We start from the raw sequence: 243,793 nt of genomic DNA, 5'->3' as shown, positions 1-243,793 counted from the left end.
TGCTGGAATACATGCTGGAATGTAGTTTCCCAGCCGGGTGCCATGATGTACAACTCAAATATAGTGGAATATAGTGCTGCAATACATGCTGGAATATAGTGCTGGAATACATGCTGGAATATAGTGCTGGAATACATGCTGGAATGTAGTGCTGCAATACATGCTGGAATATAGTGCTGAAATACATGCTGGAATATAGTGCTGGAATACATGCTGGAATATAGTGCTGGAATACATGCTGGAATGTAGTGCTGCAATACATGCTGGAATATAGTGCTGAAATACATGCTGGAATATAGTGCTGCAATACATGCTGGAATATAGTGCTGGAATACATGCTGGAATGTAGTTTCCCAGCCGGGTGCCATGATGTACAACTCGGATCATTTGTAAAATCTGGGTGTAGAAGCAGCGTAAATAAGTGGGAAATATGTCTAGTGGGGATCAGTGAGTGCAACTTTTTGTGCATTTTATTTTTTTGTGCAATCACTGGAGTTTCCCTTTAAGCCCAGTTTAGATAATGTGGAATCATTTGGAAAAGGAGCCAACGAGGGCTGAACATCTCCGGGAACTGCTTTGAGGCTGTGGAAGACTATTCCAGATGACTACCCCATCAAACCGATTGAAAGCATCAAACTCATCAAAGCAAAAGAGGGGTAATAAAACATAATATATATTCTGGTTTGTTTAACACTTTCAATATAGATCTAAAAGGTATTTAAAAGAATAAAATATACAGAATGAAAAGGTGTGTCCAATTTTTTTTAATGATACTGTATATGTGTATATAAAACATCTGAAACATTTCTCTTCAGTATGTAGGTTAAGTACAGTATTACATAATGCCACATTCCTATTCTCTATGTACAAAGCCAACAACTTCTTGGGGCTATAGCACTGCATATTAGCCAAAAAATGTATTTTGTTCATACGCAGCCATTTTTTAGCAATTTAAAGGGGTTATCCAGCGTTAGAAAAACATTGACAGGGACAACACGGCAGATCAGGTGTAGTTTGCAATTAAGCTCCAAGCTCTTTAATGGAACTGCAAAACCTACACCCAAACTGGAGACAAGAGTGGTGCTGTCTCTGGAAGAAAGTGGCCATGTTTAACACTGGATAACCCCTTTATTATTAAAAGGGTTTTAAAACTACATAATATATGATATATTATTTATTAACATGGCATTATTATCTGTACCTTTGATTACTGCTTTATTAGCCACTGTTTCACATCACATTTTGCTGTGGGGCCCAATTAACTCATTATGACACTAGTTGGTGTCATAATGGTGTAAAGTCATGGGGACTTAAAGGGGAACTTAAAGCGTAACTGTCATTTCAGGGTCATTTTTCTGAAAACATTAAATATCAACAGTACAAGCGATTTTAAGAAACTCTGTAATAGGTTTTATGTACTAACAGAGTTTCCTTCTGGACTGAAAAAGCAATCTCCCAGCCTCCCCCCTCACATCAGAAGCAGCAGGATTTCTGTCTCCATTATGTGGCTATGGAGAGGGGAGGGGCTGTTAGGAGCGACTGAGCACGGAGGATTTCTGCAAAGCACAACACCCTTCAATCTTCTCTCAGTAAGTTCATAGATAAGCACTGACCTTTCTGACCCCAGAATCCTGCGGTTTAGGTGCCCAGAGAGTCTACAAACAGCTGACCTTCATGTCACCTCTTCCTGCTCCCTCATCTTCCTCAGCCCTCTCCTCTTCATAGGCTTACAATGGAGAGAGCAGAACCCGTCTTCACTGGCTTCTCTGTAATGAAGACGTGTTTGCCTGATAATGCACAGATAAGAAGTCAGGGGGGGAGGCTGGGAGATTGCTTCTTGAGTACAGGAGGAGGCTTTTTTGGCTGATAAAACCTATTACAGAGTTTCTTAAAATCGCTTATACTACTGATTTCTGCAATAAAAAAAACATGACAGTTACGCTTTAAAGACAAATCTAACCTGCTGATAGCACCCTAGTGGTAATGGGGCACTGAGGATGACGGTATGTTGGAACGTTAGGAGCACTGCGTGCCTGGCTACTGCCCCTCTGAGGGGACGGGCCGACCAGGTCAGATTGATGCTCAGAGGGGCGGTAGCAATGCCCACAGTGCTCCTAACGCTTATTGGGCACAACTAACAGAAGGGGAACAGTGCTGAGGATGAAGGTAAGAGACATACCTTCATCCTCAGCACCCTGTGCCCACTAGGGAGCTATTATCAGGTTAGATTTGTTTAACGTGCTGATAGTTTCCCTTTAACCATTAGAACTAACACTCATCCAAAAATGATGGCGCCTCTTCTGTGCCCTGTACCTCTTTACTGCAATCAGATTATTTTGATTTTACTCAATACACTAGGTTGGCCTATTGTGCAGTAGGCCTCACTAAGCTTCTATAGGGAGACATTCAACCCGTTGCCTATTGTGGGTCAGCTTCTTGTGTCCCTAGTAAAGCTGCCCTCAGGGGCCGAGGGTCATAAAGTTCAGAGGATCGTCATACATCCAGTATAGTAACAATCAATGAAGATCTATATGCCATATACTGTATCTTATTTGTATGTACAAATGCATTTTTAGTGGGAAAAGTGTTTTACGTAACTTTTCTTTACCTGGACAAACATGGAATCTGCGTTTGTGTAAATCGAAAGGGTTCAGTTTAGTTAGCAAAAAACTAGGAAGATGTTTGGCTCATCTTTCCAATCTTTAATGATTCATTAGAGAAGCCAATAGTCCATTCCACAGTCTTCTGGGGTGTTATAGTTATGACGTGTTGTTGATGCAGCCTTCAAAAGAGAAGATTCTTCTACATTTTGAATAAATGGTTTCGGCTTTGTTTGGTGGAAGTTCAAAGCCTAATAAATGGCACTGTGAGTTGTTCCTGTGTTATACATATAACAAATTAAAAAAAAACTAAAGCTACCAATGTGTACAGAGTATAACAATAGGATAAAAAAAACTCCATAAATTGTGTTTGTTATTTCTGCATGTCCTAAGGACTGTGACTATGCCACTCGGGTGCCTACTCCCTTAAACAACGCAGTAAGAACCATACTGATAAAGATGGGGGTTACATATGATTTAATGTTAAAAGGGAACAGAAATTAAAAAGAGAAATAAAAATGCTGATATTTTCCATTCACATTCAAAAATATATATTTAATTCTATGCAATGCTTACAAACTTTTTGATGTAAGGAATTTATAGAATATACAATGTAAACAGCTCAGATTTTGAAAACTGGCATGAACTATCTAGGGAGATTGGCATGTATATGGGGCAACTGCTGAGCTTTAGACCACTGCTATAACAATAAAGTTATTACAAGGCTTCCCATTGCTAGGATCCCCAACCATCAGCTGAAGTCTTTGGGAAACTGTGTCAGATATCTCAGCCGTGGGCAGCCGCTTATAAGCGCCGATCAGCGAGATGCAGCACCTTTACAGAGCACGAGAAGTCTAGCAACCAGGCTGCATGAACATTCCTTGTATTGTTTGTGCATCCATGGAAACTGATAGCACGGATATGCATATATCTTTTAACACAGGCTACATCTGTACATATATTTGTGCTGTCAGTTTCCAGATCACACAGCAGTAAACACTTACCTAGTACGGGCAAAAAGGTCCGTATAGCATACGATGTTCTGTGTCTTCCTGCGTCTGAAGGGGGAGCCAAGATGCCTGACATCAGGCTATATAACCTGGCGGCGATGTTTCGTCATGTCAGGGACTGGATTCTCTCTACCAATTATTTTTCCAACTACGAACTGGAGTCTCAGATGTTTGCAACATGGAATTTAAATGCCTTACTCCACACCAAACTATCCCAAATGCCGAGCGCTATCAAATCAAACCTACTCTTAACTGACACGATTGCAACTTGGAAGATAGTCCGAAAACTATTTAACCTACCTTACTGTCTATCCAAATATTACCCCCTCTGGGGAAGTCCAGGTTTCCCTCAGGGTCACTTCAACCCCCTTTACAAACAGTGGAGGGACTGCCATATTAACTCCTTCCAGGACCTCATAGATCCATCCAACAAGACCTTTCACACTTGGCATTCTTTCGCTGACAAACTACCCAAAATGCAATACTTGCAATACATTCAGGTAAAGTCCTTGTTCAATTCACTAGTGAAAAATAGTGACAAGGTGGAAATTCCCAACTCCTTCGACTTTCTTATAGGTCCCCCCTCAAGGAGAGACTCCCTATCTGACATATACTGTCTCCTTAAAAGATACTGTCAACAATCTCTAATTCCTAAAGCACTAGGAAAATGGAATGCAAAACTATCTGTTGCTGACATCTCCCTTCAGTTGCGAACAGGTATCCAATATGTGAGGCAGGCCACACCTAGCGAATCCTTGAGAGAAATGCATATGCGAATTTTACATAGGGCCACTTATGCTTTTAATTTGCCATATAGGAACACCACGATCGTACGCCTAGATAAGTGCCCAAAATGTAAATTGCCGAGGGCTGATCTTGAACATTGTATATGGCATTGTCCTAACATTCAGCAATATTGGACTGAAGTCCGCTCTTTCATAAAACTAGTTTGGAACCTAGATCTGGCCCTGAACATGATGGCTTATATTTTTCACTATATACCCAGGGATCCCCCCGAGCCAACCACTGACGTGAACTCGGCTGTCCCCACAACTGCCACTAAAGGCGTCCATCTAATACTCCTAGCAGCCCTCAAATGTATCCTCAAACACTGGATCCAGCCGTCCACCCCAACACTTAATGAACTGAGGGAATTCACTGACTCTCTCCTACAGCACGAACTTCTCTACACCCTTAGGGACAAAGAACAGAGAACTAAGGGTTTCTTTCATAATGGAAAAAATACCTCCATCAATGGCCCTCCCCTGAAAAGAGATTGGCAATAATGAAACATTTCAAACTTACTGAATGGTATTGCCTTTCAGATCTTAAAGGCTCCTTGGGAAACCTCAAAATCCCATGATACTCTCAATACCATGTGAAATTACCATTCTCTATTCCTACTCTCTAGTCACAATTTATGGATATCTGACTTCTCTCACCAAGACCATTCTTGTGATCAACTTTCCATTCACATGAGATCCTTGACGCCACTATGACATGTTATACCCATGCCACTTACAACTTTTTCATGGACATCTCACTATACGTTGTCTTTAAAAACGACTGTGATCCTAGACACATACATCCTTCAGTACTTCTTCTGAATATATGATATTACTCTGCCATCCAGGTAAATGTATATTGGTTTTGTTGAGTTTTCTTTTCTATATTGCTAATGTAAAGATATTATAATTGTAATGATTGGCACCAAGGATGGACAACTCCCCTGTCCATTTCTGTCCATCTGCAAAACAGCTATAAGTCCATTCTCTAACAGGTACTCATGGAACCGTATGGTCTTATTGCTGCTAGTCCATCAAATAACTCTACTCTGTATTATCCTTTTTGTTTTGACACCCATGCTGTATGCTATACACTTCTCTAGAAATGCAATGACCAAAATTCATGTACCCTATTGCTGATACTTGTATTACCATATGTACCACAAAATAACAATAAATTATGTTTAAAAACAAAACAAAACACTTACCTAGTATGCTGCTGCTGTGATACGGCATCATGTTCCTCCAGCTCCCCCGTCCAGCTTCTGTGTCTTCAGTCCCTGCCTCCTCTGGCTGTCAGTCATTCTGGAGGAGACAGATCACAACAGCAGTGCACTAAGTAAGTATATATTGCTGTGTGATCGGGAAACTGACAGCACAGATATATGTACTGTATATCCTTGCTGTCAGTTTGCCTTTATCTTTATCAACCTCACATCCCATGTTTACACAAGATGTGTGGCCAATGCCAATAAACCCTGCTCTAGATCAGCTGAGAATCAGGTGTTTTGCATGTCCTTGGCTGATTGCAGTCACTGATTGCTGATTGGAGAAATAAGCCAAATTAAGGGTATGTGACGTACCGGAAACGCATTGGCATTGGTCTAACCGAGCAGTCTATTGTGTCTCCGTTGTTTTCATGGATCTTTGAAATAAATAAAGTTTATTGAGCATCACATCCCTGAGCCCAGGTGACTTTCTAGAAATAAACCCCAGCCAGAGCTCTGTGAGTGCAGCTTACCCCTCCCCATTGCTTTACGAACATTCCTTTGTATAGAGAGGATGGGCAGTGGTCGGAAAAGATAACTAATGACTAGTGCTGGGCGATAAATCAAATTAATTCAATTAATTAGACACTTAACTTTTTTTTTGAAAATCACAAATTCGATTTACAAAAGTTTACCAGAAACATATATATATATATATATATATATATATATATATATATATATATATACCCATATTTTCCGGCTTATAAAACAACTGGGAGTATAAGTCGACCCCCAACTTTTTCATTTACAATTTGGGATATACTTGCCGTATAAGACTGCCCCTCTTCCAGCACACACCAAATAAAAAACATCAGACAGCAGCAAGATCTGAGAGGCCGAGAAGGAGGTACAGTAATACCGGTAGGATACAAGGGCGGGCTAGACGAGTGAAAGAGGTGTGTATTTCTGGGCACAGTGCCAGTCTACCATATCTCTTTTTTCATACCCAAGACACCTGCAGCTTGCTCTGCACTTAATATGGTCACTGCATACAGTGGGGTTGCAGCCCTTTTCGAGCTCCCCCCATTGTATGAGGCGACCGCAGATTCTCCTGTCCAGTTCCAAAGTTTTTCAGCACCAGCCCTATAAGATGACACCCGGTGTATAAGACGACCCCTGACTTTTCAGAAGATCTTCCTGGGCTAAAAAGTAGTCTTATACGCAGGAAAATACTCTGTATGTGTATATATATATATGTTACCGGCGGCCTCCAGCTTCATCAAGGGGTCGGACCGGGTCCGGGGCTGCAAGCTGCTCTTTATGCAGGTCAGAGTGCTCCCTGCTGGATCCCATGCTGCCGCATCCGCATGCTGGAGATCCTTCATGAGCACCAGCAGCCGGGCACTGAGGAGCCCCCAGGGCAGGAGAGACCCAGATCACCGGAGAGCGGGTGAGGACTAGATACGGCACCTTGCCACCCTGTAACTACAGCTACTACTTCCTACATCTACAATACAGGTTGGCTTCTTAACCCTAAGCAAGTGATGGCTATCCGCTATATCTAACCTTTTAGGAATTACATACCTGGGGTCTTTGGGGATCGTACATAATTTAACATATTTATTTTTGAAAAAAATTAAAATACTGTAAAATAAAGGGGAAAGGGAAATGTTATCCCGCATTAAGCTATAACTACAATATACAGTATGATGCCATATCTAATCTCTCTCACAGACCTGTAATAATTCTGCATATTATATTTGTTTATATATTTATGACATCTTTTTGCATACCATATCATTGCCAGCGTGATGCCGAGGATTCCCAGCCATTTCCTTCTCTGCTGTGTCTGTGCTGCGAACATTTATTTTTCTATCTATTTCCTGCAATTCTCATTCTATTGTGTCTCATATTGTGACTTGTACGTCAGTGGCAATTATCCCTTGAGGATGTGACATCTATCTGAAGAAAACATCAAGGTTGCTGACTCCTCCATTATGCCATATGGAGAATAATTTTCCTACACAGTACTCAGTCTGTAGTGTAGGATATCAGCCCGGTCTGATTCTGTGTTAGTGTTTGTTTTATGTTGTTTATTCATCCTAGTATATGGCTGACTATAATCTTATATATAACATTATCAGAATGTATTCTGGAAACATTTCCTATATCCCAATTTGCTCATAGACTTTATAGTCTTTGACCCCTTAAGGTCAAAGCCTATTTTCGTTTTTGCGCTTTTGCTTATTCCATTTTAAGTTTAAAAGTCCATAGCGCTTGCATTTTTTCACCTAGAGACGTATATGAGCGCTTATTTTTTGCTAAACCAATTGTACTTTGCAATGACAGGCATTGTTTTTCCATAACATATGCTGCGAAACCGGAAAAAAAATCATTTGCGCTGTCAAATTGAAAAAAAAAACGAATTTGTTTTGATTTCGGGGAGTTTTGCATTTACGCCGTTCGTCCTATGGTAAAACTGACTTGTTATGCATGTTCCTCAAGTCGTTACGATTACTATGATATATAACATGTATAACTTATATTGTATCTGATGGCTTGTAAAAAATTCAAACCATTGTTAACAAATATACGTTCCTTAAAATCGCTCCATTCCCAGGCTTATAGCGCTTTTATCCTTTGGTCTATGGGGCTGTGTCAGGTGTCATTTTTTGCGCCATGATGCGTTCTTTCTATCGGTACCTTGATTGCGCATATACGACTTTTTGATCGTTTTTTATTAAATTTTTTCTGGATTTGATGCGACCAAAAATGCGCAATTTTGCACTTTGGAATTTTTTTGCGCAGACGCCGTTTACCGTGCGAGATCAGGAATGTGATTAATTAATAGTTCGGCCGATTACGCGCGCGGCGATACTAAATATGTTTATTTATTTATTTATTAATTTATATTTATAAAATGGGAAAAGGGGGGTGATTTGGACTTTTATTAGGGGAGGGGATTTTTTATTAATAAAAACACTTTTTTACTTTTTTTTTTACTGTAACTAGAAGCCCCCCTGGGGGACTTGTATATAGACAGCACTGATCTCTCATAGAGATCAATGCTGTGTATATACACAGCAAAGATCGATTAGATCGGTCATAGATTGCTATGGCCTGCTGCAGGCCATAGCAATCTATTGCCGAGCCGGGATCAGCGTCATTCTGACGCTGAGGCCCGGCACGGGCAGAAGAACGGATCTCCCCCCCGCGATCGCATCGCGGGGGGGAGATCCGAGCCACTAGACACCACGGATAGTGTGTACAAAGCCTCTAAGTGCAGCTGTCAGGTTTGACAGCTGCACTTAGAGGCTTAATTAGCCGGCGCGGCAACGGGACCCGCGCCGGCTAATAGAGGCACTGCCCGGCTGCACGTGTCAGCCGGGATCAGCGCCGTTCAGAGCGGGGTCCCGGCGGGACCCCGCTCTGAACACCCCGAGCAGCACCATGACGTATCAGATACGTCATGGGTCGCTAAGGGGTTAAAGGGGATATCCAGCGCTACAAAAACATGGCCACTTTCTTCCAGAGACAGCCTTAATCTTGTCTCTAGCTTGGGCGGGGTTTTGCTGCTCAATTCCATTGAAGTGAATGGAGCTTATCCAGCGCTACAAAAACATGGCCACTTTCTTCCAGAGACAGCCTTAATCTTGTCTCTAGCTTGGGCGGGGTTTTGCTGCTCAATTCCATTGAAGTGAATGGAGCTTATCCAGCGCTACAAAAACATGGCCACTTTCCCCCTACTGTTGTCTCCAGTTTGGGTGGGGTTTTGAATCTCAGTTCCATTGAAGTAAATGGAGCTTAATTGCAAACCGCACCTGAACTGGAGACAACAGAAGGAGGAAAAGTGGCCATGTTTTTGTAGTGCTGGATAACCCCTTTAAAGGGGTATTCTCAAAATTCAGAAATATTTCCTATGCACAGTATGGAGAATAACTTGCAGATTGTCCAGCCACTTGGACACCCCCCCCCCCCACACCCCCACCCCCGCCACACACACACACACACAATTGTTGTTTTCAAGTTACTACGGTGAGTTTTTTTTTTTTTTGGTTTACACTTCATTTGATCAATGAGTCATGTCTGTTTACTATGCCTTCCTTCCTCTCCTTCCTCTCCGGCCATGGCTTCCAGAAATTCCATCCATCTTGTGTGTATCATGGCCAAGTCCCACATACTTTTCTTTTGGTAGAATAGGACTTAAAATAGATAATTTCTACAATGACCATAGCAAACAACCAATACACCGAGTATTACGTATGATTATCTTCATGGACACTGTAGGCAACAGCAATGCCGGAGTGAGGTACACTGTATGGAGATCGTCCTGTTCTGTATAGAAAGAACAGGAAAAAATAGGAAATCCAACATTCTTGTGAGTCATAGGATTATTTAGAGGTTTTGCTATTAATAAACATATATTTTGCTGCCCTCAGTCCATCTTCCCTCTCTTGTACAATATTTGTAAGAGGAAATGCTGGAAAAATGCATTGTAGAACAGATGATAGAAGAAGAAATGGTTGCAGCAGATGATACAATAAGTGTGGTGGTTACAGAACAGTCTTAAAGGCACAGTAAGCTGAAAAAACATGCTTGGGAAAAGAACTTAAATGGTACATAACACGACTTAAATGTTTTTCTTCTTAAGTGGTTCCTGGGGACCACCGATGCTCCACTGGTCAACCAAGTGGAAGGTTGGAGTCCTGGAGTGGGCATCAGATTTTGGCTTGCTATAAGTGTTGCTGTCAGCCCTGTGGCATGCTACCCCCTACCCTCAGCCTGCCCTGTCTTGTTGCCACTTGCAGCCACTCTGCATTGGAAGTTCTTGTCCCTTCAGATGTCCTGGTAACCATAAAATCACCACTGACCATGGAATTACTCTTGACCACGCTTGGTGGCTCACTCCATCTTGGTATAATATAATAGCGACAAAGTACAAATGAACGCCTTTCAGTCAACGCCTGCTGACCTCTCCTCTTGCTGAGCACCGATCATTTGTTCACTGTACTCGGAGGAGGGGCATCTTCTCTAACCTTACGCCCTACAGGGACACCCCTCTAGTTAGTTTTGTCATTTGTGCCTAGTCCACTGCCTCACAGGGCTGTAACACACAGATAGCCACAAGTATTGCCATCTTTCTCAAGCCCTCTCCACCTTCATGAAGCCCCTCTGATATAAGTCTTCCCAGTATCTGCATAGTCTTTCCCAGTGCTATTACCTAGGGACAAAGATCATTTTTGCTGGCTATACTTTTTGTTCGGTATAGAGTGTATGGGGCTCTTCTGACCATCCATCCACAGACAATGTTGGTGGCAGTGGCATAGCTACCATAGAGGCAAGGTAGGCGGTTTTTATGAGGCCCGTGCAGGAGGGGGGCCCGGGGGAGAAGGTAGGTGTCCCTCTGCTTAACCCCTTATGTACTGCAGTGTGTAAGTGACCCAATGTTTACTTACATGCTGCAACACAGAAAAAAGGGTTAACAAGCAGAAGACAGAGGTCTCTGCTTCACTGCACTGATAACCTCTGACCTCTGCTCTCCAGCGGCGCAATCAAGTAGGAAAATGTGCAAAAAGGAAAGAAAAGGAAACTTTGGGTCACTTACACATTACAGTACATAAGGTGTTAAGCAGAATTAGTCCGCTTTTGCACCTATGTATTTATGTATTTAACCACAAGGGCTCCTAATATATATATATATATATATATATATATATATATACACTCACCGGCCACTTTATTAGGTACATCATGCTATTAAGGGGTTGGACCCCCTTTTGCCTTCAGAACTGCCTCAATTCTTCGTGGCATAGATACAACAAGGTGCTGGAGATTTTGGTCCATATTGACATGATGGCATCACTGGCGGAACTACCGCCGTAGCAGCCGTAGCGGCTGCTACTGGGCCCCGCCGCATCAGGGGCCCGTGACGCGGGCCCCTGGAGCTTACATGTCCTGCAGCACCCGGCGGCTGAGCATGCCTCCCGGGTGCTGTAGCCGGGGGCCGGTCCCGTGCTCCTCCCGACCCGGAGACTCCTTTCCCCAACCATAGGGAAAAGGAGTCACTGGGCCAGGAGGAGCACGGGACCGGTCCACAGCGCTCCTGTCACCCCCTGTCTGATGCGCGGCTGCCGTCTGATGCCGCGTCCTAGCCCCGGCAGCGCGCGTATCATAGAGTTCTGTGTGGGCTTGTGCTGCGGTTCAACTTCCGGCACAGAGACGTGTGCCGGAAGTCGCGGCCACAGGCCCACACAGAACTCTATGATACGCGCGCTGCCGGGGCTAGGACGCGGCATCAGACGGCAGCCGCGCATCAGACAGGGGGTGACAGGAAAAAGGCTCGACGGGGGAGCGTGTTGTTAGGTGAGCTTTTTTCTTTTTTTTTAAACTTGCTTTCCTCGGAAGGGGGCATCTATAAGGAAGGGGGGGGGGGGGGAGAGAAGGGGGCATCTATAAGGAAGGGGGGGGGAGAGAAGGGGGCATCTATAAGGAAGGAGGGGGGGGAGAGAAGGGGGCATCTATAAGGAAGGGGGGGGAGAAGGGGGCATCTATAAGGAAGGGGGGAGAGAGAAGGGGGCATCTATAAGGAAGGGGGGGGGAGAGAAGGGGGCATCTATAAGGAAGGGGGGGGAGAAGAGAAGGGGGCATCTATAAGGAAGGGGGGGAGAAGGGGGCATCTATAAGGAAGGGGGGGGGAGAGAAGGGGGCATCTATAAGGAAGGGGGGGGGGAGAGAAGGGGGCATCTATAAGGAAGGGGGGGGAGAGAAGGGGGCATCTATAAGGAAGGGGGGGGGAGAGAAGGGGGCATCTATAAGGAAGGGGGGGGGGAGAGAAGGGGGCATCTATAAGGAAGGGGGGGGGAGAGAAGGGCATCTATAAGGAAGGGGGGGAGAGAAGGGGGCATCTATAAGGAAGGGGGGGGAGAAGGGGGCATCTATAAGGAAGGGGGGGGGGAGAAGGGGGCATCTATAAGGAAGGGGGGGGGGAGAAGGGGCATCTATAAGGAAGGGGGGGAGAGAAGGGGGCATCTATAAGGAAGGGGGGGGAGAGAAGGGGGCATCTATAAGGAAGGGGGGGAGAGAGGGGGCATCTATAAGGAAGGGGGCATCTATATGGAAGGGGGGGAGGAGAAGGGGGCATCTATAAGGAAGGGGGGGAGAGAAGGGGGCATCTATAAGGAAGGGGGGGGAGAGAAGGGGGCATCTATAAGGAAGGAGGGGGGGGAGAGAAGGGGGCATCTATAAGGAAGGGGGGGGGAGAAGGGGGCATCTATAAGGAAGGGGGGGAGAGAGAAGGGGGCATCTATAAGGAAGGGGGGGGAGAGAAGGGGGCATCTATAAGGAAGGGGGGGAGAAGAGAAGGGGGCATCTATAAGGAAGGGGGGAGAAGGGGGCATCTATAAGGAAGGGGGGGGGAGAAGGGGGCATCTATAAGGAAGGGGGGGGGGAGAGAAGGGGGCATCTATAAGGAAGGGGGGGAGAGAAGGGGGCATCTATAAGGAAGGGGGGGGGAGAGAAGGGGGCATCTATAAGGAAGGGGGGGGAGAAGGGGGCATCTATAAGGAAGGGGGGGGAGAAGGGGGCATCTATAAGGAAGGGGGGGGGGAGAGAAGGGGGCATCTATAAGGAAGGGGGGGGAGAGAAGGGGGCATCTATAAGGAAGGGGGGGGGAAGAGAGGGGGCATCTATAAGGAAGGGGGCATCTATATGGAAGGGGGGGAGGAGAAGGGGGCATCTATAAGGAAGGGGGGGAGAGAAGGGGGCATCTATAAGGAAGGGGGGGGAGAGAAGGGGGCATCTATAAGGAAGGGGGGGGAAGAGAGGGGGCATCTATAAGGAAGGGGGGGGAGAGAAGGGGGCATCTATAAGGAAGGGGGCATCTATATGGAAGGGGGGAAGAGAAGGGGGCACCTATAAGGAAGGGGGGGAGAAGAGAAGGGGGCATCTATAAGGAAGGGGGGGGAGAAGGGGGCATCTATAAGGAAGGGGGGGAGAGAAGGGGGCATCTATAAGGAAGGGGGGGCAAGAGAAGGGGGCATCTATAAGGAAGGGGGGGAAGAGAAGGGGGCATCTATAAGGAAGGGGGGGAGAAGAGAAGGGGGCATCTATAAGGAATGGGGGGAGGGGGACATCTATAAGGAAGGGGGGGAGAGGGGGGGGCATCTATAAGGGAGGGGGGAGAGAGGGACCATCTATAAGGAAGGGGGGGAGGGGGACATCTATAAGGGGGGGAGAGAGAGGGCCATCTATAAGGGGGGGACACCATAGGGGGAGAGCAGGCCATCTATAAGGGGAGAACATAGGGGGAGAGGGGGACAACATAGGGGGAGAGGGGGATATAAACGTACAACATTGGGGGAGAGGGGAACATCTATAAGGGGACAATAAAGGGGGCCATCTATAAGGGGACAATATAGGGGAAGAGGGGGCCATTTATAGGGGGGGCAACATAGGGGACCATCTATGAGGGGACAACATGGGGGGGCATCTATAAGGGGGACAGCGGGGGGGGGGGCAACATAAGGAAGCTATCTATAAGGAGGGGCGACAGAGAGGAGGGCCATATACTAAAATGGGATCACATAGAGTCAGCCTACCCACTAAATGTAAAGGGGCCAATACAGATGTGCAGTTGGTAGAGATGAGGATGGTGACAGAGTGTGGAGCCTAATATGTCAGCAACAATACTCAGGTAGGCTGTGGCGTTGCAACGATGCTCAATTGGTACCAAGGGGCCCAAAGAGTGCCAAGAAAATATTCCCCACACCATGACACCACCACCACCAGCCTGAACCGTTGATACAAGGCAGGATGGATCCATGCTTTCATGTTGTTGACGCCAAATTCTGACCCTACCATCCGAATGTCGCAGCAGAAATCGAGACTCATCAGACCAGGCAACATTTTTCCAATCTTTTACTGTCCAATTTCGATGAGCTTGTGCAAATTGTAGCCTCAGTTTCCTGTTCTTAGCTGAAAGGAGTGGCACCCGGTGTGGTCTTCTGCTGCTGTTGCCCGTCTGCCTCAAAGTTGGACGTACTGTGCGTTCAGAGATGCTCTTCTGCCTACCTTGGTTGTAACGGTTGGCTATTTGAGTCACTGTTGCCTTTCTATCAGCTCCAACCAGTCTTCCCATTCTCCTCTGACCTCTGGCATCAACAAGGCATTTCCGCCCACAGAACTGCTGCGCACTGGATGTTTTTTCTTTTTCGGACCATTCTTTGTAAACCCTAGAGATGGTTGTGCGTGAAAATCCCAGTAGATCAGCAGTTTCTGAAATACTCAGACCAGCCCTTCTGGCACCAACAACCATGCCACGTTCAAAGGCACTCAAATCACCTTTCTTCCCCATACTGATGCTCGGTTTGAACTGCAGGAGATTGTCTTGACCATGTCTACATGCCTAAATGCACTGAGTTGCCGCCATGTGATTGGCTGATTAGAAATTAAGTGGTAACGTGCAGTTGGACAGGTGTACCTAATAAAGTGGCCGGTGAGTGTATATGCGCAGTGCTTTATTTGGTGCGTACGGGGGTCTCTTAACATATTTTGCTATGGGGCCCCGTGAATCCTAGCTACATCCCTGGTTGGTGGCGATACAGGTTAGGCGTGATGGAAAATCACTGCCTAACCCCTTTGCTCTGGGAGAGATAAGCCACAGCTAGAGCTCTTTGGCTGCAGCTTAATCCTTCCAGGGGGACAAACGGGGGAGATAAGTGACAACCAAATAAGTGATCGACCATCAGTTATTGAAGGTGTAGACTGCTTTGGTAAAATTAACTCTGTCTCGGGTGTTGTGTGTACAGAAATCTTCTGCATTAGAAGCAATGCTTACAGGGTGGTTTACCTCGGGACATACAGTCAGTATAAGTAGTGACATTTCCCTCCCCACGCCATACGGCGCCAAGCTAGTCCTACTGTGGAAGCGCGAGATCTAGGCCAAGGAGGACGTCACTACTTATGCATATAGCAGGCGGAACGGTGCACTGAGGGTTTGGGAAATGCCCCCAGTGCACCGGAAGGTTTGTATGTGGGGCTACATCCAACTTCTGCAGCCTCGGGGACTACAACGCAGAGCATTCGGATTCAGATAATGTTGAAGAACCCGAACATTTATACAGATCAGCTCAACACTATAGGGGACCCAAGACCCCTGTTTTAATGATTGGTGGGGTCACAGTTGTGGGAATACACTAGTGTTCACCTCTCCTGTGGATTGTACAGAACAGAGCTGTGATACAGTGTGTGAGCCCTTAGGCTGGGGACTCATGTAGCAGCTGTGACATGGCGGACAAGGTGTGGTCATGAATTGCGCTGTCACGCCTGTCACACGGTTTTCATTATGACTATGGCTGTAAGCATTTAATGGATTGTGACTTTTTTTTTTCCTGTGGATGTAATGTGGGGGTGTGCCACAGATCCAAAGCAGAGTTGTGCGAGGATTCGTCTCTTATACACATAGCAGCTGCTGGTTTCAGGGCTGGACTGGGACCAAAGATCAGCATATATGCATAGTTATGGCGCTCGTAACTGCACATGTACAGGGAAGAACTCACGTACGAGACGGGCTGCTTCCGGTGCATGCGCCATTATAAGAGCAGTTACTATGCATATATGAATATGCATAGTGAACAGAGCAGGCGGTCGGCTGGGTGAGCCGAGAATGGTGTTCTTGGCACCTGGGCAATGCCCATAGTGTTCCTAAGGTGGCTCAAAAACACCAGAATGCACTAAAAAATTAATAACAACACTGCCAATGAACCTATTGTAACGCCTGGAGTAGTGGATCCACTGGACCGACACCAGCGATGGCACTAACCTCACCAGGGGGCGGAGTCTAAGGGGCCGCTGGTTTTCACCAGAGCCCGCCGCAAGGCGGGATGGACTTGCTGCGGCAGGCGACCCCCAGGTCGCTACCCCTGGCTTGGTTGCTGGTGTCGGCAGGCGAGGCGTGGCAGGAGATGGCACAGGCAATGGTCTGCAGGTGAGAGCGCACGTGACAGGCTGATCACGGGAACAGATGGAGTGACAGGGGAACAGGAACCAGGAACAGGGACTTGGGACCAGGTAACGGATAGGACTCAGGAACAGGGACTAGGGACCAGGTAGCGGAATAGGACACAGGAACAAGAGGGGGCTGGGCCAACGCTATGGGAAGCATGTAGAGGCTCCAACACTAAGGACAGGGCATGCTGGGATTTATAGGGGAGTGATTGGTGCCACTAACCAATTAGGAGCGCACTGCCCCTTTAAATCTGAGACAGCCGGCGCGCGCGCGCCCTAGGAGGCGGGGACGCGCGCGCCGGCCGGCACAGACCGCGACATGCACGGAGGAGAGGTGAGGCGCCCCAGGGGCCGAAGCAGCAGCGGCGCCGGGTCCCTACACAAGGACCCCGGCGGCTGCACGGGACAGGAGGCGGTCGCGGCGGCCACCCGGGACGCGGGAAGCCGCCGCGGCCGTGACACCTATTCAGCAGTACTGCAGCACCTTTTCTTGTTAATAACGCAAAATATAGTTATACAGCCTGGGCGGCCCACCTGGTTTGGCCCGGTCTGCCAGATTGTCAGTCCGGGCCTGATTGGTTGCAGATTGTGAAAAATCAGAATTCAAAATCAAATCTGACCTGTCTGAACACGGCAAAGGACAGATGATTTTGTAAGGAAAAAAGAAAACTGTTGCTCATCCTCTGATTTTGGCTTTCTATGCTCCGGATTATGTTGCGGTTTTGGATGCAAATGACAAAACTATGCTGGAAAAAATCCTTGTCATATAAACGACAGCGTAGGTTCCTATATCAAGTAATACTGTGTTGGTTGTGTCTCTTTTAGTGGTAAAGGAATGCTCAACATTTGACTCCCACTGCCTGGAGAAGCTGGATGCAGCCCTAGGGAGTCCAGGAAAACATAGATGCAGTCTATGGCTTTTTTTTTTTTTTTTTTGCAAAATCATGTTTATGCAAAATTAGAGACAAAAGAGATAGCTGTGTAACCTACAGTAGCATATAGGTTACCATACATTACTAATGTTAGGCAATGGATACAGTAACCATACATTTTGGTATGTTTTGTTTACTTTTTAAACATATACGTTTAACCCTTAGACGACCCAGGGCGTATAGTTACGCCATGGAAGTCTGTCCCCAGACGACCTAGGGCGCAACTGTACGCCCTGGGTGTTTCTCCCGCTATGAAGCGTGCTCCGGAGCGGAGTGCGCTTCATAGCAGGTGGGGGCCGGCTGCAATCAGCAGCCGGGACCTCACCGGTAATGACACGCTGCAGCGATCGCGCTGCCGCGTGTCAATAACTCCTTAAACGCCGTGGTCGCGGCGCGACCGCGGCGTTAAAGTGTAAGTGACAGGGGGAGTCCCCTGTCACTTACCGATCGGGACCCCCGCAGTGTGACTGCGGGGGTCCCGATCGGTAAAACGGACTGCCGGAGGTCTCTTACCTGCCTCCGTGCGGTCCGATCGGCGATCTGCTGCACTAAGCCTGCACAGGCAGGCTCAATGAGCAGATCGCCGATAACACTGATCAATACTATGCCTATGGCATATCAATGATCAGTGTAAAAATCAAACTAATGTATGTAAATGTCCCCCAAAGGGACTTCAAATGTGTAAAAAAAAAAAGTTAAAAACACTAACACACTACCCCAAAACCCCTCCCCCAATAAAAGTTGAAATCACCCCTCTTTCCCATTATATAAATAAAACATAAAAAAATAAATAAATAAATAAACATATAATATACCGTAGCGTGCGTAATTGTCAGATCTATTAAAATATAACAAGCGTCATTGTGAACGGTAAACGGCGTAGACGAAAAGAGGGAAAAAAGTGCGCAGATTACCGATTTTATGTTACATTATATATAAAAAAAATAATAAAAATTGATCAAAACGTCCGATCTTCACAAATATGGTATTAATAAAAACTAGAGATCATGGCGGAAAAAATGACACCCCATACAGCCCCGTAGGTGAAAAAATAAAACCGTTATAAGCGTCACAATAGTCCCATTTTATTTATAATTAATTGCCAAAAAAGAGGATTTCATTTAAAAAAAATATATATATATATAACATTAGAGAATCTGTGTAACCTGCATATGGTTGTGTTCAGACTGACCTATAGAGTAATAGTGTCATGTCGCTTTTACCATATAGTGCATTACGTAGACACAGGAATCCCCCAAACGTTACCATATTGCATTCTTTTTTACGATTTCACCTATTTATATCTTCATAAATAATATATTTGGAATTCCATCATACATGTTACGGTAAAATGAAAGACGCCATTACAAAGTACAACTATTCCTGTAAAAAACAAGTACTTACATGGCTTGTAGATAGAAAACTGAGAGTGCTGGAGCTCTTAGAAGGGGAGGAGGGAAAAACGAAAGCACTAAGATCAAAATTTGCGCGGTCCACTGGGTCATTTTGGGCCTGGTCCTCAAAGGGTTAACATATCATAAAAACACCGTGTAGATGAGGCCTTCAGCCACAAAAGTGTAAAAACTTCATTGATAAATGTCGCCTAGTGTCCCAGGTGAATTGCTTCATACTCATTGTGCAGGTGCGGCTCTATTGGAGACGCTTGAGAACTGTGCTGGCAACACTGCGACATTTGGCATAAAGTGTGCGACATTTTAAAAGCATAGACAAAACATTCTGTGAAATAAGCGAGAGGGCAATGAGAGTGCCAGGAAGGACAGGGCATTGGGCTGAGGGCACACAATGCACATTATGCAAATTCCCCCCGAGGCTTCACACCAGGAAGTAGAGAGAAGAAACCTCCCGGCCGGACAGACAGCAGTTCCTCATAGAGAGCGGCTGCACGGAGCAGCGACCACATCTCCCCGAGCCTCGGATCAGCGCACACGGTAACGGAGCCTCTGCTGCCCGAGGAGGAGCACAGGGTGAGTGCCGCAGCCCAACCGGTGCTGCCCGACCTGCGGCTTTACGGCTGCTACTACTACTCCCATCATACCTGTGCATGCTGAGAGGTGTAGTAGTGCAGCAGCTGGAGAGCTACAGGTTGGGGGACACTGCTCTATACCCCAAGAAGAGGGTGATCTGATAGTGTATGCAAAGTGTGTCCCACAGCTGGGAGGGGTGGACTGAATTACTACTGGCTTTGTCTCTATATGTACTACTACCCCTATCTCTATATGTACTACTACCCCAATCTCTATCTCTATCTGTACTACTACCACTATCTCTGTATGTACTACTACCCCTGTCTCTGTATGTACTACCACCCCTGTCTCTGTATGTACTACCACCCCTGTCTCTGTATGTACTACCACCCCTGTCTCTATATGTACTACTACCCCTGTCTCTATATGTACTACTACCCCTATCTCTATATGTACTACTATCTCTATCTTTATATGTACTACTACCCCTATCTCTATATGTACTACTACCCCAATCACTATCTCTATATGTACTACTACCCCTATCTCTATCTCTATATGTACTACTACCCCTATCTCTATCTCTATATGTACTACTACCCCTATCTCTATCTCTATATGTACTACTACCCCTATCTCTATCTCTATATGTACTACTACCCCTATCTCTATCTCTATATGTACTACTACCACTATCTCTATATGTACTACTACCACTATCTCTATATGTACTACTACCACTATCTCTATCTCTATATGTACTACTACCCCTATCTCTATCTCTGTATGTACTACTACCCCTATCTCTATCTCTGTATGTACTACTACCCCTGTCTCTGTATGTACTACTACCCCTGTCTCTGTATGTACTACTACCCCTGTCTCTGTATGTACTACTACCCCTGTCTCTGTATGTACTACTACCCCTGTCTCTGTATGTACTACCACCCCTGTCTCTGTATGTACTACCACCTGTCTCTGTATGTACTACCACCCCTGTCTCTGTATGTACTACTGCTACGCAGAGTTGCCAGGTTTCCTTTACATAAATCTGTCTACACTGTTTCCTCTTGCTGGAGAAGCTGCACAGGTCCATCCACCCATCCCATCCATAGACATCTATGAGCCAGACATGTGGCTGTATACTGCTGTATGATATACCTAGTTTTCACTTTATAATTGGAGTCAATGGCAGATATATGTGGCTGTACGCATAAGGTTATATCCATCTGGGCCTGTGTTCAGGGTATATGTTCAGAGATTTCTACACAGTTTCTGCCTTTTTTTCTTTATATACATATTTGCATTTCCTGTTCTATAAAAATGTTGCTTTTAATGTTTTTTTTTGTTTTGTTAGTAAGTTGTCCAGTTAAAGCTTCACTTTTCTGTATTAGGCTATGTTCACACTGCGTATGTTTCCGGCCGTAGTGCGAACCGCGAATATACGCACGTAGTTTTGAGGTTGATGCATTCGCTTGAAAGTATACGATATACGCCCGCACAGTGCACACTACGTATGAGCTTACGGCCGGATCGTATGTGGCGCCGTGAGAAATGAACAAGACCATTGTTTGAGGACAGAAATGTTGAAACTCACGGCCGTGGATTTCCATGCGGTCCCGTACGAAGTACTTATTTCAGCCAAATTGAACTTGATTTTTCGATCCAAAAGGTTCTGTGTGGTTTACGGGGCTGGGCTAAGATTTCCAAGTAAATGACCTGCCTCAGATCGCTTCAAAACAAGCTAGGGAAGCATAACTGTACTGCGGGCGTATGTTCGCGGTTCGTACGCATCCGGCCGCATGTCTTTTTTTCCCATGCACGTAGTTTCAGCCGTACATGTACGGCGGCGTATGAAATGCGTCCGGACTCGTACGCAGTGTGAACATAGCCTTAAACTGTAGGCACCTGTAGTTATAATATGGGCGATAGCAGGATACGGGTATAATATGGGCGATAGCGGGATACGGGTATAATATGGGCGATAGCGGGATATGGGTATAATATGGGCGATAGCGGGATATGGGTATAATATGGGCGATAGCGGGATATGGGTATAATATCGGCGATAGCGGGATATGGGTATAATTAGGGTGCTGTATTATAGAGCTGTATACCAGTGATCTCTAAGCTATTAGAAGGGCTCTCTTATTCATTTGATAGTTCACTTACAATATAATTTGCATTAACAGTTGAGTAAGGGTGTGTTCACACATACCAGGCTGAAATGTGAGGCGTGCTCTTGCATTTCTGCTGCGTGTTTTTGCACAATGTTTATTCACTCTAGCTAAAGCATTCTCTCCGAGAACAAAATCCTGTGTGCCTGATACTCCTCTCCCCCACCACCATCTTTTTTAGTGGGGGGGGGGGGGGCAGCCATACACATTAGACATTTGTCCGCTCACACCAAAGAAGTCATTAGTAGGCTGAACCTGCCTAAAGTGTATGGTGACCTTTACCCATTGCATTATCTTATACTGTGAGTTATATCCTGTCACCTTTCTGCAGGCTTCTGAGCTAAATTCCTCCAGCACTCCTTGCTGGCTCAGTGTCTACACAAAGTCTGCACCAAGCACAATACAGTAATATGATGTTGGACAAATAAATGCTAGTAACAGGGGGTCAGCTAGGGCCTAGTTCACATCTGCGGTGTTATTCTGAGCTTCTCTTTGCAGATTCTGTTCAAGGCCGAAAAACTGAGCACAATGCACACCAACCGATCCCAAGAAATGCTATTGACTATAATGGGGTCCTTCAGGTTTCTGCTGCTGGCTGTTAATTTAGCAGGATTTGCTTGGACAACAAAATGTTTCTTTGGCCGGTCAGCTCTGGAGTATAATGCCGTCTGTAGCTCAGGATCAGTATAGGATATATATACACAATCTACGTGTATATGTTGATAAGGTGTGACTTTGTATTCATCTGCTGGCGAGTGCTTTGGCTTTTTCAGACCAGTTTTGACTCTTGTTATGGTTGGATGCGGCTTCTGACTACAAATAAGTGATCGGTACGGCACAATGAGACCAATTGTCGCTGTGTGTATGTATGCACCTATACAGACTTATAACCAAGTGCCTTTGCAGTATCTCATATTGTGAGGACTTTGTGGCCTTCTGCGCATTGGGTTGAGTAAAAAGCAGAAGTAGAGAAGCTGGAACAGTTTATGCAACACAACCTAGTTGGATTATGTAGAGATAATAATACATCCTTAAAGGGGTTATCCAACGCTACAAAAACATGGCCACTTTTCCCCCTCTCTTGTCTCCAGATTGGGTGGGGTTTTGAAACTCAGTTCCATTGAAGTAAATGCAGCTTAATTGCAAACCGCACCTGAACTGGAGACAACAGTAGGGGGAAAAGTGGCCATGTTTTTGTAGCGCTGGATAACCCCTTTAAAGTGACACTCACCTAGTTCCTTTTCCACTAGAAACTTCTGAAACCTGGGTGGATATAGCTTATTTTCTTATAGTTAGCACAATAATAAGCAATAACGGGTTATACTGATCAGATTTTTTTCAAATCAACTAGTGTCAAAAAATTATACATATTTATAAAATACTTCTTTTTGAAATCTCTGATCTTCCAGTACTTATCAGCTGCTGTATGACCTGCAGGAAGTGGTGTATTCTTTCCAGTTTGACACAGTGCTCTCTGCTGCCATCTCTGTCCGCGTCAGGAACTGTCCAGAGTAGGTGATGTTTTCTATGGGAATTTGCTGCTGCTCTGTACAGTTCCTGCCATGGACAGGGGTGGCAGCACTGTGTCAGATTGGAAACAGAACTCTCCTTTTCCTGCAGAATGTACAGCAGCTGATAAGGACTTATAGGCTTAACGTTTATTTAGAAGTAATATTTAATTCTGTATAACTCTCTGACAACAGATGATTTTTTTTTCTCCATTAAGTATTTTTAAAGGATCTGGCTATGAATCTGCCAAAGAACTCACATTTGGCATATGTTGTGCCCATAGGAGGATTACAGTATACATTTGCATCATATTTTATTGGTATATGTGAGATTTGTGGACCAAATGTGGCATGAACAGAATCTTATTTCTATATTGGTAATGGAGGATCTGATCTCATAGACATCATCACACCCATGTGTATCTGAACTTGTGTTGTAAATCTGGTATCACTGTGGGAAACAAATGTAGTAATTAGAGATGAGTGAACCGGGTTTGGGTTCGAGTCGATCCGAACCCGAACGTTCGGTATTTGATTAGCTGGGGCTGCTGAACTTGGATAAAGCTCTAAGGTTGTCTGGAAAACATGGATACAGCCAATGACTATATCCATGTTTTCCACATAGCCTTAGGGCTTTATCCAACTTCAGCAGCCACCGCTAATCAGATGCCGAAAGTTCGTATCGACTCTAGCATGCTCCAGGTTCGCTCATCTCTAGTAGTAATAGAATGGAGCCACTGCTTACCTATAAAGCTCTTTGTCTGCCCATATGCCTCACGTCACCTGTCTGGCCACATTCTTATCAGGGACCATAAAGATAAGATTGGATGACTGCTCATTATTCAGAGCTGTGACTGTAGGAGGCTGCTTTTCAAGGAATAGAAAGTATTCTAATCCGAGTCCCTGAAACTGTATAACACAAAAGCCCCCTGGCCTGCAATAGTATCAGGCCCTTTTCTCATGCTGACAAGACCCTCTCAATAATACATGCTGGGTGTAAAGGCCCTATTCCACCAACAGATCTAACGACAGATAATCTGCCAAAGATTTGAAGCCAAACCCAGGAACAGACTATAATCAGAGATCAGGTCATAAAGGAAAGACTGGATTTCTCCTCTTTTCAAATCCACTCCTGGTAGGGCTGGGCGATATTGGCCTAAATCAATATCGCGGTTTATCGCACATGTAGTTGCGGTAACGATAATTGGATAATAAATATGGCACGCCCCTTTGCAAGCCACACCCACTTAAGGTTAAAAAAAAAATGGAACTCACTGAGCAGCAACTCAAGGCAGTGAATTTAGTCTATTATCATTATTATTATTATTTGTCCTTATTAGAAGGTCTCAGCAGAGTTATACAGCTACATACACACAGGAGGGGGACAGATCTCTATATATACACACACACAGGAGGGGGGCAGGTCTCTGTATATACACAGGAGGGGGACAGATCTCTATATATACACACACACACACAGGAGGGGGGCAGGTCTCTGTATATACACACAGGAGGGGACAGGTCCCTATAATATATATATATATATATATATATATATATATATATATATATATATATATATATATATATACACACAGGAGGAAGAGGGACAGGCTGCTATATATACACACACAGAGGGGGACAGGTCGCTATATATACACACAGGAGAAAGGGGGACAGGTTGCTATATATACACTATGTACACACAGGATGGGACAGGTCCCCCTTCCTCCTGTGTATACATAGTTTATATATATATATACTAGAAAATGTACCCGGCGCTGCCCGGTATAAAGTGTCAGTGTCCTGTATACCTGCAGGGTCGTATTTACCATTAGGCACCCATGGTCTGGTGTGTAGGGTAGCACCTTGCAGAGGGGCAGTACCCTCCTGTTCAGACTTGCCAGAAAATCTGGTGTCTTTTCGAGGGGGGTATGGCGGTATTGGTCTGGTATAGCGGTGTTTTCCAGTCACAGTATGGCTGTATTGGTCAGGTCTGGTATGGCAGTGTTATTCAGTCACAGTGTGTCGGTATTGGTCATGACTGGTATGGCGGTGTTATCCAGCACAGTATGGCGGTATTGGTCAGGTCTGGTATGGCAGTGTTATCCAGTCACAGTGTGGCGGTATTGGTCAGGTCTGGTATGGCAGTGTTATCCAGTCACAGTGTGGCGGTATTGGTCAGGTCTGGTATGGAGGTGTTACCCAGTCACAGTGTGGCGGTATTGGTCAGGTCTGGTATGGCAGTGTTATCCAGTCACAGTATGGCGGTATTGGTCAGGTCTGGTGTGGCGGTGTTACCCAGTCACAGTTTGGTATACCTGTCCTGTAGTGCCCTGTATATACATGTACTGTATAGATGGAGTAGGGGGTCCTGTATACATGTACAGTATTGATGGAGTTGGAGGTCCTGTATATACATGTACTGTATAGATGGAGTAGGGGGTCCTGTATACATGTACAGTATAGATGGAGATGGAGTAGGGGGCCCTGTATATACATGTACTGTATAGATGGAGTAGGGGCTCCTGTATATACATGTACTGTATAGATGGAGTAGGGGCTCCTGTATATACATGTACTGTATAGATGGAGTAGGGGCTCCTGTATATACATGTACTGTATAGATGGAGTAGGGGCTCCTGTATATACATGTACTGTATAGATGGAGTAGGGGCTCCTGTATATACATGTACTGTATAGATGGAGTAGGGGCTCCTGTATATTAGGGATGTCACGATACCAAAATTTTGAGTTCGATACCGATACCAGCTTTCGGATTTCGATACTCAATACCAATTCGATACTAAATAAAAAGTTTGAGAAAAAAACACGTAAAAATACAAATATAATTTCCTTTTTCCCTGACTACAGATATGTTCCCCCCATGCACAACATTTTTATTTATGTGACTTCTTGATCACTTTGTTACATTTTATAGTTCGGACAATTCACATGTAATGGATACATGTATGTTCTTTTTTTTTTTTTTTTTTTTTTAAAAGGGAAAAGGGGGGATTATTAGAACCTTTATTTTTTGTTTTATTTTAAAACACTTTTTTTTACATTTTTTATTCCCCTCTAACCTCAAGCATACCTCCCTGTGCACAACAACTCCCAGAATACCTTCTTGTGGGGAGTTGTAGTGCACAGGGAGGTATGCTAGGAGTTGTAGTGCATAAGAAGGTATGCTGGGATGTTTTGAAAGGCTGCTGCCGCGCAACTGCAACTCCCAGCATACCTCCTTGTGCACTACACCTCCCAGCATAACTCCTGGTGAACAACAACTTCCAGCATAATTCCTTGTGCTTTGCAACTCCCCACAAGAAGGTATGCTGGGAGTTGTAGTGCACAAGGAGGTATGCTGGGAATTGCAGTTGTGCAGCTCCTGACACAACTCTGTGCAGCATACATTCTTGTGCACTACAACTCCCAGCATGCCTCCTCGTGCACAAAGAGGTATGCTGGGGGATGTAGTGCATAAGGAGGTATGCTGCTGGGAGTTGTAATGCATTAGCAGCCTCCTGGCACAACATGCCTCCTTGTGAACAACAACTCCCCACAAGAAGGTATTCTGGGAGTTGTTGTGCCACTGTATCGGTGGGCCCCGCGGGAATGGAGGGGCGGCGACAGGATTGTGGACCCGGAGGTTGGGGAACTGGCTGGTGTAAGGGACCGCTGCCGCAGCACCGGCGGGTCCCGTATTTGGAATGGTTGAATGACTGCCGCCCGCGGGATTGCGGGCCGCAGTCATTAGCAGTGAGGGGGCGGACCATATGCAGCAGACTCGTGCTGCATATGGAGCGGCTCTGCAGGGGTTAAATGCCGCTGTCAGTTATGACAGCGGCATCTACCCTTTAGGGCAGGGGTACTCAACAACTTTTAGTGAAGGTCCACTTACCGGGGTCTATTGTCAGGTGAAGGTCCGAGCTGAACATCAGTAGGAAACGTGTTTTGTTACTTTGTCACAAACGTTCAACTATTTATATACAGAATTGCTGCTTATTAGCGGGAAAATTGGCATTTTTTTCTCTCTCACCAGCCCTTTGATATTGGGTACAAAGGGGGTGACTGCCCTGGTAGTATATAGCCCCCCTGTTGCTCCCCCAGTAGTGTATAGCCCCCCCTGTGCGCTCTCCTTCAGTAGTATATAGCCCTCTGTTGCTCCCCCTGTAGTATATAGCCCCCCTGTGCGCTCTCCCCCTGTAGTATATAGCCCCCTGTGAGCTCCCCCCAGTAGTATATAGCCTCCCCGTGCGCTCTCCCCCTGTAGAATATAGCCCCCTGTGAGCTCCCCTCAGTAGTATATAGCCCCCCTGTGCGCTGTCCCCCAGTAGTATATAGCCCCCGTGAGCTCCCCCCAAGTAGTATATAGCTCCCCTGTGAGCTCCCCCCTGTAGTATATAGCCCCCTGTGAGCTCCCCCTGTAGTATATAGCCCCCCCCATGCGCTGTCCCCTTGTAGTATATAGCCCCCTGTGAGCTCCCCCCAGTAGTATATAACCCCCTGTGCGCTCCCCCCAGTAGTATATAGCCCCCTCAGTAGTATATAGCCCCCTGTGAGGTCCCCCCTGTAGTATATAGTCCACCTGTGCGCTCTCCACTTGTAGATGCCCCCCAGACAGAAAAAAAACAAAACAAAAACAACTCACCTAGCACCTCGTTCCCCGCTGCGGCTGTCTTCTTCTCTTCCCGTCGGTCCGGCCCCCGGCTGATACACGCTCTGTAGGGATGTCCCGGGGATTCCCCAGCAGAGCGCGCATCAGTGACCTCAGCGTACGCCGCCGGCCTGCACTTCCGGGAAGGACAGGCCGGCAGCGTACACTGAGGTCTGTGGTGCGCGCTCTGCTGGGGAATCCCCGGGACATCCCCAGAGAGCGCGAATCAGCCGGGGGCCGGACCGACACTGCCCCCAGCCCCACAGGCGTACTGACATCTAAGGACAGTACGCCTATGGGGCGGGGGAGGCAGTGCGGTGGGGAGCGGGACGGACCGGATCCGGGGCGGTTAGGAGGTCTGACCAGGGGTCCGGACAGCTGGCCTCCGCTGTCCGGGTTCGGACCGCGGTCCGCCAGTTGAGGACCCCTGCAAATAGCCGGCACTAGCGATCGCTGTGTGCCGGCTATTAAAATTTGGCGCCGCCGGGAGCGGAGAGCTCGCGGGCGGAGGAGGGGAGACCAGGGGGCGGCACACAGAGAACACGGCCGGCGCTCAGGTAGCTGCCGGCCGTGTTCTCTGCACCATACTTCATGTTAATCTGCATAATAGCGCAGATTAACATGAAGTATCGATACCAGGAAATCCTGGTATCGAACCGTTTTTCTGACCGAAATATCGATAGTAGTATCGATATTTCGGTGCATCGTGCATCACTACTGTATATACATGTACTGTATAGATGGAGTAGGGGCTCCTGTATATACATGTACTGTATAGATGGAGTAGGGGCTCCTGTATATACATGTACTGTATAGATGGAGTAGGGGCTCCTGTATATACATGTACTGTATAGATGGAGTAGGGGCTCCTGTATATACATGTACTGTATAGATGGAGTAGGGGCTCCTGTATATACATGTACTGTATAGATGGAGTAGGGGCTCCTGTATATACATGTACTGTATAGATGGAGTAGGGGCTCCTGTATATACATGTACTGTATAGATGGAGTAGGGGCTCCTGTATATACATGTACTGTATAGATGGAGTAGGGGCTCCTGTATATACATGTACTGTATAGATGGAGTAGGGGCTCCTGTATATACATGTACTGTATAGATGGAGTAGGGGCTCCTGTATATACATGTACTGTATAGATGGAGTAGGGGCTCCTGTATATATATGTACTGTATAGATGGAGTAGGGGCTCCTGTATATATATGTACTGTATAGATGGAGTAGGGGCTCCTGTATATATATGTACTGTATAGATGGAGTAGGGGCTCCTGTATATACATGTACTGTATAGATGGAGTAGGGGCTCCTGTATATACATGTACTGTATAGATGGAGTAGGGGCTCCTGTATATACATGTACTGTATAGATGGAGTAGGGGGTCCTGTATATACATGTACTGTATAGATGGAGTAGGGGGCCCTGTATATACATGTCCTGTATGGATGGAGTAGGGGGCCCTGTATATACATGTCCTGTATGGATGGAGTAGGAGGTCCTGTATATACATGTACTGTATAGATGGAGTAGGGGGTCCTGTATATACATGTACTGTATGGATGGAGTAGGGGGTCCTGTATATACATGTACTGTATAGATGGAGTAGGGGGCTCTGTATATACATGTACTGTATAGATGCAGTAGTGGGCCCTGTATATACATGTACTGTATAGATGGAGTAGGGGGTCCTGTATATACATGTACTGTATAGATGGAGTAGGGGGTCCTGTATATACATGTACTGTATGGATGGAGTAGGGGGTCATGTATATACATGTACTGTATGGATGGAGTAGGGGGTCCTGTATATACATGTACTGTATAGATGGAGTAGGGGGCTCTGTATATACATGTACTGTATAGATGCAGTAGTGGGCCCTGTATATACATGTACTGTATAGATGGAGTAGGGGGTCCTGTATATACATGTACTGTATAGATGGAGTAGGGGCTCCTGTATATACATGTACTGTATAGATGGAGTAGGGGGTCTACCAGTTATTACTGTGGATGTTGTGAGGCAGCTTCCCTAGCAACCATTGCTCCCTGTGAAAATGAAAGCAGAAATCCTATTGGTTGCTAAGGCTCCAACTGCCGTGTCTGCTGCAGCTAATTATATCACCTGTGTTTGCAGTGAGGAGATTTTCCCATTCATCTCTATGAGGCGCCTCTCTTTCCCCTCCCCCTCCCCTCCTGTACATCTGGCGGGGACGGGACCTTCGCAATAACCTTCCCGGGCACCCAATGTATCTGTGTGCCAAATTTGGGGTCAAACGGTTCAGGCGTTTGGAAGTCTATAGAGGACAGACGGACAGACTTTGATTTTTATGATATATATATATATATATATATATATATATATATATATATATATATATATATATATATATATATATATATAGGGACCTGTCCTCCTTCCTCGTGTGTGTATAGGGACCTGTCCCCCTTCCTCGTGTGTGTATAGGGACCTGTCCCCCTTCCTCCTGTGTATATAGAGCGACCTGTCCCCCTTCCTCCTGTGTATATAGAGCGACCTGTCCCCCTTCCTCCTGTGTATATAGAGCGACCTGTCCCCCTTCCTCCTGTGTGTATAGGGACCTGTCCCCCTTCTTCCTGTGTATATAGAGCGACCTGTCCCCCTTCCTCCTGTGTGTATAGGGACCTGTCCCCCTTCCTCCTGTGTGTATAGGGACCTGCCCCCCTTCTTCCTGTGTGTATAGGGACCTGTCCCCCTTCCTCCTGTGTGTATAGGGACCTGTCCCCCTTCCTCCTGTGTGTATAGGGACTTGTCCCCCTTCCTCCTGTGTGTATAGGGACCTGTCCCCCTTCCTCCTGTGTGTATAGGGTCCTGTCCCCCTTCCTCCTGTGTGACAGCTCTGCTATTCCAGGTACAGACACCCTGTGTGTACATGGGGAAACCACTTTCTCCTTTAGCCTCTGCCTGTCAGTGATAAGATCTAGAGCAGCAGAGACGAGTAAGCGGCTCCTCCGTGCAGTAGCTGCCACTAGTCAGACACTGTCTCTTTCTCTGGACAGTACACAACGGGAGGAGCTACAATGGCTGCAGAGTGTTATCTCCTGGAGACCGGTGCCGGCTAGTTACGGGGGAGGGCTGTGTGGGGCAGAAGCAGAAAGTAGTAGGTTACCGCCTGAAGGCTGCTGCTGTTACACGGAGGGGGATATCTGTGGCAGCGTGGCAGTGACTGGAGCCTGGGAACCGCTCTGGCTCCAGGTCACTGCTCTGCGCGGCAATTGCCCTGTTTAAATGGACGGCCCGGCAGTGACTGGAGGGGGAGGGGCAGAGCGGTCACCCCAGCAGAAGCTGTCCGGTCTGTGCTGCGCGCGCTGCCCGGGTAGGGGGATGCAGGACACCCCGAGGCTGCGGGGCTCAGTGTCTGCCTCTTGGGGGGTCCTGAGAGAGATCAGCCAGATCCCTGGGCTGTAGTGTCGGAGCTCAGTGATCCCCCTCCTGTCTCAGGCCTGGGATAAGACTCCTCTCTTCCGCTGCAGCCACGTCCTGCGTCTCTGCACATAAAGCACCCAAAACTGTGAAATACCGCAGATACCGTCCTGGCAAAGTTGAGGTCGGTTAACCGACGCCAGAGACGGTTTCGGTATTTTCACGGTATACCGCCCAGCCCTAACTCCTGGGTTTGGCTTCAAATCTTTGGCAGATAATCTGTCGTCAGATCTGTTGGTGGAATAGGGCCTTTAGTCTGGGTCCAGGATGCTGTTGTATGACTTGTGCTCATGCATCAGAATAGTTTCATTCACGGACTGAATTATTTTACAGTTAAGCAGTGTGCTGTTGGGTCTATGTCAGATTCAGCAGGACAGCCTGCTATGTGAAAAAGTGACAGACTCTACAACATCAAAATGGTAGAATGGTGTTCAAAGGGTAGCTTTCATTTAAATAAAAAGTTTTGACATGTCATAAGACCTGTTTTGATCAGTGGGGTTTCAGGGGCTGAGCACTGTGCCCCTTTATTTCTTATTAGCTCTGCCCAGCGCTCCTCAGAGAGCCAAGCATGTGGTATACACAATCATAGAAAGTGTAGGAGTTAATATGCCACATAGAGCAAAGCCAACAATGAAGGGGCATAGTGTTCAGCAAAGTGCACTTCAGCACCTGGACCCCCACCAATAAAACCATGTGCCACTATGTCACTATGACATATCAAATGTTTTACAAAATGATAGATACTCCTGTGTAATTTAAAATTAACTTAAAATTCGCAGCTTTACTGTCTTTTCCAGAACTTCAAGCGTTTTAGGTTGAACCTTTATTCAAAAATGTTTTATATGTGGTTGACAGCCTTGTCTGTAACTTACTGCAGACCTTCCGCCACCTCACATTATTTGACCCTTCACTGTAGTGGTATATAGAGTATTTCCTGTAGCACACCCTGCTTAGACCAGCTTCTGTATATTCGGTTTTGTGGCCGGGCTCTGCAACAACTGGGCTTCCAGTTACTGATTTGGTGTATTTCTTTTTGAACATCCGTACTCTCTGTGGATTTTACTCAGGAGGGTCTTTTCCGTTTGTTAAAAGTTATCTTACTTTGCAAGTGATTGATTGTTTGTTTTTTTTATTATCCCCAGTACATCTAAATGGTCGGGATTAAAAACTTCTGTTAGGGTCCTATTAGACGAAGCAATTTTTATTGATTACATTTCAAGGCAAAAAAAAACCTCCATATCACAATATATTACATCAGAATTACCTCTCCCTTCCCCCCCCCCCCCCAAAAAAAAAAAAAAAAAATAATAATAAATAAATATATAATAGAGGCAAGAGGCAAAATCCAAACCACAAACATTTACACTTTTAATATCTTCCATTTTTCTTTCTGGACATTATCCTCTCAGATTTTCTCTCTGCCATTGATCCCATTACAAAAACATTGAGTTGATCTTTCATTGGTCTATTCCTATACTCAATTACCATAACACTGTACAACCTACCGGAGACTGTTTCGGAGGGCCCCCCCCCCCCACACTCCCCTAAGTATCTCCTACTAGTTATTTACCCATGATGTAACCTAGACAGCCCCAGAAGAATAGAAAAAAGAGCACAGAAGAGAAGAACCCTCCTCTGAGAGAACCCTATCCCCATAAGTTAGGACGGAGGACGGAAGGACACGGACCCACAGGGTCGTAAGGTCGAGTCAGGTCACCATTCTGACGCCAGGTACCCTTATTCACTTGAAATACTCATTATAGCAACTAATAAACTAAAGAACAACAAGTACATATACGCATATATATATGGGATCTTAACTCCGAGGCAGAAGTGCATGTATAATGAACCACTAAACCCCGTTGTTACTCCCCCTTAAATCACACTCCAGTTTATCGTTATGAACCTTAACTGATATCAATAATAGTGAACTCCAAGACTCAAGGGCATCACTTGGCAAGCCCAGATCCATATATAATGAACCAATGGCTCTCCGTATCACCCCTATTATGCTTTAACCGGAAGTTATTAACTGATATTAAAACTTACTCATTATTTAAATTTCTTAGGTAATCAAGCATCATAGGTCCACGGCTCCTCCCATAGTGCGCCGTTCGACCCCACCCCTCCAACTAGGCCACTACCACCCCATCCCCCTTCCCCCCCCCCAAAGCGGGACCAGATCTCTCCTACACCCCTTATCCAATCATTATGCTCTTTCGGGGGTCTCCGATCCAGCCTCCAGTTTACAATCACCAAAACCTTAAGTCACTAGGTTTTACCTCCTTTAAAAAAAAAAAAAAAAAATTCTAGAATAAAAAAAGATAAAGTAAATAATAAAAAAAAAAAGTCATTAGTTACAATCATTACGACGATCATTTACTCCTTCTGATCCCAGAAAAGAATGAACAATGTGGAATTACACTGAACAATAGGGAACAAATGCGGAATTAAAGTGAACAATAGTGGAATTACAGCGAACGATTAGCGAACAATTAACAATGATTTTAGGGTCAGATCTAAATCAACGATTAGCAACACACAAACGATTTTTTTGATCGTTGTCTGCAAGTACACAGAATGATTATCGTTTAAATTTAAACAATATAACGATTTTCCGTACGATAATCGTCCCATGTAATAGGGCCCTAACATCTTGCCAAAAGGTAACAAAAAGTAGAAGACCTATGAAAAAGAGTGTGACTACAGGGTCAGACTGCACAGGGTTTATTTGTAGTCTGTTACCATGGAGATGCAAAGGTCTGCATTGGAAGAAAAAGAAAAGATTTGGCTGCAGAGGTGGAGATAGCCTTTTAGGGGACTTTGTCTAGCATTGTGCCCAGGACTTCTCTCATCATTGATTCAACCTTTTCCGGCTGAATGGGAATCTCAAGACCTGGATTTATAGGTCTTAACCTACAAACATCCACAGGAGCATACATGTATCAACACACACAGTATGCTAAATACACCTTTATTATTAATTCCAGTAAGACCACCTTTGTATTGGAGCAGAATTGTGGTCATTCTCTCCATTTTGGCTTGATTTTGGAGATTTTTAATAGACAACATATAAATCAAAAGAACATGTTTACTAACCCCATGATGGCGGACTTCCTTCTCTGTGCAGGGGTAACGTGGATGAGCTAGATTAAGGACATTCTTCTGTTCATTGGAACGAACTTATGAAACTCATGCTTTTAATGGGAAGATTTCAATTGCATTGTCCAACATTACAAAAGAAAAGCTGCAATATAATGCATAACCAATGAGGAGAAGTGGTGCTGTTTCTGGAATATAAAGCAGACCTTTTTTTTCTACTCCCAGAAACCCAATTTTTGACATTGGAATCTTCTCTATCTTATTTTTAAAAGGATAACTATAGATATAGTTAATGAATTACAGTACATTAAATCATATACAGTATCTAACATGATAGATACTGTACATATCTACCTCCAGATGTGGCGGTAGGAAAGCCCTGTCCACTTGTTGTCCATTCTGCTTGGCTTTTTCTGAGGTCGCTGGTGACCTGGATTCCTTCCATTATCTATCTTCGTGTCAGTTGTATAGATTTCACATACATTTCTATGTAGTCAGGTCACATCATACAATTTTATATTCCTTTTCTTTATAGTTGAAGTTTTCAGCTTCATCTTGCCGTTTCTCATTTCCATCTCCCTATTATTACTGATGGCTCTATAGAGAATCATTGTACATCATGACAGTCTCACTTCCTAGTCTCTACATAAAGGATGGTCCCATGATAGTTGCTGTTTTGTTTCTTAAGAAAATGAATTTGTATTTTCAAAATAAAATGTTATGCGCCCAACCATTAAATGCAGAAAGTGGTGAAGCCTGAAATATACCATGGAGGTAGGGAGCTCCGTGCTGTGTACAGAAAGGCCTTCCCTAATATCTCCCTTTGGCAGAGAGTCAGGGGAGAGAAGTATTGGGTATGTTGGGGTTCAACAACCCAATTATTTTGTTCTCTGAGAGACAAGCTGTTGCCACAAGAGCCTGGCAGGGGCTTTGTCCACTCAGCTGAACAAGCATATGTATAGAGGGTATTAGGAGACATAGCTTGTCTTGTGTATGGCCTGCTGGAACTCTCACCTGTCACAGGTGTGGGGAGAATAGTGTCCTCACTCCTCCCCCCTTCCCTTTCCCCTAGCATGTCCAGAGTGACTTTGTATGAAGTCCCATTTGAACATGCCCAAAGAATCCTAGAGGCCCAAAAATGGCTGTTTTGTTGCAGACTGGCAGTTTTTTCCCAATAAATTCAATGGAAAATGTAAATAAGTCCCAATACAGTTCAGTTTTATGTCCAAATGGATGTAAATTAGGGACCACCTTTTGGGAATTTATCTGTACGTTGGCATGTTTTTAGGGGGTTGCAGCTTTTGTGAAATCTTAAGTTGGGTTCATACTGTTTTTCTGTCTATTTTACAATTTCTGTTTTAATTTTGATGTACAGAAAAACGCAGTCAACCACACTTGTATATGATAGGGGAAAAAAGTATGTGTTGCAGTCTGCCTTTAATTTATAAATTTCTTTAATAAGATCAACCAATGGAAAACATTCTGTTTTATGGAAGAACTGTGAGGCAGGCCTCCTCCTAGTTGGTGAGACACAGCTGGGGGAAGGGGGGGGGGGCAGCTTACACAAAAGTGACTATAAACTGCACAGTCCTGGCCCTAGCTGCAGCAATCTCTGGTTTAAGAACATTATTGATGTATTCTGTACTTATTTTAATGTGATAGAGACATTAGGAGACAAATGAAGGGTAGACTGGAAAAAAAAATTAAATATATAATATAATATATATATATATATATATATATATATATATATATATATAATATATATATATATAATTTTTTTTTTTTTTTTTTTTTTTTTTTTTTTTTCAATTATTCTTTGCATGGACTTTCACCACAGATAGTAATGCCTCAGCATTACTTCTTTGCTCTGTTGGGTTAGGTTCCAGAAAAAGTTTGAGAAGCGCTCCTTTAGTGTATACAATAAACGGAAACAGAAACAGCCTCATTCACACGTTCAGTCATTTTTCAAGACCATATATTATGTTATCAATCTTTGTATGTAATCTGCAAAAAATTAATTTGCACAGCTGTGTCACTACAGTGCCGCGGAGATTCAAACAGTTTCCCTGCTCCTGGCATGATTTTGATACATCATTCCAGGCGGGGAAACACTCCATTGCAGGGCTTCCCTGTCCGTAACCTCCGTAATTTAAGAGACGGGGGGGGGAATAAACCCTTAGGGTACAAACACACACACCGTATACGCAGCAGATATGCAGCAGATCTGCAGCAGATTTGATGCTGTGTTCAGTTATTTAGATCTAATCTGCTGCGTATCGCAGCAATAAATACGCTGCGTATCGCAGCAGTAAATATGCTGCGTATACGGTGTGTGTGTTTATACCCTTAGGGCTATGTTCACACTGCGTATGAGGCCGGACGCATTTCATATGCCGCCGTACATGTGGGGCTGAAACTACGGGCGTGGGAAAAATCGACATGCGGCCGGATGCGTACAAACTGCGAACACACGCCGGTAGTACAGTTATGCTTCCCTAGCTTGTTTAGAAGCGATCTGAAACAGGTCATTTACTTGGAAATCTTCGCCCAGCCCCATAAACCACACAGAACCTTTTGGATCGAAAAATCAAGTTTAATTTGGCTGAAATAAGTACTTCGTACGGGACCGCATGGAAATCCACGGCCGTGAGTTTCAACATTTCCGTCCTCAAACAATGGTCTTGTTCATTTTTCACGGCGCCATATAGGATCCGGCCGTAAGCTCATATGTAGTGTGCATTGTGCAGGCGTATATCGTATACTTTCAAGCGAACGCATCAACTTCAAAACTACGTGCGTATGTTTGCGGTTCGCACTACGGCCAGAAACATACGCAGTGTGAACATAGCCTTAGTGTGCACAAGCTCATACTTCTGTGGTGGAAGGAAACGGCTGAGAGGTCTGCTAGGTGCTAGTGAGAAACTGGGAACTCTGACCCCCCCCCATACTAGGGATTGGGTGGGACCCTCTGCAATCTAACATGTACTACCTATCCCATATGCTGTCTATGGGAAAACCCCTTTCTTTGTTACCATGGACATGGAATTTAAAGCGTGCAACTTCCTCATCTGTATCTGTGTGGCTTTACCTGGCCGTTCTCCTCCACTTAAAGTAAGCCTGAGATTCACTTTCTAAAATGTGTTCAGCCGCTAACTCGGACACATTCGCTGGAGAAATCCAGCCAGAATAAATAATGATTAACCAGCCCTTGTTACGGCCTCGGTGTGTTGTGCAATTTTAGGGAGTTTAGAGGAAGTAAAACACATTACCTTTCTATCCGTTGCCGTGACCTGACAGACTCTGGATTGTTTTATTAGCTTTACGCGCTGATCAAAGGTTTTTATAAGTAGTTTTGCTGATTGTTGCTTCCTATATATTGGAGAAAGTTGCCTTTTTTCTTTTTAACTTTGCTAAAAAAATATGCCCAAAATGGATGGCAGTCATAACCTGTTCTGAGGAAAGCAGAACATTGTTTTTTTAATGTCATAAAAACAGATGAACAGCTGATGGTTGGTCACGTGCTGCGTGCTGCATGCTGAAACCTTGTCTGTCAGTTTTCCCAAACTCAGATCTTGTGTAATGTACAGGACGCCAATTATGTTATTTCACTTCTAGTAAATTTTTGTAAACCGCTACATGTACTTCTCTAATTCATACCCAGTGATGGGGCTTTATATTATGACCTTAGATGTAAATGTAAAATAAAAAAGTGCCCTAATAATGATTTGGGGGACAAGTATAAATTGCTCAATAGCCCAGTGCAAGCACCGCCTTTATGTAATATGTAGCAATGCTGATTTTTTTTTTAATTTGGCATACAGAATACATCAGATAAAATTTTTTTTGTATGAGATTGGAGACATATGGTGATATGGAAAAGGCCTTATACCCCTTTATGGAAGCCCTTCCATTCATCTCTTGCATCATAAAATAGAGGAGCCCATATACCTACCAACAATCCTAGATTCAGCAGGATCGTTTTAGATTTTAGGTACTGTTTCTTGAGGTATGTTGCTTGTCCTGTGGTGCCACAATGTCTCTTATTAAAGAAGCAATTCACTTTTTTTTTTTTTTTGGGCCCCCCCTCTGTAGCCTGTGGCATGTATACTTACAGAAGATGATCGGTGTCCCGCGGCGTAGCTCCGGTCCCATCCCGCGGTGCCGTACAAATCCGGCGCACGCTCACTTCCGCCGGATTTGTCACGCGCTTCCATAGAGAATGCATGGAAACGAGTGACTTCCGGCGTATAATGACAGGACAGAGCAGAGGACTGACAGCAGCCGGATTTGAACAGCACCGTGGGACTGGACCGGAGCTACGCCGCCGGACGCCGATCATCTTCGGTAAGTATACATGCCACAGGCTGCTGGGGGGGGGGGGGGGCAAAAAAAAAAAAAGTGAACTGCTTCTTTAAGGAAAATTTAGTGCTGTTTTAGTGAAGAAGACTGTCCAGGCCCAGATAAATGGGACACTAAGTTGAGTCATGGGGCGGCCTAGATGCAGTTAGATGCCTGGAAGGAGCAGAGGTGGCCTGTGCTAGGCATGCTTAGGAGTAGAGAGAGCGGTGCACGAGAGCAGCTACAGGCCGCAGAACACGTAAGGCTTCTTCTCATTGTGAGGAGGTAATAGAAGAAGCTGGTGAAGAATTAATGATATCCCTGCAGCTGTCGGTGACCCCTTCTCTCTATCCCCTTCAATTATCTAAAGCCTGTTCCCATTTCTCATTTATACACCATACCCTGCTGTGACTTGTTAAAGTCACTGGGATAAATCTGGTGCATTTTTAGACTGTGTAGTCCACAGGTGTCACCTGATGACACTGTTCATTCTATGGACAATTTTGACCTTGTTCTTGGGAATGGTGGAGGTCAAAGTCCCTTTTTTAAACCATTTTTTTTCCCCTCAACAACCAATCACAGCTCAGCATTCATATCCTAACGAGTTCTGGTAAGATGAAAGCCGAGTTGTGATTGGTTCCTTACGCAAAACCAGACATTCTAGATGTGCACATGGCACAATGCTCTGCCTGTTCACCAATGACCCTTGTCCGCAGTCTTGTAAGGCAGTGAAAAGAATATCATTTTGCAATTTACTTGTACTGTGTCACTTCCTATAACATAATTTCCAGTGACTGGCAAGTCTCCACAGTTCCCCATATTGCATAATGGTGGTATCCATCTTATGGTGGCTGATTAGTTTTAAGCTTCTCACTCCTTTTAATGTGTATATTACGTCTACAGAAGAGACATAATGCCTAAATATTACAAATATATCCCCACTATAATATTCCTGTTTACTCATCACATATGTGATACCGGATCTATTGAAAAGTTCAACTGTGACCAAAGATAATCTCTACACAGATGTGAGATTATGTTCTCGGTGTTTGCCTGAGGTTCCTCCCACACTCCAAACATATACCAATAGCTTTATCGGCCTCCTATTACAAATGACCCTGATGTGTGTGTCTAAATGCGAGAAAATAAATTTTAAGCGGCATATAGTAGAGGGACTGATATGTGTGATGACAGGCTCTGTACCGCACTGCAGAATATGCCAGCACTATATAAGTAATGAATGTATGGAAAACTAGGGGATGTCTACCGAGAACATATCCTTATCTACTAAATGTTTAGTATATCTAAGATAAGTGACATACCGACTCACTGGATGTATTTGGAAATATTGGCTTTATTCACACACTGTAAAAATAAAAATACGGCTATATTTTCAATGTAATAATGCACTCCATAGAATCTAATGGAAAATCGACTAACAGTGCACACACACCATATAGAATAGCTGCTGTATTTGACTACGGCCGTCTAAATTTCGAACACGCTTATTTATTGCCTGCCTTTTATTTATCTGTTCAGACATTTGTTTTCTTGTCACTGTGTATTAACCTAGCCTAAAAGTGGTTATCACAGTATAATGTGTCGCTTATCCTGTGCATGAGTATCTGATCAGCTAGGAGGTGACTGCTCGCTGGGATCCCCACCAGAATGGGGTTGCCTTGTATTTTGAATGGGGTTGCCTTCTCTTGCCCTCAGAGAATCCTATAACGAGTGAATATAGCAGCACTACTTATGCTTGACGGCCGCTCTATAATCATATACAGGACTGTGTGGTATTCGGGCTCTCTTAACATGATCGCTCAGAGTTGTCTGCACCTTCAGCAGTGAGAAATCTCCTAGTAGGTACTTGTATCACTCTCGACAATGCTCCGCTGGCTGGATGGATGGAGCAGCCTCTTGGTTCTCAGTTATATTTACTTACTGTTGGATAATGCCAGATTCCAAAGGGGTCGTAATTTTTTGTTGGTACCATGTAGTAATAAAAAAAAATATGTTCAAATGTGTCTAAATCCTATAAACCTTATTAAAGGGGATCTGTCAGTTGTAAATTATGTTCCAAACTGCTGTTAGGAGGCACATGGTACCTTTTAATATAATAGGCGTTCCCAAGATCTTGAACTGCAGCATTCTGGAATGCCTCCTTGCTCCCCCTAACATACTTATCTCTGCTTGGTTCACGGTCCCAGGCAGGGTAAGGTATGGGAGAGGAGAAGGCTGTGTCAGTACACTAGCGCAAACTTTTAAACTGTTTAGGAGCTCCCGACATCTTAATTAATCATGATGCTGGGAGCTCCCAGGTCCAGTCCGCAGACCACCGTCCATGTACAGTGGTAATTCTACGGACGTGTGAATGACCCCTTATTGGTACTCCAGGGGGTTGTACATCTACACATTCCTAGGTATGAAAGTGAACATCCAGAGCTTAGTTATCGTAGCAGTTTCACTTATCCCAATGGTGTTTATCATGTGTATTGGTGTGCAGATATTAGGAACAGTACAAGAATATACAATCCTCTGGAATCTCTCTGACCTATGACGGATATGTTTAGTTCAGTGCATTCAGATGGGTTCTAAAATAGCTGTGTCAGTAGATATCTTCCTTAGCAGCTTGTGCGTATTTCCTTGGATTCTCAAAGTAAATTTTTTTGTTTAGCTGGAACATCCTTATAAGACGGAACACTGGGGCTAGGTTTACAAACCATAAAATAAAAGTAAAAAATTACAAGTAGGTGGGAAAAAAACTGATTACTGTTATTTGTATACTGTGTGTGCACTGCCGGGCAATGTCTCATTGACTTTGATGGAGCGCATTATTATATTAAAAATACAGACATATTTTTAACCCAAAATTACAGATGTATTTTACCTTTATTTTATATATGTATTTTACTTTATTCATTTTATAGTGTGTTAACTTAGCCTGATGGTTATACATAGTACTTGGTGAATGTTTTGTTCATTTTAATATATCTGAAAGAACCAGCTTACACGATAGTTGGAGGCGGCTTATTCTATAGGCCCTCACTGTCACACCAACCGAACCAGATTACACACCACATTGAGCCAACCTTCTTTTTTTCACATATTTTGTGTGTTACTCTGTATTTGCAGAGATATCTATACCTATTAAATAGGGCCGGTCCCTGGTTAATGTCAGCCCTTAGGCTCTAGGGTAACAGTCAGCTGTCAGCTAAAGTTCTGGTAACACGAAGCAACATTTCAGACCTGTAAGAAATGATCCACCGACTTAAGAAATTGTTCCTGAGAATCTGGTTGACGTTCCCTAACAATTCTCTCTGCTAACCAAGAACAGTTTCCTCCCGGCCATGTGAGGAGCGCCATTATTACCTAGCGACAACAACTTACTCAGCAGTGCCTATTGTACATGTCACTGTGGACACTATTTACATTTACGTATCATGCCGCCTATACCGACAACGTATGTTCACTTGTATTTCTAACTAATATGAAGTTGTCATTTTCCATGCAGACATCAGACCTTTGACGTTTCACGTAATGTTGTCTTAGACTCCATTCTTTGATCAGATTTTCCCCTCCGCTGCCATGTCGTGTATTTGTCCCCAGACTGGTTTCACTAGTTTTCGAAGTTTCAAATGACATGAGATGAACAGAGGCCCTGTAGCACACTGTGTAAAACTCCCCACACAGTAGGCTATTGTGGCTAGTATGTCTTTCTGTTTGTACAGCATATAGTTGAATAGAGCTTTACAGTCTTTTGAAAAGAGAGGGGAAATTCTGAAACTTGGTAAGATGATATGTCTAATAACTATAGTCTAGTACAATGTTACCTAAATCTTGCTATTCAAGAATGGCGTTATTAAAGGGAAACTCTGTCCCTATAGCGCACGGGGTGCCGTGGATGAAGGTAAATTTCTTACGTTCATCCTTGGCATAGTTTCCATGTACTTTGACGTTTAATTCATATGCCAGTGAGGTGGGCAGGACTACTGTCCTCAGTGCACTGATTGGCCCCGGATGGCCCTGTGAATGAATATTAACCTGGCGCTCTGCAGTGATGAGTGTCGGCATGATGTCACTGCTCAGCACCACTCCATTGTTCATTGTCAAGGCAGACACTGGCACCTGTCCAATTTTGGGACGTATGGAAATGAAAGAGTCTAAGAAAATATAAAAAGAAACAGATTTTGATGGCTAGAGCATCTTTAAGCATCAGTTGAGCATCTCAAATTGACCCATCTTATGAGGTGTTATTAGTTTGCAATGGTTGGTACCTACCAAAATTAGTTTAAGCAAGGACAACTGGTCATCAAGTAGAAAATTATTGCTGGTTATGGTAGAAAGGTGTCAGAACACACGGGGAATTACAGCATGCTGTAAATGGGGCTGTGTAGCCCCAAACTTGTGCCTATGCTGGCTTCTGTCAAGCTCTGTAAAAATGAGCATTGGCACTGGACTATGGAGCAGGGAGTGACCTGGTCTGTTGAATTAAGAGTGCATTTACATTATGTGGATGGCCAGGTCACTTACCTGTGGAAGTGATGGAGGCAGTGTAGTTATTTGGGCAATGTTCTGTTTGGAGACCTTGGGCCATATTGTTCATGTGGATATTACTTAGATGCATTTAATCTAACTAAACAGTGTTGCAAACCAAGTACGCCACTTTATGGTAATGGTATTCCTTGTTGACAGTGAAGGGCTTTCAGCAGGATAACGTGCCCGACCACACTGCAAAAATTGCTCAGGAAATTTTTGAGGAAGGTGACAAAGAGTTCAACAAGTTGACGTATTCCAGATCTTACACTGAGCATCATGTGTTAGAGAACAAGTCTTAAACTTACAAGACCTAAAGGGAAAAAAAGACACCACAGGACACCTTCAAAGGTCTCATGGAGTCCAGCTCAGGAGGTGTGATATGTCCTAGTACATATTTCTGCATAGTGTCAAATCCAGTCGAGTGACTTCGATGCAGCACAAATATAGGTGCTCGTTCGACTGACAGCTGTTCCTCCATACACATGTATGCTCAGCCAAGTGTGCATGTGTTTTGTAATGAGAAGAGTGGTATAAGGCAGTATGAGAAACCTCTGACAGTGGGATATGCGCTTCTATGTAATATGGCTGTAGCAGGAGGAAGGGGGGACTCCAGCCGATTTACCTCCAATGAATGGATAAGTTATAGCTTGTTTTTTTTTCTATAAGCTTTTTGCTACTGTCGTAGCGTGGAAACGTCCTTTTATATGTAATATGCTTGAGTTGAGAGCAAAACTTCCTGTTTCTGTGCCGTCAGCCTTATCGGCTCAACAAAACAAAAAAAGGAATTGAAAATGTTTTTTTTTCTGAAGCATTTGCATGTAGACAAAATGGTAAAAAAAAACCTGAAGGCATAGAGAGACATTACCTAAGCTGGTGGCGATAGTGAGATTGTGGAAGATGATGGACATGTGTTTTATGGCTTTTTAATCTTGCTGTAAGTATTGTATGCATGGGAACAGGGGGTTAGTCAGGGTATATACGCTGCCATGTAGACTAGTAGTGGTTTTCTGTAATTTCTGCATAACATTGCTGGGATCTGTCGTGAAGTATTATGGAGATTGTGTCTCAATGAGAATTGTTCTCGTACCAGAGATGTCTCTAAGGAATCTGTCCAGCCAGCCAGCACCCTGCCCTGAAAAGCAACAAGAACCCCTAAACCGGTGTCTACAGACTGATGTTTCTTGCTTTTGGAGGAGACTCTGGTTTGGCTAGTATGTGAGCATTGTCTTCCCTTTGGAGGAAGGTGATTTTGTGTATTGGGATTTGTTGTTGCTCAACAGATCAGTGGATCACTGCTGGGGGTAAAGTATCAGCCTAATAATAATAATAATATTATATGCTGTGTTATTTAGCTGGTGGATTACAAAGCTTTGCGTACATTGTTGTTAAATTATCATGTGGTAATTGCCAAGAAAGTAAGAGCATAACGTCTTACATCACATTGTCAATGGAGAGTGTTTCCGTATAGACAGCTGAGGTAGTGGAACATCAATGTGTTTTATAAGGATATAGTCACATGTGGCAGATTTGTTGCAGGCCTTCATGACTTCCTAGTTCATCTGAATGGGTTGTGTGCGTGTATCCATGTGCTTGTTGTACTTGTGATGTCATTGTTTTAGGTTACTCTTTTCTCACCTCTTTACTAATTGTATTGTTTAATTTCCAAATAATGTAAGACATATAAGAATAAGACTTTGTTGGAACTCTAAAATGTAGAAATATTTTCTGAAAAATCTGACTTCTCCTTTTAGAGCTTAGGGCTATTTTTACACTGTATGTTATCTATTGTTGACAGGATACTTGCCTTTTAGTAAAATACGCCTTTGATTAAGTTAGAGAGTCAGGTAGAGGTGGTCATGGGGAGATTGGCTATACAGGAATGGATGGAGTATGGAGAATGGTCTTTATTTATTGTCTCCCAGTATATTTTCTCACCTTTTGCTCTCCTAGGCTGCAGACATCAAACTTTAGAATGATAGTATTCTCTATACTGTATTCTCTATTTTGCCTGGTCTCTAACCTCCCTTCTTATATGTCCCGGTTTTGTGTCACTATTCTTAGGTCAGTTATAATGTTGGGAACCAATTCCTATTATACTGTATGTACAGCATGCTGTGCTAAGTTATGCCTCAGATTTCAGGGAGCCACAGTATCCCAAAGTTTAGTATCCCACAGTATCCCAAAGAGGAATCGGCACCGAAATTCCGAACAGAATCCCTGTCGGTAACTCCACTTGGAATTCTGCCTGCCCTCAGCGCCTCAATGTAAGTTACTGTATAGGGCGCCTCCGCTGTCTGCTGCTCAGTTCTTTGAGCAGAGGCACCCTAAAACTTACATTGAGGCGCTGAGGCAGGCAGAATTTCGAGCAGAGTCCGCGATGGGGATTCCAAGCAGAATTTTGTCGCTGAGTCCTCCGTGTGAATTAACCCTTAAAGGGAACCTGTCACATTGCCAATGCAGTTCAGTCTGCTGGCAGCTTGTTATAGAGCAGGAGGAGCCGAGCAGATTGATATATAGAGGACAGTTAAGTAGGATTGTCCATTTGAGCAGAGGTTTACAGAGATTTGAGCAGAGGTTGATGTAAGGTTATGTTCACACTACGGACATGTCCATTCTTTGGGCGGATGACTGATTCCACTTGAGAAAAAACATTGTGTCAATGGGACAGGCAGAACCTCAAGCAGAGTCCATGGCGCGAACTCCGCTTGAAATTCCGCACATACCCTAAGCTGCTGACATAAACTAGCAATTCAGTGCCGAATTTGTCAACCTAGGAAGTTATGTTCACTTATAATTGGGGTTCTGTAGTAGTTGTTAATTTAATGGGAAGAATAGCTCTGCGTGTTGAGTTATTCACCACATTGAATCCTATGGAACTTTCAATGGAGTGAGCCTTAGAGGAGATGCATAGAGGGGCTCCTGTGCAAGCACCCTCTCTTTTTATAACATCCATAATCCCTAATAGAACATATAGGTAGGGAATGTCTTGATGGGACACACATTTTAAATTTGCTCAGAAATATTAAAGTGATACTGTTAACCCCCTTATTCTCGCTTCATATAATTGGTTAACAGTGTCAACTAGGCGGGGCTTTACAGCAGTTGGGATACATCTCCTGGTTAGGGAGAGAGCCCAACTGTCATGAAGCCCTGCCTAGTCCACAATGTCCACCAACGAAAATTAAGCGATTTTTAGTTTTTTATCAAGTTTTATACAGGTGTATCTCAAATGTGCTGCATCTAAGTTTGTGGATGGTTCCAAGAACCACACATAGAGTAACAGGGGGTGGGAGGTAATGGACAGTATGAGTTTAAGGTTCGGTTTAGCAGTGCGCTGTGATCTCTCCATGCATGTATCGAACACCAGTCTCAATAATAACTGCTTTTATTGTTGCAGAAAATATGGGATGTATCAAATCAAAAACGAAAGGCCCAACATCTCCGATCGAAAACGAATTCAAGAGCTATCCAGTACGTAAACCTGAACGAACTATTTATGTACCAGACCCAACGTCCCATAATCAGCAAAGGCCAGTAAGTAGATAGACAAGGACAGCATGCATTCAGTAGCACCTCATGGTTTTTCCTACTGTTACCAATCTTTTCCTCTGGCTGTCTAGCTGCTGGTGCTTTGGCCTTCAAGGGGTGTAATTTAATAAAAATCATGGACCTACCTCTGTACAAATACATAATCCCTGAATCTCTCTATACAACTGTATTGCATGTGCACATACATTTTGCATGGATAATTCCTATATATGAACTTTTACATCTCATTTCATCTGGCAGGTGGTAACCAAGCACTCCAATCAATGGGTGACAATTTTATGGTGCTCAAAATAGAGCTTCAGTTAAAGTGCTTTGTGATAGGGACTATACTAAAATAGAGAATGACCGCACAGCAAACGGTACCCTCTTCTGTAAACTTTAGTGCATTGTAATTATTACTTTATTTGTTCCATTTGTTAGAAATAGTTAAGCACCTAAAGGTTGTCATGTAACGTTGTAATTTCTTGGAAATTTAGGAGAACTTGTCATGTCCCCCAAAATTACAACGGACAGCGTCTCTTTATAGCTTGTGGTCCCCTGATTCCAGTGATACTTCACTTGCCGCTCGTTCTAGCTATTTTCGGGGTCTAAAGGCTCTGTTCCCATTTACATCTGAAACAAGAAACAATTGACTCTCAGAAAATATAGGACTATGAAAATATATCTGAAGGCTTCCTGTTTGCAGTTTCCCCTTTTTGATATGTCTGTATACAGAAATTAACTAGAACTGTTAAAGTCCAAGCATTATATGGTCGACCGGTCTGGTATTTAAATAAAAAAAACTATAGGCAGGAACCCTCAGGACACTTTGCTACCATGGCGGCTGTGGGTACAGCAGCTATCTGTGAGTCATAGACAGAAAACCCTCCCTGTGCTCTGTTCTCAGAAGTGACGTTCTCCTGTAGGTAACACAGCACTAAGATAAGCCATAGGCGTAATTCAGTCTAGTGCTGAGGTCATTTGGAGAAAAGGCGGTCATACCTATTGTACACCTCAGGATTGGCTCTATTATTGTTTAGGGGGGGGGGGAGCAATGTCACTGGATGATTTATGTGGATAGATTGAAGAGCAAACTCTACTAAATGTCACCAAGACCAGGGAGTCATTGTCTTACGGTATGTTCACACTTGGCAAAATCGGTGGAATTCCGCAATGGAGCTGTCCGCTACGGAATCCCGTCTGCCTCAGTGTCAAACAGCGTGTCTATGGAAGGGCTTGCACGCCTGCGGGATTCCGCTGTGTGAACGCATCCTTAAAGTGAATCCATCAGATGCAATTCACATTCCAAATTTCTGACACTGTTAGATAGCTGTTAGGTCAGGGAGACACATGGTAACTGTCATATATCTGTCGGTGCTTCCAGAATGTAGAAAATTCTTTTATTCTCCAGTGCAAAGTGTCAGAGAGGTTTTCCCAAGCTCCTGATCTGCTGATTGGTGGATTACTCCACCCATACCTGACCCTGCTTGACTGACAGTCAACTGCAAGCAGGGTAAGGATGGGAGGAGAGCAAAGATGTCTTACAGTTCTTAGATCAGGATCGTGGGAAAGCCTCTCTGACATGTTTCATCGGAAATTAAAAGCAATCTGGAAGCACAGACAGACATATGAAAGGTACCACGTGTCTCCTTGACTTAACAGCTATCAGTGTCATCAGTTTGGAATGTGAATTACATTCAATAGATTAACTTAATCTGTCACCCCCTAACCTCTTACTGAGCTGGACACACTGCTAGATAAATATCAATGAAGGCATTAAAAGGACTGGAATCATTGAAACAGCGGCTTAAAAAAAAATTGGTCTGCTGCAGCTTTCCACTGTTCCTGAGACATCAGAATTTCAGTGTTTTGCCAACTAAAACCAAAGGTCTTTGTCAAAGTAAATCTATCTACCCCGTACCAGGTACAGAGCTGCAGATTCCACAAAACTGGTGTTGCTGAATTGCTGCAGCACCCCACCCCCGCCCAACTTTAACTAGTTAACATACAATCGTTTACATTTTTAAAAAAAATTAACGCGAGTGATGGGTAAATGTTTAACTAGGTCCAGCAACCCCTTTAAGTTTCTGTCATATTGTCTTGTAAACTACAGTGAGGAAGGAAAGGGGTACAGCCAGTACGGAATCCTTACGTTAATGAAACCTGGCTATTTATAACGTGTTTGGTTGGGGAAGTACATTTTTTTCTCTAGAGAGCAATGCAGAAAACGAAGTTCCGAAACCTAGACTATTCTTTAGCTCTTTCCTGAGTAGAGTTGAGGGAGGTTGCATCGAAAAGTACTAAACTTCTTTATTGTTTCTCTACTTTAGCTCTAAATTGTGTAGTCGGCAATCCCTGATTATATCCGAATGGGTGTTCATATCCATGTTCTGTATACAGTGTGTCACGTGCCTTATTCCTTTTAGTTTCACATGGCCCTATAAATAAAAATACCATACATACACACTGTATATCACATCCATATAAGCACCAGAGAGGGTTTGGTGTGGCTCAAAAGCTCATGACTACTAACACAATGGCAAACAAGGATACATTGGGATTGTGTGCTTCAGGTTCCTTGTACCGACCCAGAAGGCAACAAATCTGTGATGCTTTCTACCCAACGTGTCTGCTCTAGGGATCATCTCTGACTGTATATATTGGCTGTGTACATGAGGGCAATGGGAGGAAAGTAGGGAACAATTCAGGACCCTGGAGGATACATGTGTTGTATGGCGGTCAGTGGTGATTTGTCTCTATAGCTTATAGGTTAGTATGTGAAATGTATGGAAAATGAGCAGTAATGCATGCTCCTATGATGGTATGACTGAGACTCTTGAAGGTCTCATAACCATTATTATCATTTCCGAAAATCAGCTGACCACCCCTGATATAGCAGCTCATATATACAAAGGTCTAAGTTTATTATAGTAAATGCACCAAAAAGATGGTTTTCATGACTTGATCAGTTTTAGACGCACTTGCATCTCGGTTGACAAGGGATTAAAGGGAAACTCCAGGTAGAGGTAAAAAAAATGTAAACTTCTACAGAAGCATATAGCATTACTTGCCTATCTATCCCAGTTTTGAAACTACCAAAAATCTATTTGTTTTGGGGGTTTGTTCTGTATTGTGTGGCTGTACTCCCCGTTTGAGCAGTTGTACTCAGTACTACAGGTTCCAGAATACAATGCTTTCCCTCAGCTGTTCATCACAGTCCTCTACCCTGCCCATTCCCCGCCCAAATCTGTTGCAGAACATCTAGGCTGTGTTTACACATTGCAGTTTCATTGTGTTACTGAATTATTTGCAGTACTCTATCATTTTATTGTGCCCCCCCCCCCCCACACACACACACAGCTTGCTGTATTCTCTACCTGTAACGCTGATATTGGAATAAAGTAAAGAACTTTTTTTATTTAATTTTTTTCTTTTTTATCTCCACGCACATATTATGATCAATTATCTTTGAAGTTGAGCCCCACAGTAAGGACTTTATCCAATATTATCTTAAATGGGATATATACGGTTTATGCCTGTTTTTTCTTCAGGTGGGATTGTCAGTGCCGGCTCTGATCTTCTGCGCTGTTTTAGCATCATTTCTTGTGTTACTGCATCATTTTTGTGAATACGTTGCAGTACTGCAATGAAACTCCAACATCTGTAAACACAGCCCTAATTTCACTGCACACTTCTGCACAATCAGTGAAGTTTCAGCAGCTGCTTATGGCCGGTCAGAGATGGTGAATCACTCAGGGGATTGGGGGATCCAGCCAAGCCTCCTGTGACATCACGCCCTGCCCCCTGTCTGCATCATCTGCCTGTGCTCAGCAAACACACACAATGTGAGACAGAGGCATGGAAGATTTGTCTCCTAAGGTGGGAGAGCAGTGGGAGCAGGAGACAATGTGGCTTGGCTTCCTGGATTTCTATCAGCTACCAGTGTGGCAGAACCGTACAGATATGGTAATACATTATAGAGACACATCTATATAAGTTTTTATGTACTTTTAATAGAAAACAAGTTTTCCTTATGTGTAGTTCCCCTTTAATGGGTAAGGATGGGGTTGTTTTAGCAGGAACAGTACCTGGTTTGTGCGTGATTCCATAAACTTATAATTGTGGAAAAATGTTGGTATATGCTAAGCCAACTAGTCGGTGTTCTAAAGTAGGGGTGGACGATTATGGCCTAAATCAGCATCATGATTAATTAAACATGTAACTTCGCTTAGGATTATTGAGCGATTATGATGCCACACCCTTTCTTAAGCCACACCCATTTGGGCATGACAAACTGCAACTTTTTTCTTCTTGGTTAATTTCACTTAAGCTGGTAGGCTTCTTCTAATAATAGACTGTGTATGGAAATGAGGCATTCACTTTGCCATATGCTGAGCCCTAGTCTAAAGTTAGTGTCTACTGGTGATGAATCTGGCAGTCTGTAGACTCCATGATAAATTCAGATTTTTAGACAGTCTACAAGTATTGAGCTAAGCATTAGACAGTATAAGTCAATATGCCCTTTGGGCATGACCTTCATTCTACCTCATGATATATGATGAATTTGGTGCATTATCCAAAACACTTTTTCACCGTATTCATTTCTACGCCTCCCAACAAGTGCAGTCAGATTTTTTTGCTACAAAAAAATCACAAAGGGGTTGTCAAGCAAAAATTTTTTTCTTTCAAATCAACTTATATCAGAAACGTTTATAGATTTGTAATTTACTTCTATTTAAAAATCTCATGTCTTCCCATACTTATAAGCTGCTGTATATCCTGCAGAAGTGTTGTTTATTTACATTCAGACACTGTGCTCTCTGCTGACATCTCTGACCTAGTCAGGAACTGTCCTAAGCAGGAGAGGTTTTCTATGGGGATTTGCTACTGCTCTGTACAGTTCCTGACTCGGCCAGAGATGTCAGCAGAGAGCACTGTGTCTGAATGTAAATAAAACAACACTTCCTGCAGGACATACAACAGTTTGTAAGTATGGGAAGACTTGAGATTTTTAAATAGAAGTAAATTACAAATCTATATAACTTTCTGACACCAGTTGATTTGAAAGAATTTTTTTTTCGCTGGACAACCCCTTTAACTATGTCTAAAAACCTCTGATGCCTGCATGAGTTGACGTGTCCTAGTTTTTGTATTTCCATTGTTTACCATTAGTGTTTGCAGATCGGTCAGTTATGAGTTTGATTCATTAAAACTGAATTCTATTGCAAAAGTAATTTTCTCTCATTTGAAATAAAAAGAAGCTGCTTTGCCATATGCCTTATCCTCCACAGCTGCCACTGACTTCCCGTGCAGTGACCACACGCTCAGTACACGTAAAAGTCTCTGTAGTTGTACTCACCACAGGTCAGTTTTTTGACGTGCCATTGTAGAGAGGGGAAGCAGTAAGATGGTGTCAGGTCAAAAGACAGGTTCAGGGGAGGTTTTCTGGAGATGGGGAGAAGAAAAGGCAGACGGGAGCTGGAGGGGTGGAGAGGAGAGGTGTCTGGCAGCAGCTTGTCCTATTAAATACAGTAGCACACTTGGTCGATTTAACCATTATGATGAAGTCTGTAATAGGCCTCTTATGTGAATGGCCAGCATGATGGAGTTTTAGTTATGGGGGCTGATTTATAGAAATATCTGCACTGTTTTAACTCTAAAATCTGGGTTTCCCTATTGCAAAAAATGATGACGTAGCAATTATATTTTAAGCAAATGACATTCATTTCCCAGCACATAAGAGGAACAACTTTTAGTCTTATAGGAAGTATGTTTTCTCCTACCTAACTTTGCAGTAATGACCGATGACATTTATTTCTTTGTGGCTTTTCCCACCAGCACCCATCTCTCTTCCATCTGATCTTATTGGAGGGGTTATTCAGCCATTTACTTTTATTTATAATACTAAAATATTAAGTCATACTCACCTTACTGGCCCCCCTGGCTCCTGTGTTTATAAGACCAGCCTCCTATCTCCTTTGCTGCCTTCCCTTGCACTCTCTTTAGTGCCAAGCCGCCATATTTGTGACCCAGTGCTCAAAAGTAGTTTTGGGTTAATTTATGAATGTATTCCTCTGGCTTTAGGAGCATCACATTGGCATTACAGACTGATTTAGCCCTTGATCTATAAGTACAACCAGATATTTCTTCACCATAGTTCTTTTTTTTTTTTTAGTATTTGTAATGTCTGTAGGTAACAGGAGTTGTCTTACTAAGAAAGGGGGTGGGGGAAGCACAGAAAAGGTTTCACCTGTTGCCTGGTTTCAGACAACACCTCTCCCTATATGACATCTGTATGGACAATGGAAGTTGGAAAGGCCTTGGAATGTAATATTATTTGCCCACCATTCAGATGAATCATTGACTGAGTAATACATTCTCAATATACAAGCAGCTTTCCATTCTGGCGTATAGGTTCACATGTGGATTCATGGCAGAAATTTTAACATGTGTCCTTTTACATCTGAATAGGAGTTATGAAAATCTATGCAAATGCTGTATAAATAACCATATTCAGAAATAACCAGAGTCTGGCGTGTGAACATAACCTTATAGTACCTGTTGGTGTAGGTGCTGTAATGATATAATAACTACATTTGTCAGGTCAGTGGTCGGAGGAGCCTAAAGGCACCAATCCTTTCTACTTCTTTTCTGCAAATCAGAATGACAGGGTAAAATTCTGAAAGAAACGTAATTGTACCTTCCTGTACATTCTGCTGTAGCATACTTCTTGTTGGGCCTCACCTTTTTTTTTTTTTTTTTTTTTTTACTAGAGTGTATTTCTTGGTCATGGTCATGTGCCTAGGGGCAGAATGCTTTAGGGGCCAGGACAAAAATTCCATTTTGTCCTGGTGACGTGCAAGACGGTGACCATTATGACGTACGTCAGGCATCATTCAGTCACAGGAATAATTGAATTTCTGGGTGAGGCTGTGTGTTCTTCAACAAACGAATATAATCACGATAGATATGCAGTGAAAGACAGGCTATTTGTTATATATGGTACACTTTGGTAAGCTTGGATGTGCTACGTCAGCTGGACAAGTGGGTTGGTTAATACAATATTGCTTATGAATCTTTTGACCTTTATAACGTGAGGGTACTCATAATAAGGCCAGGTTCACACTACCTAAAAAACACGGCCGTATTTCATACTAACGGCCGTAGCTTTGCAAACAACGGCCGTTGTTTGTGCAACTACAGCCGTTAGTATGAAATACGGCCGTCTTTTTTACATAGTATGAACATAGCCTAAAACTATAATTCATCTTTGCTGTGGTGCTTTTGTGTAGATATCTGCCTTCCAAATAAAAAAAAAATGGCCTAAATCAGATTTTTGGCTGTCCTCAATCCTAAGAGTTTTTGCAGGTCATATTTCCCTATTAGTACATATTCTCATTCATGGTGGTCTTCTGTGAAATTTAGCATCTGCCTGCCATCCGTCACTCCACATTACTCACAATTGCGCCTAATTTTGTCTTTGGCTGTGTGGTTCCCTCTTCTGCTTCTTAGAAACAGAAATTATAAAGAAATAGGATTTATCTATTTGTCAGCAATTCAATGAAGTCTTTTCACAGAGAAATTACGTCCTGTAGGCCTAATGCTGGACCAGAAATAAATGCTGTGCTTTCGGGACTCCAGATTAGGATTTATAGACTATTGAAAGCCCATTGTATTAAAGGGGTTATCCAGCGCTACAAAAACATGGCCACTTTTTTGCCCTACTTTTGTCTTCAGTTCAGGTGTGGTTTGCAGTTAAGCTCCATTTACTTCAATGGAACTGAGTTCCAAACCCCACCCAATCTGGAGACAAGAGTGGTGCAAAAGTGGCCATGTTTTTGTAGCACTGGATAACCCCTTTAAAGGGATATTCTAGTGCAATAAAATGGTTTAAAGGGAATTAGTGTTTTTACTCATCAGAGCCAAGTACTGAAACATCTGTTTTATGATTTGTAATTTTTTTTTTTACTTAATATTTTTTTTACACTATTATGGGGGCTGTCATCTTTCCCATGGAAATCCCATGGGATCATAGCCACAATAGACATGACCTGTCCCATTCAGATGAATGAGAAATGCTTTTGAGTGTGCTCAGTGTTCTTTTATAGAGGTCAATTTAAGGGAAAGGGGGTGCAAAACTGTGAGCAACAGCTATCATGTGCATCCGTGTTATCTATATACCGGTGTCACCTGTCACTGTATTTCTGTCTGTTTCCCACTGCTGGGAAATTATCTGTACAGGAAGTTTCAACTAAGTTTTAAGCCTAGTGACCAAAATGAAAACTGAAAGATTTCAGGATTTTTTTGGCCATGAGAAAAAACATTCTTACTTAGAATGTTTAGCATAACAACTTGATTTTAACAGTAATTCAGATTCCATAAAAGTAAAAGAAACCATACTCTCCTGTCCTGATCCCCCTGCATCTCCAGATCTGATGGCTCCTGGTTCATGTTGCTTCCTCCTTCCTGTGATACATTATTCCTACATCACTGCCTGAGGCAAGTCACCATTGTGGCCAATTATTGGCTGATTTGCTGTGGGGACAAAGGATCAGCGGGGACCAGGAGCTGTCAGATTGGGAGCTGCAGGGGATCAGGGCAGGTGAGTGCGGTTTATTTTTTTGTGTACCCAGAGTCCACTTAAAAAATTTTATTGTGCTGGACTATACCTTTTTTAAATTGCAGTTTTATAATTTTTTTTTTTAGCTATATTATTTGACCGTATACCAGTGACTATGGGAATTACTCAAATAAAGCCTCAGCTTAATGTTTTTGAATAAAACTTTGTGATTAAGTCAAGTGATAGAATTATAAATAGAAGTCCTGTTTTTGACCAGACTGTATCACTAAATACAGTTATATAGCTGTTAAAGTATCCAAAATATGGTGCCCCATGTGGTTTCTTTTGTGAGTGTAAGCGACGTCTGGTTTTATCACCAGTACCACAGTGTCAGCAGGCACTTACATTTCAGGATACTTTCCACGAATGCTGCATTTCCTGTGTTCGATGTAAAAGTAATTTATCATACTAATCAGAACTTGGTGTAATGTTACTTTATAAAGAATTACACAAGTGACCACAAGTCAAGAATATTGACCTATTTCTGGATTGTTATGGACGTTGAATACTATAAAGAGGGTGGAGGACGGAAACCAGGATTTGGAAATTAGGTAATACCTAGGGGTGAAATGGACGTCAGGAATACTTGGCCCTCCTTGACTTACTACCTTCCCTATAATTTGGAATGCATAAAACACCACTATGCCTCGCTAATACTGTATTCACAAACCTATCAGCGGGTGACACTTCTTTACTACATCTAGCCCTGGTTTTGGTGGAGGGGTCACTAATCACCTATCTATGCCCTTTATTTACGGCAAAGTCCATAAGGTTCCACCATGCCCTGGAATCACCATGTTCTTTCATTTTTTTACAGTCACAAAATGTAGGAAGTCTATTACCTGGGCAAAGACTTCATCAGACAGGTTAGTTTTGTGTCTTGGCTAGAGATACTGTACCCACAGTCACATATATGTTTGTCTCATGTAATACAACTCATTACTTTTATCTCCTCTATAGCAGCAGAGGAGGTTGGGAATATAGTGATAGCTTTATATCCGTATCAAGGGATCCACCAAGATGACTTAACTTTCAAAAAAGGAGAAAAACTGAAAATACTTGAAGAGTAAGTACTTTGTATAATGGGAGCGTGGACTAGCACACAAACTCATAAGTTTTTCTTTGTGTATATAATGAATGTTCGAGGATAGAGGCCTGTATATGTGTTTTATCTGGCTTTATGTTAAGTTGAATGATCAATAAGCGTCTTCTAAATTCTATAGTGAAACCACCCAAGTAAGGTAGCTCACAGACGTTGAGAAACACGTGATGATGTCTCCGCAGTATTTTTGCATTGTATATATTGTAAGACAGCGACAAAAAGGTCTATTTTCCACCTTTTTGATCTGTTTTTGATTCTGTTCTTTCTTGCAGAAATGGAGATTGGTGGAAAGCAAAGTCCTTAGTCACCAAAAAAGAAGGCTATATACCAAGCAACTACGTGGCCAAAGTTAACACCTTAGAAACAGAAGAGTAAGTGCTGTGGACTTATACTAGAGTCATTTCTTATTGGTCGTCTTCATGTGTTTACTTTACCATTTATTTCTCAGATGGTTTTTCAAAGACATAACCAGAAAAGATGCAGAGAGGAAGCTGTTAGCCCCTGGGAATGCTGCTGGGGCTTTTCTCATCAGAGAGAGTGAAACCCTTAAAGGTATTGTCAGTGACAATTCATAGTAATGATTTACCCATTCCCCAATCAGATGTTGTCCTGTATGACACAGTATTGGGAAAGTAATATGGAAAACTACTGAATGTTTTCAACCAAGCATCTCCTCACAAGTTTGAGTCTTGCTGTTATTTCCGAGAACCTTTCCATTATTCATGTCTTTACCAAGCTGCCTTCCCTTTTTTTTCTTTTTTTTTTTTATATATTTTTTATACATGGCTGTAGAGCAATGTGTGAAATGCCCCTATGAATTAAAAATGGGGTAAGGACTAACTGCAGATGGGTGTGGAGGTTTCACATTTTGGCCTGGGCCTCTTGCCTATGTACTTTACATTAAAAAGGTTACCCAGGGTAAAAAAGACAGCTACAGGTATGTGTATTTGTACCGGACCTTTGTCATATGCAACTATGTCACTGTGTTATGTTGTTGCTGTAAAAAAAATGCAAAAAAAACATTGAAACAGAAAAACACACAGCTACTTTTTTTTTTCCAGAAACAGGGAAACTCCTGTCCTCTGTTTGGGTGTAGGTTTTGCAACTCTGTTCCATTTAAAGTGAATGGAGCTGAATTGTAATTCCACATACAACCTGAAGACAGGGGTGGCACTGTAGATAACCCCTTTAAAGCTTGACCAATAAAGTTTTTACAGCCCACTCAGGCCTGGTATTGTATGTTATGGATCTCAAAATAATAGAGCTCTGCTGCTTAGGCTGGGTTCCCACTACATTTTTGTAATCCGTTTTTTGCAAAAAAAACAAAAAAAAAACCCAGATACATTTGTGTGAAAAATGGATCAAAACGCATCTGTTTTTTTTTAATGTACTCAAAAACATACGTTAAAAAAAAGCGTTTTGATCTGTATTTCTTTTTTCTTTCTTTTTTTTTTTATAATGAAGTCAATGGAAAAAAGGGATCAAAACAGACACACAAATCGTTTTTCCGCAAAAATGGGTTGCAAAAACACAGTGTGAACCCAATTTTACCTGGATCCAAAAGATCTAGTCTGTACTCCTGAAGCAGTCACCTACTACTTCCCTAAAGCCATCCCTTTCTCTTATCAGGCAGTTACTCCTTGTCAATAAGGGATTTCGATGCAAAGAACGGCGATGTCATCAAGCACTACAAAATCCGGACTCTTGACAATGGCGGATATTACATTTCCCCCAGGATTACATTCCCGTGCATCAGTGACATGATCCATCATTACCAAAGTGAGTCCTTCATGCTCTGATTTTATGTGTGCTTTATCTTTATCAGCAGATGATGTGGGTCATGCAGTAAAGATGGTTTATTGTTTTTAATATGGTTTAATATAAAACAACTTTGGATATGGTCCTAGTGTTTGCATTGTCCGCTGCTCCTTCACACACACTATTCACAGCTCTTTTATATGGTGCGGTTATCACTTTTATATTGCGCCATAAAAAGAGAATAAATACATTTGTAGCTCACGTCACCTTGTTTTATTGTAAAAGTATGTTTTATGTTTTTTGTTTTAACTCTAGCCTATTATTATTTTATGTTTTAGAGCAAGCAGATGGCCTATGTAGGAAATTGGAAAAACCATGTTATAGTCCCAAACCACAAAAACCATGGGATAAAGATGCCTGGGAAATCCCAAGAGAGTCTATAAAACTAGTGAAGAAACTTGGGGCTGGACAGTTTGGTGAAGTCTGGATGGGTGAGTATTTGCTAATATATCTGGTAATGCTTTTAAAAATAAAGATAGACAAACCCTGTTTATGGCAGTAGCAAACTCATGGGTATATGCTCTCCTGAGTACTGCTGATGGATTATATATATATATATATATATATGGGAATGGACCAAGCCAAGCATTTTCTTTGGAGCCTGTGATGCTTTAGCTATGCCCCTGGTTTTTGACCTTTTCAGTCCATGACGTGAAGACAATATAAATATATAAAATTCCTCAGCAACCTTGTGAAAGACTGATATCATCATATACAGTACTTACAGTACATGACAGCACTGTACACTTAAAGCGAATGTACCATCACTTTAACATGACCCACAGATAGATCGGCGCCAGTGCCGCGGTCAATTTTTTTGAACCACGTTCCGATTCTCGTGTACAGCACCGTTCTATCCACAGGTACAGGGCCAGGGCTGAAGGACTGGAGGCGGGTCGGGCCGCCCCCAGTGGGAGGAATCCCCCACCCCTCTGACAAGGCTCCGTTAGAATCAATGGAGCCACGTCATAGAGGGGCGGGGATTTCTCCCACTGGGGGCGGCCCGGCCCAGTACCCGTGGATACAACAACGCCGTACACTGGAACCGGGTCGTGGTTCAAAAAATGGACCGCAGCACCGGCTTCCCTGCACCGGTGCTAATCTATCCGCGGGTCATGTTAAAGCGAATGTACCTGATGGTACATTTGCTTTAATCACTATACTCTTGAACCATATCTATCATTTTTATAAATACATTTACCTGGAAATGTTATAAACAAGTCTGATGTCACAGTAGGAAAGTCATTGACTGATGTTGAAGGTAAATGTTACAGGATTCAATAATTAAATAAAAACTAGAGAAGGAAAAAAATACATTCACCTATGGAGGACTCTTCCACAAGAAAACAAAAAAACAAACCCTGCATTGGAATATAAAAAACACTCTCTGACTCTTCCTTTCAACATTCACAGCACAGGAAATGACTGGAGCAGTTTTTGCAATAGTCTGAAACAAGTTTCAAGATGTTTCCTCTTGCTTATGTATAGAACTTGATGTGCTTCACAGAATATTGTATGAGGAGCTGAGGACAGTGTGGATTACATGTAGTTTATGTTGGGGAATCATAGAAGGAGGGTTCCCATTGCTTTAAACAGGTTACAGTAAAACTATAGAAAATGTTGCCCTGGAAATGCTGTGGGTTCTTTTTTCTCAATCTAAAAGTTCTCAGTGGTAAATATATGCACCAGGTCCATACAACTTAGTTCATATTACCATTGCTGATTTGCCTATGAAAATGCTTTGGCTTCTCCACTGCGGAGCCGTTACCCTCGCACATCTTCCACGTTACTATAAAAGTTATAATTTTCGCTCATCTCTCAATCTTCTACTTTAGGTTTCTACAATAACAATCAAAAGATAGCAGTTAAGACCCTCAAGCCGGGATCCATGTCCGTAGAGGCGTTCATGGAGGAAGCCAACTTGATGAAGACGCTCCAGCATGACAAACTAGTGAGACTTTATGCTGTGGTCACGAAAGAGGAACCAATTTACATTATTACTGAATTTATGGCGAAGGGTAAGTCCTGTCAGTATGAGTAGGGACGTGACGTGTGTGTGACACACATTACAGTATGTTTTGTCTTTCAGGAAGCCTGCTAGATTTTCTCAAGAGCGATGAAGGGTCTAAAGTTATTCTTCCAAAGCTGATCGACTTCTCTGCTCAGGTGTGCTCACTATAGTGTCCATATAGTAGCCATTGACGCCTACTTAAAGTGCTTGTTTCAAAGTCAGTCAGTCACTCTTATTTGGCTGCTCCTAGTTTTGGCTCAAACGTGGAGCCAGAGGAGAAGACTACTCTGTTAGGTTTATTTGTTATAATATATTACATGCATAGGTTTTCTTTATGAGACAGCTCATTTAAAAGGAGTTATCAAGGTATATGAAATATTTTATATTTTGCTGGCATACTCTCCTACCTCAGTCTCCCAGCAGCTCCCAGTATGACATTATCTAGTCCCTTCATAATCATTTGTCTTCCTACTTCTGAAATGGGCTGGCTTCAGCAGGCACTGCCCGCTCTGCCAATCACTAGCCACAATGTTGTCACTGATTGTCCGTCACTGCTGAACAAGTCTCAGTCGTAGGAAGAAGAGTGATGAGCAGGGCTGAATGACACTATGCTGGGAGCTGTGGGGAGACCAAGTTAGGTGAGTATGCCTTTTGTATTTTTATAGCACCTCTAGCAAAATATTAAAAAAAATGTATGCCCTGCCAAAGCCTTTAATAGGTGTATACACAGTTACCTGGAAATAATAAGATAAGGAAATGCTTGTCAAAGCAAAGGGCAATATCATAAAGCTGGACAACCATGTATAGTTCCAAGATTTATCTCCTTATGGATGTTAATGGGGCATCATCCAACTGATAGTTATGGTGGATCAATAGGATATACAATCACTTTCTACTTAGAGAGGTTCCTTGTTACTTCAACAACTCCTGAGAATGGATCTATTGTGGTCACCTTTTCTTTTTTTTCTTGAACCGTAGCACTCCAGGCCCGATACTGTGCAGTAATTCCTATGCCCAATGGCTGGCCAAGTGACTGCTGTGCAGGGAAAGACTGTGAAGGAGCTGCAACTAAATCCCTGCTCTGGCCCCTTAACTCTTAAGATTCTTGGTGTTCCAGAAGTCTGATAGCAGTAGGTCATGTGGGAATACCCCTTTAAGCTCCTTGTGTTATATTGACCTCCTTTGACAGAAGAAACATGATTTCCTTGACTGCTGGATTCCTTGCCCGTTGTTTACAGTACAGGAAGCTGTGTACAGTAAAAATAACACACATACCTATTGGAGAGATGACCGTAGCCTGGTCTTTTCTTAGAGGATGCAAATGTGAGTGTCAGTTTTTGGCTCCTATACACCATGTTACATAAACCTTGGATGCAAAGTTAAACCCTCTGCTTGTGTTCCCATTCAATGGGTCATTGTGCAGTACATGGGCTGTGGGCTACCTTGTGTTATGCCCTCATGAAGAAGACTGTTTATAGGTAAAGGAGAACACACGGAGGCTCAGACAAAGAGGGATTTCTTTTAAACTAGGAAGTGGCGATAGGTATGCAAATCTCATGGGTGATGACCTACAGAAATGTTGAGGCTTGATAAAACTTGGATGAGAGCTTGATCCTTTATCAGCAGTAGCTCAGGTGGGAAGGAATGAAGTCCACTCCCTGTATTTATGAGCAAATTAGCTCAGGTTAATGATTGTCTGCTATTGATCCACGTTGGTTCCAATAACCTATTAGTAGTGCAGTGTTGTGTAAGTAATCGGTCAGCTGATGTCTCTGCTATATCTGCATTTATAGACGCCTTCTCCAGTGTTCACTTTTAGGCTTGGTTCACACACTGTAAAACACTGGCCGTTCTGTGACCCGGCCAGTGTCAGTGAAGATCATCCCAGCCGCTATTGTGTGAACTGACAGCTCTGTGAAGCCACTATTCAATGAATAGCCACCGCACAAAATTGACATGGCAGTTTTCGCTGTGGCCGCTAGGGATTCCGGACGGAGTGTATACTATGTGTATACACTCCCGACAGGATTCCATTGATTTCAGCGCAATGCTTATTTGGAATTAATCACGGCCGTTGTGGCAGTAATTTGTCCTTGTAAAGGGAATGGGTAATCTGCAACCAGACAGTTCTGGCACTGCCTTATCTCTCCCCCCAAAAAATAGGGCTCGGTGGAAAAAATCCAACATGCCTGACCCTTTTCTCGTCTGTTGTGAGGACACCATACAATTTAGACTTTTTGCCTGGGCACCTTTGTGTGACACGTTTTATTATCTTTTCTTTGGTGACACTTGGTGGCAATTTGACCTGATAAATAGGTAGCCATCTTTGCTTGATGGAGATTAGAAGATTTATAGTATAAAAAAAGTAATGTTAACAGCTTGTCTTGTTCACCATGTTAGGTTTGTGTTACTGTGAAAAAAGCTTTGAGAAAGAGGAACTGAGAATCTTCATGGTCAGCATGTGAATAGTATTGTATAGCAGCCCAGGAAGGGGAAGTAACAGGAGCTTGAAGCAGAACTGCAAAAAGCTGAAAATCTATCTATCTATCTATCTATCTATCTATCTATCTATCTCCTATCTATCTATCTCCTATCTATCTATCTATCTATCTATCTATCTATCTATCTATCTATCTATCATAGATTCTCTGCTCCCCTGATGCTGTGTTTTGAGGTGATCCTTTGTGTGATGTCTTGCATTACCACACTTACTCCATAGAGTCCTAGGTATAAAATGTAGTAAAAACAAAAGGTGGAGTTACCAGTAGTAGTCAGTCATAGTCCAGTTTTTTCTACTTAAAGGGGATCTGTCACTAGGTTTATGCCACCTTAAATGAGGGCAGCATGAACTAGTAACAGAAATGGTGAACAGATCAATATATCACTTACATCATTTTGTTCAGCCATTCTCCTAATATGCAGGAGAATAGGATTCTTGCCACACCCCTCCCTCTCCCTGCCCTCCTGCTGCTGATTGACAGTTGACTGTTATATACAGTGCATGGATGGAAAACAGACGCAGGTGGGTGGAGTTTGCTGGTGCTCCTGAATAATGAGGACTACTGGACTCATGCACATTATGGAGAAGGCTACTTATCCTCCATGTTATTCAGGAGGATATCTCTGGATCAGCTGCACAGAACAAAGTGATACATTATTCTGTTCAGCTTCTCTGTCACTAGTTTATGCTACCCTGAGATAGGACACCATAAACCTGCTGACAAAAGTCTCTTTAAGCCCATATAGAAAATATAGGTGGAATTGTTGCTGTTGTATTCTTATTATTTTGATACGTGAAGCACTTACATTTCTCAGTGGGATGTGGATGTACACCTAAAATATAGAAAACAAATTTAGGATCAGATCATTTCCCATTTGATTGCTTGATCTCACTGTCTACCTACCATTGTGGGACCACTGGGTGGGCATATACAGTACCTTGTCAGCAGATTGCACAGAAAGTGTCTGGATCTGCCACAATGAAAGTAGAGTGTACAGTCTTTACCTTCTGAACTGCTGCTTGTAGTTACTGTATGTTTTGCTGTATGTACGTGTTTTACCAGATAACCCAGGACATAAAAATATGATGTTAGTGATGGTCAGGTTCTGCAATGTGCCAGGGGATATAATGTGATGTGGTGTCAGGAATAGCACAGCCACATTTAAAATAAGAGACTAACAAAAGCAATGTAGTATTTTACAGTATGTCACACATTCTCATTCGGCAATATGTGACACCTAGACTATATAGGCCTGGCATATTCTTTCATCTCATAACCTCTCTTACAGATTGCAGAAGGCATGGCCTACATAGAAAGAAAGAATTACATCCACCGTGACTTGAGGGCAGCCAATGTGCTGGTTTCCGAGTCTCTGATGTGTAAGATAGCAGACTTTGGTCTGGCCCGAGTTATTGAAGATAACGAATATACAGCGAGAGAAGGTAAGATCCTGCTATTCATATATATACAGATTGTATATCATTGTATATTAGGCTGTAAGACAGATTAATGTTATCTTAATATGAACCAAGCAATTTACTCCCCTAGAAGGTCTATAGAATAAAAACATGTATTAGTTCTCCCCGTCTCTTCTAGTCGATGTGTAGTTCAGTGATTCCCAAAGGATAAAATATATAGTATTTTATATATCAGCACACATGGAGCAACGTCTTAGACACTGCTCTCTTCTGTCTTAAAGATTAGGTTGTGACTGGTGTATTTGCTCTTTCAGGTGCAAAGTTCCCCATCAAATGGACATCTCCAGAAGCGATCAACTACGGATCATTCACAATTAAGTCAGATGTGTGGTCATTTGGAATTCTGCTGTATGAAATTATAACATACGGAAAGATACCATATCCAGGTAAGTACAGGCTTTATTATGGGGGTGAAACAATGACATTATAATGTATATTTAATATAATTGTCATTGGTACGATCTCCAGCTTCTTTTTTTTCTGGGGATATATTGCTATATCTAAGGAGAAACATCTCATTAAAGTGTACCTGTCATTTAACCCTTAGGGGACACAGCCAGTTTTCATTTTTGCGTTTTTCCCTCCTCGTGTATATAAGGCCATAGCGCCTGCATTTTTCCACCTAGAGACCCAAATGAGCCCTTATTTTTTGCGCAACTAATTGTACTTTGCTATGGCAGATGTAATTTTTGCCTAAAATGTGCCGGGAAACCAGAAAAAAAATTATATGTATGGTGAAATTGAAAAAAAAAAGTTTTTTTTTATTTGTGGGGGGGGGGGGGTTGTTTTTACTCCGTTCGCCCTGGGGTAAAACTGACTCGTTATATATGTTCCTTAAGTTGTTACGATTACAACGATATGTAACATGTATAACTTTTATTTGATTTGATGGCTTGTAAAAAATTAAAACCTTTTAAAGAAAATATATGTTCCTTAAAATCGCTCCATTCCCAGGCTTATAGCGCTTTTATCCTTTGGTCTATGGGTCTGTGTGAGGTGTCATTTTTTGCGCCATGATGTGATCTTTCTATCGGTACCTTGATTGCGCATATACGACTTTTTGATCGCTTTTTATTACAATTATTCTGGATTTGATGCGACCAAAAATGCGCAATTTTGCACTTTGGGATTTTTTTGCGCTGACGCCGTTTACCGTGTGAGATCAGGAATGTGATTAATTAATAGTTCGGGCGATTACGCACGCGGCGATAGCAAACATGTTTGTTTATTAATTTATTTATTTATTTTTATTTATAAAATGGGGAAAGGGGGGTGATTCAGACTTTTATTAGGGGAGGGGGATTTGTGTTATTAAAAATACATTTTTCTTTTACTTTACACATATACTAGAAGCCCCCCTGGGGAGTATATGCACTCTGATCTCTCATATATATAGTTATACTGCATGAATCCATGAGATCTATTGCTTTTGGCTGCTGCAATAGAATGCCGAGCCGGGATCAGCGCCATTACGGTGCAGACCCCGGCCCGGGAGATGCGGGGATCGCCCCCCCCCCCCCCGCAATTGCGCCGCAGGGGGGCGATCCCCCCACTGGACCACCAGGGATGGATATGAGCAAGTATTTAGAAGCAGCTGTCAACTTTGACAGCTGCTTCTAAGTACTTAATTAGCGGGCACGGCGATCGGACCGTGCCCACTAATAGCCGCGATCCCGGGCCACATGCGGCACCCGGGATCGCGGCAGTCCATAGCGGCACGAGGACGTTCAGTAACGTCCTGGTGCAGCTATGGGTTAAAGGGGTTATCCAGCGCTACAAAAACATGGCCACTTTCCCCCTACTGTTGTCTCCAGTTTGGGTGGGGTTTTGAAACTAAGTTCCATTGAAGTAGATGCAGCTTAATTGCAAACCACACCTGAACTGGAGACAACAGTAGGGGGAAAAGTGGCGATGTTTTTGTAGCGCCGGATAACCCCTTTAACATATAGGAGTGGTGTGGTAGGCTTTCAGAGGGCAGGGACAGCAGGACAGAGTAGATAGCAGAAATATGCCTCCTAGTGTTGGTGGTGAAGCAGCATACCTTTAAACAAACTTCTAATGTGACATATCAGAAGTTTGTCTATATCGCTTCTCGGCCTTTTGGCTAAGATCAAGTGTAGTATCTGTTCTTATCAGTTTAATATCTGATACGTCCCTATCTGGGGACCATATATTAAATGGATTTTTAGAACAGGAGATGGAAAAAGAGCTTGCTCTGTCCTCTCCAGGCATTGACCTGGTATTGCAGTGTTTACAGGTTCACTGTCTGGAGGCCGAGACCCCCGCCAATCGTTAGAATTAAGGGGAAGATGCATGCAGCAGGGAGCGCTCTGCCTCTTCATCTCTGTCTCTGTTCGACGGAATAACAATGGAGCCCTATGGAACTTCCGTTAATCGCTGTACTGTACTGTTCCATATGGCTCCATTATAATTCAGTCGACTGCGACTTTAGTAGGGATACAGAGATAAAGAAGCAGAGCACGCACTGCTACATGCATCTGCCCCTTCATTCTAGCTATTGGTAAGGGTCTCTGCATCTGGACCCCGACCAATACAAACCTTTGACATGTAACTTTGACATGTCAGAAGTTTTCTTGAATGATAGATACACTTTAAGTACAAGTAATACATCTAGAAGCATTTGTGTGAAGTCTGCTATTAGCATACATAGATGTATCCCATTCAGATATACCGTAAGCCCTGATATCTGTGGAAGACAGTGTCTGGAGGAGCTAGCACATTTATTAAAATCCGTAGACTGCTCTTATAAAGCCTGCCTAATAAAAACTTTTTACATGTCCTAGAGAGATGTCAAAAGTTTTTATCGGTCAGGGTATGGATGTTCAGACCCATACCAATAAGTAGAATTGTGTCTGTGACACCTGGATGGCCCTGTAGACTTCCCCCTTTTCGAGTGACACTTTGCTTCAGCTTCTACTGGCTTACCCCAAAGCTAGATGTATTCACTGTTTAGACTGCTCATTATTGCTATGTAATGTCCACCATGCCACTGCTGCTTCTGTTTGTGCATGGGAGACATCATAAAGGCTAGTCTGCTCTCACTCTTGAGCTGTTCTCAGGGAAAACAGATAGTTACATGTTGAGGCCAAGCTGGTGGAAAAATGATATATACAAGGTATATAATGGTCACTAATAGTGCTGCTCCTAATGTACTGAAACAAGGCAGCTTATCCTGAAAAGACAACTAGGGGTTTTCCCTGATGTCAGGAGTAACCCCAGAGGTACTCCGGCTGAAAGTTAGTTCTCTATGAACCAACAGGACAACCCAATACATGAAAATTTAGAGTGGATGACATATTACCTGTTAATAAGGTACAAGCAGTTCAGAATCCCCTGCAGGCGATGACGATGCCGAATTCTTATTGTGTAACTTTTTCTATTTTTAGGAATGAGCAACGCAGATGTGATGTCCGCACTGCAACGCGGATATAGATTACCACGTGTGGAAAACTGCCCGGAGGAACTGTATGAAGTCATGAAACAGTGCTGGAGGGAGAAAGCTGAAGAGAGACCTACATTCGATTACTTACAGAGCGTCTTGGATGACTTCTACACAGCAACAGAAGTGCAATATCAACAGCAGCCATAGATCATGGCCCGGACCTCTAGATACTGTGCAGATACTGATGGAGCAGGCTGGAGGTTCCCTCCTTGAGGAATATCCACCTACAATGACTGCATCTGATTCCTGAAGCTTTAGAGGGTACAGGAGTACCTGCAGGCGTCAGCATCTGATCCTTCTGTATATAATGGACTACATTTTCTATATTTAAGAATATTTCTTAAGCTCCAGCTGTGAATTACCACCCGTTACCATTTCACAGACTGTGCAGCCATTATATGGGTTGTTGCAATGTACATGATAATGTAATGTGCCATTTACTCTTCGCTAACATGACCAGCACCTGCTAATCGGTAAGCGGCGGGTTCTCCTCTAGTGTGGGAAAGTGGAGGTGTATGTAAAAGTGTGTGTGTGCCACAACAGCCAAGGGTTGCCAAGGCAGCTGAACTGTTCACACATGTGACGCGTTATATGTATGTCCATGGGGCGACTGCTGCACATAGCATGGACATATAACAAAGTCCTTCCTGGAATTACAAGAGCATTGTGTGCGTCCATCTAGTGATGTAGCAGAGCTGAATTTGGCACATCACGTATGCAGTAGGTTACCTGCAGTCCTATGTAAGGCTATTCATTACATATAGTGAGATCACAGTGAGTTGTGACAAACTCATCTCTTCTATATATGTACATGTTTAGTATAGAGGTATGAAGTTTACTGTTATATTCTCAGGGACTGTACTAGAAAAAGAACATTTCCTTTCAAGCCTGTGACCAAATCTATGGGAATAGCTCAATGTAGAGTAAATGGTTTCACTAGGAGTCAGATGGGCTTGGGCAGCGGTGAAGAAATGGCCCTTAATGTGTTTTATAGTATGCAGATAAGAGCAAGTGCCTTGGAAAACTTGGGGCCAAATGTTCAGGTACTGCCCGTCACCACGGGCCATATGTTTTAAGGTGCACAGTCCCACTGATCATGATTTATTTTCTTTTTGCTTTTGGTACCAATATTTGTTCTATATACAGGCTCTCTTAAAGGGACATCTCTATATAGGACCCATAAGTCTAGTAGTGGGAGGTCAGATCTTCTTTAATGTGTTTTTCATTTCACTTTATTGAATTAGCCCTATAGTTCATAGTTTTCTATGTAAAGTTACTATGCAGAAACCAATGGCTGGTGCTGTAAGCCAACCAGGACAACAGTGTAAGTAGTTCTGCAGGATGCAGCCTTTGCCAAACTGAGCAACCATCTAGGAAATCAGTCTTCTCATCATTGATATGCTGACGTGATCCGTGAACTGGTGTGCACTCTATGACGGCATAATACGTTCAGTATAGCACAGTAGATTTGATGACAGAACTAGTGCCGTCTCTATTCTTCCTAGACTTAGGAAGCACTTAAATGGGATGTCCAGATGTGGCTTAGAATATTTGGATATTTTTTTTAATCCAGTATTTATGATGATCTTGGTTGCTTTTTAGTCTTGACACGCTTAGGCTACATTTTCACGTAGCAAAACTAGCGGAATTGCCGTTAGCCTCCCTCTCATAATGGGAGTCTATGGGAGGCGTGCGCTGCTGCTCTCCCCTCGCTGAACATGTTTATTCTTCAGCGCAGAGAGACGCTGTGAGAACAGCAGCGTGCGCCTCCCATAGACTCCCAATATGAGAGGGAGGCTAACTGCGTTCCGTCGCGGAATTCCGCTAGTTTTGCTACGTGTGAACGGGGCCTTAGAGTTATGATCAGAAAACACAGGTTAGCTGCACAGTGCAGTGGGAGTCTGAAATACATTACCTCTCTAAACAGAGGCCATAGCTTCCTCCCTCTTACTTTACACTGCAGCTCTACTTGTTCATACTGGCTGCTGCGGAGGAGGTCAGGTGATAAAGTAACTGAGGACTGAGCAATAAGATCACAAGTTCCTTGTCACACATGTACCGAGGTTAGAGTGACACATGCTTACATGATTTACCTTTCATATTATTTCCACTAAACAAGACTTGCAATGTTAAGCTACTTAGTCATTTAAAGCGAATGTACTATTAGGTACATTGCTGTAAGGTATTTACATGAATAGACTGTCACCGATGCGGTGATGCTGGTGCTCCTGTCCTACTGAACCACGGCCCAGTTCCTGCGCACGGCACTGGCCTGGCCTAAAGCACTGGAGGAGGGCCCTCCTGCCCCCATTGTGATGAGGGTCCATTGCCACATTACAGAAGGGAAGGCGGGCCTGCCTCCAGTGCTTCAGGCCAGGCCAGTGCTTGGGAATATGGCCGTGGGAAAGAAAAAAAAAAAGGCCAGCGGCACCTTCTATTTATGTATAAGCCTTAAAGCGATATACCTGATGGTACATTTGCTTTGATAGTTATATAACTTTGATATAACTTTTATAAAACTTTGATATAACTATGCAGTAGATGAATTATGCCTAATATGTATAATGTACCATATATACGTGTCTTATGTGTATTTTGTTCACAGAGCTGTACAGGCGCCATCACGAGTTTCTTTTCTTTTTTTTCTTTTTTTTATTCATCTTTAGGTTTCCAATATTCCAAGTCAATCTTTACAATACCTTCTTTGTGTCAGGCTCCTAATAGTTGGCTGTGTAAGGTTGCATATGAGCGCTAATAAGCCAGATCGGTGCTCGCTAGCAGTGCCTTTACAAGGCATGATCAATCGTGCATCAATTCAAATGCATTGTTATCGGCCGCACATCTGTTTACACAATGGCTGATGATGGTGATTTTTACAGCTGCACAAAAGATGAAATCAGCAGACGAGCGGGTTTTCGCTTGCTTGTCTGCACTTTTACACAGGCCACTTATCAACTGAATGGGCGTTCCTCGGAATGTTAATGATAATCGGCTTGTGTAAAAGGGCCTGAACAAAATGGGGTGGTCTGCCGCAGAGATTGGCAGGTCACAATTGCCAGCAAACGTTGCCCTTCATCTCATTTAGGGTACAAACACACACGCCGGATGCACAGCTGATTTCACGCTGTGAAATCCGCTGCAGATCCCTTGCCTGTGATTTTCAATGAGAAGACATGAGATTGACATCCCGCTGTGAGTATGTCTTCTCATTGAAAACCACAGGCAAGGGATTCGCAGCGGATTTCGTGTGTGTTTGTACCCTTAGAATGAATAGTGTGTCACCCCAGTGGTGGCAGCTTACGAGTTCCTCCAGGACCGCTGTGGTTGTATTTCATTACTATACCGTTTTTGCTTTAGGTTGTGAGCTATCTGAATTAATCACAGTCTCTGCTTTTCTAGACTTCACATCAAACTAATGTGTATAATGTTTTTCATAGAATGTTGTGAAATATGAACTTTGTTATGGAAGTAACTATTTTACATGTGATTCTTGTATACATGATGCTGTATAAAAGGCTTGTTCGATTAATTAAAAAGAAAACAGTCTGTGAATTTTATTTGCTATCTATTATGGGTTTTAGACTCTTTGGGGGAGATTTATGAAACATGGTGTAAAGTGAAAGTGTTCCAGTTGCCCCTAGCAACCAATCAGATTCTACTTTTCATTCCTCACAGACTCTTTGGAAAATGAAAGGTGGAATCTGATTGGTTGCTAGGGGCAACTGAGCCAGTTTCACTTTTCACCATGTTTGATAAATCTCCCCCTTTGTGCCTTTCTTAACATGGGGTGTGGTGTAAAATGGGATACAATGTGACAGGTTGCGCTGAAATTTAGGTGCAGATTTTTTTTTTTAAATGAATTTGTCAGAGCTAATTCATGTTTTAAACCACTGACAGAAATGTTAGGACAAGGGGAGACACAGTACCTTTCATATATCTAACTGTACTTCCAGGAAATAGAAAGATGCCTTTAGTCTCCAGTGCAAAGTGTCAAATAAACTTCCCTAAACTGCTGCAAGCTGGAATATCTCCTAACTGCTCCTCCCATACCTGACCCTGCTTGATTGACAGTCAGCTGCAAGCAGAGCTCCAAGTAGGGTCGGGGTTGGGTGAGAAGGTGTTCCGGACGGATCAGAAGCTTAGAAAAGCCTCTCTGCACTGAGAAATAAAAGCATGTTCTATGCTATGGAAGTGCAGACAGATATATGAAAGGTACCATGTGTCTCCTTGACCTAACATCTACGATCAGGGTCAGCAGTTTGCAACATGATTTGCATCTGATAGATTCACTATAGGGTCCATTTACACAGTAGTATGTTCATAGGGCTTGCCGTAAAGAATGTCACTACCACCACTATTTGTCTCATTTGTAAAAACAAATCCAATTTTAATTTTTGCACATTTGCTTGTTCCTCCTCGTGTTTAAAAGGCCATAGCACTTGCATTTTTCCGCCTACAGACCCACATGGGCCCTTATTTTTGGTGATACCGATTGTACTTTGCAATGACAGAATTAATTTTTCCATAAAGTATACTGCAAAACCAAGGGGGGGACATTTTATCTATGCCCCAAGTCAGTATGATTACAATGATAGGTAAGGATAGGTATAAGTTTTATTTTACCTGGCTGTTTTAAAAAAATTAGAAGTCTTTAACTTTATTTTTAATTGCTCTATTACGATCTTTATAAGGCTGGGTTCACACTATGTATATTTCAGGCAGTATTTGGTCCTCATGTCAGGTCCTCATAGCAACCAAAACCAGGAGTGGATTGAAAACACAGAAAGGATCTGTTCACACAATGTTGAAATTGAGTGGATGGCCGCCATATAACAGTAAATAACGGCCATTATTTCAATACCACAGCCGTTGTTTTAAAATAACAGCAAATATTTGCCATTAAATGATGGCCATCCACTCAATTACAACATTATGTGAACAGATCCTTTCTGTGTTTTCAATCCACTCCTGGTTTTGGTTGCTATACAGCCTCACAAATACAGCCTCAAATATACATAGTGTGAACCCAGCCCCATGCTGTAATTTTTGGTCTATGGAGCTTTGTGAAGTGTAATTTTTTGCGTCATGATCTGTTTTTTTTTTTTTTTTTTTTTTTTTTTTTTTTTGTATCTATAGCTTGCCTGTATGCAACTTTTTGGATTTTTATGTGACCAAAAATCAGTAATTTTTTGCTTTGGCCGTTTACCGTGCAAGATCAGGAATATGATAATTTAATAGTTTGGGTGATTCTGCATGCAGTGATACTAAATATGTTTGTTTATAAAATGAGAAAAGAGGGGTAATTTTAACTTTATTTTTTACTGTAACTTTTAGTCCCTCTGGGGAACTTCTATTATAACTATACTGATTTCTCATTGAGATAAATGCAGTACATATATAGCACTGCATCAATGCTCGATTACAGTGAGCTACTGGAGCCCATTGCAATTGAGCACCGAGCCGGGATCAGCGTCACTGCAACCTTTTTTTCCATTGGTGTACTACTTTCTTTTTTTAACAAACTTTGCACAGGTCAATTCTACAAGAGAATGAAAAATTTTAAATATCTTGATAAAAATGCTTCCTTTTCTTATTATCTTAAGATGCCAGAAATAGTACTGCCCCTCATGTGTGCACACACAGGACAGCTACACAGGAGTGGAGAACTATAAGTGATGGACCCATATCTGGAGTGTCCACCCTCTTTGTATTGTCTGTACAGTAGTTTAGTCCAGTGCTTCTCAATTCCAGTCCTCAGGCCTCACCAACAGGTCATGTTTTGAGGATATCCCATACAAAGGACACCTGTGCTAATACCTGATGCACTGAGTATAATTATATCACCTGTGCACTACTAAGGAAATACTCAAAACATGACCTGCCGGTGAGGCCGGAGGACTGGAATTGAGAAGCACTGGTTTAGTCCAATCTACATAACAGATTTTCAGTTTCATGTTACATAAAGCTTAAAGGAGTAGTGCGGCGCTAAGAAATTATTCACAAAATAACACACATTACAAAGTTATACAACTTTGTAATGTATGTTATGTATGTGAATCGCCCCCTTCCCTGTGTTCCCCCACCCCCGCACGTGGACTCGGAAGTGTAGTGTACCATACATACCTGACGCACGTTGTCCCCAATCTTCTGTCAACTACGTAATCTTCGGGAGGCCGGCCGAATTGCTGCAGCCGGCCCCCCTCTGCCGCATCATCGACTGCTCAGCCGCGATTGGCTGAGCATAACTGTGCTCAGCCAATCACAGCTAATGATGCGGACACAGAATCACGGAAAATAATTTTTAATAATTTCAAATGAAATTTTAGTAATGGCATCAGTGTCTGACCAGTACTCCCAGGAAATATTACCAATGCCGCCATACATGTGCCCCACCTGTTAAACCAGTGCTTCTCAATTCGAGTTACACGGCACACCAACAGGTCATATGTCATGTTTTAAGGATTTCCTAAGGCTGCATTCTCACGTTCCGGGAAGCATCTGTGATAAGATGCTGGGAGCAGGGGAACTGTACCAAGGTCCCAGCATCTTATCACAGATGCTGCCCGGGCAGGGGAGAGTCCGTTACAGGCATTCCACATCAATGAGAATGCAGCCTTAGTATGGTAATATATGCACAAGCCAAAAAGACAGAAATGGCTGCACATCGCACCCATGGCTGACACGAAAGCTTGTTTAGCTACATTTAAAACCAACATCAGAAGTTAGTATATAATTTGGCCAAACCATATTGCCTCATGTACCAACGTGCAGGTCTTCTGATACAACATTAGTATGGTAATATAATTATAGTGCTTGAAAAGCACTATATTGTAATCCGTATTCTTCTTCTTCCGTTTCTTCCAGCCATTTTTCTGCGCATAATACTGCCCGAACCGCTTTGCGCACACACTTGGTTCAAAACTGTGTTTCGAAGCCCTCGGCGGTGTGAGATGTGCTATTTGTCGTTTTGATCGGATTTGTAGTTTTTAAGAAATTTACGTTTAAAGACCCCAAATTTCCCATAGAAAATAATGGCCCATTGAAAATAGTGGCCACACTCTAACCGCTAACAACCAATCACAGCACATATGCAAATAGCTGAAATATAGCAGCCAATAGGAACTCTAAGGTCTTGTCAGGCAATGTATCACACCATCCACAGTCACATGTCCACTATTGGCCAAAAGAAGATGTAATATATGGAAGGTCCTTAACGATTTTGTCTCACTGACATGAGTAAGATTGTCATGGTAACCGAGCAATGATCTTTACCATTATAAGTAGCAGAGTTCAGTCAGTAAAATAGCAGAGCTGAGGCAGGCGTGTAGCAGGGACGGTACCCAAGCTGCTCTTAAAGGGACGGTACCCAAGCAGCTCTTAAAGGGACGGTACCCAAGTCTCTGTGTAAGGGGAATTACATAAGTCGCTCTTAAAGGGACCCAAGTCGCTCTAAATGGGTCCCTTTAAGAACGACCAGAGTCCCTTTAAGAGCGAAATATGTCCCTTTAAGAGCGACCTGGGTCCCTTTAAGCGTGAAATTGGTCCCTTTAGGAGTTAAATTGTTCCCTTTAAGCGTGAAATTGTTCCCTTTAAGAACGACTTGGGTCCCTCTAAGAGCAAAATGTCCCTTTAAGAGCGACCTGGGTGCCTTTAAGAGCGACCTGGGCCCCTTTAAGAGAGAAGGGACCTAGGTCGCTCTTAAAGCGACCCAGGTCGCTCCGAAAGAGACGGGAGCCAAGTTGCTCTTAAAGCGTAACTGTCATTTCAGGGTCATTTTTCTGAAAACATTAAATATCAACGGTACAAGCGATTTTAAGAAACTCTGTAATAGGTTTTATGTACTAAAAAAAGTTTCCTTCTGTACTGAAAAAGCAATCTCCCAGCTTCCCCCCCTCACATCAAATGAAGCAGGATTTCTGTCTCCATTATGTGGCTATGGAGAGGGGAGGGGCTGTTAGGAGTGACTGAGCACGGAGCAGTCCTGCACAGCACCAACACCCTGCAATCTTCTCTCAGTAAGTTCATAGATAAGCACTAACCTTTCTGACCCCAGAATCCTGCGGTTTAGGTGCCCAGACAGTCTACAAACAGCTGACCTTCATGTCACCTCTTCCTGCTCCCTCATCTCCCTCGGCCCCTCCCCCCCTTCATAGGCTTACAATGGAGAGAGCAGAGCCCGTCTTCACTGGCTTCTCTGTAATGAAGACGTGTTTGCCTGATAACGCACAGATAAGAAGTCCGGGTGGAGGCTGGGAGATTGCTTCTTGAGTACAGAAGGAGGCTTTTTTGGCTGATGAAAAATATTACAGAGTTTCTTAAAATCGCTTATACTACTGATTTCTGCGATAAAAAAAAACAAGACAGTTACGCTTTAAAGGGATTGGACCCAAGTCGCTCTTAAAGGGACGGCACCCAGGATTAAAGTTTCTCTTAAAAGGAAGTCACTGGTAAAGAGGCGCTCTTTTCAAGCACTCTATATTTCCCTGGAAATGCAAATCTAGTTATACTTAATGCATCATGTATCACAGGTGTTTTGGTATGGGATATCCTCAAAACATGACCTGCTGGTGGGCCATGAGGACTGCAATTGAGAAACCCTGTATTAAACTGCTTAAAGGGAGTCTGTGGGTTGAGTGTGTTAACTGTATAATTCTTTATGGAGACACAGCTCTGGTTACTGTACCTGTAATTATCATTATGTCAATCACATGACCAGGACTTTATTTTTACCCACAAGAGTAAATAAAGTAAAGTTTGAAAGCCACATTCAATCCAAGCCCTTCCCCGTGGTCAGTTTTTTTTTCATGGAAAATATAAAGATAATATATATATATATAAAAAAAAAAAGTCAGCATGTAAACAGACCACAGGCTTCATATGAATGTGGCTTTCACATGCTACCAGCAGAAGGGGGGCGGTGGGTACATGGTGGCAGTGTCACTTTAAGCTGATAATAAATCCATATCAAGCAGCAAGTAGTTTGTATATTGCACATTTAGGGTATGTGCACACTATAGACTATGAGTGAAGACTTCAAGCTAGTTCTGCTGCACAGCCTCCGCTTGATGTTCTGCCCGTCCCATAGACTCATTGATATTCGCCCGTGAATTCAGCTGTCCAAAGAATGAACGTAAATTTGGGCAGACGGCAGAATTCGCTAGTGAATATCATTATCCGTAGTGTACACATACCCTTACACAGAATGTGTCTATGATGAATAGAAATTCAGATAACACTGTCGTATTATTTTCTAGATTCAGTTCAGCTTTTTAATATTTGGTTTAGTTTACAGACAACTGATGTGATATTATGATGTCCTGTGGTAGCTTTCCTCCCACTTCCCCTCCCTGTTGTAGACATGTAACATGCAATGCTAACATAACAAATAGATCAGCACAGTGCAACTGCTTCACATCCACAGGCATCCATATGTTCTATTACCTTCTTATTTGGAGGTCATGTTAGGTTTAGGATCTGAACTGGTTTTGGATTTAGCTATATTAATAGATGTCAACAGGGAAAGGAGTGTATGGCAAGAGCTCAGCAACTGAGCCTATGCCATACACAGCAGAAACCACTCCTAATGAATGACACCAGCGATGATATGAACAGCGCAAGACCCCTTTCTAACATATTCCAGATATCCTTTGTGACGATGCCATCTTGTGGACGGAAATCAGACCTTCAGGCCAAATTCATGGTGGTGGAAATTTTTGTCAGATTACATTAACAGGCAAGAGGGTGAGGGCCCTATTACCTTAAAAGATGTCTGACAGATTTTTTTCAGTCAAAGTCAGAACAGGTCGTAAAAAAAAAGAAAAAAAGGTGAGAAATCTGTCTTATTTAAATCCATTCCTGGCTTTGACAGATTTTACATATTTCTTCAGCTTGACTTTTTTTGGGTGTAATAGGGCCTGTAATCTGTCAGATATCTGTTTACACACAGATATCTGACAGATTTGAAGCCCAAGTCAGGAATGGATTTGAAAAGAGGAGAAATCTCAGTTTTGTTCTCTGTATATAGTCCATTCCTGGCTTTGGATTCAAATAGCTGTTAAATCTGTGTGTGTAAAAGGACCAAGACTTTGACCACCAAAGACCTTGCTTGAAAGCCTGCATCATGGTTATAGCAAAGCAAAGACACTGGGGCTGTCAACTGAAAAGCAACACCTACTGTTGTTCAACAAGTGAGATGTGCCAAATACAGCCCCTGTCCCCCAGCTTCACCAATAATTCACAACCATTCAGTTGAAATGTTCACCATTGTCTTACTAAACACTGATAGTTGTTGGATGATTTCACCATATCACACCATTGTTATGGTCATTCACATCTTTGTTTACTATAGATATGTATCTGAGCTCTGATGTTTCCTACATTTTCTCTATCAGGAAGCCAAAATAGTAGAATTCAAGAGATTTGCAATGAAAGTTAAAAGAATAGGACAAGGGTTCAGCAAAGTAAGAAAGTAGAAGTCTTTTATTTAAGTTACATAAAAATAAATAGCTCATTTATAAGTTTAATAGCCCACTTACACATACAAATAGTTAAAAACATGCCCCTTATTTACGAGCCAGCGGTTTTTTCCTGGCCAAGCCAGTAGCTCCCCCGGGTGTTTCTACACTTTTAGATTTCTTTGGAGTACCAGTCATTGTATTTTTAAGACTAGAGAACAAACCCTTTTTGGGTTTTGGTTCACTGATATCCACAGCAGACACATGCTTCTTACTTTCATCCAGCTTCTCTTGACGTTCTGCCACTGAAGCCTCCAGCTGTATAGTCCTCTCTGTCAGACTCCGGAGACCCTGATTTTCCTGTTCCTGTGAAAGAGATTAATAAATATTCTTCCCAACAGTGATAAAACATCAAAACAAAAGTTCCATGTACTTACCTTGATTTTTAGATGCTGCTTTAGCATGTTGTTTTCTTCAGTCAGTCTCCTCCTATCGAAATCAGCTTCATCCCTGATGTTCTGTATCTGCACCTTCAAGCCAATTATGATCTGTTGGAGAAGAATGGTAAGCAAAGGTGAATATAGTCTTCGTTTAGTGCAGCATCTGGTTCTACACTGTACTGCTCTTATACACCCTGTGCTGCAAATTAGGCAGCTATACACAGGGTATGACATCTTCATCAGGGATAGGGCTTTTCCTTGGATCCCTGATCCCTATCCCTAAGCCCTATCCCTGATGAAGGTGTCAGTGTACACCGAAATGCATAGGATAACTTCTGGCTTGCATTAGGATCCATACCTAAGGAGAGTGACGTCACTCAGAATCCCACTTTTGCCACGGTAAATTGGACTATGAACTTATGTGCAGTGCTACCGGCCAGAGCATCCGCCTAGTTCAGAAGATTTCTCCCTGTTGATCAACTACTCTACACTGCGCAAAAGCTGGATGTGGACTTCGATTGAACTACACCGATATCGGCATCAATAAAAGTGTTATATTCCCCTTTCTTCTAAACAGGTATTTGTCACCTATACAATCTTGACTGACCCACTAATAGTGTGCGCTGGGTGCATCTATATGTTCAGTCTATGATTTGTATAATTGGGTGAATATAGGGCGTCCCCCACACACCTAGCAGTATTTTTTTTGTATACAGCGCTAGTGAGCATATCAACACACTGTGCTTACCAACACAGTGAGTTGACTGTACTACCAAGTATTTTTTTATTTCGAATAATGCCATAATGAGGGATTTATATAGAAAAAAAGATATTGGATTAGATAGAGGATATAATATAAATATATATTATATATATCCTCCATCTAATCCAAAAGGTGACAGATTAGTTTGTCATGTGTGGTAGTGATCTACATTTATAAAACTTTAGTATCAGAAATTCGAGGTCCCCCCTATTTTCCTTTATGAGCCTTTTATAGACAAAAAACACCATCGAGTACTTTGAGATACAGTTTTGTAAAAGAAACTCCAGACACACAAAAGCATAGATTTTGGCTGTATAGGATGTAAAAAAGTAACTATTTTACGGTAGAAATAGCAGCTATGCACAACCCAACAGCCCACAAAGCTGGTTTTGGCTCCATGTCATAAGCAGGCAGAGAGGAAACCATGTGAACCCTACTAAATGATCTCCAGCTTCCCAAGTCCCTGGGAGTAACATAGTGCAGCCATACCAGGTGGTCATTTTAGGTTGAGAGGAGTTTGTGTAGAATTTTAAAAAATAGCTTTTACCTTTTCTTTATCTTGGCATCGTTTGGTCAACGCATCCAGGACCCCAGAAGTAGAATCTGGTGATGGAGGAGGGAGAAGCATTAGCAAGTTACTTCTGACATGTTTTTTTAATACATTGGCCCATATTCACTATTCTAAGTTGGCTGTACATTAGTATATCAAATGTTTCTACACATCTGTATTACAAATGTCAGATTGGGTCTCCAGACACGTAACCAGGCCACCAGCCTATTACCTTCCAGCTAACATCTGGCCGCAGCTTTTTCTCTAAGGGAAATATGGTGTTTTTGGACAAAACCACTATCTTATTCTAGATACCTGCCTCTTTGACAACAGGATGCCCTTGTCATTTGGCTTTAGTTTAGTAGCACCAGATACACTTGGATTAATTAGAATATATGCCAACACCAAGTTAGCCACATACCTGCTTCATTATCACCTGATTGCTTCAGCAGACCAAGTGCAATCTCCAGTTCTTCTATTCTTCGGTCTCTCTCCTGTAGAAATATAGTAGCTTTAGAGTGATTTTCAGACTTCAAATACCCCAGCAGGAAAAATGTACTCCTAACCATTCTAGTCCTAATATTTTTACTCTCACGTCAGGTTGCCCCTTAACATAGTAAACAGATATACAGATCTTCCTAAGCATTGTGTGTCTCACGCATGTTCTAAGATTTACAAAGGCAGATTGCACATCATGGTTGGCCTGTAGTAAGAATACTGGCAAGAAACAAAAACATTTGACATAACATAACATAACTTTTTAGGGGAGGGGGCAGCTGACAGCTGGGTAAGGGACCCTTACATCTTTTGTACACAAGTCAGTTTCAGCTACCAGTAAAACATACTAATACATATAAAGACCTAGTGTTACAGGACAAACAATGTCTAGCCATTAGTAAAGCAAATTTACAGTACAGGTTGCCAAATCCAGATCTCCAGCATTAGCTGCTGATTTGTTTTGTCTAGAAAGATAGTTTAGCTTTCCAAGTGCTCCGATCATTGATCAGAATTGCTTTTCCTAGATGTAACAAACAGACCGTCGACGCTTGAGATTTAGCAATGTGTAGGGTATAGGCGCTCATCCCAACCAACCTCAACTTTGTCTTGCTCTGCCTGAAACTCCTCTAGAGGAACATAATCCTCTTCCAGTTCTTCCATTGCTTGACGATAGGCATGGTTTTTTATGGCTTTCTTGTACATTTCCAGCCTGTTCTCCAGTTGCTCTTCTGTAGTTTCTTGGTAATCCTCAAATCGCTTACTGGCAACATATGGATAAGTTGTAAGAGTCACAGTATATAAACTATTAAAGGGTAGGCTCACATGTCACTCATTACAGAAGGTTTATACAGCACTACAGGCTTATTTCTGTCCTGGCGTGCATCACAGTAACACTGAAAGGCACTTATAAATTTGCACCTCTTAGTTTTTCATGAGAATACTTGTTGCAGTTCACAATGAAAAGAGAAGAAATAGCTAGTATATAGCTTCTATTTGACTCACAGGCCCGATTATGCTGCCAGTATGATATTATACTATGACTTTAGTCAAGTCTACAGAAACACATTTGCATCATTGTATTTAGCATTAGTGTACACTACAGGGAAAGCAAACACCACTATGTACCTCCAAGTCTCATCCAGGTGCACCATCTGCTGGTACATGGCTTCTCCCATCTCTTTTCTTATCTGCATTTCAAGTAGTAGTTTGCTCTGCCTTTCAGACATCAGTTTCTCCTTCAGCTCCTCAATTTTTTTAAGAAGATCCTGTAAGATTAAACAGAGTAGAAAATGCAAATAACCTTGTAGAGAATACAGTTTGAGGCTATCGCCTAAGGGTACGTTCACAGATTCAGAAACTGCCTATAGCAAATCCAACATTTATAGAAACATCCACAGTATAATCTGAAGCACTTAGAATGTTTCTACCTCCTTCACATTCAGGGGATACTGGTGTGTGGCAGGAGTCTGTTTACTAGCAATTTACATGAGGACTGGGGTGCACAGTCAATCCTTGTCATATCAGGAATATGTGAAGGATATGACTAAGCTTTGGAGGTGTTAATAAAGCATCATGCAGAATAGTTACCTCTGCACTCACAACTGAAATATCCAGTTCCTCATCTTCATCCTCAGAAAGAAGGTCCTCCACTGACATGTTAGCATCAATCTCTGTTATAATCTTGCCATCCTTTCCAACAATTCTTGGGCTCATGAAATCAAAGTTTCGGGGTTGAATTGTCTGAACAACCTAAAAGTTGAACATACAAGAAAGTGAAGACCATAGCAGTGCAGTAATCTTCTAATCTGGGATAACCCCTTTATTCAGAGTAAAGCAAAATCTGCTGCTGCCCCCACAATTTTCCTTACAGCTAGACTAAAGCCCCTATTACAAGGGGAGATGCAGAGGGGCAAATGAGCGATGTCAGTGCTTGATTGCTCCACATTCCCCGCTCGCTACCGCTGCCATTACACACGTTGGCAGCAAACGGGTAAGAGCCAGGGGGCCACGGGGAGGCTGCACGGGTGATAGCTAGATCGTCTGGGTAGCCCATAGTAGATAGCAGCGGTCTGCTGCCACCGCTCCTGTTCCGCAGAGTGACAGCAGTAGATTGTTGCTTAGTAGGGGCAACCTCTGTACCCCCCGCCGATCTCCGTATCAGGCTCCGCAGGCTCGGTTATGAAGCCGCCAGAAAGAGCAGAGTACAATGCTCTTCCGGCATACTCTTGCTATTTCCGTCGCTCCACAGGAGTGACTAGAGCCACGCGTCATGCGGCATACTCGCGGCTCTGTTCGTAACAGAGCTGGTGGGCCTGATACAGAGATCGGCAGGGGGTACAGAGGTCGGACAGACTTTTTCTCCCATCCTGTAAATAGGGGAAAAGTAAATCTTTCCTGGAATACACCTTTCGAGGCTATTAATACTATTTTTTGTAATTGTTGCCTTCTCTTCTGTTCTTATTTAGTGCAGACTGCTCTATTCAGTCCACAGTGTAGTTTATTACAGGAGATGCCTGTCTGCAGCTCTCTCCTGAACAATCTAAGGAGATCTATAACCAGATCAAAAGGTTATGGAATTCATTTGTAATATATTATAAAAAGGTACGCAAAAATCCTTTAAAAAAAAATTTGACATTGCACATACAATTTACTGTATTAGTGAATTGATGGTACTTTCTATTATACTTACTTGTTTAGCCACAGCAGAGAACTTCATGACGTGCAGTGTTTCATCATAGGTAGACGCACACTGGTTGATGTTCACAATCATACAGGCTTTTCCTTTCCCGCAGAAAAAGGGCTGAAACAGTCTGGTGAGTTTACTTTCCCTGAATGGGACATAGTTAGTTTTCCTGGAGGTGGAAATACAATAGATCAGTAACTTTTAGATAGAGCATCACAAACTGCCGAGCATATGCATATATGTAGTGCGGTATGACCACGTGTCTTCACCTACTTTGGGTTCTGGCTCTGCTTCAGACCTGCAATGCATTTGCCAAGGATGAGCAGAGAGTTGTTAATATTTCCAGCTTCTTTCAGTCGGTCGCCAACAGTTTGTGTTTTATTACAACGTTCAGATCCGGCCAAGTCGCACAAAGACATTCTGCACAAGGACACAGAAAGACATGGATGTAAAGTGTGCACTGCACCTGCCAGAATAATACAGCGCCTGCCTGAAAGATGACTAGATATTGTGGTTAATATGTAATAAAACTCCTAAAACATAACTTCATATCTTTCAAAATGACCTGCTATATTACTTACTCTGACACGCCAAGAACACCAGGGTCGTCACCATGGTTTAATTTGAGAAGTCGAATGGTAAAAATACTGTGACTAAAAATACAAAGACAACAAGATGATACATGTAGCAATACACACATACTGTATACACACCTGTTGAATAAAATAAGCTTCCATTACCATACATGCTCCATCATCACAAAGAAGTTCTGCAGCAGCTGAGGTGTCTACTATACAGTATAAGTAGACTGACAATCAAATGTAAAAGTAGCAGTGACAAACATCCCCCAACAAGTCTTGTTAACATCTTACCTTCTACTGGATTGCTGATTCATTTTAGTTGATGCCAAGCTTCGATTCTTGTTGCCTATCTGCAGTATCTTGCACGCTTCCTCTGTGCTAGTGATATTAAACCACTTCAAATCTATATATAGAGAGGTTAAATTTATATCTATATAAAGTCGCCAATGTCACGTGACAACTGTCTGTACAAATTACTATACATAATCTCTTTACACCAAGCTAAAGCAGAATGCAGAATAGTCAAAGACCCAGTTGGTTACCACCGTAGGATTGAATCCAAGAAGAAAATCTGTATAGTCTCACAGTATATGCTCAAAGAGGTTTTGCACCAACACCACTCATCACTTACCTGCAGGATACACAGTAGGTTAATGGATACAAGATATACAGACTCTCTCCCCTGCATAGAGCAGAACAAGGGACATTACCTTTGACATAGGACGTGCCTAACTGGTCATCACAGATCTTCAGCGCCGGCCTCTTTTGGTTCTTTGCTGTAGGGAACTGGTCCAGTAGGTCGTACACATACTCATTGTAGATTTCAAAGAAGGATACCCAAGCAGAGAACTGATTCTGCTCATTACCTGCTAGAAATGTGAGTATTATAGATAGAAATACCTAGCAGTCCTTAGAATTAGTCACAAAACTATGGATCAATATCTAAAAAAAAAAATATAGCCTACAGCTTAATAACTTACCGTGATCAGGTGAAGCTTCTTCACAAGCTGCCAGACTTCGCAGATTGCTGGAACTTACAACAGCCTTCATACCATCCTGAAATAAAGTATTGGGTTCTGTGATCATTTACTGCTGATCGATTGTTCGCACCTGCAAAGTGAGTCCTAAGGAGCTGAAGCATCTGAAACTTTATATAATCTATACACAGACAGATGTGATCTTGCATAAAACAAACATCACGCATATACCCTTAGATAAGGTGTATTACGAGTAGATGCAATTTTAGTGCTTATTCCATCTGTTCACTCACCTTAATATAGAGATAAACACATTACAAAGTCTATATCTATATTCTGTATGATTCATACAGCTATACACACAGTAACTGCTGCATCTAGAACTCCTTTGCTGCCATCTAGTGGACATCTATTAAATGAAAACCCAAAACTGCATGGGATACTTCAGGTTTTCCAATACCAACCTCTTTTAGGCTGGAAAAGAGAGACGCCTTCATGGACTCTTCTTGCTTCACTTGAGCAGGATCCAGTTTCATAACATCATTGCCAAGATAGGGTTTGAGATTCATCTTGACATACTGCCGACCTCTAATATGATCAAAGACAACATCCAGTGACCTGGGCAATATACCGCCATCTTTTGGTGTTCCTGGGGGTTAAAACAAAAAAGTTATTTCTGTATTCATAGACAGCATGAAACATTAGTATTTGCCAAAAAAAACACAACATTCAAGTTGGCTTATAAATTATAAGCCATACTAATACCTTGAATGGTAAATGTTTTCCCAGCATTCGTGACACCATAAGTGAAGACAAGTCCATTCTGACCATTGGCAAAAGAGACCACCAGGTCTTTCATTGTGCCTTCAAAAAATTCTGCCTGTGTTGTATCCTCACCAAAGATCTGTGAAGTATAAAGCATTTGTGCAAATAACGTGAAGCAGCATACATGACTATGACCTACCAAGTGCAGTGGCGCCACCTACCTTTGTGAAAGTAAATTTATGCACAGATTGCCCGATGCCTCGCTCACAGTTTTTCATAGTAGAGGAGTCTTTAGGAGCCCGCAGAGACACAATCTCAGAGTTTTCAAAAGTCACACAATCCTAAAGAAACAATAACGATACGTTAGAGAACAATGTACTTGCATTCTCCGCTGACGGTTGCTGGGGTTTTTAATCTCTCGCCGTTAAACAACCTTTTTAAGTAAACCAGTACAGGGTAAATTAGAAAGTGCGGATTATCCGCACTATCTTGCCGCGATTCCCTGCAGTCACCATTCAGACAGTACTCAATTCTGCTGCTCACTACCTCCTGGTCTCCACCTTGAAGTAAAGACATGCTTGTTCAGCCAATCACTGACCGCACTTGTAACTAGTCTCTGCCATTGATTGGCGAGTAGTAGGCACAGGGCAGCTTCTGGATGACAGCAGCAAGGGATCAGAAAGGCAAATATTGCTTTTTTTTTTTTTTTTATAGAACTTCATCCTATTAAGTTAGCAGAACCTTTTGGATTGGATTAGAAAAAAAAAAAAAAAAAAAGTGTACCAGTCATTAAATATATAAAAAATAGATATATTTTTATTTGTATAGCGCACGCAGATTCTGCAGCACTCCACATAGATATATCAAATGTTATTGATGGCAGTGGGTTTCAGCTGAGACCTGCTGCAACCAGGAGATATAGCTGGGGAGAGATCCCAGCAGCCATGCCATCCACTCAACAGGTGTATCTCCTCATTGGCTAATGCAGACAATGCAAGTCCATGAAAAACACCTATAAATTCTGGATTCTTGTGATAAACGTCCTATACCCCAAAAGAAAACAGGGATAAGGGGGGGGGGGGGGAAAGATAACCGAATGGTAATGGAAACAGAACTAAACACCTATAAGACCCATCCGATATGCAATTGAGCAAAAATATCAAATGAATTGGTACAAAAGAACTTTATTGAGAAATATCGCAACAACAAATAAGGACAAGAAAGAAAAAATTAAATATAAAAACAAACAAAGACCTGGGAGGTGGGAGACCAAGCATGAGGGGAGGTATATGTTTACAAAATAAAGTGCAAGTGCATATATACAGTACTCATAAGTTTTCAGTATGCAGTCCGGTTATAAGCATATTATAAAGTGCAAGTGCTCAAACATGACCAAAAACACAAGCTGCATAACTAAATCTAGCAAGGTATAGGCAGGTGCACATAAACAACATTACCCAGGGATATGATTCCCAGCCCCTCAGGACTCCCACCTCACACTCCTCCAACGTCGTTTCGCTATTCGCTTCTTCAGGGAGTGGTGAGGGGGAGACCAGAGGGATGTTATATAGTACGCCCTGATGCCCTATTGGATGGCTATAATACTCACACCTGCACCGTATTACATGGCGGCCATTCGTGCGGACGCCAGTGCCAGCCGCGGGCCGCGCGATGAACCGGAAGTGACGCGAGGCGCATGCGCCCTACGCCAGATCCGGTCCCGATCACGTGATCCGCCAGCCGGCCCGGACATGCGCATTAGGCCGCACCCGATGCGGACGCCATCTTGAAAGAGGGCAAGCAAGTGGGCTGCTAATAATAATTTATATAAGGACAGAATGAAGATAGAAAAACAGCCAATACAATATATGCATTACCTAAATACTTGGTTAAAGTGACAAAGTGCTACAATATGAATGAATATATGTATATACACAGCAATTAATGATGATGTGAAGTGAAAATGCCAAAAATAAAGTGCTAGTGCTCAGTGTAAGTGCCAAACGTGCGCCAAAGTGCAAGTGCTAAACAAATATAATTCATATATATGACTGTGTAAAAAAGAGAGTATAGATATAGAAAAAGAAAAGAAAAAGAAAAGAAGAAGAAATATTATGCACCAAGAAAATATAGATGTCTCATGAACAATGCCGGCAGATGTATAAAATTGAATATCCTCCTTTTGCACTGGTATTATTATAAAAGTTGGTAAATAACCCATACTGAACACAGACGGACCGAGACCGCGCAGACCAAAAACCAGAGAACACCAAGTCCATGAGGCTACACTGTCAGAATTAGCAAGTGACCGGACAGTGGATGGCTCTCTCCCCTGTTATATCTCCTGATAGCAGCAAGGCTCAGCTGTGAGAAATGGTGGAATCAATAACTTGATGACAAGTCAAGAGTTATTTTTACAGGTAGTCTGTTTTTAGTCAAAGCTCCTACAAAAGCATTAGATACCAGTGTAAACAGGGCCCTACAATAGAGTAAGGCCACATTCACACGTTCCGGACGGGGAATGCCTGTAACAGAGTCCCCTCCCCCGCGGGGCAGCATCTGCATTAAGATGCTGGGAGCAGGGGAACTGTATGAATATGCGGCTGCTTCATTACAGCACATATTCACGCAGTGCCCCGCTCCCAGCATCTTATCACAGAGGTACTCTGTTACAGGCATTCCACATCAGTGTTTTGTGCAGAACATGGGACGTGTGAATTCAGCCTCATACTCTGGAAACCAACCTGGGATTCATTGTTAGAAAGTTCTGCCTTTGAAAAAGGTCGCACCCTCAGGTACACTTTCAGTGGATGTGACGCTTCAGTGCTCTGTGAAAAAGGAAAAGTGGACATAGCACACAAATTATTTGGCATGCAGTTACATCTCAGATATGTATAGAAGAACGGACAAACATGAACAGAGGGCAGCGCTCATATAGTGTAGTAGCTCAATGGAGTGGAATTTCCAATATAAAAAGCAAGTTGTAGACTAACCTTCTCGTGTTGTGCGTACGATAGGCACAGCACTAGCAGAGCCCAATATAACACAGAAGTCCGCAGCCAGGCAAACAGTGGTAGTGGTCGGCCCCCGTCTAGATGCCGATACTTATGTATATACAAGATAGACTGTAGATAGCTGATATAGCCTCGGCGCAGGACTTGCAAGATGTACTCTCCAGAATTATTCATAAAATTGGTTTAATGAGCAACGCGTTTCGGCAATGTACTGCCGCCTTTATCAAGCTCCAACCTCAGATATGTAGATATGTAAATTACTTTAGGGGGGGGTCTAATTTGAGATTGGGTCTTCAAACTTAAGGGTATAAGGGCGCTTCTCATATGAAAAAACACTTCAAGGCTACTTTAAAAGGTAGTGTACCTTTTGTTGAGATCATTGACCGCTAGACATGGCTCTACCTCTCGCTCAAAGCATTTTGCCCAGTTGTTGGGCACATCACCGGACGGAGATAAGCAGAAGGGCCAATTATTTGAATTGCCTGCCATCTTTAGGAAGTATGGATACAGTGGTTATGTGAGGGCACACATGGCAAACAGCTCTGGATGGATCAGGCAGATCACAAGTAGAGAGGATCTCAGTTTCAATGCCCACCATCCAGAGAGCACCATTTTTACACAATCCTGTCTCTCCCTGGACCATTTCCTGGTGCTTAGTGAAAGAAATTGCATCACAGCAGCCATTACATGTCCTGCCATTGACAGCCAGCCACCATAGCCCTTTGTTTGTGGTGGTATGGAGAAACCTGGACCTGTCTTCAGACAACCTTCCTTTAGGTCATATTCAGGTCATCCAGCAGAGCACTTACCAGCACTGAGGAATCAGAAGCAATGGTGTCCGTGCCAGCGATGCACATGGTGGGATCCAGCAGAGAGCTCTGCTCTGTGGACAGCATGGCACTGTCATCTCTGGTGTCCATCAGGAAAGGAATCAGCCTGGGAAAAGAAGATCCAGTGTCACATAAGAGGCACTACCCAGGGCCCCACATTACCCATAGGCCTGCACATCCTCGGGGGTCCCCTCCCCCTCCCATAGGCCTGCACATCCTCGGGGGTCCCCTCCCATAGGCCTGCACATCCTCGGGGGTCCCCTCCCCCTCCTATAGGCCTGCACATCCTCGGGGGGCCCCCTCCCCCTCCTATAGGCCTGCACATCCTCGGGGGGCCCCCTCCCCCTCCTATAGGCCTGCACATCCTCGGGGGGCCCCCTCCTATAGGCCTGTATATAACTGGGCCCCCTCCTATAGGCCTGCACATCCTCGGGGGTCCCCTCCCCCTCCTATAGGCCTGCACATCCTCGGGGGTCCCCTCTCCCTCCTATAGGCCTGCACATCCTCGGGGGTCCCCTCCCCCTCCTATAGGCCTGCACATCCTCGGGGGTCCCCTCTCCCTCCTATAGGCCTGCACATCCTCAGGGGGCCCCCTCCTATAGGCCTGTATATAACTGGGCCCCCTCCTATAGGCCTGCACATCCTCGGGGGTCCCCTCCCCCTCCTATAAGCCTGCACATCCTCGGGGGTCCCCTCTCCCTCCTATAGGCCTGCACATCCTCGGGGGTCCCCTCCCCCTCCTATAGGCCTGCACATCCTCGGGGGTCCCCTCTCCCTCCTATAGGCCTGCACATCCTCAGGGGGCCCCCTCCTATAGGCCTGTATATAACTGGGCCCCCTCCTATAGGCCTGCACATCCTCGGGGGGCCCCCCCTCCTATAGGCCTGTATATAACTGGGCTCCCTCCTATAGGCCTGCACATCCTCGGGGGTCCCCTCCCCCTCCTATAGGCCTGCACATCCTCGGGGGTCCCCTCCCCCTCCTATAGGCCTGCACATCCTAGGGGGTCCCCTCTCCCTCCTATAGGCCTGCACATCCTCAGGGGGCCCCCTCCTATAGGCCTGTATATAACTGGGCTCCCTCCTATAGGCCTGCACATCCTCAGGGCCCCCCCCCCTCCTATAGGACTGCACATCCTCGGGGGGCCCCCCCTCCTATAGGCCTGTACATCCTCGGGGGGGCCCCCCCCTCCTATAGGCCTGTACATCCTCGGGGGGGCCCCCCCCTCCTATAGGCCTGTACATCCTCGGGGGGGCCCCCCCTCCTACCCCCTCCTATAGGCCTGTATATAACTGGGCCCCCCTCCTATAGGCCTGTACATCCTCAGGAGGCCCCCCCCCTCCTATAGGCCTGTACATCCTCGGGGGGGCCCCCCCTCCTACAGGCCTGTATATAACTGGGCCCCCCTCCTATAGGCCTGTACATCCTCAGGGGGCCCCCCCCTCCTATAGGCCTGCACATCCTCAGGGAGCCCCCCCTCCTATAGGCCTGTACATCCTCGGGGGGCCCCCCCTCCTATAGGCCTGTACATCCTCGGGGGGGCCCCCTCCTATAGGCCTGTATATAACTGGGCTCCCTCCTATAGGCCTGTACATCCTCAGGGGGCCCCCCCCTCCTATAGGCCTGCACATCCTCAGGGAGCCCCCCCTCCTATAGGCCTGTACATCCTCAGGGGGGGCCCCCTCCGATAGGCCTGTATATAACTGGGCCCCCCTCCTATAGGCCTGTACATCCTCGGGGGGCCTCCTATAGGCCTGTATATAACTGGGCCCCCCCTCCTATAGGCCTGTACATCCTCGGGGGGCCTCCTATACACCTGCACATCTCTGCTCACCCACTTGTGGCACTGTAGCAGTTGCTAAGCTGCAGCCAATAGCATGCTGGGAGTTGTAGTTTTGCGGCAGCTGCCGGTTGGGAGTGGCTGATACAGATATACACAGCCAGTGCAGTGTTACACTATAGAGCCATGGGTCACTTCGGGCAGCACCAGATTACATGAATAAAATTCATAGACAAGGCTCCTCTTCCGTGTATTTCCACCACTAGAGGGCAGCACTACACGAGCCTACAGTATTCCACAGGAGAAAACATAACATAAACCGCATAACAATAAATAGTCCCAATGTAACATACTGTGAGTGTTGTCTGCGGAGAGCACAGGACGCTGGTCACACCCGGTCAGTAGTTAGTGAGGCAGACTGTCAGCCGTCAGCTTCATACTTCCCGCCATTCATGTGATCGGGGTCACAAACGTTCCTATTGGACGCTGATTCCGCCGGTCAGGATTGCTGTGGTTGTCCCCGCCCAGCTCTGACTCTAGACCGCTGATTGGCTTGTGAGTCGCTTTCTTGCTATCTGCTTGGTGTTGGAGCCGCCGCTCAGTATGTACGCTGTATGTGCGCCCCCTGGTGGTAGCCTGTGAGGTGAGCGCCAGGACAATCCTTTATAGTTTTTCACCCTACAAACTGGAATCTGTTCCCCCAATGTACTCAGGAAGTACCTGCAAATCCCTACAAAGCCAGGAGGCTAGTCAGCCATGAATTACCGGGCACTCTGATAGGGCAGGGATCACACACTGCGGCTATGGTGTGCTGCTGTCATCTGATGGTTAGGGGGCCTGGCTGTGGTGTAAGTGGATGAAGAGGTCTCCAGGTGCACAGACTTGTGTGGAACATAGTGGCTGAGCTCACCCTCCTCAGGTATTAACCCTTTGAGGACCAGGCCCAAAATGACCCAGTGGACCGCGCAAATTTTGATCGTAGTGTTTCCGTTTTTCCCTCCTCCCCTTCTAAGAGCTCCAGCACTTTCAGTTTTCTATCTACAAGCCATGTAAGTGCTTGTTTGTTACAGGAATAGTTGTACTTTGTAATGGCGTCTTTCATTTTACCATAACATGTATGACGGAATCCAAATATATTATTTATGAAGATATAAATAGGTGAAATCGTAAATAAGAATGCAATATGGTAACGTTTGGGGGGTTCCTGTGTCTACGTAATGCACTATATGGTAACAGCGACATGACACTATTATTCTATAGGTCAGCCCGAACACAACCATATGCAGGTTACACAGATTCTCTAATGTTATATATTTTTTTATGAAATCCTTTTTTTTGGCAATTAAATATTAATAAAATGGGACTATTGTGACACTTATAACGGTTTTATTTTTTTACCTACGGGGCTGTATGGGGTGTAATTTTTTCCGCCATGATCTCTAGTTTTTACTTATACCATATTTGTGAAGATCGGACGTTTTGATCACTTTTTATTGATTTTTTTAAATATATAATGTAACAAAATCAATAATCTGCGCACTTTTTTCCCTCTTTTCGTGTACGCCGTTCACCCATCACAATGACGCTTGTTATATTTTAATAGATCGGACAATTACGCACGCTACGATATATTATATGTTTATCTATCTATTTATTTTTATATGTTTTATTTATATAATGGGATAGGGGGGGGTATTTCAACTTTTATTGGGGGAGGGGTTTTGGGGTAGTGTAATAGTGTTTTGAACTTTTTTTTTTTTTTTTTTTTTTTTTTTTTTACACATTTGAAGTCCCTTTGGGGGACTTTTACATCCAGTACTTGGGTTTTTACACTGATCATTGCTATGCCATAGGCATAGCATTGATCAGTGTTATCGGCGATTTGCTCATTGAGCCTGCCTGTGCAGGCTCAGTGTAGCAGATCGCCGATCGGACCGCACGGAGGCAGGTGAGAGACCTCCGGCGGTCCGTTTCAATGATCGGGACCCGATCGGTAAGTGACAGGGGACTCCCCCTGTCACTTACACTTAAACGCCGTGGTCGCGCCGCGGCGTTTAAGGGGTTAATGACACGCGGCAGCGCAATCGCTGCAGCGTGTCATTACCGGTGAGGTCCCGGCTGCTCACTGCAGCCGGCCCCCACCTCCTACGAAGCGCGCTCCGCTCCAGAGCGCGCTTCATAGCGGGAGAACCACCCAGGACGTACAGTTACGTCCTGGGTCGTCTAGGGGTTAAAACCACTGGGGTGGGGGTGAAATTAATTTATACTCCTGGGGGGACATTTATTAAGTCCAGTTGTTTTTTACGCCGGGCTTACAGATGTCCCGGAGCTTAGAGGATTTATGTAGAGATGCACTGCCTGTACATAAATCCTGTGCACACTGAGCCCGTCCGTGCGAATAAATTGAAATCTATGCCAGCCCTAAAAATGATAAATGCAGTGCACGCAGAGGCCGCACCCTCCATAATGCCCCTCCGCATACTGCCACACCCCCAGTAATGCCCCCCCCCGCATACTGCCACACCCCCAGTAATGCCCCCCGCATACTGCCACACCCCCAGTAATGCCCCCCCCGCATACTGCCACACCCCCAGTAATGCCCCTCAGCATACTGCCACACCCCCTGTAATGCCCCTCCTCATACTGCCACACCCCCTGTAATGCCCCTCAGCATACTGCCACACCCCCTGTAATGCCCCTCCATATACTGCCAAACCCCCTGTAATGCCCCTCAGCATACTGCCACACCCCCTGTAATGCCCCTCTGTATACTGCCACACCCCCGTAATGCCCCTCTGCATACTGCCACACCCCCTGTAATTCCCCCCCCCCCCCCCGCATACTGCCACACCCCCCGTAATGCCCCTCTGCATACTGCCACACCCCCTGTAATGCCCCCTCCCCGTCCCTTTGGCGCAGATGGGCCCGATGCGAATGAAATATGTGCAAATAGACCATTTGTGAATATTTTTACGCCAATCGGGCCCATCGGCAACAAAAAAAAAAGGATTTTAGCCTTTTAATAACTCCCCCCTGGTGTTTTTACCCAGATAAGGCACATCAGGATGTCGTCACTCAGTGAGTGTATAGATGGCTAGGTGTATGCTGGAGCTACCTGATGTGTGATCTCCCCATTATCAGTCCACAGTCAGTCCAACTGCTACAATACTGCATGGACATTAATAAATCAGCATTACGTGGCCACTGGAGACGTGATACTAGCCACATGACATCTGAGGCCAACATTTAGGGTATGTGCACACTGCGGAATCCCGGCGTATCACCCGCCACGGATTCCGCAGCTCGCATAGGCTTTGCCAGATTCCGCCAGAAGAAATGCCATGGAAGACAAGAGGCCTTTTTTTTATTTTTTAAGCAATTGTAGTTTCACAGCAGCTGGAGCGCCACAGGTTCAACACCTTATTAGCGTGCTTTTCACTTTTCTTTGGCGGTATGTGTGCACTGACCATCAGGGGCATAGACCTACCAAACAAGATCCACGATTAAAAGTACAGCCAAATTTTTTATTAAAGTATCGTAGTGCCCTTCAAAAGTAACATGTCACTTCTTTCGGCGGATAGCGGAAAACGCCGGCCCATAGAATGGGGTCTATGGAGCCGGGGGAAAGGCGCGCGGACATACTGCAGAATTCCGCGAGAATTCCGTAGTATGAACCCACCCTGAGTGTTTTGTTCCAACAAACTGCCTACAGAGGACTGACCTGCAATCAGACACTGGCTGCTTATGCACAGGATTGTATTTCGATGTTATGTTGGGGGCCTGGTGGGCATGTTGCTTCACCTCCTCCATAAATGAATTAAAAAAAAAAAAACCACTGACAGCTGAACAAGCGGGAGGCCGGGCAGTATTGATTATTCATCGAGGAAAGAAGGAGTGGTGGTATCACCCGGGTGCTGACAGATTCCCTTTAAAGGGGTATTCCACTCAAACTTCTTGTATGTTGCTGCCCATAGGGGACTAACAATTCCTTCCATACTTATCTATTCAGTCTCCATCCCCCAGTTCTCAGCTGCTTTCTGCTGGAGACAAATCTGCACAAGCCTCCATCTCCCCCCTCCCTTCTAAGAGGTAAAAACAAGTCCCTGACTGGCGCAGTTATCAGCAATTTTGTAATGCTGGGAGGGATAGTCAGTGTCTTCATTAGAAACTAGACCTCAGAATATCCCTCACAGGATTACAAAAAAGCTACAATGTTGCAGATAAAGCCAGTCAGGGACTTTTTTACATCAGCCATCTTAGAAGGGAGTGGGAAAGACAGACTCACAGATTTGTTTTCAGCAGAAAGCAGCAGCTCAGAACTGGGGGAAGGAGACTGGATAAGTGTGTAATGAATTGTTAGTCCCCCCCACCATGGGCAGCAACATATCAAGTCAGCTATTAGTGGAATATCCCATTAGGTGTTTTAATTGGTGCTGGTCTTACTGCCAAAAACCCACCAGCTATAGTTTTGTAGAACTTTCTGGAGTGAGTTATGGTAGGTGTTGTGAGGGAAGTCATGCTCTCATTCCACTAAACTTATCAGAATGCAGACAAGTCTTTAACTTCACCCCCAATATTCCTTCATCTCAGTCTGTAGTCAGCAAATTTCACACTGACAATTTGTCACAAAAGTTCTCTTTACCACTTAATCTGAACACAACCAAAAAACAAAAAGCTCTTACAATCAGGCCAACTAAAAAATAAAAAGTGGAGACTGCTCCCGTCGGTATATTTACTGTCTCAGATCTGGGAAGAAGTTTTAAAAATAAAAAGGGGGTTGAGTTTTTCGCCAATTTGGTATACTATAAATTTGGATGAATTTAATCAGTTAAACATTTTAGCGGAACATAAAGCGGGTATAAACCAAATAAGTGATTTATTTGTGAATGGGAGAGATAAAAACCTGGCAAGTGTTGGAGGAAAAAACTGTATCAGACAATGGCTGGTTAGAATACTGTAACCTCTAACATGCATATATTACAACTAAAAGATATTTATGGTACAGGAGACCACAGCTACAATAAAATTGTTATTTACAGAGGAAAAAAGAAAGGGATTACCAATATACAGGAGTCTGAGGTGAAATATGAAGGTATGCAGGTAAAGTCATAGAAAATGGGAGGAAGAGTTGGGGAAAATGACAGACCATCAATGGATGTTTGTATTAAAAAACATGTCACAAATTAATAATCATAGAATAAAATTTAATTTGGTTAATAGCATTTAATAAACCCGTCTTTTGCATAGGATAAGGAAGAGTCGCCTAATTATATGAGATGTGGTAGAGAGCCAGCAGGATGGCCGCATATGCTATGGTCTTGCCCTGAACTGCAGTTACTTGGAGTGTAGTAAGGGAAATCCATTCCTCCTTAAATATCAGTATCCCTCTGGATCCAAAGATTATAATTTTAGGGGAGGCTTCTAGTCTTATATGCAATAGGAAAAAAAGGCTCGGTTGAGTAAATTGCTTTTTATCGCTAGACTGCAAATTGTAAAGTGGATGTCTGAGAAGGCCCCAAATATCAATGAGTGGAAGCAATGTGAACTTTATGAAAGCTATGAATTGGAAAAGGTATATAATTATTTAAGGTGTGTTTTTTTTTTATTTTCCCCAGCTCTGTCCAGGGGGGAGGATATCATTGGAGAAATGGAAATATTGTAAAATGTTTTGTGATTTGTTGAATTTTCTAGATAAAATAAAAAATCTGAACACAACCAAGAGACATTTTATTCAAGATCTTTTATTCAGGAAGTGTCTCATTTATGCATCAGCAATGGTGACCTCCACTTCTACACCAGGCTCAATACTGATGGAGGTGATCTGCTTGACAATCTCGGAGGGACTGTGCAGGTCGATCAGACGCTTGTGGATACGCATCTGGAAGCGGTCCCATGTCTTGGATCCCTCACCACAGGGGGTTTTTCTTGTTGTGATGCGCAGAGTCTGAAAAACAGAAGCAGTGTTATTGAAGTATTTAACCCTAAATGACCCAACGTCTATGAACACTGGTCTAATAAAGGGGACAGTCACAGCAGGGATGCACTGCAGCAGTCGTTTCTCTAATGCACAATGCTGTTTGCTGAGAAGTTTTAGTGGAGCGGTGGACAGAAGCAAGGATACATACCCATAGGCTCAGTAAGCACAGATCTAGCAGATCAGCACTTTCTTACATAAGTAGTCAGGCTGTCTAATATTTACTTAGATATTGTATTGTTCATAATGTATATGGTACCTGGTGTGAGTATATACTGTACAGTGCAATATGATATGAACTACCTATCATTTTGATGAGTTTGTTTTACTAGAGGTGGGTAGCATGGGGATCTTGTCTGTCAGACACAAGTTATGATTTTATATTTTGTCATTTTTCCCATTTAAAAGGGAGTCTAAGAACCCAGGCCTTACCACTGGTGCTGACAGTGCTGTACATGGCAGTCCCCTTGTGAGCATGTTTTTTGGTAATTTGTCTTGAGTGGATTTTGCACAGTCTGGGGTCTAATGGTGCGTTTACACAGACAGATTTATCTGACAGATTTTGGAAGCCAAAGCCAGGAATGGATTTGAAAAGAGGATAGATCCCAGTCTTTCCTTTATGACCTGATCCCTGTTTATAGTCTGTTCCTGGTTTTGGCTTCAAAGATCTGTCAGATAAATCTGTCTGTGTAAACGCAGCATAACTGACCTCACTACTCCCTCTTATAGTCGTTTACACAGATTTATCTGACTGATCTTTGAAGCCAAAGCCAGGAACAGACTAAACAGGAACAGGTCATAAAGGAACAGCAGAGATTTATCCTCTTCAAATCCATTCCTGGCTTTGGATTTAAAAATCTGTCAGATTTTTGGGTAAAAAGTCTAAACCAAGATGTACTGGGGCTGTGGTCTAGGGGTAACTCCCCTGTCTAGAGATCTGCCAGCAGTTCATTCTTTGGCTCAAATGCTCTGATGGAAATATAGGTCTTTAATATTCGTAAGGCTATGTTCACTCAGTATTTTGCAAACAAAACCAGGAGTGGATTGAACACACAAAGGCCATGTTAAAAAAAAAAACTGTTGAAATTAAGTGAATGGCTGCCAAATAATGGCCAATTGCAATTACTTTAAAACAGGAGTTTTGAAATAATGGCAGTTATATGCAATGAAATGGTGTCAATCCACTTAATTTCAACAGTGTGTGAACATAGCCTTTTTGTGTTCAATCTACTCTTCAATTTCCATCAGGGGATTTGAACCAAAATATGAACTGCTGGCCGGTCTGTAGACAGGCAAGTTCATCTAAACCACAGCTTCAATACATTTGGGCTCAAAGATTCAACTTTATGCAAGTGTTTCTTTCAGACAGTCTACAGAAGACCAAGCTGCAATCAGACAATGGCAGAGAGGTGAGCAAGCAGGAGGCCAGGCAGCATTGATTGTTCATGAAGAGGGAGGAGGAAGGAGTGGTGAGGCAGCCAGACTGTCACAAGCCACCCTCTGACACTTCATTACAGTAGGAGACCTGAGATTGCATAATCTACAGCACAGACCAATTACCAAAAAGGACCATGCTCACTAGGGGACTGCCAGCACCCGGGTAGGGCCCAGAAGATTACAGATTCCAAGTCAGGTTCAAATTAGTCTATTTTTAATGTGAGAAAGAAAAAAAATCATGTTGAAAATCACATTTTAAATAATTTGAACCAGATTTGGAATTCTTTGCACTTTTAAAAATGATACAATAATGAGACAAATATAAACAACTTTCAGTTCCATCATGGAAATAGAACCAAAGAAAACTGTTGCTGGTCTCTAGACAGGTGATTTACCCCTAGAGCACAGCTCCAAACAGAGGAAGCAGTGGTGAGGTGTGCCAGAGAGGCAAACACAGCCACAACTCCTTACTGACTCTTCATTACAGGAGACTAGGGGACTGCCAGCTAAAGCAAACTTTCTGGTAAGGCCTGATTGCTCAGATTCCCCTTAATTTGATCCTGCTGGACAACACATTTCTGCAGTTTCTTACTGCATTAGGATATACAGCAGAGCTGGGAGATGAGTTGGCAGTTAAAGCTATAGTATGCCTTACCTTGGTGGGCATTCGGACAGGTCCCTTGACCTTCAGGTTCTTCTCCTTTGCTCCTCGGATCAGATCAGCACAGACTAAAAGACAAAGTACAAGCCATTAAAAACCCTCACGACATTACCTGCATGTATGTCACTAAATATGCAGACAAATCTGCTCACAGGTCAGCTCAGAATAGCGTAAAAGTCAATCACTTTAAATCATTAAATAGATATCATCCTCATTGCCAACCAGTGCAGATTCTGTGTATATGTATATTCAGTAAGCCAGTGGATGAAGGGCAAACACTCCCAGTAAATAACCATAAAGCACATTAGTGTCAAAACATCATGACACCAAAGTGTTTGAGGTTTGGACCTGGCACATTTTAGCAGCTTGGTATATGGCACATTATGGCTAAAGCCATATGTGACAAGCTTCACTACATCCGGAATGTATCACTACTAAATACATCCCTAGAGCTCCATTCACATACAGGATGGGGAGTAGATCTGATGCTGTGTTCTGTCATTTAGTCACAATGATATCTGAAACATTAAGTCTGGTGCAGATGTACATGGGTAAGGCCCCCAAGCCATATTCTGGAATACACTACAACCACCACCAAGTTCAGTACTGCATCAAGCAACTTACCCTTTTCCAATGATTTCACGTTGCGACTTGTGAGTGTAATTCTGATGCGATGAATGGCCACTTCCTGCTCAACAGGGGCTTTGCCTGTATCTTTAAATGCCTGGAGAGAAGAACACTAGTCAGGAAGTACAGATCACTGGGCATATCAAAAGCTTGAATAAAGTTCTTTAGGCCAGAGATTTAGGTGAGGGCAGGGAGGCATCCCCCATGCACAACTACATCCACACAAGGATACAGCACTAAATGCACCACTACACCAACAGGTATCTGACAGATTTTTACAGCCAAAGCCAGGAATAGATATGTTCATGTCTTCCCCTTATGAACTGTTGACAGTCCATTCCTGGCTTTGGCTGCAAAAACCTGTCAGAAACCTGTTGCATTACAACACATTAGTATAGACAAGTTGTGTCATGGCAGACAGAATGAGAGGAGCTGGGCAATACACCCACCAAGGGGCAAACTAAGCCAGGCTGACAGTGTGGGGAGCAGAGAGGAGGCCAGCAGGGAGGGTACAGCAGTCAGGGCTAGGCCATGGTCCTCCAGGATAACAGCAGTGCTCCTCAGTCTGTGGCTCGCCAGCTGTTAGACATCCCAGCAGTGAGCTGACCGGGCATGCTGGGAGTTGTAGTCTCACAACTGGAGAGACAGGTTGGGGCTAACTTATCTGCTGGAACATAAGGACTGTAAGAGGTGAAGCGGATCTCCCCTATATGACAGACCACCAGTGACACACAGCTGCACACGCTACAGGATAAGCAGACAGTATACACCTAGTGGGGTGCCCGCATGGGCTCGCCCGGTCCGGAACCGCAGCACACTCACCATGTCTGATCACCTTCCTGACCGACTTATTCGTGTACTATGAGAGCGAACAGCGGTGAGCCAGGAGCAGGCGCTCAGCAGCGTGCGGACACCACAGCGGCGCGACTCAAAGAGGCCGAACACGCCCGCCCGCCAGCTATTTATACCGCCCAGGCTCCCGGCCTACCGGATGTGCGTCATCGCTGCGGGACACGGCGGCAGGTTCCGCCATCTTTAATCAGGGCGTGCGTCCCTCACTTCAGTATAGCGGTGCTACTGCACATCACGTGGATACGTAGAGACTATTCTTCAATATTATTTTGTCTTGTGCTTTATCTACTAGGTCCCTGCATTTACTAGCTGTCTGTTGTAGTTTACACTCGGTTGCTTAAAGCTTCGCCCTTAAATTATGTGACCACGCCCATTTTAGGTTTTCTTGTTGTTTGTTTTTTTTGTGGTGGACATGTGTATACATCTATTAAGAAAACATGATGGATATGTATGTGGCCGTAAACTCTAAAATGCGCTTCACTAGCAGTTGTAAAACTCCTCAGCATACCCAGACAGAATGGATTGTGGGCCTCACATGCTCATCATAATCTATTCATTCTATGTGGGGACTACCAGAGATAGCTAAAAACATCTCCCATAGAAAGCGGATGGAGCGGTAATGCGCATGTTTGACCACCACTCCATTGTGATGGGCAAATACTGTTCTACAGATTCCGCAGGTCCCTGCAGTCAGTCCTGCCACAGTCAGACACATAACTGGTCCTGGAGGTCAGGGATAAGTTCTAATTATGGGACAATCCCATATCCTGGTCCTGACTTCACAGGAACATCTTGAGAACAGGGAGGAACCTCCATTGCACTAAAGTAAGAAGAGCCTAGTCACACATACACTCTGACTGTCCATTAATTGTCTATGGACCTGACAAATGATAGCTAACACATCCATTATCTTGTAATAGGCAACAGGTGTGTGCCCATTGTGCCATCTAAGGAGATTAACTGCGGGGGAATCCCTAGGGCATTGTCTAAGGGTGGTCCAAGTGGTCCTGAACAGCTAGCCTAATAGGCCAAGAGTGTGTGAGGCACCGAGAGACCACGCAGAGACGTGTCCAGGTACTGTCTGAAATTTTGAGCCAACAGCATAAGGGTATGATCAGGAAGAGGCAAACAGATGGATAGGACAGCACAGGTTCAGTCAGGCCATAGGCGAACTGGGATTAAAGTGACTTTGTACCCACAATCTGTCCCCCCCAAACCACTTGTACCTTTGGATAGCTGCTTTTATTCCAAGATCTGCCCTGTGGTCCGTTCAGCAGGTGATGCAGTTATTGTCCTAAAAAAAACTTTAAAATTTGAAGCCCTTGCCAAACAGGAGTATCTGTGCCCTAACTTTGCACCACCCCTCCGTCGCTCCTCCCCTCCCTCTTCATCATTAGGAATGCCACTGAAACATTTTCTCCATGCTAAACATTGCTCAGGTCCTTAACGATCCAGCCCATGTGCCGGGCTGCCACAGGTGGGGAATAAGAGGCAATCTGCCTGGAGCATTCCTAATGATGAGGAGGGTGGGGAGGAGGGACAGAGAGGTTGTGCAAAGTTAGGGCACAGATACTCCACTATGGCACGGGGCTTCAAGTTTAAAGATATTTTTTTAGGACAATAACTGCATCACCTGCCGAACGGACCGCAGGACAGATCTTGGATAAAAAGCAGCTATCCGAAGGCACAAGCGGTTTGGGGGGCTCAGATTGTGGGTACAGAGTCGCTTTAAGCTCACAATGTGGGACACTGAGCACAAAGCACATTTACTACAATACTGATACTGTACTTTTTCAAGTAAAGGGGTTTTCCAGGAATAAAAAATATATAATTTCTTTACATTTCTTTCATAAAGCTATATAACTATTAAAGAACATGTACTTTTTTTTTACATTGACATTCAGCAGGGCTGACTTTCTGTTAACTAAATGAATGCATCATTACTTGTCAGATCCTTCCTGGCATGTCCCCCCTCCCTTCTTCCCTAGCTCTATCTGCATATTTCTTCATGCACAGCGTGAATCTCTGCCCTATCTAAGATATCAGGAGAGCAGTGATATAGTAGGTTTGCAGTAGGAGAGCAATGATATAGTAGGTTAGCAGGAGGAGAGCAGTGATATAGTACACTGCTCCCCCACTTATAAGCGGTAACTGGGAAAAAAAACCCTCAAAAGCCATATTACACGCTACAGTGGGAGACAGAGGACTGATCTATTGCTGCACATGTGAACAGCCATATTAGAGGGGAAATAAAAAGCAAGATGGCTGACAATCCATTCATGCCACTTCCACACACGTCTAAAATAATGGTATATGCTCCATTATATAAGCACAAAAAAATGCTGGAGTGCTTCTTTTGTTATCGTGTGTTTCACATGAGGCAAATAAAAGTTAGATTTTAGAAACCATTCCTGTTTGAGGTTACATTTATAGTTCAGTGTTTTTCATAAAGCCAAAATGTTTTAAAATCTGTGTCATCTCTGTGATATTTGCGTCTGCTACAAAAGGAAACAAGCTACTGTAGGTGATTATCCTTGAAGTGTGGCGATTCCATCATTTTTGCCAGAGCTTGTCCATTTTGGATATAGTTACCGTGTAAGATTTAAAAATCTGCACAAAAGTATGGGAGAGATATAGGCTGGTGGAAAATGTGGCTTTAAAAGAAAATATAGTAAAATTCTGGATTAAATATCTAAACGTAATTAAAATAGCTTCTCATGTAGAATTCCAGCTATACTGCATTTGCCACATTTTATCAATTAGTCCTGAACGACTGGCAGTTCAAATGAAAATAAATGAAGTAACGGATATATAAAAAATAATCTGGCTATAATTAGCCTCAAAATACTGGTCTTTAAATAAAGTGCGCCTCTAAAGAAATTTTAATAAAATCTCTCCTGTTAAAATCAAGACTTTATGTATATGAATACATATAATGAACACCACATGCCTGATCATGTACACTACCTGACAAAATTAAAAGAGCGGGTTGCGACATCCATATTAGAGCATTGATTTCAATAGGTTCCATCTACTTGTGTTTCTCCAAAAATAAGAAAGGGTCTTATATTATTTTTTTCTCTGGGAAAAAAAAGCACTAGGGCTTATAGTTGGGGTAGGTCCTATTTTATCCAATGAACAACAATCCCTTTCTTCTACTCCATGGAGTAGCTTTTTCTTTTTTAACTCATGTTGTCTGGGGGTAAAAGTGTACCATACCTATATCGTATACCAGTTAGGGCTGTATTACAATGCTAGATCGGCACTCGCTTACCAAGCCTATACATGTGCATGAGGGCTGCACAGACATCGTAAGCAATGTCCGTGCAGCCCTTGCTTTTTACATAGAAAATAACGTTTATACCTACCCATGCTCCCTAGTGCCCTTTAGCCTTTTCCCAGCATTCTTTGCTCACCACAACCGCCACTGACACTTCCAGCCCCAGCTCTTTAGTGACAGGCTGCTCAACCAATCACTGATCGAGACAAGACAGTCCTGTGGCCAGTGATTTGGTGAGCGGCCTGTCACTGAAGATCTGGGACCAGAAGTGTCAGCAGCGTCTGAGGTGAGCAGAAAATGTGGGGATAACGCTGCAGGACATTAGGGGAGCATGGACAGGTAAGTATAACATTTATTATTATATTCGTCAATTATGATTTTACTTTACAGAAAGTGGGTGAGCAGGGTACTTGTCGAGAACGGTTGGGAGCTACAGTATGCCTATTCTCGGTCTCTTTGACGTCATGTGATATAACCTAGTGCTAAAGGCGCTGACTAGAACAAGGACTTATTTGAGTAGGCTTAAAATATAAGGCTTCAAAATCAAGCTAGGGAGAAACAAGGTATATGTATACAGTGCTTTGTGTTTGCCGCATGGATAATAGGGCTAGCTAGTAGGTCAGTTACACACCAACTGTCCAGTGTGCCCGTTATAGGAGAAACTACAATCCCTGGGTACAGTATAAGTGCATAGTACAGCCCCTTAGTGGACATACCTGCACAATACAGGGTTTAATGGGAAGGTATCGCCTAAATTTTCTTTATTTTTGCTGATTTGAGCTAAATACTGAAACATTCGTTATCAGAGCCATAAAGATATGAACTGACACTACTCCGTCTACATCGCTCCCGATGAATACTACCCGCAGGAAACGCGTTGGACTGTCCACAGAACTGGTAACAATTGCTGAAGCACTACTGAATTATAGTAAACCCTGCATTACATACCTTTATGAGATGGACGCATCACTGTCTGCTTAGGAATGTGCATTAAGGAATCTGTAGTCCTTCTAACACAGAGACTGAACATATACCTGATCTGTTGGGCTCGTAACTAACCATTTCTTGGTACAGTACAGCACCCTGTGTGGTGCATATCTACTCATGCAGTATCTCACCTATTTAAGCATAAGTTTTCATTTTACCACGTTTGTGTGCTGGTTGTATTATGGTAGTATTCCACGAGCCGATGAAGGCCCGATAACTGAAACGAGCGCCGATCTGCTAGATTGGCACTCGTTTACTGGGCTTATTACACAGCCTGATTAACGAATAAAAGGGCTGCAGGGACGTTGTTACCGATGTTCTTGCAGCCCTTGCTTTTACTTTATACATTACCTATCCAGGCTGCAGGGCTCCTCTTGCGGTCTTCTCCCCAGGTCCCGCGCGCTCCAGCTTTAGAACGGCCTGTATCAGCTGACAGGCCGCTCAGCCAATCACTGGCCGTGGCAGACTCGGCCTGTGATAGGCTGAGCGGCCTGTCAGCTCAGACAGGCCGCTCTGAAGCTGGAGCGCGCGGGACCTGGGGAGAAGACCGCAAGAGGAGCCCTGCAGCCTGGATAGGTAATGTAAATTTTCAGTCGCCGTGCGCGCACCGCTATTACACATAGCGATGCATGGTCGGCGCCCAACAATTATAGGTTCAAACCTATATTAACGATCGTTGTCATCGGCTGATAGTTGTAATCGGGACCATTATCATTCCGTGTAATAGTAACCTTAGTGTAGTCACCTTATGTGTCCTTCTTTGGTCATCCAAAAAGTTAGGAGGTATGTGCTGGTTACAGGGCCCGTCTCTGTCATATCACATCTACAACTACCTCTAATCTCTGAGCTTTTATTTAGTGTTCCTACTGCCCTAAGCATAAGCTACTTGCTTGGTTACTTCTGCTAAAGCACATCGCCAGTCATTATAGGGTGTATACATCTGATCAGCTCTATACTGTGAGCTGTGAACAATGTCATATAGAAAGTTCCATAAAAGAAGGGCCTGCTGCCTGGATCAGTGCCATCTTGAGGACCTTACGCTTGATTACTTCACTCTCCCCTACCCTTTTTGTTGTTATTGTCTGTAAATCAGGTAAATGTATAAATGTCTAAACTATGATATACTGGTATTACCCTCTAAGACCAGGGGAGGGGCAGCTCTCCACCCATGGCTACTTCAAGGTTTCCCCCACAGTGGGTTTTTCCTTGCCTGAGTGCTGGAGGGTGACTGCCATTTTTTCAGTGTCATATTATTTTAAGTAAAATTGTGACCATTTGACACATGATTACAATGTGTTGTGTTGTTTGCCTTCTTTGGTTTCATTTATTTTGTTTGAGAGTAGGGGGACCATCACATATTGCTGAGTCATAAAACCAGACATCTTCCCGCCAAAGAAATACCCCTTCTGTTCTATCTTTGGCAGGGAAACGGCAGATATTTTTCTATGAGCCCACCCCCATAACTAGAACTTCAAGGAAAGAATCACGGCTTAGAGCCCATTTGCTTTAATACCTGCATGGACAGTGACAGGCTGGGTTCACACTACGTATATTTCAGTCAGTATTGCAACCAAAACCAGGAGTGGATTAAAAACACAGAAAGGATCTGTTCACACAATGTTGAAATTGAGTGGATGGCCGCCATATAACAGTAAATAACTGCCATTATTTAAATATAACAGCCGTTGTTCTAAAATAACAGCAAATATTTGCCATTAAATGGTGGCCATCAACTCAATTTCAACATTGTGTGAACAGATCCTTTCTGTTTTTAATCCACTCCTAGTTTTGGTTGCAATACTGACTGCCTGAATGTGTATGTATGTTTTATAGTATTGGAGCAACTGTAATTTACATTTATTGTAGCATCACATCTCATTCAGGTCTATAAAAAGTGTGACCCTGCTTTCCCAGGTGCCTGAACATGTGAACCATGATCAATTGTTCCCATTGCTAAAAAAAAACCCACTGACCACCTTCACTGTGTTACCAAATGAAGAACTGTCTGTGCCTTCTCTAGATGTCTGTATTACAGATCACTGCTAGCATCTAGTTAGTTAGTATAGGTTATAATACAAAGCAATATAACATTATTAAAGCAATATATTAATAACTTTGTCTCCAGAGTACCTTTTTAAAAAGGATTTAAAAGACAACTTCAGTGCTTAATTTGTTTTCCTTAACCCCTTCATGACACAGGGTGTACATGTGAGCCCTGGCGACGGTAGAAGCGTTCAGAGAGAGGCCGCGCTATCTGCAGCCCAGGACCGTGGCAATTAGCGGGCACCCCCCCGATCACTGTGCCCACTAATTAGACATTTAAATGCAGCTGACAAAGTTGACAGCTGTATTCAAAAAGCTGTTTTCTCCATGGCTGGTGGTCTTGTGTGTGTGTGGGGGGGATCATACCCCCAACCCCCCGAGACGCAATCGCGGAGGAGCGGTTCCCACATCTGAGCCAGCTGGGGGTCTGCGCCATAATGGTTCCTGGCTGCAGCAAGCCACAGCAATAGATCTATACTGCATAGATCTCAATAAGAGATTAGTGTAGGAACACTAGAAGTCCACCAGGGGAACTTTCAAAAAAGTTTTACACACTTAATAGAAGTTTTTTATTAATAAAAAATCCCCTTTCCTATAAAAGTCTGAATCACCCCCTTTTCTCCATTTTATAAATGGGGGTATTGCCGGGTGCATAATCGCCCGAACTATTAAATTATCATATTCCTGATCTCGCATGGTAACTGGGGTAAGCACAAAAACCCACCAAACTGCAAAATTGCTCATTTTTTGTCACATCAAATCCAGAAAAATTGTAATAAAAACTCTATCAGATGGTACATTAAACACTACGGAAAGGCGACAGATAAACCTTTGCGCAGTCCACAGCTTGCATCCACCCGTGCGCGTCTCTGCTCGGGTCACAGACTCCATTCTATGCACGGGCGGATTCAATCGTCAGTCCAAAGAATGGACAGGTTCATTCTTTGGATGGAGGGTGGAATCCACCCGTGCATAGAATGGAGTCTATGACATGGGCAGAGACGCGCGCCCACCACAGGGGGGGGGGGGGGGGGGTGAGCTGCGGAATGCGTGACGGGTTATCGGTCGCCTTCCGTAGTGCGCACATACCCTCTGAGAGTATTCTATGTCCAACGTATTTTTTTATTCAGCATGGAAACAAAGAAGTAGGTTTTGGGGCTGAGCGGCACAAATTTAGTTCCCTTTATTGTGCCAGCTAAATTAGGCAGTTGAGTTCAGGAAAGAGGAAATTTAAAAGATATAGGGGTCTGTAAATAACGTGTTTCCTCCAGAGAGAATAATGTTTCCTTAGGTCAAGACTAAGGTCAGTAAAAGGTCACTAAAAGGAAGCATGCGTTAGTCTCTGACATGCCGACTTCAGGAACGTCATATAATATACAAAGCAGGGGTTCAGACAGACAACTGTAACAGCAAGAACTAGACACAAAGCAATGGAAAATGCATTATAATGTATAAGACTGCATGTGTCACACTGATTGTATAGTACATGTCTATAGTAACATAGTAAACGTGATGTGTGTTCCCATGGCCTCTATGATCCCTGGGAATGTATAATTGATACCACATTTTTAGGAAAAACTACACTGAAAGCGCCCAGAGGGTATCTAGCATTGGTGAAAGATACCAGGAAGGGCTAATAGAGCTCGAGATTATGCTGCTGTTTTATAAGCTGGGATGGATTCTCACATAGCATGGAGGATCCACAATTACTATTTTGCCCATATGTGTGACCTTCTAGGCATATTGCTATACTTTTCTCTATGCCCTTAGACTTTTTACAACGCAAAACGTTTTAGCTGTTTGACACAGAGTTATTAGCCATTTGAATGACAATAAGAGGACTCTGCTTGATGCGGGTGTATGACCCTGGGTCTCTCCAAGATCATTTATTTTCACCGTGAAAGCTTTGATCAGGGCTAAACATACCTTCTTTTATCATACATATAATATGATAGATATATCACACCAAAGTATTCTACAGTGTACGGGCAGATGGGCTATCGAAGGATCTCAGGGGTGCCCTAACTGCCACCTGTGCCCATTAGTTTAGTACATAAGCAACTAGCATGTGGCCTCAGTGTCAAGACAACTCTATGACGATTCAAACTACAAGCCGGGGAGTGACACAGAGGAGTGGGGGGGGGGGGGGGGGGGGGAGAGAGGAGAGAGAAGAAAGAAGTAGAGGAGTAACATGCCTAGGGCACAGAAAGAAAAAACTCAAGCCTTTAAGTGTCACTGTCATTTACATTTTTTTTTTTTTGCAGAAAATCAATAGTACAGGCAATTTTAAGAAAATTTGTAATTGAGTTTATTGCCCTAAAAATGCATTTTTATCATGAAAAAGCAGTTTGAAGCTCTCCCCCGTCTTCATTGTTCTCTATGGAGAGGTGAGGAGGAAGATGAGGCACCAAAACAGGACAACAAAGAGTTAATTAACAGCTACATCACTAGGCTCTCTCCTCTGAGGTCAGCACTGACCTTTCAATATCTGCTTTCACACAGTTCCCGCTGTGTAATCCTTTGTTCTCAGCTCTCTACTGGCGACTAATCTCCCTCCTCCCTCTCTATAGAACAGACAGGGCCCGACTGATATAAGTCGATGAGTCGAGATTTCCTGACATTTGAGTAATGCATGAGAGAGAGGAGGGGGGGGGGGGACCTGGGGAAAGTCTTTTTGAATGCAGATAATGGCATGTTTTGCCTAATAAACCCAATTACAAAGTTTCCTAAAATCACCTGGACTATTGGTTTCTGCAAAAAGAAAAAAGAAACAGTGACACTTTTTACACCTCTTAACAACCCATGACGTACCGGTACGTCATGGATCACTGTCACTTAAGGACCCATGATGTACCGGTACGCGGGTCCTTTAAGAGGGCGCCGTGGCCGGCCGGTACGCGATCGCGAGAGATGGCCTGCTGAAATACACTGCAGGCCATCTCTCCCTGTCGGCATGGGGGGGTTGTTATCGCCCCCATGCAGACGATCGCTGCTATTGGCTGATCAGTTCAAATCAGCCAATAGCAGCGATCGGAAACTTTCCGGGCCATCGGTGACCCGGAAAATAATGGCGGCTGGTGCTGTCCGAGACAGCACCGACCGCCATTACTGTTAAAAGTAATGGTGGCCACGTCCCGATCACGGCAATCAAAGTCCCCAAAAGTAATAAATACCTGCTCTGGACCCCTCAGCTAGGTAGCTGAGGGGTCCAGAGCAGGTATTTGGCCATACTCACTGGATCCCGGGGTCCCAATCAGTGTCTTCCGGGTTCCGTGACGTCATCTTCTTCTGTTCAGGACTTCGGCCCCTCTGCTGTAATACACTTATCAGCAGCTACTATAGGGATGTTCAGCATGTAGTAAATGTTTTTTTTTTTTTTTTTTTTTTTTTGTATTTTCCGCACCCTTACGCCGCTGAGTGTTGATCTGCATCGCACGTAAGTGCGCTGCTAATCAACAACGCCTCCTTTTTGGCGTAGGGTGTTGTTTTCTATATCCTACTGCCACGGGCTGCTGATAAGTGCTGCACATAAGTGCGGCATTTATCAGCAACACAATTTTTGGCGTAGGTTTTTTTTTTAAACTGAATGTAAACAAAACGTAAAAAACACTACATTACACTACACTACATTGAATAAAGTTTTATACTACACCACTACATACCCCATATACCAATCCCTATATAAAAATGGCCCCCAGGGCGTTTTCGGTGTCGGACGCATACGCTATTATTGCCTACGACACCGAAACAGTCAGTGAGGATGAATGGGGGATCCTTTTTTCCTCCATTCATCCTCATCATCCAGTGATGTGTCTGGGGGTAGCGTAGCGTACGCTGCCCCCCAGACACGTCTTTTCCGCCAGTACGTCCCAATAAGAGATGACAGTATGGCGTGAAATTCTACGAACTCTGTGAGAGCACCTCAGGGTACACTTACAGATTTAGGGTATGTGCACACTGCGGAATGGCGAAGGATAACCCTACGAGCATTCCACAGTTGGCACCGACAGGCGAACTGATGCGGGCGCGCATGTCTCCGCACATGTCATAGACTCCATTCTATGCACGGGCGGATTCCGCTCTCCGTCCAATGTGTTCATTCTTTGGGTGGACGATGGTCCATCGTCCATCCAAAGAATGAACACATTGGACGGAGAGCGGAATCCGCCCGTGCATAGAATGGAGTCTATGACATGGGGGAAGATGCACGCCTGCATTAGTCTGCCGGTGGGTGCCAGCTGCGGAATGCACAAAGGGTTATCCTTCGCCATTCCGCAGTGTGCACGTACCCTTAGAGTGTATGAAGGAAGGGACACCCGAATCCAGCCCCCACATTCCCCCCCCATCCTCGGAGTTAGTGGGAAGATCGTTCAGGAACTGATCTTCCCACTGCTGGATAAAGGTCACCCCCTGTACGGGGATAACTTTTATACCAGCATCCCCCTCTTCCGGTCCCTCGCTGCCCGAGCTACTGTAGCTTGTGGCACGATCCGAACATATCAGAAGCAGTAATAGAGCCCTAATATTTAGCAGCCATGGAGCGGACCCAGCGCTTCTGGATATGAAGGACTCCGGATCGCACCAGGACATTTTCCAGGTGACGTCCCGCACACTGAAAAACAGGAGACCCCAGAAGTGCAGAGTGAGGCGTAACAGGGGGATCAGGAAGGACACCATTTTCCAGTGTGACACCTGTCCTGATCCCCCCGTCCTCTGCATACTGGATCGCTTCAAGGCGTACCACACGTCATTGGAGTTCTACATTATCTAAATTCTGTCCCTTTTTCCTATTTCAGGGGTCACGTTGGTCCGGGGATTATTCTGATTACCAATATGGAGTCGGGAAGGAATTTTTCCCTATGATGAGGCTACTGTCGTCTGCCTTACGAGGGTTTTTTTTGCCTTCCTCTGGATCAACACAGGTTGAATTTGATGGACTTCTGTCCTTTTCAACCTTATAAACTAATAATTGGCATAATACCCCCAAATAAGTTTGAATTGTCCCTTTTCCCCAACTAAATAGGTATGGCCCCCATTCCCATTAGAGGCTTGCCATGATGCAATTGGAAAGCCTCTGTGCGGCCAGGACAGTATAATCCCCCACATGTGACCCCATTCTGGAAACTACACCCCATAAGGAATCTAACACGGGGGGCTGTGGGGATATGGCCCCCTGGTGACAGCCACATTTGGGACGTGAAAATGAAAAAACAATTATTTTTTATTTTCACACCACATATTCGACATATGTGCCAGTCACCAGTGGGGTCCATATGCTCACTGTTAGATTCCTTATGGGGTGTAGTTTCCAGAATGGGGTCACTTGTGGGGGGTTTCTACTGTCCTGGCAGCACAGGAGCTTTGTAATTGCGACATGGCCTCCACCCTCCATTCCAGCCTCTAAATCGCGCTCTGTCCCTTTGGTGGCTTGCCCTGTGCCCATATAGCACATTATGTCCACATGTGGGGTATTTTCGTACTCAGGGGAAATTACCCTACATGTTTTGCATTTATTTTCTTTTTTTAACCCCTTGTGGAAATGGAAAAAAATCAAGGCTAGACCAACATTGTGTAATTTTTTTAAAATTTTTACACTATATCATTGATCTTGTCTTGATTTTTTCATTTTCACAAGGGGTTAAAAGATAAAAAACACAAAATGTGTAGAGCAATTTCCCCTGAGAACGGAAATACCCCACATGTGGACATAAAGCGCCATGCGGGTGCAGGGTAAGCCTCCAAAGGGAAGGAGCGCCATTTGTTTTTTTTGAGGCTGGATTTGGCTGGAATGGATTTCGAGGGGCCATGTTGCATTTAAAAGGCCCCTGTGTTGCCAAGACAGTTGAAACATGTGAAACAATGTGGCGTGAAAAGGAAATATTACATTTTTTACACTATAATGTTGGTCTAGCCTTGAATTTATCATATTCACAAGGGGTTAAAAGAGAAAAAAAAAAAACAAAATGTGTAAAGCAATTTCCCCCAAATCCGTAAATACCCCACATGTGGACATAAAGCACCATGTGGGCACAGGGCAAGCCTCCAAAGGGAAGGAGCGCCATTTGGATTTTGGAGGCTGGATTTGGCCAGAATGGATGATGAATGCCATGTCGCATTTACAGAGCCGTTGTGCTGCCAAAACACTGGAAACCCCCCACAAGTGACCACATTCTGGAAACTACACCCCTCAAGGAATCTAACAAGGGGTGCAATGAAGATATGGACTCCTTGATGACTGGCACATTTGTGCCGTGAAAGTGAAAAAAAAATGAAAATTTTTACTTTCACATCACATTTTTGCCCATCACCAGTGGGGTCCATATGCTTACTGCACCCCTTGTTAGATTGTGTAGTTTCCAGAATGGGGTCACTTGTGGGGGGTTTCCAGTGTTTTGGCAGCACAAGGGCTTTGTAAATGCGACGTGGCCCTTAAAATCCATTCCAGTAAAATCTAGCTTCCAAAAGCCAATTGGCGCTCCTTCCCTTTGAAGGCTCGTCCTGCGCCACATGTCCACATGTGGGGTATTTCCGTACTCGGGAGAAACTGCGCTACACATTGTGTTTTTTTTCTTCCTTTTATCCCTTTGTGAAAATGAAAAATTGAAGGCTAGAACGTTTTAGTGTAAAAAATACTTGTCTTTTTTCACGCCATATTGTTCGGAAAATCTGTGAAGCACCTGTGGGGTCCAGATGCTCACTGCACCCCTTGTTACATTCCTTGAGGGGTGTAGTTTTCTAAATGGTGTCTCTTTAGGGGTGTTTTTTACGTTTTGGCACCCCAGAGCCTCTGCCAACCTGAAGTGGTACAGTCAGAAATGACCAAATATAATGGAGCCATTGAAATTCCCTGGGCGCTTCTTTATATCTGAGGCTTGTGGTTGTGTCAAACAGCGCAATAGGGCCACATATGGGGTATTTCTATAAACTGCAGAAATGGGGCAATCAATATTGGGGTGCATTTCTCTGGGAATATGTTTATAATTATGAAAAATATTGGATTACAATAAAATCTCTACACAGAAAATTAAAATTTTCAAATTTCTTACACACTTAACTTTTATTTCTGTGACTCCCCTAAAGGGTTAAAACACTTTCTGGATATGCTTTTGCAGAGTGTGGGGGGTGCAGTTTCTAAAATGGGGTGCTTTGTGGGGCTAACATACAGTCCCCTCAAATACACTTTAAACCTGAACAGGTCCCTAAAAATATTTGATTTTGAAATTTTACTGAAAATTTGGAAATTTGCTGCTAATGTTTTACACTTTCTATTGTCTAAAAAATTGAAATAGTTTAATAAATGCCGCCAACATAAAGTAGACATGTTGCTAATGCTATTTAATATATAATTTATGTGGTATAACCATTTTCTGTATAAGCAGAAAAGTTTTTAAAGTTGGAAAAATGCATTTTTTCACAATTTTTCTCGTTATTTGGGGTTTCTTCATAAAGATTTGTTATAAGTATCGACTCCAATTTACAAGAAATGAGAAGTACAATATGTCACGAGAAAACAATCTCAGAATCAGCCGGATAGGTAAAAGCATCCCGAAGTTATTAATGAATAAAGTGACAGGTCATATTCATAAAATTTGCTCCGGTCCTTAAAGCCATTTAAGGCCCGATCCTTAAGGGGTTAAAGCACACTTTAAAGCAGGAAGAGGCATATCCTTTGCAGTCTGACAGTGCTCTCTGCCACCACCTCTGTCTGTGTCAGGCACTAGAGCAGGAGAGTTTTCTATAGGATTTGTTTCTGCAATGGCCAGTTCCTGATATGGACAGAGGTGGCAGCACAGAGTCAGACTGGGCAGGGCATACATCCCCGTCGCTGTTGAAAAGCTTGAAGCCGAGACATTTCTTCAAATCTTGCACCAGGGCACAATAAAGGGAGATTTTTTAAACATGGTGTAAAGTGAAACTGTCTCAGTTGCCCCTAGCAACCAATCAGATTCCACCTTTCATTCCTCACAGACCTTAGAAAAATGAAAGGTGGAATCTAATTGGTTCGTAGGGGTAACTGAGCCAGTTTCACTTTACACCATGTTTGATAAATCTCCCATTATGTGTGCGTGCAGATGCAATGATTTGGAAAGCAGAGCTCAGCACTGGAAGGTCACAGTCAATTAAAAAGGGACAGGGTAAGAAGGGGGAGCATGATTTGCAGATGACAATGGCAAATCAATAAAAGTCCTTAAAGGGGTTATGGCCTGAAGGAAAGATTTCCCACAGCTCCCCAGAAAATAAGGTATCCCACTCCCACAGTCCTTACCTTCATGGATAGCTGACATGGTCCAACACTCTCTTACAATCCATACTATGTAAATAATAAACACCAGAATGACCAGTAATTTGTAGAGTTGTATTAGTTTTATCAGGTCTCACATACATACGGAAACGCAAATGCCCTATGGTCTAGCTTCTATAAAATCGTAGCCTTTCCACTCACTAAGAACTACAAGGGACAACACTAAATACATTGGTTAGAGTCCAACTCCTTTAACAAACAGCCACAAGACACTACAGCGTCTACAAAGGGAAGAGCCCAATTCTCTGCCACCACAAACACTACAATTTAAATGAAAACCAGGACAATCTTACATTGTTATATGATGTGACGGTGGATGTAATAACCAAACTGAAGGGGATTAAGAGACCTGTGCAGCTTGGTGGTCTTGCTGTCTAATTATCACCATAAGGCAGTGTTCTCACGTTGCTTTTTTTATGGGTTTATTATGGCTTGTACACCCTCAGTATATGGGACCTCATTACAGCACATCAGGCGAGGGGGAGGGGGGCGGTTATAGACCAAAGCAGCAGGAATGGGTATACTGATTTTTATTTTTTATTCCTCTACCCTGCCATTACCAGTTCTGCTCCCCGACCCTCACTTCCTCCATCATCTTGGAAGAATACCCTCTGAGACAAGGGGGGTGGGGGCGCATGAATTTACCACTGAGGAAAAATTTTTTAGACAATTTAACCGGCATATTGTTGTACCCTAGCACATTCAGTCTAAATGATTCACACAACCTCATCCTTCCCAAAGGGCCAAAATATGTCCAGAGTTTCTTTGACAATTTTTTTTTTCCTGGTGCTCGAAACCTGACAGCGCTCTCTGCTGCCACCTTTGTCTGTCAGGAACGGTCTGGAACAAGAGAGGATTGCTCTAGGTCAAGGATGGGGAACCTTTTGCAAAACTACAATTCCCATCATGCCCAGATAGCCAAAGCTATCATGTCCAGACATGATAGGAATTGTAGTTTTGCAACAGCTGGGGTGCAGAACGTTCCCCATCCTTGACATAGATCAACCCTCTCTTGTTCCAGACAGACAAAGGTGGCAGCAGAGAGCGCTGTGTTGAATAGGACACAACTTGCTGAAATTCCTCCAGGGCTTGCAGCAGCTGACAAGTACTGGAAGACTTCAGTGTGTTTTTTTGTTTAATATTAATACATTTACAAATGTGTATTCAGGAGAAAATTATTCTTCTCCAGAACACCCCTTTAACTTATTGACGTCCGAGAAAGAAAGAGCACATATTGTTGAAAAGAGAATTGACTTCCTTTTGGAAAAGTTCCATTCTACTTGGATCCCTTAGGGTATATTCACACGGGCGGGCTCGCAGCGAGATTCTCGCTGCGAGCCCGGCAGGTCCTGTCAGTTCCCATAAACTACATACTTGCTGCGGTCTAAACGACCGCAGCGAGTATGTAATTATACCGCGCTTAACCCCTTCTACTCCCGCCGGCTGTAAGCAGCATACATTACCTGTCCTTGCTGCACGGGTCCGGCGTCCTGCTCTCCCGTCCGGCCAATTAGTGTGTTGCCCAGCCACAGCCACTAATTGGCCGGACGGGAGAGCAGGAGGCCAGACCCGTGCAGCAAGGACAGGTAATGTATGCTGCTTACAGCGGGGGAGCCGGCGGGAGTAGAAGGGGTTAAGCGCGGTATAATTACATACTCGCTGCGGTCGTTTAGACCGCAGCAAGTATGTAGTTTATGGGAACTGACAGGACCTGCCGGGCTCGCAGCGAGAATCTCGCTGCGAGCCCGCCCGTGTGAATATACCCTTATGGATACATCCATAGGGATCAATGTGCAGATCACTTTTCCATAGACAGTACTGCAGTAAACAAAGCCTTCCCCTCAGTACAGAGGCCTGGGGAGGGAACTAGAACAAAGCCTTCTTTTTCTGAAAATTAAAGCACCCTCTGAAACCCTTTACATTGGGTGACAATATAACCATCCCATGGTGCTCTGCTTTACATATAGCCACTATATTGTACATACAAAATTTGTCTGATGAATACACCACAAAGGTACAGAAGCACCAGAAAACGAATACAAATGTCACACTATAAAAATAACGCACAAGGAAACTCACACATCACATTATATATTACCCTGGGGGTAAGAGACTGTTCTGCAATTCATGTTCCAAACAACGCATACACTGTTAGATAGCTGCCAGGACAAGGAGACACATGGTACCTTTCATACATCCAGCTGTGCTTCCAGAACGTAGAAAAAGGCATTTTCTAGGTTCTGAAAGCACAGATGGCTCTATGAAAGGTACCATGTGTCTCCTTGTCCTAGCATCGTCAGCTGTTTGGAATGTGAATTGTTTCCGATGGATTCTGTTTCAGCGTTACAGGATCACAGTGAAGGGGTTTTTACACTTGTCTTATAAGGGTACATTCACACATACAGGATTTGACTCGGATATTGTAACTAAATGACTGAGCATAAAATCTGCAGCAGATCCTGTGTGTGAATTAAAGGGATAGTTCTGTAGTTTTTTTTAAATCTAGCACAACAGTTATATAACTTTCATGTGGTGCCATTACCTTTCTTGCCAGGATCCACATTGTCTGGGTCACTCCCTCCCCCCTCAAGTCCATTAGCCTAAATAATTTTCAAGCGTGTTGACACATTGGTGCGGCAGCCACCCTGTGTCAACGTGTCATGCTGTGACAATTTGGGGGCTAGCCGGTCACATGATCTGCAGCTTGCTCAGCTGGCTTAACAGGGGACAGACACAAGTTGATACAAAATGGCTGCCAGGCCAATGTGTCAACACACTTAAAGATTTCGACTAATGAGCTTCCGACGGGTGGATGATCGCATGAGCCAAGAGAGTTCACAGCATCACATGACAAAGTTATCTGACTTGTGGTGATAGATTATAAAAGAAAACAGCGCTACACTACTCCTTTAACAATAAAAGGATACTGCATAAAATCAAGCTATTTTGAATAGAAGCAGCTAATGTTTGTACAATAGAAAGTTAAGGGTCTTCCCATGGTAGAAAGCTTTTTATATGTTGCTGTCCTATTAAAAAAAAAAATATCTTCTGCTTCCCTATGCTCCCCTGGTGTCCTTTTGTGGGGTCTCCGCTAACTGCAGCCCTGACACTTCTGAGCGTGACTCCTCGCAGCAATGACAGCAGCTTCCTGTTTTAGTCCCTGATTGGCTGAGCAGGCTGTCATTGCTGAGACAAGTCAGTCTCAGAGGTTGCAGAACTACAGCCAGCAGACGACAGTGAAGACCAGGGCTGTGGAGTCAGTAAGCCACAGCTCCGACTCAGACTCTTGAATTTTATCAGGACCGACTCAGACTCCCAACTCCTGTTCCTTCATAAATGGCCGGTCATATACCAGGGGAGTTATTTATCACACTGGCTCAGCAGCTTCTGCATAATGTCCTACATGATCCTGGGGGAATAAGGAAAGATATAAAACAGATTCTCCTCTGTGTGTGCAGTGGATGCAGCCAGTCTCCAGCCTCTATATCCTGAACAACTCAGAAGTAGACTAGATGGAGCAGGTGGTCTTTTTCTGCTGACAATCTTCTATGTGTCTAACTAATATTCACCATACACACAGAAACACTGCTAATGCCAGATACCTGTAATAGAGATGTCAGCCATAGTGATATACAGGGGAGTCACGCCAAAGCGCACACACAGCCTGCTGCACCTATAGCATATACACACACACACACACACACACACACAGTCTGTTGCAGCCATAGCACACATACGTACACACACAGCTGCAGCCATAGCGCATATAATTATATATATATATATATATATATATATATATGCAGCCATAGCATATATACATGTAGACAGAAGCACTGCACTTCCAAAAAGTTGAAAAATTATATAAGAAAGTAAGCGAAAACGTAATGTTACTGGCCAGTAGCATTACCTTTTCGCTTACTTATATCCTGATCTGGTTGGATTGTGACACTTTCTCATTTGAATAAAAAAATGTTCACAGGCATACAACTTTTTGGAAGTGCAGTGTCTTTTTGGAAGTGCAGCTTCTGTCTACATATATTACGGGATTGAGGAATCCTTCTGCACTGGCACCCAACTTACTACTTAAAGGGACTGTTGCTGTTATACAATAGCATATATACACACACTGCCTGCTGCAGCCATAGCATATACGCATATACACACAATCTTCTCCCAGAGAGAAAACACCACACTGAGGACAGAGGTTACTGCTACACTACTTTGTCTTCTCCTCCTCCTCCTCTATATTACACAGGATATCTTCATATTACACTGCTGCTCATATACAGTCATCTAGCGTCCAGGAAGAGAGCACAGATCTCCCCCTACACAATGGACTCTTCCAGGTCAGAAACAAACTGCCAAATAGTGACCGACAACTTTTCCTCGACCACCCTTATGTAATAGAGCCAGTGTCCTATTAGAATGTTGCTCATAATATATATTCATGAGCAAAACTTATATCAAAACTCAATTCTAAATTTTTTTAAGCTGGAGTCGGTAAATTTTTTTCGACTCCAACTCCATCCAAAACTAGCTCCGACTCCACAGCCCTGGTGAAGACGCCTCAGCAGGACACCAGGGGAGCACAGGGCTAAGCATCTTTATGTTTTCTAATAGGGCAACAGCACATAAAACCTTTTCTACTGCAGGAGTACCCCTTTAAAGCGGTTCTCCGTTCTTTGGAAAATTGTAACTAAGTGACCCATATGGCATAACAACATACAAACCTTTACTCACCTGGCTGGATCCTGCAGTGATCCAAGGCAGAAGCTCCGGTTGGCCCCCTGGTCTGTCTGCTGCAGTGACGTACTGACGGAAGTAATCTATGGCCTCTGCGGTGCTATGCAGTACTAGCGGCATCCTCACACAGCGATGGAAGCCATGATATGAGCCGGCAGTACAGCACATGGCCACCAATTACTTACGACAGACATGGGACCACCACAGCCAAACCAGAGTGCCCACCGAAACCGCTTTGCTGGATCTCTGTGGGGTTTGTTATTTTAAGGCCTCCTGTTTTTTCAGAGGGTGGATAGGCCCTTTAAAAGTGATTGCTCCACAAATATACGAGCAATTGATTCCCTTTTTTTTTTTTTTTTTTGGGGGGGGGGGGGGGGTCTGACTGACTGCTAAGCCCTACACAGGTTCTGTTTGCATGGAGTAAGCAGTCATAAGTGTGCACCACCGCTCCATTCAGCCTATGCTGAAAACCCACAGGGTTAGTGGAACGGAGGTGCACATGTGACTGCAGCTCTATTCAGATGGAAGGCTCAGGACCCCTGGTATTGTAATCCTGCACTTGGACCCCCCCCCACTAATCAAACATTAAACAAGATCCCAAGATCTGTGACAATAGACACTATGATAAGCAGGGGGGGATCCCAGTGCTTGGACTGTCATCGATCAGACGCTTGTTACCTATCCCTGTCAACTAGAGATGAGCGAACCTCGAGCATGCTAGAGTCCATCCGAATCCGAACTTTCGGCATTTGATTAGCGGTGGCTGCTGAAGTTGGATAAAGCCCTAAGGCTATGTGGAAATCATGGATATAGTCATTGGCTGTATCCATGTTTTCCAGACAACCTTAGAGCTTTATCCAAGTTCAGCAGCCCCCGCTAATCAAATACCGATCGTTCGGGTTTGGATCGAACCCGGTTCGCTCATCTCTACTGTAAACAGGTAAGTAGTTTAGATCTTGAGAGAACTCCTTAAAAGAACTTTTCATTGCACCATGCGTTTCCATCCTTACCATTTGGAAGATCTCTGCTTGCTATATAAAGAAGCAGTCCACATCATCTTTTTATATCTGGCCCATATACTTACCATAGATGATCAGTGGCCTGTGGTGCAGATTCATTCCGGTCCTACGGCACTGTTCAAATCCTGCAGGCGCCCATGTGACCGCTTCCCCGACTGGTCTGCAGCTCAGAGGCCATAAGTCAGGGTCTCCAATACATCTCTATGGGGGCGTTCTCAGAGAGGAATTGGAGACCCTGACTATCAGTCTTCAATAGCCCTGAAGAAAGAAGAAGAGGGTCAGAAAAGCCTTGACGTTACTGCCAGTGTGATCTGAATGGCGCCATAGGACCGGAATGAAGCCGCGTCACAGGACTCCGACCAATGGTAAGTATATGTGCCAGCCTGCAGCGGGAGAGAGGAAAAACACATAGGGGGAGATTTATCAAACATGCTGTAAAGTGAAACTGGCTCAGTTGCCCCTAGCAACCAATTAGATCCACTTCATTTTCTAAAGAGTCTGTGAGGAATTAAAGGTGGAATCTGATTGGTTGCTAGGGGCAACTGAGCCAGTTTCACTTTACACCATGTTTGATAAATCTCCCCCATGGAATGCTTCTTTAAGACTGAAATGTAGTCAATACCCATATTAGACGATGTATCCCATGGAGGCTACAACTAGGAGATACACACAGGAGTGGCCCATTCTGTACCGACACACTGTAACAACCCCTCCGCAGTGCGGACAGGACTAGACCAGGCCGTGTCTTACTATACAATGACTGCCAGCAGAGCGCTGTACATCCTTATGGACAATTCACAGAAGACTGGGCAGCTCCTTGTGATGCTTCTATGTATATGGAGTCCCCCTTGAAGAGCTGTCATAGATCACATGACCACTGTGCAGATCCAATCCTGTGGCCAATATTCTCCAGATAACATTTATTGAAACAACTAGCGTCTTGTAGTTCTATACATAAAAACACAGAACATAAATATATATATAGTATCAAACCCAGTGCTGACTGCCACCACCAGTGCCCATCACTAGTCACATGACACAGGGACTCTCCCTGCCGCCTCCAAGTAGTCACCCAGGTGCTTCCCCCTCTCCAGGTCTCTGAACATCCTCCTTGGGGGACTACTACACTCAGCATGTCCTCAGGCTGAGCAGAGACGACATGAGATGTAGTGTTCCTTTAAGAGCCTCCCGGTGTGCGCTGTCAGGTGTAGGAGCCGTCCGCTGTACCGGGCTCCTCCGCCAGCAGCACAGAGGATGTGGAGCAGCAGTCCCCGGTGTGCAGCTGCTGCAGGATCTGCTCGGCGCTGGGCCGGTTCTCCGGTCGGGGCAGCCAGCAGCTCTGCACGATGTCCCGGAGGGCTCTCCCGGCCTCGGTGCCGCTGAACACCTGTCCGATGTCCGGGCGGAGATCATAGGCGACCACGGCGTACAGGACGCACTGGCGGTCCCCGGTGTACGGCAGCTCCCGGGTCACCATCTGCCACACGGTCACCGCGTACGAGTACATGTCCGCCTTGACCGTTACCGGCTCCCCGCGCAGCAGCTCCGGGGCCCGGTGGGTGTAGGTGCCCCCCAGGTGGCGGAGCTGGGTGCAGCACGGGTCCTCGCCGTCCTCCCCCTCCCGCAGCCGCTGCGAGCAGCCGAAGTCCCCGATCTTGCACAGGTCTCCCGGGGCCAGCAGCACGTTGGCCGGTTTCAGGTCCAGGTGCACCACGCCGCCCCGGTGCAGGAAGCAGAGTCCGTCGGCGATGTGGCGGGCATAGCGGACACAGCAGGCCTTCTCCAGCGGGGGGCCGCGGCCGTAGATGCGCCGGTGCAGGGTGCTGCTGCCCGCGTACTCCATGATGATGGTGCCCGGGCTGTCCGGGTCCCCGGGGCACGAGGCGCTGGCCGCCAGGATGCGCACCACATGCGGATGGCGGAGACAGGCGGCGTTCAGCTCAGCCCAGAAGCTCTGCCGGGAGGCCAGACGGTTCTTGCTGCAGCGCTTCACCTTCTTCAGCGCCACGGTCTGCCCGCGGTAAGTGGCCCGGTAGACGGAGCCGAAGCCCCCGGATCCGAGAGGCTCCAGCACCCGCACCTGCTCCCAGTCTATGCTGCACCAGGCCAGGCGGGGGGGCAGCCGGGGCACGGCCGGGCGCCGGGGGTAGGCGGAGGGCAGGAGGGAGCAGGGCTTGCTGCGGCTCAGCTCCAGGGGGCTGCTGCACGGCCGCAGGTCTATGGACGGGGACAGGTCCCGGGGCAGGAAGCGCTCCACAGGGATAGGGGACGGCATGCTGCGGCCGGGGTGTATCCAACGCACGGGAGCTGCGCTACAACTACTGCTGCTGCCTGGGGGAGGGGCTGTCACATCAATCCGAAAGCGCCGTGCGGATTACCGGCTATCACTACTGCGTGCAGCTGGCGGGGACTGTGGCGGAGCCGCTCATTGGCTGCAGCGCGGTCACATTGTATATACATGTGCAGCACGGTGCCGCATCCACAGCAGGGGGAGGACTCATACACAATCCATGGTGCAGGGCTGTATACAATACATGCTGGAGCACTGTATACACAATCCATGGTGCAGGGCTGTATACAATACATGCTGGAGCACTGTATACACAATACACATACATGGTGCAGGGCTGTATACAATACATGCTGGAGCACTGTATACACAATCCATGGTGCAGGGCTATACACATACATGGTGCATACATGCAGGAGGACTGTATACACAATACACATACATGGTGCAGGGCTATACACATACATGGTGCAGGGCTGTATACAATACATGCTGGAGCACTGTATACACAATCCATGGTGCAGGGCTGTATACAATACATGCTGGAGCACTGTATACACAATCCATGGTGCAGGGCTGTATACAATACATGCTGGAGCACTGTATACACAATACACATACATGGTGCAGGGCTGTATACAATACATGCTGGAGCACTGTATACACAATCCATGGTGCAGGGCTATACACATACATGGTGCATACATGCAGGAGGACTGTATACACAATACACATACATGGTGCAGGGCTATACACATACATGGTGCAGGGCTGTATACAATACATGCTGGAGCACTGTATACACAATCCATGGTGCAGGGCTGTATACAATACATGCTGGAGCACTGTATACACAATACACATACATGGTGCAGGGCTGTATACAATACATGCTGGAGCACTGTATACACAATCCATGGTGCAGGGCTATACACATACATGGTGCATACATGCAGGAGGACTGTATACACAATACACATACATGGTGCAGGGCTATACACATACATGGTGCAGGGCTGTATACAATACATGCTGGAGCACTGTATACACAATCCATGGTGCAGGGCTGTATACAATACATGCTGGAGCACTGTATACACAATCCATGGTGCAGGGCTATACACATACATGGTGCAGGGCTGTACACATACCTGCAGGAGGACTGTATACACAATACACATACATGGTGCAGGGCTGTATACAATACATGCTGGAGGACTGTATACACATACATGGTGCAGGGCTGTATACAATACATGCTGGAGGACTGGACACACAATCCATGGTGCAGGGCTGTATACAATACATGCTGGAGGACTGTATACACATACATGGTGCAGGGCTGTATACAATACATGCTGGAGGACTGGACACACAATTCATGGTGCAGGGCTGTATACAATACATGCTGGAGGACTGGACACACAATCCATGGTGCAGGGCTGTATACAATACATGCTGGAGGACTGGACACACAATCCATGGCGCAGGGCTGTATACAATACATGCTGGAGGACTGTATACACATACATGCTGAGGACTGGATACCCAATACAGGGTGCAGGTTTATACACATACATGGTGCAGGGCTGTATACAATACATGGTGGAGGACTGTATACACCATAGGTGCAGGGCTGTAAACATGGCATGGTTGAAGACTGGACATTACATGGTGGAGTTCTGTAAACATGACATGGTGGAGATGTGCTGGAGGACTGTAAACATGACATGGTGGGGATGTGCTGGAGGACTGTAAACATGACATGGTGGGGATGTGCTGGAGGACTGTAAACATTTGCTCATATATATTTCACTATAGTAATAGCTTGCTTCATGGATGAATAAACTACATTTTTCCCACCTTCTGGATTGCTACAGTATATAATGTGAGAGCTGTTTTGCATATCCATTCTTCCCAGATGTCCCAGCAGCAGGAATGGCCTTTACTTCTCCACACATCTTTATCTCTCGTCCACAGGATAGGACGAGAGGGGTGATCCTTACATCCGGCACCGGGTTTCTAGGTGAAAAATGCAACTGCTATGGCCTTTTAAGCACAAGGAGGAAAAAAACGGAAGTGCAAAAATTCAAATTGGCCCGGTCCTCTAAGGGTTAAAGTAGATTCACCTAAAAGTGATGGTGCAAAATATTCCTACCTAGACATGCAGATGAGGCTCACACTTATAAGCATGTAGGAGCAGGATGACTGTAACGTTTGACATCATTCTGTTCCCCTTTTGCTTAACTTATTATTTCCCATATACCCTTGAAGTTAAAGGGGTTGTCCAGTGAAAATCTTTTTTTTTTTTTTAACACTGGTTTCAGAAAGTAATGCTGCGTTTACACGGAGCGATTATCGTTAGAATTTGCACAATAACGATCGAATTAAAATGATAATCGTACGTGTAAACACAGCGAACGATCAAACGGTGAGTGAGAAATCGTTCATCTTGATTTTACAACATGTTCTTAAATCGTCGTTCACAAAACTTCACAGATCGTTCCGTGTAAACAGTCGTTCACCGATTTTACTTATGTGCGAGATAGGCTTAAGCGATTGCAAAACAATTTTTCCGTACGATATATCATTCCGTCTAAACGCTGATCGTTCTAAAAAAAAAACATTGTTCTTTCGATATCGCTAATCGTACGGTCGGGCGAATTATCGCTCCGTGTAAACGCAGCATTATATAGATTTGTAATTTACTTCTTTTTAAAAATCTCAAGTGTTCCCATACTTATCAGCTGCTTTATGTCCTGTTGTTTTCTTTCAGTCTGACAGTGCTCTCTGGTGCCACCTCCATACAAGACAGGAACTGTCCAGAGCAGCAGGAAAGGTTTTCTATGGGGATTTGCTGCCACTCTGGACAGTTTCTGTCTCGGCCAGAGATATCAGCAGAGAGCACTGTGTCAGACTGAAAAGAAAACAACGGGACATACAGCAGCTGATAAGTATGGGAAGACTTGAGATTTTTAAATAGAAGTAAATTACCAATCTATATAACTTTCTGAAACCAATTCATTTGAAAGAAAAAGGTAACCCCTTTAAAGGCTCTATTGTTATGAGTTATTTTATTTCCAGCAAAAGAGAAGACATGCTGGCACTCTAACCTGGTAATATGGTTGCTGGTGCTTAGTGCTCATGGTCCATAAAATCCTAAGTACAGGGGGAATTACAGTGCTCACCAATAAAGTTTGTCTTTTTTTATTCAGTGCAAGTAACGGCACATAACAGAACTGACTATTGTGAGCTCAGCTCTCCGGTCGCAGTTATATAACCGGGCTCCCGTCTACATACATGCAGATGAGAGGAGGCGGCGGCAGTCATCACTTAGATCTAGCAGCTGGCCCCACACCAACACAGACTGCTACAGGTACAGGGTGTGATTGTAGCCTCATACAGGCTGTAGCTAGGATTAGTACACGCAATGCAGTAACAAAGTTACTTTGTATGTACGGTATAACTTTGTAGGTCTAGAGTTTTCCACATCTACAAAATGACTCTTGTTACTGTAATGAGCCGTAAATCAGCAGCTAGCACTTGCAAGTCACCAATTTGATGGCTGCACCTGGGCTTCCCACTGTTTAAAGCGGCAAGTCCTGGTCTCAACAGCATCTCAGGACCACAAGGGCTGGCTGCAGCTGGCAGCCATGAGTATAAGAGTCAGGGTTTACACAGACAGGTTTATCTGACAGATTTTTGAAGCCAAAGCCTGGAATGGATTTTAAAAGAGGAGAAATCTCTCTTTCCTTTATGATCTGTTCCCTATTTATAGTCTCTTCCTGGCTTTGGCTTCAAAGATCTGTCAGATAAATCTCTCTGTGTAAACGCACCATAACCTAAAACTACTGAAAGGTGGACTCAATAACATCGATTGTCTTGTGCTAATGGCGCCTGTCAAGGTGTGGGATAGGTAGTTAGTGAACAGTCAGTTGTTAAAGGGGTTAGCCAGCGAAAATCTTTTTCTTTCCAATCAACTTGTTTCATAAAGTTATATAGATTTGTAATGTACTTCTATTTTAAAAATCTCAAGTCTTCAAGTACTTATTAGCTGCTGTATGTCCTGCAGTGAATGGTGTTTTCTTTCCACACAGCGCTCTCTGCTCCCACATCTGTCCAAGACGGGAACTGTCCAGAGCAGCAGCAAATCCCCATAGAAACCCTGTACAGCTCTGGACAGTTCCTGTCTCCGATGTCAGCAGAGAGCACTGTGTCAGACTGAGAAGAAAACATTTTCTGCAGGACATACAGCAGCTGAAAAGTATGGGAAGACTTGAGATTTTTAAATAGAAGTAAATTACAACTCTATATAACTTTCTGACATCAGTTGATTTGAAAGCAAAATATTTTTACTGGATAACCCCTTAAAGGCTGTGTTCACACATGCAGTAATGCAATGAAGACACTGACTTTGGCTTCAAAAATCTGGCAGATAAATCTCTCTGTGTAAAGGCACCCTTAGACTTTTTGAAAGCAGTATAAATGGGCGAAGGATGTGAACTTTGTAAAAAATAAAATTGTCATTGTTGTGTGAGAACCTTTCCAAAAGGGCAGGTCTAGTGGAGTATTTTTTTGGTATGATGATATGTTGGTATGCAGTAGTCAGTACCTACCGAAAGTGGCTTAAGGGTGCCTTCACACAGGACGGATCCACAGTGGATTTCTCGCTGCGAATTCCTGCCATGTAAAGTCTATGGGCAGACACACTGATTGGCTGAGCGGGACGTGCACTCCGGAACCCCTGAAGCAAGCCGGAAGGTAATGTATAAGCTCCGGCCGGCCGGGGGGTCTACGGGGCAGTCTCCTGACATACTTGCGGTGGGATGTTCAACCCGCTACGAGTATGCCTTCTCATAGACTTGACAGGGAACGGATTCGCAGCGAGAAATCCGCTGTGGCTCCGTCCTGTGTGAAGGCACAAAATAATATGTGAGCTGTAGGGTTGTTCACCATTTTTTTCCCTTCAGATTTTCAGAGCAACTGGTCCCAGTAAGTACCAAAGAGTTGTAATTTACTTCTATTAAAAAATGTCAAGTTTTACAGTATTTATCAGGGCTCTCTGCTTCCACCTTTGTCAGGAACTGTCCAAAGCAGTAGTAAATCCACATACAAAACCTCTCATGTTCTCCAGACTGAAAGGAATACACCACTTCCTGCAGGACATAGAGGAGCTGATAAGTACTAAAAGACTTGAGATTTTTTTTAATAGAAGCAAAATACAAATCTCTGGCACCAGAGATTTTCTTTGCGTGAACAACCCCTTTAAGGATACGTTCACACGTACCAGATCCGCTGCGAGTTAGAAGCAAAATCCGCTGCAGATCCAGTAGTGAGAAGGTGAATGGGTCCCATACACGCAGCGGATCCGCTGTGGGGTGCAGGCTGTGGGCGAGGGGTTAAAGGGGCTGCGGGCGAGGGGTTAAAGGGGCTGCGGGCGGGCTTTCAGCCGGCGGCGCGGGGGTTAAAGCTGCTGCGGATGGGCTTTCGGCTGGCGGCACGGGGGTTAAAGGAGCCGGGTCCCATACATGCAGCGGATCCGCTGCGTGTATGGGACCCATTCACCTTCTCACTACTGGATCCGCAGCTATCGCTGCTAACTCGCGATTTCACGCTGTGGATCCGGTACGTGTGAACGTACCCTAAACAGGGATATGAGTTCCTAAAGCTCACTGTTGTGCATTGGAAGTAAAGCCTAGACTATCTGATCAAATTCTACATAAGAACTAGTGTAGTAAAAAAAAAAAAAAAAAAGTTAAAGGGAATCTGTTAAAGTTGACTGCTGCATTTAAAAAGCGATCCCCGCATCTGTATTGGGCCGGGGTCTGCGCCGCAATGGCGCTGATCCCGGCTTGGCATTCTATTGCTTTAGGCTGCAGCGGCCGAAAGCAATAGAACACTGATCTCATCGATCTATGCAGTATATCTATACTGCATAGATCTCAATGAGAGATCAGTGTAGTTATGGGGGACTTCTAGTAAGTGTGTAAACAAAAAAAACAAAAATATTATAAAAAAAAAATCCCCTCCCCTAATAAAAGTTTGAATCACCCTTTCCCTATTTTATAAATAAAAATAAATAAACATGTTTGGAATCGTCGCATGTGTAATCGCCCAAACTATTAATTTATTTCATTCCTGATCTTGCACGGTAAACTGTGTAATCGCAAAAAAATTCCAAAGTGCAAAGTTGCGCATTTTTGGTTGTATCAAATCCAGAAAAAATTTAATAAAAAGCAATCAAAAAGTCGCATATGCACAATCAAGGTATCGATAGAAAGAACACATCATGCCTAAAAACACTGTTTCCCTGGGGCGTGGCTTGAGCATGGCAGAGTGAGGACGCGTTTGACCGCAGCTCCGGGCCCTACGATACATTACCGGGACTTTACACACCGCTAGCGCTTCACCGTTATGCCCACTGGGGGCAGGAAGACACCCGCTATCAGGTCGGTCAACCCCTGTAACTCCCTGGACCGATTTGTCCGGTCTGCAGCGAGTGGATCCCCGTCCTCCTCACAGCACACTAAGATGGCCGCCGCACCTGCCACACGGCGCGCCACACAGAAGACAGCTCCTGCATTCCCGGAGCTGAGCCAGACCCTGCCGCAGATCCTGCGTACCCCGCAGGGAGATGGACTGTCGCCCTCAGCCACCACTTCGCAAGATCCCCAGACCCCTGTGACTCCTGACGCGCTGCTCGCTGAGGTGAGAGCCCTGCTTCAGGCCCTCCCCACCAGAGAGGAGCTCACCACCCAACTGACGCGCATGGAAGAGTGCCGTGCCGGGGACATGGCGGAAATCAAAGCCTCGATATCCTCCATCACAACTGCTGTGTCTGGGCTGGAAGCGAGACAAGACGTCACAGAACAGGCTCTCGCTTCCATTACCCCCCGCCTGGACTCCCAAGATGTGATCCTGCGGGACTTGATCGCACACGTGGACGACCTTGAGAACCGGGGTCGTCGCAATAACGTGAAGATCCGTGGTTTGCCTGAAGATATCGGGCCAGACCGCCTCACCCGTGCAGTTAAACACATCTTCAATTGTTACCTGGGAGACCCCTCAGACACCCCCATTGAAATGGACCGCACTCACAGGGTAGCTGGCCCACGTCCGGCTGACAGAAACCGCCCCCGAGACGTCCTGTGCCGGGTACATTTTTACCAGCAAAAGGAGGCAATAATGCAACGTGCGTGGGAGCGAGGCCCGATGCAGTTTGAAGGGACAGAGATCACTCTCCTCCCGGACCTCTCCCGGCGCACCCTGGCTATGCGCCGCATGCTCCGTCCTCTCCTGGATGCCATCAGAGACTTGGGAGCATCCTATAGATGGGGCTATCCATTCCACCTCATCATCAGACACGCCGGGACCACTTACCTGCTTCGTACGCCGCAAGACCTGCCCGGTGCTCTGGATTTTCTCGGCATACCGTCGCTTCATCTGCCGGACTGGACGACCCCAGACCTCCCACCTCTGCCGGCGGGTGCTGTTGCAGGGAGTCGTTCCCCACGACCGGAAACGAGAAGATCCCGCTCTCCTCTCCGTGGGGACACCCGTTCCCCCCGTCATGGAGGGGACCGCTTGCCTCCGAACCGCCAGTCAGAGCCCCGCTGAGTTGCAGTCTCCCCACTGAAGTCGGCTCCATGTTCGGGTAATCGCCGTTGCGATCCAGTTGATCGGTTCCAGTTCCTGCTCGTTGCAGCACACAGAAACGCCATGCTAACTCCGAGGATCCTGCCAGCCAAGTAAGACTGTTGACAGCAGCAAATTGGCCGTGATATGGGAACTGCCGCTGTCGCTGCCCATCATCTGCAGCTGGAAGATAGGCCCGATTCTTCCTAGTCCTCCCCCCCATATGAGTCCTGGTCATACGCCCCCCCCCCCCCCCCCGATATCCATGGGTACGGATTCAACGATCATCTGCAGTCCCCACCCAGGTGCTTATCTGACACCCCCCCCCCCCTCTCTCCCCAGTCGCCCATCCCCTGGACCAGGGTCTGATCGAGACTTCAGCCGCACTGGCAACAATGGACCTATAGTCTGCCGCGGGTGGGCCTGCCATGATATCACTGTTTGTCCCGCCAAAGTTCCCCTCCTCCCCTCGTCTTTCCCCCCCCACCCCCTCACCCTTTTCCCTCTCCCTCTCCCTCACCTCCCCTCCCCCCCTCCCCCCCCCCTCCCTTCCCTTCCTCCCCCCCCCTCCCTTCCCTTCCTCCCCCTTCTCCTCCCCTTTCCCCCTCCCCCTCCTTCCTCTTCCCTCTCCTCCCCCTTCTCCTCACCTCCCCTTCCCCCTCTCATCCCCGTTCTCTCCCTCCCCTTCCCCCTCCCCCTCTTCCCCTCTCCCCTCCCCTCACCCCTCCTTCCCCCTCCCTTACCCTTCCCCCCTCCCCACCCCCCCCTTACTCTCACAGGACACCCGGGCGTGTAGCCTGATTCTATGGGCCAATATTGTTATAACATGTTCTTTGACTTATTTGTTTGTTTGAGTTATCTTTATGCGGGGGACCGCCAGAAGGCGCTATCGCTCTACCCTTACCTTTGTATGACTGACCTCGCACGCTACCTTTCCTTCTCCTTGCTCTTCTAAATAGTTACCTCCGACCTACTAACAAAGCGGAGTCTTCACCTCCAGTGAGCGGGGCTCCTTCCTTTCTTGTCTCATACACGACCCCTCCTGTTGTTTGTCTGATTACTACTGTTCGTTTACCGGTGTTTCCTATGTCTCTCCTGCCCCTCCCGTCTCCATAAAGGAGTCCCTTCATAGGACTACCACAGATTTTGGGGCCCGGACGCGGTCCTCTGACCTGCTCTCCCGCGTTTTTCCCGCAGTCCTCAGCACAGGGACTTATCCATTTTTCCTATTACGGACGGTAGTCCCTTGGACTCCCATCCTCCCTAGTGCTTGGAAGGTTTTTGCCTCCCTACTCCCCTTCAGCCTCCCCCCCCCCCTCCCCCCCCCCCCCTTTTCTTACCATCTTAGATCTCGCTCTCTTTTCTCTCTCCCCCTCCATCCCCCCCCCCCCTGCTTTCTGGTTCTCTCTTCCTCCAGCCTCCCCCTCTCCTCTTCGTCCCTCTTCCTCTTTCTCTCCTGTCACCTAGGCTTGCTCCTCACTGAGTCATGTCAACAGTGCTCTGTGTATCACTTAACGCACAAGGCCTAAATGTCCCGGAGAAGCGCTCCTCCCTGCTACGTCTTCTATGGGCTAAAAAGGCCGCGGTGGCCTTTATCCAAGAGACCCACTTCCGCAGAGACCAAATGCAACGATTGTCCAACCGCCACTTTCCGGATGCTTACCACAGTTGCTCTCCAGACTCTAAAACAAAAGGGGTTACGATCTTGTTTGCTCATACAGCCCCCTGGGAATTCCTAGATCAGAGATCGGATGCAGAGGGACGGTTCCTTTTTGTGAAGGGGAAAATGGCGGGTGTCCTTTGCACCTTCGGCACGGTGTACCTCCCCAATGTGGCGCAGGCTGCCTCTCTGGAGAGGTATCTAGCGGAGGTCGAGGACTTCCTAGAGGGTGTGGTTGTTCTTGGAGGTGATCTCAACATGGCTCTTGACCCTCGGCTGGACTCTTCTTCTGGCCACTCTGCTCTCTCTTTCTCTTCCTTAAGACAGGCAAAACAATCCCTTCACTCCTATCAGCTTATGGACACCTGGCGGCTGCTTCATCCCCGCGATAAAGACTACACCTTCTTCTCGCACCCGCATAACGTATATTCCCGTATTGACTATCTTTTTATCTCTCATGCAAACTTGGACTGTGTAACGGCGGCCTCCATAGACCCCATCTCTTTTTCTGATCATGCTCTGATCTCACTCTCTCTCTCTTTCTCTCCTCCCCAACCGCGAAGCTGGTCCTGGCGTCTAAACGAGACCCTGCTAAGGGACCCAGGGGTCCTGGCCGAAGTCCGGACTGACCTCTCTACCTATTTCTCTGTTAATACTTCTCCCGAATCTCCCCCGTTGGTGGTATGGGAGGCCCATAAATGCTTCATAAGGGGGACATTTATTAAGCTCGCCACTCGCCTTAAAAAGGAGAGAATGGCCAAGATACAATCTCTGATAACGCGCATTGCGGACTTAGACAAACGTCATAAAGCGAGTCTGGATCTTGCCACAGGGTCGGAGCTAGCGGATCTGCGAGGTAAGCTGAGAGACCTCACCTTTGCAAATGCCAAGGCCTCTCTAGCGCGATGCCGTCGTCACTATTTTGAATTTGGCAACAAACCGGGTAAGACCCTAGCTCGGGCTCTGCGCCAACAGAGAGCCCGCTCTTTCATCCCCCAGATCACTTCCTCCTCCGGATCAAAACAGTCCTTATCTTCCCAGATAGCAGAATCCTTCAAGGACTATTATACCTCCCTCTATGGCCTGCCAACCCCTTCGCCCTCGCCGGACTCCCCACCCTTCCACTCGGCAGTTGCCTCGTACCTGGCGGAATCGGGACTGCCAAAGTTGTCGGAGACGGAAGCCGCCGCGCTCGAATCCCCCATTACACCCTCAGAGTGGGAATGGGCTCTTAAAACGTCCCCCTCGGGCAAATCCCCAGGTCCTGACGGGTTCACCTTGCCCTACTACAAAACCTTTGGGCCTCTCCTCCGGGACCACTTCCTGTCTGCCTTTAACTCTGTGCCCACTGGCTCCCCCCTCCCCCTAGATGCCCTCCGCGCCCATATCTCCGTCATCCCCAAAGACGGCAAAGACCCCTCATTGTGCCAAAATTACCGTCCCATCTCCCTCCTGAACCTCGATCTCAAATTCTTTTCTAAAATTTTGGCGGCTCGTCTTACCCCCTTTCTGCAAGCCATAATACACCCTGACCAGGTAGGGTTCATGCCCATGCGAGAGGCCCGCGATAACACCATTAGAGCCATAAACATCACCCATCTAGCTCGTTCCTCTTCCCTCCCCGTCATGCTTCTGTCTACAGACGCGGAGAAGGCCTTTGACCGTGTAGCCTGGCCCTTTCTTTTTGCCACACTGCGGCATGTTGGTCTCGGACCTCACATGCTGGAGTGGATAGGCTCTTTATACTCCCATCCCTTGGCTCGGGTTTCGGTCAATGGCCTTCTCTCAGCTTCCTTCCCCATTACGAATGGCACACGACAGGGCTGCCCCCTCTCCCCACTGATCTTTATCCTGACCCTGGAACCCTTCCTTAGACATGTGAGGCGTAATCCGGACATCTCTGGGGTGCGGGTGGGGCCGGTGGAACACAGAGTTGCGGCTTACGCGGATGACCTCCTATTTTTCCTTACCCAGCCCATAGTCTCGCTCCCTAATCTGCTGTCAGAATTATCCCGCTACCAGGCCCTCTCTAACTATAAAATCAATCTCCAGAAATCTGAGGCACTCAACATATCCCTCCCTTCCGAGGTAGCCTCCTCTCTCGAGGCGTCCTTCCCCTTCCGTTGGACCCGCTCCTCCCTCAAGTATTTGGGGGTACAGCTCACACCCTCCACCTCTGACCTATACAAAACGAACTTCCCACCTATGCTCCAGACGATAGAGAGGGACTTGCTTCGTTGGCACAGAGGCACCTTCTCCTGGTTTGGCCGCTGTGCAATTTTTAAAATGAACGTCCTGCCTCGCTTACTGTACCTCTTTCAGGCCCTCCCGGTCACGGTGCCTCTGTCATACTTCAGGCAACTCTCCTCACTTCTTACCAAATTCATATGGGCTCACAAACAACCACGCATAGCAAAGACAGTTTTACATCGCCCCAAATCAAAGGGCGGTCTTGGACTGCCTAACATCTATCAATATTATGTCGCTTCCCACCTGTCCAGAGTGCTGGACTGGCACCGCCACTCCTCCTCGAAGTTATGGGTGGATCTGGAAAAGGCAGTTGCACCGCTGTCTTTGCTGGCAGCTCCCTGGCTCCCGGCCTCCGCCAGTCTTGTGAGCTCCCACCCAACTATTGCCCCGACACTCCGGGTCTGTCATAAGCATCTCTCCGCTAGCTTCATGGCCCCACACCCTTCTCCTCTGTTCCCAATTTTGGATAACCCATCGTTCCGCCCGGGGATAGAAGATCCTGCCTTCCGCATGTGGTCGCGGGATGGACGCTTTCATGCCCAATCCTTTCTCAGGGGCACAGCATGGCCCTCGCTCTCTGATCTTAATGCCCTTAATGACCCCACCCCCTTAGGGTTCTGGGGATCACTTCAGCTCCATCACTTCCTACTTACCCTTCCCATGCCCTCCTGCTTTGCCCGCCCACACACACCTTTTGAATCCCTGTGCCTGGGCTCCGGCCCTCTCCGACATTCTCTTTCCATTCTCTATGCCATGTTGGGCTCACCCCCCGATCAACCTTCTCCCCCCTTTCTCGTGGCCTGGGAGGAGGACCTGAACACATCCTTCACCGCAGTACAGGTAGACAGAGAGCTCAGGTGCATGCATTCCTCCTCGATCTCCTCCCGCATACAGGAAGCGGGCTACAAGCTCCTCTCCCGTTGGTACCGGGTACCTGTCCGACTGCACAGGATCTTCCCTGAGGTGTCCCCACAATGCTGGAGGGAATGCGGCGAGGAAGGCTCCCTCCTCCATACGTTCTGGAGTTGCCCCAGATTGGAGTCTTTTTGGAAAGAGGTTTGGCGTATTGCCTCCACTTTTACTGACTACCCTCTCCCTTTCTCGCCCGCTCTTTTCCTCCTGCATGTGTCCGACGTCCCTCTCAAAAGTTACCGTACCTCGATTCTCCGTCACTTGATCAATGCTGCCCGGGCCTGTATACCCGCTTTATGGCGCCAACCTGATCCCCCTAGCCTTGCACTGTGGATACGGAAAGTGGAGGACATCAAACACATGGAGGACCTGACTGCTCAACTTCATGCCCGAAACTCTAGGTTCTTTAAGACCTGGTATTACTGGGAGAAGTTCACCGAGACCCCTGAATACAGGTCTCTGCTGGCTAAGTGAGGAGCAGCCTGCCCCCATTTCACCACCCCTCTCTGCACTTCCCCTCTACCCACCTGCTCCCCCTTACTTCCCCCCCCTCCCCCCCCCCCCTATTCTGTTGGTCTTCTGACCTTTCTAAGGTCGAGCGTTAGCTCACTCCCTATCCTTCATGTAGGTTTAATATGCCAAATGAGTGTACTCTATGGGAGCCGTGGTTAGGTATGTTTGCACTGTCTGTCTGTCTATGATTACTTCAACGCCCTGCGAGGCGCCAAATGTATCCCTCGATGTGTAAAAATTTAAAATGTAATAAAATTTAGAATTTAAAAAAAAAAAAAAAAAAAAGAAAGAACACATCATGGCGCAAAAATTGACACCTCACACAGCCCCATAGACCAAAGGATAAAAGCGCTATAAGCCTGGGAATAGAGCGATTTTAAGGAACATATATGTTTAAAAAAGGCGTTAATTTTTTGAAAGACATCAAAGAAAATAAAAGTTATACATGTTACATATCGTGGTAATCGTAACAACTTGAAGAACATATATAACAAGTCAGTTTTACCCCAGGGCGAACGGTGTAAACATGAAACCTCCCTAAATAAAAAAAAAATTATTATTTTTTTTATTTCACCACACATTTAATTTTTTTCTGGTTTCGCAGTGTACTTTATGTAAAAAATAAGCCTGTCATTGCAAAGTACAATTAGTGGCACAAAAAATAAGGGCTCATGGTGGTCTCTAGGTGAAAAAGTACAACTGCTATGGCCTTTTAAGGAAAAAACAAAAGCGCAAAAATGGAAATTGTTCTAGTCCTTAAGGGGTTAAAGGAGAAGTCTTGAGAAACTAACAAATGGCAGGCAGGTAGGGGGATGCGACAAAATAATAAAGAAACTATACTGACCAGTTCCTGTGCCCCTGCGTCTCTCACAGCCGCTGGAAGTCATTTTCAATAATTTTCGACCGGGTTCCGTGTATGTCACAGCCCAAGCTGCTTTTGCTGTAGTGTCACATACTCGGCTGATAGACTGCCTGCTCAGGAAGTCAATGACTACAGCGGTGTCCATCCCCAGTCAGTGATTGGCTGAGCGAGTGATCCATGAGCCTAGTATGTGACGTTGCAGGAGGCCAGTGGCTATTGGATATTATTAAGGAAGAGACTTGGGAGTTCACCAACCAAATGGCATCATAAATATCCCGGTAGGGATACCGGCCTTGTCTATTTAATTCAACAGCTTTATTTATAAAACTCTTCGGCAGCCCTTTCAACATACAATTAAATAAAATTGTCAGCAGTCTCCTGCATGTTAACAAATCCGCTGTATATAACCGTATACAAGTGGATTCTAAATGCTGGGAATTGTAGTGTAAAGAAATGTCTGTGAACCACAAGTGTCCCTTCAAAAAGTTGGGGGGTATGGGGGAAGGGCTGACTGCAAAGCATTATGGGGAATCTTGGTGTCATGTGTTTTCTGTCATCTTCATCCTCATCCTCATAAACTTTACAGCAATGGATCAGCTTTATCAACCTGCCAGAGACAAAACCCAGTCTGATTTGCCCATAGCAACCAATCACAGCTCACCTTTCATATCTTAACAATCTCTTATAAAATTAAAGCTGAGCTCTGATTGGTTGCTATGGGCCAGTCAGACTAATCTAAGTTGCACATGGCAACCAATTACAGTTCAGCTTTTAATTTACCAGAGTAATTTGAGAAATGAAAGCTGAGCTGTGATTGGTTGCTATGGGCCACATCAAACCATATTATTTAGTGTTCTTAGTGTGGCCTAACCATAAGCTATTTGCTTGGTCACAAGTGTGTTTAGTGACCTCTGCAGTAAAGTGCATCGCCAGTAATTAATGGGTTAATGCTTCAGATGTGTTTACCTGCAGTAACTATGGCAACCATGCACTGTGATGACAAGCATTTATGCATACCTCCCAACGGTTTCAGCGGGACGGTCCCGATTTGGAGGTGATGTCCCGCTGTCCCGGGAAGGTTCCCCTGTGTCCCGCAGGCGTCCCTGAAGCCATCTGACAGTGTGAGCGGCTCCTGCGGCTGCTGACAGTGTCAGGTGGCTTCAGGGACGCGGTTTGCATAAGCAGGGAGCTTGTGGAGCAGACTGCCGGCCTCACACACAGCTCAGCTGCTGCCCCGGAAGCTCTCTGCTCCAGCCCCACGCGGTACCTGCATTCCTCTTCTCTCCTGTCCGTCTCCTGCAGGCTGCCGTGGCTGCTGCTGGTGACGTCACAGGTCAGGGACAGGTCGGAGAGAAGAAAGCAGATACCGCGGGGCTGGAGCTGTGTGTTAGGCTGCCTCTCTCCTGCAGTGTCCCTGACCTGTGACCAGCTGGGAGAAGACAGACAGCCAGCTGGGATCTGACTGCTCCTGACTAGGTGAGTATATGTAGTTTTTATTATTTTCTGTCAGGGATGGGTCTGCAGTGGGATTACTACATTGGGATGAACTGGGATTACAATTATAGGATTAACTGGGGAGGGGGATTACTACCATATTATTAACTGGGGAGGGGGATTACTACCATATTATTAACTGGGGAGGGGGATTAGTACAATAGGATTAACTGGGGAGGGGGATTACTATCATAGGATTAACTGGGGAGGGGGATTACTACAATAGAATTAACTGGGGAGGGGGATTACTATCATAGGATTAACTGGGGAGGGGGATTACTACAATAGAATTAACTGGGGAGGGGGATTACTATCATAGGATTAACTGGGGAGGGAGATTACTACAATAGAATTAACTGGGGGAGGGGGATTAGTACATTGGGATTAACTGGGGAGGGGGATTACTACAGGGGGATTAACTGGGGAGGGGGGTACTACAATAGAATTAACTGGGGGAGGGGGATTAGTAAAATAGGATTAACTGGGGAGGGGGATTACTATCATAGAATTAACTGGGGGAGGGGGATTAGTACAATAGGATTAACTGGGGAGGGGGATTACTATCATAGGATTAACTGGGGAGGGGGATTACTACAATAGAATTAACTGGGGGAGGGGGATTACTATCATAGGATTAACTGGGGAGGGGGATTACTATCATAGGATTAACTGGGGAGGGGGATTACTACAGGGGGATTAACTGGGGAGGGGGATTACTACAGGGGGATTAACTGGGGAGGGGGATTACTACAGGGGGATTAACTGGGGGAGGGGGGATTACTACATTGGGATTAACTGGGGAGGGGGATTACTACAATTGAATTAACTGGGGGAGGGGGATTAGTACAATAGGATTAACTAGGATTAACTAATAGGATTAACTATCATAGGATTAACTGGGGAGGGGGATTACTACAGGGGGATTAACTGGGGAGGGGGATTACTACAGGGGGATTAACTGGGGGAGGGGGGATTACTACATTGGGATTAACTGGGGAGGGGGATTACTACAATAGAATTAACTGGGGGAGGGGGATTACTATCATAGGATTAACTGGGGAGGGGGATTACTACAATAGAATTAACTGGGGGAGGGGGATTACTATCATAGGATTAACTGGGGAGGGGGATTACTACAGGGGGATTAACTGGGGAGGGGGATTACTACAGGGGGATTAACTGGGGAGGGGGATTACTACAGGGGGATTAACTGGGGGAGGGGGGATTACTACATTGGGATTAACTGGGGAGGGGGATTACTACAATAGAATTAACTGGGGGAGGGGGATTAGTACAATAGGATTAACTGGGGAGGGGGATTACTACAATAGAATTAACTGGGGGAGGGGGATTACTATCATAGGATTAACTGGGGAGGGGGATTACTACAATAGAATTAACTGGGGGAGGGGGATTACTATCATAGGATTAACTGGGGAGGGGGATTACTATCATATGATTAACTGGGGAGGGGGATTACTACAGGGGGATTAACTGGGGAGGGGGATTACTAGAGGGGGATTAACTGGGGAGGGGGATTACTACAATAGAATTAACTGGGGAGGGGGATTACTATCATAGGATTAACTGGGGAGTGGGATTACTATCATAGGATTAACTGGGGAGGGGGATTACTACAATAGAATTAACTGGGGGAGGGGGATTACTATCATAGGATTAACTGGGGAGGGGGATTACTATCATAGGATTAACTGGGGAGGGGGATTACTACATTGGGATTAACTGGGGAGGGGGATTACTACAGGGGGATTAACTGGGGGAGGGGGGATTACTACATTGGGATTAACTGGGGAGGGGGGTACTACAGTGGGATTAACTGGGGAGGGGGATTACTACAGTAGAATTAACTGGGGAGGGGGGTAACTACAGTGGGATTAACTGGGGAGGGGTGTTACTACAGTGTGTCCTAGGGGGAGGTGGGTTACTATATTGTGTTCTATGGGGAGATGGGGGTTACTACAATGAGATATGGAGGCACAGAGGGGTCTGTACCATATGGGGGCACAGAGGGGTCTGTACCATATGGGGGCACAGAGAGTTACTGTGAAGCAGATGAGGATGATACTGGAGACAGGAGCCTAAAATGTTTGTCTCGCAGATGGCCGGAGAGGTTTTCAAGATGGCCGTGCATGATGGCGAAGAACCACAAAAGTGATCAACAAGAGAAGACGTCCCCTGTGAGTCACTGAATAACTGCACTATAATCACCTATAAGGTCTGCAGGTGTACAGTCTAATCTACCGCTATATGGTCAGTGCTGAGGGGGAGTACTGCTCTGTGTATAGTGGATGTTATGCAGTAATAGTATGGGGGGGATAAGTCACTATGCGGTGAAGATCTGGTGGGAATATTTGTTTCCTATATAATGGTAATAGTTAATGTGGGCGTGGCTATGGGGGCGTGGTCATAGGGGCGTGGCACATTGCCGTGACTGTCCCTCTTTCCTCCAAACAAAAGTTGGGAGGTATGATTTATGTCATAAAGAAGGTTCCATAAAGCAATGCACCGCGCCCTGATCAGTGCCATCTTGGATGCGCCAGAGGACCTTGAGCTTGACTTTACTGCCCCCTACCCTTGATGTAATTTGGAGGTTCTAGCAGGGGAAAAGGGGTGGTCTGCTTTAGACTACCCCTTCATGGAGTCTCCACCTTCCTGAGAAGTGGACCTGGATCTGTAATGGAGAAGAGATATGTCCGCCTAGCCATCAATAAGGTGACAGACATTGCAGCCAGATCTCTTTTACATCCAGTTTATTGTATTTATAGTATGGTATTACCCTCTAAGCCCAGGGGAGGGGCAACTCTCCAGCCATGGCTCCCTCGAGGTTTCCCCCACAGGGGTTTTTTCCTCGCCTGAGTGCTGGAGGGTGACTCTTCGTGAGTCAGGGGTCTGCCATTTTCAGTGTCATGTAGTTTTAAATAAAATTGGCCCCTTTGACACCTGATTACAATGTGTTGTGTCTTTATTTTGTGTTCTTTGGTTTAACTTATTATTCTTGGGAGTTGGGGGTCCATCACATATTGCAGAGTCATAAAGCTGGACATCTGTCTGCTACACAGAACTATCACCTGCACAATGTGCACAAGTAGGATGGAGCAGTGGATAGTAGAACTCCTGCATGTATGTGCATATCCCTGGATTAAAGGGGCACTTAAATCTTGAAGAAAAAACATGCTTTACAAGGTTTATACCTACATTCTCAAGGTTTGTCAAAAGTTTTTTTCAAGTGACAGGTCACACCAATCATAGCATATCATAGCAACATGGACACCACCATATACATCGTATATGTTTCATCGAATCCCTAAGGACTTTATGTATGTATCGTGCATGTGTGTGTACTATGTATGCATATAGGTAATGTGCATTTCTTTATATCTGTGTATGATGTGTGTATATATTGTGCATATATTGTGCTATGTTCACTGATTTAACCAATGTGCGAGATAGGCTTAAGCGATCGCAAAACGATTTTTCCGTACAATATATTGTTCCGTCTAAACGCTGATCGTTATAGAAAAAAAATGTTACTTCGAAATCGTTAATCGTACGATTGGGCGAATTATCGCTCAGTGTAAACGCAGCATAACAGTGTCAGACGTTTGGAACATGAATTACAGCTGACAGATTCCCTAAAGGAGAAGTATTGTGAAAGTCCCTGTGCCCCATAGTGCTGCTCTCGGGTCTCTCCCAGCTGCCAGAAGTCATTTTTGCCTGGAGGAGGCCAGATTCTGTCACATATCCATAAGGAAGCACTACGAGGACACGGAGACAGGTAGGTTTACTTTTATTATTATGTTTCTGCACCGCCCACCCTGCCTGAGATTTGTTCATTTCTTGACACTTCTACTTTCAAGAATATTAAGTGGCGCTCTATGCTGTTTGCATATAGTGACTGACAAGTTACTAGCAGTGAGCTAGCATTGCTGGTCACATACACAGCTCTGTGCAAAGTCACTATAGTATTGTGAAAGGTTTAAAGCCAGTTATATCTGGTATATGTAGGGTGGGCCCCTAGAATTAAAATGCCTGATTGGCCCAAGGTACTCCAGTCAGACACTGGCAGTGGATTATGCACTTTCACATGTCCTACGAGTAGGTAAGTATGCTCCAGGCGCTAGCGGCAGGGGTTTAAGGGGGCCGGGTCACATACTGGCATCGGAGTGAAAATTCTGCTGTGGGTATGTGACCCATTCAACTTCACGGTACATGGATTCGCAGCGGATTTTGCTGCAAACTCGCAGTGTGAAATCTGTGAATCCGGTACGTGTGAAGCTACCCTAACTGGGTTCACACTACGTATATTTGAGGCTGTATGTTTGAGGCTGTATAGCAACCAAAACAAGGAGTGGATTGAAAACACAGAAAGGATCTGTTCACATAATGTTGTAATTGAGTGGATGGACGTCATTTAATGGCAAATATTTGCTGTTATTTTAAAACAACGGCTGTTATATTGAAATAATGGAAGTTATTTACTGTTATATGGCGGCCATCCACTCAATTTCAACATTGTGTGAACAGATCCTTTCTGTGTTTTCAATCCACTCCTGGTTTTGGTTGCTATGAGGACCTGACATGAGGACCAAATACAGCCTCAAATATACATAGTGTGAACCCAGGGGGGCTGGGTTCACACTATGTATATTTGAGGCTGTATTTGGTCCTCATGTCAGGTCCTCATAGCAACCAAAACCAGGAGTGGATTGAAAACACAGAAAGGATCTGTTCACACAATGTTGAAATTGAGTGGATGGCCGCCATATAACAGTAAATAACGGCCATTATTTCAATACCACAGCCGTTGTTTTAAAATAACAGCAAATATTTGCCATTAAATGATGGCCATCCACTCAATTACAACATTATGTGAACAGAGCCTTTCTGTGTTTTCAATCCACTCCTGGTTTTGGTTGCTATACAGCCTCACAAATACAGCCTCAAATATACATAGTGTGAACCCAGCCTTAAAGGTGTATTCCCATCATAAATTATTTAGTTGTAACAAACTTGTAAGGTTTGGCAAGTTTTCTATTTTTGCAAATACATTAATTTAACAAACTTTTCTCATAAAAACACAGATTGTTGGCAGAAAAAGCCCCCTGGTCTATGTAGTCTGCCCTATTAGTATTTCCTTTCTTATTATTTTAGGATAGATATATGTTTATCCCAGGCAGGTTTACATTGAATTATTGTAGATTTACCAACCACATCTGCTGGAAGTTTGTACCAAGCATCTACAACTCATTGAGTAAAGTAATATTTTCTTGTGTTGTTTTTGATCTTTCCCCCAACTAATCTCAGATTGTGTCCCCCTGTGTTCAGTTTTCCGATTTAACCTTACTTGTTGCCTATCCACAGCATAGGGGACAAGTATGAGATTGTGGGGTTCCGACCTCCGTGCTCCCCCAGGGATCTCTGTATTGGCACCCTGGCTCCTTTGGTGTGAATGGAGCTGCGGGTAAACACCTGACCCGCAGATCCATTGTTTCTCTATTGAACCACCAGAAAGAAGCGAGTGCTGTACTTGGCTATCTCCAGCAGTTCTATACAGAATGAATGGAGATGTGGTTAATGCGCAGATCTGCAGCTCTATTCAAAACAATGGATCTGGGGTGCCGAAGGTCAGACCACCCACAATCTCATATTTGCCCCCTATCAAGTAGTTAGGGGCCAAAGGCAAGCCAACAGGGCAAAGTGATGCACAGGACAGTGTTCTGCTGGGAAACAGCTGGTCCTTGCATTCATATTGATGTTGCTTTGACATAAACCACTTACTTAAACATTGTACAGAGCAATTACACTCCTTTATGGCAGTGATATTTTCTAATGGCCCTTCAGCAGAATGATGCCTGGCCACACTGTAAAATTGTTCAAAAATGTAAAAACCAGGCAAACGGCTTAGGGTGTTGACTTGGTCTCCAAATACCTCAGATCTCAATATGATCAAGCATCTGGGAGATGTAATGGAAAACAAGTCAGATCTTTAGTGGCAATTTAAAGGGTACCTATCATTTTGATCACTCGGCAGGGTACCTTTTCAAAATCCCAGCAGGTTAGTAGTCTGCTCCTAAAGAGAGCAGTATAGGGAACTGCTGGAAGTGCAATAGCCTCACATTATAAGAGTATTACAAGGCAAGTCTGTGGTGCTTCTGGCAGTTCTGCACACTGCTCTCTTTAAGGGCATGTTCAGACTACGGAATCCATGCAGGGAACTTCCCACGGATTCTGCAGCTTGCCCCCATGTGAATTTCCGCCGGTCCCATAGACTCCATTCTATGATCAGGCAGATCCTACCATCCACCAGAATCTTCCCGAGCATAGAATGGAGTCTATGGGACCGGCAGGGATTCAAGCGGGATTGCCCGGGGGTGAATGGCGGAATCTGCGGGAAGTGCGGACTCCGTAGTCTGACTACGAGTGGACTACAAATTTGCCAAGGTTTTAAAGGGAAATCATGCTATGTGATTGAAATGGTACCCTGATGCAGGGGTGGAAACACAGGGATGGATCCTACACAACATTAGGGTTGTTATGGCATTATTGGTATATACAGGTAATATATTTCTATGGAAGTAGGGAGCATTGATAAAAGCAATGGTGTATAGTAATTACTCTGTGTACAGTATAAGAGACCTCATAGTAGATGCTGCAGTAGGTGAGAGTGTGAGATATGTGGTGTGGGGAGGATAAAGGTAGAAGGCAGGTCCATGATGTCGGTGATATAACCTGCCTCTGCGGGGTAAGGGATGCTGCTGAAGGGAAGGAGGTGCTGCTGACAGACTAGTGATAATATGTGCATGTGAAGGGAGTAGATGATGTGCTACAGAAGGCAATGGGACAATGGTGGGAAGAAGGAATGTGCTGCTGGGAGGCATTGATAGAGTATGCTATTGTTATTAGATGGAGAACCTGTTGCTTGGAGGTGAAAGAAAAGGCAGCATGTAATGAGGTGGAGGGGACGTCAGTGTCACAGGGGGGCAATAGCAATGGTATAACTTTACGCTCATTGGCCCAGATACAGTTGGCAAAAGGCACCACATAGCTATAGTTAATGTGCTGACGTCAGAGATATTTCCTTATATTTCCCCTAAAACTCCCAGATCTGGTGCTGATGTCACAGGTAGGGGCATGGCAGTGATATTACTAGGAGAGGTCGCCCTGCACATTCACCACTAAACAGCTTCATTTGGAGCAGGATGACATCATTGGTAGGTTCAGGGACTTTGGCAGGAGAATGCTCTGTCTGATGTGTCTTCACGGATGATGTCACAGTAGATGATGTAACACGTGGGGACTGTCAGACAGCCATGATGGTAGCACCCTGAAACAGCAATATGTGAAGCGTCATTTCCAGCAGATATCAATACATTTTTAGATCAGAGCAAAAGATGCGATCAGCTGATGAGCGAACGTTTCCCCACTTATCTGCTGATCGTTGTTACCATTACACTCACCGATTATTGGCCGAATGTGCGTTTCTAGGAATACGTACTGCTGACCTGTGTAAAAGTGCCTTAAGAGATGCAGTAAAGGAAATAGATCAGCAGGTGGCGCATTAAATCCCTCGTTGGTTTATGAATTTAAAGTGAATGTAATCGATGCGCAATAGCTGTAAACATGGTGCCCTCAGGCTTATCAGGATGAGGGACACTTTAATATACATAGAATGCAAATGCTCAGGATACCTTTAAGTGGGCATAATAGCACTAATAGTAGTATTAGAGAGTGACCCTGTTCGTTACCAGCGCTGTAATAATAGAGAGAAGTTACTGCTATGGCACACTGACCGCATGGGCTCTGCCACTATACCTGTGTGCTCAGAAGTGAGATGCAGTCACTATCTTGCTCTGTACACTAAGATTTGAGAAATCTCTAATCTCTCTTTTCTGACCCTTTGTTTTCCTACAATCAAAGCTGACTGTAACATATAAGGGAAGAATCATGGATAGGATCATAGAGATGATGTTTGATGTGATCAGTACACCAGTACCTTTTATAAGGGGACCTTCCACAGGCCATTGAAGGTCTTGTCTATGTATAATTCTACAATGTTAAAGCATAGCTAATTTAAAAAAAATTTTAAAAGGAAAAGGAGAATAATCACTTTTTTTCAAACATCAGCATTTTTCTAAAAATGTTATTAAAATATTCAATAACCGATATGTTTAGTAAAATGGTATGTAACAAAAACACAACTAGTCGCGTGCACAGGGAAAAAAAAGTCATACAGTCTGATGCATCTAGTCCAAACAGAATATATTCCTCTTGCTTTTATGCACACTGTATAAACCTTTTCTCTGACTTTCTTTACTTTATTGATTTTATTGCAATACCACAGTCCACAATGTTCGAGGACATACTGAATCACTGTAATACTGCATTCCCCCTGCAAGGGGCAATAACATGTTATAACTGCTTTTGGTCAAGGGTTTAGCCGCTTTATAGTAGTTTTTTCCAATTACTGTATTATAAAGTTAATGTGATATAATCCCTTTAGAAGACCTGTTCATTGCTCTGTATGGCGATCCCATCAAACCATGGAGGTTCATATGACTATCCTCCTCCCTCGGCATCCTTCATAAGCATATATAAATGTTCTCTTTGTTGTTGTAAAGGTGGTGTTATTTGTGTTGTCAGTATCCTTTGTGCGGTACCAATTTTCCTGGTAAAATGACAGACCCCATTATTGTAAATAAGGCCCATCGGGTTTCGTCATGTGACAGATCTGCACAGTTGACATTTTAGTTTTTCAGTTCTTATGATAAAATAGAAATATAGATATACTGTAGAAACACTCTAAAACCATACAACATGTAGGGAGTCAGAGACTGCATCAAAGAAAGATCAAGTATTATAAGAACAGAAAAGAGAAAATGTAGTATAAGGGCCTGATATAGGGTCATGCAAACCATGCAAGTTCAGCTTCTTACTTTAGAATGCATGGGAGCGAAAAGGCTGCCGGTGCGCGTGCACACCAGCAGCCTTTTCATTGGCTGGATCGCCAATCAGAGCTGAGCAAGCTGGAAGCCATGTGATGCATTCCAGCCAAAGAAAAGGCTGCTGGTGTGCACGCGCATCGGCAGCCTTTTCACTCCCATTCATTTGAAAGGAAGAAGCTGAAGACTAGACCCGCCCCCTGCTTTTGACGACATCATCACAATATGGCGGCGGGAGAAGAGGATGGGGTCGACAGTAAATGTGTAAGTATAGTTTGTTTTATTTTACTTCTGGGGGGGGGGAAGAGGCGGAACGGCTTCCAGCAGATGACTAACACACATTACAAAGTTATATAACTTTGTAATATGTGTTAGTTAAGGGGGGGGGGATGCCGGAGTTGTCCTTTAAATCTAGAGCCCAGGTTCCATCCTTTATTTTCATAGGCCTTAAAAATAAAAGCTGCAATCTGTTTTGCTGCTATGGGTAACAGATTCTCAGATTCTTTGCACGAGGTATTATATCTCAACTCCTATGGGGGAGATTTATCACACTGTCATACAATAAGATTCTCCTTGTTGCCCATAGCAACCAATGACCGCTCAGCCTTTATTTCTTAACTTAGCTCTGGTAAAATAAAAGTTGAGCTCAGATTGGTTGCTATGGGCAACAAAGAGAATCTGACTATCGGACAGCGCGATAAATCTCCCCCTGTGAGGTAATTCTACAAAATCCTTTTCTCAGTCTCAGTTCACACATAGGGGGGAATCTATCATCTATTTATTCCAAGTTTGTAGCATAAAAAAGTCACATGCAACTCCTTAGACATGACACCAAGGTCCACAAATGTTCAAATCAGATTTTATAGTGGATGTAGTAATTTCCTTCATGCTGTTTGACTATAGGGACTGATGAAATTGTACTTCTCTTAAACTAGACTGACCTTTCGACTGAATTTTAGTGCAAATGTCACTAAAAATAGTCTATAGACCAGCAGCGTCAAACATGCGGCCCTCCAGCTGTTGCAAAACTACAATTCCCATCATGCCTGGACAGCCAAAGCTAAAGCGTTATTTGTCCAGGCATGATGGGAATTGTAGTAGCTGGAGGGCCACAAGTTTAACACCCCTCCATATGATCAATAAATACAATACCAAGTGTGGAGAATAAATGAATAAATAAAAATTATTTAATGCACTTTACTTGATATTTAAAGAAAGTGTAATACTTACTCAATACACTTAGGCTGGGTTCACACTAAGTTTTTCCAACCTTTTTTCTCATTTGTTTTTGCAAAAAACGAATGCAAAAACGGATGCAATTGTGTGCATCCGTTTTAATCCGTTTTTCCTTTGACTTCCATTTAAAAAAATGGATCAAAACACTTCCGTATTTTTTAACGTACTTAACTTTATTCTTGTGTACGTTAAAAAAGGATGCTTTTTTTTTAAATAATGTAAGTCAATGGAAAAAATGAATCAAAACAGATGCACACGAATGCAACCCTTTGTCCATCTTTTTTTTTGCAAAAATGGATTGCAAAAACGTAGTGTGAACCCAGCCTTATTTCTACTAAAGGAACTGGAAAACTGATACAATACATAAAATAAGATGTAAGAAAGAACATACAATTAGAATCCCTTCCTGATGGAGGAAATTTATCAATGCTTTTTTTTTTTTTTTTAAATCAGAAAATTTGTGTCAAATAATTGGCTGATTTTTGCACAACACACAGGGAAAGTCGCATTTTTTTCTGCAAATACTTGAATGCTCAAACAATTGCAACACCAAAACTTACACAAAAACCACTTATAAATTCGAGAAAAAAATATTTTAATTCAAACTGAGCTGTTTCCCATTCAATTCCGGAAAAAAAATTAAATATATATTTAAATTATGTGATGTAAATTAATGAAAAAAAAATATTTTCAATTCAAACTGAGCTGTATCCCATTCAATTACGGAAAAATATAAATAAATATATATTTACATTATGTGATGTAAATTAATGAAAAAAAATATTTTCAATTCAAACTCACATGAAATTATAAAAGAAATAATAAAACAGTATCTATATATATTTAAAGGATGTGTTTTAAACAAACAATTCCACACTGGAATAAGCACAGAACAACCCATTGTGTATTGCTGTATCCCTATTTTTGAGGCTTGACATGATACAACACCCTGTTATGAATACATACAATTTAATGGTCATGAAGAATTTCAGTAGCGTAATGCCTTATCTCCACCTTTCCCCTAGATATAGAAATGCTCACCTCCGTTTATGGCTTCATAGCCTATCTGATGGTCAGGAAAAGAAGCATCAATATTGGTTTTAGGTGCTTTGAGACAAAGTAATGTTTTGTAGGTTTACTAAGGTATTTAACATCTGCTAGCATGCTCTGAATAGATCCACTAACCCTATTCTACATTCCTTCTTAGATCCTAACTTGAAGTTTATGAACTGTGTAGAAAATACCTTCCCATGGTTTCTAGTTACATTTTTGGGGGAGGGGAATGAAATACGCCTGAACTATTTATTCTAGCTTTGTGTTCTTAGTAGGATCCCAAGACATAGATTTGTATAGATTGTATGGTCATTAAGGCGCACACATTTAATAGTCTCTAAAGTAGTGCAAACAGATGCATCCCTGCAACCTGATGCAATGCCCTGCAGAATTTAGACAGAAGGGTTCCATTGGGAGGGGGCTTAGTTGTATGAGGTCCTGAGCTACTTCACCATTAATGGGGGGGGGGGGGGGGGGGGGGTTACCTCCCAAGAATAAACTTCCATTAGAGGTGGCAGATGGTAAAACAGGAGGAATGCCAAATACGTTAAGTCAACTTAGTGTTGTCATGAAAATAAAAATACATATTCCAGCGTGGTCTACAGTGTAACGACTAAAATTAACGTAAAGTTCCTGATCTAATAAAGTGTTACGTTACGCCGAATGTTATTCACATTGTAGCAAAGCAATTCAAACTTCTATAGAATAGGTTTATATGTGTGCAAACCAAAATGTATTTATAGGCGTATAGATTTTCAGCATTTTTATGCTTTATATTACTTGGCAAACCCTTATACACTCACCGGCCAATTTATTAGGTACACCTGTCCAACTGCACGTTACCACTTAATTTCTAATCCGCCAATCACATGGCGGCAACTCAGTGCATTTAGGCATGTAGACATGGTCAAGACAATCTCCTGCAGTTCAAACCGAGCATCAGTATGGGGAAGAAAGGTGATTTGAGTGCCTTTGAACGTGGCATGGTTGTTGGTGTCGGAAGGGCTGGTCTGAGTATTTCAGAAACTGCTGATCTACTGGGATTTTCACGCACAACCATCTCTAGGGTTTACAGAGAATGGTCCGAAAAAGAAAAAACATCCAGAGAGCGGCAGTTCTGTGGGCGGAAATGCCTTGTTGATGCCAGAGGTCAGAGGAGAATGGGCAGACTGGTTCGAGCTGATAGAAAGGCAACAGTGACTCAAATAGCCAACCGTTACAACCAAGGTAGGCAGAAGAGCATCTCTGAACGCACAGCACGTCCAACTTTGAGGCAGATGGGCTACAGCAGCAGAAGACCACACCGGGTGCCACTCCTTTCAGCTAAGAACAGGAAACTGAGGCTACAATTTGCACAAGCTCATCGAAATTGGACAGTAGAAGATTGGAAAAACGTTGCCTGGTCTGATGAGTCTCAATTTCTGCTGCGACATTCGGATGGTAGGGTCAGAATTTGGCGTCAACAACATGAAAGCATGGATCCATCCTGCCTTGTATCAACGGTTCAGGCTGGTGGTGGTGGTGTCATGGTGTGGGGAATATTTTCTTGGCACTCTTTGGGCCCCTTGGTACCAATTGAGCATCGTTGCAACGCCACAGCCTACTTGAGTATTGTTGCTGACCATGTCCATCCCTTTATGACCACAATGTACCCAACATCTGATGGCTACTTTCAGCAGGATAATGCGCCATGTCATAAAGCTAGAATCATCTCAGACTGGTTTCTTGAACATGACAATGAGTTCACTGTACTCCAATGGCCTCCACAGTCACCAGATCTCAAACCAATAGAGCATCTTTGGGATGTGGTGGAACGGGAGATTCGCATCATGGATGTGCAGCCGACAAATCTGCGGCAACTGTGTGATGCCATCATGTCAATATGGACCAAAATCTCTGAGGAATGCTTCCAGCACCTTGTTGTATCTATGCCACGAAGAATTGAGGCAGTTTTGAAGGCAAAAGGGGGTCCAACCCGTTACTAGCATGGTGTACCTAATAAAGTGGCCGGTGAGTGTATGTCTAATATTCAAAGTTCTTCAAAGTAGCCGCCTTTTGCTTTGATTCCTGCTTTGCACACTCTTGGCATTCTCTTGATGAGCTTCAAGAGGTCGTCACCGGAAATGGTTGTCACTTCCCAGGTGTGCCCTGTCAGGTGTAATAAGTGGGATTTCCTGCCAATGGGGTTGGGACCATCAGTTGTGTTGTGCAGAAGTCAGGTGGATACACAGCTGATAGTCCTACTGAATAGACTGTTAGAATTTGTATTATGGCAAGAAAAAAGCAGCAAAGTAAAGAAAAACGAGTGGCCATCATTACTTTAAGAAATGAAGGTCAGTCAGTGTGAAAAATTGGGAAAACTGTGAAAGTGTCCCCACGTGCAGTTGCAAAAACCATCAAGTGCTACAAAGAAACTGGCTCACATGAGGACCGTCCCAGGAAAGGAAGACCAAGAGTCACCTCTGCTGCGGAGAAGAAGTTCATCCGGGTCACCAGCCTCAGAAATCGCAGGTTACCAGCAGCCCAGATTAGAGACCAGGTCAATGCTACACAGAGTTCTAGCAGCAGACACATCTCTACAACAACTGGTAAGAGGAGACTTTGTGCAGCAGCCTTCATGGTAAAATAGCTGCTAGGAAACCACTGCTAAGGACAGGCAACAAGCAGAAGAGAACACAAGGAATGGACATTAGACCAGTGGAAATCTGTGCTTTGGTCTGATGAGTCCAAATTTGAGATCTTTGGTTCCAACCACCGTGTGAACGGATGGACTCTACATGCCTGGTTAACACTGTGAAGCATTGAGGAGGAGGTGTGATGGTGTGATGGTGCTTCGCTAGTGACACTGTTATGGATTTGTTCAAAATTGAAGGCATACTGAACCACCATGGCTACCACAGCATCTTGCAGCAGCATGCTATTCCATCCGGTTTGCATTTAGTTGGACCATCATTTAGTTGGACAGAGCGTCTCCCCGCTCTGTCTCTTCTTCTTCTTCTGTACGGGAGACAGAGCTGGGAGATGCCGCAGCACAGGAGGATGTGTATCTCCTCTGTGTGCGGATCGGGGGGCACCGGGGGAAGAGGCTGTGCAGGGGTAAGCTATGGGGGTCCTTGGAGGGGGGGGGTCCGCTGGTCTGAGGTCTGCTGTCGCACAGGGGGGGGCGGGAGCCGCACTACAAGTGTCAGCAGCCCCGTCCTATGCGCCGTGGACGGGGCTGCTGGCACTCCTGAAAAAGGAAGTTTGGGGGTTTTAGGGGGGGTGGGTGGCTGGTCTGGGGTCTACTGTCCTGTGGAGTGGAGGGAAGAAAGAGGGGGCAGCCGCACTACAAGTGCCACCAGCCCAGTCCTAAGCGCGGTGGACGGGGCTGATGGCACTTCTGATAGGGGTAGTTTGGGGGTCTTTAAGTGGTGGGGGTGTTTGCTTGGGGGCTGCTGGCACGGGGGCAGCTGCACCACAAGTGCCAGCAGCCCCATCCTATGTGCCGTGGATGGGGCTGCTGGCACTTGTGGTAGTTATTCTTACTATGGAATTTCTCCATACACTGCACCCCTGCTGGACGCTTCATAGGAATTACACCCAGCCCTGCTCTGGTTCGGTTCGTGACGTTACTGGTTTTTAGAAAAATTGAAGTCTGCCTGATCTACTAAATTGAGGGAAATGGCACTTTATGTGCATTTCCCATAATTAGTGTATATTAGAAATTTGTCTAACTTTCCATAAGTAATAACATATCAAAAAATACTTTTGGCCGGAGTTGTCCTTTAATGAGAAGGTGTGTCCAAACTTTTGGTCTGTACTGTATGTGCACATATACCTTAGCATCCCATTTTGACTGATGATAAAAATGTGACACATGGGGCACAGTTGTGATGCGAATACGTCCTAGCATGTCAAGATGTGACAAATTTATTACACTGCAGGCGCCATGTGTAATTTGCAGATAACTGCTATGAAGGCTCTGTCGCTCTTTTGTAGACGTTTTCCTTAACCCCTTAGTGACTGAGCCAATTTTTATTTTTGCCCTTTTGTTATTTCCTCCTAATTTTTTTTAACCACAGACACAATTGAGGTCTTATTTTTGCAACACCAATTGTACATTGTAATGACTTCACTTTTCTATTATTGGCGCGGTGAAATTAAAAACAAAAAAAATAAAATAAATGTGCTTAAAATATTCAGATCCTTATAACAATCTTATTTTTTGGTCCATGCCGCTATGTGAACACTCATTTTTTTGCACCAAAATCTTTTTCTCAGTGCCTCACTTGCCTATGTGATCACTTTTTATAATTTTTGGGGATGTGATGTAACAGAAAAAAAAATCAGCAATTTAGCATTTTGGTGGGTTTTTGCACTTACACTGTTTACAATAGATATAGAGACCAGCAATGTGATAATTTAAAAATTTAGGTGACTCCTCATGCAGGAATACCCAATATGTTTACTAACAAAAAGGGGGGGTAGCACTGATTGCTCATAGGAATTAATGCTGTAAATATGTACTGCATTGATCAAAACAGCACTCCATAGCTGCTTCAGTCTGCAGGAGACAGGCTGAAGCAATTGCCAATGTCAGGCAGCCTTTGGGGCATCTAAATGGTTAACTAGTTGGCGATCTGCCTATCTTATGGACAGATTCACCACAGAGCATGGTGAACCTGGATGAAGGGTATCTGATTTTAGCTCTATGAGGTACACAGAGAGCTGCTGTCAGTAATTGCAGTGGGCACACACCAGTGGCTGGAGTCTGAGACGTTCGGTGACCTCTCTGCCAACTTCAAAGGGTTTGATTACTTTATAGTAAAAAAGTTCAGTGTACATTATTAGTAGGTGTACTCACGGCTACTCCCTGTGTACCTCATAGAGCTAATATCAGACTCCCCTCTTCCAGGCTATGCTGTCCTGCCCTGTGGTGATTCTGTCCATAAGATGGCCAGATAGCTGGCTATTTAACCATTTAGATGCTGCAGCGGCTTCCTGACATGGCATTTGCTTCATCCTGTCTCCGGCAGTCAAAATCCCATCTTGCCCCCAGTGCACCAAAATGCCTACTTAGCATAGGTAATAAACTCCTAGTAGGTAGGTACTGAGGATGAAGGTAAGAAGCGTATCTTCCTCCTCAGTGGCCCGTGCTTAATAGGGACATATCAACATATCAGCAGGTTAAATTTTTCTTTTCCTTTAGATATTACTATTTAACTACAATATTACTTCAATCTGACCAAAACAGCTCAACAAAGCAAATGAGACTAACCATCATTACTCATGCTGAGCAGCCAGTGTGTAAAGCTTTGCAAGCTTCCTCTGATGAAACACATTTTAATGAGGATTTCCCCATAGGGAAGCTTCTAATCATCTGCACAGGAGAAGCATAGCCCAGACAAAATCTCTCCAGCACCTGTATAGAGTAGACTGCGTAGTACAGACAAAAATATGCATATAACACACTTGTGTGAAACAGACCTTAGAAAACCACTTCTGAGGTAGACAAGTAAATGAAGGAGACTTTCTTAAACACAGACAGTGGAAATTCGTCCTTTGATCTGTTGAGTTAAAATTTGAGATATTTGACTCTATCTGACGTATCTTTGTTAGAGAAGATAAAGGAAGACGTGTGAGTGTGTGGCTCCCATCAGGACGCATAGGAAACGTGATCGTGTGGAGGTGCTTTGTTGGTAACACTTTTGGATATTATATAGAGTTGAAGGCGCACCTGATCATCATTGCTACCACAACATTCTGTAGCAATTGATCATACTATTTGGTTTGTGCTTAGCGGAACCATCATTTTTCAACAGGGCAATAACCCAAACACACACAAGTCAAGTCGGGGAAGGTGTTGGAGGGAGGAGGCATGCATGCTGTGGCTCAGCATCACTTCTTTGGCACTTCAGCTTTCAAGGAAAAATGTTTATAACTCTGCAAATGGCCCCCAGCAAAGACAAAAGGCATCATTTGTATTATCTCCCTATCACCTATCTGCAGCTCTGTACCCAGTACAAACCAAATAGGTTCTCTTTAAGAGTGGGTTCACACATACCGTATCCGCAGCAGATTTCATGCTGCTAGTTCGGTGCAAAATCTGCTGCGGATATCTTCCCAGTCACTTCAATGAGATACCATACACTACTGGGTCCGCGCTCCGGCTTGCTTCAGGAGCTCCCAGCGTCTCCCAGCGCACTGATTGGCTGAGCGGAATATGGACCTGTAATGTATGCAACGGGCCGCAGGGGGGGTTGTTAAGGGGGCTGACTTTTACCTTGTCATCCCGCTGTATGTAAGCTCTGGAAAGGTATCCGCAGCAGATTTCACTGCAAACTCGCAGCATGAAATCCGTTGCGGATCCGGTATGTGTGAGCCCACCCTTAAGGGAATCTAACCTGCTTATAGCTTGCTACTGTGCACAGGGATCTGAGGATGAAGGTAAGAGTCTTACATAGGGTAATCCTGTGTCTGGTAAGGCTGTTTGGAGCACTTGGGTGGGGCTACCACTCCTAGAGCACCAATTCGGCCCACCCCCTGGGGATGGATTGATGCTCGGGGTAACCTTCATCCTTATTGCCCCGTGTGCAATACGGAACTATCAGCAGGTTAGATTTATTTAACCCGCTCCCAACTGGCTATCGTAGCAGGTCTCAGGACTGGTACCTGCTGAAATCTAAATGACAGCGCTTAACAATCCCATTTTATCTCACACTGCCACTTGGGGGGACACTAAAAGGTTAATGGGTCCATTCCTAAGGCACCCATAATCTGGCCCTGGACAGAAGCTGCATTAATGTCCCATCTCAAAAGTTGATTATTATGTGCCCTGGCATGATGGTTGTGATAATAAAACCTATACTGGCATTGTGAGGGTTCATGGATTTTATTTGCACCCAAACCAATCATATATCAGCACACTTCACTTGTCAGTCTCTAGGGTCTACTAATCACAGACTTCTCTCAGCTCATTCTCCAAAAAAATAAAAATGGATTATATTTTTTCATGACAGTGCCTACTTAAGACTGTTGAAAGAGCATTGCTGGTGGCTACATTATGGAGTTGGTTGTAAAAAGCAATTATTACGGCAAAGGGTAGCTTTTTGGTCATAATATGGTTCCATTTTTTTTTTTATCTTGGTTTCAATGTCTTCAATGGGGGGGGGGGGGGGTGATTGGGAGAAACGTCTGTCCCGGAGATCCTGGAGCAGGAGGGGAGAGGTGAGATCAGGGCCGGACTGGCCATAGGGCACTTCTGGCAGAAGGTCCCGTGCTCCTCCTGACCTGGCATCTCCTTTCCCCTACCGTAGGGAAAAGGAGTCACCAGGCCAGGAAGAAGATAGGATCAGCCCACAGCGCTCCGTCCGGCCCCGGCTGTCTATAAGGGAAGGGGGGGGGGGGAGAGGGGGCCATCTATAAAGGGGGGGAGAGGGGGCCACCTATAAGGGGACAACAAAGGGGGAGAGGGGGCCTATAAGGGGACAACATAGGGGGAGAGGGAGCCTATAAGGGGGCCATCTATGGGGTGGCAACATAGGGAGCCATCTATAAGGTGTCAACATAGGGGGGGCCTTCTATAGGGGGCATGCATAAGGCACAACACAGGGGGGGCATCTATAAGGAGACAACATAGGTGGCCATCTATAAGGGGGATAACACAGGGGACCTTCTATAGGGGGCATGCATAAGGCACAACACGGGGGGGGCATCTATAAGGGGACAACATGGGGGACAACATAGGTGGCCATCTATAAGGGGGATAACAGGGGAGGGCCTTCTATAGGGGGGCATGCATAAGGGGACAACACAGGGAGGCATCTATAAGGAGACAACATGGGGGGACAACATAGGTGGCCATCTATAAGGGAGATAACACAGGAGGGCCATCTATAAGGGGGACAACACAGGGGGAGCCATCTATAAGGGGGACAAAACAGGGGGAGCCATCTATAAGGAGGACATCTATAATGGGGACTACACGGGAGGCGTATATAATAGGGCATGCATAGAGGGGGCATCTTCTATAGTGGACTACACAGAGGGGTCATCTATAAGGAAGGGCTACAGAGAGGAGGGCCATATACTATAGGGGATGCACAGGTGTCATCTACTATAGGGGGACTACACAGAGGGGGGCCATCTATATGGAAGACTGAACAAGGGGCCACCTATAAGGTGGCTACATAGAGGGGGGGCATATACTATAGGGGATACACAGAGGAAGACCATCTATAAGGAGGCTACATAGAGGGGGGCATATACTAAAGGGGGGGCATAAACTCAGCCTACCCACTAAATGAGGGTGTAAAGGGGACAATACAGATGTGAATGGTGACAGAGTAAGGAGCCTAATATGTTTGTCTGGCAGATTCTGTGGATTCGTGACTCGGAGTTCTCATAATGGCCCAGGGCAGATGGAGAAGATGAAAAGGGAAGAACTCGGATCTGAGAAGACGCCCCCTGTGTGTCACCTGATATAACTGCACTGTAATGTATATGGTGTACAGAACCTGTGTAGAGCTGGGTCTACCTCTATGTAACTATATGAGGTGATATTGTTCTTTTTAAAGTGGATTTTATTTAGTAGCAGTGCCAACATTAGTCAGCATGAGTTGGTATTAGTCAGTATGTGGTGGTATTAGTTAGTATGCAGTGGCATTAGTCAGTATGTGGTGGTGGTGTTAAACTCAGCACAGTGACTGGGGACGAAAGCAGTCTGTCTCTGTACACTGTGTAGTGGTGACTACCTGTAACTGCAGCACTGCTACACGGTACAGAGACAGAAGCTTCTGACCAATTTACTGTTATTATCTGTAATTCCAGTCATTGCTGTGATGATACAACATGTAGCCATGCTGCACTCACAATATAGTCTCATAACTTTTCACCGTGCGGCGAATGTGTGCTATGAAATGCCAAGGCTGATTTTCAGTCCCAGTCTGGCCCTGGGTTAGATAGTACCCTTTATTATTTTCGCCTGTGCCCCTGCCATAAAAAAAAAACAAAACAAAAAAAAAACCTTTAACCACTTGCCTCTGCAACCTGTTTTGGCCTTAAAGGGGCAGTGCGGCGCTAAATAATTATTCACAAAATAACACACATTACAAACTTATACAACTTTGTAATGTATGTTATGAAGGAGAATGGCCCCCTTCGACCTCCGTCCGCCATCTTGAGACAATGATGTCATCTTCGGGCAGCCGGCTGAACCGCTCCATCCATCCAAATGGAGCGGTTCGGCCAGCCGCCCGAAGATGACATCATTGTCCTAAGATGGCGGACGAGGGTCGACACGAATCTGGTGAGTATAGTGCATCACACTTCCGGGTCTGGCATGGGTGGGGGGAAAAACGGGGAAGGAGGCCATTCACATAGATAACATACATTACAAAGTTGTATAACTTTGTAATGTGTGTTATTTTGTGAATAAATGTTTAGCGCCGCACTACCTCTTTAATGTCCAGGGCCAATTTTTCAAATCTTACCTGTCTCTCTTTATGTAGTGATAACTCTGTGGTGCTTTTAACTATCGCAGTTATTCTGAAATTGTTTTTTCGTGACATATTGCTCTTTTTATTTTTGTGGTATACTTTGGTTGATACACTTTTTTGTAAAAAACACATTTACGCAAAAATTTGAAAAATTTACATTTCTTTGTATTCAAAATTGTTTTTTCCTAAGAAAAATAGGTATGCCACATGAACTAATTATTAATGCAACATCTACAACATGTCTGCTTTATGTCGACATCATTTGGTGAACGTCCTTTTAATTTTTAGGATGTTAGAGGACTTCAAAATTTTGCAGCAATTTTTCAAATTGTCATGGAAGAAAGCATATGCAAAATAGCTCTTACACCTTTCGAGCAAAGAGATGTCCCTTAAAGTCAAGTCTCGCTCAGTCAAGGGGCCTTAGAACATTGACTGGGGATTTTATGTCAAGCCAAACAATCTCTCCAAAAGGAAAGATTTTACCCATCTGTAGACAGCTGTTTTGTGGTTTTTGCCCCTCATCAGTGCAGAGCAGGGTGTTGGCTGGCTAGTGAGAGGTCTATCGATGTGGGTGAAAGTGGGCGGCACTGACTATCTGCTCTGTAATTACAGCTGAGGGTCAGCAGACAGAGGGACTTGGATTCCGCTTCACCCTTATCCCTGGCACCTCAGCCATCCACGTCTCGCAAGGTGGGGGCCAGGAGCAAGACAGAGGACTTAGTTTAGCTATATTTCTGCATTCAGAGGGGGTAAGTCCATGTAAAATGCATAAAAACAGCACGTAACTCATAATTCATTTTACAGAGATGAAAAGCTATGGGTGGGCAATTTATTAATGTAAAAATTATTCTGGCCGGAACATCCCATTAATAAGAACCCTACAACTCACACTTTGTATATGGTACTAATGACAAGTCTTGGAAGTCTTTTAATTGTTGAAGTTCACAGACACATTCAATAATAGTTTAAGAAGAGGACACTAAACTGGGGGAGTCATGAAGAGGATATGAACATTGTGTTTGCCAACATTTCCACAAAAATCTGATAACTATAGGAAACTGCAAAAAAAACAACAAAAAAAACATGGTTTGATGCAGAGAAGATTTTATTCTTTATGCTTTTAGGTGCCAAGATAGCCTCGAGTTTAAGATCTAAGTAATTGGAGAAAGAATAATTGCTAGGGAACAATTGTCTTCTAACCCCATTGTAGAAGTAAAGCTGTTAGGCAAGCTACCTCACTGTCTCAAATATCTCAGCTGTTCGGGAAAGTCATGTTATTCTCCATCTATGAAAACATTTCTCACTTGTTAGAGCAGCAGTCTGTGCTCCGGCGGTGCTCTTCCTTTTGTAACTAGAGACAGGAAGTTGAGACCATTATAGCAGATAACATAATAGTCTTTAGCCACCTAGTCAAAGGCTTTATATACACACTCTCCCCTCTTATGTTGGTCAGTGTGTATATTGCAACAAAGAAAAATGTTTCCTCTTTTGGTTTACATTTACTTCAATGCCAGCTATGACCGAGGCGAAGTCAGCTTTACAGTGTGTTAGGATATACAAATGTTGATGCATTGTAAGTACATCTTTACAAGAATATAAGGAAAATATATGTGCAGTCATTACTAAAACCTGGCACATGATTTATTATCTCCAAGTCTGTACAGACAATCAGGGGACTTGTACGCCGGGAGGAAAGGCAATTGAAGTAAAAGGTTTTTTTTCCAATACACAGCAGTGGCAAAAACTATGGCAGCTTTCAAAAGATGGCTACTTGCCTAATCTTATGGTAAATGGTTATAAATAATAATGTATAATGGACAGCTGAGAGTTCAGCTTAGCAGACTCATGAGCAGTGGAGAGGAGAGGGATTTGAGCATGCTCATGTTGCATTGCTCAGCATCTATATACCAGTGGCTGACTAAAGCCCCTATTACAGGGGGCGACGAGAGGGAGCAAGCAAGCGCCGACTTGCTCCTCGTTTTCCTCTCGCTGCCCGCTCTATTACATGCACTGGCAGCGAGCGGGTAAGAGCTGTGGGGCAGCGGGGAGCTGCCCGGGTGATTGCCAGATCTGGGCAGCCCATAGAAGATAGCGGCGTCTGCTGCGGATTGCTGCTATCCTGATTGTGCATGTCGGCTGATTGTGGTCTTCTATAAAACAGGTGATTATCAATTGCTTTGTGTAATAGGGCCTTAAGTGGGATGCAGCTTTAGAGAGTCTGGGAAAACATGGATGAAGCCTATAACCTATAGCTGTATCCATGTTTTCCAGGACTCCCCAGGGCTGCATCCAGCTTTATCAACCACCGGTATTCAAATGCTGAACAATCAGAGCATGCTCGAATCACGTTCATATTTAATTGTCAGGATGGGACTTGCATCCATATTAGGCTTGTGTAAAACTGATCAAAATTGTGTCATTCACTCATTCTTTATCAGAAACTGATCCGAAAATGTGATGGGAAGGTCTTCTTTTAACGAAGTATAGTGAAACCTCTTAGAGAGGATTACCCAAAATTAAATTGAAAAGTGGTTTTCAATGACAGGCTGTGTTCTCAATCATCTCTGAGTAATGGGCGATCTTCTCAAAGATCATGTCAGTTTTTGTTTTGTTGTCAATATGTAACTATATGTCCAAATGCAACTCCAACATTTTAGTGAAATTCAAGAGATATTCTAGCCAGAAGCATTTATCACCTATCCACAGGATAGTAGTTTACATGGAAGGCAACTTCATTTAAAGAGAGTCTACAATGCTCAGACCCACAGATATGGGCAAGTAGCTGATAAAACAAGTGATAACTTTTTTCTTAGCTGATGGTTGTATTTTATGATTATAAAATAATGTTTTACGTCTAAGCTCAAACGTTACAAAGGCCATGCTGAGCTGTAGCATGCACACCTATTTTTTTCTTTCTGACCATTCATAATTGATATAAAAAACCTGACTTCAAAACACTTTTATTATTTATAGGTACATCATAGGAAGTGAGGAGCCTGCGAGCAAGGGCTTACAATGTAAAAGGTTAGGGGAGGGAGATAGGAGTTTGGGGCAGAAGAGTAAGGCTATATGTTCTGTAGAATGTCCATAGCCACAAACAGCATTGCAGAAGTGCATCTGTATTTGACTGCAAAGCATAGACCGATTCATTAGAAAATGGTAGGGTCAGTAATGCGACTTGCCCCCCCCCCCATGGCACAAATCATGTCCCCATAACACGCATGGAACATGTGAATGGGGCCATTCAAATTAATGGGACTGTTGTGCAGATTCTGTGGAATGTGTAAGGGATCTAAGGGCCCTATTCCAACGGACGATTATCGTTTGCATAATCGTTAACGATTAACGATCTCAAACGACCGCTATTGCGAAAGACCTGAAAAAATTTACTAATTTCCATGGAACGATAATCGATACTTATGATCGTATTTGCGATAGTTTTTTCTTCGCTATTGCGTTCATATCTACTGCGAACAACGTCTTATTCAATGCGATTTGCAACTATTTGCGAAAGTTTTGCGAACGAGCAACGATAAAAAATAGGTCCAGGTCTTATAAAGCGATCAACGATTTCTCGTTCGATTCGAACGATTTAACGATAATCTGAACGATAATAGTCCAGTGTAATAGGGCCCTTACTGTATGTTGCATATTATTCTGAAAACATGTGGGGGGTTTCAAGTAGCTTTTTTTGTGCACTGAACCTGGAAGCACTGCAATTCCGGGTCATTGGCTGGAGAGGACAGAGCAAGCTCCTTTTCCATCTCTCTGTTCCAAAAATCTATCCAATATATGGTCGCCCAGACAGGAAACGCATCAGATATCAAACTGATAAGAACAGATACTACACTTGATCTTCGTCAAAAGCAGAGAAGTGATGCTTTAAGTTGCCTTTGAAGGCTATTGAGGGAAGAGGGAATGGTCAACTGTGTCAAAGTCAGAGGATAGGTCAAGCAGAAGGAGCAAAGAGTATTGGCGTGAGTCTTTGGTAGTTAACAGATCATAAACCACTTTAGTTAGGGCAGTTTCTATGGAATATTGGGGATGGAAGCCAGATTGTAGGTGGTCAAACATTAAGTTGGATGAAAAGTGGGAGAACATGTATAAGGCTCAGTGCTTAAATAACATTAAATCATACAGAGCAGTGGGGGAGGGAGGAGGTGTGCATCACACAGCTCAGCCCAGCCTCTACCACACTTGAGCTTGGAAGAAAAACATGATTTTGTAACTCTGCAAACAACCATCAGCTGGGAGACAGATATCATTGGTTTTATTTCCCAGCTCTGCAGGAACAGAGCTGACAAATTTCTTTTAACAGTCTATTGCACTGACAGAACCTGCCTGTGCATTATTGTGTGTATATTTATTTACATTTTGAGCCCATTGGAGACAGGGACCAATGTGTGTAACATTTAAGTACTGGGAAGAACTGCAGAATAACATGGTGCTATATACAAAGAAATTAATATTGTGATTACCCGAAAATGCACACAATTCTTTGGGACTTCCACTTTTGACAGCAGCTATAGCATGGCATGCAATAGTATTGTAGTCAAAAATGACAGAACCCCAAAAGACCCCTCTATTTAAGTCAAAGGGGGGAATCATTTAGAAAAAGATCCAAAAGTCAGTGGTGGGCGTGCACCTGACCTTTAGGTCCATTATCTGAGCATCTGTTCCGCTGTATACAATCTATTGCCAGCATCATATATGGAAGCCATGGTGCTAGTGTTAACAATAACTAAAAGACATCCACCACACATACACAAATTAAACAGCCAAGTACGTGTATATATGTTATCTAAACCATTCTGCAATTTTATTGATTTTGTGGAGTTCACATATTTTGTACAGCAAACACTGTAGGCCTCGAGAAGCTGCAGCTCTATTGTTTAATATAGCAGCAAGGTATCTTTTAGTATCAGAGAATCTGGACAATAAATAGTCTGTCTCTTTGGATGTAAATGCTCAACATGACAACCTGCTGCAGCTTCGTATTGTGATTGCTATTTTACAGAGCTTATACACAAAAATATATATGCAATCTTTTTGTCTATATTTATACAAATACAACAGTAGTTTGTGAATACATTGTAAGTACATTTACATGATAAGCAACACAAATTCCCATATCTCTTGATAATTCTTTTTTTTTTTTTTTAAATGCAAGATACAATAAAATTCAGTCTGGAATGCAATTTCTTCCACTTTGACTTTTAAAACCTTTTATTGTATAAACTAAAATTTATTTCAGCACTTGTAAATCCAAAACGTGTTTTTTTTTTCCCACTGATAGAAAATATAATTTCATCAAGAAGTCAGAAGAGATTTGTATGTCCCGAAAATTATTATTTTTTTTTTTTTTAACAGTAATACAGAAATGTAAATGGAAATTCCTAATATACAGTGCGATCTTCACTCTACACTATACATTACATCCATTTCATTCATTGTATATATATATATTTTTTTTATTTAAATGAACAAAAATCTGGCGTGTTTGATGGGAAAAAAAAAAAAAAAAAAAAAAAAAAAAAAATATTATATATATATATATATATATATATATATATATATATATATATATATATATATAAAAATCAGCACATTCGCCGCTTTTATTTTGTATTTTTTTGCTTTTTTTAAATTCTGCAAGTGCATATTAATACGCTGTGGTGTTTTACAAAGTTCAATAAAAGGGTAAACTAGATCACAGTATAAAAATATATCATACAACTATTGCTATAATAAAATAGTCCTTTTTCTATGGTAAAAATACATCTGTAAGTGACAGGAAGGTTTGTAGCACCATTAAAGAACGGTTTCCCTAGTTACATTAGCAGCATGATGATCCAATAGAACAATATTGCAGGAGTGTTTTTGAGAAGATAGACATTCATTCTGGTTGGATTGTACCACTGTAGCTTTTACTGATAAGCGTTTACACATGATTAGTAACAGTACAGTCACTTCCATGGCAAGAAAACATCAAGACACATTGCCTTCGACCTAGGAAAGAAAAAAACCAACAACAGCTTTTTAAAGGCCACCATATGCAGTTTGCCCTTTGCCTGGTGCTCGTCAATAGGAAAAATGTACGTACCAATAGACAAGAAAAGTATTGGATTGGTGATTTCCTAATATGTAGGGTTTAATGCATTAATATATGCTAGCCCCTCGGCTTGGGGCATAGGGTAAAGTGGAAAAATGTAGCTTTAAGAAGAAAAAAAAAAAAAAGTTGGTACTACTTTTTAAGGTGATGTTGCACTCTTAAATGACCCAAAAAGTTTTTACATGCATTATGGCATACAGGTTACAACCTATGTACAGAGAAAATCATTCTGTACAGAAATTTCAGCATTCAGTTTCTTTTTTTAATTTTTAATACAGCACACTAAAAATAAGTGCATACCTCGGTAGGGCTAAGGGATAGTAGGCAGGGGTTATTGAGCGTCTACCCACATGTGCAATAATCTAGAAACATATATATAAAAGGGGGACATTGGAATATATAAGATTTTGCTTTAAAACAGGATTTTTTGGTTTGGACAACCCCAGCCTCTTTTCAGGTTCTCTAATAATGTGTCTATTGTGAAGGGGCCCGCTATTAGCTATCATCACAGGTAGAAGAGCCTAAAAAGTCTCTTATAACATTTAGTGAAAAGGACTGGCCAACTGCCTAAAGTGTATGGGGACCTGATGACTCTCCCCTGAAAAATAGTATTGGGGCATGTCTGGAGAGAAGCCATCACCTGACCTGTCCGGCAGAGGCTTACTCCTCTCCATTAAAAAACATGTGATTGTTCATCCTTGCCAATGCTGTTGGCCAAATGAATGTTATTGGGGCTGGGTTCACACTACGTATATTTCAGTCAGTATATTTCAGTCAGTATTGTGGTCCTCATATTGCAATTAAAACCAGGAGTGGATTAAAAACACAGAAAGGATCTGTCCACACAATGGTGAAATTGAGTGGATGGCCGCCATATAACAGTAAATAACGGCCATTATTTCAATATAACAGTCGTTGTTAAAATAACAGCAAATATTTGCCATTAAATGGCGGCCATCCACTCAATTTCAACATTGTGTGGACAGAGTCTTTCTGTGTTTTTAATCCACTCCTGGTTTTGGTTGCAATATGAGGACCACAATACTGACTGAAATATACGTAGTGTGAACCCAGCCTAAAGGTGTATTGGCAACTTGACATCAGTGGTTGCCCCCACAAATCTAATATTTATGATTGTAGCCGGACTCTCCAATGGCATATGATACATGCATGTGTATGAGAAAGCTTGGGGAAATACCAACTGGCAAAATACCCATCTGGCAGGTAACAATTACGTGTGCATTTATGCTTTTGTATTGTGTTGGGTTGTGGGGGGGGGGGGGGGGCATTTTGGGCACAAAGCATATGATTGCACTAATAGAACAAAAAGCATATAAATGCAATCTATATAATGCTAGCCACAAAGACAATGTAAAGGGGAAAGATTTCTTCTGATGATCAGAAGCACCTGAAAATGTCAAGGTTGGAAGGTTTTCCAATGAGTGAGGAGAAAATCCCTTGCAATGAATAGCCTTATTAGAAGGGAAAGGATTAAGTGCCTGTAATTCCTCAAAGGTAAAAGTATGGGATCGCCCAATCTAAAGACATCTGCCCAAACAGGGCCATTGTATTACACAGTCCAGGTGCTTATTAGTATACAGAATTAAACAGTTCACTTTACTGGATTTATAAAATTTATCACTATGATTAAGTGGCAGTACATAAAAAAAAGAGCTATCACACCATTAAATGTCATATGCCATTTACTCACATAGTATGGCGCCAACTGTTATTCAAAGTGCATAGCAATGTGCTCGTCCACCTAATAAGCTAAATACCGGTGGACACACATGCTCAGTCACTGTCCCCCACAGCTGGGTCTCTGCATAGTGACCCTATGTTTTTAAGGGAGTGCATACTGTGGATGTCACACAATATATACCTTCATTAATCTGCATCCTACAATACCAATATGCAGGGAAAGGTAGAAGAGACTATTGAGTCAGCTGCCAGAAGGGGAAGGAGGCTGATTTTTCTCAGAACTTGTTCCTAGCAGCACAGATTTGTGACAGCACCAACAGGAGGTTATAAATGTGTGTGTGTGTGGGGGGGGGGAATAATTTTTTTTAAATCTATTTTTTATATGCTAGAAACACTGTCAATATTTTATTTTGTATGATAATGATTTTTGGGACAACCCATTTTAATAAATGGGAATGATGACCTATCCAAGTTTTTATTGTAAGAGGTGGGCAAATACTAAACTGTAGAGGAAAAAGGGCCCAGCTGGGGATGTAGTACAGCAGCAACTGGGCCACAACAGGCAATGGGAACAATCTGATGAGTGCTATTGATCCAAGATATTACTACATTCAAAAATCTCTTGTGCGTGCCTGTTTTTATTGTACTCTGGCTGATGAAGAAGGCAGCGTGTCTTGAAATGTGTAAACCTACTCAGTAACCACCGAAAGTAGCGACGACACTTGTGCGATTGGAATCCACTGTGAAATTCTGCAATACTCTACAAGTATCTCTGGCAGCAGAAAAAAAATAAAAATAAAACAACGAAAACAGATAGAGACATTGGTTTGTGCAATATAGCAAACTGATAAGCAAAACACTGTAAATAAAGTTGTACCTGTTCAAAACTAGGGTTTATCATTTTGTACACAAAGCATTATTACTAAATCCTACATACTTTTCATCTAATGGAAAAATGAACACAAATTATTAAGAAAGAGTCTATAATAAAAAGCATTACCTTAATTTTCTCCATAAAAGGTTTCAATGTTTTTAGCTTTTTTTTCAAATTTTCCCAAAAAGTGCTATATCTCAAAATATGTGTAACATAGAGGTCAACCAAGCTTAATTTTTTTTTCTTTTTTTTTCTTTACAAAATATTGGCTTATGACACACATCAAGCTAACTAGTAAATGATCCTGAAATTAGGTCTTCTTAACATTCATATTCTCAATGCAAACAGCTCTGGCTCATGTATCAGTCAGCATATGTTGACGCCCAAAAAAATAAAAAAGTAAGTACTGGCTAAAACTAAGTCATTGTAATCCACAAATTAGAGGTTGGACATGCAACAAACATACAGAATGTACCAAGCATAGAAGAAAATGTGAAACTTAAAGTATGCCTCCATTGATGGTCTGCCGCCCAATCTTTGGGCGAGGAGAGATACAGCTGTAAGGTTGCCAAAACCATTGTAAGACACCCAGGAAGCACCATGCAAAAAGCTCAATTCTAATTACCAGTGCATGATACTCGTTGGGTGATGTACAGACGCTTTTCCAACCCGACCACCCAGTGTAAAGCCACAACTCTCCATGCCCAGTCTGAGGTTCGGGTGGAAGAGTAACATTGGAGTGACACTTTAAACGGCATGTTTCTAGAAATAAAACATTAACCCTTTCAGTAATGGACTCATCCAGTGCTCCTCTGGGTATTAGAGAATGCATGTCCGCTACTAAAAAAAAAAAAAAAAAGAAAGTAAAAAGTGGCCAATAGGTATTGGAAGATAGAAATAAGTGTATGGTGCACAAAGCGGGGCTGATTATTAAGGCATAAAAGAAATGAATTGCTTATATGTTTCACGTTCAGGGTAAGACAACTGTTACTTTATAGCCCATTGAAGCCATGATGACCTATTAAGGTTCAGCATATTGTCTTTTTTTGTTTTGAATGGAATACAATTCATTGAAAGTAAAAAAAAAATTCTTAGAATAAAATGCTAAATTTGGCTATTTATTCCTTTAAGGGCATTGGCGCAAGTTATATATATATATATATATATATATATATATATATACACACATACAAATATTTAAAAAGTTCTATAGCCAAATAGTAACTGAGACATTGTATACTATTATAATATAAATATATGGCACTTTATTTACCCTCCAAAATCCAATATAAGGCCATGATGTGAGAGATGTGGCAATATTCAGATTTAGCCTACATAAAAGGTGGCATAAAATACCAATAATCGAGAAGTATACTTTTCAGATCTTTATGAGAATTGCCAAATTATTTGATTAAAAATATATGGGAATAAAAAGTCTGAAATTCAGAAATAGTTGTGATATAAACCATCTTGTGAAAAAAAAAACCCGGAACCCCCCCCACACACACACAAAAACTGTTAATTTTAAACAACAAAAAAAAGTCAATGTATAGTATGTAGAAATGAAAATATGAGCAAAAGGTGATAAGCACGTATTACCACAAGAACGATAAAAAAATAAACCCTCCCGCAAAATGGTTCCTACCAAATATTTCATATATTCCCTTCTGTATTTTATTGTTACTTTAAGAAAAAAAAGGCAACGTTGAACACTACATGCTCAATGAAAGCCATTCATTTGTTTCATAGAAACTATAGGATGAAGTATTAAATCAGAGCCGTGTGTGCAATCCATAAGCACAGATTTCTTCTTTTTGTGTTTTTTTTTTCATGTTTTAACTCTGAAACACAAAAGCAGTTTGCATTTTAAAAATACTATTCCTACTATATAATGCCTTTAAACGAAAATACTGTTAGACATACAATGAATATTTACAAGTTACAGGAACACAAAAATAGCTAAAAAGTCTTACTAAGAAAATAAAATGGAAACTTTTAAATTCCCATAATGTTTATATTTATGCCCTGCCACATTTCATCTGGTACGCATTATTATAACTAATTTATTTTTTTTATATATATTTATATATATTAACCATACTCTTCAGCTATAGACTCTGTTTTTCTTCCTAATGCCTAACAGATAGCAGAGCATGTTGATGGGGCAAGATACAACGGTTACCAAGCAAAGTGGTGTAAGCAATATGCTTTTACGCAACTCCAAAGAGTCCGGATTTGAAATCTTGGTAATAAAAAAAACCCCTAACCAAGTACATATATTTGCAAGTGCTGGCAGCGTGTATCTGCTGAACGGCAATACGGAACCATTCAAACAGATAGTCGCATAAAATAAGTCGCATAAAATAACATATATAGATATAAAGGACACTGGCTTATTGAAGGCACATGTGTAGTAGTCAAATACTACAGGTTGAGGCATTTCCATACAATCTTCGGGCAAGAAATGGTATTAAAAAAAAAAAAAAAAAAAAAAGCACACAGCAACTTAAATGCCGACCATTGGGGTGATGATTTTTTTTTTACAATGAATTTTCAATTCTGGTTCATGCAAAAGTGCAACCAACATTTTACAAACGATTGTATTGCATAATACTGAAGTTGCTTGCCAGTCGGACACAGGCAGGTGCACATAGGTCACATTACATGACCTACATGTTGCCAATGAATAAGAAATAGAACTGACCCATCACTGTTGACAGTAACGTACGTTATGTTTTCACATAAAACCATCAAAATTTGGGCGAGTATTTCAGCCACCGGTTCTTCTTTAAGTGAAATTTGACTGCTGTGAATTATTTCATAGGAAGCTGAGCCATAGAAGATCTATTTCTACAGGTAGAAACAAAAATTTTTTTAAACAAGACACAGCTGGCAGTATACAACCGCATATAGTAAGGCATCTAATATCAAAGTAAACAATTAAGACACTTGTAAAAAGGTGAAAAGCTAACAAATGTACTGGCTTAACAAGATTGTTAATGAATAGACTACGAGAGGTGTTTTGAAAGCCTTTTCATTGGCACTAAGATTAAAAAACAACTATCTAAAGCAATCCATTGTATTCAATCCTACTGGAAAGCTTGATGAAATCGTGGCAATGTCGTGGTTGTATTTAGGTTGCTTGTAAAAGCAGAGGATAGTGAGTGTAAAGAACCAAAACATATATTATTGCTAGGGTCTTGAGGATCCTGTGGTTGTGGGGGGAGCTGTGCCATGGATGAACTGGCCTCCTCTTGAGAGTAGCCCATGCATAAACTCCCAACTGATACAGGTGTACTGTACGGGGGACCATTGGCTGGTATGAAATTAAACAACTGGTTAAAGTCCAATGAAGATGCGTTGAGAGGTTCGCTAATGGAAACAGAGCTTTTAGAGAGGGATACTCCATCAGCACTGTCATCTAATGGCCCTACTTGAGGATCCAAGCCTAACTTAGATGAAGATGACGGAGACTCCTGGGAGGAGGGCGTCATGCCACTTTGCAATTCCATAAGGTAACTTTCAATCTCCACTTTCAATGGTTGTTCCTTATCAGGCATTGAAACTGCATATGAGGTAGAATTAAGTGGGTATTTCAGCGAAAGCTGGTGAGAAGGATGGACAGGATCCATATCTATGGGGCATGGCATGCCCAAAGATAATGGTGGAGCGACCATTTGGTGTGTTGTTGCTGAACTCTGCATGGACTGAATTTGCGTGTTATAGAGGTTCAACTGCAAACTGTTTGTAAATGGCTTTGATGTCAGCTCATTGGAAGATAAAGACATCACGGGAAGCAGCTCATCTTTTATAGGAACACTGCAGGTGAAATGATCCAACAGATCCATAGGTTCCGTTTTCACTTTCAGCAGTTCTTGATTGTGACTTTTCTTCATATGACGGGTTAGATGATCCTTACGCCCAAACCTCTGTGCACAATATTGACAAAGGAAGTCTTTTCTCCCAGTGTGCACTACCATGTGTCTGCGGACGTCTTTACGGGTGTAAAAGCGACGATCACAATGCTCGCATTGGTGTTTTTTTTCTTTAACACCACTGGAAGATTTGCCTGCATGGGTCTTTAGGTGCTCTAGCAGCACCACTGTGCTTTCAAAAGTCTGCAAGCATACTTTACACGTGAGGTCTCCACTTGTAGCAGCGTGCAAGGCCAAGTGACGTTTAAACCCCAGCTTGGTATTGTAGTTCTTTCCACATTCTTCGCACTTAAAGGCTTCTTTATTGGGATCGTGCGTATGAAGGTGATTTTTAAGATGATCTTTCCGGTGAAACATTTTCTCACAATAATTACACTTGTGGGTTTTCTCTGGAGAATGTGTAGCCATATGCCTTTAAAAACAGAAAAAAAAACAAGTAAAACAACTAGAACTAAGAAAAAGAAAAAAAGAAACTAAATAGTTTCAGAGCAGTATATTAGCATTTCACACCTAGTTTTTTGGTTTGAGAACAATTATAAATAAAATATGCAATGAAATGCTGTCAAATGTACAGTACTAGTCAAGAGTTTGTACACTCCTTTTCATTCCATGGTTTTTTTTTCTACATTGTAATTATATATATATATATATATATATATATATATATATATATATATATACACATACATATATATATACACACACACATACAGTGTCGGACTGGGGTATCTTGAGCCTACCAGAGGAAATCATCCTGAGTAAAGTAGTAAACAAAAAGTGTTGTGCCAGAATATGTTTATATTTTATCTTCTAAAAGAGTGGATTTCAAGCAGAGTATTCACCAACCTACTCCCCTAAAATGCTGGTACCATTGGTTTCATGTGAGAAAGTCCTTCCAGTAGCTGAGTCAATGTGGCGTAGCCTAAAGTGTCTGTACCCGGTAATACCTGAGATTATGTCTCCCTCTGAAATCTATATTTTCATGTCCGCTTTTAAGACCACGAAATGGTACTTACAAGCCGATACTGCTGGTACATTAGATAAACTTAGAATTCCTGATTCACTGCTTTGAAAACTGCTTTGAAAAATATATATTACCTTGGCTCCTTTTTCTGACTTTAGTTAGGGGAGGTGACGGGCTGGTCGCATGATCTGTGTTTTTTTTTTTCTTTTTTTTGTCTCTGTTTGTCATTTTTCTTATATGTTTTATGTGATATATTGTTCTAATTTTCATTATTGCTTATTTCATCTTATATATGGCATACTTTCCATACTATTTTAGCCATATTTCGCGGCAATTCTACATCTACGGACAATGGTCCTACATCTCAAGTGGACTCTTGTTTCGGACTCTATTTATGGACAATCTTATTTATTCTTCACATGCTGAAATGTTGCTTATTCTTTTATGATTCATTTGCATATTTTCATTATTAACTATGGTACTGTGAATATTCTTGTACTTTATTCTCATCTTGTCAAAATGGCAAAAATTTCAAAACAATGTTTGCAAAAATAAAAAAAAAAGAAGAAGTGTCTGTACCCTAGGCCTGCGATGCCTCTCTTTTTCCTTCCCGCCCTCCCCATCATTAGAAACGTGCCAGACAGGATTTCTTCTATTCATCACTTGTGTAAACAGTATACATGTGCCTTAACTATCTGAAGCGGCACATGTACACTGTATGGACAAGCAATAAATAGGAGAAATCCTGCCAGGTATGTTCCAAATAATAAGGAGGGCGGGAAGGACTTACTCTCATCAAACGGATGGTACCAGCATTTGGGGGGGGGGGGGGGGTGGATACAGTATGACCTAAAGGACAATACAAAATATTTATTATTATAATATTATATTTATTTTTACATGTTTTATTTGTAAAATAAGAAAGGGGTGATTTAAACTTTTATTCGGGGAGGGGGCTACTACAAGGAATCAGTAGATTACTTACACTTCTGAGCTCGCTACATGGAGCCACTGGTCTTAAGGTCCCATGATGTACATGTATAGGTCATTAAGTCTAATGTCCTTGTGAGATGCAGTTAAGGTGAGCAGATGGTTTCAACATGCGTTGTTCTCACTATAAGGCATGGAGTGGGGTGCTTTACTGGTGACCCTGTTGGGGATTTATTTAAAATTCAAGGCACACTTACACAGATTGTATAACATAGCATTCTAAAGCAACATGGAAACGTGTTGGTCTGTGCTTATTGGGGCCATCAGGACAATGACTCCAAACACACCTTCAGGCTATGAAAGGGCATACTGCCAAAAAAAAAAAACAGTTAAAAAACAAAGTGCAACAACAAACTACAGGTGCAATTGCTTACCGTACATACTCCCTACTCCCCCCCCCCAATGTACACACAATAAAAATCTGCTGTATAGATATTAAAAGATAAGGATCTCAGTAAACTATTTGATCAGAGTGTACCATGTCACCACGTTAAAGTGTCCTCAGAGACATGAGAGTCATGGTCCTACTCCAGCATTCTCACACTAGCAATGGCACTCCACCTGTGTCTTGTGAGTGCTATAAATAGAGATTTGGATCCTATCTGCCCAGTTGTAGGCTTATTTAGCCCAGGAGAGGCCATTGCTAGTGTGAGAATGCTAGAGTAGGGACGATTTCTCTAAGGACACCTTAACGTGGTGACATGGTACACTCTGTTTGATCAAACACCTTGCTAAGATCCTTATTTTTTAATATCTATAGGGCAGGTTTTGTGTGCATGCTGGGGGCAGTATATACAGTAAGCAATTGCACCTGTATGTTGCTGTTGCACTTTTTTTGTCTGTACTCAAGCCACATGCAGCTTGCAACCTACAGTGTTAACAGAGGCATAGAGATGCTGCCAGGTTTTGAAAAAAAAAGAAAAAAAAGAAGGAGTGTGATAAAGTCTGACCTTAATTTATTGAGATGGTTTGAGACAAATTGGACCACAAAGTGAGGGAAGGGGGGCACAGTCAACAAGTGCTCAGCACCTTCAGAAACTCATTAAAGACTGAAAAACCACCCCAGGTGACTACTCACAAAGTTGACAGAGAATGCCAAGAGTGTGCAAAGCTTCCATTAAAGCACAAGGGGGCTACTTTGAAGAATCTATAAAACATATGCTAGTTTTATGCTTTTTGTTTACTACTTATTTAAGTCTGTTTTTTTTTTCCGTTTTCATGCCTTCAACATGAATCTACATGTGAAAAACATCCAAAAAAATCCCCACATGGAATGAAAAGGTGTGTTCAAACATTCATCTGGTACTATATAACAATAAAAGCTGCAAATGTGCAAAAGGAAAAATTCTGGCCTTCAAAACTTCAGTTCTGCAAATAGTATTAGGTGCCCCCCCACCCCAAACTCTGATTCATTCTGGTACTGTGTTTTGTTGATATAAAAATTTTTTAACAGAACAATCCCCCCTGATATAACATGTTCATTTAAAATATTTTCATTTTTTTATGTGGCAAAGGGCCCTTTAGGGACTCTGGACACAGATTAATCAGCTACCACTAAACTTTTTATAGCTACACCAGTGAGGGTGGGTACACAATATATATATGCAATGTGTTAATTCCATGCATGTTATTCTAGTACAGTCATGTCAAACTCTGGCCCGTGGGGCCATTATTTTTGGCCCGCTAGGCAATTCAGAGTTTGAATTACATCTGGCCCCCCATGGCTACTATATGAGACTATGGGGAGGGCTGGCTACTATATAAGAGACTATTGGGGAGGGCTGGCTACTATATGAGACTATTCGGGAGGACTGGCTACTATATGAGACTATTGAGGAGGGCTGGCTACTATATGAGATTACTGGGGAGGGCTGGCTACTACATGAGACTATGGGGAAGGACTGGGTACTATATGAGATTATTGGGGAAGGACTGGGTACTATATGAGATTATTGGGGAGGGATGGCTACTATATGAGACTATGGGGGAGGGCTGGCTACTGTATAAGACTATTGGGGAGGGCTGGCTACTAAATGAGATTACTGGGTAGGGCTGGCTACTATATGAGACTATGGGGAAGGACTGGGTACTATGAGATTATTGGGGAGGGATGGCTACTATATGAGACTATGGGGGAGGGCTGGCTACTGTATAAGACTATTGGGGAGGGCTGGCTACTAAATGAGACTATGGGGAGGGCTGGCTACTATATAAGACTATGGGGAGGGCTGGCTACTATATGAGACTATGGGGAGGGCTGGCTACTATATATGAGACTATGGGGGAGGGCTGGCTACTATAAAAGACTTGGGGAGGGCTGGCTATAGAGATGAGCGAACCTCGAGCATGCTCGAGTCCATCCGAACCTGAACTTTCGGCATTTGATTAGCGGTGGCTGCTAAAGTTGGATAAAGCCCCAAGGCTATGTGGAAATCATGGATATAGTCATTGGCTGTATCCATGTTTTCCAGACAACCTTAGAGCTTTATCCAAGTTCAGCAGCCCCAGCTAATCAAATACCGAACGTTCGGGTTCGGATCGACTCGAACCCGGTTCGCTCATCTCTAGCTGGCTACTATATGAGACTACTGGGGATGGTTGGCTACTATATTAAAACAAAATATAACTGCAGCACTCCAGTCTTGTGATAAACAAACGGTGAAGATTTATTCCATAAAGAAAAAAACTTGGAACAGCAGTAGCAAAAGCTACTGCTGTTCCAAGTTTTTTTCTTTATGGAATAAATCTTCACCTTTTGTTTATCACAAGACTGGAGTGCTGCAGTTATATTTTGTTTTATACTTAAATACACCCGTGGGTCAGGGTGTAACGGCTGGCACCCAGCAATCACTTATCATTGAGTGCCGCACCATTTTGAAGAGTCTGGCTACTATATTAGAGACTATGGGGAAGGTCTGGCTACTATATAAGACTATTGGGGAGGGCTGGCTACTATATAAGACTATGGGGGAGGGCTGGCTACTGTATGAGACTATTGGGGAGGGCTAGCTACTATATAAGAGACTATTGGGGAGGACTGGCTACTATATTAGAAACTATGGGGAAGGGCTGGCTACTATATTAGAGACTATTGGGGAGGGCTGGCTACTATATGAGACTACTGGGGAAGGCTGGCTACTATATGAGACTACTGGGGAGGGCTGGCTACTATATGAGACTACTGGGGAGGGCTGGCTACTATATGAGACTACTGGGGAAGGCTGGCTACTATATGAGACTACTGGGGAGGGCTGGCTACTATATGAGACTACTGGGGAGGGCTGGCTACTGTATGAGACTACTGGGGAGGACTGGCTACTATATAAGACTATTGGGGAGGGCTGGCCACTATATAAGAGACTATTGGGGAGGACTGGCTACTATATAAGAGACTACTGCGGAGGGCTGGCTACTATATGGGACACTTGGGGGGCTCGCTACTATTTGGGCACTATTGGGAGGGCTGGCTAATATGTGGGGCAATTTTGGTTGGGTTGGCTACTACATGGAATGAAGTTTAATCATATCATAGCAATTTATCATAGTGCACAGTGCTGGGAGACGCACACCACTGACAGTGCCAGGACTGCTGCATTCGCACTTCAATAATTATCTAGGTTGGCCCGCAAATTTGTCCACTTTTTAAATTTTGGCCCACTTTGTATTTGAGTTTGGCACCCCGGTTCTAGTACATGAACAAAATACAGCACCCAAATGTGAACTAGGGATTTAGGGATGCAGGAAGCACTTAATTCTAATTCAGATTTTTGTTTTATGTAAGCAGAAAGATAAATAAGAATGTATACCTTAATAATTTGTATTTAGAAACAAAGGCCTTGGTGCAGTCTTGTTGCGTGCACTTGTAGGGCCTCTCTCCTGTGTGAGTGTATGAATGGACTTTTAATTTTTCAACACTGTTAAATGCCTTGTCACACAGTTGGCAAGGGAAGTTTTTTCTTGGTTTTGTTTCACCACGTTTACGCTTCCCTGAAGGGACTTTCTGGGTATCTCTTACTTCTGACAAATCACCGGGAATGACAGTGGCCATCGCAGCCTAAACCAGGCCTTCTTGTTGGACAACTGGCAACTGCCCAACTCCACTAAGTGACAGCGTTTTTGGTGGCTTCGCAAGTTCCATGTGGTCGAAAAAAAAACAAAAGGGGACTGGAAAAAAAAAATGATATAAAATAACTATGATATAATGGAGCTGCAATCTAAATTAAATAAAACAATGCCACTAAGCATTAACCAAAAAATAAATAAAAAATAATGCACAAACACAAAGCAGAATATTTGTATTTAAAGGTTCTTAGGGTACGTTCACACTAAAACAGGCGGAAACTCTGGCGGAACTCTACGGCGTAGCCCCCACTGCAGAATCCTGCCTGCCTCAGTGTGTTAATGGGAAACTTTCTGCGCCTCCACTGCATAATTCCGCCTGTTTTTCTCAGCATGAACATACCCTTAGGGTATGTTCAAACTACGGAATCCGGGGGGGGAATGACCAGCCACTCACATCTCCGCCCGTGCCATAGACTCTATTCTATGCACAGGCAGATTACGTTGTCCGCCTAAAGAATAAACCAGTTAATTCTTCGGGCAGACAACGTAATCCCCTGTGCATAAGAGTCTATGGCACGGGTGGAGATGTGCAGGGCGGGCCAGCCAGCAGCGGGTCATCCGCCCGGATTCCCTAGTGTGAACCCTTACAGTGAATCTGTCAGCTGCAATTCAGGTCCCAAACTGCAGGCACTATTAGATAGCTATTGTGTCAAGGAGACACATGTTACCTTTCATTTATCCATCCATCTGTGCTTCCATAACATAAAAAAAAAATGTTTTTATTCCCTGGTGCAAAGTACCAGAGGGGTTCCAAAGCTCCTGAAGTACTTTAAGCCCTAAAGCCTCCTTACTTACCTCTCATCTCAGACCCTGCTTAGGGATGAGCTTCTAGCTGTCAATCAAGCAAGCCAGGATCAGAATGGGAGGAGGAGCGAGGAGGCATTCCAGGTTACATCAGTTTAAGGGCTTAGAAAAGCCTCTGACGCTTTGCACAGAATAATAAAAGCAATGTACTAAGCTATGGAGGCATTGTGAAAGGTACCATGGGTGAGATTTATCAAAGGGTGCAAAAATATACACTGGTGTAAACTGTCCACCGCTACCAATCACAGCTCAGCTTTCATCTTTGGTAAAATAAAAGCTGAGCTGTGATTGGTTGCTGTGGGCAGTTTACACCAGTCTATATTTTTCACCCTTTGATAAATCTCAGCCCATGTGTCTTCTTGACCTAACAGCTATATAACAGTGTAAAGAGTTTCACAGATCCCCTTTAAATGGATGCTTTACACAGCAACTGAAATGTGAAAAGTTTTGATCCCTCGGGTTTGGTTGTTTAGACCCCCGCTGGTCGCTAGAATAAGTAAAGTTCTTTTCTGCTAGTCTTTCAGCAGCAGATGGACTCTAAGGGCCTTATTACACAGAAAGACTATCATGCAAATGAATATATTGTTCGAATTTAAATCAATATATCGCTCAAATTTAAGCGATAATCTTTTCGTGTATATAGACAATGATCAAAGACTAACGCAAATTCATTCGTATGTTGTTGATCGCATCTTTTGAGGTGACCATAAAATCATTGTTAATCCCTTAAGGACAGAGCCAATTTCCATTTTTGCGTTTTCGTTTTTTCCTCCTTGTGCTTAAAAGGCCATGGCGCTTACAGTTTTTAACTTGGAGACCCACATGAGCCCTTTTTTTTTTGCTCCACTAATTGTATTTTGCAATGACAGGCTTAATTTTTGCATAAAGTATGCTGAAACCAGGGGAAAAAAAGTGAGGTGAAATTGAAAAAAAAAATTAAAACATTTTTATTTGGGGAGGTTTTGTGTTTACGCCATTCACCCTAGGGTAAAACTGACTTGCTATACATGTTCCTCAAGTTAGTACGATTACAACGATATGTAACTTGTGTAACTTTTATTTTATGTCTTATTAATAAATAAATGTTCTTTAAAATTGCTCTATTACCATGCTTATAGTGCATTTATCCTTTGGTCTATGGGGCAGTGTGAGGTGCCAACCCCCCCACTAGACCACCGGGAAAAGAAGACTTTTAAATGGAGCTGTCAACTTTGACAGCTGCATTTAAAAGGTTAATTAGCAGGCACGGCGATCGGACCATGCCCGCTAGTTGCCGTGGTCCCGGGCTGCAGATAGCACCCGGGATTGTGGCGGTCCAGAGCGGGGTCGCCGTGCAGCCCCCCTCTGACCAACCTTAACGACACCAGGGCATACATGTACGCCCCGTGTTGTTAAGGGGTTGATTGTTCGCTAATCCCCCTCCCCGAGTTCTGATAATGTCACAACTGACCAGCCGAGCGGGGCATCCATTAACCGGTTAATGACATGGGAGAGCTGAAGAGTGTCGGTGGGTGCCCCTGGAGTGGGACATGATGCAGCGTGGGCAAGGGGAGCGGTGAATATCATTTCTTTTGTGTATTTTCCCCACTCCCTTCCCAAAGGGAAGTTTTGTTGTCCCGACAGACTTCTCCTTTAAAAGATGCTATCAACGCCACACAATTTTTTAATCGTTGGCTGCATATACACTAAACAAATCGAAGTATATGACGATTGAAATCGAAGGATATGACGATATGACGTGTAATAGGGCCCATAGTCTATTAGGACATGATCACATCTATTCCAACACATATTTTGTGATAAAAATGTTCACATAGTAAACCAACATAAACCCCATTGTACCTACCCTGGACCATTTTAAGTTAAATAGGTTATCCATGATTGGAATTAAAAAAAAAAAAAAAAAAAAAAAAAAAAAGCTGCTTTCTTCCAAGAAAACTTTGGTGTTGTTTTTGGAAGTAGCTACGGTTTTTCTGAATATGCTACCAAATGCAGTCTTAATAGTTACTATTAGAGATGAGCGAACCTTGAGCATGCTTGAGTCCATCCGAACCCGATCGTTCGGCATTTGACTAGCAGGGGCTGCTGAAGTTGGATAAAGCCCTAAGGGTCCTATTACACTGAGCGATTTTTAAAGGTTAACGACTAACGATAAAAGATTGCACACTAGATTGTTTATCGTTAACCTGAAACTGTTCACCATATTAGACAGAACGATAACCGTTAGTTACGATCGTTACTATGATCGTTATTGCGATCGTTACTATGATCGTTTATTCCTTTTGATCCCAGAAAAACAATGAACAATGTGAAATTACACTGAACGATTAGTGAAAAAAATAGGGAAATTGAGCGAACGAACGTGGAATTACAGCGAACGATTAATGATAATTTTAGGTTCAGATCTAAATAAACGATCAACGACATATGAAGATTTTTTGATCGTTGCCTGCAATTACACAGAACGATTATCGTTTAAATTCGAACGATTTAACGATTTTTCGCACGATAATCGTCCCGTGTAATAGGGCTCTAAGGCTATGTAGAAAACATGGATATAGTCATTGGCTGTATCCATGTTTTCCAGACAACCTTAGAGCTTTATCCAACTTCAGCAGCCACCGCTAATCAAATGCCGAACAATCAGGTTCGGATGGACTCGAGCATGCTCGAGGTTCGCTCATCTCTAGTTACTATGTTTGCTGCATTTCTAAGGGTCCAATAATAAATGTAAGGGAGCACCGATCTGCTAGATAGGCTAATAGGCCTATTACATGGCTCAATGATCATGACACAAGGGCTGCACGGACATTGTTAGCAATGTCTGTGCAGCTCTTGCTTTGAAAGTGTAAAATAATAAAGTTTACTTAACTCTCCATGCTCCCCTGTGTCTTTAAAGCTTTTCCCCACTCACCGCAGCCACCACAGGCGTGTCTAAAGCCATCTCTGAAGTTACAGGCCACTCAGCCAATCACTGGCCAAGGTAGGACAGCGCCACGGCCAGTAATTGGCTGAGTGGCCTGTTGCTGCAAAGACAGCTTCAGGCATGCCAGCGGCAGCTATGGTGACAAGCTAGAAGGACACTCGGGAGAGTGGATAGGTAAGTATACAACTATTATTTTATTTACACATTCCTCAGCCATCAGTCACGCATCGGTATTACACATAGTGATGTGCGGCTGGTGGCTGATAATTTTTAAATATGTTTAAAAGTCAACAATCAACCGATGATCAGCTCTTTGGCTGATCACTGTATTTATTACACAAAGCAATAATCTGCCAAATTGGCCCGATTCTGCAGATTATTGCTCTGTATAATAGAGCCTTAAGAGTATCCAACTTTTTGAATCATGCAGAAAAAAAGAATCTGCTTAAAAATGGGCAGAACAAGCCACTATAAAAGACTACCAGGTCTATTGAAATCAATAGATCTGATTCAGGTATGCTGTGGTATACAATGGCAAATGGTTTGCCTGGTTTTGCAGAATATAAACAAAAAATATTAGTTAGATGTCCACATGTCCTAACTAGAGATGAGCGAACCAGCCGGATTTCTGGTTCGTATGAATCTGAAATCTCGGCGGCTGACTCCCACTGTCTGTTCCCTCCGTGCAGCGGGTGGATACATCGTAAGGAACACCTGGAAAACTGGGATACAGCCAATGCCGGCTGGTTCGCTCATCTCTAGTCCTAACTTGTTAATAAAAAGTAAATTCTGTAGACTTGGTCTGAATATGGTTAGTTGCTCTGTTTTTAAACTGCTGTAGCTGGTACTAGGGCTAGTTAATTTATTAAAGGGGTTCTTCAATCCCTTTTCAAAGGAGACTGTGGGGGTGGTCCGACCTCTCTGCCCCCCAGCGATCTCCAAATTGCCCCCCCAGCTCATTTGTTTCGAACACAGGCGCGGGTCAGCACGTGACCTGTGTCTCTATTCATTCTCTTAGGAGCCGCCCGAAAGAGCCAAGTGATGTACTTGGCTCTCTTTGGCGGCTCCATAGAGAATGAATACCCATGGCTGTATTCAAAACAAAGGAGCTGGGGGTCAATCTTGAGATCGCCGGGTAGTACGGGGGCCAAGGAGTACGAACCCCTTTGATCTTTTACTTGTCCCCTATCCTGTGGATAGGGGACAACTTTTAAACGGAGAACCCCTTCAACAGTATTTTGGCATGTTTTTTTTTTTTTTTATCTTCTTTTAAAGGCCATATTGCTTTAATTTTTTTACCTACAGACTCACATGAGGTCTTATTTTTTGTACTTTGTAGTAATGACTGCTTAATTTTTCTATAAAATATGGTTCAAAATCGAAAAAAAGCTTGTATATAATTTTACTATTTAAAATAAATTAAAACCTAAAATGAATAAATGTGCTTTAAATTGCTCTATTCTAACCTTTTTATTTTTCAGTCTGTATAACTGTGTGGAGGGATAATTTTTAGCGGCATATTATTTGTAGTTTTTATTCAGTTCAATACCTGCATATATGTGATTTTTTTAAATAATTTTTTTTTTTCTGGGATGTAACAGAAAAAAAAAATCAATTGTACACTCCAGCTTGTACCATGCAAGATCAGGAATGTGATAATTTAAAATTCGGGTCATTCTGCATGTGGTGATACCGAATATGTTTATTATATATATTTTGTTTTAATTATAGGGAAAAGAAGGGGGGGGGATCTAAACTGTTATTATGGGATTGGAATATTTATATATTGAAAAATTTAACAGAATATGAGGACGTCCATAAGCTCTGACTACCACTGATTTCTACCACCAAACGTCAGCTTCACACATAGCGAATTGCGCGAATTTCACACTACGAGTTCTGCAGCGAAATCTGCTGCGATTCCTGCTACTGTCAGTTTGAATGGAATTTCATATTCACAGCGGAATTTACATTCTGCCGCGAGTATGTAAATGCTGGCCCCCTTATCCTGCTGCCACCCAGAGCATACTTTACCTGGTCCACGCTCTGGCTTCTTATGAGGCTTCCATCTCCCCTAGGTCCCGCACAGCCAATCAGTGCACGGTCCCGCTGCATTCACTGATTGGTTGTATGGGAACTCCGGGAGCGGGGAAACTTAGGGGGCTGACATTTTCATACTCGCAGCAGAATCGCCCAGATTTTTAAAAAATGGTCTGATTTTTTCACAACCAATCACAGCTCATCTTTCATTTAAGCATAGTAATTTAAAGCATAAAATAAAGCAGAGCTGTGATTGGTTGCCATGCGAAAGAATCACAGTGAAAACGTGACTGAAATAAAGCATCTCCATATGGAAATGGTAATAGTGTAAACCACACCTGCCCTTGAAATCTGCATATTAAAGCCTGATGAAAACCTGCATGTGTGCGCACACACACCCTTAAAGGGGTACTCTGGGGGGGGGGGGTTCCAATCTGGCCGTGGAAGAGGTGGCTGAGGGCAACGAACCTCCCCGTTTCCAGCGGCGGGTCCCATATCGCGGCGCTCCGGTCCCCGCTGCCCGGCCGCTTCCTGGTCCGCTCAGCCAGTCAGTGACGGAGGTGGGTTCCCGCCTCCATCACTGGAACCGGGGAGGTAAGTGGACGTCGTTGCCCTCAGCCACCTCCTCCCCGGCCAGATTGGAAAAAAGCCCCCCCCTGCCGGAGTACCCCTTTAAACTTTTTAAAAACTGGCTAATTTTGTCATTAGATTATAAACATTTAGTGGAGATTATTTTTACCCTTATGGTAGAAGGTAACAAAATCCTTAATGGTAATAAAATACTATCCTATTAAGAAAAGTAAAAGTCATACTTAAAGTTTTGTATTTGGATAGATTCCGAGGGTTTCACACCTGGATTCACTTTCGCTTGTTTCTGGTCTTAACCTGTCCCACTAGCACTTCTTGGAGGAGACCAGACTTTAGAAGTTCCCATTTTCTTAGATCTGTAAAGCACAATGAGAGCACTTTAAAAAGGTACATTTATTACAACAAAAGATTACAGAGGGCTCTGTGTGTATGGTTAGCAGATATCTTCCACCATAGCTTCCTCCTTGGTTAAAAAAAAAAAAAAATCACATTAAAAAAAAAGCTATTTCATGTCTTGGGGGGTACAGAGCTAATTGCAAAACAATAGCCATCAAAAAAAGCCATTCGGGTTAAGCCAATAATATAAACGCTAGAGATGAGCGAACCTCAGGCACACTCGTGTTCGTCCGAGCCACAGTGTGCAGCATTTGATTACTGGTGGCTGAAAAAGTTGGATGCAGCCCTAAGTCTGCATGTAAAACATGGATGCAGACATAGCCATAGGATGTATTCAACTTCTTCAGTAAACGGTAATCAAATGCTGAACCAAAGCGTGCTTAATGTTCTCTAATCTTTAATAAACACCTATGTTGGCCACAATTTTGTCATGATTAGCCCTCAAATCCAATTGAAAGCAATGCTAGATCTATTGCTGAGTAGTGGCTAAAGAGAACCTGACAGGCCTAATGCACCTGATTGGTGAAATGAACAGTATTACCACAGGGAGAGGTCCTGCATTAAGACTGTCAATTGAGCTGGACTGGTGGGAGGAGGGCAAGCATGACTAGAAGTCATTGTGAACCCTCCCCATGACACGATCCCAGTCATGTGCACCAGTCAAAGTTATTTCTTTAGCTTTACATAGTATTGTATAGAGCAGAGGAAAACAGCAGCAGCTGTCAGTCCTGGAGAGACGTTTTTTTAAAGGTACCTCAAAGTGACTTGTAATGCTCATAGATGGCACAAATGTTCTAGTAGGTTTCTATTTTCTGATTATCATGGATATAGACACGGTAACTCTCTCCTACTCTTTGTACAGGGGGGAGATTTATCAAACATGGTGTAGATTTATCAAACATGGTGTAAAGTGAAACTGGCTCAGTTGCCCCTAGCAACAAATCAGATTCCACCTTCCATTTCTTAGACTCTTTGGAAAATGAAAGGTGGAATCTGATTGGTTGCTAGGGGCAGCTGAGTCAGTTCTACTTTACACCATGCTTGATAAACCTCCCCCAGGGTGTGTATGTAAGCATACTCTGTAACCTCAATGACCTGTGTAGAGGTTATTCTACAGGAACAGAGAGACTGAGCTCATATTGGCTACTGGTGTCACCTTTTGTTATATAAATAGTATAATGGAAAGTCAGAAAAAAAAAAATGTTTAAAAGTGTACATATTGAGGCTGGGTTCACACTACGTATATTTCAGTCAGTATTGTGGTCCTCATATTGCAACCAAAACCAGGAGTGGATTGAAAACACAGAAAGGATCTGTTCACACAATGTTGAAATTGAGTGGATGGCCGCCATTTAATGGCAAATATTTGCTGTTATTTTAAAACAACGGCTGTTATATTGAAATAATGGCAGTTATTTACTGTTATATGGCGGCCATCCACTCAATTTCACCATTGTGTGAACAGATCCTTTCTGTGTTTTTAATCCAGTAGTGTGAACCCAGCCTAAAAGTTGATTTAAGACTTAGAGTAGCTTCACACATACCGTATCGCTGCGTTTTTAACGCTGCAATTTTATCGCTGCGTTTTTGGTGCGATTTTTACATGCGCGTTTTGATTTTCACATGAAAATCATGTAAAAATCAATATAGTGTTAAAAACGCAGCGATAAGGTACGTTTGAAGGCACCCTTAGGCTGTATCCATGTTTTCCAGGACTCCCAAGGGCTACATCCAACTTCAGCAGCCACTGCTAATCAAATAGTGCACACTTAGATATGTGCGAACCTGAGCGTGTTTAAAGGGAACCTGTCACCCCCCGTACCGGGGTGACAGGTTCCCGACCCCCCGTTAGAGACCCCTATACTTACCTCATCCCGCCGGGTCCCGCTTCTGGATTCGGTCGGGTCCCGGAGATCTCAGCCGCTGCAGCCCGGCGCGCGCGCTGAGAGATGAGTCCAACACCCATAGAGAATGACAGGAGAGTCCAGCGCTCCGTCATTCTCTATGAGCGTTGAACTCATCTGTCAGCGCGCGCGCCGGGCTGCAGTGGCTGAGATCTCCGGGACCCGACCGAATCCAGAAGCGGGACCCGGCGGGATGAGGTAAGTATAGGGGTCTCTAACGGGGGGTCGGGAGCCTGTCACCCCGGTACGGGGGGTGACAGGTTCCCTTTAAAGTTTGCTCAACTACTAGATATGTACTTGAAGGGGTGTGAGACATTGCAGCTCAGCTCTATAAAAAGGTGAATGGGAGGGAGCTACAATAGCACACATCCTGTGAACGTGTGGTAAAGTTTTTTGGGGAAAAAAGGCTAAGTTTTTCTAATGTGGTACAACCCAAAATAACTTTTGACATGTCACATGAAATGACATGTCAGGTGGGACCCACATCTAAAGGAAACTTATGTCATATCCTGTGGATATGGCATACATGTCCCGGATGGGTATACCCCTTTACGCCATGCAGACTCCTCTTGACATGTCTGCCCAAATTCCTTAGTGTGCCCATACCCTAAAGCCTTATGCACACGTTCAGTATTTTCCGTAGATTCTTCCCACTATCTGCTAAAAGATTATGGATTGGGCATTTGTGGTGCATTGGTGGTACATCCGAATTTCTGTAAATCCTTCCCCCCCCCCCCCCCCCCAACATGTCAATTATAACTCATCCGTATTTTTTTTAAGGAAATATGGATGCCAAACAGGCTACAATCCGTAACAAATAGCGGCTCCCATTGATTTCTATGAGAGGATCATTAAAAAAATCTGTCCTATTTTTTTTTTAGCATTGGTTTGCATCCTGGTAATCTGCTGATCATGTGAATAGCTCAATAGACATCAATTTGCACTAACTTGAATACGGAAATACAGAACTGTAGTTTACGGGACGTGTGAATAAGTCCTTACTCCTAAAAACTGAGTCGTCAATCATGTTCCCTGACAGCACCATCAGCACACACGTCAAATAACTACATTTTGGGCTTCATGCACCTTCCTACTGAGCACCAGACAAGGAACAATGCTTGGCAAAAGTATACAAAGAAGACCCTACTGCCACTTTACAGATCAGATCATGTACTTGACTTAATAGTCCAGGAGGCTACAATTGCCCCAATACAGTGGGTTTTTAAAACTTTATGAATGTGAACATTTTCACAGACATCATTCTCGATCCAGCAGGCAACAGAGTATTTGGAGACTCCTACTTTTTTCCCCAGATATGAAACAAATAAGATTTTCATATTTTCACCAAGTCTTGGTGCCCACAAGATATTTTAGTACTGATACCACGATGGGTAAGCGTGCTTTATAATTCTTTGGATACCGCATTGTTTGGGTATAGTCAGATGCAGGTTATCTAGGAGGCCATGTGGATACACTGCATGACCATATATAAATGATTTGGACGCTTACATAATACATGTTGGTATGATCATGTGACTTTCTACAATCCTGGTTTTCTTTAATTACTGGATCCCTTTTTGCACAAAACTTTTTTATGTGGTTATTTAATCATGTTAATAAAAATTGCTAATATTTAAGAATCTAGCTTTGTGTTGTGTAATTGTTTGATGGTAAAGCTATTTTGATATATTGTGGGATGTACTTGTGGTGAATTAACTCTGCTAGGCAGAGACCAAGGCTAACGTAAATGTTGAGTGTCCCTTGGAACTATTGTATATAAAAAACCTTTAGGAGAAACGTAGGATATACCAGGACCCCAACACTACAAAGCTACATGGCTAACCTCTGTGCCTCCCAACAACATATCTAACCTCTGTGCCCCCCAACAACATGTCTAACCTCTATGCTACCCCCACAACATGGCTAACCTCTATGCTACCCCACAACATGGCTAACCTCTGTGCCCCCCACAACATGGCTAACCTCTGTGCCCCCCCACAACATGGCTAACCTCTGTGCCGCCCCCCCACAACATGGCTAACTTCTGTGCCCCCTCCACAACATGGCTATCCTCTGTGCCCCCCCACAACATGGCTATCCTCTGTGCCCCCCCCCAACATGGCTAACCTCTGTGCCCCCCCCAACACGGCTAACCTCTGTGCCGCCCCCCACAACATGGCTAACCTCTGTGCCGCCCCCCACAACATGGCTAACCTCTGTGCCGCCCCCCACAACATGGCTATCAGCTCCTGCTCTCCTCCATGTCATGCTGCCCTTATTGCTGCAGTTTCTAATGAGCTCAGATCCTACAGGGGTGTGGCTAAAGAAATGTGGATGCATAACCCCACCGACCTGATGACTCATTGTTCCCTCACTGGCAGGAACAGGAAACAGAAAGGGAATGTGACATCACAGGAAGTAAAGAAAACACAGACTAAGTGGTCATGTGACTGAGCCTGAGAACACAATAAGCGTTTTAAATAAAGAATAGAGATGTATGCATAATATTCAACACCCACAGAGGTCAATGCAAGGCTATATTATTGAAAAATCCTGGAAACCCCTTTAAGGACCGCGCCAATTTTTTTAAGAACAGCGCCAAAAAGAAGGATTCGCACTCTTGTTCAATGGAGGTTGGCCGAACTGATCAGCATTTGACTACTGACGGCTGGAGAAATTAGATGCAACCCTAGGGAGTCTTTGTAAAGTTTGAATTATGCTCACCGTTAATTTGGTTTCCCCAAATCCCTCATGGTGGCAACAGAATGGAGGGTGCCCCTCCCATCGCTGTACGGACAGGAAACAGAGAGAGTTTAAAAGGCAGCCCCTCCCCAACCACCTCAGTGTTTTTACCAAATAACCAAGGAGATGAATATATAAACCGCCACCAAATAATTAGGGAGGGATATACGGTGGTGCCCATGAGGGATTTGCGGAAACCGAATTAACGGTGAGCATAATTCGAGCTTTCCTCCGCATCCTCCCTCACAGCAGCACCAGAATGGAGACATAGCAGATTAGTAGGTTAGGGTGGGACTTCTGCCTGCAAGACTTTCCTTCCAAAGGACCCGTCTGTGGCAGCTAGGACATTCAGATGATAGTGCTTGGCGAACGTATGGATTGAGGACATGTTGCCCCCCTGTACATTTTGTCTGGAGAAGCGTCAGCTCTTTCAGCCCAGGATGATGAAATAGCTCTGGTCGAATGACCACCAGGAAAGCTTTTTTCCAAGTTAATACTTTGATTTCTGATGCAGACAAAAGTTAGAATGAATCTATCATTAAGCCTGACAATACTGTATTAAGATCCCAAGGAGGATACTGGGATCTAAAGGCCCTATTCCACGGAACGATCATCTGTATTCGGCCGATATCGGCAGCTATGGACGATAATCGTCCTGTGGAATAAAGTGCAACGATCAGCCGACATCGTTCAAGTCGGCTGATCATTGCAGTCGCTTGTTTTTCAACATGTTGAAAAACAAGCGACTGATACAGCAACGATCTGCTGCCGTCGCTCTGTTGAATAGGAGCGGCGGCAGCAGACGCTGCTGTATCCTATGGGCTGCCCGGACGATCAGCAATCACCCGGGCAGCCCCGCACTCACTGCAGCCGCGTTGAATAGCGGCGGCAGCGAGCGGGCAACGAGGAGCAAACGAGCACAGAGCGCTCGTTGCTCCTCTACACGGCCCGTGGAATAGGGCCATTACTCTTGGTCTTATCCTTTTCACACCTCTGATGAATCTTTGACTACTGGCGAGTCCATTAGAGATGTCTGAAAGAAACTAGATCAGGCTGAAACCTGGACCTTGATGGAACTACAGCTCAGACCAAGGTCCAGGCCATCCTGCAGAAAACTAAGGATTAACAGGATGTCAGGGGAATCTAAATTAGGAGTTCAGTTACCTGACAATGAGCAGAACTTCTTCCAAATTCTCAAGTAACAGCTATTTGTTGAGGACTTCCTTCCTTCTTGTATAGTCGAGATTACTGCATCTGAGAACCCCTGCTTCTTTAGGATTACCCTTTCAGGATCTATGCGGTCAAGTTCAATTTCTGGACCTCTGGGAATTGCAGGAGACCCTGAAGTAGAAGGTCTGGTCTTGTTTATTACTGCCGGAATCAGAGGGAATGGAGGGAATGCATAACACAGGTCTTGTTTCCAACTCTGGGATAGTGCGTCTCCCGCTACTGGATATTCCTTCGGATTCAGCGAGTAGAATCTGGGAACTTTTTTTGTTTTTTTGAGTTTGCAAAGAGGTCTATTGTTGGAACTCCCAATCTTTTCACGATCGGTTGAAAAACCTCTGGGTTCAGTTCCCACTCCCTCGGATCCACCCGAGACTGAGGTAATCTGCTACTTGATTCTCCGTTCCTTTTAAGTGTACTGTTGTAAGGGAGAAGGCCGACTTCTCTGCCCAACTCATGATTTTGTGGGTTAAAGACTGAAGGTGAGGATGTCTTGTGCCCCCTTGATGTTTTAAACAGGGCTACAACATTAATATTGTCTGAGAATACTTTTATGTGTTGCGCCTGAAGGTGGCTGTTCATACTTTTTAGGGCTTCCCAGACTGCTCGGAGCTTCCGAAAGTCGGACGATCTTGCCCGTGTTTCTGGGGGCCAAGTCCCTTGACACATCTTGCCTGGAATGTGAGCACCCCAACCCTCCATGCTTGTGTCTGTTGTCAACGGTAGGGCTGGTTCCAATACCCAATTGACTCCTCGAGAGAGATTCTTGGGGTTAATCCACCATGCTATTGACAACTTGACTTGGATTGTTAGTTTTATAGTCTTGTCTAGTGACAGAAGTGACCTGTTCCATGAGCATCAACTTCTGAAGATTTCCTGACTCTAGGCTACCGACTGGATGCATGACATCATCAATCCTAGAATTTTCATGCATTCCCTTATTGATACGGAATTCTTTTTCCTTAAGACTTTGAATTCTTGAATCCGATTTAAACTTCTTTTGATGCGGCAGAAGAGATATCTGATTCTTTGAGTCCATCATGACTCCTAGAAAAACTTTCTGAGGAGAAGGAATCAGATCTCAGATCTGACTTTTGATAATTGATAATCCAACCTAGCTCCTGGAATAAGTCCAGGACTAGATTGAGTTGGTCCTGACAGGCTTGAACAGTAGAAAATCGTCGAGCTAAGCGAATATTACTATTCCTCTCCTCCTGAGATATGCTATTATCTCTATGACGATTTTCGAGACTACCCTTGGGGCTGAAGAGATCCCGAGTGGTAGACAAAGAAACTGAAAATGTTTTATTGACCCGTTCATCTCCACTGCAAACCTCAAGAACCTCTGACTCCATTCCTGAATGGGAACATGGTAGTACGCGTCCTTGAGATCTATTAAACACATTACTGACCGTTGAGGAATTAATGAGACAATGCTCCTGATGGATTCCATTTTGAATCGCTTGTAAAGTATCCAATGGTTCAGATACTTCAGTTTTATTATAGTTCGATGTGTCCCGTTTGGTTTTTCCACTAGGAATAAGGTGGAGTAATGACCGGTTTCCAACTGAGATTGAGGTACCGGCACCACTGCACCTACGGTGTTGGTATCGGTGTTGGTATTGGAGCTGGAGCTATATTTGGAGTTAAAGAGGTTGTCCAACATTTTTTTCTTATTGGAAATGTGAATAATATGTAATCTGTCCCTTTCCTTTAGTGGTTTTCTATCACCTTTTCTCCTCTGTGTCTCTGGGCCTCCTCCTCTGTTGTTACTTTTTGGATTTGTGTTTGTTTACATAAAGAACTTCCAGGTCACAGGGATCAGCAGTGACATCACAGCTCTGCATGCCTATCGCTCCACCCCCTCCTCTCTGAATATAGCTCCACCCACTCTACCTATAGGCAGGAAATGTCTGTATTACTACAAGTGTCCTTTGAGCAGCATGGTGGCTCAGCGTCTGCCAATTACTTATATTATCAAATCAACTAGTTTTTTCCCTCTTTTATCTGTTGTAGGACTACAAACCCCAGCACACATGTACATGATAGGAATTGTAGTCCTGGATTACATATACTACAGTCGCCATCCTACAGGTGGGGGGTTCTATGAGGCAAGATTCTGATGCAGGTTTACCTCAGCAAGAAATAGATAGAATGGTGACTGCCATGAGGTGAAGTATGATTTCTCCTCTTCATATTACACACAGCAGCAGCCTCTCTCCTCTCCTTATTGCACACAGCAGCAGCCTCTCTCCTCTCCTTATTGCACACAGCAGCAGCCTCTCTCCTCTTCATATTACACACAGCAGCAGCCTCTCTCCTCTTCATATTACACACAGCAGCAGCCTCTCTCCTCTCCATATTACACACAGCAGCAGCCTCTCTCCTCTCAATATTACACACAGCAGCGGCCTCTCTCCTCTCCATATTACACACAGCAGCGGCCTCTCACCTCTCCATATTACACACAGCAGCAGCCTCTCTCCTCTCCATATTGCACACAGCAGCAGCCTCTCTCCTCTCCATATTGCACACAGCAGCAGCACTGCCCTAACACTGTACATCTTTACACTACAATAGTAACAATATAGGGGAAGATTTAGCAAAGCCTGTGCAGGGGAGCAGTTATCCATAGCAACCAATCGGATTGCATCTTTCATTTTTAAAAAGGCCTTAGAAAATGAAACCTAGAATCTGACTGGTTGCTATGGGCAACTGCTTCCCTGTTCCTCTGCACAAGGTTTGATAAATCACCCCCATAGTTCCTTTATTTACTGTTTATAGCTCCAACCTATGCTGCAGTGCTGTACAGAGATTGTAGTCTGTCATGCTGCCCTTACTGCTGCAGTTTCTTCTGGGCGCAGATGTTAGATGTTAGGGGTGTGGCTAAATCCATGTGGATGCATAACTCCACCCACCTGATGACTCACTGTTCCCTCAGTGGCAGGCACAGGAAACAGAAAGGGAACAGGACAAGAAAGTAAAGGAAGTAAAGAAAACACAGGCAGAGTAGTCATGTGACTAAGTCTGAGAACACAGTAAGCGCTCTAAATAAAAAATAGAAGTGTATGTAGAATATGCAAGACCCACAGAGGTCAATGCAATGCTAGTTTATTGCAAAAATCCCAGACAACCCCTTTAAGGATAAATTTTTTTCCTTTACCACCCTTGGGGTAGCTCCACCTGCCCTGACTTGCCTTTCCCCTTATATTCGGTCTTCCCCGTGTTTTTACGAAAGGGCTGGGATTTTTTTTTTTTTCTTCAAACAAAAAGTCCTCCTTTTTGTCCGCTGCGTACTCCAGTATCTTGTGTAACTCTGGTCCAAACACACATGATCACCTTGAAATTTAAAAACACTGAGGTGGTTGGGGAGGGGCTGCCTTTTAAACTCTGTTTCCTGTCCCTACAACGATGGGAGGGGCATCCTCCATTATGGTGCCGCCATGAGGGAGGATGCGGAGGAAACATGGATACAGCCATAGGCCCGGCATGCACAATTATCTGCAAAACCAGGCACATATCACCCCATGTAATAAGGCCAGTGATCAACCAATGAGGGAGCATTAGCTAATATGTCATCAGCCGCACATCTCCCTGTGTAATAGAAGATGTGCAGCTGATAGCCCCACAATCATTGAGCCGTGTAATAGGCTCTGTAAGCCAGCGCTGATCTAGCTAGTGTTTGTAAAAGGGCCTTTATGGATCCATTTGATGTTTTCCCAAGTGAATTTGAGCACCACAACTGGCACCAGTTACAAGCACATCAAAACATTTTACGATGGACAACTGTGGATCTGAATACAATAGACAGATTTAGGGTATGGACGGTACAGATTTGTGGTGTAAATTCTTCACCAGACATTTTCAAGATGAAATTTACAAAAGTTTATTCACACATAGAAGGTTTTTCTACTGTGGCTTTCCATGATGCGGACTTTCAAATACATCATGCCTATTATACTGCAAAGGGATTAATATAGTGTTTATTTTATGAGCTAAAGGAAATGTTGGGGGCAAAGCTCTTTCTATGACATAAATGCAGCAGTCTCTAGAGGAAAAGGCACAGAGTCAGAGTAAATTTGACAAACCACAAGGCTTATCTGTCAGGACTGGTAATTTTCACTACAGCGCCACCAACTAGGGATGAGCGAACTTTTGAAAAGTTCGGTTCGGTTCGATCCGGCGAACTTTCATGAAGTTCGGATCGGTCCGAACCGAACTGAAAACGAACCTTGCTCTAACGGCTGAATAATTGCAGCTACAATAGTGGGAGTGTGATAGGGTATAGTTTCGTTTAGTTGCAGTTGATATTACAATGAAATAAGTGGGGGAAAAAAGTGCAAAAATAATGAGGAAAAAAAAATAGGAATAATATTAATAAAATATAGTGAATAAAAGTGCCAAAATAATGACAAAAAATATTGAAAAAAAAAGCTTACAAGGAGGATGCGGCAGCACTTGATTACACCCAGGCCAGTATTGTTGAGAAGAGACAAGTTGAGCAGCAGGAGGAGGCAGCAGTTGATTGCTCGCCTCTCAGGCCAGTATTGTTGAGAAGAGACAAGTCGAGGAACAGGAGGAGGCAGCAGATTTCTCAACAATACTGGCCTGAGAGGCGAGCAATCTACTGCTGCCTCCTCCTGTTCCTCGACTTGTTTCTTTTCAACAATACTGGCCTGAGAGGCGAGCAATCTACTGCTGCCTCCTCCTGCTGCTCAACTTGTCTCTGCTTGCCTCTCAGGCCAGTATTGTTGAAAAGAAACAAGTCGAGGAACAGGAGGAGGCAGCAGATTGCTCGCCTCTTAGGCCAGTATTGTTGAGAAGAGACAAGTTGAGCAGCAGGAGGAGGCAGCAGTTGATTGATTCCAGTCCAGTATTATTGAGGAGAGGCTACTTGAGGAGGAGGCAGCAGTTGATTGATTCCAGGCCAGTATTATTAATTCAGGCACGATTCATCTTCACAAAAGTCAGCATCTCAACACTGTGGAAAGAGAGCCTCATTCTTTGCGGTCTTACAATGTTACCCGCTGCACTGATTACCCTCTCTGATGCCACACTACTAGCTGGGCAGGACAGCAGAGCCAAGGAAAACTCTGCCAGTTGAGGCCAAATCTGCAGTTTCTCTGCCAGCAGAGCAGTTGATTGATTCTAGGCCAGTATTATTAAAAACAGACTACTTGAGGAGCAGGAGGAGGCAGCAGTTGATCAATTCCAGGCCAGTATTATTGAGGAGATTCGACTTGAGGAGGAGGAGGCAGCAGTTGATCAATTCCAGGCCAGTATTATTAAAAACAGACTACTTGAAGAGCAGGAGGAGGCAGCAATTGATCGATTCCAGGCCAGTATTATTGAGGAGAGGCTACTTGAGGAGACGGAAGAGGCAGCAGTTGATCGATTCCAGGCCAGTATTATTAAGGAGAGGCTACTTGAGGAAGAGGCGGCAGCAGTTGATTGATTCCAGGCCAGTATAATTAAAAACAGACTATTTGAGCACCAGCAGGAGAAGGCAGCAGGAGAAGGCAGCAGTTGATCGATTCCAGGCCAGTATTATCGAGGAGAGGCTACTTGAGGAGGAGGCAGCAGTTGATCGATTCAAGGCCAGTATTATCGAGGAGAGGCTACTTGAGGAGTAGGAGGCAGCAGTTGATCGATTCCAGGCCAGTATTATCGAGGACACGCTACTTGAGAAGGAGGAGGCAGCAGTTGATTGATTCAATGTCAGTATTATTAAAAACAGACCAGTTGAGGAGCAGAAGAAGGCAGCAGTTGATGGCTCTCAGGCCAGTATTGTTAAAAACAGACAAGTTGAGATGGCAGCTTCCGCAGCTCTTGATTCCACCCAGTATGTTTCCAAATAGACAATTGACGGTGGGGGCATTAGTAGGAGTAGTATTCTTTTGGACCCAGAAGGACCTAGTACAGACAACTGAAGTTTGAAGCTAAGGATATGCACGTTTGTAAAAATCATTCTTTAAACATGACATGTTGATGTAGAGTTCAGCACAGGACAGTCAACGTTAAAAAACAAAAAACAAAACTAACATTACACCTAGTCTAGCAGGATACGGATACGGTAAAATAGACAGAGAACCTCACCCACAGAATCCATGAGGTGAAGAAAGGACATTTAAAAAGGCACAGATTCAAGAAGGCTTTACCCCAGTTCCATTATCCAAAAATACGTGTCCAATTTTCATTAAATTGACACCTCACTGGCACTTGCTTTACAAATTGACACAACTACTCTGGTGTTAAACCTGTTGAATCTGGGCCTATGGCTGTTGGCGATATATATATATATATATATATATATATATATATATATATATATATATATATATATATATATATTATATGTGTGTGTGTGTATTTTTTTTTTCTTAACACCAGTTTGATGTCCTAACCGAATGTAGCGTCCAATCCAATGGATGTATGCTTTTGTGTTTTTTTAAGTGCTGTCACCAGCTGGCTTAAAGGATAAGTCTGGTCAATTTATAAGTTTCTGGGTCAAGTAAGGGTACAGAAAGTTATTGATTGCCTGGACTTATCTTTTAAAGTGGGTAGGGAAAAAACCCCTGATGGGGTATGGGAGTGACCTCCCACTCTCGCTTTTGTCACTCCCAAAAAAACTCATCCTATGGGTACCTTCACATGTGGCTGCGGGTCTGCTGAGTAAAATCCACAGGGCATTTTTATACCGTTCACCAAATGGTATTCAGTACTAGGGTGCCGGCCGGACATACGCATTTCTGCGCTGAACTGGGTATTTGCGCCCAGCCCCATAGTACTGAAGGTGGCATAAAATCAGCCAACGACGCGCTGTGGATTTTAGCCAGCAGGGAACCACAAAAAAGCCTCCTATTTTAAAGGCACCCGTAAAGAAGGCAAGATAACCTGCCTTTCAGCAACTGTTTGTTGCTGTAACTAACTGTGTTGAAGGACAGCAGCCTCCGTGATATATACCCCATAGACAGCCTTATTACACGCGTGACTGCATGAGAGGCGTGAAATAATTTGCACACAGAAGAACCCCATTGGGAATTGCGGTGCAAGATTTCACTACTCTCATGATATCCAAAAAATACCTCAAGAACAGTTAGTACCCGCTCACAAAACGGTGAGTAGTGTTCCTAGGCATGGGTGCCAGGGATAGAACCCCACGGCTATAGTTCACAAAAGGTGAAATCCACACTTTTTGAAGCATAGTCGTGAGGATTATTTTAGGGTTGCTACTGTTCTTGGGGTATGGGTCTGACGGTGCACTGGTGCAAGGCATTAATCTGGTGTGGAGATGTTAAATGGCCAACACACCATGGGCATCAAATTTGGAAATGGGGATCTGTTTTTTCAAATGTATCCAAATTAAGTTGGGAATTTTTAAGTTGATTTTTAAAAAAATATTTGGGGTCTAAGGGGGGGAACATTACTTAAGTTAAATTACGGATTTTTACGTTGGGCACATATTTAGGATATTAAGGTCAATTTCTTGGACACACGGATTGCCATGCAAGACGGCTGACTGATGACTTAGTCATTCACATCAGGCAGGGGAGTGGTATAATCCGATGTAATCCAGGCACGATTCATCTTAACAAAAGTGAGCATCTCCACACTGTGGCAAGACAGCCTCGTTCTTTGCGGTGTTACGATGTTACCCGCCGCACTAAATACCCTCTCTGACACCACACTACTGGCTGGGCAGGACAGTAGAGCCAAGGCAAACTCTGCCAGTTGAGGCCAAATCTCCAGTTTTTCTGCCCAGTACTGCACGGGGTCGGTGACACTTTGGGGCAGGGTGGAATCAAGGTAGGCAGTGACCTGGTGGCTGAGCTCATGCTGGTCCACGCCATGAGTCCGGTGCTGTGTCCTTTTTTCACCAGCTGGCTCCATGAAATCGCTCATGAGGGCTTGCAGGCTGTAGCGACTTCTGAAGCCTCCACTAGTGGTGGTGGGAATGGAGCGTGCTGGTTCCCCCCCAGAGGATGTTGTCTGGGAACCTGGCTGGTCTCGCAGGTAAGTTGAGACCAACTGACTGGTGAGCATGTCCCTGTAGTACACCAGTTTAGCGTCACTCTGTGATGGCGGGAAGAATTCTGCCATTTTGCAGCAGAAGCGAGGGTCCAACAGGGTGGCCAGCCAGTATTGGTCCCTCTGGCGGATGTCCACAATCCGGCTATCATTGCGCAGACACCTTGCCATCTGCACCAAGGACAATGAGCGCCTCTCCTCTCCACTGTCCTCGGTATAGTTCCAGGGTCTGCTGGGGTCTTCCTCCTCTTCCTCTACCACCTTATCCTCCATCTCTTCCTGTGATGGAGAGGCAGAGAAGCCAGGTGGCGGTGTGTGGAATGGCTGGGCGTAGACATCTTCCTCCTCAACCTCCATCTGCACTTCATCCAGCTCTGGGCTCAAGGTGATGTTCAGCCTTGGAGTTGTGGCCTGGGAATCCTCGCTGATGATGTTGGTCAGCGCACTTTCCAGAACATGGAGGAGTGGGATGATGTCGTTGATCCCATAGTCCTGCCTGCTCACAAAGAGTCGCGTCCTCAAAAAGGATCAACAATTAGCAGACTTCCCGCATTAACTGCCAGTGTGTTACTTGGAAGTCGCAGTGTGGCGTGAAGCTGCCTGATTGCCCCATGAGGTAGTCTGTTACGGCTGACCTTTGCTCGTACAGGCGGTCGAGCATATGGAGGGCAGAATTACAGCGGGTTGGCACGTCGCAGATTAGCTGATGTTGGGGCATACCGCGCTGTCTCTGGATTCTGAGCAGGGTGTTCCTTTCAGCGTAGGAGTGGCTGAAATGTTTGCACACTCTACGTGACATCCTAAGGTCATGTAGTGCATGAAATGATCGGAGAAACCTCTGCACTATGAGGTTGATCATATGTGCCGTACAAGGTGTATGAGTCAGCCCTCCCCGCTGAACTGCAGAGACAATGTTCCTCCCGTTGTCCGCTACGACACTTCCCACCGTTAGTCGACGTGGGGTCCGGAGGAGCTCCTGCCCACTGTGGCTTCGTTGACCCAGGCTCACCAAATGGAGGACAGCCTGAGAGCGGCGGGCCTGACATCGGTGGTAAGACACTGGGTCAGGTTGGACTGCAGTGGTGGTGGAGGCAAAACTTGTGCTACCCCCTGCTGGCCCCCTAAAGCACCGTGGAGGTGACAGTGGCAAGAATGGGCCAAGTTTCTGATGGTCTCCTGGGAGGATGTTGACCCAATGGGCAGTAACGGACATGTACTGCCCATGCCCATAATTAGAGGACCAGACATCAGCACTCAGGTGCTTGGACACCCTCTCATTGCACAGCAGGCACAGAGCGATGTGCTTATCTGTCCCCAGCCGAAAGAACTGCCACACGACAGAGGACCGTGGTTTGCTGCCAGCCACGGGGGGTCTTGCTGGTTGTTCACTGCCACCGCTGCCTGAGGGTCCCCTCTCAGGACCAAGGCTTAAAAGGTATTGATGAATTCTGCCTGGTAGGTTGTCCTCTACCCCTCCCTCTTGTGCCTCGCTTCCTTGCACCAGTGGGATGTTGCTGCTTTGGTAGCACCTCACTTTCCTCCCCTGATGACGCCGAAGATAATGCTGCTTGAGGGCGCCACATCCGATCAGCGACATAATCATCACCACCGCTACTTTCCTCCAGGGGCTGGGACAGGATCTCAGGTGTGGCACTGGATGCCCGTCCCTGACTCTGTTGACTGCTTACAGCCAACACCTCCTCTGCAGTCTCTGCACATTCCATCTGCTGCCTTTGGGGGACTACTACCTCCTCCTCCTCATCATCACTAAAAAGTGGTAGAGACTCCAAGGGCAAATCAAGGTTTGCCAAGAGTTCCCTGGCAGAAGGTGCCCCAAAGGTGAGTGGCATATTAATAACAAGGGACGGGGCAGAGGACATGTAAGGGTGGTGCCGGATGATCCAGCTGACCTCGTTTGGGAGCTTTGGGCAGTGGAACTGGAGGATTGGGTAAGCCAATCTAGAACCGCTGGCTGTGTGGTTCTTACATGGCCCGTGGGCATCTGGGGTAGCTGCACCCTGCTGCCACGCCTGTTGCCCTGGCTGCCACCGGGCCTGGTGCTGCCACTTCTCCTACCCTCACCGCCTGCCGTTGCAGTCCTTGCCTGGGAAGTGCTGGAAGTAGGACGCTTGGACATAGTTGTTTGGTTGGTGTAAATTTTGAAAAAGAAATAATCTATTGTCCAGAAGGCACAAAGTTTCAGTGACTATTGCTTTGTGGGTTGGAGGCACCCAGCAAAGCAGAAATGTAAATTTTTTTTTAATTTTTTTATTTATTCTTTTTTGGTTGCGGGTGGCTAAACGGGTTTGACGGCAACCAGCAGAGCACAAATGGACAGCTTTTGTGGGGAGCTGACTTAGCGTCACCTAGAACAGCTGATTAAAAAAAACTTTAAAAAAAAAAAAAAAAAGTTTGTTTGTGAACTTTTTTGCTTGCGGCTGTACGTGGTTAACGGCACCCAGCAGAGCAGCAACGTCTAGCGTCTTCTCTCTGTCACGGAACAGTAGCTGGTTCAATGTTACGTGTCCTGAGTGACACTTCTCACTTTTCTCTCCCTATTTCTTTTCTTTCTCTCCCTATCTATCACAATTTTTTTTTTTTTTATCTTCCTCTCTCCTGCTTCTCTCACAAACAATATATACTCCTTCTCTATCTCTCCCTGTACTTATCCAGTTGTTTGGATATGTAATCTTTGTGTTCTCCCTCTCTGCCTAACGTACATCTCCTTTCTCTCTGCAGTCTGGAAACACAATGAGGAACTGCAGCCAGGCTCAAGCACTTCCTGTTCCTGGAGTGACATCACACACCTCTATGACGCGGCTCCTTTGATTCGAATGAAACCGCATCATAAAGGGGAGGGAATTGCCTCCCACTGGGGGCGGGCGGGCCGACCTACCTCCGGTGCTTGAGCACCGGCTGGTAACCGTGGCAAGAACAGCGCCGTACAGGGGAACCGGGCCACGGTTTGAAAAACGGACCGCAGCACTGGCTTCCCCGTGACGGCGCAGTTCTATCCCTGTGTCAGGTTAAAGAGGACATACCTGGTGGTACATCCTCTTTAACACATACATAAGCATGTCCGTATTTTAAAGCGACTCTGTAACCACAATCTGTCCCCCCCAAACCGCTTGTACCTTCGGATAGCTGCTTTTAATCCAAGATCTCTCCTGAGGTCCGTTCCGCAGGTGATGCAGTTGTTGCCCTATAAAATCAACTTTAAAACTTGCAGCCCTGTGTCAAATTGGCGTGGCCTAGAGTACCCATGCTCTAGGATTGCAACACCCCTCTGTCCCTTCTCCCAGCCCTCCTCTTCATTAGGAATGTCCCTGGAACATTTTCTCAAATGTTCTAGGGGCATTCATTGTCAGGGGCGGATTAACTTTACCATAGGCCCAAGGCTGTTCACCAACCCCCAGAGTGTGTAGTCAGAAAATGGGCTGTGTTCACACTGCGTTTTTGCAATCCGTTTTTTCATCCCACAAAAAGGGATGAAAAAAACAACAACAACGGATGTATTGTGTGCATCAGTTTTGATCTGTTTTTCTATTGACTTCCATTATGAAAAATAAGATCCATGCTCTGTGTGAGAAGAAAAAAAAAAAAAAAAAAAAAAAAAAAAAAAAAAGGAGCAGGACTCCATAGACACTTCACTTGACACAGAGCCGGTAGAGGACCGCACTTGGGGTCTTCTCCTAAATGGTACACGTCTGAACACTCAGACCCCGACCAATCAAAACAAGTCATATCTATTTTATCCTTTGGTACTGTAATACATATCTGTTGGTGGTAAAATAGCTTAGGCCAGTGATTTTCAACTAGTGTGCCGCGACACATGGTCGGGTGTGCCGCGGGGAAAGTTCCCCAAACTATGGTGCCCCTGTGTTTTGTTCCCCCGGCAATGCACAGCGATCAGTGGCGGATTATAATGTGGGCGGTTGCGTGGTGCGCTGCGGCGGGCCGTGATGCACGCATCCAATCAATGTGTGCGCTACGGCCCGCTGCAGCGTACCACGCTCCCGGTCTCCGCTGATTGGAGGAGCACGTCTGGGCCCTACGGGCGGCCAGTAGATGAGGCGGACAGCATCGGCGACCATCTCGGAGGAGGTGAGGAGGAAGGAGGGGGGGGGGGGGAGAGAAACCTGGGAATGGGGGAGAAAAACAGCGGAGAGAAGCAGGGGGGAGAGAAGTTTGGTGGAGAGAAGTATGGTTTAGAGAAGCAGGGGGGAGAGAAGTTTGGTGGAGAGAAGTATGGTTTAGAGAAGCACAGGAGAGAAGCATGGTGGAGAGAAGCACAGGAGAGAAGCAGGGGGGAGAAGTATGGTGGAGAGAAGCACAGGAGAGAAGCAGGGGGGAGAAGTATGGTGGAGAGAAGCACAGGAGAGAAGCAGGGGGGAGAAGTATAGTGGAGAGAAGCACAGGGGGGAGAAGAAAACAGGCCCAGGTTTCACACTGAGTAAGTATAAATACATTTAGAATCTATATTATTAACTATATGTATAATATTTACTGTTTTAGTGTCATTTTGTGCCATTTTGGTTGGTGGTGTGCCCCGGGATTTTTTAAGTATAAAAAGTGTGCCGCGGCTCAAAAAAGGTTGAAAATCACTGGCTTAGGCAATATGGCTGCCCCCATTATAATGTAGAAATAAAAGTCTGAATTAATTACAATCCGGCACAAAATTATATATATATGCAAAGGAAAAGTCCAGCACCAGTGTAGCGGATAAAATTATAAACGTCCTTCTTTATTATCAAAACTTCACATAACCGGAAACAAACATGCGATTGTTGACGCGTTTCGGCGTCTCTCACGCCTTGTTCACAACATAGTATACCGTATACTGTTCCCCATATCATTATATGGGCGGTATCAGACATCACATGACACTTAATTAAAATCACAAACACATGATTTAAAAAAACGCAAGTTGGGTACAGAATATAAACCGCAACAGAAACAAGAGGGATATGGAACAATGATATCATTTATAATACAAAGTGTGATGTAAACAAACATAATTAATGGGCAATACTCAACATTTAATACGTCAAAATAAGATCGTGTCTAGAGTTTAAACCACCAGGAGATCTGCTTCCCAACCTAAAGATCCAAAAGGACTCTCTGTTTAATAGTTTTCGTCTTAGGGAGCCCCCTCTTTTAGACGGATATATTTTTTCTATGCCCATTACTGTGAGAAATTGCACATTTCCCCCATGCACTTCTCTAAAATGTTTTGTCAGGGATGACACATTAACCACCTCATTCCTACAATCTGAAATATGTTTGCGTATTCTAGCTTTGAGGCTGGTTGATGTGCATCCCACATATTGCAGATTGCACTGTGTGCACATAGCCACATATACTACATATGTAGTGTTGCAGTTGATGTAGCTATGTATCTTGTATGTATTCCCATTAGAACATGATTTAATGTCCTTGGACACCGCAACATGTGAACAGGTTAGACATCGTTGATGTCAACACCTGTAGGATCCCTTGACATCTAACCACGTTTGTTCTCTCACCTTATCTCCTGTGTACAAAGATGGAGACAGGGCCGCACCCAAAGTGGGCGCTCTTCTGGACACAACCCTGATCCCATCTCTGGTCATCTTGTGTAAAGTCTCATCTTGCCACAAAAGTGGCAGATGTTTGTTAATAATGTGTCTTATTTGTGAAAACTGTTTACTGTATGATGTTACAAAAACTATGTCATTAGCCCCATTTTTATTTTTTTTTTACGTTTCTTGTGATGTCTCCCATTATTAGTACGTTCGGCCAATAATTCCTCTCTATTGACCCTAGATATTTTCTGTACAGCTTGATCTAGTTGTTCCTGTTTGAATCCTCTTTCCCTAAACCTTAGTTGTAGTTTGTCCATTTCTGAAATATAAACGTCCTCTCTGCTACAGTTACGTTTTAGTCTTAGGCATTCACCATAGGGTATGTTATTAACCACATGTGGTGGATGACAAGATGTGGCCATGAGAATACTATTCCCAGCACATTCCTTTCTGTATGGTAGCACGTCTATACACCCTTTGCTCTCATTGGCCACAAATCGTACATCCAAAAATGTAATCTCATTGTAACCAAAATGTGCAGTAAACTTGAGCCCAAATTCATTGCCATTAAGGTAGTCCACAAAGTTTTGGAAGCAACTTTCACCGTCTCTCCAAACAATCACCAGATCGTCTATATACCGACCTATCCATTGTATACATTCTGAGAAGGGGTTATCCTCTGAGAATATGTATTTGAACTCTAAAACCGACATAACAATGTTAGCGAGCGACGGTGAAAATTTAGCTCCCATACTCACTCCCTGTATTTGTAAAAAAAACTCATCATTGAAAACAAAATAATTATGATTCAACAGAAATTCTGTGGCCATAATAAGAAACTCGATCTCCGGAGCTGAGTATAAGCTAAACTTAGACAAATAATATTCCAGTGAGGAGATGGCAACTAGCTTGGGGATCGACGGGTACAATGCTATAACGTCTAATGTCCCCAATTTCCAATCCTTTTTCCATCCCATGTTATTTACAATATTGAGAACATGTTTAGTATCCCTAATATGGGAAGGGGTTATACCCACTAGGGGTTGGAGAAAGTGATCGATCCAAGCCCCCAATCTTTCTCCCATAGAGCCGATCCCGGCCACAATGGGTCTTAGGGGGGGGGGGGGGGAAGGTACCTTTTGTGGACCTTTGGTAAAGAATGGTATACGGGAGTTACAGGATCATCAATGTATAAATAATCTGCTGTCTTTTGATCCAGAGCCCCCATAACTACACCATCCTCTAACAAACTTTTAATTTAGAAACAAACATTTTTTTGGGGTCAGAGGGAAGCTTACGATATGTGTTCATGTCTGACAACATTTCATAATTTAATTTTTCATAGAGGCCCGCATCTAACAGAACCACTGCACCACCTTTATTCGTATTGCGGATAACAAGATTTTTATTATTTTTGAGTTCCAACAAGGCAGTTTTTTCCTGTTTGGTTAAATTACCTGTACTGTGATGCAGAGGTTCCGCTGATTCTAAGGCTGTAAGATCCCTTTCTACTAGTTCCTGGAATCTATCAAGAGCCTCACACCTTGAGGATAAAGGATAGAAACCAGGATTACTAGTCTTGAAAGACGCACCATGTGAACTCTCACCTGAACCAGATTCAGAGGCAAGGTCCTGCAAGTTTAACACTGACATTTGTTCAGGAAAGCTAGTACAAGCATGAACGGACCCAACATGACTCTCTACTGAACTGGATTCAGGTTTTTGTACATTGAAAAAATGTTTCTTAACTGTTAAGTTGCGGGAAAATTTATTTACATCAAGAATAGTTTTATATAGGTCAAAATCACAGGTAGGGGAAAAATTAAGCCCTTTTTGCAATACAAACAACTGATCATCAGAATTAATAAAACTAGACATATTTATAACAAAGTTCAGGTATTAGTTGCGTTTTGGGTACCTTCTTGCCGCCGTGTTTGCGGCCGGCTCTTCTCCATTTTTTGAAGCCTTTACTTTTTTCACAGTCATCTTTTTGTTTTTATTTTTGTTGGCTGTGGATGGTCCCGCAACTGATGAATCTGACTCAGAGGAGTGTCCCCGCTGATCCTCAGAGTCAGAGAAACTCACATGTGGTTTGTCAGTTGTGTTTCTATTGTGTCGATATTTTCTGTAAGGGCGTTTTTTTAGTACAGATCGTGGCGTATCCCCACCAAAGTCCTGGTCGCCACTCTCCTGGAAATTCCTCCAATCATATACTTCTTTTTTCTCATAGTCGCTGACATCACGTTGGAATTTGTTCCGTTTGTATGTTACAATTTCATTCTCCAATTTCTCCACATTGTCTTTTAGGGACTTATTCAGGTCATCGTAGCCCGTCACATCTTGGAACTGACTGACCAAAGTCCGAGTCTCTTTGATTTCATTAGCCAGAGATGTAAGATATTTCTTTTCTCTGTCTATAATTAGATTCATTATCTTTTTGGAGCATTCAGACAGTGCGGCTTCCCATTCTTGTTTGAACTCAGGATCGTATACCCTGGGAATAGTATTCTCATGGCCACATCTTGTCATCCACCACATGTGGTTAATAACATACCCTATGGTGAATGCCTAAGACTAAAACGTAACTGTAGCAGAGAGGACGTTTATATTTCAGAAATGGACAAACTACAACTAAGGTTTAGGGAAAGAGGATTCAAACAGGAACAACTTGATCAAGCTGTACAGAAAATATCTAGGGTCAATAGAGAGGAATTATTGGCCGAACGTACTAATAATGGGAGACATCACAAGAAACGTAAAATAAAAATAAAAATGGGGCTAATGACAGTTTTTGTAACATCATACAGTAAACAGTTTTCACAAATAAGACACATTATTAACAAATATCTGCCACTTTTGTGGCAAGATGAGACTTTACACAAGATGACCAGAGATGGGATCAGGGTTGTGTCCAGAAGAGCGCCCACTTTGGGTACGGCCCTGTCTCCATCTTTGTACACAGGAGATAAGGTGAGAGAACAAACATGGTTAGATGTCAAGGGATCCTACAGGTGTGGACATCAACGATGTCTAACCTGTTCACATGTTGCGGTATCCAAGGACATTAAATCATGTTCTAATGGGAATACATACAAGATACATAGCTACATCAACTGCAACACTACAATATGTGGCTATGTGCACACAGTGCAATCTGCAATATGTGGGATGCACATCAACCAGCCTCAAAGCTAGAATACGCAAACATATTTCAGATTGTAGGAATGAGGTGGTTAATGTGTCATCCCTGACAAAACATTTTAGAGAAGTGCATGGGGGAAATGTGCAATTTCTCACAGTAATGGGCATAGAAAAAATATATCCGTCTAAAAGAGGGGGCTCCCTAAGACGAAAACTATTAAACAGAGTCTCCTTTTGGATCTCTAGGTTGGGAAGCAGATCTCCTGGTGGTTTAAACTCTAGACACGATCTTATTTTGACGTATTAAATGTTGAGTATTGCCCATTAATTATGTTTGTTTACATCACACTTTGTATTATAAATGATATCATTGTTCCATATCCCTCTTGTTTCTGTTGCGGTTTATATTCTGTACCCAACTTGCGTTTTTTAAATCATGTGTTTGTGATTTTAATTAAGTGTCATGTGATGTCTGATACCGCCCATATAATGATGTGGGGAACAGTATACAGTATACTATGTTGTGAACAAGGCGTGAGAGACGCCGAAACGCGTCAACAATCGCATGTTTGTTTCCTGTTATGTGAAGTTTTGATAATAAAGAAGGACGTTTATAATTTTATCCGCTACACTGGTGCTGGACTTTTCCTTTGCATTTACTGCCCTGGCTCCGGGCTTTGCCGCGCACCGTGAGTGGACAAGGCAGGTGAGCTGACCTCAATCAGTATTTGTGATATATATGTGTATACACACACACACACACACAGTATATATATATATATATATATATATATATATATATATATATATATGAATAAATAAATATGTATATACATAAATAAATAAATGAATGTAGACGATACATTCCTTATAACTCCTTTTCAATACCCCAAATTTTTATTATTGGTGGTTTATGTTTTTATGCTCCTTATCTTTCAAGACCCAAGATCCCCCTTCCCCCATTTTACCCTTTATTATACCATATAAAGTATTATGAAGCTAGGAAATAAAAAGGAGATATATATTTGTAGGGAACAAAGAGCAATTCAAACTCACTGCAGGTTAGAGTTGACATGTAATATATAAAAATGGGACAAGGAGGGTTGGTCATTTATATTTTTATTAGGCAAAGGATTTTCATTTATATTTTAAAACCATTTTAAGGGTGCGTTCACACCTACAGGATCTGCAGCAGATTTGATGCTGTGTTCAGTTATTTAAATGAAATCTGCTGCAGAAAATCAGCTGCAGATCCTGTAGGTGTGAATGCACTATTAAAAGCGTTTCCTTATACCACATTTTAGCCCATCAAGGGGCTTATTATAAGCAATCAGTCAACTGCTCACCCAAATTAATGAAATGCATATGCACTGCTTGATCTAGGTTTACTGCTTGATCTAGGTGACTGCACTTTCAGCAGTGCAGTCACCATGGTACCCATATAGTGATCACCGCATCTTAACAGTTAAATGACTGACATTGGAATGATCTCCTATGTAGGTCATTACCGACAGGTGTCAGCTGCAGATTGCACTTGGCACCTTCCTGGGAAGACACAGGATTGGATCCAGAGCCCATGCCATGTTTGTATGTCATGGGTTGTGGAGGCTTCTTTTTGTCCGAGTCAGGCACTGACTTGCCAGGATGCTACTTCTAAAAGGCGGCACTTAAGAGCAAGCTCTTAATTTTTTTTAGGAGGAGAGCTATAGTGCCCTATAACCAGTTAAAAATTCCATCATAGTAACACTGCCTCCCCCAAAAAATGAATACTCCTAACCCCATTGTATACATGAATGAAGCAGCTCAGGGTACAGGCCTCTTCTGGGTGGTGCGTGGTGGTGGAAGCCATGTAATCCCCACCTTGCGTACAAACTAGGCCTTCATAAATAATACACACAGGTCACCACTACCCTCGTTGCACATAACACATCATTGCTGTTTGCTTACCTCCCAACAATTGCCACCAGAGTGTAAGGTGCTGCTTACTACATTCCTCATTCTATTAGAGAATTGTGCCACAGGCAAGATGATAAAGGGCTGAAAATGGGCCACAGTGCAAGACAATGATGCTGTACTTCCTGCCATAATGGGCTACAGAATCGGTATGTCAAGAAATACCAGAGATGACAAGCATAGAAGATAGTTCCTGGAAGAATAGATATTTTGACTTTGAAAATTTTGAACTGTCAAAGGTCATAAATTTGGGTAAAGAGCTCACTCACCACAAAGGACTTTGCAATTTGTCATGTATGCTCATCCCAGGGCCAGACCCAGGTTTTACAGGGGAAACGGCAGCAGCTAGATAGCCAATGTGCCCAGAATAGTTTTATTGATGCCTAATGTTTTGATGTCTAAGAAAGATCTTACTACTGGCCTCTAGTCAAACTGGCCCCAGGAGAGCTCAGCCTCCAAAATAAAATTTCCTATTGTCTGCTCTATCGATATGGTAGATAAAGAGAAAGAAAAAAAAATGGCACAGATAGCTTGGCTGGGCATTTCTCCCCAGTCTTTCTATCGGAGATGGGCTTTATAGACTTGCTTTAGGATGTGTCTTCTGCACCAGGAGCGCCTCTACTGACCCTGTCTAACCTAAATTTTCTGACCTTGTGATTTTTTTTAAATCATAGTAACACTTTAATATATTTTGAAAACAACATTATCATCATTTGTATGTAGCCTACTACTCAAAATAGACCAAGAAGCCTTAAAGAGTCACTGTCGTGTTTTTTTTTTTTTTTTGCAGAAATCAATAGTCCAGGCGATTTTAATAAACTTTGTAATTGGGTTTATTAGCCAAATATGCCATTATCTGCATTTAAAAAGCATTTTCCCAGGTCCCCCCCTCCCTCCTCTTTTCCATTCACTGCGAAAAATCAGGAAATTGTGACTTGTTGCATCAGACGTACCCAGTCTGTTCTAGGGAGAGGGGAGGGGGGAGGAAGGAGTTAGCCGACAACAGAAAGCAGATAACAGAGGATTACAGGCACTGAGCTGGGTAGCTATAATTAGAGGTCAGAGAGGTCAGTGCTGACTGTCAGAGGCGATAAAGGGTGAGGTGTTTGTAGATTAACTCTTTGTTGTCCTGTTTTGGTGTTTTATTTAGCTCTCTCCATAGGTGAACAATGACGACAAGGGGGAGAGCTTCAAACTGCTTTTTCATGATAAAAATGCATTTTTCAGCTAATAAACCCAATTATAAAGTTTCCTAAAATCACCTGGACTATTGATTTCTGCAAAAAAAAAAAAAAAATTCACGACAGCGACACTTATTTTTCTTTTTGCAGAAATCAGTAGTATAAGCGATTTTAAAAAACTCTATAATAGTTTTTATTAGGCAAAAATCCTCTTTCTGTACTCAAAAGCATTCTCCCAGCCTCGCCCCTCACTTCTTATCTGTGCATTATCAGGCAAATCCATCTTCATTACAGAGAAGCCAGTAAAGACGGGTTCTTCTGTGTCCATTATATCCTATGGTGGGGGAAGGGGCCAAGGGAGTTGAGTGAGCAGGAAGAGAAGACATGGTCAGCTGTTTGTAGACTGTCAGGGAACATAAAACACTGAATTCAGGGGTCAGAAAGGTCAGTGCTTATCTAGGAACTTGCTGAGAGAAGATTGCAGGGTGTTGTGCTGCGTAGGACTGCTCTTTGCTCACTCACTCCTCTCAGCCCCTCCCCTCTCCATAGACACATAATAGACACCGAAATCCTTCTTCTGAAGTGAGGGGGGAGCTAGGAAAACAGCTTTTTCAGTACAGAAGGAAACTCTTTTGGTAAATAAAACTTATTAGGGTGCCTTTACACACACACCGGATCTGCAGCAGATTTGATACTGTGTTTAGTTATTTAGATGAAATCTGCTGCGGATGCACTGTGGAAAATCCGCTGTGATACGGTGTGTGTGAAGCTACCCTTAGAGAGTTTCTTAAAATCGCTTGTACTATAGATATTTATTGTTTTCAGAAAAATGACCCTGAAATGACAGTTACGCTTTAAAGAACACAGCAGACTCTGAGTTATGAGTCCACTGTATATATGAGGGGAGCGCTACTCCAGTCTTTCAAGGCGGTGACTAATCAGGCTATCAGTAACCGCAGATAGGAGTGGGTGGGGGAAAAGCACTTTCTTCATGAATACAGCAGACTCACAACCATGAGTCCACAATGTTCTTTCCACACTCCTAGCAGGCAATAGTCAATAATTCAGGCGATTCTAAGAAACTTTGGAATTGGGTTTATTAGTTGAAAAATGCATTTTTATCATGAAAAAGCAGTTTGAAGCTCTCCCCCCTGTCTTCATTGTTCTCCTATGGAGAGAGCTAAATAAAAGATCAAAACAGGACAACAAAGAGTTAATCTACAAACACATCGCCTTTTATCTCCTCTGACAGTCAGCACTGACCTCTCTGACCTCTGATTACAGCTGTCCCCCAGCTCCGTGCCTGTAATCCTCTGTTATCTGCTTTCTGCTGTCGGCTAACTCCCTCCTCCCTCCCTCCTCCCCTCTCCCCTCTCTATAGAACAGACTGGGTACGTCTGATGTCACAATTTCCTGATTTTTTTGCAGTGGATGGAAAAGAGGAGGGAGGGGGGGGGACCTGGAAAAAGGCTTTTTAAATGCAGATAATGGCATATTTTGCTAATACTTGCAGCGAGATGTCAATAGTATGTATTCTTATAAAAACATCAGGCAAGGGATCCACAGTGGATTTCGCAGCAAATTTGCAGCTTTTAATCCGCTGTGGATCTGGTACGTGCGAATCTGGCTTAAAGGATTCCAAGAAAAACATCCCATACCAGTTTTAAGTTTGTGTAATCCATCCTGACTCCAATTCACTTTAATGGAACCAAGCTGAAATACCACAGACATGCTTAGCACATGGCACTGTGGCAGATATGTTTTTTTTTTTTTTTTACTCTTGAATAATTCCTTTAACTATACCCAAAAGGTGATCTTATACTTTAGATAGATTCGCTTTTTTGACTGATATTGGCCACCAAGACCTCACAGTAAGCTGACACTTTCTGTTCTGTAGAGGTTCTTAAGAACCAGAGTCCATTTTTTAAATACTTTATGTGGTTTTAGGTTTGGGATGCTTTAAAGGGGTACTCCGGGCTGGGGTTACTTTCAGTGTACGGCCGGGGAGGTGGTGGATATAGAAGCTGCCAGTCACTTACCTCCCCGGTTCCAGTGTCGGGTCCCGGATTGCGTCGCCCTGTTCTCCCGTCCGTCTGCCACTTCCTGGTCTGAGCTGCGGCTCGAGACATGATGTATCAAGGCAGCCATTCAGCGGTCGTAGCGGAGTCCCGCCTTGGCCACTGTATGGCTGAGCTGCCTTGAGACGTCACATCTCGAGCCGCAGCTCAGACCAAGAAGTGGCAGCCGGACGGCACGATCTGGGACTTCACTACTGGAACCGGGGAGGTAAGTGACCGGGGGCTTCTATATCCACCCCCTCCCGGGCCGTACACTGAAAATAACACCAGCGCAGAGTATCTCTTTAACTTATCCAAGCGATTCTAAGATTATATTTTTGTGAAACATGGGAGGGAGTAGACAGTGATGGAGAGCAGAGGGACAACAATACATTCTGAAAATTTTTATTTTAATATAAGACCCCCCCGAAAACTAATGCTTTTTTTTTATAGTTTCAGAACCACGCCAGATATGTAAGCAATGCTACATGCAGCATGTTTATTTTTAATTTTTTTTTTTTTTTTAATTGGTCAAGGTCTGAATGTTCAGAACCTAACAACCAACAAGGTGAGCAGGGAGAAGTACTCGCTTAGTGTGTTCCCTCCTGGTTCTGTGTCACATGACTTAATCAGACCCAAAAGGCAAGTGCATGGGGTTGTCCAGGTCTGTGAAGAGTGTGTGGGACCTCACTGCTTTCCCTGCTTGTTTTACTGATCAGTCGGGTTTGAACACTTAGACACCAACCATTAAAATTCTAACATGTCCCTAGAGCATGTCAAAAGTTGTTTTTGTAAGTGGCAGGTACTATTTAAACCTGGAGGGAGAGAACATGGGATTTTGTCAGTGACAATAGATTACGTAAATAGTTCAGCTACTCTCTCTATATTTGTTACAGAGTGTGCCCAAAAGTTACTCTATTTTCCTATGCCTGCTGTAAAGTACATCTTTCAAACTGCTATTGCAGCATCTCAGACAACATTGGTGTCTCCAAAATATAAGGCACAAAAAGAAACAATTGTTAGGAATGTCCTAGAGATATGTCAAAAGTTCTGGTCACTCTGGATCTTGGTGTTTAGACCCTGACCATCTAGAGTCTAGATGGTTGGGGTCTAAACACCAAGATCTTTGTCTAGATTCTAGACAAAGCCGGGAGAAGCACTTGGCTAAGCCCTGCAAGAGATGCTCTCTATACACTTTCAACAGAGGCAGTCTCCTGCAGCAAGATGGGGAGTGAAGTGCTGCACTAAGTGCTCCTCCTGGTTCTAGTTAACAATTGGTGAAGTCTGACAAGACACAGAATATGTATATATACATGTATACATATATATATTTAAACTTCAGGTGACACAGGTAACATTAGGTGAATAAAACACCATAAAAAATAAAAATAATTCTGATCTGCCCAAGATGGTGACCATTGGAGTGACAGCCACAAATTGTCTCAAATACCATAAACAGGTCACAGGTAATCCCCAACTTAGCTCGATTGTATGTCCATGAACCCTGGATGCATGTTACAATTTTATAAAGGTGTTTTTGGCCAGAAATGACCTTCCTCAATCAGCTCTCACTCCATTAACACGTTTAGCAGAACGGGAATATTAATCTCCATGGAACATGAGGGGCGAGAAGCTGCCAGACACCTCTGGTGCCACTTATCACAGGTGGGGTGCTGATGCACAATCCAATAGTCATGGCTATAGCCGGAGAACTTTCTCAGGCTCGGGTGGGATAACTTCTATTTACAGAAAGCAGGAAAACCTTGTTAAAGGGCTATTACACCTATTTTCAAATTAACACATTTTGTAGCAACCAGAGTAATAGTCACCATCAACTAAAGATGGAGGAGGAGGAGAAGGAGATCCAGTCTGGCTGGATGCATGACTCGCCAGTGCTAGGCATGTTTAGCTTTGTCCAAATTCAATCATTTTATTTTCTTAATCACCACTAAAGCTTTATTTATACTAATCACATTCATTTCTAAACACATTTCCAGCACAATTGCTTTTTAATCTAAAACTGATGAACATCTTTGTACATTTAATCAACTGAATTAGAGGTGAAATGGAGCAGAACAAAGACAACTGTGCATTAATGCCTTCTCAATATCAATAACTGCGTATTAAAGGGGTTGACCAAAATATTAAGCCAACTTTTACTCACTAGTAACATCTAGCGCTGATGCTACCCCCTTGTCTTTGTTTACTTTTCCTCTAGCAATGACATGGTGTACATACTTGTGACTGCCAATCCTTGTCTGGGAGAAACCTCTAAGGTCAGTCATTGGCTGGGCAGTCACATATATATTTGTGATGTCATCACTACAGAGAACGCAGATAAACCTCTGAGGTCAGTCATTGGCTTGGCAGTCACATATACATTTGTGATGTCATCACTACAGAACACTCAGATAAAACCTCTGAGGACCACAGGAGCTGGATCTGACAGGTGACTATTGGTTAGTCTGTTATCTTATAACATTGATGTTTACCATCTACAGGTACTTTCATTTATAATATATTAGATAGCCCCTTTAAGTAATACTAGTTTCTTTTAAAACACAAATCTAGAACATTAAAGTACAGTTGAAGATTACATACACTGTATAAAAAGACACAAATGAATGTTTTTCTCACTGACAAAATCAAAATAAACTTTTCCTGTGTTTTTTTTTTTTTGATCAGTTAGGATTACCGAAATTATTTAGATTTGCCAAATGCCAGAATAATGAGAGATTTTTTTAGGGCATTTTTTTTTTTTATAAATGTAATTTTTTATTAGTGGTTTTTCAATATAAACATATAAAAGACAACAGGAAAATTCCAAAAAGCAAAGTAATCAGTCACATACAGTAGAGACCAAGTGGCCCAGAACGGGTCACCATCTATATATCAAAACTAGAATATAGGCTGTATGTAGCATTGTATTTTTAGGGCATTTTTATTACTTTCTACAAAGTACTTTCTAGAAGTTTATATACACTATAAGATTACTATGCCTTTAAATAATTTAGGACAGCCCATATGATGATACCATGTCTTTGGAAGCTTCTAATAGGTTTATTGGCAACATCTTAGACACACCTGTGAATATATCAACCTAAGAAGAAAAAAAAAACCCCGCAAAAGACCTTGTTAAAGGGGTTATTCAACATTGGTAAAACACGGCCACTTTTAGAGACAGCGTGACTCTTTGACTCTTGTCTGTACTGTATCGACATGGGCTGAAAGGACAAGATTATTGTTTGCAAATGCACACAGGAACAAAGACCTTAATTTTTGTAGACATGTCCTGTGGTGTGACGAAACTATACTTAAACAGTTTGGCCATAATGGCCATTATTATGATTGGAGGAAAAAGGGAGAAACTTGTAAGCCATTCCAACTGTGAAACACAGGGGTGGCATCATCATGGTGTGGGGTTGTTTTGCTGCAGGAGGGACTGGTACACTTCACAGAATAGAGGGCATCATGAGGAAAGAACAAGATGTGGCAATACTGAAGCAACATCTCAAGAAATCAAGCAGGACGTTAAAGCTTAGGTGCAAATGGGTCTACCAAATGGACAACGGCCTGAAGTATACAGCCTAACTAGTTACAAATTGGCTTAAGGATAACAAAGTCAGTGTTTTGGAGTGGCCATCACAAAGCCCTGATCTCAACACTATTGAAAACTTTATGGGCAAAGCTATAAAAGGCAGGTGCGAACAAGGTGGCCTACAAGCATGGCCCAGTTACACCAGTTCCGTAAGGGGGAATGGGCCCAAATTCCTACAAAGCAGCTTGTGGAAGGATATCCCAAACAGTGCCCAGTCATAACGGCAATGGTACCAAATACTAATGAGATGTATGTAAAGTTTTGACTATGCAGAAATAAATACAAATGCCTTAAAAATGTTCTCTTTCATTATTCTTGCATTTGGTAAAAATAAATAATTTTGGTAAACCATAGACCTAAAATGGGAAAGGTTTATTCTGATGTCATGTTAGATAGTGGGGGAAAACATGTATACATGTATCTTTTTATATCATGTAAGTATACTTCTGGTGTCTGGAGCAATACAGCAATACAATGTTTTAAACACTTAACATCGATATCACTGTGTGAGGTAAAGTTTGGCATCACAGACATCTAAACAGCTGATTTCTAACTAGACCCCATCTATTAAACCTATGTTCCAGCAGACATGCATGCTCACTGCCCTGACAGCCTGTTCTTTTAGTCGCCATCTTTAGCTCTGAATGATCATATTACTGGATGGTTTACTAGCGCAGATTTAGAAATCATTACCTCCTAAATCCTAAACTATACAGAAAGTCATATCCAAAAGGTATACTAAGGAGCTGCTACATCCCATAGCAATGCAAACGTATAGCTTATAGCTTATGTATAGCTTCATCTGAAATATCAAATAAAAGAAGTGGGGAATACTTCACATTATCATCATAGGATAAGTCAGCAATCCATGTTCCTGAGCCTAACATGGTTGGGACAGCCAGGCTGAATCACAGTAGGTCATTGCATCTACTGTCTTTCATGCCCTACACCAGAGGTTCGACAAGATACCATAGACTCTAGGATGAAGTTTAAAAATGACTACTGACCCTAAAAAAAGTCTAAGCAAATTGTGTAAATGGTTCCGGTTATTTCTCCAGCCCTAAAAATGTGCAGAGTAGAAAATAGGCCCCTAAATCCGGTTTGTTAATGACAAGATAGTGATTAAAGGGGTTATCCAGCTAAAATATTTTTTCATTCAAATCAACTGGTTTCAGAAAGTTATATACATTTATTTGCTTCTATTTAAAAATATCAAGTCTTCTCATACATATCAGCTGCTGAATGTCCTGCAGGAAATGTAGTTTTCTTTTCAGTTGGACACAGTTCTCTCTGCTGACTACTGTGTCTGAGACAGGAACTGTCCAGAGCAGCAGCAAATTCACATAAAAACCTCTACTGCTCTGGACAGTTCTTGTCTTGGACAGGGGTGTCAGCAGAGAGCACTGTGTTGGACTGAAAACAAAACATTTCCTACCTGACATACAGCAGCTAATAAGTATGGGAAGACTTGAGATTTTTAAATAGAAGTAATTACAAATCTATAGAACTTTCTGAAATCAGTTGATCTGAAAGAAAAATATTTTTGCTGGATAACCCCTTTAAAAGGAATCCAGCTGAAAAGAGTGCCCATGCATTGTACTGCATGATAAGTTCCAGAACCTAAGAAGCCCTTGGGAAAGAGTATTTTGAGAACCCCCCCCCCCACACACACACACACACACAACTGGTAACATTCAGTTGTCAATTTATTCCTAGATTTCTAGTGTTGGGCACAACACAGAGCTATAAGAAAAGATGTCCAAGACATGTCAGCTATAGTAACTGATCCTTATAAACTTTAATGTCCGTTTTTCAACTTCCTCAACAAGGCTAAATCTAAACGTAGAAACTAAAAGTCATACGCATAAGTGAACACTTGCACAGCCTTGTCTTTGAAGGACACTAATACAGAAAGATCTGCATTCATTCAAGTGCAGGTAAATTTGATTTGATAGGATTACTTGTATACCAAAATATAGGACCTGGTCCTATTCATGATGCTTAGGTTTAAAATTTTGGCTTTTCAAAAGTTTCTTCTATGTACTTATAAACGTGTAACCAAATAACAGAACAAACCTACAGTAAGATCCTAGTTGGCATGCTTATTATATCAAAAGCTGCATATTATAACAGAGATACAGTATCTTCATTTCACACTATTATTTGCTGACGCTGTCTTCCAGACCTGCTGAGAGGTTGTTTTCATAATCCCCAATAGAAAAGGAATCAATAGATCAATGAATCCTTAAACAAATCAGTAAAACCTCCCTTAACCCTCATAAAACACAAAACAAAGACTTTAACTGAAGAGTCACTAAATGATGAGCCCATCCTGACAAGTGTCCTCAGCAGTAAAGGTTTTTCATAGAGTAGCAAAACTTTCAATAAAGTTTATAGGTAATTGCAGGAAATTGCAGCCCTCCTTGCCATGCTTCAGAACAAATGTGCAGGTAGAAAGATGCAGATACAAGTAGAGACACATAATAGCGGACACTATCAGGAACATAAAACTGCTATCTATAAAAACCAGCTATAGACTGGAAATAGAATAGATTACAGAAAACAAAACACATCCTATACTCCTGTTAAGTTTAAAAAACAGATTCAAACGGAGGTCATAAATAGGAAATAGAAGATTTTTTTCATACAAATCACAACTTATTGTAATGACATTTGATTGTTGAATTAGCCTTGTCCCCATAGAGGTTCCTATTATTTAGCTACTGAATTCTTAAAGGGATTACATCACCTATTTTTATTCTTACTAGTACATATTCTTTTTCTGCTTTTGCTTTCAGATTCTAGATTTTTTCCATTATATTTTCTGTATGCTATTATGAGGGCAGCTATATTGCATGAACTGCTCTTAACAGCATTTGGAGATTTGCTTTCCAGCAGCCACATGCACCATAGATGAATGTAGTCTGAAACTTACTCCTGTGAGAGAGTGCTCTATGACCTGTGCAGAGGTCAGTGTGTAGGGAAGTTGGAGGAGGGGAGCTGTGATCTTTACCTATTGTAAATGGTAAATCCTGCATCTATGTATGGGAGTTACCTATAATTGTAATCCTGTCTGTGATGAGAATGAAATAACTGATCTCCACAGAACAGGAAGTGTTAGCATGTTGTAAAAACTCCAAGATTTTAAATAAAGAAAAGTGCCACAGAAAAAGTAGGGGGGAAAGTTACTCTTAAAGATGTTTAACTTAAAAACTTTATTTAAACAATTGGTCATTTCCTGAGGAAACTTCCCCTTTAACCAGTCTACTAAATTAAGTGTCTGGACCTGCTGCAACAGAGAAGAGCAACACAGGGATGACAGTACCAGTAGACCTCCCTGAAGAAACTTAATGTATGTAATTATTAATGGAGCTAAAAACTGTCTTTGCATAGGATTACAAGAATGTTATCATAGGGGGATGAGAAGTAATGTTTTAGAGTGTAGATATACAAAAGGCAGGAGCAAAGACAAGTAAGCGGTCCCAAAACCCCATAAAATTCAAAGCAAAGTGCCCTAAATAAAAGCAAATGCTGTGTCCTTTCTATATGGACTATAGTTTATGGTAACAAATCATACTATGGCTATAGAAACCTATAGAAACAGAAGATCATCAGCAGAAAAAGACCACTGGGTCCATCTAGTCTGCCCTTTTAGTATTTCCCTTCTTATTATCTTTGGATAGATATAGGTTTAAATTCTGTTATTGTAGATTTACCTACCACATCTGCTGGAACTTTGTTCAAAGCATCTACTACTCTTTCAGTAAAATAATATTTTCTCACGTTGCTTCGGATCTTTCCCCCCAATTAACCTCTTGTTCTTGTGTTCAGTTTTTTATTAAAAAAACTTCCCTCCTGAACCGTATTTAGTTCTTTAACATATTTAAAGGTTACGATCATGTCCCCCCCTTTCCCTTCTTTCCTCCAGACTATACAGATCCAAATCCTTAAGTCTTTCCCGATATGCTTTATGCCTGACCCCTCCACCATTTTTGTAGGCTATAGTTTATGGTGGCAAGTCACACTATGTAACTCTGGACAGTTCTTCACACTGCTCCTTTATACAACCAATGAATCTTCTTTTACCAGATTCTCAACAAATATTCACACTATTCACTTAATTAAATAAATTAATACATTGGCTATTAGGTCAATGACTTATAGGATGACTAGTATTCTCTTTGATCAGATCTACTAAGTTAAATACTACATTAGTATCACTTTAAAGTTTTATTCACATGATTTCCAATAGAAGTAACATCACATATTAAAAAGAGAGGAGTATATATCAGACAATATTGCAGAAATAAATTAATATAGTATCTAGTACTGTACGCTTCATATACAACTCTAAACAACGTCTACAATTTGTGGATTTATAGCCCTACAACTTCTTACTGATCAACCAAGGAAAATACCATCAAAAGAATTCCCTGTTCTGAACAAGAGTTCACTGCACTGATATTATGGGCACCATATGCAAACTTTCAGGACCTCCATGTGAAACACCTACTCTTCCTGGGTTCCTTTGCTAAAACTTGGCACCCACTGTAAAGAGGTTTGAAAAAAAAGCCATAAAACCCATATTAGTTTACTAGAAAACATTCTCGGCAATAAAGAAGCCGCCCAAGACAATCCTCTATTCTTTAATATGTTTCCCGAACTTACTATCTTACTTGCATATATAGTATTTTTAGAACTAAATTATAGTGAAGATGCTTGTTTCTGCCAGAGGAAATCATTTTCAGCATTTCCCATAGACACACAGTCTACTACACCTTTATAAGTCTTAAAGGGCTTGAATTTTTGGTTTGTTTTCCCTGTCTGGGGGGATACTGAATTTGTGCACTGTATCAGCTCTTCCATTGAGGATACTATAAAATTCTTAATGTTAAGAAGAATAAACTTGCTTCCCTTACAGAAAGACACAATCTATCTATATCTATACATTCTAACACAAATATGTGCTCAATTGTATCTTGCCTACACTAGTACTTTAGTAAATACATGTCTTATCGCTTGACCTAAACAAAAACGTAGGATACAACCATGATTGCTACAAATATCTATTATCCAGAGATGTAGACAATAACAAAAATTACAAAGACAGTAAACTTCAAACTGTAAATACTAATGCAATGTATCAATTAGTAAAAATAAATACACACATATAAAAGCTAAATGCAATGATTCAAGCGATGAATAAAGTAAATATAATTACATGCATTTAGAAAATTTTTTTCCAATAAAAACTTTAATTCGCCCTTTACATTAGATGGCAGGTTCTAAAACTAATAGAGTACATAGAGTAGAAAAGACGTGAAATATATATAATGTAATAATGAATGATCAATGCTACACAAGCCACCGAGCTATTTTACAGGGCAATAAAGGATGAGTCGCTCTCCTTTACAAGAATATATTATTTACCTCAGTAATAAGATAATTGCTGCTTTGCCAGAGAATAATGATAGTGTATGGCAATCGACGGCTACATTTATTAGTAAAATTACATTCATTTAAACATGTACAGTAAAAGGACAAGAGGTGACCATTACAAGCTTGACATGTAACATCTCTGGTTTCCAGACTGAAATGTAACTTTACATAAACACAATGAAACTGAATTAACTTCTAGTGTATCTGCCCTGCACTTCTCTTGTTCTGCCATGTTTGCAGCAGTGTCAGATTACAATGCTCACATCGCTGTCTGATTGGTCAAAGTTGGCTGCACAGAATGCAGCTCTGAAGTGCACAATGCACCAATCAGATCAGAGCTGAGACAACACCGGTTCCTCAGATATTGAAGTTTAGCAATACACAGTAGCTCAAAGCACACAATATATCTCACCAGAATATAGAGCATGTCAATTCACAATCTTATTAAAAACATATACTGTTCATGTACAAACCCTTTAAAGTCAATTTGTTTCAATAAAACAAAGGAAATGAGAAATATTTGTATACTTTTCATTATTTCTAGTGCCACTTGCACAATCCAATTGCTTTCGAGTATGTTCACACGTCTACGCTATAGATTATTAAACCAGAACGAGATCCTACATGGAAGACACTTATAAAGGGCAGAAGATGGCTTCTCCTATTCTAAATTCCATTCCTGGCTTTGTATTCGTGAATTGCAATCAAGAACCTGAACATGTGAACACACCATTAAGTCAATTAATCATCAACGTAAACGTAATAGTACATTAAATTAATACTTTACAACAATTTAATAAGCAAAAAAATTGATCCCTTGAATTTTTTTTTTCATTTGGATTTGAATACTTTTGAAATGATAGAAAGATTATATTAACCTAAAAGTTAATCATTTCCTAATATCTTATATATAAACTAGATATAAAATATAAGCAAAAGAATACAGAGAAAATCCCTGTTTAGGATAGATGCAATATTAACCCATGAGATGCAGGTAATAAAGCTATCTATAGGAAGTGGATAGGCTGTAAATGTTTAATCATCAGCATCTCAAAGTTCATATACACCACCTATAAAACAGGGAAATCATAAAGTGCTAGCTTAGATATACTATATCTATAGGGGATATCTCAGTGAGCTTACAGTAAGAGACTTATTTACAAAAGGGAAGCTGAGCTATACTATATCTATAGGGGATATCTCAGCGTGGTTACAGTAAGAGAAATATATATATATATATATATATATATATATATATATATATATATATATATATATATATATATATATATATATAGTTATAGTGTGTGCAATGTTCTATAGATTTTATTAGTTTAGTAAACAAATAACTAAATTTATGATCCTCCAGCAAACTGGGGAGTCATGTTTTTCATAAGAATACAAAACCACAAAATATTTACAATAACAAATGTAAACATAAAAAAAATTGGCAACAATGTTTTTAAACCTTTTGCTGTAATCAAGTTTCCAAACAATGCAATACTTCCCGCCTGCATTCAGCTATGGGGACTGTAATGCAGGTCACTTATACATTGTTGCAGTTGAACACATTGGAACAGGCCCAAGTTCACATGGATGTTTAAAACATGTCACTCAGTCAACACAAAGCACAGACCCAAAGAGGTGGACACATTACATCCCAGCAGGATATTCTGTATCCTCTCATCAAGGGAATTGGTAATCTGCAGCCAGAAGTTTTAATATGTAAAAATAACAATACTAAAGGTAGCAAACATTAACCATTTAGTGACAAGTGCTGGCACTGCAAACAGCACAAAGGCTCTTAAAAACAACAGCCCTATAATAGGATAATCGGTACACTACTTGGAAACCAAATGAACTATGAACCCAGGTAAAGTTTTTATCAGAATATGCAATGAAATAACAGATTGCTCATGAATTGTCACATTATAAATCACTTGTTTTGGACACAAAACCCTAAAAATAACGCTGCTGTTTACATACAAAACAACTGCACTGTGAATGCTCATGGGTCATTTAAAGAGACAGTACAATGCATTTGTCATTGAGGTCACCACTGCTAAACAATGCCATGGCTCTTAACAGCCACATGCTCAGATTTCAGCATTTTTACTTTGAAATATTATAAGCAGCACATCTGACCAGTTTTACATGCTTTTCTTTAACAAAAAAACAAAAAACAAAAACGGTTCCATAACCTGTGGGTTTCCAGCTGTTGCAAAACTACAACTCCCAACATGCAATGGCAGCCTTCAGCTGTCAGTGCATGCTGGGAGTTGTAGTTTTACAACAGCTGGAAAGCCACAGGTTAGGGAATACTGAGGTCATACCTCTGTCTCTGGGTTCCCACCATAGAGGGACGCTAAGCATTTACATGGCATCCCTGACCAATGCAACACATAAAAAAGCACACAGTAACTTTATACAGTAACCATGCTGCTGCCCCCCACTGCCACTCAAACATAAAACATGTACTGCACACAATGCATTGTAACAAATATGACATCTGTAGGTGTTCATATCAGCACACATGGAACTTAAAGCAACATCTGCCTTGCAGCATGCCTGTTGTCTGGGATTGCACAGAAACATGGGAGCTTATATAATGTGAAGAATACCCCCCCCCCCCCCCAAATCCCACGTGGGAGCAACATCAGCAACATTACATCTCCTTGCAGTTGCAGACAATCCTCTATGGGTCTCTCTCCCTAGACACTGGCAGAGGATTCCTGCAGCAGGTGACATGCAGCAAGGGTAGAAGCATAAAGCAAAAACACTTGAAGAGGCAACATAAAAGCAAAACACTTGAAGATGCTACTTCCCCTAGCTCCACTATGAAGAACACAGGCTGCAGCCCTGCAATGCAATGGCTGAGGGTTTCACAGCAGCAGCAGCAGCAGGGGGGTGGGGGGAGGCAAGAGCTTGCTTTGCAAAGATAAGTTTTTTTTTAGCCTGTAGAAAAGTGACAAGGGAGATAATTTACATCACCTCCAAAAACCACATAAAAACACATTCACTAAGGCTAACCCCCATGCATGGACCCTGTCCAACCAGGCTGGGTACAGATTATGTATATATATATATATAAAAAAAACACACATTAAAAGGCAGCAGAGATCCCCAGATTTAACCCCAACCCCCCAGCAAGGCCAATGCAGCAGCCCTGGTGTCAGGACAAAAACTTTATGAAAGTTGCAGGAAAAAAAATGTAAATAAAAAAAAAAAAAAAAAAAGTCCAGCCTACAGTCACTCCAGAGCTGCAGGGGGCACCGGGACCCTGACCCATTCACAAAACGTCGCACACAAGCCATCTGGGGATTTTTGCGGATTTTTTATTTGCTTTTTGCCTCTATACTCCCTCCATTTTGGTTGTTTATGATCCTGACAACAAGCTGTCCCAGGAACCCGTCCTCCATCCCCTCTGCCAGAATCCAGGCACACATCCACTTTCTGGGGGGATCCCTGAAACCAGTGCACCCCCCTTTATAAAAAGATGGGGAGGAGAAGGGGGGGGCAGCGACCCCTGCTCTATATACCCACCTCCACACAGGAGCATGGAAACAGAGCAGGGAGCCCCGGGATCCGGCATTACACTGCACCGGGGGGAGGGGAAGCCCCTGAAGTCACTTTGGGGGAGTTTTGGAGGCTTTGGGGTGAGCGGGTGATTTTTGCCGATTTTCCGCCCGTATTTTTGCTCCCCGGCTGGCTCTCCCTTGGCTTTCATGTCTTCCCCTCCTCTCCCCGCTCCCTGCTCGGCTCCTGTCACTATATTAAGTGCAAGAAAGAAAAACGAAAACTTTCCTGCAAACTTCTTCCCCCCCCCCCAAGTTTCCCAAACTTCTTCCATTTGACTCCAGCCCCCCCATAAAGCAGCGGGGACCCCTAGAAGCAGCAGCACCGGAGCCCCCCCAGCCATTGGTGCAGACCCTCATGCCAGATCCCAGTAATTTATTTAGAAATCGGCAATTACACAGAAATCGGACTTTTCTGCAGAAACTTTCCCCGGTGGATTTTCTCCCAATAGAGTCCGTGCACCGGGAGGAGAGGAGGGGGTGATTTCCAATAACTTTTTTTCCTCCTCTCTCCTTCTCCCCCCTCCTCCTCCTCTTCTCGTCCCCCCCTTTCCCATAATTTAAATAACCCTGATTTTCTATGCTTCAGAGGTGGCTGCGCCAGTCCAAACCCCCTGCAAACTCACCGCGGGAGCTTTAACATCCTTCCTGCGGTCGATTTCCGGGGTTTAGGTGCCTTTCCGATTTTTTAATAATTTTTTTCCCATATTTTTGCCTGGACGCTGCGGGCCTGGAAATTGTTTGCTTTCCCCTCTCTCCAGCAGCCATTGTAGTGTATGCGCTGCGATGCAGCCCAGCTTGAATCGGGAGACGCGCCCACCGCTAGCCCCTCCTTTCTCTCCGCCCGCGACACGCCCCTTTGCTTGATGCCTTCGGAGGCTTCGCCAATCCCGTTTGTGGTGCTGTCACCGCATCGGACTAGGATTGGTTAGAGCGGGCGTCAATCATCCGCTAGTTCTGTTTTGAGGCGGAGCTGAGGCGGTAACCTCGCGGAGGTGGTGCTTAATGTAATTGGGTAAAGAAGCTGTCTGTCTAAAATAACTGTCAGGCGATTGGGTGGCTGACTTGTCAATGTTTTAAGGGCGGAGCTTATTCAGCAGGTTAGTATGTCCTACTACTTAAAGGGGTGCGAGGCTAGAAGTTGACGTATTTCGAATTGGAGTTGTCCGGCTTGTGAGAGGGTGTAGTTAGCACCTTCCTGGCCGGCCGTATTGTCACCATTCTGTCCTAGTCTCACGGCCGCCCGGGGCTGCTGGGACGCAGCTGGGAGGTGAGTGCGGCCGCTCCTCTGCACCGCACCATCTGCACTGGGGCATAACACGACACAACATGACACCCGGCCATGTGCTGCACATGTCTCCTTCAGTCACATTGTTGCCCTTGCTGCCTTTGTCAGGGTCATGACTCCTGGGAGTCGCACATGGGTGCTCGGCCTGGCAGCTCTGGGTCACACTGATAGGAAACTTCACGTCTTTCTAGGAAATGGGTTGACCCAAGGAGAAAGCAGGTTGTCACTCACACCATGACCTGTCACTTTTCCACATGACACATTAGTTTCCCTTCAGTGGGTGACCCTTACCCTCCCAGCCCAGTGCACTGGAGATCAGATCATTGGAAATATTCTTCTTTTCTATATAAATCTTGGAAATATTCTTCTTTCCCACAATGGAACAATAATTGCCCAATTGATATGTTCTGAGCCCCTGTAGTAATGTTTCCATCATGGCGGCGGAGAATAACTTTGCTATTGCTTCTCTGCAGAATGCTTGGACTGTAAGAATTTGCATCTTGATGGTTGTTACAACACTACTATTCCCAGCATGCCCTGACAGCTGGGAGTTGTAGTTTTGCAATAGCTGAAGAGGTACCAGATGAGGATCACCAGTCTGGTTTGCCGTATTGGCAGAATAACTGCTGTCCGAATCTGCACCATGTGGGTGTACTCCCAACATGCTGGTAGTTGTAATTTAGCAGTAGCTGAAGAGCCATCATTTGGAGGTCATTGGTCCGTTGTTTGCAGTATGAGAAGAATTGTACTTTAGACTGTCAAAATTTGCATCAGTTTAGGAAAGTGATGCCCAATCTGAGACTGTTACAAAACCGCTGTGCTTAGCATACCCTAGATTGCTGGGAGTTGCTACAGGTCAGAGGTCGCCGGTCTGTGTTTTGCAGTATTGGCAAAATCCTTGTATCGCCAAAATTTGCAACATGTTGGTGTAGTCTCGGGCAGCGATCCCCAAACTGTGGCTCTGCAGTTGGTGCAGAACCCTTGTCCCATCATCATCTTTGATATCGTATAAAACTGTGATCCGGCTGTTGCAGAGCTTTAGCTCCCGGCCTTCCAGTCCATGCTGGCTGTTGTAGTTATGCAATACCTGAAGAGTGACAGGTGGGGGATCACTGGTTTGCTTGTTTTCGGTATGGGCACAATCCATGAATGTCAATTGTTGGCATAGTCTAGGGCAGTGACTCCCCCACCTGTGGCTCACAAGAGGTCGCAAAAAGTACTAGGAAGAAATGTAGTTGTGCCATAGCTGTAGAGTCACAGGTTGGTGATCAATGGTCAGTTTTCAGTATGGACGGAGTCTTTGTAGCATCATAATTTGCACCATGCTGGCGTAGTATGACAGTGATCCCCATCCGGTGGTGTAGTCTATGACATTGATCCCCATGCTGTGGTGTAGTCTATAACAGCGATCCCCATCCGGTGGTGTAGTCTATAACAGCGATCCCCATCCGGTGGTGTAGTCTATAACAGCGATCCCCATCCGGTGGTGTAGTCTGACAGTGATCCCCATCCGGTGGTGTAGTCTATGACAGTGATCCCCATCCGGTGGTGTAGTCTATGACAGTGATCCCCATCTGGTAGTGTAGTCTATGACAGTGATCCCCATCTGGTAGTGTAGTCTATGACAGTGATCCCCATGCTGTGGTGTAGTCTATAACAGCGATCCCCATCCGGTGGTGTAGTCTATAACAGTGATCCCCATCCGGTGGTGTAGTCTATAACAGCGATCCCCATCCGGTGGTGTAGTCTATGACAGTGATCCCCATCCGGTGGTGTAGTCTATGACAGTGATCCCCATCCGGTGGTGTAGTCTATGACAGTGATCCCCATCCGGTGGTGTAGTCTGACAGTGATCCCCATCCGGTGGTGTAGTCTATGACAGTGATCCCCATCCGGTGGTGTAGTCTATGACAGTGATCCCCATCCGGTGGTGTAGTCTATGACAGTGATCCCCATCCGGTGGTGTAGTCTATGACAGTGATCCCCATCCGGTGGTGTAGTCTATGACAGTGATCCCCATCCGGTGGTGTAGTCTATGACAGTGATCCCCATCCGGTGGTGTAGTCTATGACAGTGATCCCCATCCGGTGGTGTAGTCTATGACAGTGATCCCCATCCGGTGGTGTAGTCTATGACAGTGATCCCCATCCGGTGGTGTAGTCTATGACAGTGATCCCCATGCTTTGGTGTAGTCTATGACAGTGATCCCCATCCGGTGGTGTAGTCTGACAGTGATCCCCATCCGGTGGTGTAGTCTGACAGTGATCCCCATCCGGTGGTGTAGTCTATGACAGTGATCCCCATCCGGTGGTGTAGTCTATGACAGTGATCCCCATGCTGTGGTGTAGTCTATGACAGTGATCCCCATGCTGTGGTGTAGTCTATGACAGTGATCCCCATCCGGTGGTGTAGTCTATGACAGTGATCCCCATCCGGTGGTGTAGTCTGACAGTGATCCCCATGCTGTGGTGTAGTCTATGACAGTGATCCCCATCCGGTGGTGTAGTCTATGACAGTGATCCCCATCCGGTGGTGTAGCCTGACAGTGATCCCCATCCGGTGGTGTAGTCTATGACAGTGATCCCCATCCGGTGGTGTAGACTATGACAGCGATCCCCATCCGGTGGTGTAGTCTATGAGAGCGATCCCCCTCCGGTGGTGTAGTCTATGAGAGCGATCCCCATCCGGTGGTGTAGTCTATGAGAGCGATCCCCATCCGGTGGTGTAGACTATGGCAGCGATCCCCATCCGGTGGTGTAGACTATGGCAGCGATCCCCATGCGGTGGTGTAGACTATGGCAGCGATCCCCATGCGGTGGTGTAGACTATGGCAGCGATCCCCATGCGGTGGTGTAGACTATGGCAGCGATCCCCATGCGGTGGTGGTGCAGCTTTTACTAACCTACAGTTCTTAGCTGTCAGGGTACACTGGGAGTCTTAGTTTTTCCATAGTTGCAGAGGCACAGGAAGGGCATTACAGATCTAGGCTAATCGTCATTTCTATTTTCCTTGTGATACTCCGTAAACTGATAATTTATCGTAAAGAATGTAAGGCAGAATGAAAAAAAAAAGTTAACTTTTTTTTAATATTACTATAGCAGCCTGGCCCTTGGGAGCCAATATCTACTGTAGGTTATAGTGGGTACTGGGAGGTTGTTGTTGTTGACAGTATTGTTTATATAGATCTCTGTATAAAAATAATCTGTATATGTAGGCTGATAATCCTGCAAAATACAACATTTCTACTTAATGAGGTAACAAAAATTTTTTTTGAAAGTGTAAAACTCTAGTTAATAATTTGTGCTTTGAAGCCTCACAGTAGATCCCTATGGGTTCTGTAAATGTGGCCTGGTAAAGCCCTGTGGCTTCCTGGTGTTACCCGAATTTGTACATTTGTAATGTACCTGCCTGAATGAGGACTAATAGTGGTTCTGATAAACTGCAGTGAAGGCAGAGACTGAACTGTCCACGCCTGGTGGCGCCGTCCCTGTCCGCGCCTGGTGGCGCCGTCCCTGTCCGCGCCTGGTGGCGCCGTCCCTGTCCACTCTTGTGCCTTGTATGCTAAACTACAAGTGAAGGGTGAAGGCTCTGACTTAGTTCAAAGACTTGTCATCTATGCGTCAGCGTTATGGCTAGTGTTGCAGGAGTAGTTTTTTCATGGCTGCATAGGTATATTATATACTGACGTTCTTCTTTGCCCATCCACTTATGCTTTAATAGTTATTCTAAAGAATATGGAATTTTTTTATGTTGCTTTTTATTTGTGGTAAAATAAATTTATTGAAAGTGGCTTTTTTGGGTTTCCTATAGGTTTTAATATGCTGCAAGGTGGATATTGGTTTATTTATGGTTCATGTGGTATTTCTTAACTAAAATATGCCGGAGTCTGTAAAATTGTTCCTAAAAAATATATGTGGAATTTCTTTTTGCCAGGGTCGTGAATATTGTTGGGGGCTCTTCTTTCACTATTGACTCACACATTGTTGCTTTCTTAAAATGTTGATGTGACAATTCCTATTACTGTAATGTTTTTGTTGTTTTGAGTGAGGAACCCTGAAAAAAGTATTTAAAGGGGATATCCAGCGAGAATCTTTTTCTTTCAAATCTACTGGTTTCAGAAAGTTATCTCACGTCTTTTCGTATTTATCAGCTGCTGTATGTCCTGCAGGACGTGGTGTATTCTTTCCAGTCTGACACTGTGCTCTCTGCTGACATCTCTGTCCCAGATAGGAACTGTCCAGAGCAGGAGAGGTTTTCTATGGGGATTTGCTACTTCTCTGGACAGTTCCTGTTTCAGACAGAGATGTCAGCAGAGAGCACTGTGCCAGACTGGAAAGAATACACCACTTCCTGCAGGACATACAGCAGTTGATAAGTATGGGAACACTTGAGATTTTTAAATAGAAGTAAATTACAAATCTATATAACTTTCTGAAACCAGTTGATTTAAAAGAAAAAAAGATTTTCGCTGGAGTCCTGTGCATGTGTTTTTTTCCCCACTTTGTGCCATCTGTTGGTCTTTACTCAGTATACCCTCCATATGATTCACAGGAAATGGAATCAGGTTAGCAAAATCCCTAGGTTCTGTTTATGGTGACGGCTCTCTAGGTAAAAGACTCAATTGACTGGTGATAAGTGAAAAGTATTCATCAAGTCTGTCAGGATTCTGCAAACCATTGACACAGATGAGAGGATGACTACAGAGATACAATGTGATGTGTCACTCTGCTTAACATTTAATTTCAGTTTCATTTTTATGTAAGTCTTGCAATGAACCTGGAAATAAAAGCAATTCCTGGCTTTTATCCCTTTCACCCTAACCCCCCATTACCGGAGTCACAGTAATGTCATTGAACCCCCTGATCATTGTGCTATGGCATATCTTCACATTATAATAATATTGTTTTGAGAGTATAATTTTATAAAGTTTAACATTTTATAATACAGGCTGCTGTCTTGTTTCAGTGGAGAGTTTTGACAAAAGCTTTAGAAAACAAAATAAGTCCAGTTTCGTGAAATAAGTGAAATGTCACATAGTGTTTACTTTTATTTAATTTCAAAGCTTTTTCATGTCATGCAGAATTGAAAGGTAAATGCTGTATTTGGGTGTGTTCACATGTACAGGATCTGCAGCTATCATTGTGACTTAAAGGGGTTGTCCAGCGAAAATCTTTTTCTTTCAAATCAACTGGTGTCAGAAAGTTATATAGATTTGTAATTTACTTCTACTTAAAAATCTCAACTCTTCCCATACTTCTCAATGACGACATGTCCTGCAGGAAATGTTGTGTTATTTACATTCAGACACAGTGCTCTCTGCTAACACCTCAGGCTGAGACAGGAACTGTCCTGAGCCGGAGAGGTTTTCTATGGGGATTTGCTGCTGCTCTGGACAGTTCCTGACATGGACAGAGGTGTCAGCAGAGAGCACTGTGTCTGAATGTAAATAAAACACTTCCTGCAGGACATATAGTAGCTGATAAGTATGGGAAGAATTGAGGTTTTTAAGTAGAAGTAAATTACAAATCTACATAACTTTCTGACACCATTTGATTTGAAAGATTTTTGTTCCCCGCTAGACAACCCCTTTAACCCTTTGATGACCCAGCCCAAAATGACCCAAATGACCACGCCAATTTTCATTTTTACGTTCCCCCCCCCCCTTTCTAAGAGCTCTAGCACTTTCATTTTTCTATCTACAGGGCAATGTAATGGCATCTTTCTTTCTACCATAACATGTATGATGGAACCCCAAAATATTATTTATGAAAATATAAATTGGTGAAATCGTAATAGAGTGCAATATTGTAACTTTTTTTTTGTTTGGGGGGGGGGGGGTTCCTGTGTCTACGTAATATACTATACGGTAGAAGCGACATTATACCATTTGTGGTAGGTAGATAAATCAGCACTCACCCGGCATCTTGTATCAGCTCACTTTCCATATGCCATGGGTAGTGGGGAGGGAGAGATGTGCACGCGCACTGGGACGGCCGTTTCGGGGGTACGCCCCCTTTGTTGACCAGGAGACATTATACCATTATTCTATAGGTCAGTCCGAACACAACCATTTGCAGATTTACACTGATTCTTTAATGATTTTTTAAAATCTTTTTTTATTTTATTTTTTTCCATTAATTATTAATAAAATGGCCCTTTTGTGATTCTTATACGGGGCTGTATGCGGTGTAATTTTTTTGCGCCATGATCTCTAGTTTTTATTAATACCATATTTGTGTAGATCTGATGTTTTGATCACTTTTTATAAATCTTTTCCTTTACGCCGTTCGCTGTACAGGATGACCATTGTTTTAATAGATCGGACAATTACGCAAGCCACGGGATGTAAACTATGTTCTTTTTTTAATTTTTTTTTATTTTTATATTGTCATCCCGCTGTGAGTATGTAAGTGCTGCACGCTCTGACAGTGCTTACCTGCTCCACGCTCCGGCTGCATCTGAGGCTCCTGGATTTCACTTGCGAACTTGCAGCGTGAAATCTGTTGCAGATATGTCCAGTGTGAATCTAGCCTACAACTATGTTCCCGCTCAGTATTTTGCCAAAACCAGGAGTGCATTGAAAACACAGAAAGGCTATGTTCACACACTGTTAGAAATTGAGTAGATGGCCGCCATTTAATGGAAAATAACAGCCATTGTTTTAATATAGCAATTATATGCCATTAAATGACGGCCATCCACTCAATTTCAACAGTGTGTGAACATGGCCTTTCTGTGTTTTAATGCACGCCTGGTTTTGGTTGAAAAATACCAAAATACTGAGCAATATTACTGTGTGGGAACATAGCCTGACACTGATTTCTATTAAAGTCTGTGGCGCTCCATCTTGAGGTGGCAGCAGAGAGTGCAATGTTAGACTGGAAAGAATACACCACTTCCTGCTGAACATACAGCAACTGATAAGTACTGGAAATCTGTAAAACTTTCTGACACCAGTTGATAAAAAAAAATTTCAGCCCAGAATTTAGGTGTGATGGTAGATAACCACTGAAGTTCACTCTTACAAAACATACATACATATCTTGTATATTTGGTGCAGGGGGAGGAATATGGGAATATATAAAACTATAGATATTATGTTGTTTTGAAATGTGAGTTTGTATTTGATTTGTCTGTTTTAGTTCTTGAACAAGATGTCACAAAGAAATATGAGAGTTTCTGATGTCAATCCCTGTTTGGAGGTTGGTGGACGTTGATGTCTCTGTATTAAGATGCTTTTGTGATGCTGTTATCTGTTATTGCTTTAACATAATAGTATTAAATTATATTCTACAATAGTGCACAAAGCCACACAAATCACCTTTCTGCCCTTTTAGTATAGATACTGGAAGCAGGGTTGACCAGTATAGCGATAAGCATTTCTGTCTTCAGAATTTTAGTAAAGGCCCTAAAGACAAACAACAAGGAGAGCAGCAGCAGACCAACGCTATCCTCTATGGGCTGCCCGGACGATCTAGTGATCACCCGGGCAGCTCCCCGCGGTCCATCCTGTACTTACCCGCTTGCTGCCGCGTGGGGAACGAGGGGCAAACAGCGCTTGTTTGATCCTCATAAACGCCCCGTGTAATAGGGGCTTAACTAGTTGATATAGAATATTTGATCACCTGGTCCTGCTATTGTTTGATCCCATGGATCTTACTGTACTTAAGCCAATAATAAAATATTAGAAATATACAGATGTTAGGTAATTTAGATTATCTATTAAGGTAAGGTTATTGTAAAGAGCATCTCTCGTTCTGTAGGACCTTTCCAGTCCTTCATTAAACAGACAGACATTGATATGCATGGGTCCTGTGTAATGCCTACTTTCACCTGTGGTGGTGCTGCAGGGAGATTGAACACTTAGGAGGAAATTTATGAATGGTTTTGCAATTATTTTTTGGTGAATAATTTGATATTTTTTTTGTCCATTTTCGGTCAGAGTTCTGTTTAGAATACAGTATTTGATGGGTGAATTTTTTTTAGATGTGAATTTTTTTAATCTACGTGTTTTGAGTACTGACCCAAATTTGTACACATTAGACTCCTTAGTAAATGTTCCCCTTAGGGTATTTTCACACATACAAATCTGTATGTAAATCTGCACCAAACCATGTGAATTTATCACTGCCAATGTAATTGTCTGTATGCACATTTTTTATTTTAATTTTTATTTTTTTTGGGGGGGGGGGGGGGGGCATTAATGTATGTAAAAAAAAAAAGTAGGAATTGTCAATCTATGTAGGTAAATACAATGCTAATGATCTGAAATGATAAATCTACGTTATGGATAAAGGGTTTTCCTTCTCTCTTAAAGGAAAGTGCTGCTTCATCAAAGTGCATGGATACTAACAACTACCAAAAAGACCTGTGTGCTATATATTTTCACAGATATAAACAGTGCCGAAAGTTTTGGGTAAGTTCAGACTTTTTTTAAAAAGGTAATATAAAATATCATTGAATGATATACATTATATAAAAGCTAAATAAAGCCTATAGTTTAAAGAAGAAGGCTGGCCATTTTAAATAATTCACAACAGGCAGGGGCAGGGCTGAACATAATAACCAAGCACTACTTATGGCACATGTTTACGGCCCCCACGGCCGAGAAATCTTTAGGTCTAAAAGGATCTTGAGTAAATACTGCTTGTAATATGCAAACTGACAGCTGAGATATATGCATATCAGTGCTGTCAGTTTGCGTTTGTTATAGACCACACCTCCTGTTACACAGGATGACCATAAATTTAGAAGCATGTTCTAAACAAGCAATTAGCTGAGGATCGGGCATTTTCCCCGTACTAAGCTGATCAGTGCTCCTGGCCGATAATCCTTAAAGTGGACCTAACATTTCCTCTGCGGTGTTCCAGAGGAAGAAAAAAAAACTATTATAGTCTAGAAATGTGTCCAGGCCTCTTAAAGGGAACCTGTCACCGGGGTCACTGGCACAGAGCCCGCCCGACCCCCAGTGCAGCCCCTGGATACTTACCCTTTCCGGCGACTCCTGCTCCTGGAGCCGGTCCCGGGACGAAGATATCAGCGCTTGGAGCCGTCACGCGCTGTATGCAAATTATCTATTCTCTATGGGCATCGGACTCATATCTGCAGCCTGCTCGATCGGCTTCGGACGCTGAAATCTTTGTCCGGGGACCGGCTCCCTTTAAATTCTTGTAATGAGTTCACCATGACAGCTTCCTCTGGTAGAGAGTAAAGGCCCTATTATCCCAGACGATTAGCAGCCAGACTTGGCACACTACTGGCCGTTCAGGCCGATAATCGTTTAGTGTACTAGGACATGTTAAAAGGCTGATCTGGGTCTTTCAACATGTTGAAATATCCTGATCACGTCAGCGATGGTCTGCAACTTGTCTCTCTGTGTAATAGGAGCAGTGGCAAAAGACCACTACTGACGTCAATGGGCAGCCTGAACAATCTAAGGATCATCCGGGCAGCCCCTCCCGCTGCTTCCCGCTGGCAGTCTGTGCGTGTAATAGCACAGACAGCGAGTGGGGAATCCCCCTGATTATTGTGCTGTGTAATACGGTCCTTAGGGTGTGTTTACACAGACACATTTTCCAATGCAGTTATTAAAGCCAAAGCCAGGAACAGACTATAAATGGAGAACAGGGATAAAGTAAAGACTGAAATTTCTCCTCTTTTCATATTATTGCATGTGCGGTCTGTTGATTTGTACTTTGGTAGTTCTCATTCAAAAATTGTGCAGTCAAAAACTGCAAGATTTGTGGTAAATTGTGACTAGCCATCTGGCACACTACCGCTGTGTGTGTGAACATGGCCTTAATCTCTGACCTGCTCTATTACAGCACACGATTATGTTGAAAAGAAGAGGAGATGGTGTGAGTCCTGCAATGCCCACTGCAGAAGAAAGAAAGGAGATACTGGCATCCTTTGACCAGCTGCCATACTGATGATGGACCATTGCCGCTGTGCTTTTTTATTTTATCATCTTTTATTTAATCATACATTCCTTGTGTGAGGAAATTACTTATATGTGCATTAAAGGCACAGTATACAATGCATTGTTTTTTGTATATAAGTATTGTACATTCTGAATGATGCTTTTAGACCGTCCGACTCTGGATATGAGCACCGATCTCTTTGATCAGCACTCTATAAAGACTCTTTTTGGCTATGTTCACACAACGTCAATAATGGAGAAAAAAAGTCCGATTTCGCTATTTAAAAAAACGTCCGTTTTTGCCGCAATTTAACTGACTGCAATGCCATTGCATTGGAGTCAATGGGAAGACGGACGTCCAATGCACACAATGCATTGAAAAACCAGTTTTTGCCGCGGATGTCAAAATAATGAACATGAACATTATTCTCGGACGTTTTTTGCAAATAGCGGACCGTTTTTATTAGTTGTTCACACACAGTTCTTCTTTTGTCACTGTTCTTTCTCCGTTTTTACTATTAAATTCAATGGATTTTTTGAGCCACAACCAAAGGGCAATTAGTGACCCCAAACTAAAATAATGTGCAAACACCAGCCAGGGGATGCCAGGCTTTCAAAAACGTCCGTTATTTTAGACTGAAAATAACGGACGTCATTTTAAACGGAGCTGAAAAAAAAATGTAGCCTTAATGGCTTGATGATCAGGCAGCAGGACTGCACAAATGGTCGTTGGATCATTTGTGCAGCCTTTTACTTCCATCAGTGGTCAGCCACACAATCCAATTTACACAGTGCAATGTGCAACCAATGAATGAAGATTTTTTTTTTTTTTTAACCTGTCAAAATGATACTGTGTGAGCTCTTGCTTTTCGTCAGATGATCTCTGGACCTATTTTGCCAATAATCACCTTGAGTATTAGGGCTTATACATGGGCTGTAGAAGTTTGTTATATTCTATTAGTTTTTACGTTGCATTTAAGTTTTTTTCCTGTAATGACATGACTATTATGAGCAGTGGTGCTGAAAATTGTATAAATGAGCACAGTCCATTCTACATGCTTATTACGTAATCAGTGTTTATTTATGATTGTGAGACAGACAAATAACAACTGTAGGTAGAAAAGTCCAAGATACGGCTCACCTAGGCTGAAAGATACAGGGCCTCAACTCCCCATGATGGGTAACAAACAAGTATCCAGAGCCAGCAACCCATACTGTTAAATAAATAAATCCATATACAGTGGTGCCTTGGATTACGAGCATAATTCATCCAAATCTACTCTTAAACCAAAGCAAATTGTCCCATAAGAAATCATAGAAATACAGACAATTGGTCCCACACTCCAAAAATAATGAAATATTATTCTGAATAACATGTAACACAAAAGAAGCAAACATTTAGGAACAGCAGAATATGTGATATTATAAATTACTGTACAGTAATGGAAAGGATGGGAAACACAAGGGCTGACAGACTGCAGGGAGCATGAAGGAATAAGCAGGGCACATACATGCAGAGCTCTCTGAGAGAGGGGTTACGGCTATGAAGAGATTACCTCCACAGTCCTGTCCCCTGATGCAAGCCCCAGCCTGAAGTAGATCTGCTATGATTTGGAAGATGAGGGAGACTTCCTGGGTCAGAGTACAGGGCTGTAGACCCCGCTATGCTTCTCCTCCACTCGCGCTCCCACCCAGTACAGGGAGCTCTTAAACCAAAGCAATGCTCTTAAACCAAGTCACAATTTTGAAAAACTGTGAGCTTTTAAACAGTTACTCTAAAACCTAGGAACCACTGTGTGTGTGTGTGTGTGTATGTATGTATGTATGTATGTGTGTATATATAATATATATATATATATATATATATATATATATATATATATATATATATATATATATATTATATATATATTTTTTTTTTTAGACATCCTCAAATCTAATCTATTTATTCTGAGTGCAGATATCAAGGTCAACCTCTTAACTCTAATCTGGGTTTGTGGCAAAGAAGTACCCACAGTGGCAAAATCTGTGAATACAGTATAAGGAACTGCTTGTTTTTACGATTTATGATGGACATTTATAAACTTACCATGCATACAATAGTAATGAGATTTTTTTTGAACATTTCTACTGACTCCAGCTCTGACCCCGGCTCCAGGCATAACTACTGTAGCTTTGACACCACAGCCCAGATTGGAGAAGATGCGGCAGCTCTGTCATGTTTGCTACGCCCATCTCCCGCCATTCAGGCTGGATTGACTTGTCCCGGCATTCAGGCTGTCGGTAAAGCTCTTCTGTAAGGGTGTGGTGAGTGTGACTGGAAGCGGGCAAATCCCTCTCGTTGGGACTGTCACTGTACTTGCCATTCAAAGTTCTTTTTTTTAGCTTAATTTTGACATTGCAGATAATGAAGTTTTGAAATGCTTGCACCTGGTGCTTGAGGCCTCTGGGATTTTACAGGTTCTTTTTTAACACTTAAATAATTTTTTTTCCATGTTAATTACATAGTGCTGCAGGGCAAAAAATGTGGTTAAAGAGGTTTTCTGGTGTTATCAATGCTTCATCAGGACTTATCGTCAAATGGAAGACCTGGGGGGGATTACAGACTAGTCACTTAGTTTTGTGGATGTTAATCGAGTACAGAAAAAAATATTCATGAAAGTGGTATACAGAGTAAAACTGCTTTTACTTGGTCAAATTAATGCATGAATAATAGCTGTATAAGGCAGCAATATTGAGCAGCACAGTGGTGACATAACTCCGCAGCTGCTGCAGTTTTAGCTTACAGAGCATTATGGCTGTTTTACCCACTTCTCAGCTGAGGAAGGTTAATAAGAGGTTAAATAACAAATAGAAAAGCCCATTGGGATACCACATCAAAAACTTCAGCACTGATTTGGATTTTTTTGGGGGGGAATGTGAACATGCCGCATAGGCTTTTAGTTACCAGAGTTGATAACCGATATTATAGAACACGGATGGGGAATCTTCGGCCCTCCAGCTGTTGCAAAACTACAATTCCCATCATGCCTGGACAGCTAAAGCTTTGGCTGTCCAGGCATGATGGGAATTGTAGTTTTGCAACAGCTGGAGGGCCGAAGCTTCCCCATCCCTGTTATAGAATGATCCTTTAGATGTGCACATTGGTACCTATTGTGCACTGTGCAGCCTGTCTGCTGTCTCATGTGATGAATCTTCTAAGTCTGGAATTTAAGTATTCTGTAATTCACAAAGGCATTTCCTCAATTGCAACACTATGGATTCCAGCACTTCTCTGCAAGCAACATCTCACACTTATTCAGTAATTTTTTTTATGGATGGTTTTTCATTGTGGCCGGCAGCTGCACAGAAGCTCGAGGCCATCGTGGCCAACAGTGTGAATGATTTCTTTGGTGATCAATTATATTTTTCCATCTGGCAACATTTCTGGATAGAGTTCATACTAAACACACATACAACTTGTGGTGCCAACTTACCTGGTGCTCCACAGAATTTCTTGCTTTTACTCTTTGTCAACATTATGTTGGCCATTGTTCCTTTTAAAGCAAATTTGTAATCTCCTGACCGCTTACCAAGCTGGTTGCTCTGCCTCTTTGACACCATTCACACCCCAAATATAGTTGTTTTTTTTTATGAAAGTGAAAACATAGACTCAGGCAGCAAAGGTATGCTCTAAATGCTTTCATTGACATCTATTCAGTGGTGCCACCAGCTCAGTAGGTGGTCAGGGGTCACAGATTCACTTAAAACATTTTGTTGCCTACATGTATAAAGCCATGTTCTCCAGAGACTTTGAAATGACTTGTAGCACCAACTCCTAACACAGGCCTTCTCACCTAACAGTGCTTTCGCACAATTTCTTCTTCCTAAATGGACATGATCTTCTTCCAAAATCTAATGGGAAGCCAGTTTTACAGTAGAGTAGAAGCTGGTATATAAATTTAAAGTGACTGTAAGCTGCATATATTGTTGGATAGCTATTAGGGTGTAAAAGGAAACTGCACCTTCACTAGTTCTGTGTATTTGCTTATCCCTAGGCTCTGTCATTAAAGGGGTTATCCAGCGCTACAAAAACATGGCTACTTTTCCCCCCTCTCTCGTCTCCAGATTGGGTGGGGTTTCAAACTCTGAACCATTAAAGTAAATGGAGCTTAATTGCAAACCGCACCTGAACTGGAGACGAAAGAGGGAAAAGTAGCCATGTTTTTGTAGCGCCGGATAACCCCTTTAAAGCACCATTATGTATATTAGAAGTGAGAATCCCTGAATGGACTTCTACATAGCAGGTCATGATAGGGTCGGCTCACCCCCTGACCTGAGTTATGTATAACATAAAGTCTGACTGCTCCTGTAACGCATCTTTTCACCAGAACTTTCCGTACTCATTGGTTAGTTTTCTGCCCCTGGCCTTCCTTGATCCTTTGGTAATTGTATCTGCAAACATAATTATTTTTTTTCTTGGTAAAATCTGAAGATGCACTAAGTATAATTTCACATGAGAAATACTTAAGAAATCATGTTGATTGGCCATAAGGAGTGGAATTGAGAAGCACGGGTTTAAGCTATGTTCAACATACTTTTTATGAAAAGAATGGCCATTTTTTTCATAATGCAATGACTTGCATTGAAGCCCAAGCAAACAACGGCCATTGTTTCACACAGTGTATTGAACAATGTCAGTTGTTTTGCCACGGTTGTCAAAATAATGTTCATGTCATTTATTTTCAGCCGCTGTCCGTAGACTTTAATGTAATTTTTCATTTAAAACAATGGCCGTTGTTTTGAGTGCCACATAACTGCCGTTGTTTTTACGCAGTGGGAACATAGCTTTAGGGTACAAACACACAGGACATATATGCAGCGGTTTCTCGCTGCATATAAGCAGTGAAACTCGCTGCGTATCCCGTCCCTGTGTAGTCAATGGCAGGCAAAATTGCAGCATGGATGAACATCCCTGCTGCGAGTTTGTCTTCAGCCCGCCCTTTTAACCCCCCGGCCGCCAGAGCGTATACTTTACCTGACCAGGTAAGGTATATGCTCCAGCCAGCCGCCGCCCGCAGCCACCTTAACACATCCGTCAGCCCTGATCGTCCCCACAGCCGCCCGATCGACCCCCCCCCGGCAGCCCCGATTGACCCCCCGCAGCACCGATCGACCCCCCGCAGCACCGATCGCCCGTTCCGGCTAGCTGAAGACACCAGGAACCGCCGGGATCAGGTAAAGTATACGCTCCGGCGGCCGGGGGGTTAAAAGGGTGGGCTGCAGACAAACTCGCAGCAGGGATGTTCATCCCTGCTGCGATTTTGCCTGCCATTGACTACACAGGGACGGGATACGCAGCGAGTTTCACTGCGTATACACAGCGAGAAACTCGCTGCGAATACGTCCTGTGTGTTTGTACCCTTAGGGTGTTTTCATACAGTCACATTTTGTTCAACAATTGTTGAAGCCAAAGCCAGGAACAGATTATAAATGGAGGTCAAGTCATAAAGGAAAGACTGAGATTTCTCCTCTTTTCAAATTCAAATGTCTTCTTGACTTTTTTTTTTTTAATTGCCATCAACAAAACCTTTGTTAGGCGATTGGAAAGGCAAAGGAAAGACATTTTGCAAATGCATTGCATTAGCAAAATTGCTTTCTTTTGATATTTGGTCCTTTTCTCTTGCTGTCATGTTGACAGCGGTTGCCTAGGATCCCGACCACTATTCTCAGCTATAATAGTGGAGGCTAGGCAGTGATGGGACTGGTGGTCGGGAGCTGGTAAGTAATTTTTAACTATTTTAACATCTCGCATGTCTCGAGGGCTTGGATTGTCCCTGGAGATGTGTAATGTCAGAGGGAGACACAATAGGCCGAGTACATTCAGCTCAACACTCTCTCCCCCTGCACCAAACCAGGAAGTGAGAGCAGGACAGCTGAAAAGGGGGAGATAGGACAACCCCTCAAACTCTATGCTATTTGCCGCTGTTAAAATCATCTAGTTGTGCTCCAAAACGTTGCTATGTAGCCCTGGCATGAAAGAAAGACTAATGGGGAGATTTATCAAACTGGTGTAAAGTCGAATTGTTTTAGTTGCCCCTAGCAACCAATCAGATTCCACTTTTCGTTTTTAAAGAAAAGTTTCACTTTACTCCATGTTTGATAAATCTTCCCCTAAGAGTTTTCTTGTCAAATCCATTCCGGTCTTTTTTTATTTGATAACTGCAATTAAAAACCTGATTTGGGATGGGGAAAAACAACCAAAAAGATGCCTGTACTTATTTATTTTATTTTTTTACTCACCACAAAAAGACGGTGTAAAGAAGATTTTACCACGGTGGTTAACGTACAAAAATACAGAAGAATGAACCTATTGCTTAAAAATGGATTAACTAGGAATCATCCCCCAAATGGCCTATTAGCGAATTCTTATACATAGCCATATGAAAACTGAGGAGTATTTATACATGGTCGGAGCATCTAGCAGTCCACATACTGATGACTAGAGATGACCGAATTTACAGTAGGAATAAAGCTGGGAAAAGATGGATTCAGTCCTGGGAAACAGAAGGGCTGTATCCATCTTTTCCCAGCACCCAGGGAGGAGCGGCACAGAGCAGAACAGACTTCAAAGCCCACAGCCTGATGAGCAATTTGCTTCCTTCCTATTGTAAATTTGCTCATCTCTGCTGATGACCAAACACCCCATAGTGACCGCCGGTTTATTTGCCTGGCCTAGCGCAAACTTGAAATAAAAGTGCGAAATCTTGCGTGCACGAAAACTTTGTGCTTTTTTTAAGTTTGCGCCTTGTACATCATATGGGCGGGGAGGCATGTCCTCCCCCTAAACCAAATTTATAACATTTCTTACCTGCTGCGTGTGCACCGTGGGAAAACCAGGTAAATTTAAAATAAGTGGTGCACAAAAAAAAAAAAGCACACATTGATAACTCCCCCCCCCCTAAATGTTACCCCCTATCCACAAGATATGGTATAGCTAGCTGATCAATGGGGGGGGAGCATCTAGTAGATGCTATAAAATAAGTAAATTATGTCTAAAGATTCATCAAATGTATAAAATGTATATAAAAAAAAATTATATATATAGCTGCATCCCTCTGTGGTACTTGTTCTATTAATTAGCCACTAGATGGCGACATAGCACTTTATCATTCTTATCTATGATAAAATGTAATATTTGTTTTTTACAGCTTGCAAAACCTGTAACCTCTGATATGTATCCATTCATAGAAAGCTACATATATGTATATGTGGGATCAATACCAGTGCAATATC

General features: G+C 43.4%; 6 protein-coding genes and 3 non-coding genes across 17 annotated transcripts; 3 read left to right on the top strand and 6 right to left on the bottom strand.

Annotated features, from left to right (window-relative positions):
* Positions 1-19,348: 19,348 nt before the first annotated feature.
* LYN (LYN proto-oncogene, Src family tyrosine kinase) lies at positions 19,349-71,398 on the top strand. 5 transcript variants are annotated; one of them, XM_069957579.1, is made up of 13 exons: positions 19,349-19,527; positions 46,723-46,796; positions 56,291-56,339; positions 56,437-56,539; positions 56,848-56,946; positions 57,024-57,127; positions 58,205-58,354; positions 58,672-58,824; positions 60,229-60,411; positions 60,483-60,559; positions 64,194-64,347; positions 64,638-64,769; positions 67,791-71,398. In XM_069957579.1, the coding sequence occupies exons 2-13, from the start codon at positions 46,728-46,730 to the stop codon at positions 67,991-67,993; spliced, it is 1,476 nt and encodes a 491-aa protein (XP_069813680.1). In that variant the 5' UTR covers positions 19,349-19,527; positions 46,723-46,727; the 3' UTR covers positions 67,994-71,398. The 5 variants fall into 5 exon arrangements, with proteins under 5 accessions (XP_069813680.1, XP_069813678.1, XP_069813679.1 ...); XM_069957577.1 differs by having other exon boundaries at positions 19,353-19,527; positions 46,723-46,859; XM_069957578.1 differs by having other exon boundaries at positions 19,354-19,527; positions 56,434-56,539.
* Positions 66,468-66,656, top strand: LOC138785095 (U2 spliceosomal RNA). The gene has a single exon (XR_011362068.1). It is a non-coding gene; the product is annotated as a U2 spliceosomal RNA (small nuclear RNA).
* A 6,959-nt stretch (positions 71,399-78,357) lies between the features above and the next one.
* Positions 78,358-91,576, bottom strand: LOC138784450 (kinesin-like protein KIF20A). Of its 2 annotated transcripts, none has more exons than XM_069960031.1 (19): positions 91,535-91,576; positions 89,381-89,507; positions 88,302-88,385; positions 85,779-85,898; positions 85,558-85,696; positions 85,257-85,441; positions 84,796-84,871; positions 84,526-84,684; positions 84,107-84,218; positions 83,816-83,887; positions 83,508-83,654; positions 83,241-83,403; positions 82,139-82,300; positions 81,677-81,816; positions 81,146-81,311; positions 80,475-80,547; positions 80,051-80,106; positions 78,738-78,848; positions 78,358-78,666 (listed from the first exon to the last, which is right to left on the bottom strand). In XM_069960031.1, the coding sequence occupies exons 2-19, from the start codon at positions 89,489-89,491 to the stop codon at positions 78,409-78,411; spliced, it is 2,334 nt and encodes a 777-aa protein (XP_069816132.1). In that variant the 5' UTR covers positions 89,492-89,507; positions 91,535-91,576; the 3' UTR covers positions 78,358-78,408. The 2 variants fall into 2 exon arrangements, with proteins under 2 accessions (XP_069816132.1, XP_069816133.1); XM_069960032.1 differs by having other exon boundaries at positions 84,526-84,681.
* Positions 91,577-96,906: 5,330 nt separating this feature from the next.
* Positions 96,907-100,824, bottom strand: RPS20 (ribosomal protein S20). The gene is made up of 4 exons (XM_069957580.1): positions 100,703-100,824; positions 99,878-99,977; positions 99,248-99,321; positions 96,907-97,125 (listed from the first exon to the last, which is right to left on the bottom strand). Exons 1-4 carry the CDS (start codon positions 100,703-100,705, stop codon positions 96,943-96,945), a joined length of 360 nt encoding a protein of 119 aa, XP_069813681.1. The 5' UTR covers positions 100,706-100,824; the 3' UTR covers positions 96,907-96,942.
* LOC138785057 (small nucleolar RNA U54) lies at positions 99,407-99,473 on the bottom strand. Its single transcript, XR_011362040.1, has one exon. It is a non-coding gene; the product is annotated as a small nucleolar RNA U54 (small nucleolar RNA).
* Positions 100,825-121,695: 20,871 nt separating the features above from the next.
* MOS (MOS proto-oncogene, serine/threonine kinase) lies at positions 121,696-123,486 on the bottom strand. The gene has a single exon (XM_069960030.1). The coding sequence runs from the start codon at positions 123,382-123,384 to the stop codon at positions 122,311-122,313; it is 1,074 nt and encodes a 357-aa protein (XP_069816131.1). The 5' UTR covers positions 123,385-123,486; the 3' UTR covers positions 121,696-122,310.
* Positions 123,487-163,138: 39,652 nt separating this feature from the next.
* Positions 163,139-163,329, bottom strand: LOC138784975 (U2 spliceosomal RNA). The gene has a single exon (XR_011361996.1). It is a non-coding gene; the product is annotated as a U2 spliceosomal RNA (small nuclear RNA).
* A 7,730-nt stretch (positions 163,330-171,059) lies between these two features.
* Positions 171,060-225,988, bottom strand: PLAG1 (PLAG1 zinc finger). 4 transcript variants are annotated; one of them, XM_069957555.1, is made up of 4 exons: positions 225,938-225,988; positions 184,731-184,862; positions 177,833-178,190; positions 171,060-172,484 (listed from the first exon to the last, which is right to left on the bottom strand). In XM_069957555.1, exons 3-4 carry the CDS (start codon positions 178,072-178,074, stop codon positions 171,227-171,229), a joined length of 1,500 nt encoding a protein of 499 aa, XP_069813656.1. In that variant the 5' UTR covers positions 178,075-178,190; positions 184,731-184,862; positions 225,938-225,988; the 3' UTR covers positions 171,060-171,226. The 4 variants fall into 4 exon arrangements, with proteins under 4 accessions (XP_069813656.1, XP_069813657.1, XP_069813658.1 ...); XM_069957556.1 differs by lacking the exon at positions 225,938-225,988 and adding an exon at positions 185,657-185,725; XM_069957557.1 differs by lacking the exon at positions 225,938-225,988 and adding an exon at positions 185,657-185,725 and having other exon boundaries at positions 184,771-184,862.
* A 440-nt stretch (positions 225,989-226,428) lies between these two features.
* Positions 226,429-236,637, top strand: CHCHD7 (coiled-coil-helix-coiled-coil-helix domain containing 7). The gene is made up of 4 exons (XM_069960029.1): positions 226,429-226,581; positions 233,742-233,801; positions 234,917-235,015; positions 236,424-236,637. The coding sequence occupies exons 2-4, from the start codon at positions 233,754-233,756 to the stop codon at positions 236,526-236,528; spliced, it is 252 nt and encodes an 83-aa protein (XP_069816130.1). The 5' UTR covers positions 226,429-226,581; positions 233,742-233,753; the 3' UTR covers positions 236,529-236,637.
* Positions 236,638-243,793: the final 7,156 nt, after the last annotated feature.

The sequence above is a fragment of the Dendropsophus ebraccatus genome, chromosome 2, assembly GCF_027789765.1.
Source record: "Dendropsophus ebraccatus isolate aDenEbr1 chromosome 2, aDenEbr1.pat, whole genome shotgun sequence".
NCBI lineage: Eukaryota > Metazoa > Chordata > Amphibia > Anura > Hylidae > Dendropsophus > Dendropsophus ebraccatus.
Note: the sequence above shows the minus strand (reverse complement) of the source record. Positions and strands in the feature narration are given on the sequence as shown.

Bases quoted from the DNA above. Each gene is read 5' to 3' on its own strand.
- LOC138784450 (XM_069960031.1), bottom strand. From the start codon at position 89,491: ATGGACACCAGAGATGACAGTGCCATGCTGTCCACAGAGCAGAGCTCT. The intron at 84,685-84,795 runs GTAAGTTATTAA...TCACATTTCTAG, and splicing joins AGAAGCTTCACCTGATCACG to CAGGTAATGAGCAGAATCAG. The intron at 81,817-82,138 runs GTAACTATTCTG...TTAATCTTACAG, and splicing joins TTTCAGTTGTGAGTGCAGAG to GATCTTCTTAAAAAAATTGA.
- LYN (XM_069957575.1), top strand. From the start codon at position 46,728: ATGGGATGTATCAAATCAAAAACGAAAGGCCCAACATCTCCGATCGAA. The intron at 46,860-56,290 runs GTAAGTAGATAG...ATTTTTTTACAG, and splicing joins CCCATAATCAGCAAAGGCCA to TCACAAAATGTAGGAAGTCT. The intron at 56,540-56,847 runs GTAAGTACTTTG...TCTTTCTTGCAG, and splicing joins AAACTGAAAATACTTGAAGA to AAATGGAGATTGGTGGAAAG.
- PLAG1 (XM_069957555.1), bottom strand. From the start codon at position 178,074: ATGGCCACTGTCATTCCCGGTGATTTGTCAGAAGTAAGAGATACCCAG. The intron at 172,485-177,832 runs GTATACATTCTT...CTGTTTTTAAAG, and splicing joins TCTAAATACAAATTATTAAG to GCATATGGCTACACATTCTC.
- CHCHD7 (XM_069960029.1), top strand. From the start codon at position 233,754: ATGTCACAAAGAAATATGAGAGTTTCTGATGTCAATCCCTGTTTGGAG. The intron at 233,802-234,916 runs GTTGGTGGACGT...TCTCTCTTAAAG, and splicing joins ATGTCAATCCCTGTTTGGAG to GAAAGTGCTGCTTCATCAAA. The intron at 235,016-236,423 runs GTAAGTTCAGAC...GCTCTATTACAG, and splicing joins AACAGTGCCGAAAGTTTTGG to CACACGATTATGTTGAAAAG.
- MOS (XM_069960030.1), bottom strand. From the start codon at position 123,384: ATGCCGTCCCCTATCCCTGTGGAGCGCTTCCTGCCCCGGGACCTGTCC.
- RPS20 (XM_069957580.1), bottom strand. The intron at 99,322-99,877 runs GTAAGTTGCTTG...TTTGTCTTTTAG, and splicing joins CGTGAAATCATTGGAAAAGG to TCTGTGCTGATCTGATCCGA. The intron at 97,126-99,247 runs GTAAGGCATACT...TCTGTTTTTCAG, and splicing joins CTGTCCGAATGCCCACCAAG to ACTCTGCGCATCACAACAAG.